Raw genomic sequence first — 288,358 nt, 5'->3', positions numbered from 1 at the left:
CCAGGAGGCGCCTGGCTCAGCCAAAATGCCAGCTTCCTACCACATGGCCTTGTTCTCAGAACCTCTATCCTTGATCAGCAAACTGCTTCTCCACCAACCTTCTTCACCATGCTGGTCCTGCACGATGTGGTCATCATGGTAAGTCAGCCAGTGTGTGGTCCTGATGCCAGGGCCATACAGTACAAGACGCAGAGCTCACTTTTGTTGGACTTATGCTTTCACCATCTACTGCCCTCTGGATTGTCAGAACTAACAAGAGCAATTGTGGGAATGGTGTTGCCTGGTATTTTACTGCTGGACCAACCTACAGCAAGGAAAGTGGTTGTTATGCAATGCAGCCTGGGATCTAAGTAGTCTTCACTGGTTTTGCCACATTCAAGGCTTTTGTAGATGCCCTTTATCAGGTGGAGGAAGTTCCCCTCTATTCCTAACTTGGTACAGGTTTTTTTTTTTTTTAATAATTTAAATTTATTTATTTATTTATTTATTTTTATTTTTTGACTGTGTTGGGTCTTCATTTCTGTGCGAGGGCTTTCTCTAGTTGCGGCAAGCGGGGGCCACTCTTCATCGCGGTGCGCGGGCCTCTCACTATCGCGGCCTCTCTTGTTGCAGAGCACAGGCTCCAGACGCGCAGGCTCAGTAGTTGTGGCTCACGGGCCTAGTTGCTCTGCGGCATGTGGGATCTTCCCAGACCAGGGCTCGAACCCGCGTCCCCTGCATTGGCAGGCAGACTCTCAACCACTGCACCACCAGGGAAGCCCCTTTTACAGGTTTTTAACCATGAATCAATGTTGAATTTTATTTTCAAATACTTTTTCTGCATCAGTTGATGTGATCACATACTTTTTCTTCTTTAGACTGTTAATAGGGTGAATTATGTTGATTGATTTTTGAACATTGAATGCCTTACATTCCCAGGACAAATCCTACTTGGTTGTGATGTATTATTATTCTTTGTTTATGTGTTGGATTTGACGTGCTAATATTTTGTTGGGGATTTTTGTGTTGGTCATTGGTGTTCCATCAGGATTTTGGTCTGGAATATACTTTTTTGGTACTGCCTTAATCTAGTTTTCGTATCAGTCCTGGCCTCATAAAATGAGTTGCGAAGTGCTTCTTCCTCTTCTATTTTATGAAAGAGATAATGTTGGACTGAATTCTTCTTTAAATATTTGGTAGACTTAGCTAGTGAAACCATCTGGTTTTTGGAAGGCTTTTGATTATGAATTCAATTACTTTTGATAGTTATAAGACTATTCAAGTTATCCATTTCATCTTGGGTTAGTTTTGGTAGTTTTTGGTTTTTTGAAAAACTGGTCCATTTCATCTAAGCTGACATATTTATGTGCATAACAACTGAAGCATCATTTCTGCAGCCTCAAGGAAATGAATACTGCCAAACAACCTGAGGAAGCTCTTCCCTAGTTGAGACTCTGATGAGGCCACAGATCCAGCTGCAGCCTGTTGAGACCCTGAAGTAGATAATCCAGCTAAGTCATGCCCAGACTTCTGATTTACGGAAACTGTGACATAATAGATCTGTGCTGTCTTAAGCAAGTTTGCAGTAATCTGTTATGCAACAGAGAAAGCTAATACAATCTTCACCTGTATGACTATATTTGAAGTGAGTTCTTACAGACAGAATACAGGTGTGTTTAGATCATTTACATTTAATATACTTATTGATAAGTTTATACTTAGGTCTACAATTTTATTGTTTTCTGTTTTTTAGTTCTCTGTTGTTCTTGTCTGTGTGTGTGTGTGTTTTAAAATTCATTTTGACAATATCTGCCCTTAATTAGTATTAGCTGGAGTTAGTTGCCTCTTCTCTGCCTTCTTTTGGGTTATTTGAACATTTTTTATTATTCCATTTAAATTTATTAATGTATTTTCTAACTGTATATTTTTGTATAATTTTTTCAGTGGTTGCTCAAGTGATTACAACTTAACCAACATTCAACTTGAAATGATAAAACACAAGTTGACTATGAAACAAAACACTAAGTATGAATTAGTATTACCAAATGGAAAATGATGTAGTGGAATGGAATGAAATAAAAAGAGCCTGTGGCCCATTGTTCCAACTCAATCCAGAATGCCAGAGTATCAAGATGCTCAAAAATAAATTTTCTTTTACACTACCAAGTTGAAAAATATTGAAACCTTTCCTAGATCATTTATCTCATGTATTTATGTTCTTTGGCCAGATTTTATATAATCAAAAAATTGGGTTTTTTAATGTTTCTTCTCCCTTCCTCTATAGACCCCCATACCCTGGCTAGAGGTGGGGTTTGTGGGGCCTCTGGCACTGTTTTAAAAAGTGATCACAGTTCAGAAGCTGGATCCCAGCAAAGTATCTTTCATCACGGGTCAGTCCTTACTGTGTCTAGCAGACCAGACACACCTACCACTGGAAGTCAATGCTATGAGAAAAGTTCAGGCTAAGACGGTAGTTCAGACTCTCAGTCTGGTGGGTATACTGGAGTAAGCCTGAACCAGCCCTGCAGCTCCACAAAGCCCCAAAGCAGATACTGGCCCATTCCCCATCATTTTGAGTTGCACCAGTACACCTCTCTATTCATCCTCTGTCCTTCACCTGAGTGAAGTAGGGTGGTAGCCATGAGTCCTGGCCACCTCTCCCCTCCCTACAATAATTGTGTTCAGCACCATGCCAAGGATCTCTCAGCCCCTGGGCCCTTAGCATTGTCCTCAATGGTGAAGATGTTAGGATTTCTTGAGACTCCAGCATAGAACAGGTCCACACCGTCACCAGAACAGCAGAAGGTAGTGAGAGGTAACTGAGCAGAGAAGTGCCATGTGTGCAGCCAGAGAGAGAACTGTCCAGAGGCCTCACCTTGGCCAGACACAGGCAGCACCTGGAGAGCACCATTTGGATTACTGCAAAGTCCTGTGATGGAGGCGACCTTAATTAAGTCCATTTAGATATACTTGAAAGGTGGGAGGGGGAAGGCACAACTACACTTTCTCACTAAATGCTTAGGGAGGTTCTGTTCCAGTTGCTCTTATCTTGTTTCTTCCTCATTCCTTCCCTTTGACTTTAATTCTCTTCCCCCTAGGTCTATGAACACCAAAGAGGACATGTATACAGTTGTGGTATATCATTTACAGAATCCAAGGGACACAAATAATTACTTAGTACTGAAAAGATTAAGCACAAATGGGGAAGCACGATCCTTTATAGATAGTTTTGTCTGTGTGTAAATGGGCAGGCATACACATGGTTGGCATCTTCTTACCTCTCTCCCTTCCTTCCTTCTTTCCTTCCTTCCTCCTTCCGTCTCTCTTCCCTCCCTCCCTCCCCCCTCCCTCCTTTCTTTTCTTTTCTCCTTCCCGCCTTCCTTCCTTTCCTCCTTCCTTCAATAAATATTAATCAAATATTCACTCCATACCTGGTTCTGTGTTAGGCACTGGGACACTTGTGGTCTAAGAATCATTCTGTAAGAGTTAAAAAACACTACTGCCCATTCTTTCTTTGCATACTTATGTGATTGTAGCTGGGTACATGGTTAGACTGATTTTCCAGTCTCTATTACAGTTATGTGTAGCCATGTGTCCACATTATCCCCCATGGATAATGAGAAGCAATGTGTGACACTTATGACCAAAGCTTTTAAGAAGTAGATGTGTGACAACTAGGGCACCTACCAGGCACCGGTGGGGGACAACAGACACCTAAGGGGATGGGAGGAACCCCCAGCGACCGGCTTGCAGGATCATGGTTCCCAGGCCGGAGGTCGGGCCTGAGCTCCTGTGGTGGGAGCTCTGAGTCCAAACCACTGGACTAACGGAGAACCTCAGACACCAGGGAATATTAATCGGAGTGAGGCCTCTCGGGGGTCCTCATCTCAGCACCAAGACCTGGCTCTATCCAACTGCCTGCAAACTCCAGTGCTGGACGCCTCAGGCCAAACAACGAGCAAGACAGGAATACAGCCCCATCCATCAAAAAAAAAAAAAAAAAAAAGATATGATGAAAAAATGTTACAGATGAAGGAGCAAGGTAAAAACCTACAAGACCAAATAAATGAAGATGAAATAGGCAACCTACCTGAAAAAGAATTCAGAGTAATGATAGTAAAGATGATGCAAAATCTCGGAAACAGAATGGAGAAAATACAAGAAATATTTAACAAGGATCTAGAAGAACTAAAGAGCAAACAAACAGTGATGAACAACACAATAACTGAAATTAAAAATACTCTAGAAAGAATCAATAGCAGAATAACTGAGGCAGAAGAACGAACAAGTGAGCTGGAAGATAAAATGGTGGAAATAACTGCCAGGGAGCAGAATGAAGAAAAAAGAATGAAAAGAATTGAGGACAGTCTCAGAGACCTCTGGGACAACATTAAATGCACCAACATTCAAGTTACAGGGGTCCCAGAAGAAGAAGAGAAAAACAAAGGGTCTGAGAAAATATTTGAAGAGATTATAGTCAAAAACTTCCCTAACATGGGAAAGGAAATAGTCAATCAAGTCCAGGAAGCGCAGAGAGTCCCTTATAGGATAAACCCAAAGAGAAACATGACAAGACACATATTAATCAAACTATAAAAATTAAATACAAAGAAAAACTATTAACAGCAGCAAGGGAAAAGCAACAAATAACATACAAGGGAATCCCCATAAGGTTAACAGCTGATCTTTCAGCAGAAACTCTGCAAGCCAGAAGGGAGTGGCAGGACATATTTAAAGTGATGAAAGGGAAAAACCTACAACCAAGATTACTCTACACAACAAGGATCTCATTCAGATTCAATGGAGAAATTAAAACCGTTACAGACAGGCAAAAGCTAACAGAATTCAGCACCACCAAACGAGCTTTACAACAAATGCTAAAGGAACTTCTCGAGGCAGGAAACACAAGAGAAGGAAAAGACTTACAAAAACAAACCCAAAACAATTAAGAAAATAGTAATAGGAACATACATATTGATAATTACCTTAAATGTAAATGGATTAAATGCTCCAACCAAAAGACATAGGCTGGCTGAATCGATACAAAAACAAAACCCATATATATGCTGTCTAAAAGAGACTCACTTCTGACCTAGGGACACATAAAGACTGAAAGGGAGGGGGGGGATGGAAAAAGATATTCCATGCAAATGGAAATCAAAAGAAAGCCGGAGTAGCAATTCTCATATCAGACAAAATAGACTTTAAAGACTATTACAAGAGACAAAAAAGGACACTACATAATGATGAAGGGATCAATCCAAGGAGAAGATATAACAATTGTAAATATTTATGCACCCAACATAGGAGCACCTCAATACATAAGGCAAATGCTAACAGCCATAAAAGGGGAAATAGACAGTAACACAATAATAGTAGGGGACTTTAACACCCCACTTTCACCATGGACAGATCATCCAAAATGAAAATAAATAAGGAAACACAAGCTTTAAATGACACATTAAACAAGATGGACTTAATTGATATTTATAGGACATTCTATCCAAAAACAAAAGAAAACACTTTCTTCTCAAGTGCTCATGGAACATTCTCCAGGATAGACCATATCTTGGGCCACAAATCAAGCCTTGGTAAATTTAAGAATATTGAAATCATATCAACTATCTTTTCTGACCACAACACTATGAGACTAGATGTCAATTACAGGAAAAAAACTGTAAAAAATACAAACACATGGAGGCTAAACAATATGTTACTAAACAACCAAGAGATCACTGAAGAAATCAAAGAGGAAATCAAAAAATACCTAAAATCAAATGACAATGAAAACACGACAACCCAAAACCTATGGGATGCAGCAAAAGCAGCTCCAAGATGGAAGTTTATAGCAGTACAATCCTACCTCAAGAAACAAGACACATCTCAAACAAACAACCTAACCTTACATCTAAAGCAATTAGAGAAAGAAGAACAAAAAACCCCAAAGTTAGCAGAAGGAAAGAAATCATAAAGATCAGAGCAGAAATCAATGAAAAAGAAATAAAGGAAACAATAGCAAAGATCAATAAAACTAAAAGCTGGTTCTTTGAGAAGATAAACAAAATTGATAAACCATTAGCCAGACTCATCAAGAAAAAAAGGGAGAAGACTCAAATCAATAGAATTAGAAATGGAAAAGGAGGAGTAACAACTGACACTGCAGAAATACAAAGGATCATGAGAGATTACTACAAGCAACTCTATGCCAATAAAATGGACAACCTGGAAGAAATGGACACATTCTTAGAAAAGCACAACCTTCTGAGACTGAACCAGGAAGAAATAGAAAATATGAACAGACCAATCACAAGCACTGAAATTGAAACTGTGATTAAAACTCTTCCAACAAACAAAAGTCCAGGACCAGATGGTTTCACAGGCGAATTCTATCAAACATTTAGAGAAGAGCTAACACCTATCCTTCTCAAACTCTTCCAAAATATAGCAGAGGGAGGAACAATCTTAAACTCATTCTATGAGGCCACCATCACCCTGATACCAAAACCAGACAAAGATGTCACAAAGAAAGAAAACTACAGGCCAATATCACTGATGAACATAGATGCAAAAATCCTCAACAAAATACTCGCAAACAGAATCCAACAGCACATTAAAAGGATCATACACCATGATCAAGTGGGGTTTATCCCAGGAATGCAAGGATTCTTCAATATACGCAAATCAATCAATGTGATACACCATATTAAAAAATTGAAGGAGAAAAACCATATGATCATCTCAATAGATGCAGAGAAAGCTTTCGACAAAATTCAACACCCATTTATGATAAAAGCCCTGCAGAAAGTAGGCATAGAGGGAACTTTCCTCAACATAATAAAGGCCATATATGACAAACCCACAGCCAACATTGTCCTCAATGGTGAAAAACTGAAACCATTTCCACTAAGATCAGGAACAAGACAAGGTTGCCCACTCTCACCACTATTATTCAACATAGTTTTGGAAGTGTTAGCCACAGCAATCAGAGAAGACAAAGAAATAAAAGGAATCCAAATCGGAAAAGAAGAAGTAAAGCTGTCACTATTTGCAGATGACATGATACTATACATAGAGAATCCTAAAGATGCTACCAGAAAACTCCTAGAGCTAATCAATGAATTTGGTAAAGTAGCAGGATACAAAATTAATGCACAGAAATCGCTTGCATTTCTATACACTAATGACGAAAAATCTGAAAGTGAAATTAAGAAAACACTCCCGTTTACCATTGCAACAAAAAGAATAAGATATCTAGGAATAAACCTACCTAAGGAGACAAAAGACCTGTATGCAGAAAATTATAAGACACTGATGAAAGAAATTAAAGACGATACAAATAGATGGAGAGATATACCATGTTCCTGGATTGGAAGAATCAACATTGTGAAAATGACTCTACTACCCAAAGCAATCTACAGATTCAATGCAATCCCTATCAAACTACCACTGGCATTTTTCACAGAACTAGAACAAAAAATTTCACAATTTGTATGGAAACACAAAAGACCCCGAATAGCCAAAGCAATCTTGAGAACGAAAAATGGAGCTGGGGGAATCAGGCTCCCTGACTTCAGACTATACTACAAAGCTTCAGTAATCAAGACAGTTTGGTACTGGCACAAAAACAGAAATATAGATCAATGGAACAGGATAGAAAGCCCAGAGATAAACACACACACATATGGTCACCTTATCTTTGATAAAGGAGGCAAGCATATACAGTGGAGAAAAGACAGCCTCTTCAATAAGTGGTGCTGGGAAAATTGGACAGCTACATGTAAAAGTATGAAATTAGAACACTCCCTGACACCATGCACAAAAATAAACTCCAAATGGATTAAAGACCTAAGTGTAAGGCCAGACACTATCAAACTCTTAGAGGAAAACATAGGCAGAACACTCTATGACATACATCACAGCAAGATTCTTTTTGACCCAGCTCCCAGAGAAATGGAAATAAGAACACAAATAAACAAATGGGACCTAATGAAACTTAAAAGCTTTTGCACAGCAAAGGAAACCATAAACAAGACCAAAAGACAACCATCAGAATGGGAGAAAATATTTGCAAATGAAGCAACTGACAAAGGATTAATCTCCAAGATTTACAAGCAGCTCATGCAGCTCAATAACAAAAAAACGAACAACCCAATCCAAAAATGGGCAGAAGACCTAAATAGACATTTCTCCAAAGAAGATATACAGATGGCCTACAGACACATGAAAGAATGCTCAACATCATTAATCATTAGAGAAATGCAAATCAAAACTACAATGAGATATCATCTCACACTGGTCAGAATGGCCATCATCAAAAAATCTAGAAACAATAAATGCTGGAGAGGGTGTGGAGGAAAGGGAACACTCTTGCACTGTTGGTGGGAATGTAAATTGATACAGCCACTATGGAGAACAGTATGGAGGTTCCTTAAAAAACTACAAATAGAACTACCATACGACCCAGCAATCCCACTACTGGGTATATACCCTGAGAAAACCATAGGTCAAAAAGTGTCATGTACCACAATGTTCATTGCAGCTCTATTTACAATAGCCAGGACATGGAAGCAACCTAAATGTCCATCGACAGATGAATGGATAAAGAAGATGTGGCACATATATACAATGGAATATTACTCAGCCATAAAAAGAAATGAAATGGAGGTATTTGTAATGAGGTGGATGGAGTTAGAGTCTGTCATACAGAGTGAAGTAAGTCAGAAAGAGAAAAACAAATACAGTATGCTAACACATATATACGGAATCTAAGGAAAAAAAAAAAAAAAAAGGCCATGAAGAACCTAGTGGCAAGACGGGAATAAAGACACAGACCTATTAGAGAATGGACTTGAGGATATGGGGAGGGGGTGGGGTGAGATGGGACAGGGTAAGAGAGTGTCATGGACATATATACACTACCAATTGTAAAATAGATAGCTAGTGGGAAGCAGCCGCATAGCACAGGGAGATCAGCTCGGTGCTTTGTGACCACCTAGAGGGGTGGGATGGGGAGGGTGGGAGGGAGGGAGATGCAAGAGGGAAGAGAAATGGGAACCTATTGTATATGTATAACTGATTCACTTTGTTATAAAGCAGAAGCTAACACACTATTGTAAGGCAATTATACTTCAATAAAGATGTCTAAAGAAAAAAAAAAAAAAAAAACTCTTCCAACAAACAAAAGTCCAGGACCAGATGGTTTCACAGGCGAATTCTATCAAACATTTAGAGAAGAGCTAACACCTATCCTTCTCAAACTCTTCCAAAATATAGCAGAGGGAGGAACAATCTTAAACTCATTCTATGAGGCCACCATCACCCTGATACCAAAACCAGACAAAGATGTCACAAAAAAAGAAAACTACAGGCCAATATCACTGATGAACATAGATGCAAAAATCCTCAACAAAATACTAGCAAACAGAATCCAACAGCACATTAAAAGGATCATACACCATGATCAAGTGGGGTTTATCCCAGGAATGCAAAGATTCTTCAATATAAGCAAATCAATCAATGTGATACACCATATTAACAAATTGAAGGATAAAAACCATACGATAATCGCAATAGATGCAGAAAAAGCTTTCAACAAAATTCCACACCCATTTATGATAAAAACTCTCCAGAAAGTAGGCATAGAGGGAAACTACCTCAACATAATAAAGGTCATATATGACAAACTCACAGCCAACATCATTCTCAATGGTGAAAAACTGAAGCCATTTCCACTAAGATCAGGAACAAGACAACGTTGCCCACTCTCACCACTATTATTCAACATTGTTTTGGAAGTTTTAGCCACAGCAATTAGAGAAGAAAAATAAATAAAAGGAACCCAAATCGGAAAAGAAGAAGTAAAACTGTCACCGTTTGCAGATGACATGATACTATGCATAGAAAATCCTAAAGATGCTACCAGAAAACTACTAGAGCTGATCAATGAATTTGGTAGAGTAGCAGGATACAAAATTAATGTACAGAAATCTCTTGCATTCCTATACACTAATGATGACAAATCTGAAAGAGAAATTAAGGAAACACTCCCATTTACCACAGCAACAAAAAGAATAAAATACCTAGGAATAAACCTACCGAAGGAGACAAAAAAACCTGAATGCAGAAAACTATAAGGCACTGATGAAAGAAATTAAAGATGATACAAACAGATGGAGAGATATACCATGTTCTTGGATTGGAAGGATCAACATTGTGAAAGTGGCTATACTACCCAAAGCAATCTACAGATTCAGTGCAATCCCTATCAAACTACCAATGGCATTTTTCACAGAACTAGAACAAAAAATTTCACAATTTGTATGGAAACACAAAAGACCCCGAATAGCCAAAGCAATCTTGAGAAAGAAAAATGGAGCTGGAGGAATCAGGTTCCCGGACTTCAGACTATATTACAAAGCTACAGTAATCAAGACAGTATGGTGCTGGCACAAAAACAGAAATATAGATCAATGGAACAGGATAGAAAGCCCAGAGATAAACCCATGCACATATGGTCACTTTATTTTTGATAAAGGAGGCAAGAGTATACAATGAAGAAAAGACAGCCCCTTCAATAAGTTGTGCTGGGAAAACTGGACAGCCACATGTAAAAGAATGAAATTAGAACACTTCCTAACACCATACACAAAAATAAACTCAAAATGGATTAAAGACCTAAATGTAAGGCCAGACACTATAAAACTCTTAGAGGAAAACATAGGCAGAACACTCTATGACACAAGTCACAGCAAGATTTTTTTTGACCCACCTCCTAGAGAAATGGAAATAAAAACAAAAATAAACAAATGGGACCTAATGAGACTTCAAAGCTTTTGCACAGCAAAGGAAACCATAAACAAGATGAAAAGACAACCCTTAGAATGGGAGAAAATATTTGCAAATGAAACAACAGTCAAAGGATTAATCTCCAAAATATACAAGCAGCTCATGCAGCTCAATATCAAAAAAACAAACAATCCAGTTAAAAAATGACATTTCTCCAAGGAAGACATACAGATGGCCAAGAGGCATGTGAAAAGATGCTCAACATCACTAATTATTAGGGAAATGCAAATCAAAACTACAATGAGGTATCACCTCACACCAGTCAGAATGGCCATTATCAAAAAATCTAAAAACAGTAAATGCTGGAGAGGGTGTGGTGAAAAGGGAACCCTCCTGCACTGTTGGTGGGAATGTAAATTGATACAGCCATTATGGAATACAGTGTGGAGGTTCCTTAAAAACTAAAAATAGAACTACCATTTGACCCAGCAATCCCAGTACTGGGCATATACCCAGAGAAAACCATAATTCAAAAAGAGACATGTACCACACTGTTCATTGCAGCACTATTTACCATAGCCAGGACATGGAAGCAACCTAAGTGTCCATCAACAGATGAATGGATAAAGAAGATGTGGCACATATATACAATGGAATATTACTCAGCCATAAAAAGAAATGAAACTGAGTTATTTGTAGTGAGGTGGATGGACCTAGAGTCTGTCATACAGAGTGAAGTAAGTCAGAAACAGAAAAACAAATACCATATGCTAATGCATATACATGGAATCTAAAAAAAAAAAAAAAAGAAAGAAAGAAAGAAATGGTACTGATGAACCTAGCTGCAGGGCAGGAATAAAGAGGTAGACATAGAGAATGGACTTGAGGACATGGGGTGGGAGGGGGAAGCTGGGGCGAAGTGACAGTAGCATCGACATATATACACTATCGAATGTAAAATAGTTGGCTGGTGGGAAGCAGCAGCATAGCACAGGGAGATCTGTTCGGTGTTTTGCGATGACCTAGAGGGGTGGGATAGGGAGGATGGGAGGGAGGCTCAAAAGGGAGGGGATATGCGGACATGTGTATGCATATGGCTGATACACTTTGTTTTGCAACAGAAACTAACACAGTATTGTGAAGCAATTATACTCCAATAAAGATCTATTAAAATAAATAAATACATAAAGTGAATCTCTTATAAATAGAAAAAAAAAAAAGAAGTAGATGTATCTGTTGGTGGGAATGTAAATTGGTGCAGCCACTATGTAGAACAGTAAGGAGGTTCCTTAAAAAACTAAAAGTAGAATTGCCATATGATCCGGCAATCCCACTCCTGGGCATATATCCGGAGAAAACTGTAATTCAAAAAGATACATGCACCCCAATGTTCATAGCAGACATGGAAAACAACGTAAATGTCCATCAACAGATGAATGGATAAAGAAGATGTGGTATATATATGTATGTGTATGTGTGTATATACACACATACACAATGGAATACTACTCAGCTGTAAAAAAGAATGAAATAATGCTGTTTTCAGCAACATGGATGGACCTAGAGATTATCATACTAGGTGAAGTAAGTCAGAAAGAGAGCGACAAATACCATATGATATCATTTATATGTGGAATCTAAAAAATGATACAAATGAACTTACAAAACAGAAATAGACTCACAAACATAGAAAACAAACTTCTGGTTACCAAAGGGGAAAGTCTGGGGGGAGGAATAAATTAGGAGTTTGGGAGTAACAGGTACACACTGCTGCATATAAAATAGATAACAAAAGAGACTTACTGTATAGCACAGGGAACTAGGGAACTATATTCAATATCTTGTAATAACTATAATGGAAAAGAATCTGAAAAAAATATATATATATATATGTAACTGAATCACTTTGCTGTACACCTGAAACTAATACAACACTGTAAATCAACTATACTTCAATAAAATAATTAATTTATTTATTTATAAAAGAAGTAGATGTGTTTCCTCCATGCTCTTTCCTCTTCTACACATTGGGTACAGGCCAAAATGAGAGGGTGGCAAGGCCCCAAGAGGGAAGGGAAGTAGATTGATGCTCCTGAATCCCCATGTAAAAGAGAGCCACTCGTTGACCAGTGGTACATATGTACTTTCTATTATGTTTGTGCCATTACATGGCTTTTGGGGTCTTTTTCTTAGCAGTTAGGCTACCCTAACACAGAAATTGGTATCTCAAAGTAGGGAGCTGCTGTTTGAAAAATGTGCTTATGAGAATTGGATTGGTTGTTTGGTACCAGATAGTAAAGAAACAGATATAGCAGGTTGGAAAGCTAGAAATTACTCTTATCCCATAGGCAAAATATTTGATAAAACTGTCCTCTGTGTTAACTTATAAGGTTAATCCAATACCTATAAGGTCTGTAGCTCTAGGGCAGGAGTTTGCAAACTAAGACTCACGGGCCAAATTCAGCCTGCTGTCTGGTTGTGTAAATAATGTTTTATTGGAACACAGTCATGCCCATTCCTTCACATATTGTCTATAGTTGCTTTTGCACTATAACGGAAATGTTGAGTAGTTGCAAATCCTAAAATATGTACTACTTGGCCCTTTAGGAAGAATTTGTCAACCCCTGATATCCTGGCATTGATAGTGACAGTGATGGGATTTGGGTGATGATGGAGCTAAAGGATGGAAAGTGCCTGGGTCCCTGAATCACTATGTGAGGAGAGTCACCCCCACCCCACACCCTGCAACCAGGACATATACTGTTAAATGAATGAGCAATGAACTTCTGTATTTGAATCATTATGTGCTTTGGAAATATATTTGTTTCAGCAGTTTAGATTACCCTATCTGAGGCAGATTGATGGCAAAAATGGCTCCAAATCCTCACTCCTCCCTGGATCTCTTTTCTATATAACTTTGCAGTGCCTGCCCATCATGGGTGGGGTTTTCTATCCCACCCCTTAACTCTGGGTTCAGCCGTGGAATTTACTATGGTCATTGGATGTTAGCAAATACAGCACAAGCAAATGCTTGAAAAAGCACTTGCACATTTTCACTTTCTCTCGCTTGTTCCTCTGACTCTGCCATGAGAAGAAGCTCAGACTAGCCTGATAGAGGGTGAGACACACAGAACAGAGCTGGGTTGGCACAGTTGTCTCAGCCAAGGTCAGCAGAGCCACCCACCCAACTTATTAACTCATAAGCAAAAATAAGTGTTTATTGCTATAGGCCACCGAGATTTTTGTGGTTATTTGTTACACATCATTGTGGTAATGAAACTGAGCAGGGCCCTGTGGGGTCCTCCTGGGTACAAAAGCCCCTCCGTGTCCCCCATTTCTTGTTTGTAGAAAAAAAGCTTTAGTCTCCTAAGTTTGGGTCTTTTGAGCACTAGCTGTCTGTTCTCCTTGCTTGGTGCCCTGCAAATAAATGCTGTACTTTCCTTCACCACAGCCCAATGTAAGTAGACTGGTGTGTCGGTTGAGCAGATCCTAGCTCAGTTCGGTAACAGTAATAAATAACTGGATATCTACTTATACATACAGATGTGTGGAGTTCAGTCTTGTTTATAAGCTGAGGTCCTTATCTTATGTAAAACCTCTCCAAAATCTTATGAGACAGTTACCATGTTCTACTTTCCATATGAGAAAAAACATTCAAGAAGGTGAAGTGACTTGTCCAAGTTGCCCCAATGCCAGAGCTGGGGCTTTAGCTCTGATCTTTCCACTCCAGGGCCAGTGGTTTTTGTCACAAAGTCAAAGCAGCCTACCTAACATCCTCAAGTATCATGAATCTAGCGTACTTAGGAGTCAGGCAGGCCACACAGACAGCACAAGAGACCATTCTCATTGGCAGAGAGCTGTCAGCGAGGGATGGGGATTGAGGGAATTGAAAACCACATGGTCCATCTAACAAGGTTGCCACGGTCCAACTCAGGCCAATTGTTGCCACACAGAAGCGGGGCCCAGGTCGCCACATGGCTTGGTTTTTCAAGAGAAGCCAGAAATCTAAAATATTATGTAAATCCTTCTATGTATAAATGTTAGCTCTATTTTTTAAAGTACAGTGCAGGCCAAATAAGATATGTGTGTAGTGCTTGGCCCAAGAGCTGCCAGCATGTGGCTGTGGCCTTATGTTTACACAACACTTCACAGGTTAACAAGTAGTTTTACATCCATTACGTCATTTCTCCCTTACAAAGCCTTTATAACGACAAGAAAAATAGATATTATATGAACACTTTTAGAGATGTGGAAACTGAGGCTTGCAGAAAGTAAATAATTTGCCCAAGTTCACATAAACAATTAGTAAGAATCAAGACTAGCATCCACAGGCCTTCAGGTTTCTATACCATTTTATTCCTCTTTCACATAAGACGCACAGGATGATTGAAAGCTCTCCTGTGTCTGAGGCACAAGGCACAGGCACGCAGAGGCTCTGTTATTTCAGGAAGGCATGGTCTTGTCAAGTCTCCAACGCTCTGTGCTGTGGGCAGATCTTTGTTTAAATTAGGGAACTGATTATAGTCACTCCCCCAAAGCGTTTACTTTCTCTGATTATTTACCTCTTTTTCTCTGTAAGTGAACCATATCTACTTATTTAATTTATAAAACTCTGCCTGTGCATCAAATAGCCTTAGACTATAAAAACAAAGAAAAGTCATAATTAAGGTATTACAGAGTTTTAAATGCTAGCAGAAATAATGATAAAAGACATAGGCATCAAATCTATAAATTCAGCATAAAATTACATTAAGAAATAATTTCCTCCCAGTATCCAATCAAGGTAGCTCAGCAGACTGCAAAGGTAATATCCTATGCAGCAAAGCAGCTAATAAATAAATGGCCCTCCTCAAAACAACCATGTAATTTCTGCACAGGAAGCAGTACCGTTTTTACTGATTTACTCTTTAACTGGTTTGTTTGGGTTTTTAAAAAAATAAATTTATTTATTTATTTATTTTTGGCTGCGTTGGGTCTTCGTTGCTGTGCGCAGGCTTTCTCCAGTTGCGGCGAGTGGGGGCTCATTCTTTGTTGCAGTGCACGGGCTTCTCATTGTGATGGCTCCTCTTTGTTGCCAAGCATGGGCTCCAGGCACACGGGCTTCAGTAGTTGTGGCACGTGGGCTCAGTAGTTGTGGCTTGCAGGCTCTAGAGCACGGGCCCAGTAGTTGTGGCACACTGGCTTAGTTGCTCTGCGGCATGGGGGATCTTCCTGGACCAGGGCTGGAACCCATGTCCCCTGCATTGGCAGGTGGATTCTTAACCACTGTGCCACCAGGGAAGTCCCTCCTCTTTAGCCAGTTTAACAACGTTTATATTTGAGAGGCAGGGAGAAGTGTAGGAGGCAGGGAAGATGAGATGTCTTTTCACAGTTCACAGCTGGCCAGGAGTGGCCACAAAGGCTTTAAAAGGTCTGAGCATTCCTGGAGTCATCTGGGTCTCTATTCTGAGGGCTCTGGTTTTTCAAATGGGCCTGAAAGTTTGAATTGAAAGATAGCGTAGGTACACAGAGACAGCAGCAGGGATGCAAAAGGACTGCCATCCATGCCGGCTAGGTACCCATCTTCAGGAGAAAGACCATTCACAGACCGTTCTACTTCCACAAGTGCGAATGAGACCTTTGACACAACAGCTTATAAACTTGCAGCAGTCCACAGATTGCCCAGAAAAGCAAACACAGTTTAGTCGAGCAGAAAATGTGTTTGAGAAATCCCCTTGTTAAAATTTCACTCTTTTTTCTTATTTTTTTGACATTGAAAAATATATTTGTTTTGGCCTCACTCTGACAAAAAAAAAAAAAAAAAAAAAAACGAACCCAAGGTCTTTTTATAGGAGCAAAATAAATAAAGATTCCTCTCTCATTCTGCCAAGCAAATAAAGTGACTACTCGATAAGCAGAAATTATACCTCAAGTCCTTAAATGATCATCCCCAATACAAGCTCTGTTAGCTACCACTGATTGCTTCTTTTTTCTAAGCAACTCACTCAGCAGAAAATATTTCCAAAACATCAGAGTGATAGAATTGAGTCCTGAGGAGACACGACAACTAGATAAGCGAGCTCAGGAGAAAGACTAGGGGTGTGGGGTCTCCATCACGAGAGCCCCAGAGCGCTCTGCTTTAGAGTTGAAGCTTTTGAAAAGATTCTTTTAGCAGAGCTTTAACCTCTCCCATCAAAGCTATAGCCGGGGTGAATCTCCCCTTTGAAGTAGGCAGCGTTTCCCAACTCGCTAAACGTTTGTAGTCTTCAGCCCAGATGCTCGTAGGCGGTTGCTTCCAGGGAGTTTTGGGAACTGCCTACAAGGGCACTTTGCTGAGCCAGGCAGCGCCTCGAGTCCCGGCTGGCTGAACACCCAGATTATGTGCAATGGGGAGACTGTAAGGTCAGCTTCCTCCCTCCACCAGCAGATTTGGCACCAGATAAATCCATTAATATTTCCCCTTGAAAGAATCAGGACTTGTCAAATGCAGAGAGGATGGAGCTTCCCTCGCATCCCACAATTGCTGTTATAGATATCTTTAGCGAGTGACCAAATACCAGTATTTAGGATTCCCACAATGGACTCTCTTGGTGAAAATATATATGCCAGATTGATTTTTTCATACAGACAACCCCTTCTGGGCTCTTGTCTATAATATTCTCTCTAATGAAAGATTACCGGGGTTTAAAATGAGAGTTTTATTAGAGCCTGCCTAAGTTATATCCAATCAGAGCATTTTAGTTCAAATCCATTGTCCTTTTTACTTAATGTCAAATAGACTGAATCTTAGATAAGCAGCATCTGAACACCAAACAGTTGCCGCCTCCAAAATCACCTTCTTTCCGCTATAGATTCATCTCTAATTATTCACTCCACAAACACCTGTCAAAGGTCACTCGGGGAAAACTGCTGTGCCAGGCCTGGGGACGTGACAGTGTGCAAAACACTGTTCCCACTCCCAACACATATTACAGTCAAGTTGGGGAGATCCTGTGCAAACTGCTTTTTCAGGTTCCAAAGAAAGTTGCCTTCTCCCTTCATCTTACGTGAGACTGAGTATCCTACTTCTCTTTCTTATTAAAAACTTCTGATTATGAAAGGTAAATGTACTCACTAAAAAGTTGAAAATATTAACAGGTAGGAAAGAGACAAGTAAAATCATACATAATCCTCTCACTCAGAGATAACTGTTAAAACATCAGGGAGGCAACGTTCATGTATATAAATAATGCCATTTGCAGCAACATGGATGGACCTAGAGATTATCATACTAAGTGAAGTAAGTCAGACAGAGAAAGACAAATATATGATATCACTTATATGTGGAATCTAAAAATATGACCCGAAGAACTTATCTACAAAACAGAAAGAGACTCACCACATAGAGAACAGACTTGTGGTTGCCAAGGCAGGAGGGTGGAGAGGGATGGATTGGGAGTTTGGGATTAGCAGATGCAAACTATTATATATAGCATGGATAGACAACAAGGTCCTACTGTATAGCATAGGGAACTATATTCAATATCCTGTGATAAAGCATAATGGAAAATAATATGAAAAAGAATGTAAATATATAACTGAGTCACTTTGCTGTACAGCAGAAATTAAATACAACATTGTAAATCAACTATACGTCAATAAAATTTAAAAAATAAAAAACATCAGGGAGGCATATATTTCCAGGCCTTTTTTAGTGTGTGTGTGTGTGTGTGTGTGTTTCTGCAATTATATACACTCTTTTGTTAGGTTTATTAATAAAAGAAAAGGTACAAGAGAGAACAAAGAAGAGAGGGAAAGAAACAGAGACAGATTTTTAAATTTTTATTTTATATTGGAGTATAGTTGATTTACAATGTGGTGTTAGTTTCAGGCATACAGCAAAGTGATTCAGTTATACATATACATATATCTATTCTTTTTCAGATTCTTTTCCCATGTGTGTTATTACAGAGTATCGAGTAGAGTTTCCTGTGCCATACAGTACATCCTTGTTGATTATCTATTTTATGTAGAGTAGTATGTATATGTTAATTCCAACCTCCTAATTTATCCCCTCCCCTTTTTCCCCTTTGGTAACCATAAGTTTGTTTTCCAAGTCGAAACAGAGACAGATTGACGTAAAGAGAGACAAACAGAGAAAGGGGGAGAGACAGAAAGAAAGAGATAGCAAGCTGGCAGTTTCCCTTAAATCAATGTAGGTCTCCTTCCTCGCCAGGAAGATTAACCAGTCTCAGGGTCCTGGGCCAGCTAATTAATGAGCCAAAAGCTTTTATCTTGCTTCTCTTTCCAAGTACACTGTATCTATAAACTAACCCAATCCTGCACGTAAGCTCAAGTATAACCCTCCTGCCACTGAAAATTTGCCCTGGGCATATTAATAGTAAAAAGGGATAAATTAGGAGTATAGGATTAACAGATACAAGCTACTATACGTAAAATAGATAAGCAACAAGGACTTACTGTATAGCACAGGAAAGTATATTCAATATCTTGTAATAACCTATAAGGGAAAATAACTGAAAAAATACAAATACATGTAACTGAATCACTTTGCTGTACAACTGAAACAACACAATATTGTACATCAACTATATTTCAGTTAAGAAAAGTAAAAAGCATCACTGTTTCCTGACTACTGGTTTAAAAAAATTTTTTTAATATTCAAAGAATATGGGTTTAGCAGTATATTGAATATTGGGAAAATTAATAATTTAATTATTAATAATTTCTATCATGTATTTTTTAAAATAAATTTATTATTTATTTATTTTTGGCTGTGTTGGGTCTTCATTTCTATGAGAGGGCTTTCTCTAGTTGCGGTGAGCGGGGGCCACTCTTCATCACAGTGCGCGGGCCTCTCACTATCGCGGCCTCTCTTGTTGTGGAGCGCAGGCTCAGTAGTTGTGGCTCACGGGCCTAGTTGCTTCGCGGCACCTGGGATCCTCCCAGACCAGGGCTTGAACCCGTGTCCCCTGCATCGGCAGGCAGATTCTCAACCACTGCGCCACCAGGGAAGCCCTATCATGTATTTTTGATACCACTTTTTTTTTTGCTTTCTTTATGCTTATATCTTGGTATCTGATTAAACTGTCACACTATCTCCTGTTTTGACATTTAAAGGGTTTATTTGGCAAAAAGGCAAAGAAAATGCCTATTCACAATCCAGCCGAAGATTCTGGCCAAACCCAAGGTCATTACTGAAGAAAAGCAAACTAAACGTGTTCAAAAGCACTAGAGCAAATGGTTTTTGGTTAAAGATACACCCAAGCCATATGTCAAAACCAAGACATAGAAGTACACGGTCTTGTCCAGGCAAAACTGCCCTATGATAACTGAATTTGTTTCTCTTTACGTGGGGGATTGATGTCACATGGAGATGAATGACTATGTTTTCATTCTGGTTAGAAAAGGGGAGCAAAGTCTTTGACGATCCCCATCAAGGGGTCCCCTGCCCTCCGGGATGTCCTCTCAGAAAACATTCTTCGTGTTTCCAGCAGAGGGCTTGACAACACCAAGTAATTACTCCCAAAACACAAGAAACCACCCCCGGGGGTCTCGGGAGCATGTGGGACCAGTGGAGCCGAGACGACAAAAGCACTTGGGAACAGCCATGCCGGCAAACTGCCCTGACCGTTCCAGGCGACGCTGCAGTTGAGCTCCTAGCTCTCACAAAGCCCATCGCCTCCGCAGAAAATGTGCTCACCCAGCCCATTTTTGCCTCATCATGAGGAAGGGAGAGCGGTCCAACTACCAGTTTTTCGGTTAAGCATTACCCAAGGTGAACGCACTGAGCCTTTGACGCACCTGTGGTCGCACACCACACTCTGTGATCACATAAAAATCCTAATATAACTCTCAAAAGGCAAACAGTGTCTGTCAGTGGGCTGTGTACACCTTAAAACATTACACTGGGAAGGCGGACAATTTTCTTTAACTGCTTCCTGATGACCAGCTCTTGGATCCCCCTTATCTCTGCCGTCTGAAGACAGCCTGCCAGGGAAGGCACTCCCGACCTGGCTTCTGGGCCAATGAGCGGCATAAATCAGTCTGAGAGCAGTGATTGTAAGGAGGGGAGGAAAGCGACATCCCTCTCTGGTCCCTCTCCACCACCCTCAGCCCCGTAACCTTATCTTCATCTCCAGATAACACTGGCCTTCCATCAGCTCCTGGAGGCCGGCCCTGGGAGGCTGGGAAGAAGGGAGGGTGCTCAGCCTCTGGTGGGTAGAAAGGGGGATAAGACCCCTTCCTTCCACCACCTACCTGTGCTCAGAACCCTGAAGCTTTCCCAGAACATCAGTGGCTGATGGCAGGCTAAAATTTTTGAACTATAGCCATAAAACCTGATCGATTATTTCTGCTAAGTCCTAAGAAAGAGCAAGAAGGTCTGAGCAGTTCAGCAGCCTCCTGCCCCCAAAGTTCCCGCTCAGCAGGGACTAGTCCGCATCTGCATCATGGCCTCCTTTTGGATGGGCTACTCTGGGCCCTTCTCAGCCTGGGAAGGTCTCCCACAGCCAAGGGCAAAGGGAGGCCAGACAGCTTGACTCCCCAGAGGGAGCGCAGGGGAGGCACGTGGAGAGAACACAGCAAACAGTTGTACCAAAAGACCTCATCAAAAGGCAAATTTTTATATCGACTCCGCACCGTTGCACTAAAATTCACAGCTATTGCTGAATATTTGTCTGACCAGAACACGTTAAAGAAAAATATATGCTGGGAGGGCATGGTGCACAGCCAGTGGCTTTTAATCATATTTTAAACCAAGTTTACTTAAACCTCACAAATTTTAACTCTTGTACTGCAGCTGACAAGCATGATCACGTGATTTGCAGATGTAGCTATCTTATTTTTTAAAAGGGAAATTCTTCTTTGGGATGAAAACAAATCACACATGCCAGAAAGATCAAGCCCAGCTTCTTCACATCGGCCAGGCCTACAGACCAGCTCTCCGGGGTGAAGGATGTGGCTTTGGGAATTCTTTTTCTTACCCTTTTGTTTTGTTTCCTTTGGTGCTTTCGCTGCTCACCTCCGATGCTGCTGCAACAAACAAGCGAAAAAGCAGAACCGTGACAGCCACCCAGCACCTGCGGCCCTCAGCGTGGGCCAGCCCCAGGTGGCTGCCTGCGACACTGGGGTCCAGGCAGTATTTTCCACTCCCTCAGCTCCTGGCCAGAGGAGGAAGGGCCTTACCTGCCATCGTTCGACCTGACCAAAGGCAAGACTAACCCCGAGGATGTCCTGCTCCCAAGCTAAATGACGAGAAGAGATGAGTAATGAATAATTCACTGGAACTCGAAGCGGATGGTAAGTGTGAGGCCAGGGTGAATAAAAGAAAGAAACGCTAAACGAAAGGCCATGTTTCATTCATCAGGAGGCTCAGAGAGGGGATGTTATGTTCAACTGCTGGGAACCAGAGCCTCTGTTTCCACACACTAGTTTTGCACTGAAAGAAACCACACTTGGGTTCCAAAAAATTCCCAAGGGATGCTTGCTAGGGAAATGCCCTCTGGAGCCTGATCACCCTGGTTCCTGCACCTGGCTTGACAAGCGAGTTGATTCTGAGGAGTCCATCCACAAGTTCCTGCCTGTCATATTAGTTCCATTCCTAGGAAACTTCATTTTCAAAACAGTTTGCTATCACAGGCACGATGACTCAACTAACGCCATTTGCTGATTCTTCTGCCCATGTGTCCTTCGTTCAACACATATTTATGAAGCCTTTCCCTGTGCCGAGCTCTGTGCTAAGACCTGGAGCGTCACAGAACAGGCTTACAGTCTGTGGCTCTAAACACCTGTGTGTGCTGGTGAGCTCCAGGGAGTTATCTCCAGCCCAGACTTCGCCCCGGAACTCGGAATTCACAGAGCCAAGACCACACTCAGCATCTCTCCTGGATATCATGCCGCCTAACAGGCATCTAACTGGAATTTGTCCAGATCCAGACGCTAAACCCACTCCTCCCACAGCCTTGTCTACCTCCACTGAGGCACCGCCATTCTTTCCGTTACTCGAATTTTTCTTGGAGTCATCCATGCCTTCGGCATCAGTCTGTTTGGGAAACCACAGCACCTCGTGTTTTTTTGTTTTTGTTTTTGTTTTTGTTTGGCCATGCCACGTGCCATGGCGGGATCTTAGTTCCCCAACCAGGGATGGAACCCTCGCCCCCTGCAGTGGAAGCTCGGAGTCTTAACCACTGGACCGGCAGGGAAGTCCCATCAGTTATTTTAACAGAGTTTAATATAAATCATTTAGCAGGTACTAGAGAACTGAAAAGGCACAAGGGTGGCATGAAGTAGCACGGAGGTCAGGGCAGGAAGCAACCACCCGCCCTCGGCTGGGGGCACAGAGAGAAGGGTCAGGCTCACCTGAACCCACAGCCTGTGAGAAGGGGCCCACAGAGCCGGGCCTCCGAGGAGAGAGCCACAGGCAGCATGCGCGGGTACCTCTGGGGGGGCCCCGTGAGGCTGGCTCTGGGAGCGCGAGGAAAAGTGGGAAATCGGAACCAGCTATCGTTGCGGTGTCACAGACAGGTGAAATCAACACACAGGGTGGACTCTTCCCTCCTCAGCCTTGTGTCACCCTCTGGCACCCCCTTTCCAGCAGAGCTTAACGTGGAGCACGCTGGCCAAGCTGAAAGGTGGTCTGCTGAGAAACTCGAACTTAAGAACCAGCACAGTCCACCTCTTTGGCCACTTAGCCTCCATCATCTTTTTTTTTGGTTATCTTGTTTGTTTGTTTTGTTTTTAACATCTTAATTGGAGTATAATTGCTTTACAACGGTGTGTTAGTTTCTGCTGTATAACAAAGTGAATCAGCTATACGTATACATATATCCCCATATCCCCTCCCTCTTGCGTCTCCCTCCCACCCTCCCTATCCCACCCCTCTAGGTGGTCACAAAGCACTGAGCTGATCTCCCTGTGCTATGCGGCTGCTTCCCACTAGCTATCTATTTTACATTTGGTAGTGTATATATGTCCATGCCACTCTCTCACTTCCTCCCAGCTTACCCTTCCCCCTCCCCGTGTCCTCAAGTCCATTCTCTACGTCTGCATCTTGATTCCTATCCTGCCCCTAGGTTCTTCAGAACCATTTTTTTTTTTTTTTAGATTCCATATATATATGTGTTAGCATACGGTATTTGTTTTTCTCTTTCTGACTTACTTCACTCTGTATGACAGACGCTAGGTCCATCCACCTCACTACAAATAACTCAATTTCATGAAACAACAGAAATTTATTCTCTCACAGTTCGGGAGGCCAGAACTCTGAAATCAAGTGTCAGTGGGGTTCAGACCACTGCAGACCCTTGAGGGAGAATCTGGATGCCCCATGCCTCTCTCCTAGCTTCTGGAGGTTGCTGGCAATCCTTGGCATCCCTTCGTCTTGTAGACGCATCACCCCAATCTCTGCTTCATCTTCTCATTGCCTTCCTCTCTATGTCTCTGGATTCTTCTGTGTCTATTCCTCTTCTTATAAGGACACCAGTATTGGATTTAGGGCCCATCCTAAATCCAGTATGTCATCTCGAGATCCTTAATTTTACTACATCTACAAAGATTCTATTTCCAAATAAGTTCTCACTCACTGGTACTGGGGGTTAAGACTTCAACCCATTACAGTGACCATATTAAGACAAATCAGATCTTGTCACCCTCTGCTCAAAATCCTCCAATGTTCCATCCTACCCTGAGTAAAATCTGCACTCCTACACAACCTGGACACTCCACTGCTCTGACCTCCCCTCCTACTTCTCTCACCTTCCTCCCCCCACAGAATCTCCTCTGTCCCTCAGCCCTCCACTCACAAGCCAGCCTCAGGTCTCTACACGTGCTGCTCCTCCATGTGGACCATTCTCCCCCCAGATATTCCCATGGTTCTCTCTCTCTTACATTCTTCAGACCTTTATTCAAAAGTCACCTTCTCAGTAAGTCTTCCACTAACCACGCTGCGTAAAACTGAACCCCCTTCCTCATTTCCTACTTCATTTTTTTTTTGCCATAGCACTTAGCAATACAACATACTATAAATTTTAAGGTTTATCACTTTATGTCTCCTGCCATTAAAATGTAAGCTCCCTAACGACACCCCCTATCAATCTCATTCACTGCTATACCTGAAGCACTTAGAATAGTGCCTGGTACCTACAGGCCCTCAGTAATTATACTTGAAAATGCAGCATATATAATTGGAATTGCACAAAAGAGAGTATATTGAAATTCCTATGTTCACAGGGCATGGTCCTAGAGTAGCACCAAAAATAGCAAGCATATCAGTAGGTGAAAACATATGTTTTTGCATCCCAGCAAATCACATTTTGGCGTGTCTGATTCACCTTGTCCTGATGATTTCTAATGGTACCAAAACAGAATGCATAGTTGTCACCAATGGAGTAAAATAGCTTGAAACTTTTCTAAAATGCAAGTAATAAAAACCAGTTTTGATTAACAAAGACAGAGGAAAGGCTGAATACGTTCTATTCTCTCTATAGAAAATAATGTTACAAGATTTTGTCATATAGAAAGGCAATCAAAGAGTATTCAGCAAAAAAAAATTTTTTTAGAAAAAAAGCATTTTAGATATGTGTCAGAGATTAATAAAAATTCATTTTTCTGGATTATTTTACTTTTGCAGTCTCTGTTAGCTTTTTTGAATGACTTTTCATTAACTACTGTATTGAGATATAATTGACAGGAAATAAACACATATTTAGAGTGTACAGTTTGACAAGTTTTGGCATTGTTATATGCCCATGAAATTATCACCCACAAGTTAGTGAATCACATCATACATAAGATAGTGAATATAGCCACCACCCTCAAAACTTTCCTTGGGACCCTTTACAAACCATCCTTTCCTTCTCTTTGGTAGGTTGTGGTTTATTTTCATTCAATTTAAAATACTTCCTAATTTTCCTTTTGATTTCTTCTTTGACCCATTTAGAGGTATGCTTTTCAGTTTCCAAAGATATGGAAGTTTTCCAGAGATCTTTCTTTTGTTGGTTTCTTATTTAATTCCATTGTGACCAGAGAACATGCACTGAGCAACTTGAATCCTTTAAAATTTACTGAGACTGCTTTTCCTGCTGTAGAATATGGTCTCTTTTGGCTAATGGACTGTGAAAAGAATGTGAATTCTGCTGATGTTAGGTGGCGTGCTCTCTAAATATCTAAGTTGAGTTGGTTGATGGTGTTGATCAGGTCTTCTAGATTCTTACTGATTTTCTTATTTTCTCTACTTATTCTATTGATTATTGAGGGAGGGGTACTGAAATCTCTAGCTATAATTGAAGATTTGTTTATTTCTCTTTGCAGTTATATTAGTTTTCATGTATTTTAAAGCTTTGTTATTAGGTACATAATACTTAGGATTTTTATGTCCCCTTGATGAACTGGCTCCTTCATCACTAGGAAATGATATTCTGTATTTCTGGTAATACTCTTTACTCTGAAATCTACTTTTTCTGATATTAATACAACCACTACAGCTTTATTTTGATTGAGATTAACATGGTAAGCTTTTCCCATCCTTTTACATTTAACTTATTTTGTGTCTTTATATTTAAAGTGTGCTTATTGCAGGCAATGTATAATTAGTTCTTGCTTCTTTATTCAATTTGATAATCTCTGCCTTCTAATTGGAGTGTTTAGACTATTTATATTTCATATGATGACTGATAAAGTTAGTTTTAAATCTATCTTATTGTTATTTGTTTTCTATTTGTCCCATCTGTTCTTAATTCTTTCCCCCTATTTTACTGGTTCCTTTTAGATTGTGTACTTTTTAAAATTCATTTTATCTCCTGTGCTGGCTTATTAATTATAACTCTTTGTTATCTTATTTTAGTGGCTGCTTTGGGGGATTATATTATACATCTTTAATATATCATGGTGTACTTTCAAGTCATATTATATCACTTTATGTAGCATATAAGAGCCTTACAATGGTGTATTTCTAGTTCTTCCCTCTAGGCCTTTATAACGTATGTTTTCATGCATCCTACTTATACATATGCTATAAAACTTACAATTAATTGTCATTATTTTTGTTTAAACAGCCAATTATCTTTTTTTGGTTAGAGCTTCATTGAGATATAAATCACATACTATACAATTCACCCTTTGAAAGTGAACATTTTGATGGTTTTTAGTATATTCACAAAATTGTTCCATTATCACCACTAATTCCAGGACATTTTTATCACCCCCAAAGGAAACCCCATACCCTTTAGCCAATAACTCCCCAATCTCCCATCCCTCCAAGCTCAAGGTAATCACTAATCTACTTTCCATCTCTATAGATTTGCCTATTCTAGACATTTCATATAAGTAGAATAGATAATATGTGGTCTTTTGTGACTGGCTTCTTTCACTCAGCATAATGTTTTCAAGGTTCATTCAAGTTGTAATATGTATCAATATTTTATTCATTTTTATTCCTGAATAATATTCCCTTATATAAATATACCACCTTTTTTATCCAGTCATCAGTTGATGGACATTGGATTGTTTCCACTTTGGGGCTATTACGAATAATGTTGATGTAAACACTCTTGTGCATGTCTTTGTGTGGACGTGTTTTTATTTCACTTGGTTATATACCTGGGAGTAAAATTGCTGGGTCATATAGTAAGTCTATGTTTAACCATTGGTGGAACTGCCAGACTGCTTTCCAGAAGAGCTGCACTATTTTACATACCTATCAGCAGTGGTCCAGTTTCCAGTGTATGAAGGTTCCAATTTCTCTACATCCTCATCAATACATGTTATTATTCATCTTTTTTTACAATAGCTACCCTAGTAATATTTAATTGTGGTTTTGATTTGCATTTGCCTGATGACGAATAATCAGTTATCTTTCAAATAGATTTAAATGTAAGATAAACTCATATATTTACCCACGTAATTATCACTTCCAATACTTTTCAATCCTTTTTGTAGATCCATATTTCCATCTAGTATCATTTTTCTTCTGCCTAACAGACTTCCTTTAATATTTCTTGTACTGGAAGCCTGTTAGTGATAAATTCATTCAGCATTTGTATGTCTGTAAAAGGCTTTATTTTGCCTTCATTCTTGAAAGATATCATTGCTCGGTATAAAATCTTGTGTAAACAGCTTTTTTTTCTTTCAGTTCTTTAATCATGTCACTCTACTGTCTGGTGTTTTGCTTGTGGTTTTTTTTTGTTGTTCTTGCTTGCTGGAGTTTTTTTTGGTTTTGTTTTTTGGGTTTTTTTTGTTTTGTTTTGTTTTTTCTGATGAGAAGCCTGCTGTCATTATTTTCCTTGTTCCTCTGACTATAACTTGTCATTTTTCCTCTAAGTTGCTTTGAATATTTTCTCAGCAATTTGATTATGGTGTGCTTTGATGTAGTTTTCTCCAGTGTTCTTGTGCTTGGGATTCATTACGTTTCATGTAGTTTTAATGAGATTTGGAAAACTGGGGACCAATATTTTTCAAATAATTTTTCTTTGCCCACTTGCTTTTCAGGATCTCTAATTGCTCATGTGTAGGCCCCTTGAAGATGTCCCTCAATATACGGATATTCTGTTCATTTTCTTAAATTATTTTTCCCTGTTTGCTTCACTTTAAAATGGCTAAATATTGCTATGTCTTCAAGTTCACTACTCTTCTATGATGTCTAATCTGCCATCAATTCTCTCTAATGGATTGATATTTTTCACTGTAGGTATTGTAGTTTTCAGCTCTAGAGATTTAATTTGTATTTTTTATAATTTTCATGTTTCTATTTACCTTAAACATATGTCATACAGTTATAATAGCTGTTCTTATGTCCTTGCCTACCAATTCTAACATCTGTGTGAGTTCTAGTTTGATTGTGATTGATCTTTCTCCTTATTATGGTCATACTTTCCTGCTTATTCGCATACCTGGTAACTTTTTTATTGGATGCCAGTCATGAATTTTTCTTGTTGGCTGTTGGGTATTTTTGTGTTGCTGTAGATATTTTTGGTTTTTTCCTGGGATGCAGTTAATTTACTAGGAAATAGCTTGATTCTTTTTCACCTTGTTTTTAAAAAAATTTTTAGGTGAGAGCAGACCAGTCTTTAGTCTAGAGCTAATCACTTCCTACTACTGAGGCAATTTACTTCTGAGTATTCTACCTTATGTTTCAAGAATCATGAAGGTTTCCAGTCTGGCTGGTGGGAAGAGGTACTATTCTTGACCTTGCACAAACACAAGGTACTGTTCCTTCTAATCCTTTCGTATGATTCTTTCTCCAGCCTTGTGTAGTTTCCTCACACACATGCATTGATGAGTGCTCTGTCAAATACTTAAGGGGAACTCTCTGCAGATCTCTGGAATTCTCTCTCTTTCTATAGCTCTTTCTTCTCCAGGACTCTGTTTATGAATTCTAGCTATCTTTTCCCCAGACTCTCAGCTCAACCTCCCAATTCAGGTAGTCTACCAGGTTCTACCTGGATTTCCCTTCTTTGCACTATAGCCTAGAAGCTATAAATGAAGTAAGGTAGGGAGATTGTAAGGTTTATTTCATTTGTTTCCCATTTCTTAGGGATCATTGTCCTTTGCTTCTTGATATCCAGTGTCTTGAAAAGTCATTGTTTTATATATTTTGTCCACTTTTTCTGATGGTGTTGTTGGTTGTATCAGTAAATGTGGTCCCTGTTACTCTATCTTAGCCAAAAATGGAAGCCTCTGTCAGTTCTTTAAGATTCTCAACTTGTCATGATTTCTTTTCTCATTCTAAATAAATATTCACTTTTCTACTTAATTTTTATTTGTCATTTTGTATTCTTTTTCTTAAAGAGGGTCCCATACTCAGGTTCTTGAGGTAAACACCTGGGTTGGAATTCTGCCTGCAACACTGACTAGCACTGTGACCTTGAGAAGCCTCTGTACTTTAGTTTCCTCATCTATAAAACCAGGACAATAATTGAACCTACTTCAGGATGTTGAGTATCAAATAAATTTTTACATATAAACCACTTATATGCAAAGAACCTAGAAGATAGAAACCACTCAATAAATGTTAGTTATTACTCTTGTTGTTATTTGAGTATCATCAATATATAGGTGGTACTATAATTTATGGAACCACCCATAGAGAGTGTGAAGGCTTAGGATGGAAGACCCCTATATAAGAGGTGAGAGCAGAGAAAGAGTAGGTCACAAAAGAAATAGAGTAGTGGCCAGAGAATAGGATAATTAATGGAACATCTTGTGACATCGACTCTGGAGTCTCAGATGTTTTGTTGGCTTATTTTGTTCTTCATACTTTGTGATTCTTGGTCATGTCCTATATTGGTAAGTGTGACACGTGGTAGGTTTCCACAGTGGAGACTAGGCTTCAGGTGTGCTTCCTTCTCTCTATATAGTCACGGGCATCAGCTTGGTTGGAAATACAACCAGTCACATGGATAAACAAATAATTGAAATACCTCCGGAAAAAGTTTGTCAATGGTTGTAGCTGGAGACAGAAAGGCCAGACACGGTCAGAAGGTTACTTCACAATGATTTCCTCATTCCTTACAAAGAATTATAAAAGCATGAAGTCTTGCCCCAGCCCTAGGGTTCGACTGGAAGAAGAACCTTTGTCCCCCTAGGTTTGGCTTCGAGTGAGCCAGTTCCCCATGGGGGACATGGGGCTGTCAGACAGCACACCCTCATCCTGCAGAAACAGCTCCCAAGGGGGGCTTCTTTCACAGCACCTCTCTCTGCTGCGCACCATCCAGCCTCAGAATTTCTCGGTACCCAGAGAAACCCCTGCCCAACATGTCAGTATAATCCTGGGAAGCATTTTCAGTGGGTACATGAGCTTCCAACCATTTCATTTCTTAAACAGCAGAAATCTCAACTCTTCCCAGGAGTCTGCGCATTGGCTCAGAAAAGGGCCCCCTCTGCTGCTTCCATCCCCCCAGACCCCCTGGCACAAGACAGCTAAGGCACCTGGTCATCCCTTAGCACCCTCCTCAGTCTATGGGGGGGTCCCCTGGAGAGGCAGGGACTCATGTCCCTGGAGCTACATCTCAAGTCCCCACTCTCTGCTCCCCAGACAGGCTGGCACATGAGCTTCTTTCCAGCCTTTTCCCTCTGGGCAGCTTCTGGCTTACTTGACCTATTTTCCAAAAGCTCAAGACAGAAGGCACAGAAAAGCACTGCCTCACTAGGGGCTGTGCTGTGTCCCAGTTACAGAGCCGAACTGCAAAGCAAATTACCACCTTTTAGCAGCCCCACACCTCACAGACTTAATGGTTGATTCTAATTAATGATCAGCTTGTGTTTCTTTCTTTTCTTTCCCTAGAGTAAGAGAAAAACAAAGTTCTTTACTTTCAGTAGATTCTAGATTCTGTATTTATAAATATCATTAGAGGCTCTACGTTTTCTTAATGACAGGAAAAGTCAAGATTTCCTCCATTCACCCAACCAGGACAGAGCTATTTCTCCTTTCATTATTAGGAAGTTTTCTCCCCTCTCCATCTCCAGCTCAGTGCCCTGGGTCTCTAGGTACATGGTAGTTACTCAAGAAATATTCATTGGTTGAAAGAATGGATGGATGGATGGATGGATGGATGGATAGAAAAATGTCTCTGCATTGTTATCTACCAGGGTGCCTTCCCAGCTTGAGAGAGAGCCCTCACGGTGCTTCCTGGCAGCTCTTTTTCAGGGGCCCACTAATCAAAGGGGCCTCTCTTAAGCCTATTTGGAGATCATACAATAGAATTTAATAATGAAGACACCGTTATTTACTTCTTTGTTTTGCAGAGAGCTGGATGAAAACCCGGCTTCCCTGGGCGCTGGGTAGAATTTCTCCATGAATGGTTGGCCAGTTTTGTGTTTCCAGCACAGCTCAGCTCTGTCAGGCACCTTGGCTTCCACTTGGTGCTGGAACGGCTGTGCACAGCCGGGGGCCAGATAGGAGTTTAAATGACTCCTCTGGGGCTCTGCTTTGTTATGAGGTTGCTGGATTTTGCGGTCTCTTTAGAAGTCTTGGCGGCTGCTAGCTCACTCTAGAAGCTATCCTTCCTCGGACATTCCAGGATGCCGCCCCCCCTCTGAGAACTCCGCTAAGACGAGGGCCTGGGCTACTGACCCCTCAGAGTGTGGGAGGCCAGGTGCTCAGCTTTGCAAAGCCAGGTCAAACTTCACTAGCGCGGCTCGGTGACTGACTCTCCTGCTCTCCCAGCCCCTCCGGTCCGTTCTTCCCTTTCCCGGAGCCAAGCCAGGCTTCGGGAGGCAGTCTCCCCCCTCTTCACAGATCCTCTAATTAACACTTCTTCTTCCCTCTTTTCCTCTGCTCCAGTTCCATCCGCAGCTTCCCAATCACAGCATTAAAAACCACAGGTGTGATCCCGCTCCTGATACGGCGTACCCGAGAGGGCTTTGAGCCAAGAGAAGACGGGCTCTGGTCACGAGAAGCAGAAGGAGCCTCCCTGGGATGAAAAGAGGCCATGTCTGTGGCTCGCAGTGTTTGGCTGGGAAAAGTGCCCTCACGATAGTTGCTGCTGGGATATTAATGAAAGTGACTCCCCACACACTGCTTATTAGTGGCAAGGGAAAAAAGACCAAAAGAGCAGCCAGAATGAAGAAATTGTACAACACCTTGACCAGGTCCAAATGAACAAATTTGGACCAGGTCCAAATGAACATCATCTATGCGGGGCGGATCACATTGTGTGGCTCCAGACACCCTGGACAGGACTCACATCACCTGAGATTGTATAACCTCAGTCTAACCAGGACGAAACGCCAGACAAGCACACGATGAAGAGCGTGCTATTGAAACCACATGGTGTGTGGTGCTCACTTCGGCAGTAAATGTAGTAAAATTGGAACAATATGAAGAAGATCAACATTGCCCCTGCACAAAGATGGCACACAGATACGTGAAGATTAAAAAAAATGGTGCATGTGAGGGGAAGGGGGGATCAATGTCATAAAAGCCAGATTAAAGGAGGCTAAAAGACATGACAACAAAATCCAAGACCTGTCCCCACACTGGATCCTGTGCTGGAAGGCGGAATGCTAGAAAGGACACTGATAAGTCATCTAACAAAATCTATATATGGAGGGGAGATTAGATAAACGTACTTTGTCAAGTATTAAATCATGTTATGGAGTATTGCCATTCTTAGGAAATACACACTGAAACATTTAGGGGTAAAGGGCCATGAAGCAGGTAACTTACTCTCAAACTGTTCAGAAAAACATTATATTATACTTATTATAATAGATATAGAGATGTATATTATATATATGTTATATATAATTTTTTCTTAACCATTATATGTATGTGTGTGTGTGTTTTCTTATATATATATATGGAGAGTGGAGAAACATGCAAATAATAAAGCAAGTAGAGAAAAATGATGACAATATAGGGGCTCTTGTACTATTTTTATTTTTGCAAGTTTTTTATAAGTATGAAATTATTCCAAATAAAAGGCTCAAAAATATAGCTGCTGTTCTTCTGATTCTCACATATTCTTAGAGTCTGAACCTTCTGAACCAGAACAAAAAGGACATGAGGCAACATCTCTGTGAAGCCACTCAGGCTTATAGACGCTCATGAGCTGGGAAGTATTTTGAATTTACCTATAATTCTGAAGCAAGTGTTCTACGATGGCAACCACTTTGGAGGACAGTGGGCCGCCATGAGGGAAAGGCATCAAAACGGACTCAGGAAGGCACAACCTCATGCCAAGTCCAGTTCAGAAAATAAACAATGCCCTGCTGTCATGATCAACAAAAACAGAGACTGATTTTAAATTCCATTTTGGGGGCAAAAAAGTAGAGATGAGCATAGCACAGAGATTGAGTGTGGCTTGGGCGTCCAGTGGACCACCAGCTGACTCCTGAGGCAAGTTACTGTGCCCCGCTTTGCCATCCCAGCCTCAGTTTCCTTCTCTGGAGAGGCGTAGTCCTCAAAGGGTTGTTATGTGGTATAAACAAGGCAGTGCAGGTGAAATGCTAGGCATGTATGAAGTTCAGGCGCAGTCAGAACGCAGCAACCACTAGGTCACATTATTATAAAGACAGGGTCCCATCCCCCAACTCTGTGCAGCTGCTAGATGCAGTCTAAGAGTTACAAAGGCTCCACTGGATCAGAGCTCAGGGCCATCTGGGAGCTGTGGTCCTGGAAACATGGATTCTGCAGGGCAGGAAGGGGTCCTCAGTGGGAGAAAGCCTAATGTAGAGAGCCCCCTAAGCCACGTGGTGTTTGCTCCGAGGGCCTTCCCGGGGTTAAAGCCGCAGTCTGCTCAGGCCTCTGTCCACTGTCTGATGAGGACACGATACAGGCGTGCTTTATTCAATCAAAGGGCTGTGAATATTGGACAATTTTACCATCAAAGCCTAATCTCTGCTCGAAGAAGTTACCAATTCCTCCACTTAGGTCAAACTTCTTTGGCCTCCAAAAAATACTTTAAAAAGTGAAAAATGCCTTTAGAGAATGAACTCCCCTCTAAGAAATCTGGAAGGCATGAAGAAACCGGGGGCACGGAGTGGGTGGGGTGGTGCCAGGGTGGAGAGGGCAATACCTCTCTTCTTGCAGCCTGGTCATCACCCAGTCTGGCTCTGTCACCCACCTTTCCGGAGGTGCCTGACGGCCTCTCTGTTACAATTTCAGAGACACTTACTGAGCCACATGTAGATTCTGATTTGGGCCCTAAATGCTTGTTGCCTGGCCATTGTTTGCCTGTTGGGAGCTGGTTCCCTACGTTGCTAAAATTCTCTTCCCATTGCCTTCTGCCTAAATTCTACTCTCAGCACATGGGACTTAGGATGGCCCATTGTCAACACAGTGCACCAAGGACAGGAGGATTTTTCAGCCAGTTCTTTAACTTGGTAAAGAAAAGCCCACTCACACAGTATCTCCGACATTTTCATGCCCCAGCCATCTACTTGACGCCACACTGGGTGCCAGGTCCCGGGCTCGACACTAAGGTGTGGACGCGAATGAGCCATCATCCCTGCCCATCGGGAGCTTGGCATCCAGCCAGTCAGGTGAACACAGACGGCTAAGGCAGGGTAGCACCGCAGCTCCAACACCACTGTTCATCAACGCAACTTCTGTGCCAGAATTCCTGAGCAGCTTACTGAAGACACGGCATCCAGGCCCCAAACCCCAGACCTACCAAATCAGTCTCTGGGGGTAAGGCCTTGAAATCAGCATTTTTAACAATGGAGTCTTAGACACTCCAATTCTGAAGGGCCAACAAAAGGCACAGGCCCCTTGGGGATCTTTCTCTACCGGGTTCCTAGGAGCCCACAGGACTGGAGGAGGATCAATAAAATAGCACAACCCATGAGAACTCTTTAAGAAACGGGAAGCCTGGAACTTTGGGAACACAAGAGAGGGTGAAGGGGATTCACCGCACCCCAACACTGTGCAGCTGGGACACCTCTGGGTGCAGCGTGGAAGGGAGTGACAGAGGCCAGTACACACTGGAATGGAGGCGCGGGAGCAGAAGTCAAGTGGGCAACGGCGCCACCTCCTGGTGTCAAGAGAGGGGGAAGCAGCCAAGGTCAGTGCCCTCCGTCCTGCACGACAGTGCTGCAAGCTGGGGCTCTCCTGAACCCGTCAGAAAGAAACTGCAGGACGTAGAGAACGGACTTGAGGACACAGGGAGTGGGAAGGGTAAGCTGAGATGAAGTGAGAGAGTGGCATGGACATATATACTCTACCAAATGTAAAATAGATAGCTAGTGGGAAGCAGCCGCATAGCACAGGGAGATCAGCTCCGTGCTTTGTGACCACCTAGAGGGGTGGGATAGGGAGGGTAGGAGGGAGACGCAAGAAGGAGGGGATATGGGGATGTATGTATATGTATAGCTGATTCACTTTGTTATACAGCAGAAACTAACACACCATTGTAAAGCAATTATACCCCAATAAAGATGCTAAATAAATAAAAGAAAGAAAGAAAGAGAAAGAAAGAAAGAAAGAAAGAAAAGAAAGAAAGAAAGAAAAAGAGACTGCAGGGGGTGGGGTGATCTGTCTGCACCTAAGCTGCCAATGTCTCTGTGAGTTGTCTACGCTGAGAGGAACCTTTCTGGGCATTTCTGAAGTGTCAGGCACCAGAGCTGCTGTGGGCTTCATGACCGAGTTCCACTAGCGCCTCCTCCCCCAAGGACTCTGTTACAGGGCCACACGCTGTGTGCTTCTAGATCTGTATCCCAAAAGCGCCATGGTGAGACAAGTCCAAATGCGCAGGTGAGCACATATTACACCCAAGCCGAGCCGTCTACACTGGCTTCAACATCGGCCTCATTGTACACACTTGGTTAACGGATTCTGTCCCTGGGAGATCACATGGCTACAACTAGATCATCCTGGCTCTTGATAGCCAGCCAGCCTCCAACACCGCCAATTCAATGCTGCTTTTTTCCTAACCTTTACATTGGCTTCTGGAAACCGCGCTCACTTTAGTCCATTGAATCCCAGCTCTGCCACGAACTCATTGCGTGACTTTGGGAAAGTTATTTACCTTCTTTGAGCTTCAGCTGTTTCTTCTATTAAACTTGGATAATAACATGGATATCACAGTGTTGCTTAATAAATTTCAGCTCCTTTCCACTTCTCTATAGTTGAGTGTCATCAGTAATAGACCCATGATTTGCCATTTGAAAAGACACGTTTATAATCAGCCATTTTGTTCATATTTTCATATATTGATCTCAGTTTCAACATTTAGTTAATAGAAGAAACTGACACAGTATTGTGAAGAAATTATACTCCAATAAAGATCTATTTTAAAAAAAAAAGAAAGAAAAGACTTTAGATACAGCAGGAAATCTTCCAAAGATATTTTTCAATGGGTGGTAGGGTTTAAAGTGTCTCTAGGCCTTCCGGAATGGATGGTAGACAATTAGCCTGCCTCTTGCCTGAGAAATCAGACTAATTACTAGTGAGGCTTGACTAATGGGGTCCTTCGGGAACTCCCTTTCTAAATGAGAAATCTTTAACTTTTCACAAAAACTCAATCTCATTTGTGCTGCTGATTCCTAATATTTCTAAATAAATGCTTGGCCTCTGGGCTTTTGTAGTCAAATAACCCAAATCAAACCAGGCTGCTGTGCCAGGCAAAAAATTTATTTTGTGTGAATCTGCTGGAAGAAATGTTTAGAATCAGTTTGGAATCACCATAGGCAAAGACTAGCTGTAGCCCATTCTGAGGCAAGTTTTGTGGACCTGGGCTAAGAAGTGAGTTTACCCCCATTTGGGCTGAAATGGCTTGTTGAGATGCTCAAACAGTAAACACTGGCACGTTTCAGAGTCCCCAGTGTGCAAGAAGCTGGCTAGTCCCCTGACCCCAAGTCAACTGCCACACATAGACAGGTTCAGGGTTCTGTGTCTAAGGCAGAGGAGACAAAGTCCAGGAAGCCAGTTACCTGCCCTGCATCAACCTAGAAAGGAGGCAAAAGAGCCTCAGAAGGTAGAGGAGCTTGAGGCGTGGGGCACCTTAATAATGACAGGGCCATCCACCAGTGGGAGTTCATTTGAAGATAGCCAAACTTGAAGCAGAGATACATGTAAACGCTGAAAGGAAGAGAGGGAGAAGCAAGTCAGAGTTCAGCAGAAGTCTGGAGAGGATTCCAAAAGTGACCCAGATCTGAGATGTGACCTACATAGCTGGCTGGAGGGACCTGCTCCAGGAGAATCTCCAGTGACGTTGGTGGGGATATTGGAATGGTCTACCTACGAGTCCTCCCTTCATAGTTCTCCCTCATCAAGGACTCTCACAACAACTCTTGAAATACAGGGTCAGAGTGGAACTTGGGATTCCTTTTATAATATTAAAATACATTAAATTACTTAGATGACCCCACGCTCTTCCTCTGTTATATTTTTACCAGCTCCTTTGGTTCTTTCCAGAAACTTTAAGAAGGGATGGTTGTCCACCCATAGCTGCTTGTGATACTCTGCATCCCCAATCTATCCTGACTATGGAATGGAAAACATCCTTCTTTTTGGCTTAATAAAGGTACCATCCCATTTTTTTTTTCAAAGAAAAAAATTGGTAGCAGATTTCAAGAAGATAAAACAAAGAGGGACAGAAATAGTTTTAGGACATGGGTTTTCATTGTAATGCAAGTGTTTGGCAAAAGCGTCCAGTAAACCCCAGTTTCTTTCTCTCTCCTCCACTCCTTCACTTGGCCTAGAACAACCTGACCAAAATCATCTTTAAATCCTTCAGCATCTCCATTCTCCAGTTTCATTCTTAGCGCATGTACCTCCCCTCCAGGAAATAAGCTTAGGCAGAGGCCTCAGTCACCAACGTAAGACTATACAGGTCATTAAAGGTCTGTCTCTAAGGAGAGCAAGAAAGACTCTCATTTCTCAGTGACCATGGCTCTCAACCCATAGTATACATATGGACCACTTGGGGAACTTGTTAAAATGCATAGTCCGGGACACTTCTTTCAGATTCAGTCTGGGTGGGTCTCAGGAATCTGCATTTTTTTAATTCTAGTAGTTAAGTCATTCTGAGTAATTCTGATTCAGGTATAAAGAACACACGTCTGGGGCTTCCCTGGTGGCGCAGTGGTTGGGAATCTGCCTGCTAATGCAGGGGACACGGGTTCGAGCCCTGGTCTGGGAAGATCCCACATGCCGCGGAGCAACTAGGCCCGTGAGCCACAACTGCTGAGCCTGCGCGTCTGGAGCCTGTGCTCCGCAGCAAGAGAGGCCGCGATAGTGAGAGGCCCGCGCACCGCGATGAAGAGTGGCCCCCGTTTGCCGCAACTAGAGAAAGCCCTCGCATAGAAACGAAGACCCAACACAGCCAAAAATAAATAAATTAATTAATTAATTAAAAAAAAAAAAAAAGAACACACGTCTGAAAGCCTGTTTTAGGGCTACATCAACATAATGACAGTGAACTTAGAGAACTGGTACCAACTCCTAAGAGAAGTAAAGGATCATTTCCCTCCACTTCTCTAGACCAAAAAGAAGTGATTCCCAGGATCTGGACCCTTAAAAGTCTACCTGGTTCAATCCTCCCTCTCCAAGATGGCACTCTGTGACCTCCGTTACCCACAACAGCTGCTGCCTCCTCTTAAAGATCACAAAAGAGCGAGGTTCCACAGCCTCCCAGGCAAAGTCATTCCAGCGTTTAATTGCCCTTCAGTTCAGTTCTCTACATTTAATCAATCGTCTCATTGCAAGACTTATCAACTCATGCTCTATTCTCTGTGGAGATGGAAAAACAACAAGCTAGTGTACAATTTCTAACCCTTCATTGTATCACAGAGTGTTGAAGCCAAAAGGGATTGCAGATATTATCTGACACTACCCTTTTATGCTACCTATGAGAATGATTGTCCAAAGACATGTATATATTCAGTGGGTTTTAGTTTCCATTGCCTACAAAACATCAAAAGGACGCTGTCCAGGAAGTAAAGGTAGCTTTACTAGCCCCCAATACTCTGTATTTTCTATTCTATTGTGTTGCCCTAATTTGAGGATGAGAGCATCCTCTTAGCCTTCTCTGTCTCAGAATACACATATAAACTCCTTCATTATTCCTCCCAAAAATGTATATTCCATTCTTGTAATCATTTTAGCTGTTTGTCTTCAGATTTTCCTTTCCTCCAAATAGGGTTGCCTGATATAGCAAATAAAAACTGAGGATACCTAGTTAAATTTGAACTTCAGATAAACAACTAATAATTTTTAGTAAATATTCTCCATGCAATATTTGAGACATGCCTACACTTTAAAAAAAAAGTGTTTATCTAAAATTCAGTTTTTACAGGGAATCCTGTATTTGATCTGGCGACTCTCATTCAAACATTCTAGAAGTATATCAATTAAAACTAGACACAGATCTCTTCCTATCTTTAGCAATTCGTCATAATCACTAAGGACACTCCCACCTCGTGGTCTTTACATTTGAAGCTCCCTCTGCTAGAGTGTTCTGCCCCCAAATACCTGTGTGGTTTGACCCCCCACTTCAGATCACTGTTCAAATTTCTACTTATCAAAGAGGTATACTCCCTGGCCATCTTATAGAAACCTCAGCATCACTTTTCATCCTTCTTATTCTGATTGACTTTTATCACCTGCCATGTTTATCTATTTATATAGTTTTTATCTTCTCCCTTAAAGTAGAGTATGAACTCCGTGACAGCAGGCACTTGGCTTTATTCATTGCTATATCCCTAACATGTAGAACAGTGCCTCACACACAATAGGTCTATATATTAGTTATTTAATGCTGCATTAAAAATTACCCCGAAGTTTAGTGGCTTAAACAGTAATCATTTATAATCTCTTACTGTTTCTGAGGTCAGGAATTCAGGAGTTGCTTGGCTAAGTGGTTCTGGCCAAGAGCCTCATGAAGTTGTGATCAGATGTTGGCTAGAGCTACAGACATCTGAAGACTTGATTGGGGCTGGAGGATCCACTGCCAAGGTGGCTCACTCATGTGACTGGAAGATGACGCGGGCTCTTGGCAGGAGGGTTCAATCCCTTTCCATGCCAGCCTCTTCACAGGGCTACTATGGTGCCTGTGTGAGGTTGTCTTCAGTCATACACTGTCGCTTCCTTCATATTCTACTGATCACATAGGCCACCTCTGATTCAATGTAGGAATAAACCTGTATTACTTTTCTACTGCTGCATAACATATTACCACAAAAGGAGCAGCTTAAAAGCACACAAATCTGTTATTTATAAGTCAGAAGCCTATGCAGGACTCTTTAGGCTTTTTGCTTAGGATCTCACAAAGCTGAAAACAGAAACATACACTCACAAAGAGAAAACAAATTCTAAAATTATAGACCTAAATCTAAACATAATAATTAAATGTAAGTGGTCTAAATATGCAGTTAAAAGATAGATATTGTCAGAATGAATTTTTTTAAATGTCCCAACTATATGCTGTACCCAAGAAACTAACTTCAAATATGATGATATAGGTAAATTTAAAGTAAAAGGATGAAACAAGATATACCATGCACACATTTTCAAAAAAGAAAAAAAAAACCAAAAACTGAGTGGTTATGTTAATTTTAGACAAAGTGGACTTCAGAACAAAGAAAATGACCAGGTACAAAGAAGGACGTTCTATAGTGATACAATGATCACTTCACCAAGAAGACATAACAATTCTAAGTGTGTATGCACCAAACAATAGAGCTTTAAACATAAAGCAAAAACGCAAGAACAGAAAAGAGAAATATCCACAATTATACTTGGAGACTTGACACTCCTCAGTTATTGATTGAAGTAGTACACAGAAAATCAGCAAGATTATAGAATTGCTGGTTTGAACAATTACCATTGGCGATTGAACAGCACCATCAGCCACTGGCATCTAATTGATGTTCATAGAATTCTCCACCCAACAACAGCAGAATATGTATTTTTTTTCAAGTACACATAGACCATTCACCAAGATAGACCACATACTGGGTCATAAAAGAAACCTTAACAAATTTAAAAGAATTGAAATCATACAATATATGTTCTTTGACAATAATGTCATTAAACTATAAGTCAATAACAGAAAGAAAAACCAGCAAAATCTCCAAACAGTAAATGCTTACATTAGAAAAAAAATCTCAAGTCAATAATCTAAGCTTCCACCTTAATAAACCAGAAAAAGAGGAGAAAAATAAACCCAAAGGAAACAGAGGAAGGAAATACTAAAACATAGAAATCAATAAAATTGAAAGCAGGAAAACAATAGGGAAAAATCACAAAATCAAAAGCTAGTTCTTTGAAAATAACAATAAAATTGATGGACATCTTCAAAGACTGAAAAGAAAAAAAAAATAAAAAACACAAATTCCCAATATCAGGAATGAAAGAATATCATTATAGATTCGATATGCATTAGTAGGATAATGAGTAAATACTATGAACATCTCAATTTTTTAAAATTAGAAAAAATGAACCAATTTCTTAAAAAAATCAAACTACCAAAACTCACCCTAAATGAAATAAATAACCTACATAATCTTAAAACTATTAAATCCATGGTTAAAACATTCTGAAAAAGAAATTCCCATGCCCAGACTGTTTCACTGGTAAATTCCACCTAATATTTAAAGAAGAAATAGTACACATTTTACACAATGTTCTTCCAGAAAGCAGAAAAGGACGAAATACTTCCCAACTTTTTTTATGACACTAGCACTACACTGATACAACAGTACAAGCAAAGTATAGACTAATATACCTCATAAACATAGATGTAAAAATCTTCAGTGAAATATTAGCTAACCAAATTCAGCAATATAAAAAAATAATAGCATACCACCACCAACTGGAAATGCAAGGCTGGTTTCAATAATCAAAAATCAATCAATGTAATCCACTCTATCAACAGTCTAAAGGCAGCACCAATTGATGCAGAAAAGGAATGTGACAAAATTTTACATCTATTCATGATTAAAACTTTCAGCAGGGCTTCCCTGGTGGCGCAGTGGTTGAGAATCTGCCTGCTAATGCAGGGGACACGGGTTCGAGCCCTGGTCTGGGAGGATCCCACATGCCGCGGAGCAACTGGGCCCGTGAGCCACAACTACTGAGCCTGCGCGTCTGGAGCCTGTGCTCCGCAACAAGAGAGGCCGCGACAGTAAGAGGCCCGCGCACCGCGATGAAGAGTGGCCCCCACTCGCCGCAACTGGAGAAAGCCCTCGCACAGAAACGAAGACCCAACACAGCCAAAAATAAATAATAAATTAATTAATTAATTTAAAAAAAAAAAAAAAAAACTTTCAGCAGACTAGAAAGAGAAAGGAACTTCTGTTAAAGCAGTGATGCCCAAACTTTTTGGCACCAGGGACCAGTTTCATGGAAGACAATTTTTCCACGGATGGGGTGGGGGAGGGGCAGTGGTTCAGGTGGTAATGTGAGCGATGGGGAGTGATGGGGAGCGGCAGATGAAGCTTTGCTTGCTCGCCCGCTGCTCACCTCCTGCTGTGTGGCCTGGTTCCTAACAGGCCACCAACCGGTAGTGGTCTGTGGCCCAGGGACTGGGGACCCCTGTATTAAAGGACATCTACAGGACTTCCCTGGTAGCTCAGTTGTTGAGAATCCACCTGCCAATGCAGGGGACACGGGTTCGAGCCCTGGTCCGGGAAGATCCCACATGCCTCAGAGCAACTAAGCCCATGCGCCACAACTACTGAGCCCGTGTGCCACAACTACTGAAGCCCGCACGCCTAGAGCCAGTGCTCCACAACAAGAGAAGGCACCGCAATGAGAAGCCCACGCACTGCAATGAAGAGTAGCCCCCGCTCACCGCAACTAGAGAAAGCCCATGCACGGCAATGAAGACCTAACGCAGCCAAAAATAAAATAAAAATTAAAAAATAGAAATAAAGGAGATCTACAAAAAACCTCTGCCTAACATCATACCTAGTGGTGAAAGGCTGAATACTCTCCCCTTAGATCAGGAACAAGGGAAAGATGACTGCTCTTACCATTCCTATTCAGTATCACACTTGACATCCTAGCTACTGCAATGAGGTTATAAAAAGTAATAAAAGGCTTACAAGTTAGAAAGGAAAAAACTGTCCCCATTCACAGACAGTATGATTGTCCTCAAGGAAGAATCTGAGAAAGTTACAAAAAGCTCCTAGAACTAATAAGTGAGTTTGATAAGGTCACAAGATACAAGACCAACACACAAAATAATTCAACTTCTATATATTAGCAATGAAGAATTAGAAACGCAATTTTTTAAAAAAATACTACTTACAAAATGAAATCTTTATCAAGTACAAATATAATAGTCAGCCTTAGATTGTTTTTCAAACTCCTACTACACGAAAGCCTTTAAAAGTTCTAAAGTTCAAAAATAGACAAAACTAAGCCATGGTGTTAGAAGACAATAGGTCTTTGGGGAGGAGAAAGGATGTAGCATTTGGGGCAGGTCACAGGGGGATTTCTGGTTTCTCTGGTAGTACTCCATTTCTTGACTTGGGTGATGATATGTTTACTTTGTGACAATTCACTAAAGTAAACAACTATGAATTGTGTACTTTTCTGAATATGCATTCAACATCAACTTTTTAATAGTAATGATAAACATAAAAAGAAAATATAGAGGACTATCATTTGTTGAAACATTTGTAAAACTGCATTTTGAAATTGCAATTTGCATTTGGCATTAACCAGAATGATCTGAGAAGTATGTTGATTTAATTTAACCTTACCTAATTTACAAAGATCATTAGATCTCCATAAAATCCTTTTGTTTCATAAAATTTTCCTCACCCTCACCCATATTTCCCTCACCATTATTACCTATCAAAGACAGCAACTGTTTTTACAATGGTAACGTTAATCATCCTCACAAAACTTGAGGATGCTTTCATTTGGGGGGGGTGGGGTCTTAGGGTCAGAGAGTTGGGATAATCATCTTCCACCTACACAATGTCCACCTTTTGTCTTGTTTCCAGCATCCCCAATTCTATTTCCCACTCTGTCCTCCCCCTGCCCCCAAACATAAGAACCTAGAGAATGTTTCCTTGAGATTATCTTTGGATGTTACTATATTCTTTAAAATTACAAAGGGTACAAAGTTACAGTTATACAGGATGAAGAACTTCCGGAGATCTAATGTACAGCATGATGATTATAGATAATAAAACTGTATTGTATACTTGAACTTTGCTAAGAGAGTAGATCTTAAATGTTCTCACCCCACACACACAAAAACCGATAACTATGTGAGGTGATGAATATGTTAATTAGCTTGATTGTGGTAAACGTTTCACAATGTATACCTGCATCAAAACATCATGTTGTACACCATAAATATATATATACATAATTTTTGTTATATGTCAATTATACCTCAGTAAAGCTAGAAAATTATGTTTTTATGTGTATAAATTTTTAATTTACATAAATGGTTTGTGCTATAAATATTATTTTTTTTCTTTTTTCACCCAACACCACGGTTTTGAACAATCATCTCTCCAGCTATGTACGCTTATAGTTCATTATTTCTGACTGCTACAGAGCTTACTCAATGTGTATCTACTACTTCTGTGATGAATAACAAAAAAGCACTGTAAACCTCCTACCCATGTCCTATGCAAAAAGATTCTCTGTAATAAATATCCGGGGTTGGGATAGCTGGGTCATAAATTATGTATATTGATCTTTGTTAGGTACTGCCAGAATACCACACTCTAGTAGAATATCTCATTATGCTTTCAGTTTGTATTTCCCTGTTAGTGAGGTTGAGTATTTCCTTCATAGGTGTATTAGTCATTTAGGTTACTGGTTTTGTGAATTGCCTATTCATATTTTTTGCCCATTTTTCTACTAGGCTTCTAAGTACTTTTTACTGATTTAAGTAAGTCTTCCCAAAAGCACAAAGTAAACAGTTGATAATTTTGACATCAAAATTAAGCATTTCTCTTCCATGAATAACACTATGGGCAAAACTCAAAGTAAACAGACAGTTAACCAAATGGAGGAAGATACTGCAGCATCTAAAACATCAAGGGAGTCTCCATTCTAACTTATTCAATCCTCCCAATGAGCCCAGAAGTCAGTGCCCTTAAAACTCCCATTCAGGGACTTCCCTGGTGGCGCAGTGGTTGAGAATCTGCCTGCCAATGCAGGGGACACGGGTTCGATCCCTGGTCTGGGAGGATCCCACGTGCTGTGGAGTGGCTGGGCCCGTGCGCCACAACTGCTGAGGCCCGCACGCCTGGAGCCCGTGCTCCCCAATAAGGGGGGGCCGCTGCAGTGAGAGGCCTGTGCACTGCATCTAAGAGTGGCCTTCGCTCTCTGCAACTAGAGAGAGCCCGCGTGCAGCAGGGAAGACCCAACGCAGCCAAAAAAAAAAAAAAAAAAAAAAAAACTCCCATTCATAGGTGAGAAAACTGAGACCAGAGACACTATATAACTTACCCATGATCAGAGAGCTAATTAGAAGATTCTTCGATTCAAAGGTCTATGCTCTGGGACGCCTGGTTTCCGTTTCCACAAGCAAGGAGCTTGAAGAAGCCACTTGGTCTTAAGAAGTAAAAAGCTGACAGGCTGAAATGTCAGCTCGCTTGGATCCATAAGAGAGGGGAGAACACCAGGCAAACTGCAGCCTCCAAGCCTGGAGAGACAGGCAAATACCGGGAGTTGCAGCTGCTGGAGCAGACTCACAAGCAGAAACAGCTGCGGGAGCCAGTGCTGGGGTAGGAAAACCTGAACTACAGTCGACGGCTTGCTGGAGGCTCAGTGCGGACCACAGCTCTGAGAGTTAAAACTCCGTAAGGACCTGGTCATGGGGGGCCCACAGTACCGTGAGATTTACTTCCAGGAGCTTGACAAGGTTCCCACACCAAATATCAGAGAAAAATCCCTCATCCGTCTGTCGGGGGGGAGGGGAAAAGCGCCACGCCCTGCAATGCGCCAGAGCGCTCTGTGCTCTTTAACAAGGCCTGAACTCGGCGGGGAAAGTACTTATCAGAGCCTGACCTGCTGGGGTATTTTCAGAGTCTAAGTGACCAGGGGAAGGGAAATACCCAACTCCAGCCGGCTCTAAGCCATCCTGTACCACCTCAGGGGGGAGGAAAAAAAACTGAGAAACAACCAAATACATCACGTCTGGTTATCAAGAAAAAATTACAAGATGTACCAAAAGGTAAAAAAACACAACTTAAAGAGACAGAGCAAACATTTGAACCAGACATGGCAGGGATTTTGGAATTATCAGACCAGGAATTTAAAACAACCGTGATTAATATGCTAAGGCCTCTACTGGATAAAGTAGACAGCATGTAAGAACAGATGGAGAGTGTAGGTGGAGAGATGGAAATCCTAAGAAAGCACCAAAAAAATGCTAGAGATAAAAAAACATTGGAACAGCAATGAAGTAGGCCTTTGATAGGCATATGAGTAGACTGGACACAGTTGAGGAAAGAATCTCTGAGCTAGAGGATATAGTGAGAGAATCCTCAAAAACCAAAAAGCAAAGAGAACAAAGACTGAGAAGAAAAAAAAAAGAACAAACTATCCAAGGACTGTGGGACAACTACAAAAGGTGAAACATACACATAGTGGGAGTACAAGAGGGAGAAGGAGAGAAAGGAAGAAAAGAAATATCTGAAACAATAATGACTGAGAATTTCCCCAATTTAGTATCAGACACCAAACCACAAATCCAATAATCTTAAGAACACCAAGCAGGATAAATGCCAAGAATAAATAAAACAAACAAAATAGACTACACCTAGGCATATCATCTTCAGAAACTACAGAAAATTAAAGATAAAGGGAAAATCCTGAAAGAAGCCAGAAGGAAGAAACCTTTACCTATACAGAGGAGCAAAGATAAGAATTACCTCTGACTCCTCCTCAGAAACCATTCAAGCAAGAAGAGAACAGAGTGGAAGACCTAAAGTGTTGAAAGAAAAAACCCATCAGCCTAGAATTCTGTACCCTGTCAAATCATCCTTCAAAAATGAAAAAATAAGGGCTTTCTCAAATAAAAATTGAAGAAATTTGTTGTCCAGTAGACCTGCCTTGCAAGAAATATTAAAAGAAGTTCTTTAGAGAGAAGGAAAATAATATAGGTCAGAAACTTAGATCTGCATAAAGGATGAACATCAAAGAAAGAATAAATGAAGTAAAATTAAAATTTTTATTTTTCTTATTCTTGATCTAACAGATAACAGTGTTCAAAATAATAACAGCAACAATGTGTATTAGATTTTATACACACACATGCTTTTGTATACTTATATATAAGTGAAATGAATGACAGCAATGGTACAAGGGACCGGAGGAAGGAATTAGGATTATTTTGTTATTATAAGGTACTCATACCACCCATAAAGTGGTATAGTGTTATTTGAAAATGGACTTGGGTTAATTGTAAATGTATATTGCAAACTCTAGGGCAACCATTTTAAAAAGTATTTTAAAAAAGAAGTATAACTGATACACTAAAAAAGAAAGAAAATGGAATCATATAAAATGCTCAGTTAAAAGCACAAAAGGCAGGAAGAGTGGCAGACAAAAATAGGAACAAAGAACAAGGTCAACAAATAGAAAACAGTAACAAATATGGTAGATATTAATTCAATTATATCAGTAATCACTTTGAATGTCAATGGTCTAAATGCACCAATTGAAAGAGATTGTCAGAGTGGGTCAAAAAACACAACCCACCTGTATGTTGTCTACAAGACACTCACCTTAAATATAAAGACCCATGTAGATTAAACATAAATGGATGAGGAATATGCCATGCTAACGCTAATGAAAAGAAAGCAAGAGTAGCTATACTAATTTCAGACAGAGCAGATTTCAAAGTAAGGAAAGTGATCAGGGATAAAGAAGGGCATTATATGGTGGTAAAGGGGTTAATTCTTTAAGAAGATGTAACAATTCTTAATGTGTATGTGCCTAACAACAGATCATCAAACAGGCAAAAACTAATAGAACTGCAAGGAGAAACGGATGAATCCACTATCATAGTTGGAAACTTCAACACCCCTCTCTCAGAAATGGACAGATCCAGCAGACAGATAATCAGTAAGGACGCAGGTGAACTCAACAACACCATTAATCAACTGGCTATAGCTGACATCTACAGACTACTTCATCCAACAACAGCAGAAGACACAATTTCCTCAAGCTCTTATGGAACATTTACCAAGATAGACCACATTCTGGGCCATAAAACACACTTAAACAAATTTAAAAGAACAGAAATCCTATGAAGTTTCTCTCAGACCACAAGGAATTAAACTGGAAAGCAGTAACAGAAAGATAACTGGAAAATCCCAAAATATGTGCAGATTAAATAATACATTTCTAAATAACACGTGGGTCAAAGAAATCTCAAGAGAAATTTTAAAATATTTTGAACTAAAGAAAATGAAAACACAACTTATCAAAATTTGTGGGATGCAGCAAAAGCAGTGCTCAGAGAGAAATTTATAGCATTGACTGCATTTATTAGAAAAGAAGAAAGATCTAAAATTAGTATTCTAAGTTTCCACCCTAGGAAACTAGAAAAAGAAGAGCAAATTAAGCCCAAAGTAAGCAGAAGAAAAGTCCATGCTTCCAACAGTTACCTTCTATTCCCTCCTAGTAGATTGAGAACATGAGCCCTCTACTTGCCTATCTTGTATCTCTTGTTCCCTTTCTCCTCCTTCAAGGTCCATACTCCTCAAGAATATCAGTGTCTCCAATCCTAGGAAGTTTTTATAGATTTTTTTTTTATACTATACTACATTTACAGTTGTTCGTTTTTACTATACTACTAGCCTTTTGTGGTCCATACTATAAATGCATTGCTAATTACTGTTTATAGGTAAATTAATGTTTCACCAACCACAGCATAACCCCCTTGAGTATATGTACATTTTAATTCTTTGTATTCCCGGGAACAACCAACATAGGGTCTTGAATTTAAAGCCCTCAATAAGTACCTGTTGCTTTAAAATAAATAAATACATAAAACGCCTCTATATTCCTCTATCCTACTTCCTGTCATCAATTTCCACAGAGAATAAAAGAAATGTTTGATATTTCTTTTAGGCACACTGTCTGGTTTTCATTTGGTCCTTGTCATAAGTATTGGTGAGCTTCTTTTTTTTTTTAAAGTGGCTAATTTAGTAAACAGTTACAGCTGAAATATTTGAAAGCTTTAATTCTGCCTTTGGCCTGACCATTCACTGGTTGAATCATCTTAGGGCAGTTACTTCTGTTACTGTTTTTAGTTTTCTTACCAGTAAAGGGTGGAAGATTGTCTGCGTCAGGGTCTTTAGGACAGAATAACACAAGAACATAGAGCCTACATAAACATGGTGGATGGGTGAGTTAAAAAAAAAAAAAAAAAAAAAGCACATTGGTCATTGTTAAACCCCTTAACTGATGAAACTCTGTCCTATAAATCTATATATGTGGACATATATAGGTATATCTTTTTATCATATATCTTTCTTTTTCAAAATAGTAAAATAAGTATAATGGTGAGGGACAGAGTATTATTGGAATTGGAAGCTAGCCAGTTAGATCTGGAGGCAAACGGAACTGAATCCAAGAAGTTAAAAAAAAACAAAAACAAAAACATCAAGGTTGATGCTTAAACACAATTAAGGGGTATTGAGAATGGCCTCAAATTTGTTGTCAGTCAATAGGTCTAGAACAAAGATATCAAAGAGAGGTGGACTGAACAGAATCACCTGCCTTGAAAAATACAGATTTACAGGAAGTTGCAAAGATAGTACAGAGATGACCCTATATCCTGCACCCAGTTTCCCCCAATGCTTACATCTTACATAACAATAGCATGATATCAATACTAGGAAACTAACATTGGTAAAATAGGTGTGGGTGTCACTTTATCACATGTGTGGATTTGTATAACCGCTACTACAATCAAATACAGAACTATTCCATCACCATGAAGATCTCCCTCTTGCTACTCTTTATAGTCCGAGTTTGCTTTTAAGGAAGATAACAGTAAATAGAGAGTGAATTAAAAGCCGTGTCTGGGAGCACATCCAGGGAAGTGGGTGTGGAGAAAGTATGTGGAAGAAGACCTAACTGTCCCTAAGCCAGAATCTCCAGTGCGTCAGGGAATCTTGGTTGAGGACCTCCCACCTTTGCTGGTCGCTCCCGTGAGAGGCAAAACTCTTAAGTGGGAAGAGATGTGAATTTCCTGCTACATTGTCCCCAGATCTCCTGCACAATCTTCCTCATCTCCTGCCCTGCATCTCCCCCACCCTGGCCTAGTCACTCACTCTCTGGCCTCCTATTCACTAAGACACAAGTTGCACTCAATCCTCAAGTCCCTTAGTTAGGGACATCGACTTACCTAGTCTAACAAATACCACCACCTACCGTACAGTAACCAGAACCCACAATTACCTGCAGATGAAAGTATTCCTAAGACTCTGCCCTCTTTCACTGGGTCTTATCCTCATGGCCTCACAGAAGTCACCCCAGGTTTGCATCTCAAGCTCCAGACAATTTCCTGTGAGAAAACTCCAAGTGTAGGTCATTGGAACCCCAGAACTATCCCAAACTCAACCCTACACTCTAACAAAGTTTCCCCCACCGTGCTCTCTGTTGTTGTGACTAGAATCATTACCCACTCAGTAATATACTAACTTTAAAAAATAAGTAATTTAAAGTAATTTTTAAAAATAAGAGTTTAGAAGGCTCAGTAACTCAATTCCCATGTCCCTCACCTCCAGTATCCAGTAGATTGGGCTTTTGAGCACCTTTCTGCAGTTCCTTAGTTTTCTCTCCATTTCCCTCAGATCCTGATTATTTCTCACACGGACCACTAAAATAATGATTCAACCCCTCCTTCACAGTGCCACAGCACTCTTTCCTTCACATCTCAGAACAGAGCACATCACGCCCCTACAACACCTGGGATAGCTCATCGCTTTTAATGTGAAACTCTTTCTGGCATTTAAAGGCCTCCATCCCCCAGATACAGTGTGTGCTCTACAGCTAACCTGCCTTTGCTTCTGCTGCACTTTATCAGCCCGGAAGGCCCCAATCTCTTTTACCTGTTTAATAAAATCCTACGCATCCTTCAACGCCACTTTCAAAGCCATCTTCTTTGTTGGGCCTTCTTTGATCTCCCAGATGGAACGAATCCTTCTTGGCATTCCCATGGCACTTCATTCTAACAATTATTTAAGTCTGCCTAGAAATATGGTTCGTGCACATTTTTAACATTGTGGTCACCTTAATCATTTTTGATATTGCAATATACTGAAGACAATAAGTTTGAGTTAAACTAGGGTTTGCATTCCAACTCCTTTACTGACTGTGTGATGTTGCACCAATTAGCCTCTCAGCCTAATTTCTTCATCAGTAAAATGGGGAAATCATTTCTGTCCAATAGGGTTGCTATAAGAATTAAACAGTATAATGTGGACAAAATGCCAAGCACAATGTCTTCTTACTCACAGTCATTAGCTCACTTCTCTGCTCTACATACCTGACATCTAAGGCAAGGCTTTACGAACAGCAGGCTGTTAAAATGTTTCTTGAATAAAACTGGTAATACTGATGGGAGAAAAGTGTATCAAAAGAGTCCAAGGGATTACAGCTAGAGCCACAAACTGGCCAAAAACTGAGATGAGATCAGGAAGGAAATATTTTCAAAGAGAGAAAAAAAAAGGGGAAGGATGAGCTTTAGGAAGTAAACTGATAAACAAGGATTCCTGTCGGGGGAGGGCAGTGTGTGTGTGTGTGTGTGTGTGTAACTTCCTAGTGAACACCAATAGTAATAACACAATCAACCTCACCTTAAAGGCATTTGTTCAAATTGTGCTATTTTCAAATGTTCTCCCATCTTTCTATCTTGTCAAAAATGCTGACCAGTGGGGACACTCCCACTCTTTATTCATCCATTTCAGATTATTTGCAACAGAGCAAGTGCTTTCACAAATGCTTTTCTCAATCACTAGTATAATTAGTTCACAGGCTTAGCTTTCCTCCTCCAGCAACTCAGGGTCCTGATCTAGCGCTCGCTCTACTGCGCCGTCTAGTGGAGTTGGTATAAAGAATTACGGGATAGCTGAGATACGGGAAGTGTACTCCAATGTTAGGATAAAATAACTTTGCGTTGTGAAAATTTCCGCAACATACCAGAATAAATATCAGTGAGCTTACAAAACAGGGTTGGGAAATGCCTAAAAACATGTGTGATAAGAGACAGACCTGCTAGCTACCATGAAGTCTTGTTTATTTCCCTCTATAAAATAAAATCAGTATCCCAAGCACCAAATAGGAGAAAATACATAGAAGAACCAAGAGTTTAACTTCCCTCACACATCTGAAAGAACCTTACTGCTTATATCATCTTATAGAGAAATAAAATTATGTGTGATGAATTTTTTTAACAGCAGAGTTACTGTATGGTAATAATATCATAGATGAGAACCATACCATAGATGAGAATGGTAAAATAAACCATTTTAATTTTACAGGTAATTAATAGTGGAAAATTAGGGAGAAAGTCATTTCTTTGAAGCAGCTATTCCTTTAAATAAACAAGAACATTTAGGAGAAATTGCTTGCCTATAACATCCATTTTAGGCAAGCAATCAATATGTGTAGACCTGGGTCTCCAAGATTATGGAATCATCTCTACATAGTCACTCACCAGGGATATCCCCTTTGGAAAAACTAAAACCAAAGTGAAGGGCATTGATCTGAAGAAATGTAAAGGTCATTGAAAAAAATGACCCGAATGTCACATAAGAAAAGAGAAGCTTGGAGACAGTTATATAATTTTGATTCCTTTAGCATATCCATATGATACTCAGAAGCCTCAGATGACTGCTGCCCTGGCTGACACCTTGATTGCAGCCTCGTAAGAGACTCTGAGCCAGAGCCACCCAGCTAAGCTACTCCTGGATTTCTGATCCACGGAACTGTGACCTAATGAACACTGTTGTACTGCTTTAATCTTCGGGTAATTTGTTACACAGCAAGAGATAACTAAGACAGTTGGAATCACTTAATCTGCCATTACTAGAATCTAGAAGTGTCTATATTCATTTAATCATGTATTAGCTATTGTCTCCCCTGCACAGATGAGAAACCGAAGCGTGGCAGGCATTTAATTAGCTATCTAAAAGCCATTCACAGTCTGTTTTTCCCCTTATATTTCTCCAGCACTGGGGCTCAAAAGCCAAAACACTTACCTTCCCAGATTTCTTTGCATTTAGTAGTGGCCATCTGACAGTACTGACTAATGGTATTTAAAAGTGTGCTGGGAAAGGACTTCCCTTGCTAAACAAAGAACAAAACCTTAGGAAGCAGCTTTTGTCCTATTTTCCTGCCTGGAAAACAAGGTTAGCAGTCTTCTTGCTTTCATCCTCATAGTAGCCATGAGGTTGAACGATACACTCTAACAATGTAGAAAAGAAAAATGGGAAACCTAGATCCATAATGATCTCCTTGTGCAGATGCCCCTTTCTGGTCTGCCTACCTTCAAATTTCCTTTTACTTGAAACTAATAAACCCCTTCCTTCTTCAAGCCATTGCTTAGCCAGGTTTTTGTTGTTTGAAAAAGGGCATATTCCTAACTATACTGAGATAAAGAGAGGTAATTCAAACCCGGGTCTGTTGACTTTATGCCCTAGACTCAGATGGTAACATACCATCTGAATAAGAACAAAAACCAATTGGAAGTAGATTTTGATGCATACATGACCAGGTGTCCTGCAGACACGGATAAGTCCTGGACACTCTAGGGAGAGTTAGAAAATTGTGTTCTACGCCTCTACTTTATTCTCAATTTTCTACTTTCTCACCTCCAGAAGCTATACCTTGGCTTCTACCGCTACCATATCATCAAAACTATGCTCATCAAGGATATCACTTAGTCCAAAATACAATGAATTCTTTTGTAGCTTATATGTCACTTAACCTCTCCACAGCACTTAATGTTTACTGGTTTCTCTCTTAAAATATCCTTCCTTCTAGGGTTTCACTTTTTTTTTTTCTTCCTACCAGCCTCTCTTCTCCTTTTCAATCTGGTCCTGATCATCATGTAGAAGATAATCCATTCTTTACCTGTATACTAAAAACCCCACCGTATTGATTTTTTATAAGCCTTTTTACCTCTCTTTAAAAAATATATATACATAAGTGTATGACGTACATTTTAGTTAACTCTTTTTTATGGTTTCTACTATGTATGACCAATGCAGCCATTGCCTTAAAATGTACCATGTAAATATAAACAGATATCAAAAAAAAGCCCTGTTGATCTCAGGGCCCTATAAAGTCATAGAACCTTTCTAATTGCTTCCATTTAGATGTTATGGCTTCTAACCCTACTGGGCTCTCAGTATGGCTTCTGTGGTACCTCTCTTTATTTCTAGCCTATTCTCTCCTACCGTATGTCTAAACATTTAACTCAAGCTCCCAGATATACTAGACCTGTTCCACTATCAACTCTTATCTGCTTCTCTGCACTAATAAGAGGTAATCAGATATGAACCCTCTTTGCTCTAGACTTTTTTCCCTTCTCTTGTCCCTTTTTCTTTCCCTCAGGCTTTCATTTGTGCTCTTGACTCTACTTCTCTAGCCTGCTCTTGGGCTCGGCTGCATCAATTTTGGTATTGCTGCATTTTACATTGATTTAACTCGCACAAAGGCAGCTCTACATAAGGTCCCATTATGCCTTTTCATTGTGTTGCATCAATTGAAGTTAGCTTCACTCCACTGCTAGTTGATTACTGTACACTAGGATGGTAGGTAATAGCTCTTCCATAGTTAATGTGCCTCATTATCAAGGGAGCTTGAAGTGCCATGAATAGAGAGGTGATCACGTTGCCGTTCAGCTCATCCCTGATGAACTAAGCAATGCTTGATATCGTCCAGCCAGATCATACAGTTAAAGGAAAGAACCATGTGCTGTGAATGGGACTGAGACAGTCACAAGTCTTCTGCTCTCCCACTAACCATCAAGTGTCAGGCATAACCACCAGTGAATGCACCTTGTCTTTGTGTTTTGATTCTAGTGGTTAAAACCATGTTGTTTTGTTTTGTTTGTTGTTGTTGTTCAACGTGACTCAAATGCAAGCCAACAACAGGAACCTGAGAGTTAGCAGTTACAACCCTGGAGATGTTACAGAAACCCTTGGGCCACACCTCCTCTAATACTGCTGTTACCTCCAAGCCTTCGGTGCTTTCAGTCAGCATCTTTTCTAAGTCACGGAAGTCAATATCAAATTACATAAAACAAAAAAAAAGGTTTGTGAACACAAATGGATTCCTAGTTGATAACTGGCTGGTGAGCTACAGGATGGAGGGGTAGGGGCAAGGACTGTCAATTCAAACAAGATACAGATCAATCAAAATAAACATTATCATAAAGCCTTCAGATTTCTGAAGTTTAGCTGGGGATTCTCAGAAAGCAGGAAGGACCACAGCAGTGTTCTTCAGATCTGCACATCCATTTCCTTCTCTAAAAACCCATTTCCTCTCCCTTCACCCATTTCCTGATTCTAAAAACACACAGAAAGAACACTTAGCAAAGGTTTTGCATTAGTTATGAGACAAAGACAGAAGAAACAGGAACTAGCTCTGTAAATAAGTGGTTAAAGGAAAAGCAAACCCTTTATATTAACTCCACTTTACAGCAACTATGATGTTATGTTTTGATCTTTTCATCTATGCTCACTTACATATATTATTGTCAATATCTTTGAAAAACAAGAAAAACATGTAAGAATTAAACATTCTAAGGACCTTTCACAAACCAAATGACAGTAGGTTTTTATTAACATATCTTACAATGTTGATTATTCCTAGTTTTGTAATTTCTGCTTGCTTATAAAGATTGATTTAGCTTCTACAGTAATGTACTGTATTTAAATGATCATTCATACAAGATATCACACCAGTACATTTTTTTGAATAATATACACACATCACTCTAACTTGGACCTGTTATTTTTAAAAGTGGGTTTATAAATGGGACTTATAAAAGTTATGGGGAAAAAAATTAAAGTTCTAGTTTAGCAGCATGCATGTATGTAATTCAAGTACAATTTTCAACCAAGTGCTTTTTAAAATTTTACTGGTGACTAATTCACCAATATCAAAATAAACACTATCAAATACCCAAATTTTAATGTTAAGGCTAATATTTTCACTTCACATCCGTATGCACAACCATAAAACATTCCATTTTAAATATGTAGTAACCAAAGTCTGAGTACATTATACCATGTATATATAGCATCAGAGTTTCAAACTGTAGAATTATTCAAGTTCATGAATCCTGTAACAGTATTTACTAGAGATGTAAATTAGCATTTTGTTCTTCAACCACACTTGAAGAACAAAAGTATCTGGTCTGGTATCCATAATGACCGATGCAAAAAATAAGACAGGCTGAACTTATGATACAGTATTTAAAAAAGTAGCAATGTGTTGGAAAGAACAGCTGTTTAAACAGAATCATTCTAGTCTTTCAGAAAGTTAACTTAATATTTTGGAAATGTATATAAAAATAGCAAGCTACTTCCATATTGTATTTTTATTGTAGAGCTGTAGGTAATTTTTTGACTTTTTGAACACATTTGAATATTTACTGTTCTGTTTTAATGCAAGGCCATCGTTTAATGTCCACTTTTATATCCTGTAATATCATGTCATTCAATAATTTTTAGAACACAGATCTGACTTTATTTTTATAGTTTATCATTAGATGTTTTTTAGTTTATTTTTACATGTAAAAATGTAATTTTATATAACAAGCCATGGAAGTCCAAAGTACCAGGAATTGCTTGATAGCACTATATGTTAAATAATCATCAAATTATTGAATCATTTGGAAGAAAAATTTTGGTAGCAATATATCACATGCTTTTCTGTCATCTTCCCTCTGTAAGTACAGAGTGGGTTTTAGCTCAATCATTTCCATTCTTACTAACTTAAAAACCCTACAAACATAAACTGCTTTTCACAGCAGCTTCTAACAAGAATGCAGATGTACAGCTCATTCATGAGGATCATCACCACTGAGCCTTTTTTCTTCCCTTTTAGGAAACCGAGCAGAAATAGCAGGGATAACACTGCACAGATACAATATAGATGAACCTCTTGAGCTGATAAGGAAAGTTCCAGAACTATGCTTCATTTGTGGGGAATTCAGAGCATTTTTCCAGTCCAATCATTTAAACAAAAACTTGGTTGGTAATAAAAGGTGGGCATGCAGAGAATCAAAATCTGCCATGTATATGTTCTTAAAACTTCTGATTTTATAATAAAATCGGTTTGTTACTACCTCAAGTAATTCATCCAAATGAAATGGCAAATTTTGATTTTTAGGGACTCCCCCAACCACACGTCCCCCAAAATGTACTGTATTATATTAACAGCAGCTATCTACTTATTTTACAACTATTTCAATTATTTACCTGGGGAGAGTATTTATGAAATTCCTGAGAATGAATTAAGTTTTCAGCAAAGCCTTAAACTTTTAACAGATTCCTCACAATAAGAAAAAATTGTAAAGTTCTACTATTAGACCAAATTTTACTATACAGTATTTCACATAAATCATGTTTTACATTTTTTTCTAATTACATACAGCAAAAATCTCAAATCAACACAAGAATGGCAGAGGGAAAGGATGCATTACGTTTAGCAGATGCAAATTAAAACACACAGATATAAAGAAGCAGTAAAACTTTAAATAAATCACACCCACTCTAAATATCAATGAATAGCAGATATGCATTGTTGGGAGAATCATTTTTAAATGATTTTGTCAACAAGTTGTGCTTCTTATTAATTGTGGACTTAAACAAAAAAAGGACCACTAAAGAATGATTTAACTTGTTACTTGTTATGCTCTCCATATACTTAAAAAAAAATTATTATACCATTAATGTGATTACCAAGCACCTAATTTTGGAAAGGCTTTATAATGTATGTTTTCTTTCTTTCCCTCAGCAAAAGCGTTAATCCCCCAAATTAAGTTAAAGCTTATTGTTGATAAATTCTTAATGAAAATGATATAATGCAATGCTAAGGTGGTGAGTCACAGCCCATTGTAATGTGGACCCCATCTTTTATTGATGTGATCAAAAGTATGAGAAATCCATTGTTGTTCAAGAACTTTGTATCTTTCTTTACAAATGTAGAGAGGCTTGCCTCGCCTAGAATAAAAAGGAAAAAAAAAGTATTAAAAGTAATATAATACAATGAAGATTTTACACACACTTTTAAAAATAGATTCTTTATGGCAAAAATCTCACATAGTAATTTGGTTTATTTCATATTTCTTTAACATGATGATGGGGAAAATATCCCCCAAAATAGAAATAGCTCTAAATTAATGACTGCCAGAAATAAAAAATAATTATTATTATAATTACAAAGTCAGGAATGGTACATTATTCTTACTGGCAAAACTTCAATAAAACATGTGGATATATCCATGCACATCTAACCTAAGATCTCGGTCTTCCTCTCCATGAGCATCCAAATACACAGAACCCCAGAGACAGAAGCGGTGCCCTCGAATGATGATAATCACTGATGCATTGATCAAAAGGAAAATCCCTGTTCCAGCACCACAGTTCTGAGAATGCTAAAAAAATTAAAAATATATGAATGAACTTCATAATCAAATGGACTTTATAAGAAAATCAAGAATGCCTTATCTTCTAAATAATACAGAAATGTTTAAATGTTTTAAAATCAGATTTCACCTAAGTTAAACTTATTAACTCATTCTTAATACTTTATTAACAATACATTAGGAGGAATTTGGATAAGGATTACCTAAGAAATCAATTAAGAGCTAACCTAAACCTAATTCAGAGGCTAGTGTCTACAACAGCATATATGACTACTGTTTCACAGCACAACATCTAAACATATATACCATTAAAGGGCAGCGGGATTCGGGAGAGGAACTGAAGCTGCACTTACGATAAGTTTTACTCACTTAAATAAAACCCCAGGTGTTTTTTCATTGTTGTCATTGTTTTTGTTTTTACCCTTCTACTGGATTTAAAACAACAACAACAAAAACAAGATCCTTATATGTATCGTGTATTTAATTCAAAGAGCAGTTAAATTTGAAGAGCTGGCTTGACCATATATAACACATTTCCATGTGGGATGAGATTTGAGTTTTCATAAATTTTATACTATTTACTCTTGCTTACCAATACACATTCACAGTAACTTTGTTGCTTGCAGCAAAGTCCTTTCAGGCATACAAAAGTACCACAAACAAGGCAAACGGCAGGATCTTTAGGAACCTTGGTGCAGACACTACAGGTTTTTCTGTGGTAGTACTGGAAAATGGTGTTATAATTTTCAGGCAACTGTAGTAGGTGTGGCAATTTCCATCTTGACTCTTGGAGAAGCAAGGCCTAAAACATTATTCAAAAATATTCATTAGTCCTATGTATTTAAGTGACTAACACAAAATATTTATTTTTTAAAAGGTCTTTTTTTTTTTAAAGAAAAGAAAATCTGTCTCCAAGAATGTGGCTTATTTTCTTTATTAACACTCTTCCCATTTCCATTTTACAAATGACTAAAACAGTACTTCAACAATTACTATTCTCTATTTTAATGTAATTTTCAATTAAAACATGATGTAAGTTTTTAGACTAAGCACCTAAAACATTTAAATTTGTTAACTTTAAAAGAAAAATATTAAATATAACTAAGCATGCATGGAAAATATACATAGATGTACTTGTTTTTAAATATTCTTAATACATAATTTTAAACAGTTATACACATTTTTCAAAACCAAGTTTTTGACCTTTCTTAGATAAACAAACAATTCATTGGCTTTTTCTTTAGGGAAGATCATGGTTATAATTCATATTTCTATTTCAATACTTTATAATCTTTCCTTCCTAGAAGATGAAAAATCTTACACCTCAAGCTGTTAAGATCTTCTGTATCCATAAATGCTGGAGCTACAACTCTTTTCATAAATTTGCTCAGTAAGTGTGAAAAAAAAAAAAAAACCAAATTAGTTAAATTTCCCTACAGGGTATTTTGTTCATTTTTTGCAGTTATATAAAAATACTGGAAATAGCATAAATTTTTTTTTCTAGATGCTACTTCATTAACACTTAAATCAGATAAAATGTAGTATGAATCTATTATCTTAAGAAACTGTATGGAGGCTGGCAATTCACATGGTGATCATCTCACATTACTTATAGCCATAATATATCTCAATCAGTCCAATAACTAAGTATCCAGCTTGGTGTTTATCAATATGTTCATGGATAAAGCAGCCATGGAAGCAAGGATAAGGACAATATATGGGCTTACAATATGCTGTTTGCCAGTACTCAGTGCCCAACCCCGGACTCCAAAGACTGCATATTCTGTAACGGGTTCATTATATATGGAACCCTTCCATCAGTGGAAGGAACAGCAATTTGTCCTCATTGAACTTGATACTTATCCAGATTAGGTTGTAAATTACCCAGTAGCACACACCACATGGTCTCTAATCAAAGAATTTTTTTCATAAAGATGTAACACAATAGGTGGATGTCTATGGAATTAACTGATCTTAACATACAGTCAATCATCTGAAAAAAATCACTGGTCTTTTAAATGATGAACTACTTTGCTGATGAATTTTTAGATGGTACCAACTAGAAGGAAACACCTATTGAATGAGGTATATGCTCCTACAGAATGAGGTATACGAGCTAAAAAAGCAACCAGTACATAGGGTGACTGTTCTCTTACAGATGGAGTGCACAGGTTTGGGAACCAGGGGGTGGCATCTCTCATAAGTAGACCTAAAAATTCGGTCTTTAATTTCTGTTTCCCTGCTATTCTGGATTCTTCTGTGGTTTCAGTACTACTGTAAGGAAGCTGTGTGCTATCTGCCAACAAGGGACATAATAATAGTTCCACTGAATTAAAAACTAAATGTCATCTGACCACTCTAGGTTCCCTAATACCACTCGGAAAAGAAAGGGAATGGCTTACAGTATTGTCTGGAGGGAGTGATCTCATCAAATGAAATAGAAATACCCCCGGTAGCAGTATGTTCGAAACTAGAGATACACCCCACCCCCACCCCTAGTGCATTCAGGCCTGAAAGGTAAAAATTTCACACAAAACTATTACAGTCTTACATAAGCATGACAGGACAAATCACTGAGCTCAGACCTCTCAGAATAAAGTTTGGATCACATTTTTGTTCAAATAAATCCAACCAGTTGAGGTGCTGGTCAAAGAAGGTGAAAGAAGAAAGTCATATACTTGACTGTATATTAGCTACAATTTTATGACTAATTTAAAATTTTCTTGCTTGTTGTGGCATATATTTTTGTAATATTTTTCATTCTCTTTTCCTTTCTCCTACTACTGAATTCAGGGTGAGTAGGTGCTAATTAAAAATTTCCAGGCCATTGGGGTGTAAGAACAATAAATCACAGAAGGAATGGACATCTCCCAGAGCCTCTGGATTCAGGGAAGCTTGATGATATAACTACAGGATGTGACTTCAGGTTAGGTATTTGGGAAATGGTGGCTGCATCTGTGGTTGTAAAGGGAACAGTTACATCATTTTAAACAGGGGAAGAAATGAAACTCTGTGAATGAGGAGAAGGATGTCTATGTGCTGGGGAGGTAAGATGTCAAGGTAGCAGGCCACCAGTGTTTGTTTTTTCCAATTTGTCTAGCAACCTCATCTGCCTTCCTACGTTGGCAGCATTATAACTTATTTTGGAAAATAACCACTTTTCCTGCTCCATACAGATCTGATGGTGTTGCCCCATCACAAGATCCTGCCCCATCACAGGGGTACACATATGATGCAAATTAGGCCAGTCAGATTCTCTCTCCCAGGAATCTGAATTTGGAGCATATATATAGGGAAGGAAAGTGGTTGAGATGGAGTCATCTAGCAGTAGCGCTTCAGAGAAAACAGACCAGAGGTTTGCAACCAAACTGCCTGCAATCAAAGAATCTTAGCTGTTACAAGAAAGGAGAAGCAGTAATTCAGACTATCTTTCAAGGAAAGCTGTTGCACTATTCAGCTCCAATCACTGTTTATATTTATCTAAGTCTCTCTATTCAAATTTAAAGTTGCTGGTTAAAAAGAAATCTGGTTGACAAATGGACAGAGTTGAGGTTAGAGATAGAACAGAGTAAAGGGACGACTGTAGGGATGCAGGTCAGATAGGGGTGCGTTCAAATAACATAAAAATTCTGCATAAGTATAAATAAATAAATATGTACTGTTCTCACTCTAAAACAAATAGTTATCACTCAATTTTACAAAAAGATGAAATATATTTAAATGGTAAATTCTTATTTTCTATCAATATTCACAACAGTAATCATTCATCTAAAAAGGGAGGCTTATTCTTATACTATCAAGTGATTTCATTTTTATCTATTGCTCAACCCATGGCACATATGAAGACAAAATAATTTTAAGTATGCTCATCACTTTTTCTCCTGTCCTGGTGCTACAATAATAACCAACTCTTACTCCAAGACATTCCTCATAGGTTTTCAGACACCAAAATATAACTTCAGATTATAGCTATAATTGTGAGTAAAGCAATTACTAGATAGGAAAATATTTTTATACATAATACACAAGGTTCAATTAACTTCTTCAATTTTCCTTTCCTTTTAAAAAAAGTATAAAATGAGATAATATCTCTTTAAGGATTTCAATAGAAAATGAAAATGAACAAAAGCAGAGACATTTATTATTTATGCTTCCCTTGCCTCTGTTATTCACTTCAATGTTTTAAGAATTAAGTCTAGTGACAAACTCCATCTGAAATACTAATTTTTCTATTGTTCCTTTGACATTAAAATTCTCGTTTTTCCTGAAATCAGTTCCCCTTTCATCAGTTCTATTTCTCCCAATGACATTAATCCACCATTTAATTGTTTCACAAATATTTATTAGGTGACTAGTCTATATCAGGCAATTTCCAGAACTAGGGATTCAAGAATAAACAAGAAACAATTTTTGCCTTGTGGAGCCCCCATTCAGACACATTAAACAAAGAAAAGTGATAAACATGGCAACTATTAGAAACAGTGGCAAAAGTACTGTCATACATAATAGAGGGAGATGGACTCTCAGATAAAGCTTTATAGAAGAGGTAACATTTATCTTAGCAAAACCTTCATGGGTAATTAATAGGAAAACAGTAGGAAGATTGCTTTAAATAAAAGTAACAGCAATAAGCAATAGCACAGATGTTTAAAAAATGCATAGCATACTTAAGAAATAGTCTTCCGTGGTTTAAGCAAGGTGGTGGCTGGGAAGTGGTATGAAATGAAGTTAGAAAGGCAAGCAAGATGGTGAATGCCATGAAAAGCCATGAAAAGCTTCCTGTCTCTCTCCATAGCCAATGGGACATCCATAGTCAGTGGTTTTTAAGCAGGAGCAGGTTCCCATCAGAACTATGTATACTAGTTACTACTCTTCTGATGACTTGAGTTCAAGATTTTAAAGTCATGTCACCAAGGCCTATATATTTTTCTCAAATGTGTCTCTTGCATTGGTTACATTCTGTCTAATTTCTGCTAGCTATCAAAACAATAATCCAGATTTTCATCACCACTAAATAATCTCTGGTTTCCCTTTCTCCATAATGTCAATTTTACTTACTAAAAAAGCCACTAAAATTACCTCCCTAAAACACGACTTTCATCATATTATCCCATTTCTCAAAAACTGTAATTCTAGAGAGAAGAGAGTCTGAGCACCAAACCATGGCACTAAGAGCCACCCACCACTGTCGGCACTCCACCTTTCCAATTCCCTCATCTCCAACACAACACCTTTACCCATCGAACTGGCAGCATAGAGTCAGCAAATTTTAAAGTTAAAGACATGATCTTTTAGATGTGCAAGTCCAAATCTTTAATTTTTATGTGACAGTCCTCTTTCCAATAAGCTTACAAGTTCCTTGTCTATCTTAAAATTCCTTTGTACCTTCCAAGTCTAGTGCTATGACTATTTAAGGTATTCAATAAAAACCTGATGACCTAAAACAAACTAAAAGTAACACACTATACCTTAGTTTTGTTAACTGAAACATTTCTGCTTTTACACTCATAGATAAATATAAGTAAACCATTCTTTCAAAATAATTAGTTTAATAAATACTGCCAAGACTAGATTACCTGAAATTTTAAATTCTTCATTATTCTCTTACCTATTAGCATGTCACCACTATAGCAAGTGAGTATTACTCTTTTTACATACCTTTCCTTGTTCGGCATGTCTTTCAGTAAATGAATTTATCTCAAAACACCACTGAGATATAATATCAAATGCTGGAACTGGCCAATCCAGACAGGAGGCACTGATGAATGGATGTTCTGTTTGGTAAAATGTTGGCAGAAGTCCCAGGCAGCTGGAAAGAACTGAAAATTCTTCTTCTTCCTTTTAGATATGAAATAGAAAATTCTCAAGACATTTCATCATGAACATTTCCCATTATAGATATTTTAAGTGTCATTCTCATCAATTACTTCTGGATAGTAAGAAAACTTTAACTGAGTCAACTAAATAAAGTGAGGGGAGTAAGAGGAGCAAAGAAGAGAGAAAAAGGTTCCGAGCTGTTATATCCAATATTTCCATTATATTTCTCTTTGAAATTTAACTTTTAAGTGCCATAGCATCTGCTTCATTTATACATTTACTTTTAAAATAGTGTTTTCAAAAAAAAAAAAAAAAAAAAAAAAAAAAAATAGTGTTTTCACATATCTGATGAATATAGCCTATAGAACCTAGCTACTCTAATAAAGCAAATGTTAATTTGGGGCAAAGGGAAAGTGACTTTTGGTTAAAAAGACATAGACTGTCAGTGTGGATAAAGAAGAACAATAGCAAAAACATGGAATTCACAACAGACAGTGCTAAATCGTTTGCCTAGACCCTGAATGAGTGTGAAACAAAGTCAGTTTTAAAAAGAGGATAGAGGGCTTCCCTGGTGGTGCAGTGGTTGAGAACCTGCCTGCCAATGCAGGGGACATGGGTTCGTGCCCTGGTCTGGGAAGATCCCACGTGCTGCAGAGCAGCTGGGCCCGTGAGCCACAATTACTGAGCCTGCGCGTCTGGAGCCGGTGCTCCGCAACAAGAGAGGCCGCGATAGTGAGAGGTCCGCGCACCGCGATGAAGAGTGGCCCCCGCTCGCCACAGCTGGAGAAAGCCCTCGCACAGAAACGAAGACCCAACACAGCCAAAAATAAATAAATAAAAAACAAATACTTAAAAAAAAAAAAAAAGGATTTTCTTTAAAAAATAAAAAAAATAAAAAGAGGGTAGAGTTTTTAAAAACTTGAGAGCTCTAAGTGCCAGGTAATCTGAAGCTCTACTTAGTAATAACAGAACCAGTGGAATCAATGATCCAAGGACTCATATCTTAAAAGTTGATTTTTAAAGGAGTTTGTTAGTCTTGTAAACACCAAAATATACCCCCCACCCCTCTTTATTTAACTGAAAATCCATTTAGGAGGCAAGTTAGTCTACTTTCCCCTGTCCACTGGATCAATTAATTCCTAACATCCTTCAAATTCCAGCTCCTCAGGGAAGCCTTTCCTGACCCCACTTAATGGACACCTTAGACTACCTAGTTCCATTGAGATAAAATTAGTACGTCCATACTGTGTAAACACTTCAGTTCTTGCATTTATACTTTCTACGTTAAAAATAAATTAGCGTGTCCTCTACGACTGTGGGAGTAGTCCCTGGGAGTAGGGGCTCTGTCCTCCCGGTGCTTGGCACATAGCAGACATTCAACAAACATGTTTGCAAAACAACTAATTATGTGGATTAAGTACAAAATTCTGAAATACGCTATAAAGAAGAAATAAAGGGGAACTCCCTGACGGTCCAGAGGTTAGGTCTCTGGCGCTTTCACTGCCGGGACCCAGGTTCAATCCCTGGTCGGGGTACTAAGATCCCACAAGCCGTGCAGCACAGACAAAAAAAAAAAAAAAGAAATAAAGATGAAAAAGCAAAATGATATGCAGGCTGAAAAAGATGCTAATTTTTTAAATCACTAGAAATGAGGCCACAAATCCCCCATTTGTATAGATACATTAATAAAGCATGTTAAAAACTAACTTTACTGAGGTATAATTTACATACCATAAAATTCACCCACTTTACGTGAAGTCTGATGAATTTTAGAAAATGTATACTCATGCAACCACTGCTACAATAAAATTTTAGAACAATTCCATCCCCTGAAAAAGTTCCTTGGTGCTCTTTTGCAATCAATTCCAGCCCCTACTCCTGGCCCCAAACAACCACTTATCTGCTTTCTGCCATTATAATATGCCACTTATCTGCTTTCTGCCAACTATAATCTGCCATTATAGTTTAGGGATTTTAAAAAATTCCATGTAAATGGAATCATACAGTATGTAGTCTTTTGTACCTGGCCTCTTTCACTTAGCGCAGTATTTTTAGATTCATTCGTGTTATTGCGTGTATCAGCAGTCCATTCCTTTTTATTGCTGAGTAGTATTCCACTGGATGAATACACCGCATTTTGTTCATGCATTTGCTTGTTGATGGAATTCTGGATTGTTGCCAGTTTTTAACTACTACAAATTAGTCTGTTATGAACATTCATATAAAAGTCTTTATGTGGACATAAGTTTTCATTTATTTTGGTAGACACCTATTTATTTTGGGGTTGTACTGTAAATATGCTTAACTTTTTAAAGAAGCTGTCAAACTTCTTCCAAATTTGACTATACCATTTTGCATTCCCACCAGCAAATGACTGAAGAGTGTCAGGTACTCCAGATCCTCACCAACACTTGTAACATTAATTTGTACTCTAATCAATAATGATGTTGAACACCTTTTCATGTATTGTTGGTCATTCATATACATTCTGATGAGAAGTGTGCCCTATTCAAATTTTTTGCTCACTTTGTGTTTTTTGCTTTTTTATTATTGAGTTATGAGTTCCTGATATATTCTGGATACAATAATTTCTCAATATATTTTTTGAGATATAATTTGCATACCATAAAATTCATCCTTTTATAAAATGTACAATTTAGTGAGTTTTAGTATATTCACAAAATTGTGCAACCATCACCCACTATCTAATTCCAGAATATTTCCATCACCCTATTTTCTTAATTTCATTTTCAGACTACTCATTGCTAATGCACAGAAACACAACTGACTTTTTTTGTACATTTATCATGTATCTTACAACCTTGCTAAACTCGTTTATGAGCTCTAATAGCTTTTTAGAGATTCCTTACAATTTTCCACAAACAAGATCATCTAATTTGCAAACAGAGGTTGTTTTCCCTCTTCCTTTCCAATCTGGATGCCTTTTATTTCTTTTTCTTGCCTAACTGCTCTTTCTAGAACCTCCAATATAGTGCTTAAAAGACAGGAAGAGGGCAGACATCCTTGTCTTATTTCTTATCTTTGTGGGCAAGCTTTCTATCTTTCACTTTTAAATATGATATTAGCTATGGGGTTCTCACAGGTGCCCTTTATCAGACTTTCCCTTCTATTCCTTTCTTCAGTTTTTTTTTTTTTTTTTAAATGAAAGGGTGTTAGATTTTGTCAAATGGCTACTGAGATGAGCATATGCTTTTTAAAAATGTATTCTATTAATATGGTAAATTAAGTTTATTGATTTTTTATTGTTGTTGAGCCAATGTGCATTCCTAGGATAAACCCATTTGGTCACGGTGTATTATCCTTTTTACTGGTAATATTTTATTAAGGCTTTTGCTTCTATGTTCATGTGAGATATGGGTTTGTAGTTTTCTTTTCTCATGATGCCTGGATTGGGTATTGGTAAAACTGGCCTCATAAAATGAGTATGGAGTGTCCCTTCTTCCTCTGTTTACTAAGTTTATATAATATTGATACAATTTCTTCCTTAAATTTTTCATAGAATTCATCATGATGTTATCTTTGTTGTTATAAAGTTGTTGATCTCATTTTTTGGCAGGATAATAATTGTAGAAGTTTAATAACTAAATCAATTTCCTTACTCAATATAGATCTATTCAAAATTTTCTATTTCTTCTTGAGTCAGTTTTAGTAATTTGCATCTTTCAAAGAATTTGTTCATTTTATCTGTTATCAAATTTGTTTGCAAATGTTATTCATAATATTCTCTTATGGTTCTGTAGGAACGTTTCCTCCTTCATTCCTGATATTGGTAATTTGTATCTTCTTTTTTTTTTTCCATATCAATCTAGTGAGGAGTCTGGTTCCTGGTTAAAAACCTACGTGTATTTTTTCAGGCCTAACTACACATAATTACAAAGGTTTTACTTTGCAGGCCTCATGGTGAAAACTGTCCTCCCTCCACCAGACTTGGCACACAGTCAGTGCACTGCAGTCTCTGAAGGGATTTGCAATCATGGTCTCAGGCCCCCTGGCCAGTCATGCTCTTTCACACATTTACATTCCCAGGCCTGGCGCCTTTATTCCTAGGCCTCTCTATCTGAGGCCTTGGGCAGGGGTCACTTTGACACTTCTGCCAAGGCCACCTTATGAAGGGAAAAAGCTGAAACCTTCAAAAAACTTTTCCCCACTCTGACTCAGTAACCAGGACTCTTCCACTCCTATCCCTACCCCTTCACCCCCCTCTCCACCTCAGCGTTCATGATACTGCAAGAACCTTCTGTTTGAGGCTCCCTTAACAGATTCCCACATCCGTGCTGATCCACCTGATCCTTAACCGGTACACCATTTCATTCTATGAAGGTGATGGAACGGGGAATCAGCATTTTCTCTGATTTTAGCGTCTTGATTATACTATCACAGTAAGTGATTAAAGGTTTAACTCTTTCACTTGCGGCTTCCTGCTTTAATCAGCCACTCCAGTACCTAGCAGCTCAGTTCTCTCTCTCCCAGCTCAGCTGAGCTCCTGACATTTAGGTGTATCCATTTTATTGATCTTTGCAAAGAACCAGATTTTGAACTAATTGATTTTCTCTACTGTTTCTCCTTTACTATTCATTGACTTCTGCTCTGATTTTTGTAATTTCCTTTCTTTTACTTGTTTTGGGTTTAATTTACTCTTATTCTAGTTTCATAAAGTAACAATTTAGATAAATGATTTTAGACCTTTCCTCTGTTTAAATATAAGCATTTGAAGCTATATCTCTCCAAGAACTATTTTAGGGGCATTTCACAATTTTGCTATGCTGTTTTCATTTTCACTCAGTTTACGTGTTTTCTGATTTCTGCTTTGATACATAAGTTATTTAGAAGTGTGCTGCTTAATTCTCACACATTTTGGGATTTATATATTTCTTTCTTTTACTGACTTCTAATTTAATTCTGTGTGAAGAAAATATGTTTTGTGATTTCAATTCTTTTAAATTTATTGCTACTTGCTTTATGGCTTGGCATATGGTACACTCTGGTGAATGGGCCATGTGCACTTGTAAAAAATATGCATTCCGATATTGTTTGGTGGAGTATTCTATAGATGTCAATCAAGCTGACTGATAGTATGGTTCAGGTCTCATTTATCCCTGTTGATTTTCTATCTACTTGTTATTGATTACTAAGAAAAAACACTGAAGTTTCCAGCTATAATTGCGGATTGTCTATTTCTTCTTTCAATTCTGTCAATTTCTGCTTTATGTAATTTGGCGTTTTATTGTTTTGTGCATATATATTTACAGCTGTTATATCTTCCTGCTCTATTGAGAGAGGGCATTTATGTTCTAATGTAAGGCACAAAAACAACTTGAGACAATGGGAACTACTAATGGTAGGAAAATAGCAATACTTTTTCATCTTCTTTATGACAGGAAATCCAACAATGGATAAAAATGAACAAAGATCTACATAAATGTATTTTTCCCCCTGGGATTCACAGACTACTTCAGGATTACTTGGCCTCTCATGAAGCAGATGTTGAATCCAAAAGTGGGTCACTAAAATGAAAGAAACCTGAGGAAAAATGTATAAAAGAAGAAAAAAATGAAAGAAAAGTTGCTCATTCCTCCCTATCATTTGACTTGGACAAAATAGATGAGAGTGTCAGATTATTCTACACAAAGAAAAACTCATGAGATACTTTTTTAAAGATCAGATACTAGGGGGCTTCGCTGGTGGCACAGTGGTTGAGAATCTGCCTGCCAATGCAGGGGTCACGGGTTCGAGCCCTGGTCTGGGACGATCCCACATGCCACGGAGCAACTAGGCCCGTGAGCCACAATTACTGAGCCTGCGCGTCTGGAGCCTGTGCTCCGCAACAAGAGAGGCCACGATAATGAGAGGCCCACGCACCGTGATGAAGAGTGGCCCCCACTTGCCACAACTAGAGAAAGCCCTCGCATAGAAATGAAGACCCAACACAGCCATAAATAAATAAATAAATAAATTTTTTTAAAAAAAGAAAAGAAAACCCTAATGACTTTAAAAAAAAAAAAAGATCAGATACTAAATGATTTTCCCAGTAATTTTCATTTCCTAATTATTTTCAAAAGAAGCATTATGTAACAAGTAGGTCATAGTAAAGAAAACCAAATGGCTCTGCATAAGGAAAATGCTCAACCTTAGGAAAAATGTAAATTGAAACAACCTTAAAAAAAAAAAATCTACATTGAGATATTTTACCTAGACCAAAGATCTAGAGGCAAAGATTAAATAATATGATAACACACTAAGTAGACACAAGTACAGGGAAACTTTCACACATCACTGGTGTTAACATAATTGGTACAACTTCAATGAAAGGTACTCTGGCAATAACCATCAAAACTACAAAAGTATGCAAATGCTGAAACAGCAAATCACTTCTAAGGATTTTTTTTTGTGTGTGTGCATAAACTTTTTTTTTTTTTGGAGTATAATTGCTTTACAAAGCTGTGGTAGTTTCTGCTGTACAATGACGTGAATCAGCTATATGTATACATACATCCCCTCCCTCTTGGACTTCCCTTCCATTGCCCCCCCATCCCACCCATCTAGGTCATCACAGAGCACCGAGCTGAGCTCCCTGTGCTATACAGCAGCTTCCCAATGTGGTACATATATACAATGGAATATTACTCAGCTACTTCTAAGAATTTATCCTACAAATACAATCAAAAACATGCAAAATAACTTGTGCATACTATTATTCATTGCGGTATCATTTGTAAATAGCAACGGACTAGAAATAACCCAAATGTTTATTAATAGGGGACTAATTAAATACATCCTGGTACATCATACATGAAATATTCTGAAACTGTAAGACAAAATGAGGAAGGTCTTCATGTATTGAATATGAAATGATCTCCAAGATACACTCTTAAGGGAAAAAAAATGCAAGCTGAAGAACAATGTATAAAAAGAGGACTAAAAGAAAAAAAAAATACACCCTCCCCACACACACGTATTTCTTGTATATGCATAAAATGTCTCTGGAATAATACAGAGGAAGCTGATAGCAACTGGGCAGCAATCAAGTGGCTAGTGAAAGGGGTAAAACAGATTTTTTTCCATAGAATATCTTCTTGTACCTTTTGAATTTTAAAAAATGTGAATACATTACCTGTTCAAAAACTAAGTACTTTTTTTTCTATAAATTATTGCAGTGGTATATTTACACTATTTAAAAACTAGAAGTATAAAAAGATACTGTTTTAAAAAAAGTCTCTCCACCATTCTTTTTTCCCTTCTATCCAAATCTCAAACTCACTAACCCAACTCCTCGGTAAGAACTGACCATAATTCTTAACGTATTTTTCCAGAGTATCATACATACACACACACAAGCAAATATGAGTACCATTATTTTTCCTCTATTTTTATTTAATATAGCACACCTTGCCTTGGGATACTTAATATATTTTTGAGAATTTTCCATATTAGCACATAGAAAACTTTCTATTCTTTTTTCTTCTGCAGAGTATGCCATTGTATGAATAAACCACAATTTATTTAACCAGTTTTTCATTGATGGACACTTGAGATGTTTTCAATTTTGTCTGCTATTCTTGTATGTCTATTCGACTATCAGCAAATCAATCACTATTATTATACTTTAAGAAATGTCTATAGAGTATTCATATTGAGATCAAACAGAGTATAGGGCTTCCCTGGTGGCGCAGTGGTTGAGAATCTGCCTGCCAATGCAGGGGACACGGGTTCGAGCCCTGGTCTGGGAAGATCCCACGTGCCGCGGAGCAGCTGGGCCCATGAGCCACAATTACTGAGCCTGCGCGTCTGGAGCCTGTGCTCCGCAACAAGAGAGGCCGCGACAGTGAGAGGCCCGCGCACCGTGATGAAGAGTGGCCCCCGCTTGCCACAACTAGAGAAAGCCCTCACACAGAAACGAAGACCCAACACAGCCATAAAAAATAAAAAAAAAAAAAGAGTATAATATGCAATAAGATAGTGGCTTTTACAGACTTAAAACTAGAAGAAAATAACATGTACTCCTCAAAAACTGATTTGTGTACTAAGCAGTGGCATAGCTCAGATGTTAATAGTACAGATTTGGCATCCAGACTAAATGTGTTTGAATTCTGGCAGCTTTACTTACTAGCTGTGAATCTTGAGCAAGTTATTCATCTCTCTGTGCCTGTTTTCTTGTCTGTAAAGTGAAGATTATAACAGCTACCTCATAGTTTTGTGAAGCTTAAATGAATTTAAATGCAAAGCACTTAAAACAATGCTTAGCATGTAGTCAGTGTACAATAAATGCTAGCTATCACTATTATTCGAAGAGAAACTACTTTTGACAGATAGAAGAAAGACAAAAGAATTAAAGGAGATATATTAGAGCAGTGGTTTTTCAACTTTGGAGGGTGGGTGGATAATCCACCTATAATAATCTGATAACTATTTTCTTCCAAGAAAAATACACATACACAAACAGTTTACAAACAATGCTATGGAATTCAAAAACTACTTCCAGTCCCTCTGTTAATAATTCCAGAATTAGAGTATAAATAAGAGAAGATGCAATTAAGTTGGAGCAAAGATAAAGAGAACCACATGCGTTACTATAATCAGCCCTAATATGGTACTAGAAATAGTGTTAGACTAAGATATTTAACTAAATGAGGAAAGTCTAATAGATTTGTGTGGAGAGCAGGCTTCTGTGTCAGAACATGTACCAGGTACCATTCTTGATGATGTCCCATGGATAACAAAATGTTTGTTTAAAAAGTGTATTATTAAACTCAAGAGCGTCCTGGCTATTAGAAATAATCACTGAATTCATTAGCAAGGTGGCTAAATATAGAAGATTAACGTTCAAAAATTCCAACTGGATTTCTCCATTTTAGCAACATATTGGAAAATGTAATTTTAAATGATTCCATTTACAATAAAACAAACAGACATACACAGGAAACTTTAAAAGCATTCTTTTTGGGGTAGGGCACAAAAAAGGATACTGCCTATTACTTTCACTGCTCAAAATAGTACTGCACATGCATTAAGACAACAATAGAGAAATAAAGATTTGAAAGGAAGGGATGATACTGTCATTATTTTCAGATGATATGATACACAGAATACCTAAAAGAATCAACAGGCAAACTACTAGAATTAATAGAGAGTTCAGCAAGTGCCCAGTCACAAGAACATGCAAAAATCAATAGTATTATTTTATACCAGCAAGGAGTAATCAGAGAATGTTACAGAAAACGAGATATCATTTAAATAGAAACTAAAACCATAAAGCCTCTAGATTAGCTTTATAAAAAATACCAGACTTTAAGATGACAATTTTAAAATTCTATGAAAATATTAAAAGAAGACTTGAATAAATGGACATAAAAACTATGTTCAATGCCTTAAAACGATAATTCAAAGAGATCCTCATCTAACAGCTTGTAGGAGTTTGGAAAGATATTTAAGAATTGATAAAACATTTATATATAAGAATAAAGGTGCATATATAGCTAACCAGAAAAAAATTTTAGAAAAAAGAATTTGGCAAAAAGATATTAGAAGGAAAAAAAAAAGTGAAACTCACCCTGCCAGATATAATGTCTATAATAAAACCATTGTTAAGAGTGTGGAGCTTCCCTGGTGGAGCAGTGGGGGCTTCCCTGGTGGCGCAGTAGTTAAGAATCCACCTGTCAATGCAGGGGACACGGGTTCGAGCCCTGGTCCAGGAAGATCCCACATGCCACGGAGCAACTAAGCCCATGCGCCAAGACTACTGAGCCTGCGCTCTAGAGCCCACGAGCCACAACTACTGAGCCCACGTGCCACAACTACTGAAGCCCGCACGCCTAGAGCCAGTGCTCCGCAACAAGAGAAGGCACCGCAATGAGAAGCCCGCGCACCGCAACGAAGAGTAGCCGCCGCTCGCCGCAACTAGAGAAGGCCAGTGTGCAGCAACGAAGACCCAATGCAGCCAAAAATAAATAAATGTTTACTTTAAAAAAAAAAAGAGTGTGCTACTAGTATAGGAACAAATAGGTCAGTAGTATACAACAAAGAATCCAGAAATATAGAAACATGTTAGCATAAGAAATTAGTATGAAAAAGTTAGGTTATTTTATAAATAGATTATTTTGTAAATAGTCTTAGGAAAACTGCCTCATCAAATGGAGAAAAAATTAAATCTTTACTTCATACCTTACTACAAAATAAACTTCAGATTAAATGAAAAACATAAATGTAAAGACAAAACTATAAAAATAAGAGAAGAAAATATAAAATAACTTTATAATCTCAGACTGGAGAAGGATTTTAAAAATAAGATTCCAAAAGCATAAGTCATAAATAAAAAAGTGATAGGTCTGACGACATTAAAATTAAATATTTCTGTTCCACAAAGGGCAATACAAAGTCTGTTAAAAGATATCTGCAAAACTGACAAAGCAATAGCAAGACAGTGACAGAAAACCCAATTTTTTTAAATGCTCAAAGAATAGGAATAGGAAATATACAGAGGAAAATTTAAATGTCTAAAAAGTACATGGACTGATGATCAACTGCATTTATATTAGAGAAATGCAAAGTAAATTAACCATAAGCATATACTTTACCCCCATCTGACTGGCAAATATTAGAACACTGGATAATAAGTGCTAGCAAGTATAGGGCAGGAAATAAGAACCCTCATGCAATGCAAATGGGAATGTGAACCTTGAGCAGCCATGTTAGAGGCAAGGAGGCAGAATGTATCCCATACATACATAGGCAATCCCATAGCTCGCTAGGTATAGAATCCAGAGAAAGTTTAAAAGTATACAAAACATTAGGTTCATTGCAGCAGTTTATTTTTTTTCATGGTAGCAAAGATTTGAAGGCAGCCTAGATGTTCACCAATGAGGAGTAAGTAAAATGTGGAATACACATATATTGGAATACCACTATGAAGAAAAAAGAAAGAATTATCTCGAGCTACATGATTAGGTCTAAATGATATAATATTTAAGCACGAAAAAAGTAAGAAAGATACAAGATTTACAGCACAATACCAGTTATACAAATTAAACAAACACAACCACTATGGAGAACAGTATGGAGGTTCCTTAAAAAACTACAAATAGAACTACCATACGATCCAGCAATCCCACTACTGGGCATATACCCTGAGAAAACCATAGTTCAAAAAGAGTCATGTACCAAAATGTTCATTGCAGCTCTATTTACAATAGCCAGGACATGGAAGCAACCTAAATGTCCATCGACAGATGAATGGATAAAGAAGATGTGGCACATATATACAATGGAATATTACTCAGCCATAAAAAGAAATGAAATGGAGGTATTTGTAATGAGGTGGATGGAGTTAGAGTCTGTCATACAGAGTGAAATAAGTCAGAAAGAGAAAAACAAATACAGTATGCTAACACATATATACGGAATCTAAGGGGAAAAAAAGCCATGAAGAACCTAGTGGCAAGACAGGAATAAAGACACAGACCTACTAGAGAATGGACTTGAGGATATGGGGAGGGGGTGGGGTGAGATGTGACAGGGTGAGAGAGTGTCATGGACATATATACACTACCAAATGTAAAATAGATAGCTAGTGGGAAGCAGCCGCATAGCACAGGGAGATCAGCTCGGTGCTTTGTGACCACCTAGAGGGGTGGGATGGGGAGGGTGGGAGGGAGGGAGATGCAAGAGGGAAGAGATATGGGAACATATTGTATATGTATAACTGATTAACTTTGTTATAAAGCAGAAGCTAACACACCATTGTAAGGCAATTATACTTCAATAAAGATGTTAAAAAAAAAACACAAAATAACACTATATGCAGTTTATATTGACATACACATTACTTCTGAGAAGTAAGGGATTAGATATCGTGTGGGGAACAAAGGGAGAATAACATTAGAGGCACTATACTTAGTACGCCAAAGCTAAGGAGTGTGATCAACTGAATTGCGTACATATGCACCTCCATCTTTCCTCTCAAAATTGAAGAGATAATTTCAGTTTAAGAAGTGAACAAGGGGAACAATATAAATACTATCAGATGAACGTGGTAAATTCTACCTCTAACTGACTTACTAGCTTAGATGTGTCTTCATCCTTCAGTTTCCTCACTGTAAAGTGAAAACCTAGTTTATAAGCTAGTTAAGAAACAGCCAGCCATTATAAACTGCTTTGTAAATATCTCTGAACAAATAAATGTTTAGTCCTTTCTCCCCCAAATGAAACAAAGGGCTATGAATGAACGATTCCTGAGTTAACTTCAAGAAATAAAGAAAACATTATGGGAAAACTGCTGAGTGAGTAGATTTGCAATTAGAATCAAAGGGAGCAAAGGAATAAATTTTAATAAAACATTTTTTGGACAAAAGTATGAGATATGAATGGGTGAAACAAAATACTCCAAATGAAAGAAAGTGACATAAAGAAAAAAATGTCAAATTCACAAAAGTTAAAAGTAGGCATAATATTATACCCATCTATATCATACTACCATGATTAGTAGAAACAAAAAAGCCAAAGTGAATAAAGTAGAAGAGCAAGCAAATATCTAACTGTATATTTATATTTCTATATTATATATTCATGTATTTCTATAATTACATACATTTTTATGTATTACATATATACTTAAAAGCAAAAAAAGATTACACAGATGACAGAACTCTAAACAGAAAGAGCAAATTTCTATCTAAAGTTGTAATCTTACTTTTCTCACTTCAGGTGAGTATATCCACTTAACTCAAATAATCCAACCAACCCCTCAAATTGAATATATGCAAAATACTTTCATCTTGGCCCACACAAAACTGCTCCATATTCCTCCTCCATCAACTGTACCCTAACAGTTCAAATCTCCCAGGCTCAAAACCCAAGTACAGTATGCTTCTTTCTTCTCCCTTGACTCCTACATGTTCAAGTAGCTGTCAAATCCTTACTATTTCATCTCCAAGATCTTTAATTGCTCCCTATCCTCTTCTATTTCTAATATTTCCTTTCCCAACTGGCTTTTCTGTTCCTAGTCCCTCCAATCCTCACAGCTCACAAAATGTCTTATATTAGAATGAGGTTTCGGGGCTTCCCTGGTGGCGCAGTGGTTGAGAATCTGCCTGCCAATGCACGGGACACGGGTTCGAGCCCTGGTCTGGGAATATCCCACATGCCACGGAGCAACTGGGCCCGTGAGCCACAATTACTGAGCCTGTGCGTCTGGAGCCTGTGCTCCACAACAAGAGAGGCCGCGATGGTGAAAGGCCCGCGCACCGCGATGAAGAGTGGTCCCCACTTGCCGCAACTAGAGAAAGCCCTCGCACAGAAACGAAGACTCAACACAGTCATAAATAAATAAAAAAGAACGTGAATTTCTTTAAAAAAAAAAAAGAATGAGGTTTCATGCTGAAATAAAATTTGAATCATGTCACATTTTTGTCCAAAAATCTTTCAGTGGTCCAAATTCCTTTCATGTGAAATTCAAGATCCACCACAATTTCCCCTTAACCTGTCTTTCTGACACTATGTCACACCATTCCTTTTCATGCCTCCTAACAGATAAATTTCTTCCTTGGTCTAAGTATATTCCCAGTGCTCTACTATAGGCATCACTGTACACCCAAGCCCCAGACTAATTTTCAGTGCTCAATACTAGAGCTTCTGCGTCCAGGTACTTCTCAGTTTATGGGAGAAAAATACCCTCCAATAAAAAACAAATGACAAAATAAACCAAGAATACAAGAACACAAAGGTAACAAGAACACAAAGAACCACAGCCTTTGGCTTTTAAATGTGAAGAAAGCAAAGCTGATGAAGGAAGTAGTAGATTTTGTTTGGTTAACCTTCTCTATGCTTGAGGATGTTCACATGCCAGAAGGAAACATGCTTTTAAGTTCAAATTTAAAAATAAATAACTATGAAAGAAAATATCTAATGGATGAATATTTTTAATTTGTTCAATATCTTAGAATTCTAAATAGAATGTTTTGGGGACAAATGTGCAGAGTTTATCTTGAATCACTTGATAAAAACCAAGGAATCCAAACTATTTAATGCAATGGTCAATTATTTAAGAGAGAAGGAACAATCAACAGCTTAATTCTGATACACCGCATGCAGGCTTCAAAGACCATAAATATGATAAGTGACTTAATTCTCACATCAAATTCCCTGGAAATGAATGGCAGATAATGTCAGGGACATAATCCTATAAACACAGTTTGGTTTACTTACCTTCTGGTTTCCTACTCTGTCACTTTCTTGCCTACTCACACTGACCCACAGTTTTACAAAATGATTAAACCAGTGATAATTCATTCATCCAAGTTTTAATTGGCTACAAATTGAATATTTTGCAATTCTAAAATTACATAAATTCCATCAGATATTCAAACAACCAGCTTGCTGGCCAACATAACATGACACCCTTTAAAAAGGATATTAAAAGCCAATGACGATTAGTGATAAATATATTAATATGAATACTATCTTCTGTTCAAGTACTGGGCATTTATTACCACAGATCTAATCCAAAACTCCTCTAATGTCAAATATTAGTAATATTACTATAAAAATGGGTAGATGCTAACAAATACAAAAGTAACAATAATAGTAAATAATCTAAATATTTATTCCTTTGAGTTAGACTAACATATACTTGTATGACAGTTCTGGATATATAATAGATATAAGTTATTATATGTCAGTATATTTTTTAAAATTAAATAATTGTTTGAAAAAAAAAAAAGGCTCCCTACTCTCTACCACAAATTATACCTGGCAGCTAGGTAAATCCTCCCCAAAAAGGTGGTGCTGAAGAAGGCTGGTGACTCTGAGGAAAGGTAAGCAGAAGTCCTGTAAGTATTTTTCCGTGGATTCAGGAGACCAAGCAACAGGGCTAATCTAAAGTTAAAAAAGAAAATCAGAACAATTCGTTCTACAATAGACATAACAAACAGTAATATTCATAATGGCAAGAAAATCTAAATTTTTAAATAACCACTACATCTGGTCATAGAGAACATACCGTTGCACACTCCTGCGTTCCTTCTTCATGGTATAACTTTCCTTTAGATAGTTCCCTTATCACAAAGCTCAATAACACTTCATAAGACTTCTCTGCATCACATGTATTCTGGAAAAAATTAAAAATTAATTCCATTAGTCACTGAAAATTACAAAACCATTTACATTGGAAAGAATACCTTTTAATGAGTAGAGTATAATCATGATTACATTACTTTCCAAGCATGTAAACTTCACTTGCTCAAAATCTGTGTACAACAGTACACCTCTGGATTCACAATGAATTTGGATAGGTGATTAAAGCTATTCCAATACTTCTTTAAAACACAGCATATAAGTTACATAATATATGTGTAAATGAACATATCTATATCCTATCTTTTGTCCCAGTAATTCTCACTCCTGGAAATTCTTCCTAAGGAAATAATCTAAAGAGAAAAGAAGAACTTTATGCCCATGACATTCACTGAAGCATTATAATAGTGAAAAATTAGAAATGACCAACAGAAGTGAAGCAGTTATTGGACTTCTCTGGTTAAGAGTCCACCTGCCAATGCAGGGGACATGGGTTCAAGCCCTGGTCTGGGAAGATCCCACATGCCATGGAGCAACTAAGCCCGTGCACCACAACTACTGAGCCTGCACTCTAGAGCCCACAAGCCACAACTACTGAAGCCCACGAGCCTAGAGGCCGTGCTCCGCAACAAGAGAAGCCACTGTGATGAGAAGCCCGCTCACTGCAACAAAGAGTAGCCCCCGCTCACCGCAACTAGAGAGAGCCCACGCACAGCAACGAAGACCCAACGCAGCCAAAAATAAATAAATAAATAAATAAATAGATTTATTTTTTTAAAAAAGGTGAAGCAGTTACCTAAATTATGCAATATCAGAATATTTTATAGGCAGTAAATATGACAAATTTGAGCTACAGAAAAAAATGTTTATAGAGTGGTGTGCAAAAAATAGAAGTATATATACACTCGTTACAGTGATAAAATCATACATGCATGAAATATAACATGGACCCCCAATTTTTTTCTTTTACAGTTTTACTCAAATTCCTTGAATAGAATTTGTTAAAACAACTTAATGTAAAAATAAATAGGACCATATGTTTATTACAGAATTACAGATAACATTAAATAACAATCTACAAATTAATTAAGCTTAATGACTATACTTTTTATAAGAAAGAAAAAAATGGCTATTTATAAATTTAAATTTATTTCAGTAAGGTTTTTGCACATAAAGAAATGCACTTTTTATATTCACTGAGATATTAAAAGTTGTTGCAAATTACAGTAAAGTATAAACAATCTTAACGTAATAAGTTTGTTGTGATGTTTATTCATTAACTATATTTTTAATTTTTAAATTTTTTAATACTTTATTTATTTATTTATTTATTTATTTAGTTTAGTTAGTTATGGCTGCATTGGGTCCTCGTTGCTGCGCGCAGGCTTTCTCTAGTTGCGGCGAGTGGGGGCTACCCTTCATTGCGGTGCGCGGGCTTCTCATCACGGTGGCTTCTCTTGTTGCGGAGCATGGGCTCTAGGTGCGCGGGCTTCAGTAGTTGTGGCTCACGGGCTCAGTAGTTGTGGCTTGCGGGCTCTAGAGCACAGGCTCAGTAGTTGTGGCGCACGGGCTTAGTTGCTCCGCAGCATGTGGGATCTTCCCAGACCAGGGCTCAAACCCATGTCCCCTGCACTGGCAGGAGGATTCTTAACCACTGCATCACCAGGGAAGTCCCTAACTATATTTTTTAAATAGTAAAATATAAGCACTGAGTAAACAGTATGGGATATAAGTTTATCCTGAATTTTTAAGGCACTAATAGTCACGACCACAGAATTTGTTGTTTGATGATACTTTCTTTCTCACATGTTATTGTGCTCTCTTCAACTAGACTGTAAATTCCAAAATGTCAGGAACTATGCTTTATATTTTCTAAGTCTCCCTTTGCATAACAAAACTCTGAGCAATAATACCTGGTGGTTAATTGATGGAATTTATTTTGGTAATGGAGTTTTTGACCTTGGAACTTGCCTGGATGTCTCTCTTTTAATAATCAATTCTTTGCATTATCTTTAAGTTACTCCTCTGCTTTCTGCCATATCATGCAGCCATGTAGTGTTATCATGTCCTGATAAACTATAAAAAGTCCCTGACTCAGCAACTGCTATCCTTATATCATGTGACCCACCCCACCCCTGCCTAATTAATCAACAGGATGATCACTTGCCAAATATGATGACTTGCAGGTTACATATAATTTACAAGAATCAATATCCCACTGAATATCAAAACAGCAACATGTTATGTTTTTAGAATTGATTTAATCAGAGTAGTTCTTGAATAGGCAATTCAAAAGAAAATATTACCACAATTTTGCTGCCTATTAATCAATGTGACATATTTAAAGTTGTGAAAATATACAAGACAGCCTAAAAGCCTAATTCAACATACTCTTTTGAGTAAAAGATTTATAGAGCATAACAACAGAAAAGTATTTCAAGTATAATACTTTCCAAATTATGGGGAAAATATCCTCCAATAAGAAACAAATGATACTCAGATCACCCAAGCAAGTTATTGAGCAATAATTATTTTTTAAATTATTGTTATCAGATACATTTTAAGTATTTTTTTTTTACTTAAAGGAGGTACTATATTAGATCAGAAAGTCAAATATAATGTAGTAGTCACTGTTTTGTATTGCGAACTCTTCCCACTAGAAGAGTATTAGATAAGAAAATAATTTTATTTCATACATAAGAAGTCTTAGGAAACCATATTTTATATAAGCAATATTTAAATAAAGCAAAGAGTAGGCTCCTTGGTAAAGCTAAGAAGATAAGCTTTAAGAAGTAAAGCTTTTCTTTTTTTTTTTAAATAAATAAAGCTTAAGAAGAGGATTTCTGAGACCATGGATGAACCATCCATGATCATGATCAGAAGAATCCTGTGGGAGAAGTGGCAGAAGTATGTGAGTTAAATAAAGAAAAGAATTAAGAGTTGAGAGATGCAACAGACGCTGTGTTGGGTAGATGCTTTGTCTAAATTATAGTGCTTCTAGGGACTTCTCTGGTGGCACAGTGGTTAAGAATCCACCTGCCAATGCAGGGGACACGGGTTCGAGCCCTGGTCCGGGAAGATCCCACATGCCGCGGAGCAGCTAAGCCCATGTGCCACAACTACTGAGCCTGCGCTCTAGAGCCCACAAGCCGTAACTACTGAGCCCATGTGCCACAACTACTGAAGCCCACGCGCCACAACTACTGAAGCCCGCGCACCTAGAGCCCGTGCTCCGCAGCAAGAGAAGCCACCGCAATGAGAAGCCCGCGCACTGCAATGAAGAGTAGTCCCCACTCACCGCAACTAGAGAAAGCCCGCATGCAGCAACGAAGACCCAACACAGCCAAAAATAAATAAATAAATAAATAAATTTATTTTAAGAAAGAAAAAATTATAGTGCTTCTTAAACTTTTTGGGGTGACAGGCCCTTTGAGTATATGCTGGATGCTATGGTCCTACTCCCCAAAACAAAACAAAGGGAAAGGACCCCAGATTAAGAAATCCTGGTATAAAAACTCTTAACAGAAATTCCACTAACCGAAAGATCACAGTTTATACTAACTATAATGATGATTTTTCCAAACAACTAAACCTCATTATCAAATTAACTCTAAAATCCCTTTGAAAAATACACAGTACCTATGTATTTTATTTTACCAGATTAGATCTGTTTTCATTGGAGTTATCATACCTGAGGATAAGGAATTATAAGGATGAAATGAATGAGGCTCAATGAAGAAAGAAAAAAAGGAAGGGAGTGAGAGGAGGGAAGAACTAAAGGAAGAAGGAAATTTTTTAAAGGAGGAATGAATGATACAGAATAATTACAGAAATCACAGTGATGTTTCACTGTACATAAATATTATTTTTGCTATTATTTATAATCCTATATACCTAAATGTTTAGATTTATGGTAGAAAAAGCTAATAATGTGGCAAACCAACCTACAGGATATCATAATTTTTTGTTCTCATTCACTGAAGCAATTTATATGGCTATAAATTTCTAATTTATGTTCTGATAAGAATCTGCCTTATATTAAATGTTTTATTAAGTATTTTAAAAAATAGCTAACAATGATCAAATTGAGAAAGAAAATTGACAGAAGTTACCTAAATTACTTCATGTTCCTTCCATCATAGATTTACAATTGTCTAATTTTCTGTCAGTAGGTCTCATTTTAGTGAACAGTCAGATGAATAGATTTAGACCCAAACTATATCAGAAAATGTTTTAAATGTGTACTTTTTTCATGGTTAGACAACTTACTAAAGAAACATTTAAACAATGACACAGCATAGAAACCTGTTATACCTGATTTGAATACAAACAATCCCAATATCAGATTAGAGTGCACTCAGAGAGACTGAAAGAACATTTAGAAAAAAGAAAGATAATTGCAGAAGGCAAAATTATCCAAAAAACAACTAGAAACAAGGAGGAAAAAATCACTGAAGGAAAAGACAGAAACTCATTTTGTTATTTCCAATAACAGAATTTTAGAAACAGAGGGGCCCTTATAAATCATATGTTCTTAATTTCTCATTTACCTATGACAAGGCTGAGGTTCAGAGAGTTTTTATGTCTTGAACAAAAAAGTAATATCTTTATTTAGTGGCAGGAGCTTGGCCTAGTACTCAGGTTCAATGGCCAACAACCAGTATCCCTAAATTAAGATATAACAAACTTCATAATGATACTACATTAAATTTCTGTACACATAACCATGATTTGGGACTAAACTAGTGATAAAAGTGAAGGTTATATTGAATACATTTCATGTATCAATATCTACAATTGGTTTTCTCTCCTTTAATACAAGTAGATGTGACTTTAACAGAAACTTTTCAATGAGGTTTAAAACTTCTTTAAGAGTCTATAAACCAAAGAAAAGGTTCAATTTACACTATACTTATTATTTTTTCCTACCAACTTCCCCAAATAAACAGGGAAGTAATCTTCTTATTTCACCTATCTCTACGCCAAACTACTCACTCAGTTCTTTGGTTCCATAGTATCCCAACTGTTTTCAAGCCACTGAAAATACTTACATTTAACTAAACTTGCACAATTTTTCTAAATTGTTCATATAATTTTAACTGAAAGAGAATGCCTTTAAATTTACTAAGAATTTATATATCTATATATTTTTAAACATGGGAAAAAAGTAGTTTTTAAAGAGGTATAACTAAGAAAAGGCCAGGATTTTTACATCTAGAAGTGGTGAGTCAAAAGCGATCTTTGGATTGTGATTGGGGATGAGGCAAGGAGAAGAAAAGATGACAGATAAGTAAAACAGGCAAGTCTACATACATTTTATTACTTGCTAACTGTGTTGATACAATTTTTATAACTTCTCTAAGTTTAAGGCTTGCAGCAAAAACAAAACTGTCCAGATACAAAGGGGAAAAGGCCAACGTTTAGAGACACAGAAGACCTCATTGTGCAAGGAAAACATTTTCAACGTTTATAACCTGAAGGTGCTCCATTTCCAATTAAAATACTGTTAATAACTCATTTTGTGGACTTCCCTGGAGGTGCAGTGGCTACGAATCCGCCTGCCAATGCAGGGGACACAGGTTCGAGCCCTGGTCCAGGAATATCCCACATGCCTCGGAGCAACTAAGCCCGTGCGCCATAACTACTGAGTCTGCGCTCTAGAGCCTGAGATCCACAACTACTGAGCCCGAGTGCCACAACTACTGAAGCCTGTGCACCTAGAGCCTGTGTTCCACAACAAGAGAAGCCATTGCAGTGAGAAGCCCACACACCACAACAAAGAGTAGCCCCCGCTCGCTGTAACGAAGACCCAACGCAGCCAAAAATAAATAAATCTATTTTAAAAATTATTAAAAATAACTCGTTTTGCCTTTCAAACATCTAATCTCATTCATTCATATCACCAACTTAAATAAATTCACCTAACTACTAAATAACAAATTCAGACAAGACACTAACCTTTTTGAGAGCTCCCGTGTGTTTCCAGGCTGACCTATCTTCCTCACTGCATTTAACTGAAAGTGCCACAAGACCTTGCGTGTACAATAGGGTAAAAAGCACCTTCACAATGCAGGTGAAATGGTCTACAAGAGAAAGAGAAGATCATTATTTCTTTGGAATCTAGACATTTTGTACTCAAGATAATTTCACAAATACATGACTTTCCTTGCATGTGTAACTGGTCTTTGTTCAATATTTAAGTAATAAAATAACAATGTGATATTTGCTACCCAACAGATCTGAAATTATGAAATCAAATCTCCTTTATTCATCTACACAATATGCCAATAAGAGGCTTTTAGCAGAATGAGAAGTGTGCTCTGTTTCAACCTCAGAATAACTGTGTACCCTTGGCAAATCCCCTTACTGGGCATCATGTGCTTAATAACAATGTCTGGGAGTCTGAGTGTTTAAAACCAACACTTTATCTGCTTCTAATTTGATATATATCTTATAAAAATTAATACAATACAATATAGAACTTCTAAAGTAAAAAAAAAAAATCCCAATATTTTAAGTACTGTAATTGAATTTTAAAACTCAATGAAAATTGTAACAGTGCAAAAACAGTAGTAACAATATGTAAAATGCCTTGCACATATTAGGTACTTAATAAATGGTAGCTTAGTCATCATAATTAATGTTTATATACAGCTAATAACTTAGAAAATTTCTTCAAATGTCTCCTTTCAATTCTCATTAACAGTCTCAGTTGGACAATTGAGCTTCAAAAGATGTGCCTGTGACAACAAAGCTAATAAGCACCCACATCTGAACTTGAATCCATACAGATCATTCAGTTATCCCTTCTATTATATTATGCTACTCCCCTAGTAAATAGTTACCACCACTTAATCAGTTGCTAAATTCAAAAACTTGTAGACATCCTTGATACTTTCCTGTCTCTTTCTCCCCACATTAAAACAATCACCAAATCCTGTCAATTCTTTTTAAATATTGTTCAAGTCAGTTCCAACACCCCAGACCATGCTTCCATCGTTTCTTGCCTAGACCTATAAATTCCAGCCTAAATAGTTGTGTTGGGGGTTCCCAAGACCACTTCCGGATTTGGTGATTCACTAGGAAGACTCACAAACTCAGCATATAGTCCTATGATTTATTACAGCAAAAAAAAAATATATATATATAAAGTAAAATAGCAAAAGGAAAAGGCATATTGGGTTAAGTCCAGAGGAAACTTTCAAGAGTCCTCTCCCTGCAGAGTCACACAGGATGTGCTTAATTCCCCCAGCAATGTGTTGTGACAGTACATGTGAAATATATACCAGGGAAGCTCGTTAAGAAACTCTGCCCAAGATTTTTACTGGGAGCAGGTCACATAGGTACCCACTGCCTAGCACATACCAAAGTTCTAGATTCCCAGGAAGAAAGCAGGTATGTTCAGCATAAACCACATTGTTTGTACAGTTTAGGCACAGAGAGCCATTCTTATCAGTGGGATGGTGGAAACTCTCCCCAAATCGAAGTTCCCAGATACCAGTCAAGGGCCAACCTTGGAAGCAGGCCTTTCAAAGGATAGCACTCAGGCCTTCTTTATTAACTCTTTTCTGCACAGTGGTTTATCAGCATTACCTGCCCCCTGCAATCTTTTCTGTCTGTTTATTACAGCAAGACTGATCTTTTGAAAAGAAGTATTTGGCATCCTTCTACTGGGTCTCTGTTCAAGTGGAATTACTCCCTCCTTGTAACCTGGCTAACTCTTAAATTAGTCAGATGACACCTTAAACATCATGCCCTAAGGAAAATCTTGCCTAATTTTAAATGTGTGTGTGTTTCTGTGTGTGTGTGTGTATGTGTGTGGTGTGCCTGTGCACACATCCATACACATGCACATGCTTTCTCTTACCAATGTTTATGGGTTGGGGTGGGAACTTGATATAAGCTGAGCCAGTCAGAGTACCTATCTGGGATTTCTCTAACTGGAGGCAAAGGGAAGGTGTAAAGATGTGAGTCTGGAAATATCAGAGGTCATGCTCCTAGTCTATGGCAGAGGCTGTCTAAGGCAAGGCTGAATGAAGCAGATCCACAGAGAGAGGGATAGACCCAAGATGGCAAGAACCCTGCCAGCATCTGAAGCCATGGTTCTGGTCATCCCTAAGACTACCAATTCCTACAGTTTGGTTATGTGAGTCCATCAGTGCTCTTTCTTTGTGCTTATAAGCTAGTTCTAAATGGATTTCTAAATATCTTAACACCTAACGCATGCCAGGTTATAGACAATAAGGACTTGGAGTCTGGATAGTGAGAGAGACAGATGACTATATGTATGTACAGGGTGTGATGGGAGCAAACAGGAGGAGGAACTAATACAGACTAAGGGCAGGGAATAGAAAAAATTCAAGCCTCCTGCCCCAACGAGGAGAGTTAGTCTTGAATGATGAAGAGAAATAAACCATAATAAGGAAGGCAAAGATGGAATGAGGCAAGGAAAGGGGGATTCCAGACAGAGGAAGCTGTTTTTACAAGGGTCACAAGAAGAGCCCAAGACTTACAAGAAATGTAAATTGTCCAATGTATCTAGACTATAAGTAGCGATCTACGAGAGATGAAGCTAGAAAAGTAATCTTTATGCCGAAGACCAAAGGTTGCAAACTGAAGGCTACCTGTCTGAATGCAGCCTGGAGAGATGTTTGGTTTGTCTTTACCCTGTTTTGTCTTTAGTTACTGACATTTAAAAATCAGATACTTCTTGTAAAAGTCCAGATTTCCACTTACTCTTGAAAAACAGGAAGATCTGACAATACTGGGTCCACATTCTTACATGATGACAGTTATCTGGAGCTGAATAGTTAAGTGTCCTCTTCGGCCAAGCATGCATTCTCTAACTTGTCACAGTCCCCAACTCCCATTTATATCAAACCAAAGACATTATTGTTAAGAATGAATTTAGGCTATGAAGGCAAATTGTCTAGATTTAAATTGACTCTTCTGATCTTAGGCAAGTTAAACACTCTGCTTCTATTTTTTCATCTGTTAAATGAGGATAATATCACCTGCTTTAAAGGGATTAAGTTAGATGCTTAAAATAGTGATTGGCAATGGCAATCAGTAAATATCTGTTGTTATTAATATTACTATTTAAGTTACTTATTTGATATCTGTAAGCATTTGATTTATAGAATCTAGACTGGGCGATGAGAAGTAATTTTAAGCAGGATAGGGATAATATTAGATTTGAATTTTAAAATATTCACTGCTGCTTCTTAGGAGAAAGGGACTAAAACAAGACTAGAGGCAAGAACACCTATTAGCAGATAGCAAAAGTACTCTAGCATATGTCAAATTAGATGGCCTGATGGAAAGAATGGGTCGAATTAGAGAAGTATTTAGATGACAGAAATTACAGCATTTGGTAGAGCTTTGGAGGTAGAAAATAATGGTAGACTCTCATTCTACAAAGAGTAACTAGTAGTAGTATTGACTAAAATGGAAGACAGAGGAAGAGAGCAAGTTTGGATGGGAAGAAAATGAATTAATGTTATATATGTTGAGTTTGAGGCATGTGTAGAAATCTGCAGCTCACCAGGGAGCTGTAGACTGGAGCTAGAATATTTGGGAATCATCAAAGAACAGGTACAGATGATGCTATAGGAAAGAAGGTAAAACTGAGAAGGGGTCAGGAACCAAGGAACAACTCAAAGAATGGGAAGAGGAAGAGGTGAATGAAAAGGAGCCTTGAAAATGAGCAGAAAAATAGATACGAGGAAAACCAAGAAAGGATGGTATCATCAAAATTAAAAAAAGAGTATTTCATGACGATTAAATGTTTTAATAGAATGATAAAAATTAGAGAATTTTGTCTACTAAGCACAAAACAAAATGATTTTAACCAGTAAGTCATTTACATGGCCTAGAAATACCACTCACATTTAGTTTCTTCTCATTATAAACTACATAAATTAATTCTTAATTAAAAAGAAATGATGCATTTAAAAAAATGACAATGACTTTTTAAGCATAATTTTAGCTTTTTGTTGTAGCAAACTACTAATTTTTTTTTGTTACTTTGCCTTGATTATCATCATTTTAAAAATATTTAAACTGGAAGTTTAAAGTCACAGATTAAGCTTAAGTTCTCACATTCACTCATTCATTTAAGAAATATTTATTTACTGAATACTTGCCATGTGTGAAATCAATGCATTTTAGGGACTTAGGGAAAAAACAAGGAATCACTCATTTGAGGTGTATACTAAGTCAACAGGTTGCTGTCTTCCAAGGTTACAACAGAGAGCAAAGCCCTTCACATGTAATTATCAAAATTTAAAAAGGAGAAAAAGGAATTGGATATCTACTCTCAATCTGTTTTTTAAAAAAATCAAAAATCCACTATCAACCTACCTGAGGGTAAACAAAGGAAGATCAATATTTATTTTAAATGCCTTAAAAGCAAACAGACTTTAAACAATGGTACAGATTTTAAGTTTTATAGTGCTACTGCGTGACAGGAAAAAGGAAGCGGGTAGGGAGACAAGGCACTTTCAAGGGCTCAATAATTAAAAGCTTGCCCCTACTGATCACATAAGATAAAGAGTCTGGTAAGGTAGAAATGTTGGCCTGAGGCTCTTTAAAATGTGAATTTTTCCTTAGAATCACAAATGAAAATTATTTCTTTACTTCGTATTCTAAACTGCTGTGAGGACTGAACTAGGTAGATGCCACATCTATCTCATCACAGTATTTCAGAAGATGAAGTCATCATTTTGTTGTTAGCATGCAATTCATCATTGTTAAAAATTTGCAACATTATAGTTCATGAAGCAACTTTTTAAATAGATATCACATGTAAATCTTTATCCATATTTCTGATTTTTTTTTCATCAAAATAAAGATCCTAAAACAGGAATATAGTTCAAAGGATACTGATGTCAAGCTGAGACAACAGCTTGACTCTGGAATGATATAAACAAAATCTAAGTAAACCAGATTTTCTTCAGTGGGTAAGGCATGAAAACACAAGAAATTTTCAAAAATCAGACAATTAAATATTTAGTGAGTACGCACTCTATGCAACAGTATTTGTGCTGTGTTTTGCAAGAGTAATCCAGGGAATCTATAATCTCCTGCAGAGATACAGTTATTCAACATCCATTTATTTACTGGCTTGCCTACAAGTACCAGGCTTAGTGCAGGTGATAAACAAGAAGACAAAGAGGATTGAGATGTCTGCAAAAGTTTCTCTTCCATAAACTGTTTTAGAGTTAAGGTGACATAAAATGCTCCAAGTTTCTTTTAGGACAAGATAGAGTACATATAAAATAATAAAACCCAAATGTGAAAAATCATACAAGTAAATAGGACATAATCTGAAGGCAGTATCAGACTCTTTATTCTTTTCCTAAAATTACCATGAAAAATTAACAAAACAAAACAAAAAAGGTAGCCTACTGAATGGAAGAAGATATTTGCAAACAATGTATCCAATAAGAGGTTAATATCCAAAATATACAAAGAACTCACAGAACTCATACAACTGCGGAACAATAATTAATGTGTTTCTAATATAATATTAATTCTGTTAATATCATACTAGTATGATATTAACACTAATTAAAAATAATGGGTCATCACATTTTGAATAGCTGTATGATACTACTATATCAAAACATGTATGTATGCATGTAGATAAGGTAGAGGCATTAAGGCTGACAGTTTGCTCTATTTTTCACATTTTGTATCATTTTAATTTTTTAAAAACACAGAGTGATTTCCCCATGTCTTTACCTTATTATTGACTAAAAATCTAAAAATAGACCCATAAGGGAAAAAAACTAATTCACTGTCATCTTCTTTAGATATATATGATTACAATGCTATTTACCTCAGAACATTTCCATCAGACTGAATGCTATATTTATGCCTATAATTTTTAGAATATTCATTATATATACAATATAATCTAATAATCTAAATTATAAAGACACACCTTTGCGTAAGGGTTGTGGCATCATTAAGATCTGGATAAGCAAAAGGGATGTAACGTCATGATAAAGAATTGGAACCTCAGACTGTTGCTCCTCATTTCCCAGCCTAAAAGAAAAATGCATAATCACTTTAGACAGTATTGTATCTTCCTTCTAATTCATTTTATATTTCACATATATGTCTATGCAACAGAAATCAACTTTCATAAGCAACTGAGAAATCTCAGAAGAAAAAGTTAGAGCCATATTTTTGGCCTAAAAATAAAACCTTTTAGGCTAACATATTTCCTTGACTCTGCCTAATATGAAAAAATTACATAGAAAATTAGGTCTTAGGATATATTAACTTGATTATGATTAACTTTCTGATCTCTTAGATTACAGAAATCAAACAAAGCATTAAACGGAGCTTAAGAGAATTAGTTTCACTACAAATGGGGTGGCACTTAGGACACTTGCTATGACAAACTTCATACTAAAGAAGAAATATTCATGTTATAAGAAAAACAATTCACAAACAAGTTACATTGAAAAGGCATGGTCAATATCTCGTTAAAAGTTGTTTCAACTTTATGACTAATATAAAATTCAAATAAAATCTTTAACAGTTTCAAAGTTTCAAAAAAAAAAAAAAATAACCAAAGCAGAACTTAAAATACACTATAAAAGATAAAATAGTAAATCTAAGGAATGTATAGTACTATAAAACACATAGAATATATTATAAAGCAGCTCTTTTCACTCTAAAAGAATTTTTAAAACTCCTTTAGAAGTTTCAATTTTTGGTCATAGGTTTTATTTTTAATGTCAGAAAAAAGTTAATCTTAAGCTTCCAGAATTGGTTAAATTCTGAAGCTACACTTCAGACTAGACTTGGGATAAACAAGAATCGCTCAAATCTTTTATTAGGCTCCATCACTCAACAAATATATAGTGATTACTTAACTGTATGCCAGACACTGGACACATATGTGAGTAAACCAATCTCTGCTGCTGTGAAGCTTAAATAACTGCCAGAGGACGACAGCTCTTTGAATGTCTCTATTCTCTACAAATATCTCTTTAATATACTTGTTTTTCTCTCCAAAGGTAACCTTCCATTAATGCCATGAATCCTAGTATTTCTTGTCTCTTAAGTCTCTCTGGCGTCTCTTCTTTACATGACCAAAGTTCTTATAAAGAAATAAATCGAGGGGACACCATTTCCTCACCTATTACTCAAATTCCCACAGAAATGGTTTTCCGTTGATTACACAAGTGGTAGCATAAAGTACAGGTTTTGTACGTTTGTAAATTAAATTGGGAGTAAATAAATAAATTAGGTATATCGTTTAAAGAATTTTTAATGATGTGGGAATTTGGTTGGTGATATTTTTAAAAAGCAGATTCTAAAATTGATACAATATGATTCAAACAGCTTTTTTTCCCATTTTTATTTATATATGTATGTATTTATTTATTACTGGAGTGTAACTGCTTTACAATGCTGTGTTAGTTTCTGCTGTACACTGAAGTGAATCAGCTCTGTGTACACCCACATCCCCTCCCTCCTGGACCTCCCTCCCACCTCTCCCCCACATCCCACCCATCTAGGTTGTCACAGAGCACAGAGCCGAGCTTCCTGTGCTTTATAGCATGTTCCACTAGCTATTTTACACATGGTATTTCTGTGTGTGTATGTATATATATACACACACACACAGAGAAAAAAAGAGACTGCAAAGAAATGTCTCTCATTTTTATGAGACATTATGTTTCATTTTTATGGTTCATGAGTTCATTAAATGTAATAAACTATATATAGCAGGTAGGTTATGAGATTTTAGATTGTTTCATTTTCTTTCTCAACATTTTTGTGCATTCTAAACATTGTACAATAACTACAATTTTATAATCAGGAAAAATTTACTAAAACAATAACCTGGAGCTTGTTGGCTACTAAGATAATAACAATCATCTGAGGACACAGGAATGGATCTCTCCTGGCACACAGTAAGCATATATTCTGAATGAATGAATGAATGAATACACCCCACTGTAGAGAAGACAACCACAGTTTTGGTTTTTTTTTTAAAATAAATAAATTTATTTATTTATTTATTTATTTATTTATTTTTGGCTGTGTGTTGGATCTTCATTGCTGCACGCGGGCTTTCTCTAGTTGCGGTGAGCAGGGGCTACTTTGAAGTGCGCAGGCTTCTCATTGCGTTGGCTTTTCTTGTTGCAGAGCACGGGCTCTAGGCACGTGGGCTTCAGTAGTTGTGGCTCACGGGCTTAGTTGCTCCGCGGCATGTAGGATTGTCGTGGACCAGGGCTCAAACCCGCGTCCCCTGCATTCTTAACCACTGTGCCACCAGGGAAGTCCCAACCACAGTTTTTTAATGTGGGGTTTAATATCATCATTGTGATAAGTATCTGTTACATGCTTAGTATTTTAAAATACGTAATTATCTCTATCTCAAAGTTTTTAGGTAATCTTTAAAATCCAGATTATAAAAACTGTACAGTACTATTAATTCCATGGATAATAAGGGGAAATGGGTGGGTTAGACTTAATAGGCCTAATTTTCCCATTTTTTTTAAACCAAAGTGATTATCAACACAATGAAATTTATAGAAAATAAGGAAATAATTTTCATGAGGATTACAGAAAAAAGTGTATATGAGAAACCTATATCATTAGACATAGAATTTTATGTTGTAAAAGGATTAAAAGTGAGAATATAGAAAAAGATACTTCCATTTTTAAAACTCTTATACAGAAATGAAACGCAGATGACATAATCAACTGTAATATTACAAGTTAGTGAACTAATGAACCATAAAAATGAAAGCAAATAAGAAGGGGAAAAAAAATCAACCAGATTTTCCAGAAATTCCTCAGATCTCTCCAAATCTTTCTGATTCCAGAGCCTAAGTTTTTAGCTATTACTCTATGCTTACTTAGGTTCTGGAATCAGAAAGATCTGGATTCAGATCAGCTCTATTCCTTCACAGCTGTGTGCCCCTAAAGAACATGTTAATTAACTTTTCTAAGCCTCATGTTCCTCGTATGTAAAAACTGAGACAACAATGGTGCCTAGTTTATACAGTTATGGTGATGATTAAATGAGATTATATATGCAAAGCACAAAAATGTGTAGCATGATGTAAATACTGGATAAGTGTTCGCAGCATTTACTACTATCCTACTCGTCTTAGGGCTATAAAAGGACACAACCCAGCAATCAGTAATATGGAAAGCAGAGTACCTCTGTCTGGTCTTTAAAACTTTTAATTCACCAATACTACACTTAAGAAACCTCTTGTTTGCTGAGTATCTTTAGACTCAGAGAGTTAGGCATTCTAATACTTCATCTGCACACCATCCCTGTCCTTGAGTATGCAAGTCTAGCTAGGAAAGAAAATTACTAGCTACTATCAAGAAAAGTGATTTATTTTCCTTAGCCAGAACATACAAAATACTCAGAGCTTACTAATTTTGTCTACAAACACAAACACACACACATACAATTTTTTTTTTCTGAGAAGTAGCGGGATTTATTCATAGCCTCAAAGTACACCCCCACCAGATAATTAGTAATTACAAAGGATGAAATAATGACTTTACGGTGGAAAAACTTGGCAGATACCACATTAGCCAAATGATCAGAGTTATTAACATCAATAACAAGACAAATCAATAGCATGTGCCTCCTGATGTGACACACGAAAAAGAACACAATATTACTTCTGCGGTATTTCTGCCAAAAGTTTATCACCTGAATCTAACCACAAGGAAATACTGGACAAAAATAAACTGAGCGGTTCTACAAAATAATTGGCCTGAGCTCTTAAAAAAAAAGTCAATGTCATGGAATACAAAGAAAAAGTCAGGAACGATTTCACACTGAAGGAAATTAAAGAGACATGAAACTAAACACAAACACAATCTTGAATTTTCTTTGCACTGCATTTGCATTTCCCAGGATATTACTGAAATAACTGGCAAAATCCGAATAGGTTCTGCATGAGGTAGAAGTCAATATTAATTACTTCTCATATAAATATCCAACTAACCCAGCTCCATTCACGGTAAAGACTGTGCTTCCCCAACTGCTCCACAGTTCCATCTATGCTATAAATCCAATATCCACATATGTATGGATCTGGTATGTTTTGTTTTATTTTAACAAGCAAATACAAATTTATTTCTCATCTCCCCTTGATTACACAAGTGGTAGCATAAAGTACAGATTTAGTGCTCCTGAATTTGTTTTTCTTTTAATATTGTATCTGAATGGAGATCTTTCTATATCAGTAAGCAAAGCACTTTCGCAACTTTTCTTCCGTTTCTCTCTCTCCTCTCTCTTTGCGTACATGTCTTAATTTACTTATGTAGGGAAGGCAAAGCAGTAGGATATTTGATCTCTATATGGCAAAAAATAAGATTGAATCTATTCCTTATGCCATATATTATGAAAAATTCCAAATAGAGATCTAACTGTAAAAACTGAAGCCAAAGAAATAGAAGAATCATATATCTGATAAAAGGTTAATATCCAAACTACATAAAGAACTCATACAACTCAATAGCAAAAAACAATCCAATTAAAAAATGGGCAGAGAATCTGAGTAGATATTTTGGTAAAGACATACAGATGATGACCAAGTGCATGAAAAGGTGCTCAACATCACTAATCACCAGGGAAATGCAAATCAAAACAACAATGAGATACCACCTCACACCTGTCAGAATGGCTATCATCAAAATGAAAATAAACAACAAATGCTGGTGAGGATGGGGAGAAAAGGAAAGAAACTCTGGTGCACTGTTGGTGGGACTGTAAATTGGTGAAGGCACTATGAAAAACAATACAGAGGTTCCTCAAAAAATTAAAAAAACAGAACTACTGTATGATCTATCAATTCTACTTCTGGGTGTTTATCTGAAGGAAAGGAAAACACTAACTCAGAAAGATATACGCACCCCCATGTTCACTGCAGCATTATTTACAATAGCCAAGACATGGAAACAACTTAAATGTCCATTAATGAGTGAATGGATAAAGAAATTGTGGCATATATATACCATGGAATATTATTCAGCCATAAAAAAGGAAATCCTGCCATTGGTGACAACATGGATGGACCCTGAGGGCATTATGTTAAGTGAAGTAAGTCAGACAGAGAAAAACAAATACCATAAGATCTCACTTACATGTGTAATCTTAGAAAAAAACAAAGAAACTCCTCACAGATACAAAGAACAGACTGGTGATTGCAGACAGGGGTGGGGGATGGAGGATGGGGATGGGTGAAGACGGTCAAAAGGTACAAACTTCCAGTTATGTAATGTACATATAGGGATGTGATGAGCAGCATGGTGACTATAGTTAATAACATTGTATTGTATATCTGAAAGTTGCTAAGAGAGTAAATCTTAAAAGTTCTCATCACAAGAAAAAAATGAATGAATCAATCCTTTTATAACCAGGTAGTGGGAAAAGACTGGAGTCAAAATGGATCAAGTTCCAGAATTAATTTTTTAAAAAAAAGATTAATAAATATGACTACATTAAAAATAAAATTTTGCATGGCAAAAAAAAATCATACACACAAAAAAAAGACATTAGACAATCTGGTGAAATATATTTGCAACTTATCACACAAAGGACTAATATCCATAATCCATAAACATATTTTTTAAATAAAGAAGAAAAAGACCAACAACTAGATTTAGGGAGTTCACAAAAAGAAATGCAAATGGACAGAAATGAAAGACATATATCTCTGAATTTACTTCATTATATAGTTTTTACTTTGGAAAAAATATGTTTTACATAATTAAAATTTAAAAATCAAGGGAAAAATGGCAATCTTTTCAGAGTTAATAACATTCCATAGTTTGTTTTATTATTATTAAACAAAAATAGAATTATAACAATGATTTTGAAAATTTTGCTTTTTTAATATATCTTTTTTTTGCCTTTTAAAAAAATTTTTATTTTATATTGGAGTATAGTTGATTTACAATGTTGTGTTAGTTTCAGGTGTACAGCAAAGTGATTCAGTTATACATATACATATAGCTACTCTTTTTCAGAATCTTTTCCCATATAGGTTATTACAGAATACTGAGTAGAGTTCCCTGTGCTATACAGTAGGTCCTTGTTGATTATCTATTTTATATATAGTAATGTGTATATGTTAATCCCAAACTTCTAATTTATTCCCCCCCCTTTTTAAATGTATCTTATCGATCTTTCCAGCATATACAAACCTACGTTCTATTCTACAGCTGGGCACTATTGCTTTAAATATTGAGGGGGAAAAAAGAAAACAAATTAGCCTGACTATAAATCAAGCTGATAGCATAACCACACAAGAAAAAGTTACTTCAAATGACTTAGAAATTAGTATTTTGTCTGTACATCCCTAGTGGTATATATTCTAAGGACAAAAAGAAATTATAATTAGTACTAATATTGGTATTAAAAAAAATAATTGTAGTTATACTGTAGGTTATGCAAATAGTAATACTGTTATTAGTATCACTAGGAACCAAGATTTCCAGAATAAGAGAAAAAAGATGTAAATAACAAAAAAGTTAAGAAACAAAATATAACCTTACAATCTTATGTGTGAATTGCAAACACCAGTAAGAACTCAAGATCTTTCTCCTTAAAAGAATATTTCCTAATCCTGTCCACTGGAATGGCCTATAAGCAATAATAGCACAGTAGCTATGGATACCCCTTAGCACCCAGATTGTGATGTCTAAATACCATTTCCCATTAAAAGGAACTACATGGAGAAATGGCTGATTCCAGGTACAGAGTGGAAAATGTACAAAATAAACCCAGGTCAACTTACTGTGTCAGAAAGCAAAGGCATTATCAAAGACTACTTTGATCATGTTGAAGTACAATAGCCAACCTAAAGGGATTTGCACTAACCTAAAAGGAAGCAATTTGCATTGAAAAGAATGTCTGAAATGGGGCTTCCCTGGTGGCGCAGTGGTTAAGAATCTGCCTGCCAATGCAAGGGGACACGGGTTTGAGCCCTGGTCTGGGAAGATCCCACACACGGCGGAGCAACTAAGCCCGTGCGCCACAACTACTGAGCCTGCACTCTAGAGCCCACGAGCCACAACTACTGAGCCCACACGCCACAGTTACTGAAGCCCGTGTGCCCTAGAGCCCACGCTCCGCAACAAGAGGAGCCACCACGATGAGAAGCCCGCGCACCGCAACGAAGAGTAGCCCCTGCTCACCACAACTAGAGAAAGCCCGCTCACAGCAACGAAGACCCAACACAGCCAAAAATAAAGAAAGGAAAAGAAAAAGAAAAAAAATTTTAAAGAAAAGAATGTCTGAAATGGAGTGAAACACATCAAGTATGTAAAAATCCATGAGATCATAATAACCACAACTTATCAGTCACCACTGGAAGTTGCTAGGGTATGAACTCATTTCTTTGCAGATTTATAAATAGGGAAGAATTAAGCATTCATCTTGCCAAACTATGTTTCAGGGTAACCAAACAGCTGATACTGGGAAAGTTTTTCTTTATAAAAACAACCTAGCTAATAAATCATAAGGAAAATTTTTTGTGGTTTTTTAAAATCACTATTTCTCAGTACCTAATGAAATACTGGATTTAGGCAAGAATAATCACAGGTTACAAAAATCATTAGGTGAAAGGCTATGGGGAACTTTACAATGACAGGATCAGTCTACGGTTACCTGAACCCACTGATCAATTCTGACATAAAAAGAAAGACTACCAGCCATTATGTGCCTCTATCTGAATATTTTGTCTGCATAAAAACCAATGAAATTCTTTAAAAGACTTTCTCACTTAGTAGGAATTTTTAGGCGATTTTTACAGAAAGTATAATGGTAAACTGTTTTCAGTTTTTATTATATATTTCTGTGTTTCATAAGGAAAATTCACATATTTATAAAGAACTTCAATCCTATTTTTATACTTAACTATTTTTCAAAAATACTTTTAATCGATTTTAATCTTTCAATAATACTTACTGTGAATTCATCTCTTCTAGTAACTGTGTGAGCTTTCTCCAAGGATTATACTCAGAATCAATGCTGTAAAGCCGCATGTGCAAGGCTAATACATGGAACAGTTGATCTAAAAAAATTGAAGAAAAGGTAATTAGAAGGTTCACAAAATTTGTCCAGAACAATATTCAGGCAAAATTTCTAGCTAATTTATAAGGAAATGTTTCCTATCCTTATAATTATAATTCACCAAGTTTAAGTACCAACTACTTCATGCTCTCTTTTAAGGTAAACTCTGAAATATATATCCAAATAAATTGTACTAGAATTTGGACTGTCCTTATGCTCAATCTTAATACAGGAATGGTTTGTTTTCTTCATCTCCTGTCAGAGACCTACTTTTCCTTGGCTTTATGCTTCAGGCTTGGTAACTTGTACTTCTCACTATTGTGATCTCCTAACCAAAATTCACTATTATCTTCAATACCCTACTCTGAGTAATATGGACAATAACTTCCATATAAACCACTGTTAGGTAAATACCTTTCTTTACCTAATATTTTCTCCTAAATATTCATTAGATTTAATTGTGACTTCATCATCTTTTGATTCAACATTAAGAAAAAATAATGGAAATAAGATTATTTAAGAGGATTATTCTGGCTATTTTCATTTCTTCTACCTAAACCATGATAATAGTCTACCAGTCTTAGCTTTCAACAAAATTCTGCTATGGCATTTAGAAAGAAAATTTTGTTTAAAATTTTTTAATTATTTGAGAAAAAAATCCTAAATTCTGCTTTCATATCACATGTCCATTTTCTGGTATAAATGACAAGGACTGGACTAAATTATTCTGCTGCTATTACTCAAAATATTTGAATTAAAATGAATCAAAATTCACTTTCTAGAAAGTTAGATAATACTTTTTTGACATGTGATTAAAATTAATTCTTAAAACCAGAAAGAAAAAAGCCAAATGACACAAACATATTGTTGTCACCCTCTAAATTAAAATATTCAAAACTAAACAACATTTTGTTTCTCTGAGCAACTGACTTGGAAATTAACTATACTTGAGAATAACTTGAGATCCATCACTATGAGGAGGAGGAGGAGGAAGAGGAGGAGGAGCAATATTAGTGGTGATAGTAGCTTGGGGAAGTTATTTGTAAGACATGAGAGCTATAAGATGAACAAAATAAATGTTCCACTCTGTGGGGCAGGGTAGAGGAAATGGGAGGGGGGCAGGGGAGCTGAACCTAACACTCTGTACATACAACTGTTTCAATCTGGTGTCTCTATAACAAACAGAAGAATCTAAATACCATATCCTGCTTCACCTTCTGTCTATAAGTCAATGTATAGTCTAAATCCTCTTAAAATTTCTTCATCCTATTAATGGTTAACACTAGCTGAGTATTTATTAGTGCCAAGCACTACTTAATAATCACTTTATATGGATTATCTCAATTTATTTTCACAAAAATTCTACCAGGTAGGTAACACAGTTATGCCCAGTTTTGAGACAAGTTTCCCAAATTTTCAGTTTTTCTAGTAATCTGGTTCCATTGATAACACTAAGAACAAGAGACATTTTTAGCAGAGAAATAACATGATGAAAAATATATTGGTCATTTTAATTTTATTTCAATTCAATTACACATAAGAGACTTTTTTATGAAGTATATAATTTATAACTTTTAAAAAAGTGTCTAAAACCTAAAAATGTTTTAAAAAAAAATAAATTCCTCTAGCAGAAAATATTAAGATTAACTCAAGTTGCAAGTTGAGGAGTTTTGCATTCTTCTTATACAGGTTTTAAGTGAATCAAAGGGCTCTCTTTAATATCTCCTTTCAAGATGAAAGTCAATTAACTTGGAGTTTTGATTTAATCAAAAGCATAGACATTGCAATTTTACTAACCTGTTTTGCACTGAAACCATGGCCAGCATAAAAGTAATGTTGTAATCTGCCTACTTTCCTAGCCTTTACCATAATTAAAGAAATACAAATGTTAGAAGAAAACTTTTTTATCTTCTTACATTGCCTCATTCTACACATGAGGAAATAGGCCCAGAGAAAGGAAGTACCTTGCCAGGTCACCCTAATATTTATTGGAAAAGTTAAGAACAGAATTCAAGATTTCCTACTTGTTAGTTATTTCTACCATTCCAGTTCTCCTTGGGGTTTTTATGATTAAAAGAAAAGTATAAAATTCCTTTTGTAACACACACACTCCTTTCCATTCCTATGAAAAACTGAGACTGTAACCCTGCAGCATCTTCTAAAGCTATAATACAATAAATAACAAGAGTCTTTGGTATTAGTTTTAACTAGAACTGAAGGATGATAACATATCTAATGAGGCACATCTACCTTTCAAAAACAGTCCTGGAAACTGCAGATAACTTCAACAGGAAACAGAATAAGCCAAATAACAATCAATGCTTTTCACTATGTTTATATAATTCACTGTGTTTTTAAAATTTAGTCTGAGACCTATCAGTAAGAATGAACTCTAATATTTATTTAGCAACAAAAATATCTTTGAGGGAATTCCCTGGCGGTCCAGTAGTTAGGACACTGTGCTCTCACTGCCAAGGGCCCGGGTTTGATGCCTGGTTGGGGAACCAAGATCCTGCATGACGTGTGGGACGGCCAAAAAAATAAAAAATGATAATAATAAAATAAATACCATTCTTTAATAAAGGAATCAGGGTTTTAAAAAAAATCTTCTATAGTAAACACATATTGACAGTAGCAGACATAGGATGAAGAGAACCTCTGATCATATCAAAAAGTTAAAGACTAAAAAATAATAGAAAAATGTATTAAACACCAACTATGTTCATGACATTTTAAAAGTTGAAAAGCAATTATACCAAGAAAGCACATTATTAAAATTTTGAATAATAACAGCAAAAGAAATAGATAACTTTTTTTGGAATGACAGATTTTAAAGTTCTAAAGTTTATACCTACATTTATAAAAGGGTTTAGAAATGAGAAACATCATTAACTTATAGGTGTGCTGTGATTTCAATAAACAGGCACCACTGCCTAGTAGGACCCAGGAAGTCCTGGCTTTGAATCCAAGCTCTGTACTAGCCATGTGTCCTTGGGCAAATTACCTTAGTTTTATTATCTGCAAAACGGGGATAATACCAACTTTATGGGCTGTTTTAAGTGATAGTAGTTATGGTAATAGCATACATCTGTAGTATGTAGACAGTGTTTATATACATGTACATACATATATGGTTTCTAAGGATAAATTCCAAAAAAATAAATTTAATACTTATAAATGAGATAATACAGCTAAATTAGAGATTATGACTACATTAGACACATTAGGTCTCCACATAAAACTACCACTCTATACAAAATATTAACATATATTTTTAACCTCTTCTCTCTCCTCCCCTGAACTTTTGGTACCACTCTTCCTTGGTTCTCCCCCAACTTCTTCTCAATTACTTGTAAGTGTTCTTCTTCCTCTACTGAACTCTAAAAGGTGGCATTCTCCATAAGAAAGGAAAAGGGATCCCTTTTAAGCCCTCTTTCCCTCTCATTCTGCACACGCTACTTCACATAAGCTCAACTTCCACTTCTACCTGTAAGTTTACAATTCACAAATTTTTCTAGCACTTCAGATGTTTGACAGGCACCCCAAAGATCAATATATCCAAAACTAAATTGATTATATAGCCCAGCCTAGCGCCAATATTCATTTCCTCTTATAATTCCATCTGAGTGAATGACATCACTGCCCATACAAACATCCAAGGAAAAACTTGGGAGTCATCTCCCACATTCTTGCCCTCCGTAGCCAGTTGATTACCAATCCTATTGGTTCTGCCTCCTATGACCCCTCTTCTACTCTACTCCACCCCTACATCATTTCTCAATTAGATTACTCAACAATGTCCTCATTCAGTTTTATGTCTTTTGTTTCACCCCCTTCCAATTGCTGTAAACAGGAAATCTATTCATATTATCTCATAAATGGTTGGTGAACCACTGAAAGAATAGGCATAGAAAGCGCTTCATGAGATAACCCCTATCTTCTTTTTCTGGTTTATTACTTAACCTTCTTTCCTCCCTTTACTTTAGCAACTATTCCCTAATGTGTCATATTGTCTCACTCTGTCTTTGCAAGATGTTCTCTCAGCCTACAATAGCATCTTCTTGTTCTCCAGGCAAACCTGATTCATCTTTCAAGAGCCAGTTCAAGTGCTCCTCTGTAAATTTTTCTCTAATACTACACCTGAGACAGATGTGATCATCCCTTGCTTTACGCATTCTCTACACTTGAGTTACCTTTATTTTAGCACTTCTAATACAGCCCTGTAATTATTTTTCACATTTTCCTCTCCTATGAGACGGTGAAATCTCCCTGAAAAAGACAATTGTTTCTTTTCCTCTTTGTACCTCCCAGGCTAGCACAGTGCTTGACATTTAATAGGATTTTTTTTTAAGCATGCTGAATATTGTATGAATATGTCAACAATCCTATTTTTTAAAATCATACAATATAAGCCTAAAATTCATGATGGATTTATACTCTTCCTTTTCTGCTGTAATGACACACTGGCTTAGTAACCAAGAAAGAGGCCAATTAACTAGCCCTAATTTCACTGCCCCAAAGAGAGTGACCTCTCAACTCTTAACTACTAAAGTAGTGCTTGACTTACTTGCTCCCACTATCTTCTTCCCCATGTCGGTTGCCGTGACAACTCACCTGGGACAATGAACTCTATTTTCTGCAACACCTAATCAAATTCTTTACAACCGGGACAAGTCTAAGGTATTATAATGTACTTAATCACAAGAGAAACATATCATTACTAAAACAGAAAACACCATTGAAAGACTGATTTGTCGTTGAAAAAAACCAAAGATTTAAATATAAGAACTCTCAGCTGGAACAAAAAGGTAAGATTTAGCAATCTCTTTTATCTGTATCAGTATTAAAGTAAGACTATTATACCAAAAAAATCTATAAAATAAAAACATAACTCCAACTTTATTGTAAAATTAAGAGTTTTACACGTATGGCTATGAATACCATACACACACACGAAACACCGTTATGCCAATTTTTATGACTTGGGGAGTATCCACTTAAGGAAATTGAACGCAAAGTTGTTACATACGTTTTTGTTATATGTTATATGTTTTTCATAACATATTTTTCAAAATGCTTTCGAAACAGATGTTTACTGAGCTCAGTACCAGCTTGGAAATTCTGTGTCTCTGGCAGTCATTTCTAAACATGTAAGAGTTCTAAACAGGCAGATTATTTCTTAGTATAACACTCATACTGGTCATTAAGACGGAAATACATATTAAAGGAAAGACTTATCCTAAAAACTTTTAGAAATTGGTTCTGTTTAAAATTGTACCACTGTTAAAATTTACCTAAGGTAAACTTAACTGGGTCTGCATTTCCAGATCATTCAAAATTTTAGTTCTATCAGTGCAGTTATCACTGCAAGTATTAAATACTTGTCAATGAAAAAACTTTCAACTAGCCAAATGACTCTCTAAATTACCATGAAAAAAAAAATTTCAATTTCTCTATAACTGAATAATCAAAGTAAGGAAATGGTTCTGACCCATTTATCCTAGGGGGAATATAATTGGTGTGGGTATATACACCTCTCACAGCAGAGTCAGCTTCCTCGGTTCCTCTACACAGTCCTGAGAAATGACCTGTGGAAAGATGGAGGGAACTCCCAAGTGAGAACCTGAAAACTTTTTTCAGCTCCTGCTGAAAAAAGGAGCTGCCCTGCCCTAAGCCAACCAAGATCTCAGGACCCCTACGCCCTGACAGTGGAAATTATTATCTGTGGAACTTAGTTCCTGGAATAATCACACCATTAACACAGGAAGGACTACAGGATGGGCCACAAAGCACAGGCCCACAGGATGGGCCACAAAGCACAGGACCTGCAGAAAAACTTCAAAGAATAGCTGAAGCCACTCTTCTTAGCTCAAAATCTTAAACCACACCTCTAACCCAGGCCACCCCAAATTAACAATGTATTTTGTTCCCAGTAAATAAACTATATCAGTCTTTAATCCCATTCTGTCCTTCTAACCCCATCTTTTAACAGGTCAAACTTAAGGTTTGTTAAGTGCTTTCTTTAAAGAAAAAAAAAGACTAGGCTGAAAATTAACTTTTATCTTGCTTCTGGCCCCCTTACCCACCCCCACCCCCAATTTGATGATGGTAGTATTGAAGTAGTAGAAACAGTAATGTTGAGATTTACAGTCTATGAAGACTTGAACATACATTGTAAAACTGAGTTCTTACAACAATCCTCTGGTTGGATACTATGAAGAACAGAAGCCATGAGATTAAATAAGCTTGCCATTAAACTATTTGCCCACTCATGAAGAGTGGAGTCTGAAGGCAATTTCTACATTTTTGTATTAATTTATGTACTTTGACCACTATAATAATTTGGTGGCCAAATTTTCTTCTTGTTACGGGGTAACAAAAAGAACAGAACAAAAGTTGTGATCCAACCTATTTGTAGAATTCATAGTTTTTTAAATCTGAAAGGACCTTACTAAGCCATGGATATCAGAATTTTACCACTGTTAAAGAATAAGATTAGACTACTTAATAGCAATTTTGTGATATTAAACAATATCTTTATGAAGCCTTACTGCAGGGTGAAATTAACATCAAAATAATTTTCTCTAACTCTGAATTCTCCAAAAATTCATTCTTTGAGCAACTAAAACTACTTTGAGCTGCATGCTGCATGCACACATCTAAGCTGGATTGCTTTCTATGAATAACAAACACAGGGGGCAGTTTTCCACTGTGTGAATCATTTCTTGAAAAGATCATATATTATGTCAAAATTAAGTTAAAGCACCTCAAATGAAAATGTCAAAGCAAGGGTTTGCCTCAACCTTTCTTGACTAAAGTTTAATTTTTATCTCTATAAAATCATGAAATCCATTTGTGATATGAACTTTGGCTCCTTAGTTAAACCACAGGAATAAGCAGAAAGCTCAGACTCAAAGATATAGAAAGATGTTGATCTAACTAAAGATAATTTTTAAAAAATTATCCTCCAATATTAATAATTTATCAATGACACCTCTTCCTCCCAACCCCACCCCAGCCACTGGTTTCAACAATTTCTGTTTGAGAAATACACTAAGAATATCATGGCAAAAAGTGTTGAAAGCCTGTGAACTTCACTGGAATCTATGGCGTTCCATGTCTACTTTCAAATCACTTGAATGAAGAAATTAACTGAGTAACTTTAATAAAATATTCTTAATAAAAAGTTATGCCTTCAATTTTTGCATCTGCTTTGTCCTACATCTGTTGCTAACCAAGTTGGTGGTACTTATCAGTATATATACCAATTTGTAACAAAAACTCCAAATTCAGTCATCTTTCAAAACCATGTTCAAATGCCATGTCCGCCAAAAGCTTCACTGATTTTACAAGCTATATATGATCCCAAACCTCCAAATTTTCTAGAAATTTATCCATACCCCACTTTAGAGCGTAACACTTTCTTACAATAAATTATCTAGAATCAGTCTTATCTGCTGAATACAAGGTCCTTAATGCCTGACCTTCCAGTGAATAAAGAGGAGGTCCACAGCTCGGACCTAGAAATCAGGAGCAGAGCTGCATGTGGGAGCTGATGAGATGGCTCACACCAGGAGCAAGGGGGAACCAGCCAACAAACTGGTGAAAAATAAAGGAGAACCAACTGGTATCCAAGGAAGAAGGAATGAGGACTTGAGAAAATGTCTGAAGGAGTGGCCCAAAACAAAAATAGAATTCACAGTGAATGGCTGGCAAAAGAAAATAGGCAAGATAACAGGAAGGATAGCATGGGAGATCCTGGAAATATTCCAAGGCAACAGTGTGCAGTAGGATATCCTTGACTAAGCCCAGGGGTGAAAGTTTTTAAAGGTTCTGCATCTTTTGGGACACCTAAGGGCAAGAGATATGTCTTACATAACTGAATTTAATGTCAGAGAACTGGGTTCAATTGCAAGCTTTGACATTTCCAACTATATGACTTGGCAATGCAATCACTCTGAACTCCAGCTTTCTTTTCTATGAAAAAGAGATAACACCTATTTAACATGGTCATTCTAAAGACTAAATACTTTATGTGAAAGCACTTTTTAAACTTTAAAACTGCAAACGTAAGGTATAATTAAAATACCATAGTATGCTGCTATGTGAATTAATTTTGCTCATTTTTTACTGTGGAAAATTTCCCAGACATATATTTAGGAATGAACTTTTACTCTGATTGGACTGGTCATTTTATCTCAATACTTCAAAAATTTGTTTGAATATGGAAGTGCTGAACGGCATTATTCCACGACAATTTGATTTCTCAGTAGAAATTTGGCCAGTAATATTTTCTGCTTTTATTGTTGTAAATAGGTCAATCTTGTGCTGTGCCCCGCCCCCACTGTGTGTGTGTGTGTGTGTGTGTGTGTGTGTGTGTGTGTGTGTGTGTCCATCCATAATTATCTATCGGGCATTACGCAAGCCATTCAAGACAAAATTTATTAAATTTTTTCTCGACTAAACTAAACTTCAATTTCATCAGGAATTTGTGATGGAACATTACTCCAAAAGTGTAACTTCCATTATCATTTGCTTAATTAGTGGAGCATTTTCTCATTCTCTTTCACCAAAATATTATGAAAATGAGAAAAGACATTTTAAAAACGATATATTTAAGAGGCCGTAGAAAGTAATGAATGGGAAAAGGAAAATACTAACTTATGAATAGGCTCTAGAGAAAAAGTGAAATTTTTGTTTACTAATACCATTACAGTTCTACTGGAAAATGAAAAAAATGAGATATTTGATCTAAGATCCTATGAAACACCTTCAATATGCTCTTGCATTAAACTTAAATTAGGTTTGAGTTAGGCTTGAGTAAATAACAAATACATTAAGTTTATACACTTGCAAAATAGTGGGATTTTATAGAACATATAACATTCTGCATACATGATTTATAGAGCTCTTTTATAAATAATTAGGATAAATAATGCATAAGTAACTGAACAATACATCATACGAAAACTAAAATCAAAAAAATCATGTACAACCTAAATATATAAAATTTTTTATTTGTCAATCATACCTCAATAAAGCTGGGGGGAAAAAGAACTAACATAACTGATAAGGAAAAAAAGAAAACTAAAAACAGTATTAACTTATATTTAGGATAAGCTTCATCACAACCTCTTCTATACTGGCACCTTGAAATCTCTTATTCACTAAAGGGGAAAATAACAAGAAACAAAAGTCTGGAAGTAACTATCAATTTAATAATTTAAATTAAAATTGAGGGTGATAATTGAAGTGGCTGCTGCTAGACTTTTACTACTATTTTTAGCATTCTGGTTAAGTTCATCATTTACAAGCCTCTGTATAAATTTAAGTACCTCAGAGGGGGGGAAAAGGTAGCTTTCTAGCATAAAACTAAAATTCCTTTACTAAACACTTTCTCACATAACAGTTTCTGGAATATTATCAGCCAATGCCAAACAACAAATTAACAAGAAAGAATAATTTATGTAAGTGAAATTATAGTTTCTGCCAATTCAAACAGACTAGAAGCTAAAACTCCTATTTATCAACAACTTCTATAAAACATACTACATCACTGGGCACAAGTAGGGTTTAAGTATATACATCAAGGGGTCAGTAAATACCGAATACTCAGTAAAAAATAAATTCCAAAACCTTAAATTTCCAGGAACAAAGTGATACCACAAAATAAAATATCAAAATCTAGTACAACTAGTAAGAATTTTAAAAGTAACTTGGTTAAATTTCACATAAGTTCATATCTTTATGTTAGAAATTTCAAGGTGTTTTTGATCAGTCCTTTGCTCTGAAATCATTCCAAAATTACATATATATCTTCTTAAAATAATATACATGTATTTTTGAAAAACTAATATATATTGATAATTTTAAATAATTACTAATATTTTTAGCATTTAAGAAAATATATTCATTTTTCAAAAAAATACATTATGTTTTAAACAATTTTTATTTCCCATATCAATCATATTAGGAAGTATTTTAACTCCATTGATTTGGGACCAATAATTAACTGTACATGACATTAAATAATATTACCCCTAGTATTCACATTAATTCTCTAAATAATGACTACACAGTGATAGCATCAAAACCATGCTCATGAAAAATCTACTTTAAGTTCCAAATGATACTTCTCAGAAATATACCCTTACAAAAAGTACTGAAGAATCATGCTCAGTTTACAATATAAAGCATATTCGTAAATAAAAGTAAACATCTACAATTTTAATACATTTTAATACATTTGTGCACATCAAAATACAGTACAAATGCCTTCACTGATTAACAGCAGCTATTTATATAGAAATCTGTAGGTGACACAAATTGTCTTTATAAAAATTTTCTTAAGTCCAGACAACATAAAAATTCTTTAAAAGAATTTAAGTTTGAGGAAAATTTTTTATCGTTGAGAATAATACACTGTTTTAATTTTGAACCAACGTAATTCTGATTAATTACTATGACATTTATTTACTGACCAATCATAGTATAGAAAGAGCTAAATGTTCATGATTCTTCTAAGATTAACCATTTAAAGCATATAATCACTATTAAAATTGATTATACAAAACATAAAAAGAATTTGAAAATACATCAAAAGACCACTTTGCCTTTATATGCTTTCAAAATGAAATAATCAGAAATTTTTTAAAATTTAGCACTGCTTAAGACTTACTTAAACAAGACCTTTTACCAGCTGTGCTTGCACCACCTGAACATAAATTCCCTCCTCGATGAATTAATTCAAGTTCCAAATTGGTTCTGTAAGCAAAGCATTAAAAAATATCACAGTCATTAGATTGAAGTAATACTTTTTGTTCTATTGATATGTCTGAATAAACCTAAAGTTCTTCAACTTTATTATTTGAAAAATTATAGTTTATGCAATATCAGTAATAATCATATTTTATCTGATATTTAGAAATTTAAAAGGGGAACAGTTTATCTACCCTTACTTATATGTTCATATTTATACCTGCAAAACTGCACACGTCACAGTGTAATTGTTGCAAAATCCCAGATGTTGGCAAATACTAAAAACTAGGCCTTAAGGAAAAAAACTGCAACACATTTCAAAAACCCGCATATGAATCTGATGGAAGAATCTGTACTCTGGCAGCCACTGATTAGGTGGTTACTGGCATATAACACACAAGGGCATACCAATTTTTCTATCAGAGAAATGGTTATCACTCACTGGAGCTCAGATGGCATCTAGAAACCATTATTAAGAAACAAAATCACTAACATCAAAGTGGCTATAAACAACACATATAATTAAACAGCAGTCTCCTTTATAGACTTCTAAAATTACAGTTTTATTAAAATACGTTGTATAACTATTAACACTGCTAAACAACAATATTGTTCATATAGATTTGAAATTATATTTAGCAATTATTAGCTTACAGAATAGCAATAATTAGTAAACTGACATTTCAAAAATCAAACTGATGCAGAATCTAAAGATTTACTCAAAAGCAGTAACAGTAAAATAGCCAATCAATTTTGACAAAATAATAAACGAAAATTCTGAGTGACAGTGTGTATTTTTATTTCAACAGTATTAATAAACTTAAACACACCTTTATTTGCCACAACTAAAACTGAATAAACTAGTTTATATCCAAGGTATGTATATATGACACTAAGAGTGAGATATCCCCCATTTAAAAAAAAAAAAAAAAAAAAAGGCAACGTTTCAAGCTTACTCTTTGCAAGTGAATTCAGGAAAGAATAGAACCCTATTTTATTTAAAACAAAACATTTTGAGCTGGTTTTGGTTGTATCTTGAAGACAGAATGTTTTGAAATGTTATTTTCATATATTTACTTATAAATGCAAACTGTTAAAAATATTAATATTTCTAAACCTGTATATTTGCCACCCATTTCTAAAGGAATGCTTTAATCCTCTCTACTCAGGAGGGAGAAAAAGCAATTTAACATTGATAATGTTCCTGTTCAGAGCTCCATCTGGTTGCCGCTGATAAGGGCATCTGTGTGACAAGGGAATTTTCCACCCTTCAGGTGATTTGCATTGCTCACTGAACTTCTAAAAACCTACCAGCAAGGAAGCAGGGACAAGGATTTCATATTAGTGGACAGAAAGCGAGCGGAGACCAGCATGTGTTCCTTCATCAAGGGAATATAAATGAGATCAATACATTTTGTTTTCACAAATCTTCTGTTGCCTAATCTGTAGAAAAAAATTAATGGCTATATTCTCTTATAAAAACTAAGATTTCCTAGATAGTACTTTTAAAAGAGCTAACCAGAAATGCGATTCTTACAAATGATCGTCAGAACCAGAATGTCAACTTTTATTTCAGCATAATATGCAAAAATATTCATTAAAATATAAATACAATAACAAGTCTATTTATTTAATCATCAAATAAGATACTTTAAAGGATGATAAACATGTTACCAGAAATTTGATTTTAAAGAATATTTGAAAGAAAACTACCAAATGTAATTAATTACTTCAGATTATGGTTGGAAGATCTCCTGTACAACATTCCTTCTGAGTTAAGAAAACAAAACTACCTATCCAAAGGGTTCATATAATATCTAGGATTTAAAAAATCAATATGTCAGAAGCCCTAGCCATCACCTTCTCCTTATTTAATTTATAACAAAATTGGCCCTTTAAGTCTTGCTAGAGAAAAGAACACACAAATGTGTCACATGCCCCATGTCTGCTTTTCCCTCACTGTTGAAAATCGTAACGCAATATTCTGTTTCTGCCCTCCTGAATGGATGATATAACAATTAAGATGTATTGGGAGCAGACGTTTTCCAAGCCTTTTTGTTCTTGGAGAAAAGTAGACTCAACTTTCTATATTTTCTAACACAAACACATTCAAATTAGTTTGGACAGGGAATAAAAAAGAAGAGAAAATCTCTACATTTGAAAGAAAGATTGCTTAAAGCCTATCATGGTGGCCACCTAGATACACCCATATAAAAACTCCTCCAACTATGCTCCAGTTTCTTTTTGCTTGACTAAGTATGCCTTCTACCCCTCGTTTGGCACTAACTTATATTTTTAGAGCTATAATTTTAAAAACAAACGTGTGTACAAACACACACACACAGAGACTCAAACACATACTGGTATAGTGTGGGTTCAAGGCCTGAGCCTACCCCTACTAGATGACCAATTAATTCAATTTCTCAGAGAAGAAAAGATCTTCATCCATACCATGGCCTGGCCTATATTATCGAATACTCAGCTCAAGCTCTAACTCCTCCAAGAGTTAGGGAGAACTAACTCCCTTTTCTTGGAACAGGAAAGAAGTGCTTCTACACACTTTATATTTCAATTTGCTCATCTTCGCTTTTGAAGTTCTACAGCACTTTCTCAATATATCCATTTAAAATATATATATATTTTTAATATTTATATTTTTAAATATTTTATAAGTTTAAAAAAATTATATTGTTTTATACAGATTGATGTATATTAGTTTTGTTTCTCCAACTAAACTGTAAATTCCTGGAGACCAGGGACCATTTCAGATGCAGCTTCTATATCCCTGATGGTACATAGCAAAGTGCTCAAAAAATTCCCAGGACCTGAACACCTCTTTGTTTTGATATGTAGCCAGTGATAAGATTCTCTAATCCCTGCAGTTTATTATCTTTATCTTGTTGACCCTTCCTTTAGTTTTAAAAAGGATTCATAATTTGGTGTTTTAGCAAGCATTCTTCTTATTTCAAACATAATTAGTTTATAAAGTTTAAACTTATAATGCAACTAATGTATAAAGCAAGCTGCATTCATTCTACTGAACAGTTTACCCACTTATGACTTAAAGATGTCTCTCCATCTACATCTCAGTTACTCACATTTCACCTTCTTTCCATTTCCATGTTTCTCACACATACAGGCTAAGTGCTACTTACTAATAACTCTAGGCTATACATAACTTGGGTCCAAAATCTTTGGAAAAATCAATTACTCAAATTAGTGTGATTCATTGTTTCAATAATGAAATAATGAATTGGCATTGAAGTGAAGAAAGCTTTCTTCTCCAAAATTAATTTTCCATAATCCATTTGAATGACTGATATTTGCAATAGAATGTTTTTTGGAAATACATTAAAACTTGAATATAGTAATTTTGATTAATTTTAATGCAACAAAAAGAGATCATTCCAACAATTTCTTCTTTGCTGCCCTCAGAAAATCCTCCAAGGCTTCACCTTGCAAATAAAATTAAAAACAAAGAGATACATATTGTCCTACCAAAAAATAAAAAATAGCTCAAAAACAATTATTAAAGGATACAGCTTTACGCGCTAGTTACCCACTAGAAATATTTTGTTTCTAAACATCAAAAAATTTAAGCTCCCCAAAGAGCAAACAAAATTACTTATTCAGCTGGGAGAAATTCAGTCCTGGGAAACTAGGGTTGTAGCCCATTCAAATTACTAATGTCAAATACAAATACATTTGCACGTTCTAAGGAACTATACATTTAAGAATCACAACATTTAATTCAAAAGTTAAATAACTGAAATTAATTTTACTTCTAAATATTTTACTTACTTAACCATTTTAAATACTGCTAAATATTTCAATGACTACCTTTCAGGCATAAAAATGATCATAATCTGTAATCATAAGTATTTAATGAAACAAGGTTATATGCCAGGCAGAAGATAACTGTAAAGACCTGGTTTCCTACCTTGAAAAAGTTACATCTTATTCAAATAGAATACACATGCTTTTTTCCTTTAACTCATGTTTTTGTTAATTTTTGAGTCAATTTGGTTTTTGTGTTTCTTTTCAATGATTAAGTAAAACTTAGAGAAGGCATGCAATCTCACTGTGAGAACATTGCAATGCCCTGAGTAATTTTAACCAAGGATAACGTTTTTAAAGGTTATATATACTTTCACTTTTGGAATCATTATATTGTTGCTTTAGAGTTTACCACTAAGGATCAGAGAAGGATGGGAGGATGGGAGAGCATATTTTCTCCACTTCTCTATATACACCCTTAGTAAATAACATTTGACATCTGTCCCTGCTTCTATATAAAAGAGAAAAACAAAAATATGTTGATTCAAAAAGTCTCCCATTATCACAGCAAGCTTTCTATAAATATTTCTATTAAAAAATTATATATATAGTCTATAAATTATTTATATATTTAAACAAAGAAATAGGAATCCAAAACTTCTACCAAACTAAATTTAAATCAAATTATTTGATTTATCATACTACAGCAAAATTCCATGTACAGATCATTCCCATTCAACCAGGATTTTCTTACAAGGTCAACACTAATAAAATCAAAGGCATAAATGCACAAGTGACATAAATATGTGTGTGTATATACATGCATTGAGTTGGTCTACATCCATGTCACTTTTCTACAACATTATTACCATAATATTGTACAGAACTTTATAAAACCTTGAAACCTGGCAAAATTAAATTATATTCAATTTAGTTTTCACATAAAGTATATTTTATTGCAAGTATGTAATTGGTAACTCTTCAGAGACAAAATGTTAAATTAACTGTTATATCTTCCCCCAAAGCATTCTAGATAAATAACAATAGACTAGGAATACACAGACTAGTTACTTCCCAATCCATTAGATCCTTTTACATCAATCCATGTCCAGCATTTGCATTCTTAGACCAAAAACTAATGTTTCCTTATCCTGAGGTCTAACTTGCTTGCTGCAATTTTCTTAAGTCTGGTTCCATTTTTCCTGGGTTCAAAAGAGTACATAGTTCATTCACTCTTTTGTTACCCTCTGTTCCAGGAATGGGGCAGAGAGAATGGTCATGATGAACTTCACGTATATATGACTTATAAAAGCTGAACTAAGGAGAGGAAAAAGGAGAACAGTAATTGAAAGAACACTATACCTCAGCTCAAGAAATCTGAGTTCTAGTCCTACTCTACCACTAATTTGTTGCATGACTTCAAGTCACGTTATTTCTCTAAATCTTACCTATTACAATACTACTTGAACAAAATATGAAGTATGCTTCTAGAGATATCCAAGGGTCTACAATATCAGATCTGGCAGAATGTGTTTACAATTGTGCCTGCTTCTCTCCTATATTTTTTTTTTACGGTTCTCCATTTTCATTCAATTAAGTTTTCTAAAATTCCTATTCGGAATTATTTCTTAGGTATTGAACACCTACTCAGTAGATTAGACTATTTCTACCTAATCTGAAAGATGAGAAGCATTTACCTCTGTTTTCTTGAGATGCTGGTAGCTACTCACAGAAGTTTAGAACATGCCTGATCTCTTGTTTCCTCTCCTTTATCTGATTTTCTAAACCACCTATAGTCTTCTAGGACATTACTAGATCTTGCATGAGCTTAAAACAAACAAAGTTAGTTCTTCTTACTGTTCTTATTTTTTTATAAATTAGAAGTATTTAACATATTACAATGTTTTAGTTCTTAGTATTATTACTTTTTTGACAGGGCTTAAACAGTGATTTCTTAACAACACCCTTCATATATAATACTCACATGCTTTGAGGTAGACATCTGTCCCAAATGTTAATAATATACTTTTCCTCATATATCCTATAATGCTTAATAATACTTAAACTAATATTCCATTAAAATAAAAACTCCTCAGAAAAATGAAGGAAAACTCTACTTTTACAGACCCTCTAGCAGGTTCTAAAACTAGCCATAATTTCAACCAACATTAAAAATATGCAACCTTTTTTCAAATAAATATGAATGAGAAATAAAATAAAATAAACTATTAACATTAAGTAAATATAGAAGTATATACTATGTATACCTACCTAGCAACAGAATACATAAAGAGAAAATCATTATCTGGTGAGCCTGGAGTCTTGCTATAGTCTCTATATTTCTTCTGAGTGGTATTTTTGATATCTTTCATTACAGATTCCATTTCTTTACTTAAGTTGGTTTCTGACTGTAAAAAACACAAACATACATATAAAGTTTATGTATATTCATTTTCTCTAATAATAGTCTAACACTACATTGTTTATTGTATGAGCACACTAGGAAATTAAGGTTTAAAAGTCAAAACAGATGTACATTAGCTATGCACCATAAATATATTAAGTGCACAAAGATAAAACAGATCAAGAGGTATTTTCTCTTATTTTAGGGACCTTTTATTCTAATTTTATATTGTGATCCAACCATGAATTAACCACACAAACTATACTCTAAACAAATGAGTGTATGTCATTAAAATATCTTAGAACAGTTTCCATGCTTTAAAAAAATATTTCATTTAAGCTCATTTTTTCAAGATTAATATTGATGTCCCTTACTTTAAGCATATTTTAATCACATAAAAATCTGGATTTAGAAAAGAAAAAAAATACCACATAGACTCAAAAATTAGTCTTCAATTGAGGAAAGGAGATGAATCTTTCTGATTAGCTTTAAACTATGAATTTCTGTTAAAAAAGTCAGATATTCATAGTTTTCATAAATTTACTGCATATACTGGGCATAGCTGTCACTCCTCTCAGGGACCATAACATAAATCTATAATGAAGGTGAAATATTTAAGAATTTAAATCAAATAAATCCTACTGGATGAGATAAAAGATGGGTTCACTTAAACCAAATCTCACAGTAAAATAGACCGACTTATGGTTCGATCATATATACAATATTTTCTCTCTCTAATACACACACACATACACACAAATGTATGTGTAAGTCTATAATTACACACACAGAAAGTTTGCATGTGTGTGTGTAAATACATCATCTAAATTTTAATATACCTAATGGGCATATTTTTAAATGATTAGATTGTGCTTTACATTGCAAGATACATCTATATAATGCTGGACTTTGTTTTTAAATATTTCAACATAACCATATCTAAGCTTATAGGACATTTCATGATCTGGAAGATGTATATTAAAACTATAACAATGTAGACTAAGGAAAAGCATAGCCTTTAGTAATAATTTGTTCTATTACTCTCATTTTTGTTTTTAATAACCACCAACAGAAGAGTAAAACCTCTAAAAGCAATTTCTACTAAATATATAAGGTCCAGAGTAATTTAGAAATAGAACAAAAATTAAAGCTGAAAAGCAGAGCTGAGTTAACCAGGATATTTCTGCCTTACACTGATGCTTACTGGGAAAGCTCCCGGACGTCCCTGCAGCTCCTCCACTTCCTTTATGAGATCTTGTATGCTTTTGTTACTAGGACGTTGCCAAAGGTTGTTTTCGACATTGCTTCCAGGATAACAAGGAAGAACACTGTTAGCAAACTGCCTACAGAGAGGACATGTGAATTCTCCTTTGTCCACTGAGAAGCCCTGAAGAACCTGGTCATTCTAAAAGATGAAACAAACATACAGCTATATGATGCACACGTTTACAGAAAACAAAATTAACACCACTACATTTTATAGTAAATAAATGAACCATACAAAAAAGGACCTCTAATACATGTCATAAAAGCATAAAATCATTTAACTGAAGATTATCAAATCACTTCTTACATCATGGCAATCATGCAACACTTGCCATCACCAATGAACTGCTTAAGTATCCTATTCTTCTCTCAGTATGAAACATTTAAATAATGATGCAATCAATCTGAAATGTGGATTTAAGATAGAGAATAACTCAAAAAGCAGGCCACATTAAAGTGAATCACCTTCCTCTTACCCCATGCCCCTGTTTTCTTCACCTATAAGTGACTACTGGAAAGATTCTCCCAGTGCTCATGTTATTTGATGTAGGATAGACAGCTTTTGAGAGTATTTAAGCCTAAAAAAATGTAGTGTGTCTTCCAAGGTGTCTAATGGCCGAACACAACTGACTGGACTTGATGCAGTGGGTTTGTTTAGGTTTAATGGATAGGGGAAAGAGTCAGTTAGAATACTCAGAACATAAGGGTGATAAGGAGGGGAATTAATTTAACATCCTCTCCTTCAGATGTTCCTGATAGGAGAAGGAAGAAAAATGAGAATTTTTGAAACAGAGACACATAAAGCACATATGCTTAGGAGGAAACTCTTGCTCATGAGAGGTTGCAATTCATGCTAACTAACCAGGATTTAAGGCAGGAATCTAGGCTGCTATATTTGTTCCTTTCTTTTGCCTGACACCACCCACGTGTATTTTGCTCTTTCAGGCTACTTCTATTGTGTAGTCCTAACCACTATCTTACTCTTTTTTTCCAGCAGTCTCTCTTATTCTGCCACTAACCTAATGCTTTATCTCAAAATATGTTTTTAATGTACTAATATATGTATGAATGCTACAATATGACCATCATTACTAATAAGACAAAAATAATGAGAAAAAAGGATACAAAGAAGAAAAAATGAATTTATTTGCCCATGGTTACAAAGGTAGTTAATGACAATGTCAGAATGAACTTAGGTTTCCCAACTCTTCAATTTAGTGTTCATTTCACTGTATCTTGGATTTCAAGTACTTTGGCCAAAAGAACTGAATTCTATTTTTTTTTTTTTACTCTGTGACACTTATTTTTTCAATTCCTTAAAAATCTAACACCATGTCTTCTTAAATCCAATTCTATAAACAAATGCTAAGCTCCTATCATGTGTCAAATACTGCACCATGTGACAGCAAAAAGAGTTAAGAGACATCTTCATTTAAGGTACTGACAATTTAAAAGCAAATAGAAACAAATTATAACAATAGTGTGATAAATGCAACAGAGAAGGCTTCCCAAAGAAGACTTGTGAAATAAGTTTTAAAGATATATAAGAGGAGTTTACTAAAAGGTTGGGGCAAGGGTCCTGGTCATTGAAGGACATTCTATGATAAGCTTCCCTGTAGCCATAATTTTAAAGAATGCTAGGTCCTCATCCTAGCCTTGACTGAAACTAGGTTCTTTCCTGAAGCATCACCAGAAGCCCTCTCAACTGGGCACTGCTCATTTTTCCACATCTCTCAAACCTCAGTATCTTTCTCATCTCCAGTGCTGGCTCAAGATCATTACTCTTGCATTCCCAGTGTGGCTCATGCCATTTAGTGAGATCACCCCTTTTCCTTCCTTTTTACTGTCATCCATTGCCCTTAATATCTGAAGACTTTGGTACCTAGATCAGTTTTCCTCATCACTCCAAGTCCTGCCATCCTCATACACAATTTCAATGTATGTAGACAACCAATCTTATATCTTAGTCCCTTAGCTCCTTGACCTCATCAACTCCAATGGCTTTGACCTCCACTCTACCCTAGCACCTGTTACCATGACCACACCCTTATCTTGTAATGGCCCAAAATTGTCCATATCTGAAAATATTAAATTCAAACATCTTATATTCTGTCAACTCCTATCTCTTTTAGTCCCTGCCTTTTTTCCTCAGTTTATACAGTCTTTCCTATCCTACCATACACCATGATATATCATTTTAAAAACTCTCAACACTTCTCGTTCTCCCTCCATATGTCCTTCTATGATACACACCTAAACAAAATCTTCATACAAAATTAATCCAGTGTATGACTTCCAATTCTCCATTCAAACTGAGTGCTGTTAGAGAAAACTGAAGTAGCTTCTTGCTACAAACTGCTTCCCACCTCAACTTAGCCCTGAATACTTCCTGGCAATCTTTCTCCAACATCCTATGAAGCATTCTTTCACCCAATTCCAAAGTGGTTTTTCTAAACCGTCTCCTCACTTGTCAAGTCCCTTTACCTACCCCAGCTTTGCCCCCTCTACTCTAGGAACATAAAGCTACACCTCCTACTTCAGAAAGAAGAGGGTCATGGCAGTGAAACAGGAGGAAAGGGGGCAGGGCACAACCTTTAAAAGAACGACACAGCTGTTGAGGATACGACAAACTGGTTAGAACCAACTAGGTCCAAGATGGTGTAAGATTCGAATTCCAGTAGACCTTGAGCCTCATTATATGCTCACTGTAATACATTAGCATATGCTAAATGACACACCCACCAGTGCCATGACAATTCCAAGGCTAACCATAAAAGGCCAAAAAGTGGGTGATGGCCCAATTCCTGGAAATCCCCACCCCTGCCCCAAAATAGTTGGAATAATCCTCCCACTTGCTAGCCTATGAAATTCCCAGTCCATAAAAACTAACCACCCCTATACCCCAGGGTGCTCTCACCCTCTGAGAAGGACTGCATTCTGCCTATGGAATGTGTACTTCCCTGAATAAATCCCTTTCACTTTATTATGGCTCGCTCTTGAATTCTTTCCTGAACAAAGCCAAGGACCCTCACTTGGCGGTCTGCCCCAGGGACATGCCCGAGACCTGGGACATTGACCATCCTCTCGTGCCTGCCCCATTCGCCTGCAACAGCAGCTCCTTCAGCTTCCTGCCTTCTCCCACCCCAAATATCTGATTAATAAATCCCATCAGTCCTTCCACCCACTTTCTTCCTTCTACTCCCTTTGCTAATATCTCCTAACTAGTCTCCCAACCATATCACTGCCAGTATGATCTACCTAATGTGAGATACTTATTCCCAATCAAAATCTTTCAGTGATCACCATCACCTCTTACCTTAATTCTTTCCTCCCTCTTATGCTCCACATGCAATCTCTCACCAAGTCTAGAAAATCCTTCTCTAGATATATTTCAAGCAACCTAAGTGTCCATCGACAGATGAATGAAGAAGATGTGGCACATATACACAATGGAATATTACTCAGCCATAAAGAGAAACAAAATTGAGTTATTTGTAGTGAGGTGGATGGACCTAGAGTCTGTCATACAGAATGAAGTAAGTCAGAAAGAGAAAAACAAATACCGTATGCGAACACATATATATGGAATCTAAAAAAAAAAAAAAAAGGTTATGAAGAACCTAGGGGCAGGATGGGAATAAAGACGCAGACCTACTAGGGAATGGACTTGAGGACGTGGGGAGGGGGAAGGGTAAGCTGGGACAAAGTGAGAGAGTGACATGGACATACACTACCAAATGTAAAATCGATAACTAGTGGGAAGCAGCCGCATAGCACAAGGAGATCAGCTCGGTGCTTTGTGACCACCTAGAGGGGTGGGATAGGGAGGGTGGGAGGGAGGGAAATGCAAGAGGGAAGAGATATGGGGATATATGTGTATGTATAGCTGACTCACTTTGTTATAAAGCAGAAACTAACACACAATTGTAAAGCAATTATACTCCAATAAAGATGTTAAAAAAAAAAAAATTTCAACTCTCTAACCTCTTCTCCATCTTCACTGCCATGACGAAGCCCAAGCCACCATCATCTCTTACCTCCTAAATAATATACGCTATCACCATATTCTTTCTTATTCTCCTGCAATCTCACACCCTAAAATCTACACAACCACCACAATAACCTTTCTGAATGTCATCTCTCTGCTTAAGAGTCTTAAATGGTTTTAATGGCTCTCTGTAAGGAATCTGTCTAAAGTACAAATTCCTTACATGGACCACAAGACCCTTTACAATATAACCCCTAATTACTTCTCCAGTCTTCTCTCTTATCACTCAAGCACCTTACTTCATCAAATTCTGGAACTTGCAGATGTCCCAATAAGACCCTGTGCATACCTCATAACTCTTAGCACCTATACCACAACAATTTGTTTATTTCTGTCTCACACAATGCATAGTAAATTCCTCGAGGGAAGAAACTGTCTTATTCACTGATGTATCCCCAGTGTCTATCACAGTGCCTGGAACACTGTAGGCACTGAATAAATATTTGTTGAAAGACTGATTGAATACAGAAGTATGAAAAATGCATAATGTGCTTAAGTAACTATTAATTAGTTTATTAATGCTGAATTGATGGAAGACAAAGCTAAAGTAACATGCAAGCCCAGATCATGGAGTGCCTTGAATGCCATTCAAAGAAGAGTGAACTTTATCCCAACAGGAAGAAATCAGTAAAGAATTTTTAAGCCAACAACTTGTCACCAGATTTACATTTTAGAAAGATCGACGTAATGAATAAATTAGACTTGGAATAAGGAAACTGATAAGAAAGCAATTGCAATAGTCAAGATGAAAGATGAAGGCATACGCAAAAAAGAAGTGGGAATAATGTAGGCAGAATGTAGTCAAGTGAGATTTAGGAAATGGAATCAATAGAATTTGTTATGTGACTTAATGTGAGAGGTAAGGAGTAGGAAGGGAAAAAGAGAACTCTTCTGCTTCTGAGTTAGGAATCTGGGAACAGGGTAGGCCATGCTTTTAAGAAGTTGAGCTGAGAGAAAAAGAAAGACTGCAGCTACATGGGAATGCAAGGTCAAGGGAAGGAATTTTGAATGCCAGAGGCTTGAGCATCTTTATGAACTGAAATGAAGAGACAGAATGGGCAGAAAAACTGCAGACACAGAAGAAAAAGATGTTACTTATTGATAGACCAAGGCCCCTGAGGTGATGGGGAGAAAGGAAAACTAGAGCATAAACAGAAAATTATTCTTGAACAGAAAAAGGAATACTACCCTCAAAAGTAAAAAAGAGGGGACTTCCCTGGTGGCGCAGTTGTTAAGAATCCGCCTGCCAATGCAGGGGACACAGGTTGGAGCCCTGGTCCGGGAAGATCCCACAGGCCGTGGAGCAACTAAGCCCGTGCACCACAACTACTGAGCCTGCGTTCTAGAGCCCACGTGCCACAACTACTGAAGCCTGTGCACCCTAGAGCCCGTGCTCCGCAACAAGAGAAGTCACCGCAACGAGAAGCCCGCGCACTGCAATGAAGAGTAGCCCCTGCTCGCTGCAACTAGAGAAAGCCTGCACACAGCAATGAAGACCCAACGCAGCCAAAAAATAAATTAATTAATTAATTTTTTTAAAAAGTGAAAAAGAAAGGATTGGCTGGGATGCAGTCACTTATCGGGGAACAGAAACGCAAGGTAGGAAGCTAAGGTAGTATGTGACAGACAGCCACTGTTGTCTTGGTGCCATAGGAAGAGACAGATCTGATGAGAGGAAAGGCATCTTGGGATTTAGGCAAAGAGTCTGGGATAGAGGAGGCAAAGGTCTGGAATAGCTGCTAAGGAGACTAGGAGAGGAAACTGATCAAAGACAGGTAAATGAATTGATAAGCAATATCTACAGTCCACGACCCCAATCTAAGCCACTATTCTAAGAAACCATGGATTTGTGGAGGTACCAGTTCACCTAGTTTTATGATTTTCCTAACAGTGCTAGCTGACTGGGTATAAAATCAAAGGAGGTGGATTAAATGACTGGTATTAAGAGCGAATGGGCATAGTACAAGAAAGTGAGGCAAGGAAAGAGCTAGTGTACTAGGAAAATGCAAGGGGCTAAAGGACTAGAGATCTTGAGGTCAGAAGTAAAACACACTAATAAGAGTAAAAATAAGAGACTTTGTAGAATAATCACATAATGATATGGTAGGATGTTAAAGCTTACTATTTTTGAGCTGGAATAGCAAAGTCTAAAATTATAGCTGTGGAAGTAAGTTGCTAATGTGAAGTAAAAAAATGAAATCCTTAAAATTGAAGAGGTCAAGGAAATGTGAGGCTGAACAGTCCAAATGGCAACCATAATCACCCAAGATGAATTAGGATGTATATACTGTAAAAATATTTAATACCTGGAAAGACACATACACCTTTAAAATGTTTCAACTGACTTACCCGTAATGATTCCATATAAGATTTATGACAGTCTATATGTAATGTGTGGCCACAGGTTTGTACATAAACACCTCCTTCCCAGCCAATTGATACTGCCAAGAGACAAGAACTCTTAAAAAAAAAAGAAAAGGACAAAATACAATTAATTTTAAAGAAGTAGAAACATATCTAAACAAATCCACATAAACCTCTCAAAGATTTCATATTGTTATACTAATGTGAGCTTTGTATTTCTGTGATGTAAAGAAACACCTGACTTGACAGCCCTGAGGCAATATCTTTAAACTTGGAACAGAGTTTTAGCTTCCAAATAACTATACTCATAATGAAAGAGAATAATTATTAACTAGCCTTTCTCTACCCCATAAGATATAATAAACTATACTGCTACTGATTATTTTACCTGTTCGACATGGTACTTGATTTCTCTGTGATATCTAACCTTAACAACTGCCTTCTTAAAGCACCTACTTCCCTCTAGCTTCCATAATGCTACTCTCTTTTGGTTTTTTTCCAATCTCTTTAACCATTTGGTTTAGGCCTCCTTTTAAGACTTTTCTTTCTTCGTCTGCCCCTTCAAATGTTTAAATTCCTCAAGGTTCTATTCTTAGTGCTATTCTCTTAATAAAACTATTCTCCCTGAGTGACTTAATCAGTAAATTCAACTACCCTCCAAGCCTGGGTCTCTTGCCTGAGTGCCAGATAAAAATGTTCAGCTGCCAACCAGAAATCTCCAATTTGCGGTCCCTCAGATAACGTAAAACCAATGTGTCAAAAACTTTCATTTTCTCTATGAATCTTTCACTTCCTATTGGTTTAAAAACTCCACATCTGTTTAGTCACCAAATCAGAAAGCTACAAGTTATTCTACATCACCCCCTTTCCTTCACACCACAGAATCGGTTCCCAAACCATATGAAATCCATCTCCTAAATAATTCATGATTTTGGCCTGTCCTCGCAAGCCTGTGTCATTTGCTGTGGGGACAGGGTTCTTAAATAAAGTTTCTTGTCTCCATGATGCATCCTGCACACATCTTTCTAAAGTACAAATGTGGTCATGAGAATAACCCCAAAAAGTGACTAAACATTTACAAGGGTTTAATATAATAAACAATAAAAAAGGGACCCAGATTATATAAGCAAACTACATACCCTTTTGAAATTTCTTTTAAAAGTTAATTGCTTTCATCTTCTCTTTCTCTTTCAAATTCTTCTCTGCTAATTCCTTCCCTTCAACCTATAAACAGGCTTATTAGATTTTTCCTCCTAAAGTAATTTTCTTTGAATTTCATTTGGCCTCTGTCAAACAGCATTTCAGCCTGAACTTAAGTTCACCCTCTAGAGTCTGTAGCAAATAGATGGCCAAGCCAGCGCAATATTACGCACGAGGTCTAACATGACAGCATATGATGAAAGATTTGAGAGCCATCAAAACTGAGTAAACAATTAAATTTTATTTTTATGTTGGAAAAAAATTTATACATTATAATGTAAGGTGACCAAATCATCTTTAAACAATAGTAAACAGAGTTCTAATATTAAATCAAGACTCTTCATGAGTATCTGAAAGTTAAAAATATTACACGGTGTAAAATGCCTTCCCAGACAATTCAAAGACGTGCAACAGCACAAATCAAACACTCACAGCAGGTGAGCTAGCTTCTACTGTTACACATCAGAAAAACAACAAGACACCGGCTCATCTCTGTTTTATGTTTTGGAGCCATTTGAAGTAGAAGCAGATTTGGGTATTAGATCATTTTAGAACAGTTGGTAGGCAGCTAATAAACAAGCTGCTCTCTTTGGCAATGTATTATAAACATGTAATTAATCTTTCTTTTTAATAAAAGCAGTTAGCTTTTAAAACTGAAAATAGTAGGTCATTTGTCTATGTAACTGTTAGATGTCTTATTTTAATCTGCTAGAGCCAAAAAAAGCAGGAAATCACTTACTAATATAAGACCTATATTTTAGGAAGACCTATATTCAACAATGTGCTCACCACTGTGCTGTATTTCACACTGAATCTTCACAACCTCAATATTTATTGAAACTTCATACGGTAAGTGGTCTTATCCCTTTTTATAAAAAGGGAGTGAAAAGCTGACCAAGATCACTCAGTTAAAAGTGGTAGAGCCCAAGTTCAACCCTAAGTCTATCTGACTCCAAAGCTCAGGTTCCCTCCCTACTGTGTCATATCTCTCAATAACACTTCCAATTTCACTAGTAAACATACCATGTTACATGACTGAAATTCCACACATCAACTCTATAAAATGCATGCATTTGGTATGAAGAGAGCAGAACTCATGCAGTTTAATTCTATAATCAGTTATCAGTGTCCACTGATAGCTCTTCTGCTCTGTATGGTCTGTCTGGCTACAAAACTGAAATACAGTAAGCATCCACAAGACACAAGCATGTGCTAGTCCCTGAGGGGACGATAACCAATAGAAGAAATGGCCCTAGACCTCCAGAGGTATACAGTCCAGGGAGCACACCATTTATAAATAAAATAACCATTATGAAAGTACACAAAAATATTAATGTAGAAATAAAATCTCACAATCACTCACAAAAGCAAAACAGAGATTCAGTCCAGTTCAGAGCTTTTTTACAAAAAAGATTTTTTTTCTAGAAATGAATAGTTATTCTGACTGCAAGAAAGAGATACCCTACTTTTTCTCTCCTTTATTAGATCTCCCCTTCAAAATTATTATGCTCTTAGGTCTGGGTTATATTTTGACTGAATAAGTTGAAGAAAAAATACAAAACTCTGGAGAGAAATAACCATCAGTTTTGCAGACAAAAATACCATTTAATAAAAAAGGTTACTTACATCCTTAAAATAACGCTGTAATAATGAGAGCCTCACGTCATGAACTGCTGCACATGTATCCCAAGGGTAAATCTGCTCCTCTTCAGTGATAGGCAACTTTTTTGGCTCAATGTTGTCACGGCACTGCCCCAAAACTACATTAACAACAGAGATAAGAGCTCATTAAAAAACCTACATGTAGACTTTATAAAACCAAGAAAAGCAGAGTTATTTACCATAAGCTTCACTCAGTTTTTCACCATTACAATATTTTTAAAGACCTAAAAAAAAAGTGATATTCTAGTTTCCTTCTACAGAATAAATAAAGCTTTACATATGGCAATACTTATTTTCTAAAATAATACCAAAATATGAGTATGAACTCTGGATGGTTTCCAAAATCTATCCAAAGAAAAAGCCTAGAAGTTATGACTCACCAGTACAAATAAGCTTCATTTCTAAATATACTATTTTTCACCAAAAGGAAACAGGTATCACTGGAGGAAAAGCTAAGTCCAGGGTTCGGGAGAAGTGCAAGGTGAGCCTGGAATTGTGTGTAATAAAGAGTAAGGAGGTATTCAAACACTGAGGGGGCAGGTCATGAGGACCTAAAGGAGTTCTGACTAGCCAAATTTGAGAAAATTTGAGAATCAAAAAGAATGATGACAGTAACAGATAACACATTTCATTGATTCGGGCAGGGAACATCAAGTAAAAGGGTATGATGTTAGACTCTCAATGTATCATCCTATAGAATACTGACCAAGTGATTAAACTTGGTTAGCATCACCAATAATGGAACAAACTGTCACTATGAGCCTCCTAATGTGATGCAACAGGAAGGAACATCATCATAATAGTGCCCTTGCCAAAAATGTTTAACTTGAATCTAATCATAGGGAAACAATCATAAATCCAGAAAATGACACAGTCTACAGAACTGACCTGAACTCTTCAAAATTTTTAAAAGGGCCTGGAGAAACTGTTCTGGATTAGAGACTAACAGGAAATGACAACTAAATACAACACATGATCTTTGCTTGGCTCTTGGATCAAGAAAAAAATATAACTGCTATAAAAAATATTATTGGGACAATTGGGAGAACTTGAACATAGACTATTTGATTTTACTAATATTAAATTTCTTGGGTATGATAATGGTACTGATGTTATATAAAAGAATATCTTTGTTCTTAGGTGATACATCCTAAAGTATTTAGGGATAAAATGTCATGATGTCTGCCATGTGTGTGTCTGTGTGTGTGTATGTATAGATAAGTATGGGAAAGAAAACATAAATATGACAACATATTAACAATCAGTGAGTATAGGTGAAGGGTATTCAACTTTCCTGTAGATATAAAACTCTTCAAAATGAAAAGTTGGGAAAGAGGTATTTTTATAATTATAAAACATCATAACGCAAAAAAAGGAAGAGGGGATATAAGCATACAGTGCCACACATTACTCTAAGATTCAATAAGCATGGGAAGAGCAATTCTTAGAGAAGGGAATATCAGGCACAGCACCGTGGGCCCCAAGTTTTGGGGAGATTTATGGCAGCAGCAACAGAAAGAATAGACAGAAGCAGGTAGATGCTAGCAACTAAAATATAATTAGCCACGATGTATAATCCTCTTAATACACTGCTGAATTTGGTTTGCTAGGATTTTGTTAAGGACTTTTACATCTATATTCATAAGGGATACCAGTCTATCATTTTCTTTTCTTGTGATGTCCTTATCTAGCTTTGGTATCAAGGTAATGCTGGCCTCAGAGAATGAGTTACGCAGTGTTCCCCACCTCTCTTTTTTTTTTTAATATAGAGTAGTTAGTTGGGTTTTTTTTTAATTTATTTATTTTATTCATTTATTTTTGGCTGCGTTGGGTCTTTGTTGCTGCGCATGGGCTTTCTCTAGTTGCAGCGAGCGGGGGCTACTCTTCGTTGCGGTGCGTGGGCTTCTCATTGTGGCGCCTTCTCTTGTTGCAGAGCATGGGCTCTAGGTGCGCGAGCTTCAGTAGTTGTGGCACGCAGGCTCAGTAGTTGTGGCTCTTGGGCTCTAGAGCGCAGGCTCAGTAGTTGTGGCGCACGGGCTTAGTTGCTCTGCGGCATGCGGGATCTTCCCGGACCAGGGATTGAACCCATGTCCCCTGCGTTGGCAGGCAGTTTCTTAACCACTGCGCCACCAGGGAAGTCCGTCCTCTGCCTCTTTTTTAATTTTTTTTTTTTTTTGGACAAATCTAAGGAGGAATGGCATTAATTCTTCAAATGTTTGGAAGACTCACCACTGAAGCTACCTGGTCCCGGGCTCTTATTTGTTGAGAAGTTTCTGATTACTGATTCAATCTCTTTACTGGTTTAATGTCTGTTCAAATTTCCTATTCTTCTTGAGTCAGTTTTGGTGGTTTGTGTATTTCTAGGAACTTATCCATTTCATCTAGGACATCAAATTTGTTGACATAAAATTACTCATATGTCTTTCTTATGTCTGTAAAGTCTATAGTAATGTCTCCACTTTCATTTCTGATTTTAGTTATTTGTGTGTTCTCTCTTTTTTTCTTGGTCAGTCTAGCTAAAAAAATTATCAATTTTGATGAAATTTTCAAGATTTTGGTTTTGCTGATTCTTTCTATTGCTTTTCTGTTCGCTATTTCATTTATCTAGGTGTGGTATTGGCACAAAAACACACATATGCATCAATGGAACAGAATAGAGAGCCCAGAAATAAGCCCACACACCTAATCAATTAATCTTCAACAAAGGAGGCAAAAATATACAATGGGAAAAGGACAGTCTCTTCAGCAAGTGGTGTTGGGAAAGTTGGGGACAGCCGCATGTAAATCAATGAAGTGAGGTTAGAACACACCCTCTCACCATATGCAAAAATAAACTCAAAATGGCTTAAAGACTTAAACATAAGACATGACACCATGAAACTCCTAGAAGATATCATAGGCAAAACATTCTCTGACATAAATTGTACCAATGTTTTCTTAGGTCAGTCTTCCAAGGCAACAGAAATAAAACAAAAATAAACAAATGGGACCTAATCAAACTTACAAGCTTTTGCACAGCAAAGGAAACCATAAACAAAATCAAAAGACAACCTACAGAATGGGAGAAAATATTTGCAAACGATGCAACCAACAAGGGCTTAATTTCCAAAATATACAAACATCTTGTACAACTCAACAACAAAAACACAAACAACTCAATCAAGAAATGGGCAGAAGACCTAAGGAGACATTTCTCCAAAGAAGACATACAGATGGCCAATAGGCACATGAAAAGATGCTCAACATCGTTAATTATTAGAGAAATGCAAATCAAAACTACAATAAAGTACCATCTCAAACCAGTTGGAATGGCCATCATTAAAAAGTCTACAAATAACAAATGCTGGAGAGGGGCTGGAGAAAAGGGAACCCTCCTACACTGTTGGTGGGAATGTAAATTGGTGCAACCTCTAAGGAAAACAGTATGGAGGTCCTCAAAAAACTAAAAATAGAATTACCGTAAAATCCAGCAATTCCGCTCCTAGGCATATATCCAGACAAAACTATAATTCAAAAAGATACATGCAACCCTATGTTCACAGCGGCACTATACACAACAGCCAAGACATGGATATAAACTAAATGTCCATAGACCGATGAATGGATAAAGAAGATGTGCTACATATGTACAATGGAATACTACTCAGCCATAAAAAAGAACAAAATGTCATTTGCAGCAACATGGATGCAACTAGAGATTATCAAACTAAGTGAAGTCAGTCAGAAAGAGAAAGGCAAATACCATATGACATCACTTATCTGTGGAATCTAAAATATGACACAAACAAATCTATCTATGAAAGAGAAACAGAATCACAGACATAGAGATCAGACTGGTGGCCGCCAAGGGGGAGGGGGTTGGGAGAGGGATGGAGTGGGAGGTTGGGGTGAGCAGATGTAAGCTTTTATATACAGAATGGATAAATGACAAGGTCCTGCTGTAGAGCACAGGGAACTATGTTCAATATCCTATGATAAACTATAATGGAGAAGAATATTCTTTTAAAAAAGAATGTATATATATGTGTAAATGAATCATTTTGCTGTACAGCAGAAATTAACACAACACTGTAAATCAACTATACTGCAATTAAAAAATATTGATTAAAAAAATGTTCAATGAACCAATTTCTTCAAATGGTAAAATACATTTGGGGGCAGGGAGACAGGCACAGGAAAGATGAAAAGGGAACCTATTAATTAAAAGACTACAAGGGGCCCCTACAACAATAAATTAATTAATTAAACAAAATAAATAAGAAGCAATTAGGGAATTTTGAACACTGACTATATATTTGATGACATTGAGGAACTAAGTTACTTAGGAGTGACTATGGTTATGTTTTTTAAAAAAAAAATCCTTTCTATTTAACAGAAACAGTGAAATATTTACAGATGAAATAAAGTGATATCTAGAATCTGCTGCAAAATAATTCTAGGGGGAGGGAATAAATAAGTTAAAATTAGCCACAAGTTGATCACTGTTAGAGACTGATGGGGACATGGAGGTTCATTTTACTAGTCTCTTTACATCAGTACATGGTTAAAAGTTTCCATATTCAAATGTAAAAAGATAAAAGAAAAAGAGAAGAGACAAATCAAAATAAATAAAGAATTCAAAAGTAAGGAAAAAGTAAAGAGGGGTAAAAGGTGAGAGGATGTCAGTGGGTGGGTGAGACTCAGAAGGAAAGGAAAGAAACAGCCAGAGATTTCCCCGGCTATAATTCCCAGTTAAAATCACCCTTGAGGTTTAATGCTTTTAATGGTAGTTTCTTCTTCTTTTTCTCCTATCTTGAAATGATAAAAGAGCTGTGGTATAGTGGAATTATCTAATACCAATAAATTTAGATAGTGTACAAAATTGTTAAAAGGGGATTAAATGAAGTAACAAGTCAAAGCAACTTTAAAAATATAAAATAATGAACAAGTAACAGTCTAAAACAATAACAAAAGCTTCATTAGGGCAGGGATATTGTTTTGTTTTGTTTATTGTAACAGTGGTGCTCAGTAAATGTATGTGAAATGAATGAATGAATAAAACATTAAGTTGGTGATTATACAGTATTTGGTGAAGAAGTTATAGAAAGTCAAGTGGCAATAATCTAATAAACTGATTTCCTTACAATAGTAGAAAAGATAAGTAGCTGCAAAATTAGTCAGTACTCCCACACATTTCCTTTTTAGTAGGCATTTCTGGTCTTGACAGCTCTACTCCAATGTCCTATTCAGTGAGGGTTTCCCAGATCAATTTCATGTTTAAACAAGGAGAGTAGTAAGAGGAGAAACTAATCTACCAGGCACCATATTAGATCCTTTTGCCTATATTACATTACTTAACCAACACAACAATCCTCTGAAGTCAGTATTATCTCTATATTTAAAAGAAAGCAACAAACTTGGCCAGATTATGTCAAGCAATACCTGTATTTGAATTCAGAGGAATGTCTTATATCTTAACTCTTTCCACTTTACTAATTCAGAGAGTAAACACCCTAGAAAAAAATGCTCTGGAGAAATATGTAAGTCTTTTATTTCTCTTTGCTCCACACATACTCCTGTGGAAAAAGGATTACATCCATTAGGACTGGAGTGTCATAGTTATCACTACCTCAAAATACTACAATATGGCAGAGGATAGAGAGCATTCAGACAAATCCTTCAAAAATTTTTTTTAATTGTTCTAACTATAGATTGGCAAACATATCAATCTGCAGGCTGTTTCAAGAACGAATGCTTCTAAGCTCAAGAAATAAGGGCAAAGCTACCTGAATATGCCTTATATAATTAAAATATTTAAATTGACAATATTTATGAGCTTAAAATGCTTCTAGATTTTAGATCAATTAAATTGCCAAGAAAGCTGAACTCAGTTTTTGGCCACCTAGCATTGGTTATATTCCATCACACTTTAAAGAAAAAGATTGTGTAGCATATTCTCTTAAAGGCTTCTTCCAACACTCATGTCCAGGAAAGTGAGATAAAACGAGATTAAGAATCTCTGCTAAACAGATCTAAATAGATCCTTGCTATAGATCTATAATTATTATCTAAACAAAAATATAGCTTTTAGTTAACAGAGATATTTATTAATCTATTGTAAATACTTCATCTCTAAAATGGTCCCACTAAAAAATTACTTTGATTTTACCTGAGGATGCTTGTAACAGTACAACCAATCCTGTAGGTCTGTCTTCAGAGGAGGGGCCACTCTGTCCACAAATAACACAATCATATACTGCCTCAGAAACTTGTGGTTCTGCTGTGGTGATCTCCATAGGAATATCACTCTCTGGAGAATCTGAGGGGAAAAAGTTGCAGCTCTTAATTCCTGAAAAGAAAAATCTCTCTTCGATGAAATTATGGAAAACAAAAAAAAAAAATCAAGCTAAAATAATTTTGAACTTCAAATAAACAAATGTATATAGTAATAAAACTATGGGACAGTTATCTTGCTAAAATACTCAGAAAAAGACAAAAAATGCAAAGAATTGATATAATGAAAGACTTTAAATAATATATGGTTAAATACACTTGATGTTGTATCATTCACACATAAAATTAAATCTTAAAGCACAGACGCAAAGATATTTGTATCCAAAAAATTTTTTTTCATACTATAATTTAAGGAAATAAGGGGGAGATCATTTGTCTTAATTTTCTTTGAGGCACCTCAGAGGGGAAATTTATAATAACATGGCAGCTCTTGGAAAGAAATGGCAATATTTATTAGGAGATAAAAGAGGAACAAACTATTTCTCCTTTCTTTTAATTGTAGTGATTATATCTTAGTGATAATAATTATCAATATATATTTATTTATGTAGGGAAAACATTTATATATGACCATATATATTAATAAAGGAGAACTATTATAGAAAATAACAGTAATCTTTTGGTGATATGTCATTAACAGCAAGAAATAAAATATTGAGTCAGTAATCATTTCCAGATAAAAATTCTTAAATTCATGAAGATCAGTGACATCCATAGTGGCAAAGAAAGGAGTAGGAGTAGAGGGGACTAGGAAGATCAGGGAAGCAGAAATGATTTATGACATGTTTAAAAGATGGAAGCATATCTAAATAAATATGTTAAAAAATGACAGACATCGAAAAAGAAAGATGTCAAGTTAGCATATGTTTTAATAAGAATTCATGCAGATAAACATATATCTGATATTTATTAAGACTGAGAGGAAAAGGGGCAGAAACCTAAAACAGAACTTTGGATAATGCTCAAAATTAATGGAAATTAAAAAAGAAGCCAATGAAAAAATCAGAGAAAAAACAATCAACAATATTTGAACAGAATCAAAACCAGAAAGCTCAACGTCTATGAAAACAAGATTAATGGGTCAAAATGAAAAGAAGATTTCAAACGAAGTACCAGGGGCCATTAAGATTTGACATGTGATTACTTTGTTTTTTAGGGGAAAATTTTTAGTACAGAAAAGAGGGGATGTGTCTGACTGATCTCAAGTTTCAAAGAGGGGATGTATCTGATTGCTCTCAAGTTCAAATACAGAAATACCTGATTAAAGTGACATGAAATAATTCAGTCTCACGTTAAGTGCCAAAGAACTAGAATTTCATTAACTCTATCTCACACACAAAGATATTTTTCCTTCTTTTATATCTTGGTACAATTAACTTGAAAACTTCAAGGAAATCCTAATACCAAAATTGTTATCAAAGAGACTGCTAAGTTACCTTTTCTAGAGTTTTTAAAAGTAAGGCTTTACAATCTTCTACACGCACAGTATTTTTATTTTAATTCTAACTTTAATAATTACAGACACTAATGTCCCTTTTTTCCTTCAAGAAGCTAAAAAGATTATAGTTTACTTCTTTTTTTTTTTTTTTTTTTTTTTTTTTTTTTTTTAAATAAGGTTTAATTTATTTATTTATGGCTGTGTTGGGTCTTCGTTTCTGTGCGAGGGCTTTTTCTAGTTGTGGCAAGTGGGGGCCACTCTTCATCACGGTGCGCGGGCCTCTCACTATCGCAGCCTCTCTTGTTGCGAAGCACAGGCTCCAGACGCGCAGGCTCAGTAATTGTGGCTCACGAGCCCAGTTGCTCCGCGGCATGTGGGATCTTCCCAGACCAGGGCTCGAACCCGTGTCCCCTGCATTGGCAGGCAGACTCTTAACCACTGCGCCACCAGGGAAGCCCTATAGTTTACTTCTTAAAGGAGGAAAATTACTGCTTTATAGAACTCATCAATCCTACAATGAATTAAAATACATTATTGGTAATTTATGATTGATTCTATCATTCCAGTACCCAATTTCAAAATTTTAGCTAAGATTTTAAAATGACCTATGACCAAATGTAATTACTGTTTCTCACCTATAGATAAAGACATGAAAAAATATCAATTAAGAGCACCCTATTCTGAAGAAGTCAGGCTCAAAAGAATGCATATTAGATATAAATGGCTACATAAAGAACAAAAACAGGCAAAACTAATGTATAGGATTAGGAGTAAGGACACTGGCTACTCTTGGAAGAGACAGTGACAGAGAACATGAAGAGGGATTGTGGGATGCTGATAATGTTCTGTTTCTCAATCTGGAGGCTGGTTACACAGTGATACTCAGTTTTTAAAAACTCAAAGAGCTCTATACTCGTGACACATGCACACTTATATGTGTAATAGCTCTATACTCATGATAAATGAGCATTTCTATGTATATGCTATATTTCAATAAAAAGGTTTTTTTTAAGCCCAATTAAATGAACAGCATAACTGGGTATATTCTGTAATAAGTATTAAAATAAAGATACTTAATTCTGCCAACTACATGTACACATCAACATCTGCACATATTTTCCACACCAAATAAAATCTAAAAGGATGTATCCTACAAATTGACACAATGGAGAGATTACAATGATTTTCTCTAGGTAAACTAAATGGAGGCAGATACAAAACTGACAGAGTAATAGTCAAAGATGATAAATGTAAGTGCTACCAGAGGCCATTCTAATAATGAAAACATTCTTGCTACTAATAACCCTTTCAATTCTTAAATTCTACTTTGACTTCCAATACAATTAAAATTTTAAATGCGTTTCGGTGTAAAATTGACACTTTCTCTTTTAAAACTAAAGTGCCTGTTTTAAATTACTGTAATTAATATTATTACAATAAGGCAAAAAAAATTAATAAAGCGATAGTTACCTCATCTGTTTGGTTTAACATGAACAGACAAGAATCTATCTGAGTTAAGTAGGTGATTCTTCTGAATGTTATTTCAACTCACCAAGTTCTACTTACAATCATTCTGTTAGAATGACTGCAAAATGGTCCCAATTCTCCACTCCTCCCTGTATCTAAGATCTTTGCAAGGTAATTCTGCAACTTCTCCCAAGAGGTAGAATTTATTCCCCAATCTTTGTACATGGACTGCCTTGATTTGCTTTAGACAAAGAGAATGTGGCAGAATAACATGCCTTTCCAAGACTAGGCCTAAAGTGGTCTTGTATATTCTCTCTCAATAGCTCTCCCTCAAAATCTCTCCCCCAATATCTCTCTTTCCCTCTCTCTCTCGACCAAACCACTTACGTGAGAGTAAGTCTGGGGTAGCCTGCTGGAGAAGGAGAGAGCCCACCTGGAACACAGCCAAGTTGTCCCACCAGCTCAGGCCAATCCCAACTAACCAACTATCAGATCATTCTTGGCACATGTTTTGTTTTTGTGTTTATGGAGTTTTGTGGATGCATGGAGAAAAGAATGGGAAAATGATGTAGGGATGATATATTTAGTGCCCTCAGAATCATGGGAAATATATTTTTGTTTGAAAACATTATCCCTCCCTGAGGAATAGTCAACTGCCATACACACGTATCACAGGGCAAAGTGGGGTCTGCAGCCCAGTGGTAGGCACGGAGAATTTTCTTTATTGCATAAATTGATGCTTGGTTTTAAGAACACACAATACACTTTAATTTTTAACTACAACTGAGTATTTGCTAGTAACCTACCAGGTGAGTTACTTTTATAAACTAAGCACAATACTAGAGTTTACTGTTTTCTACTACGAAGCCTGTGACAACTGCCACTATTGTAAAACTCCTGCTGTGCAATATCATTAATTCTGGTAAAGATGTAAAGGGCTGTCCTGAACTGATTGTCATTTTCATTACTAACATTCTTGCTTTCCTCTTCTTCTTTTTACTTGGTACAGAGAGGAACTTCTCATTCCCTTTTAAAAATAATACCATTTTAAAATAATTTTAGATTTGCAGAAAAGTTTTGAAGCTACTACAGAGTTCTCATATGCCTCACACCCAGTTTCCCCTTAAATCTTATATTAGCATGATATGACTGTCACAGTGAACTAATATTGATATATTATTGAGCAATTTTTATTGATATAGATTAAAGTCCATATATAGATTAAATATAGATTAAAGTCCATATTTTCTTCAGATTTTGTTAGTTTCTACCTAGCGTCATTCTTCTTTTCCAGGATCCCATCCAGGATACCGTATTACATTTAGTGTCATGTCTTTTCCAGGATCCCATCCAGGATACCGTATTACATTTAGTTGTCATGTTTCCTTAGGCTACTCTTAGCTGTGACAGTTTCTCAGACTTCCCTTGTTTTTGATGACCTTGACCGTTTTGAGGAATACTGGTCAGGTATTTTGTATAACATTCCTCAATTGTAATTTGTCTGATGTTTTTCTCAAGATTAGTCTGAGGTTATGGTTTTGAGGGAGGAGGACCACTGAGGTAAAGTACCATTCTCATCAACATCCTATCAAGGGTACATAATATCAGCATGATTTATTACTGTTGATATTGACCTTGATCATCTGATTTAGGCAGTATTTGCCAACTTTCTCTCCTGTAAAGTTACTTTTTCCTCTTTTCCACACTGTACTTTTGAGAAGGAAGTCGCTAAGCACAGCCCACACTTAAATAGTACAGAGTTAGGGACTTCCCTGGTGGTCCAGTGGGTAAGACTCTGTGCTCCCAATGCACGGGGCCTGGGTTCGATCCCTGGTCAGGGAACTAGATCCCGCATGCATGCGGCAACTAAGAGTCCAATGCCACAAAGAAGAAGTCCGCATGCCGCAATTAAGAGCTGGCATACTGCAGTGAAGGTCTCGCGTGCCACAACTAAGACCCAGAGCAGCCTAAATAAATAAATAAAATTTTTTTTAAAAAAAAGAGTAGGGAGTTATGTTCCACCTCCTTGAGGGTGAAAATCTACATAAATTACTTGGAATTCTTCAGCATGGGAAATTTGTCTATTCTCCCTCATTCGTTTATTTAATCCTTTACTTACGTATGAACTCATAGGTATTCGTTTTATACATAGGGTTATAATCCAATACTACTTTATTTTCTTGTTCAAATTGGTCCAACTTGGCCTTTGGAAGTACTTTCAGTCAGCTTCTGAGTCCCTCTGACATACTGCCCCACCTCCCACCCACCAATGTGTGTGTGTGTGTGTGTGTGTGTGTGTGTGTGCGTGTGTGTGTGTGTTTTTAGTACTTCCTAACTTCCTAGAGCTACGAGATGCTCCAGGCTCATCTTGCATATTCCCTGCCCCGGTTCTAGAAGTAACCATTTCTCCAAGATCTGCTTCCTTTTTATTTTAATTTTTCATATATTTTTGGAGAACTGTATTAGAAACCAAGATCTGGGGCACTGGGTGTGCTTGTTTCTACTGGAGTATCTTTACTTCTAGGCCCTCTCCACTGACACAGCAAGGAAAACTATGTCTGCATACTAACTTGTGTATATGCACGAACCCATAAATATTTATACATATGTAATTTCACCTGTATCTATATTAACCTAAATGTGAGTTCATACTGATGTCTCCAACTCTAATCCATTAAAACATGGACGTTCCAGCTTCTTCCCTTGCTTAGCTGTAACCTCCCACTCCAACAGTGAGAAATCAAGTTCCAATCATCTGCCATCTATTTACAGGCATACCTCAGAGATATTGTGGGTTCGAGTCCAGACCATGACAATATAGCAAGTATGGCAATAAAGTGAGTCACATGAATTTTTTGGTTTCCCGGTGCGTATAAAAGTTATGTTTACACTATATTGTAGTCTATGAAGTGTGCAATACATTTTATGTCCAGAAAAAACAACGTACACACCTTCATTAAAATATACTTTATTGCTAAAAACTGCTAACCACCATATGAGCCTTCGGCAAGTCTAATCTTTTTGCTGGCGGGGGGCCTTGTCTCAAGGCTGACGGCTGCTGACTGAGCAGGGTGGTGGCTGCTACAGGCTGGGGTGGCTGCGGCAGTTTCTTAAAATAAGACACCAATGAAGTCCGTCACACTGATTGACTCGTCCTTTCATGAATGATTTCTCTGTAGCACGCAATACTGTTTGATAGTATTTTACCCAGAGTAGAACTTCTTTCATAATTGGAGTCAATCCTCTCAAACCCTGCCACTGCTTTCTCAACTAAGTGTATGTAACATTCTAAATCCTTTGTTGCCATTTCAACAATCTTCACAGCATCTTCACCAGGAGTAGATTCCACATCAAGAAAGCACCTTCTTTGCTCATTCGTAAGAAGCAACTCCTCATCTGTTAAAGTTTTATCGTGAGATTGCAGCAATTCAGTCACATCCTCAGACTCCACTTCTAATTCTAGTTCTCTTGCTATTTCCACCACATTGTAGTTACTTCCTCCACTGTAGTCTTGAACCCCTCAAAGTCATCCATGAGGGCTGGAATGAACCTATTCCAAACTCCTATGTATGTTGATATTTGACCTCTTCCCATGAATCATGAATGTTCTAAATGGCATCTGAATCCTTTACAGAAGTTTTCAATTTACTTTGCCCAGCTCCATCAGAGGAATCACTATCTATGGCACCTATGGCCTTGTGAAATGTATTTCTTGGGACTTCCCTGGTTGCACAACAGTTAAGACTCTGTGCTCCCAATGCAGGGGGCCCGGGTTCGATCCCTGATCAGGGAACTAGATCCCACATGCGTGCCACAATTAAGAAGCTGGCGAGCTGCAACTAAAGAAGCTGGCGAGCCGCAACTAAGGAGCCTGCCTGCTGCAACTAACACCCGGCACAACCACATAAATAAATAAAATATATATTTTTTTAAAAAGAAGAAAAGAAACGTATTTCTTAAATAATAAGACTTGAAAGTCGAAATTACTCCTTGATCCATGGGCTGCAGAATAAATAGTGCAGGCGTGAAAAACAACATGATCTCATTCATCTTCATCAGAGCTCTTGGGTGACCAGGTGCATTGTCAGTGAGCAGTAATATTTTGAAAGGAATCTTTTTTTTCTGAGCAGTAGGTATCAACAATGGACTTAAAATAGTCAGTAAGCCATGTTGTCAACAGATGTGCTGTCATTCAGACTTTGTTGTTCCATCTATAGATTAGACTTAGAATGACTCTTAAGGGCCCTAGGATTTTTGGAATGGTAAATGAGCATCGGCTTCAACTTAAAGTCACCAGCTGCATTAGCCTCTAACAAAAGAGTCAGCTTGTCCTTTGAAGCTATGAAGCTAGGCACTGACTTCTCTCTAGCTATGAAAATACTGGATGGCATCTTCTTCCAATATGAGGCTATTTCACCTACATTGAAACTCTGTTGTTTAGTGTAGCCACCTTCATTAATCATTTTAGCTAGATCCTCTGATTAATTTGTTGCAGCTTCTACATCAGCACTTGCTGCTTCGCCCTGCACTTTTGTGTTACAGAGATGGCTTCTTTTCTTAAACCTCATGAACCAACCTCTGCTAGCTTCAAACTTTTCTTCTGCAGCTTCCTCACCTCTCTCAGCTTTCACAGAATTAAAAAGACTTAAGGCCTTGCTCTGGCTCAGGCTTTGGCTTAAGGGAATGTTGTGGCTGGTTTGATCTTATATCCAGACCACTGAAACTTTCTCCATATCAGCAATGAGGCTGTTTTGCTTTCTTATCATTCGTGTGTTCACTGCAGTAGCACTTTTAATTTCCTTCAAGAACTTTTCCTTTGCATTCACAACCTGGCTAACTGTTTGGCACAAGAGGCTTATCTCGGCTTTCGACATGCCTTCCTCACTAAGCTTAATCATTTCTAGCTTTTGATTATAAATGAGAGACGTGCAGTTCATCCTTTCACTTGAACACTTAGAGTCCACTGTAGGATTATTAATCGGCCTAATTTCAATATTGTTGTGCCTCAGGGAACAGGAAGGCTCAAGGAAAGGAAGACAGACAGGGGAATAGCTAGTCAGTGGAGCAGTTAGAACACACAAAACATTTACTGATTCAGATCACCATCTTATATGGGTGAATTCGTGGCACCCCAAAACAATTACAATAGTAACATCAAAGATCACTGATCACAGATTACCATAACAAATATTATAATAGTGAAAAAGTCTGAAATATTGTGAGAATTACCAAAATGTGACACAGAGACACGGAGTGAGCAAATGCTGTTGGAAAAATGGCACCAATAGACTTGCTCAAAGCAGGGTTGCCACAAACCTTCAATCTGTAAAAAACACAGTATCTACAAAGTGCAATAAAGCAAAGCACAATAAAATGAGGTACGCCTGTACGTAAGTGCTCAATTTCAGTATACATGTACAGTGGTTTCAGAACAGTTAACCCATTCACCATGGCAGAAACTTTATCAACTACAGTACAATGCTTATGTGCAGTTCCTTTTGCCTTCAGTCTTAAGCAATTCCACTCATTTCCAAGTTAAGTACCTTTTCTCCCATCCCCTTCAGTGAAGTTGTTTCATACGTTTGTAATATACAGTTAGATTCTCGTGATACATTCTGTATTCCATCCTGAGACCTCCAACCTCCTAAATGACTTTTTAATTTGCATACTTAAGATTCACTGTGTTACAAAGTTCTGTGGGTTTTGACAAAAGCATAGTGTTATGTACCTAACTTTACAGTATCATACAGAATAATTTCACTGCTCTAAAAAATCCCCTATGCTTCACCTATTTAGCCCATTACCACTCCCAAACTCTGGCAACCACTGTTTGTTTACTGGCTCTATAGTCTTGCCTTTTCCAAAATGTCATGTAACTGGAAACATACAGTATGTTTGTTAGACAGGCTTCTTTCAGTAAGCATACGCATTTACGATTCACCTACATCTTTGCACAGCTTGATACAGCAGTCCCTTTTATTGCTGAACAGTATTCTATAGTATGGATGTACCAGAGTTTGTTTATCCCTTCACCTATTGAAGGACATCTTCACTATTTCCAGTTTTGAGCAATTATGAATAAAGCTGCTATAAACATTCATACGCAGATTTCCATGTAGACATAAGTTTTTATACCAGTTGGGTAAATACCTCAGAACATGATGGCTGGATCATATGGTAAAACTAAGTTTAGCTTTATAGGAAAATGTTTAATTCCTAAACGAAAAAATTTCGGGAGAAAGAACTTTTTGTATCTTTAATTGACAATACATGGAAAAAAACCTGAGTTAATGTCAGATTTACATCACTGTAACTGGTTCTTTAAAATTATTAGTTAATAGGTATTAAAACTATATAAACACTTATCTCCATCTAGTGGCTACCAAAGAGTAGATATATAAAGTGAAATACCAATTTCAGAAACTTATGTTGACTGTTTACCACAGCACTGTTAGTTATAGCAAAATAAAAAACAAACTGAAAACAAAGTGAATATCCAATAATAGAGAGGTGGCTGAGTAAAGTACTTCATTATGGGCTATTATGAGCTTTCCCTCCATCCCCTCAAATAAAGGAATGGAAGGAAAAGAAACAAATTAGAGCAGTGGTTCTCAACTCTGGCTGCACATAAGAATCAGCTGGGAACTTTCAAAAGGTTCCTATGACTGAGCCCCACTCCCAGAGACTCTTCTTTAACTAGTCTATAGTGGATCCCAGGCACAGATATTATTTTACGGGGGATACAATGATTCTAATGTGCAAAGTTGAGTACTACTGAATCAGAACTACTAGAGAACACCTGGAGGTATTACTGAGGTAGAGAGCAGCAAAAAGTGATCCCATTTGGTAAAGCAAACAATGATCAAAATCAAGGAAGAAAGAAAGGGGGAGAGGGAAGAAGGAGGGGAAACCTGATATGAACATATAATTGTAGTATGTTTGTATATAATTATATAAATACAGAGAAAAGCACAAGAATACACAAACCAAGCTGTAATCATGGGTCATGGAAGAAGAAAAAAATAATATGGATTAAAAATATTTATATTAATCCTGTGTATATAACATTGCATACATATGCAAGCACATGTGTGCATAATGATATCTGGGATTAAAAGAGATCTACAGATACTAATTTGCAGGGATATTCATGATACATTGTTAAGTTTTTTAAAAAGGAAGCTGTACCCCAATGCTCACAGCAGCATTTATAATAGCCAAGATACAGAAGCAATCTAAGTGTCCACTGACCGATGAAATGGATAAAGAAGATGTGATATACACACACACACACACACACACACACACACAGAATAATATTCGGCCATAAAAAAATGAAATCTTGACATATGCAACAATATGGATGGATCTAGAAGGTACTGTGTTAAGTGAAGTCAGAGAAAGACAAATAACTGTATGATCTCATAAGTGGAATGTAAAAAAACAAAACAAAATGAAAACAGAATCATAGATACAGAGAACAAATGGGTGGTTTCCAGAGGGAAGGGGAGTGGGGAGTGGGAGGTAAAGTAGCTGAAGGGGATTAAGAGGCACAAACCTTCAGTTATAAAATAAATAAGGCAGTGGGATGTTATATATAGCATAAGGAATCTGGTCAATAATACTGTAGTAACTTTGTATGGGGGCAGATGGTTACTAGACTTAAAATGATCATTTCATAATTTATGCAAATATCAAATTACTATGTAGTACACCTGAAACTAACATAATATTGTACACTAACTATATTTCAATTTTTTTAAAAAAGGAAGCATGGGACTTCCCTGGCAGTCCAGTGGTTAAGGCTCCGTGCTTCCAATGCAGGGGGCACGGGGTCGATCTTTGGTCGGAGAACTAAGATCCCACATGCCGCACTGCGCAGGCCAAAAGAAAAAAAAAAAAAAAAAGGAAGCAAACTGTACACCATTATATACAGTAAAATTTTATTTCAGGAAAAACAAATAGAAACAAAATGTATTCATGTGAAACAAGAAAGCCTGTTTATAATGGTTTATCCCGGAGGGGTGAGATTTAAATGGGAAGGTAGGAAGAGATGATAAGCTTTGCTTTCATACAGTTTTGTATGATATGTTAAGCATATTTTTTTTTAATGTCTTGGATTGGTATCAGTGGGTCTTATTTATGGAACAAATAACCAAAACATAACTTACATATATGGGCTGTATTTTTTTTTTTTTGAAATATACCACAGCACAGATGACTGCCTTGAAATGACAGATGCAGCACCATCCCTCAAAAGTGAACAAATTTACAATCAGAGCGACCAACATAAAAAGTATTCTGTCCACGAGATCTGCTTTCTAATTTAAGTGAAAAGAAATTCAATTAGTTTCTATTTAGTTGAGAGAATAAGAATTTCACAAGTTAACATAGCAAAATTTACAATAATTTATAAAATAATAACATAGATGCAACAGCCATAGATACATAGGACTAATGCACTATATGCATTCCAACGTCACAAGTAGATCGGTCCTACCTAAAACAGAGCAAGTCTACAGCTGTGCCTGATTCCAAGGAAATGTAAGAATATAAAAGAGGCTAATTTATGATAGAATCAAACCCTAAAGCAGCAAAAAGATGTGTCGGGGAATAAGAAGCAGTTAAAGATATAAACAGCATCCTTTTTCATAATAAGAGAAATGCTAATTAAAATTAGACCAGATACCACTTCTTTTCACCTACCAGATTAGCAAAAATACAAAAGTTTGACAACATATTCTAATGACAAGTATGTAGGGAAATTGATACTCTGACACACTGTTGATGGGAATGCAAAATGGTACAACCCCGTAAGGGTAACTTGGCAATATCTAGCAAAATTACACATGTGTTTACCCTTTGACCCAGCAATCCCACATCTAGAAATCTATCTTACAGATATATTATCAAAATACAAAAAGATACATGCACAAAGATATTCACTGCAGTACAACTTGTATAACAAAAGACTGGAAATTACCCAAAGGTCTAATAATAGAAGACCATTTGAATAAACTATGGGGGGGTGGTGGTATTGCGGGGAATCTACTATACAGGTAGAAAAAAGAATAAAGAACATCTCTATACACTGCATGATGGGTTCTCCAGGATACAATGTTAAGTGAAAAAAGCAAGGTAGAAGAATTATACATAGTATGTTATCATTTACCTAAGAAGGGGACACTGGGGATGTAATTATTTTTATGTCTCAATATATATATATATCCCCAACCTCCTTTCTTATGTAAATTATTAAAAAATAAAAGGATAAACCTCAAATTAAACTGTATTATTAAATAGCAAAATAAACAGCTCCCTCCACAACTAACAACAATAAGAGGTCAACCAAATCCTGATCTATGCCAGCTCCTGCTTGGACTACCCCACTTTCCAAATGAAATCTTAAAGGATGGGTACTGCGGACAGTTACTATTTCTATCTACCTAGTATCTACTGTTCCATCTGCTAACAGCAGGACTCAATTTTGCTTAGAGAATCATACCATCACCACCCACTTTTGATTCATATGACTGGAGTGGGGCTGACCTTATAACTAGGCTAGACTCATAGTGTCACACCAAGGATTTTTGTTTCAGCTACTGGAAAAGAACTATTCTTTTCATTCTGGTTTAAAAATAAATAAATAAAACTTTCCAAACACATTGAATATCCCTTCTATCTTGTACCTTGTGCCTCAATCAATCAATCAATCATCAGTCTATTAATTCTTATTTTGCAACTATTCTCATAACTGTCCCTTTCTATCTCCGGGCTACCAACTTGGGGGAGTAGGGGAGGGGAGGGACTTAACTGCTCAATTTGCTTCAAATATGAAGAAATAGTAAAGAGCAGGCAAAGCTTGTTGATTAACAGCCCAGACTCCACCATTTACTACTGTATAACCTCAGACAAATTTCTTAACCTAAATTTAGGCATCTTTACTGGAATACTACCATCTATCTCATGGGTCTATCAGGACAAATAAGTCAATATACAGAATGTGTTTAGCATAGTTCTGGTTACACAGTTAACATACAAAAATATATATCATCATCATCATCATCCCCCAAAATTCATACTTAGACCCAGACCCAAAATACAGACAAGGTTTTGTATATACAATGCTTATAATAATTTAAAACATTTTAAAACTAAAGTCCAATTATGATGGGATGATTAAGTAAATTATAGAATAAAAGTAATAACAGTAATAGCCAATGCTTATAAACACTTATTATGTGCGAAGCACTCTGTCTTAAGTGTTTTAAATGTACTAATACATTCAATCTTCACAACAACCCTATGAGGTAGGCAGTATAATAATCCCTTTTTAACTATGTGGAAACCAATGTAGAGAGAAGTTCAGTAAATTACTCCAGGCAATGGAGTGGCTGCAATATGAACTTGGCAGTAAGGCTCCAGAGTCCATGATGATAACCACTACCTGCTACCTCTCCAACGAAGTAAAGCCTTTAAAAATCATAGTTACCAGGAGTTTTAATAATAATATAGGGATATGTTTACGCTAAAATGTTGAGCAAGAAGACATGAAACCAAATTGTACTATGCAGTATCATCTGTAATGTACATGTCTTCTGGATGGTGGGATTAGGGATAAAATTCATCCTTCTTTATGTTTTTCTGTACCATATAACTTCCACGATTAAATGTAGTATGTTTAAGATAAGAAAATAATTTCCAAAATAAATTTACTCTATATTAAGCATCTAAACTCTCACTTGAAACAATTATGTTGGATTTCAGTCATATCTATCTGATAAGCCTTAATGAATCAAGGTCTAACATCCTGACTTCTATACCTAGATGGCTAGTAAAAACAAGTAATGGGGTATAGTAATCAGGAGACAAAGACAGAAGGAATTGCAGAGGGAGTCTTGTCATATAGAAAATTTGATAACTACAAAAAGGCATTATCAACATATAAGAGTACTAATCACAGAGTAGAAATCTGTTGCATTCAGAGAGAAAAGCATTTGTCCTTAAATTTTTACCTAATGATGTACAATATTTGATTAGAGGACTTGTAAAGTACTGTATGTTATAAATTCGAAATACTCTACATGTTACTAGACTAGAAATCTTGGGAGAACATCCCTCATACACAAAGATAAAGGCAAAATAAGAAAGAAGCAACTACAGAATGCTTACATTTACAACACAGATGGGAAATAAGGCAAGAAGACAAAAGGTATCTGACAAATAAAGCAGAGGACTGGACTGAGATTAAATTGTGTCTGTATTACTGCTAAATAGTACCTCAGGTGTGGGCCCTGCTTCATGTGTTAATAACATTATAATACACAATATCAGATGTAAATAAGCAGAGTAATCAGAGGCAGTGAGACATACAACTCTGTAATTTTTATCTTGGGCATTGTATGAAAATGGGATCTCAAACAGGTTCTAGGGGTCAAACAGATCTCTTTGGGAAGGGAGTGAGATATAAATAAAAGGAATATGCAAATCTGAATGGTCCAGAATCCCACTGGCATGGCCATAAGCAACATAAATAAACCAAATGCTCATGAATCTATATTACCTCACCTGTCACCACTGCAGCATGCAAGAACCGGGACTAGGAGAGAGCGGAGCCCATTATCCTGATGGCTTCTGTGAATTGCCTCTGTTTGCTAGCAATCATGTCTGCCTGATCCCTCAATTGTTGTTCCTGTGCCCTGGCTACTGCCAAAAAAGATCAAACCTTCCAAAAAGTAGTAAGATTTAGGACAGCGAGTCAATAACTTTGCAGACTAATGACATTCAAATATATGATTGTGAACATAACTGGTTCCTAAGCATTGCTTATCAATTTTTATACTTAGCCTGGGTGAGCAACATCTCCCACTCTCATTAGCAACTATTCCAAACCTCAGGTGGCATTCTTTTCACTCAGCAGAACTCATGTTTTACTTAGCCCTGAAAACTGAAGCAACTGAGTGATCACCTGAACTTCCCACTTCCCCTGCCCCTAATGGAACTTACCTCTATCTCCATCCACTCTTTCCCTCTTCCCTCCAGTCTCCTCAGGGAACGCGGTGGCCATTCTCCTATTCAGGACAGTACTACCTAACATCCTCTGGATACTTTGCTTAATCAATTCCTTAGAAAACTGTTGTTGTTCTGTCTCACTTGGGAGTGGGAGGCAACAGATAAAAACAATTTCTAAAAGCAGTATTAACTAAGCTTTTTTTCTTAGTTCCTAAGGTTGCCAACAAACAAACAAACAAACCAAACTGTACATCAAACTGGTTACACTACCTCCCCCCAAAAGACTGCTCTCAAGTGACTTCAGAACACAGAGCTTTTGACTACATACCCTTAGTAGAATTACCGAAGGACAAAATGATCTGTAAACAATTTTAAATTTTTTAAACTTAATTCAGTGATTTCATTGTTTAACATAATATCCAGGTTGGTATTTGAAGCTATTTACTTTGAAAGAAAAAGTAATTTTCTTACATATGATGTATTGTGCTTGAGTAGGAGAATATTCTCAATCCTAGGACACGTATGTTGAAGTATTTAGGAGTAAAGTGTCATGATGTCTATAACTTACTTCATTTAGTAGAGACAGACAGAAAGAGAGGAAAAGAACAAATAAAGAAAAATGTTAACTAGGGGAGGGTTATAGTGGTACATGGGAATTTATAATACTATTCCTTTAGCTTTTCTGTATGTTTGAAATTTTTCATAAGAATAAACAGCATGTGTGAAATTAACTCATTTTGGTTTAAAAAAAAAAAAAGCATTTATATACATATATACTCAGAAAAAGATTTGTAAGGATACAGCCTAGGTTAGGAAATCTGATAGTAAAAATATAATATTATTTTCTTATTTTTGATTATATGTGTTTTCTAAGTTTCTATAGTAAAAATTTAATGTTTTTGTAATAACAGAAATTTTAACTTTATATATTATAATAACAAATATTAGTAAGTATCTAATCAAGACTGCAGACTCAGCACAGGCTTTTGTCTCCATTCCTTCTAAAAAACCACTGAAATAAAAGTAGAGAAATACATAAAGAAATATTTCCACAAGAATATAGAAAAAGGATGGAGTTGTGGAAGAGAGTTTCACCAACCAACAAATAAGAAATGTCAATAAAATTTCCAAAAGATTGGAGAAGATGGAGACATGCTGACAATGAAAGAAAGTCATAAAAGCTGCAACCACTTATGTATTATGAGAAAGTTACAGAAAGGAAGAATTGATCTGTCCATTAGAAGAATGTCAACTCTGGGCTCAGAATCAGTCAGTGAGGCAGAGGATAGGAGTCATAAGTATTAAGCGACTCTGAAAACAGAGTAATTAATCAAAAGTCCATATACAGAACTTCACTACTCAGCACCCCAATTCCCTCTCCAACTTTGACTGACAGAGCACTCAGATAATTTGACATTTACCTCACAGAGGAAAAAAAGACTATTTTTCTCCAGAGGAACTGAACAAGTCACTTGGAGAGCACTGGGGTTTCTAATTGAGTGTTAACATCTGGGGGCCCAAACAGAGTAGTCTGCAGTCCTCCCACCAAAATCTAAGTCTGACAGTCGACACGCCTCATCCATACTCAGGCTAAAGAGAATTACTAGAATCAAACCTACTTAGACCTCAGCAGGGTAAACCCAAATTAACTACCCAGACCACCTTTCCAGGAGAGTCAAGGATTATCAGGCAAATAAGGAAAACTCAGGGTAAACCCAAATTAACTACCCAGACCACCTTTCCAGGAGAGTCAAGGATTATCAGGCAAATAAGGAAAACTAACAACATGAAAGACTAACTTAAATTTCTAAGCAATTTAGAAGGATAAAGGATAATTGAGAAAGAGAGAGAGAGACATTCAGAAAGATTTGAGAAAAAATTCTATAGACAAAGTAAGACCAAGATATTGAAGAGAAGAAACCTCTAGGCATGTAAAGCAAAAAGAATACATGATATAAAAAAGACATAACTGATTAACCTAGTGGTAGGGCAGGAATAAAGATGCAGACGTTGAGAACGGACTTGAGAACACAGGGGGAAGGGGAGGCTGGGAGGTAGTGAGAGAGTAGCATTGACATATCTACACTACCAAATGTAAAATAGATAGCTAGTAGGAAGCTACTGCATAGCACAGGGAGATCAGCTCAGGGCTTTGTGTCCACCTAGAGGGGTGGGATAGGAGGGTGGGAGGGAGGCGCAAGAGGGAGGAGATATGGGGATATATGTATGCATATAGCTGATTCACTTTGCTGTACAGCAGAAACTAACACAACATTGCAAAGCAGTTATACTCCAATAAAGATGTATTAAAAAAAAAAGACATAAAAGATTAAAAGATCAATCCAGGAGATCCAATATCCAAGTAGTGAGAGTCCCACCAAAAGAGAATAAAGAAAATATAAGGAGAAAAGTATTATAATAGTTTCCTATTGCTGTTTCACAAATTACCACAAAATTCAGTGGCTTAAAACAACATTTATGGGCTTCCCTGGTGGCGCAGTGGTTGAGAGTCTGCCTGCCAATGCAGGGGACACGGGTTCGAGCCCTGGTCTGGGAAGATCCCACATGCCACGGAGCAGCTGGGCCCGTGAGCCGCAATTGCTGAGCCTGCGCGTCTGGAGCCTGTGCTCCGCAACAAGAGAGGCCGCGATAGTGAGAGGCCCGCGCACCGCGATGAAGAGTGGCCCCCGCTTGCCACAACTAGAGAAAGCCCTCGCACAGAAATGAAGACCTAACACAGCCATAAATAAAAAAATAAATAAATTTTTTAAAAAAAATTAAAAAAAAAAAACTTTAAAAAAAAAAACAACATTTATTATCTCACACAGTTTCTGAGGGTCAGGAGTCTGGGAGCAGCTTAGCTGATGGTTCTGGCTCAGCATCTCTCATGAGATTGCTATCAAAGTAACAGCTGGGCAGTATTCATCTGAAAACTTGAATGGGGCTGGCACTTTCACATCCAAGTTCAGTCACATGACTGTTGGCCAGAGGCCTCAGTCCCTAACCACACAGGCCTTTCCATAGGGCTGCTCACAACATGGCAGTTGGCTTTCCCCAGAATGAGTAATCCAAGAGCAAGAAAAGCCGTCAAGAGAGAAGCCATAGTATCTTTCATAACCTAATCTCAGAAATGACATACCATCACTTCTGCCATATCCCAGTGATCATGTATACCAATTCTGGCACAGTGTCAGAGAAGACTACACAGGGCATAAATACTAGGAGGTATGGATCGAGGGTCATCTTGGAAGATGGCTATATTAGTTATCAAGAAAATCATAGGAAAAATTTTTCTCAGAGCTTCTGATACATGAATCTTCAGACCGAAAAGGTCCATTAAGTACTAAGGAGAATGAAAAAAGATTCACCTAGATACATATCATAAAACTTCAGATCTCTAAAGATCAAACAATTATAAAAGTGTCACAGGAAAGGGAAAAAAATGCTCACCCACAAATGAATAAGAATCAAACTACCACCATACTTCTTATCAAATTAATGGCAAAAGACAAGGGAGTATTGCTTTAACAGTTGTAACAAAATGTGTATCAACGGGGAATTTTATGTTCATCCAAATTAACAATCAAGCATGAGAGCAAACCAGAGTTCCATCTGGAAATATAAAGAATCAGAAAGTTTAGCTTCCAGCACAAGCATTATTGGGAATACACTTGAGGCTGCACTCCAATAAACAAGACTCCCAAAAAGACATAAGATGCAGGAAGCCCCAGATCAACATGATAAGAGGAAAATCCTAAGGTAATGGCTGCAGAGCATGCCTACAGAGCAAATGGACCAGACTGGAATAGAATTCCATGCAAAGGACAGTATGACTGAGTGGGCAGAATAATAGGGATTATCATAAAGGCATATTAGTTCGAAAAAAAGGCCGTTGGAAACTTCAGGAGAAACAAAAGACAATATAACAAAGTAATGGCCCAAACAGAAATGAATAAAGGATGGTATGGTTTTAGCAATTGCAAGACTGTGAGAAAAGAGGCTATATACTAAACACAATCTCCTTAAAGTGCGCTAGGAGTCAGGCCACTGGACTCAAAAAAAGTAAATGAATACTAGGTTATCTTTTAGCCCTGTATTCAACAACATTCAAAAAGTTAACTGTTTTTCAACGTTTAGAATAAACCTTTGGATGGAAGACTTGACTGCAACTGCAAAACAAAATGTTGGCAACCTTAATTTAAAAGAAAAGAAGTAACTAATAAAATGTAGAAGGTAGAGATAAGGAAAAGAAAAATGAAAAATAGGGGTGCTTATTAGTTCATTTTATATGAAGAGATATGAAGAAACTGGCTATAGATAGAACACTTAATAGAACACTTAATTGTAACACTTACTACAATTATCTTTAATCTGTGAAAACCAAAAATTATATATAATTATTAATTTTTGGAAAGAAGGAAAAGAAAACACAATGGAAAAAGTGAAAGCAGTGTCAATGAACTAAATCTTCATATTTCTTATAAGAAAGTCAACTGATAGCAAGTTAATCCAATAAGCAGAATTTAGTATACTTTACATGAAAGTTATGTCCTGAACATAAACTCTACTGTTGATGGTTTAGAACACATTATGCTAAATCTGGACTGACCCTCCTCTTCACACCTCTTCTGAACATTAGTTATTATATATTGAACATTAGTTAATATATATATATAACTTTAGTTACATGTGCTTATGTGCATGAGACTGTATTTGCATGTCTGAATGCACATATGTATATATATTTTAACTAAAGGCACAACTTCAGTGTATTTTCTTTCAGCATTTTTGTCTAAAAGTTAAAAAAAAGAGAGAAATCAATGAAATGCAAGTAATAGTCAGGGAAGGGAGTATCCTGGTTAACTGAAGACTGAGATTAATTGAGATTTAATCTATTTCTCCTATGTTTGTAAAAGATTACTCATAGCAATCTACCATCACACAGGAAAATGGCATCCTCTCTCATTGTACAAATGCTAATGCTAATCCTAATGGAAGTGAGAAGTGCACCTGATTTTAAGAAATAGTGAAGGGGTGGGCGGCAGGAAGAGACACTGAAAGTATCTGAAAAGTATTTTAAGGATCTTAGAATAATTTCACAGGAAAAAATCAGAATAACTAAATTCATATTGATGAACCTCATAAATCTAAAGGACAGTTTAACAGAAGAAAGCAGCAGGAGAATACTGTATTACTACCATCAGGAAGAACTTTCTAACAACTGTAGCTACTCAACAACAGAATGGACTGTCTATAATTAAGGTCTGATCTTCCACCACTCTATTGTTTAAATAAAGACCAGAAATCATCTGTCTGTAATGTTAAAAACTGGTGGATGACTGGACTAGATAATCCCTAAGGTAATAACTGTAAGTATGAGAGTTCTAAACTAATAAATTTTGACTTACCAACATCCATTGCAGTTTCCATGAAGCTTTTCTGTCGTGAAGCAAATTCTGCAAGCAATTTCTGCTGCCTCTCTCTGGCCTTTTGTCGTCTAGATTAAACAGAAATAAAGTGATAAGTACCAGACGTGCTTAAGACATACCTACTATCTTTCAGGAGTATATAATGTATGAAAGGCCCCCGGCACACAGTTAAGAACAACCAATTTTCTGTACTATGTATTAAATTTCAGGTAAAATTTTACTGTCCTTAAAAGGATTCTGCTGCTTTAAAATAGTTTGAAAATCACTGGGCTTAAATAGGTAAAAATAAAAGCCACGATTTACTTTAAAATGTGAAATAATAATTAAAGTAGATACAAAATTTGGATGTCCAACAACACAATTTCCTAAATATATGTCAGTTCATAGCAAGAGCAAGAAGAGTTTTAGCTAGGAATCCACAATTTAACCCCAAGTACAAATAATAGCAAACTCATTGCTAGAAGAAACTATTATGTTAAGCTATGAACAGAATCTAAAAGTTAAGAATAGTCAGATTTAGGGGACTTCTCTGGTGGTCCAGTGGTTAAGAATCCCCCTTCCAGTGCAGGGGACACGGGTTCGATCCCTGGTTGCGGAACTAAGATCTCACATGCTGCCAGGCAACTGAGCCCGCGCGTTCTGGAACCCACACGCCACAACTAGAGAGAAGCCCGCACACCGCAACAAAAGATCCCATGTGCCGAAACTAAGACCCGATGCAGCAAAAATTAATTTATTAATTAATTAATTTTTTAAAAAAAGAATAGTCAGATTTACTGTTACCTTAAGAACAGGTCTCTTCCTAAAAGAGAAATAGCAAAAAGCCAGGAAGTTTTCCAGTTTCTACTAGGAAATATTCCAAGTTTGGTTTATTTTGTTTGAAGTAAAAGAATATGAAAGAGTCTCAAATATAAGATAAAGATAAAACTATATTCCAAATCTAAGCATAAATATTCCTTTGGATTAATTCACTTTATTCTATTTATTAATTATCCCTTATCTACTTCCAAAGAGTATTTTAATTTGAGGCTAGTTGAAAAAGAAAAAAAATGACTATAACATAAGGATAAGAAAATAAAAGTAAACTAATAAAGACAGGAGATAGGCTTCCCTACATTTAAAGATGCTAGAAATACTAATAAGCATAAAATTCTACCCCCAGCAAGGTAAGGTTAATATAGTAATTCAAAACAAGAGAGGAGGGAGAGGAAGAAGAAAAAGGTTATAAGTTATATATTAACTCATTGGGAGAGACAAACTTTTTACTTGAACTAAACTCAAAAAGGGATTTATCATATCCCATGATACAAAGGACATTAAAAACATAATGGATGGAGTATACTATAGCAGTTTCTTTTAGTGACCATTTATTATATCTATACACTACAAAAGAATTTTATTAAACTGAGATTCTATGAAGTAATTTCTATGGGAAACATGAAAGAATTCTGCTATTAGTCTGAAATGATTAAAGGATATAGAATATAGAATTTAGAAGAATGGAATGCTGATGGTAATTTTTAGATTATTCACACATCCGCTCCGACCCATTTAGTGGAGATAATCACAAACGTCTATAAAATCAAGTACTGTGGTCCAGCTTACCATGAAAAGTTACATAATTTTGCCAATAAAGTTCAAGAGATTTTTAACACTCCTTTTCTAACATTTACTTTAAATGTAATTTAGGCCCCACTTAAGAAAACTCACTTTATTACCTAATTTATAAATACAACTCTTATTTTTTATATTTTAAGCCAATATATTATTATCCAGGTTGATCACTCACCTTACTCATCAAACTGGACTCCCAATGACATTAGCCATTTCAAAAAATTAAAAACCACTCCTGCGCTTTCTTTCCTGAACATGGAAGGTGGCACAGTGGCCTAGGACAGGGTGTCAAGACCCAACAGCCTGGCACAGGAGGGCATTCGTGTGGGGGAAAGTTACAAGAAATTGGTTATACACAAGGGAATTAATCAAAAATTAATACATATTAAGGATTATAGGGGCCAGGTTTCTCACTATGGGAGGAGAGAATTACAATTATGAAAAGAAGGAAAAGAAGAATAAATCCTATGGTGTTGGATTAGAATTGGGATTATCAGGTTGAACTCACAGTCATAGTTTTTAATAACTCTCTCTCCCCTCCCTTTATCCCCCCCCATACACACACATTTTGCCCACTAACAGGGTCTGTGAATGAGCTCATTAGAATGAGCACGTGGACTGTGGTTTCTAAATAAGATTCTTTACTAAAAGGAACCAGGACTCTTTGGAGAAATGGCTAATACCAAACACAAGATGAACCTGGGCTATCTTCTTGGCCCAGAAAATAATTGAAAATGCTCAAAGAATGGTGGGGAGAAATCCAAAGAACACAGAAACCAGCTTGAAGGGACTCCCACTGGTCAAATCTAGAACAATTTGAGCATCAAAATGATTAATGAGGAAGAAATTATAACCCATAAAATAAAATAGGAATCCATAACTCCAAACTGATATAAGTAAATAAATGAATAAACTGAAAGTTGATGGAGATCAGGATATTGCAGCATCTCAAAGTATCTCCCCACAAATTACATATTAATTACAAAGGGGGGAAAAAAGAGAGGAAAGTTACTAAGAGTAACTTGACAGTGAAGAAGTCTAACAGACACCCTCATAATCAAGTGATCAAAGTTAATCACCAGTAATGAAACAAATTAAAATCATGTGACACCTGATGGGATACAGTCAAAAGAAAACAGCAACACTTCCTTTTTTTTTTTTTTTTTTTTTTGGCCAGGCCGCGCAACTTGCAGGATCTTAGTTCCCCAACCAGGGATTGAACCCAGGCCATGGCAGTGAAAGCCCGGAATACTAACCACTAGGCCACCAGGCAACTTCCCAGCAACACTTCCTTGATATTCCTCTCAAAGGTGCATCACCTGAATCCAAACATAATGGGAAAGGAGACAAGCCCAAATTGAGGGACGTTCTACAGTGTCTATTGCTCTATAATCTTCAAAAGTGCCAAGGTCAAGAAAATAAAGGAAAAACTGAGGAAACTATTCCATGCTGAAGGAGACCAAAGAAACATGACAACAAAATGCAATGAGCGATTCTGGACTGGATCTTTTTGCTCTGAGACACGTTACTGGGACAACTGTCAAAACTTGGGATCTAAGGATTTTATCGTACTAAATAAAATGTTGATTCCCTTATTTTGAAAGGTGTATTCTGATTAGGTAAGAAAATGACCTTATTCCTAAAAAACACGCACTAAAGTATTCCAGGGTAAAGCAACTTACTCTGAAATGATCCAGGAAGTTCACTGTATTATCCTTGAAACATTTCTGTAAGTTTGAGATTTCTTCAAAATAAAAAGGTTTTAAAAATTAAACCCATCCTCAAAGGACAAAAATTCGTCATCAAGGAAGAAATGGAAACAAACAAAAATGTGCCGTAGATGCTCAAAGACATATGAGACCTCCAAAAATGTTTAAATAATAATAGCACTGATAGAATATGTTTGGTCTCCTATACTACTCCTTCATAAACTTTTAATAAACTTATAAGTTTCAGTATGTTTCTTTAATTAAAACAATGAGCTACGCACTCTACAGCTCACCTTTAAATACATACATGTACATTTACATTTAGAATACATATGGCTGTCACCATGTGTATTCTAAATGTAAATGATAACTCAACCAACTCAAGCATGCTAAACGCACAAGCACTGACTATCTTTGATTCCATTTATCTTACAAACTAATCAGCTGATAAACATCAAGGTGATTAGCCTCAGATGGCCAAAAGTGGGGATGGGGGGTGGTAATATAAAATCTTCAACTGTACCATACATTAGTTTAAAGCATTAAAAATAAAAACTACCTTTCTTCTTTGTCCAGTGTTTTCTTCTCTGCAGCAGTGATCTTTTTGGGTGGTACAGGAGGGGTCACTTTTCTACATATCTCTTCAATGATGCGTTTGTTCATTCTGCTTTGCAATGCAGCTTTTAGTAAAATTCTTTCTACTGCAGTTATACCATCTCCATGACTATATTTAGGTATTTCCGGTTGGATTAAAATTTCTATGTCATCAAGCCATGGAGGATAGTAGGAGTTTTGTTTTCCTGAGAGTTTGTGGTGAAGTTTAATTAACAAAGACAATATGCTTTCTTTAATTTCCAAAATGGCTGTAGTTAACTGTGGAGCTGAACCAGGTGCAGACCATTTATTTGAAGTTTTAGGACGAACCACCTGATTTGCTTCACTGCTACTGCGATTGATGATCTCCTGAAACTTCTTTCTACGCTCTGCTACTAAGCTGAAAACTTGAGCTGTACCAGAATTCTACCATTCAAAAGAGAAAGAAAGAAAAATCAAGAGAAGTTATTCAGTGTCAAGTTTAAAACCATATTAGTACTACATTTTCAAAAGGGAATGTTCAAAGTTTCCTCCAAAGATTTATTTAATAGATTTGCTCTTTAAGTAAATCTGTCTCTTCACTTCTCTCAAGTATACTTAGTCCCACTCAACCTGGAAACATCAAGGAGAAAGGCGATTATCCACAGTAACACCTCTTTTACAACCTCCTGGGCCTACCTACTAGGGAAAATAGACAAAGCTTGAGTAGTTTCTACAGCCATATTAAAGAGGAATCATAAACAAAGTCCTTCATCAGATTAAAGGAATAAAAGCTATTCTATCCAACATTCGTCAAGAATACTATACTCTTTACCAACTTCTAGAAGACCACGATATCTTCCACTTAAGAAAATTATAAATTAATTTTTTTCCAAGTTAATGAATCTGAACTGCTAATTAATTTCATTTTTAAGGAACTTCAAAAGTTTGAAAATTAATTCTAACACAAATGCTTTAAGTTACTGAAATGAAATATAAAGATGAAAAATCAAACTAATCTCTTTCATATTTAAATATCACTATAATTTGTTATTTGAACAGATTTTTTAAAACCATTTTTCTCAATAATTTATCTTCAAACTAGCCTTTTTTGCTAAAGCAGTCAAACTGCATTAGGGCTCTTAGAAATCATCTTTTAATTAAGATACAAGTTAGTTTAATGGATTTCATTAATTTTTTTAAGCAAGCATAGAAAGGATGCTTCAATCAGTTGAGCTTTTTATGAGCTAAATTATAACATACATTATTTTTTTTTAACATCCAAGCTGTTTTTCAACGTACTCTCTACCAGCATTAGAGGCAAAGGCTGCCGCTTATAGATTCCAATATTTTAATCAAAATTCGTTATGGTGTTCACAGCAAAAACATATTGTCAAAGACAAAGAAAGTTCCTACAAATGGACTCTTCAACAAGAAATGTCTGATTCAATGTTCTTCACTTGCAAAAATCTATATTGTAGGAATTAGAGGTATTTAAGTTTAGTTACTTGCCCTGTCATATCAAGAGTTTTCATTTCTGCTTTCTATAAATTAATTAAGCTACATGCAATGAGAGAGCTGATTTTCAAAATGAGTCCAAATACACAATATATGGAGTTTAAGATTTTTGTGGGCTTATTTTATCAAAGTTAATTAACTGCCATAGGAGCAAAAAAAAAAAAGTTGTGAATGGGCATGCCACCAGCAACTAAAGATTAAATTTATTTTGATTTAGGAAACATTCATTTTTAAGATGTTAGTAACAATGCTAAATGTAAACAGACTGAAATGTGCCGCTTATAATTGGCCCAAAATACTAACACTACTAAGAAAAACCCACTATTAAATATGCAGTATTATTTTTTAAGTTCAATAATATGAATTTTCTTTAAAATTAAGCCTAAATTACTGCATTTAAAACACACACACACACACGTTAAACATTTTTTTAATCTAACCATATTAATTAAACACACACATATACACACAAATACTTCAGCATTTGTCCCCATTTCCAGTTAAAGCCATATTGCTAGTTAATGCAAATATTATATACATCTACCTCTCTTTGAAGAACTTTAGGCCGACGTGAACTCTGGCAGATTAAAGGAAAAAGACGGGTGAGGCAAAAGTTGCTTAGATATATCAGAGGAAATAAAAGACAATTTAAAGTTATCTACAACCACATTTATTTTTCTTTTGGATATGATAGGATGATCTAAATGACACAACCCAGCATAACAAAGTCTTTCCTTTTTTTTATTCTCTCTTTTACACTTACTTGTAAAGAACCCAAGCTATCAGAGCTGGTACTTGCAGGTGAGTCTCTCTTCACTTCCGGAGCAGTCTCTGGAACTCTCACTCTAACATAATTTATAAAGTGTCGCATGTTCAATACTAAGTTACTACCAGGAAACCAACTGTCATGACAACGTTCTGGTCCACCTACTGATGCCTAAAACATAAACATAATGAATATCAAACCTTGCCAATCTGGTCTAAGGTACAATGGAAATGTAACAAGCCCAAATAATAGTCTATTGCCTGTCATATTCCTGAATCCCTTATAGTCTCATTCACAAATCACAAAGTGCTAATAAAACCAAATACAAACACAAAATTTTAGAACAAATTTCTCAGTACTAATATAGGTAAGTCCAATGGAAGTCAGCTAAGCTTCTCCAGAAAAAAAAACATTTTTCAATTTGGAAATACTTAGTACAGAATATTATTCATCAACCATTAGGAATAACTCATAATACAGTCAAATAATGCTAATTTGGACTAACTGTAGAAGAAAGTCTGAAAAATCAACCAAAAGTCTGACTTAAGTCTTAGAGGAATCGTAATGACCTTTTAATATCTATGAAAGAATATATGTTGACTCAACTTAGAATATAAAGTACAGTCTAGTCTTTTTACTTGTCTGTTTTTTTCTTGTTTGTATTTTTGCTGTTATTATGTTGTGTTGTATTCTGTCTTTTTGGAGGGAGGGGATGAGGAAAATATCAATTAATTATAAAATCAATTAGTAGTGACAATTACTTTTATGGAAGTGATACTTATAAAATCCTGAAACAGATTAACAAACAACTTGCATTCTTAAGTAAACATTCTCCCTTATAACAATACTTACTCCATTAACTTAAAACCTTTACAGAAACAATTTGCTATTCAAAATTAATCCCTAATCAAATTATTAGAATTTCTAGACTGAATTCCTAACATAACAATTATTTACCAGTAATCAATGCTATTAGCATAACACCAAAAGTGCACTAACCACGTTTCTTAGATCTACATATTATGAATTACGAATTTCAAATTCAATAATTCTACAAATGGAGTTTAATGTATTAGTGAAACCTCTAAAAGAACATATGTATGTGAAGATTAAAAAGGGCCTTTTCCAGTAGTTCTTAGGAAGATTTTCATCTGAGTATGATGAATCCATAAATACCTTTCAAGATGACATACAACCTTTTATTAAGGCATGTCATAACTTTAACATTTAAAAATACAAGAAACTACTTACCTCTTCATCTGATTCCTCTTCAGCTGAATTTTCAAGTCCTAATTCAATCAGATATAAAACCATGCAGAGTACATGTTCTGACAGATTTTGATGATCCATCAAAATCTTTAAAAAGGGAAAAAATGCCCTGTAATTACTTTTTTCCACAAAACATATTTCACTTAAATATCAAAAAATATTTTAATGTTATAGATGAAAGTAACATAAAATATATATACACATATATATATATGTGTATGTATGCATATGTATATATATACATATATATACAAAATTCATAATCAGATACGTAAGTAAAGCTATACCTTGGTGAAAAGACAAAACTAAAACCAGTAAAACAGGTTCCCTCTCAAGATCACACAGTATTTTAGGCAATATCCAGAAATATTAGTTCACTGATTTCCTAAAGGTTAAGACATTAAATAATCCACTAAAACCATTATTATAAAAATACTAGTATCTAATAAAGTAATTTAACAAGACTATTTTACATCCTAAGTTGCTGACACTCTTCTGCTGATGACAAAGATATCAGATAAATAAGTTTGTTAAATAGGATAATTCATGCAAATGTGTTTGGCATAGTACTTGGCATATAATTGGGAGCAAAATAATTGTTTATGGAACATTAATATTTTTAAAATCTGTCTCTAAAATTAAAGTTCTGAACCTGAGTGTTTTGTGCTGTTGTGTAAATGTGTATGCAATGTGTGGTTTATATGAGTGAGAAAGGAAAAAGGAATGCAAGTGGTTAGGAGAGAGGCTTCTCTAAGGAAATACTGATACATCTGACCTTATACATGGAATACACAGTGCAAGCCTTACACATTTTATGCAGGACTTTGGGGCTAACCTACACCAATCACTCATTCAATATGATGCAACAAACTATTAACCAGAAGACACATAAAATACCATAAGAAAAAAACAGCCTGGTAGCTATCATGTTGTCTTCATTATTTAAAAAAAAAAAAGCCATCTGGTCAAACTATGGAAGGGGTAAGAGGAAGAGCTTCTGCAGGGAGTGGCATTGTCAGCTGCAGATGAGACTAAAGAGAACAAAAAAGAGGCCAGTCTAGGCTGAGCCTAGCAGAAACTGCCCAAACGGCAGAGGGAGCTTGGAAAGGACTTAGTCACTTAGGAGCTAATCTATTGTGACTAAAAAATAAAGACTTTCAGTTCACTGACTTTTTAATGCTTATTCTGACTACTGAGAAGGCTTTTCCATTCATATTTTGTGTGGCACAGTGGTGAGGAGAATAGACTTTCAAAACCTTTTAAAAACCTGATTTTTTATACAAATTCTGTATATACTTAGCTATTTGACCTTGAGCAACATCTGGCCTTAAGTTTTCTCATCTTTAAAACTAGAATAGTAGTCCAGAATTATTGCAAGGATTACATGATTACTATCTGTAATTTCCTTCATACAGTATCTAGCAATTGGTGTTCAATAAATAGTAGGTAGATGGTACGGATAGTGGGAGGAGCAAGAACAGCAGTAAGAGGGGACTGAAGGCTGGGAGGCAACAAAGGTCATTTTTTCTAATCCAGTACTTTACAGGGAGGAAACCAAGGCTCAGCCACACACTCAGCTAGCACAAGCAATACTAGAACACAGTTTCAAACTCCCAAGGATTGCCTATCATTACTACTCTGCCTCCTCTTAATAAATAAAGCATTACTAGCTAAAATCAAATAAATTTTGGCTTGAAATCCTATGGCATTACATCTTACAGCTTCAAATGAGTAACTTAAAGGCTAAGAAAAGAAAAAACTTTATTAGGTACTACAAAAAAAAAATAAATGGTTTCTGGGGATTTTTATCAACATGTTCTATATTAAAGTTTTTTAATATTAAACATGGCAGGAGATGAAATGGTTTACTGACACTGATTTTTAGAAAGTTGACCTGCCAATGCAATGTCAATTAAAGGTTCTTCTATTATCATAAAAGTCATGAAAGCTATTACAAAGTTGAGATTTTAAAAAATTTGTTCATAATAATCTTGCAACAATTAAATACTGCCTTTCTATTTTTCATGAAATATTCTTTTTACAGTAAGCAAATAAAAAGGTTGAAAAAACTTAACTTGAAAGAGGACACAAATCATTTGCAGTAGGCTTCTTTAATTTTTAAATCAAGAATTACTGACATTTATTATCCGTAAGATGTTACGGAAAAACACAAACTTTTTGCCCAACCCAATACATGTACTTAGCTTCACTATCTGAACTAGTTAATCTCTAAAACTTAAAAATCATATCTGAAAAATGAGAATAACAACAGAACTTTCACTCATAAGGAAGTTTCCTAGAATTAAACAAAGTAATGTATATAAGTGTATATAAAGTACTTGAAACAAAATCTGGCACTAAGTAGACATTCAAAAAATATCTATTTGTAAAAAATCAAAACCACAAATATCTTCTTAGTAAGAAAAAATATTCTACTTTTCTTAATGAAAAAAAGAACATTTTAAATCATTTTACTGAATAATTCTCTTAGAAATTAATGAAAATAAACCATTCAAGATGTTTTTTTGAGGCGCATGTCTAAAATTTTAACAGGAGTAATTTTTACAAGTAAAACGAAAAACTGGTCATGGGGTAGAGTTAAAAAGAATAGGGGGTACAGAAATCTAAAAGCTATATTTGTTTACACAGCAAACAAGAAAAAAACTAAAGTGTCTACTTAACTAAATTTAATGTATATTTTCTTAAGTAATTTAAGTAATGTATATGTAGTAATTGTAAATTTGCCTAACAAATAGGCTTACTTTTTTATTTAATTTAATTTTTAATTTTTCAAATTCTAATTAGAAAGAAGAAACAATAGTTTTTTTTGTATCTAACTGTATAATGTTTATTGTGTCTAGTTACTTTATAAATGTCTATAGTTATTTTATCTATATAACATGAGTATAGTTTGTCTTTCATCTCTTATCCAGGTTAGAACATAAATATGCCTGTTATATATATATATACACATACTCCATGACATTATGTATACAATTTTTGAGTACACAACTAATGTTAGCCTAATAAGTAAGTCAGTTCTGTGTGAGAAGACCCAAGGATAAAACAAATTCTAGGTAATAAAAAAGTAAAAGCATCACCTTTTGAGTTTCTAAGGTATTTAACAAAAGAAAATCCTTAATGTTGTCATATAGGAGCCCATTCAAATCCCTCTATGTCACATTCCTGATCAGAGGAAGAAAGCCAAGAGAACAAGCCTAAACACAGGGTCACTGGCTCCTATGGCTGCCATGTTAGTTTTGTCATTTTAGTGGATTCTGGTGGTTGTTTGGTCCCTACTGTTCATTTCATTCTTCCTGTACTCACATAATATTTCACTTCTTGTGGCACAGAAACCATAAAAAAATATTCCTATCTGAAAATGATAAGATGAATAGTTTCCCCCAAAAAATGGTATAGCTCTATTATTTTCAACTTAGATTTGAAATTACATAAAGAATACAATTCATATATATGTGATTATGAAATATCCTCACACATCTTAAACATATAAATACACTTTGCTTTATAAATAGTATTTTTATGTAAATATTATCCTTTAGCACTTTTATGTAAAATTATGGTAATAAATTCTAATCTGAGTCTTTCTATTCAAATTACTACTGTACCTTGTAAAGCAGAGTGAATAGCACAATGTGTAAAGTTTTACAGTGCAAAAGTCTCATGAGACCTTTATAGCTGGGATGGAGTGGCGTCCTTTTCTTATAGGGAGGCCAGGGATTTCCAGGGAATTTTCCACTCTGTTTTAAACTGTAAAAATAAAACAAAACTAAAATTAGATGATAGACTCAAGATTAAAATGTAATTTAAATGGTGATTCCATAGCTTCATCACACACTATATATATGTTACCTCAGCACTTTTTGGAATAGCCTTAGGTACAGATCATAACTTCCTCTACCTTTTTCTGGATGTATCATATTAGTGATTCATTACCATTGAACTCACAGCCAACAGCACTATAACAGCCTGAACAAAGCTTATCTGACTACAAATTTTCTCTGTAAGGCACATCAAAGCCTTCTTGCCCTCCGGAACACTAAACAGCACTTTGGCACTACACTTGGGGACCATTTTAAACAGCGAAATCACCAAAGGACAAAAATGCAAAAACATAGCACTAAATTGACCATGAAAAGGACACATGTTTACAGTATGAGCTGGAACAAGAGGGTAGAGTTTTGCTTTGTTCCACTTTAACCTAGGTGCCCTCTGCATATCCACCGAGATCTGTGACTAACCAAGAAATTGCTCCGAGTACTGATTTCGGGCATAAACATAAATTTTACCAAGTAGCCAAATTTGCAAAATAGAATTTGCAAATAATGAGGATCAATTGTATATGACAGAATTAGCATTACAAATCAGTGAGAAAAGGATGGATTGTTCAATAAATAGTCCTGGAGCTGGTTTTCTGTAGGGGAAAAAAAATACATAAATCACTACTTCACTCTCTATATAAAATTCAACTGCAGGTGGATTAAAAATCCAAATATAAAAGTAAAACTTTAGAACTGATAAACTTTAGACAATCTAACAGAAAAATCATCGAAGAATAATCCATACACCAATCTCATACCAAGAATCATGAAGGGAAATTAATAAGTTTTTTTTTAAAGGCTCAACCTCACCCAGTAATCCAGAGAATGCAAGTGAGTTATACATTCAGCACTTGAAGTTAAAATGACAGAATGAACATAAATATTTAATTTTACTTTCACTCAAAACTCCAATAAAAATATAGTAATGGTATTTCTTAAAGGATGAAAAGCACCAGGATGAAGAAAATCCGAAAAAAAAAAAAATGCAAAATTTTGTCAGTCGGAAAGCAAACGGATACATGTTGACTCTAGTAAACCTAAGAAAGCCAAATCACAGGAAGGCAATGGGGACAGCTGAGAATCAACCCCAATTACACTGCAGAATCCTCAAAAGGCTCAGAAACTGGAAACACCTGGTTCTTCAATAACTGGAGTTGGGGAGATAGGAGGCTAAAATGAGGATTGGATGAAAATTGCTTCTCCCCCACCCCAACAGAATTCTGGCTAGAGAATTCATCTCTGGAGAAGGTAAAACACAAGCACAGTTAAGGGTAGGAGGATGGGCAATTAAAATCATCGTATACCTAGAAAGTCCAGGTGTCCTTTGAGAGCCACTGAGATTTCACCCTCTTTATGCAAATTTCTTCTTAGAAATCTTTGTCTCTGAAGTTTTCTTAAGCTATGGTATTGACCTAAAACAATAAGAGGAGGTATGGCCAGGACCAAACTGCTTGAGTCCCATTATTCTTGCATTTGGAACACTCTCTACGGCAGACTGTATTGTTGTTCCCAACTGTTGGATCACTTCCTTAAAAGAGGAGGACATCCCTGCTCATTGCCATATGACATGAGGTGCCTCACTGCTGGTATATTACATATTTCCACCCCATTACCAGGCTTGATGTGAGCCAGTAGAAAGTCAGAAAAATGACAGAGAAAAAAAAGAAAGTCATCATATGCATTTTGACTCAGAGCACTTAGGCTCTGACTCCATTCAGTTCACAAAATAATGGCAGCCAGACCATTACCTTCTGGGCAATATTTGAAAATACTTCTCTGAGGAATCTGACAAAACCAAAAAGGAAGTTCTAAAGAGACTAACATAAGGGCTTCTCAACAAACCTGCCTACCCAAATCACACTACATTAAAGCTCAGAATCTACAAAGATCCACCAAGGCACTGAGAGCTCCTCATCACAAGCAGCCAGAATTATCAGACATCCAAAGAATGCAGCTAACATAAAAGCTAGAGACTGAACAGTAGAAAACTCAACTTGGAGGAAACAAATATCATGTAGGGAGGGGGGAAAAAATCTTAAAAATAATAAATTACAAGGGGAGGCAACATGGTTTCCTGTTACATGGGTCTGGAAGGGGAAAGTCAGTACAGCCCACATACCCCGTGTTAGCAGAATTTCCTGACATCTATATGAGGTGAGAACACCTAGAAACAGGAAAGAATGAACTCATAGTTTGGTCTCCATATAGGAGATGATTTTTCCTGAATATCTTCTGAGACAAGGACAGGAAAAGTTGGCCTTTTCAGCATTTCAAGATCCTTCTGCCTGTGGGTATGTTAGGAGCAAAGGCATATTCTCAAGATGCTGATGTGATTCCTCAATGTAATATCGATGAGAAAATGACCCAGACAAGAGGAAGAAGAGGAGGAAATGGCAGCTTCTCAGGGACTGTTGACATTCCAGGATGTAGTCATAGAATTTTCTCAGGATGAGTGGGAATTTCTGGACAGCACTCAATGGGAATTGTACAGGGATGTGATGTTAGAGAACTATAAAAACCTGGTCTCCTTGGGTCTTGTCTCTGAGCCAGACCTGGTCACCTTTATGGAGCAAAAGAAGGGTCCCTGGGATGTGAAGGGAATGGAGACAATAGCCATACACCCAGGAACTGGGGCCCCCCACCCAGGTGGAGGATGGTGACTTCAGGCTGAGCATAAGATTCCTGGGGCACCACCCTGTTACCTCACCACCAACCAACCAGAAGAAAGTCACACAGCCTACAGCCCTCACCCCAAATTTTGCCTATAAAAACTTCTCCCTGAAAACCATGGGGGAATTTGGGGTTTTTTACAGCACAAGCCACCTGTTCTCCTTGCTTAGCCCTGCAATAAACCTTTCTCTGTTCAAAAAAAAAAAAAAATTACCATCTACATACCAGAGAAATGAACTGCATCTATGATTCAAGAAGAGGATGCCATTAAGTTTGCTTTAAAAAAAAAAAACTGGTTTCTATATAATACTATAGTGGCTACATATAAGCATAATTTTCAAAGCAATCCCAATAGCCTATGATTAAATGTTTCAATTATTCTATTTCATTTGGCATAGAAAAGCAATTTTTAGTTTTTATTTTATTTGTTTGTTTGCTTTAAGTACTAGGCCCCTAAATACGCAGCACCTAGATTAATAAAGTGTTCTGAAATAAAGGTTATATATTTGTTCAAGGCAGCAGGTAATACATCATTCTGACTGCTCTTTTCAAAATCATTAATGAAATAATGCAAATGAAAAGCTACATGACAGCAAAAAAAAATTTTAAGTGACTCAAACCAACACTTAATTATTGACTAGCTTGAGACAAAAATGACATATATAAACTCATACATCATACTTTAAAACATGGGCCAGCAGCCATTAACCTTCAAGATGGGAGACGGGAAGCAACAGAAATATCAGAAATTACAGTTCAAAAAAATTTGCTTTCCAGCTGAATTTAAAGTAACCACTATATAAAAATCACATTTGTCTTTCGGAAATGGTCTAGACAATAGTTCCAACACTGCCATTAACAAACGTATTCCACTGAACTTCTCTGGACCACAATGTCCTCATATGTAAAATATAACACTGGGCTTCCCTGGTGGCGCAGTGGTTGAGAATCTGCCTGCCAATGCAGGGGACACGGGTTCGAGCCCTGGTCTGGGAAGATCCCACATGCCACGGAGCGGCTAAGCCCGCGTGCCACAGCTACTGAGCCTGCGCGTCTGGAGCCTGTGCTCCGCAACGGGAGAGGCCACGACAGTGAGAGGCCCGCGCACCGCGATGAGGAGTGGCCCCCGCTTGCCACAACTAGAGAAAGCCCTCGCACAGAAACGAAGACCCAACACAGCCACAAATAAATAAATTAATTAAAATATATATATATATATATATATATATATATATATATATATATATAACACTGAATTGAATGGATGGTTTTCCAACTGTTGGTTTGTTTTTGCTCTTGTTGTTATTTGTTTTTGTTTCTCTCATTTTAAAAGCTGAATTGCCCATTAAGGGGTATTTGGAAGGGAGTGAGGAAAACGGGATGAGCCACCTCCACTCTCTTAGGCCTTCTGTTGCTGTTGCCCAACCCCCTCTTCCAGTGATGGCTCCCAAGACATTTCTACAGAAGCTGGAGAGAAGATCTTGAAGGGCTTTTCCAGCAATAAGATCCTAAAATTCTAAAGGTCTAAACATCACACAAAGAAAATGGCTTATTTTCACTTAAACTCTCAGCACAAAAAAATTTTAAGAAACTTACTTTTCACTCATTTAGCAATTACTGATTATCTACAAAGTGCCCTGCATCAAGGTAGATTCTAAAGACACGATAGCGGGACTTCCCTGGTGGCGAAGTGGTTAAGAATCTGCCTGCCAAAGCAGGGGACATTGGTTTGAGCCCTAGTCCGGGAAGATCCCACATGCTATGGAGAAACTAAGCCCATGTGCCACAACTACTGAGCCTATGCTCTAGAGCCCATGAGCCACAACTACTGAGGCCGTGTGACACAACTACTGAAGCCCACGCACCTAGAGTGCGTGCTCCGCAAAAAGAGAAGCCACCGCAATGAGAAGACTGTGCACTGCAACGAAGAGTAGCCCCCGCTCACCACAACAAGAAAAAACCCACACGCAGCAACAAAGACCCAGCACAGCCTAAATAAATAAATAAATAAATAGAGAGGGGCCTTCAAGATGGCAGAGGAGTAAGACATGGAGATCACCTTCCTCCCCACAAACACATCAGAAATACATCTACATGTGGAACAACTCCTACAGAACACCTACTGAATGCTGGCAGAAGACCTCAGACTTCCCCAAAGGCAAGAAACTCCCCACATACCTGGGTAGGGAAAAAGAGAAAAGAAAAAACAGAGACAAAAGAATAGGGATGGGACCTGCATCTAGGGGAGGGAGCTGTGAAGGAGGAAAGGTTTCCACACACTAGGAAGCCCCTTCAGTGGTGGAGACGGGCATTGGTGGGGGGGAAGCTTCAGAGCCACGGAGGAGAGTGCAGTAACAGAGGTACAGAGGGCAAAGCTGAGAGATTCCCGCACAGAGGATCGGTGCCAACCAGCACTCACCAACCTGAGAGGCTGGTCTGCTCACCAGCCGGGATGGGTTGGGGGCTGGGAGTTGAGGCTCCTGCTTCGGATGTCAGATCCCAGGGAGAGGACTGGGGTTGGCTGCGCGAACACAGCCTGAAGCGGGCTAGTGCACCACAGCTAGCCGGGAGGGAGTCCGGGAAAAAGTCTGCAGCTGCCGAAGAGGCAAGAGACCATTGTTTCAGGGTGCACGAGGAGAGGGGATTCAGAGCACCGCCTAAATGAGCTCCAGAGACGGGCGCAAGCCGTGGCTATCAGCGCGGACCCCAGAGATGGGCATGAAACGCTAAGGCTGCTGCTGCTGCCACCAAGAAGCCTATGTGCGAGCACAGGTCACTCTCCACACCGCCCCTCCCGGGAGCCTGTGCAGCCCGCCACTGCCAGGCTCCCGTGATCCAGGGACAGCTTCCACGGGAGAACGCACGGCGCGCCTCAGGCTGCTGCAACGTCATGCCGGCCTCTGCCGCTGCAGGCTCACCCCGCATTCCGTACCCCTCCCTCCCCCTGGCCTGAGTGAGCCAGAGCCCCCTAATCAGCTGCTACTTCAACCCCATCCTGTCGGGGCGGGGAATACACACCCTCAGGCAACCTACACGCAGAGACAAGGCCAAATCCAAAGCTGAACCCCAGGAGCAGTGCAAACAAAGAAGAGAAAGGGAAATTTCTCCCAGCAGCCTCGGGAGCAGCAGATTAAATCTCCACAATCAACTTCATGTACCCTGCATCTGTGGAATACCTGAATAGACAACGAATCATCCCAAAATTGAGGCAGTAGAATTTGGGAGCAACTGTAGACTTGGGGTTTGCTTTCTGCAGCTAATTTGTTTCTGATTTTATGTTTATCTTAATTTAGTATTTAGGGCTTATTATCACTGGTAGATTTGTTTATTGATTTGGTTGCTCTCTTTTTTTAATATATATAGATATATATATATTGTTTCCTTTTTCTCTTTTTGTGAGTGTCTATGTGTATGCTTCTTTGTGTGATTTTGTATGTACAGCTTTGCTTTTACCATTTGTCCTAGGGTTCTGTCTGTCCGTTTTTTTTTTTGTTTCTGTTTTTATTTTTATTTTTTAGTATAGTTTTTAGCGCTTGTTATCATTGGTGGATTTGTTTTTTGGTTTGGTTGTTCTCTTCTTTCTTTCTTTTTCTTTTAAATTACTCTTGTCTTTTTTTTATTTTAATAACTTTATTCTTTTTAAATTTTCTTTCCTCCCTTTTCTTCTGAGCCATGTGGCTGACAGGGTCTTGGTGCTCTGGCCGGGTGTCAGGCCTGAGCCTCTGAGGTGAGATAGCCCAGTTCAGGACACTGGACCACCAGAGACCTCCCGTCTCCACGTAAATTCAAATGGAGAAAGCTCTCCCAGAGATCTCCATCTCAATGCTAAGACCCAGCTCCACTTAACGACCAGCAAGCTATAGTGCTGGACACCCTATGCCAAACAACTAGCAAGACAGAAACACAACCCCACCCATCAGCAGAGAGGTTGCCTAAAATCATAATAAGGCCACAGACACCCCAAAACACACCACCAGATGCGGTCCTGCCCACCAGAAAGACAAGATCCAGCCTCATCCACCAGAACACAGGCACCAGTCCCCTCCACCAGGAAGCCTACACAACCCACTGAACCAACCTTAGCCACTGCGGACAGCCACTAAAAACAATGGGAACTACGAACCTGCGGCCTGCAAAAAGGAGACCCCAAACACAGAAAGTTAAGCAAAATAAGAAGACAGAGAAACACACAGCAGATGAAGGAGCAAGGGAAAAACCTACCAGACCAAATGAATGAAGAGGATATAGGCAGTCTACCTGAAAAAGAATTCAGAGTAATGATAGTAAAGATGATCCAAAATCTTGGAAATAGAATGGAGAAAATACAAGAAACTTTTAACAAGGACCTAGAAGAACTAAAGAGCAAACAAACAATGATGAACAACACAATAAATGAAATTAAAAATTCTCTAGAAGGAATCAATAGCAGAATAACTGAGGCAGAGGAATGGATAAGTGACCTGGAAGATAAAATAGTGGAAACAACTACTGCAGAGCAGAATAAAGAAAAAAGAATGAAAAGTATTGAGGACAGTCTCAGAGACCTCTGGGACAACAATAAATGCACCAACATTCGAATTATAGGGGTCCCAGAAGTAGAAGAGAAAAAGAAAGGGACTGAGAAATTATTTGAAGAGTTTACAGTTGAAAACTTCCCTAATATGGGAAAGGAAATAGTCAATCAAGTACAGGAAGCACAGAGGGTCCCATACAGGATAAATCCAAGGAGAAACACACCAAGACACATATTAATCAAACTATCAAAAACTAAATACAAAGAAAAAATACTAAAAGCAGCAAGGGAGAAACAACAAATAACACACAAGGGAATCCCCATAAGGTTAACAGCTGATCTTTCCGCAGAAATTCTGCAAGCCAGAAGGGAGTGGAAGGACATATTTAAAGTGGTGAAAGGGAAAAACCTACAACCAAGATTACTGTACCCAGCAAGAATCTCATTCAGGTTCAATGGAGAAATTAAAACCTTTGCAGACAAGCAAAAGCTAAGAGAATTCAGCACCACCAATCCAGTTTTACAACAAATGCTAAAGGAACTTCTCTAGGCAGGAAACACAAGAGAAGGGAAAGACCTACAATAACAAAACCAAAACAATTAAGAAAATGGTAACAGGAACATACATATCGATAATTTCCTTAAATGTAAATGGATTAAATGCTCCAACCAAAAGACACAGACTGGCTGAAGGGATACAAAAACAAGACCCGTATACATGCTGTCTACAAGAGACCCACTTCAGACCTAGGGACACATACAGACTGAAAGTGAGGTCATGGAAGAAGATATTCCATGCAAATGGAAATCAAAAGAAAGCTGGAGTAGCAATTCTCATATCAGACAAAATAGACTTTAAAATAAAGACTATTACAAGAGACAAAGAAGGACTCTACATAACGATCAAGGGATCAATCCAAGAAGAAGACATAACAATTGTAAATACTTATGCACCCAACATAGGAGCACCTCAATACATAAAGCAAATGCTAACAGCCATAAAAGGGGAAATCGACAGTAACACAAAAATAGGGGACTTTAACACCCCACTTTTACCAATGGACAGATCATCCAAAATGAAAATAAATAAGGAAACATAAGCTTTAAATGATATTTTAAACAAGATGGACTTAATTGATATTTATAGGACACTCCATCCAAAAACAACACAATACACTTTCTTCTCAAGTGCTCATGGAACATTCTCCAGGATAGACCATATCTTGGGTCATAAATCAAGCCTTGGTAAATTTAAGAAAATTGAAATCGTATCAAGTATCTTATCCGAACACAACACTAAGAGACTAGATATCAATTACAGGAAAGAACATGTAAAAAATATAAACACATGGACACTAAACAATACACTACTATATAACCAAGAGATCACTGAAGAAATCAAAGAGGAAATCAAAAAATACCTAGAAACAAATGACACTGAAAACATGATGACCCAAAACCGATGGGATGGAGCAAAAGCAGTTCTAAGAGGGAAGTTTATAGCAATACAGTCCTACCTCAAGAAACAAGAAACATTTCAAATAAACAACCTAACCTTACATCTAAAGCAATTAGAGAAAGAAGAACAAAAAAACCCCAAAGTTAGCAGAAGGAAAGAAATCATAAAGATCAGATCAGAAATCAATGAAAAAGAAATAAAGGAAACAATAGCAAACACCAATAAAACTAAAAGCTGGTTCTCTGAGACGATAAACAAAATTGATAAACCATTAGCCAGACTCATCAAGAAAAAAAGGGAGAAGACTCAATTCAATAGAATTAGAAATGAAAAAGGAGAAGTAACAACTGACACTGCAGAAATACAAAGGGTCATGAGACATTACTACAAGCAACTATATGCCAATAAAATGGACAACCTGGAAGAAATGGACAAATTCTTAGAAAAGCACAACCTTCCGAGACTGAACCATGAAGAAACAGAAAATATGAACAGTCCAGTCACAAGCACTGAAATTGAAACTGTGATTACAAATCTTCCAACAAACAAAAGCCCAGGACCAGATGGCTTCACAGGAGAATTCTATCACACATTTAGAGAAGAACTAACACCTATCCTTCTCAAACTCTTCCAAAATACAGCAGAGGGAGGAACACTCCCAAACTCATTCTACAAGGCCACCATCACCCTGATACCAAAACCAGACAAAGATGTCCCAAAAAAAGAAAACTACAGGCCAATATCACTGATGAACATAGATGCAAAAATCCTCAACAAAATACTAGCAAACAGAATCCAACAGCACGTTAAAAGGATCATACACCATGATCAAGTGGGGTTTATCCCAGGAATGCAAGGATTCTTCAGTATACGTAAATCAATCAATGTAATACACCATATTAACAAACTGAAGGAGAAAAACCATATGATCATCTCAATAGATGCAGAAAAAGCTTTTGACAAAATTCAACACCCATTTATGATAAAGACCCTACAGATAGCAGGCAGAGAGGTAACTTACCTCAATGTAATAAAGGCCATATATGACAAACCCACAGCAAACATCATCCTCAATGATGAAAAACTGAAACCATTTCCACTAAGACCAGGAACAACACACGGTTGCCCACTCTCACCACTATTATTCAACATAGTTTTGGAAGTTTTAGCCACAGCAATCAGAGAAGAAAAAGAAATAAAAGGAATCCAAATCGGAAAAGAAGAAGTAAAGCTGTCACTGTTTGCAGATGACATGATACTATACATAGAGAATCCTAAAGAGGCTACCAGAAAACTACTAGAGCTAATCAATGAATCTGGTAAAGTAGCAGGATACAAAATTAATGCACAGAAATCTCTTGCATTCCTATACACTAATGATGACAAATCTGAAAGAGAAATTAAGGAAACACTCCCATTTACCACAGCAACAAAAAGAATAAAATACCTAGGAATAAACCTACCTAAGGAGAAAAAAGAACTGTATGCAGAAAACTATAACACACTGAGGAAAGAAATTAAAGATGATACAAATAGATGGAGAGATATACCATGTTCTTGGATTGGAAGAATCAACATTGTGAAAATGACTCTACTACCCAAAGCAATCTACAGATTCAGTGCAATCCCTATCAAACTGCCAAAGGCATTTTTCACAGAACTAGAACAAAACATTTTACAATTTGTATGGAAACACAAAAGACCCCGAATAGCCAAAGCAATCTTGAGAAAGAAAAACGGAGCTGGGGGAATCAGGCTGCCAGACTTCGGACTATAGTACAAAGCTGCAGTAATCAAGACAGTATGGTACTGGCACAAAAAAAGAAATATAGATCAATGGAACAGGATAGAAAGACCAGAGATAAACCCACGCACATATGGTCACCTTATTTTTGATAAAGGAGGCAAGAATGTATGATGGAGAAAAGACAGCCTCTTCAATAAGTGGTGCTGGGAAAACTGGACAGCTACATGTAAAAGAATGAAATTAGAACACTCCCTAACACCATACACAAAAATAAACTCAAAATGGATTAAAGACCTAAATGTAAGGCCAGAGACTATAAAACTCTTACAGGAAAACATAGACAGAACACTCTATGACATAAATCACAGCAAGCTCCTTCTTGACCCTCCTCCTAGAGCAATGGAAATAAAAACAAAAATAAACAAATGGGACCTAATGAAACTTAAAAGCTTTTGTACAGCAAAAGGAAACCATAAACAAGATGAAAAGACAACCCTCAGAATGGGAGAAAATATTTGCAAACCAAGCAACTGACAAAGGATTAATCTCTAAAATTTACAAGCAGCTCATGCAGCTCAATACCGAAAAAACAAACAACCCAATCCAAAAATGGGCAGAAGACCTAAATAGACATTTCTCCAAAGAAGATATACAGATTGTCAACAAACACATGAAAGGATGCTCAACATCACTAATCATTAAAGAAATGCAAATCAAAACTACAATGAGATATCATCTCACACCAGTCAGAGTGGTCATCATGAAAATACCTACAAACAATAAATGCTAGAGAGGGTGTGGAGAAAAGGGAACCCTCTTACACTGTTGGTGGGAATGTAAATTGATACAGCCACTATGGAAAACAGTATGGAGGGTCCTTAAAAAACTAAAACTAGAACTACCATACGATCCAGCAATCCCACTACTGGGCATATACCCTGAGAAAACCATAATTCAAAGAGTCATGTACCACAATGTTCACTGCAGCTCTATTTACAATAGCCAGGACATGGAAGCAACCTAAGTGTCCATTGACAGATGAATGGGTAAAGAAGATGTGGCACATATATACAATGGAATATTACTCAGCCATAAAAAGAAACGAAATTGAGTTATTTGTACTGAAGTGGATGGACCTAGACACTATCATACAGAGTGAAGTAAGTCAGAAAGAGAAAAACAAATACCGTTTGCTAACACATATATATGGAATCTAAAAAACAAAACAAAGAAACAAAATGGTTCTGAAGAACCTAGGGGGAGGACAGGAATAAAGACACAGACGTAGAGAATGGACTTGAGGACACAGGGAGGGGGAAGGGTAAGCTGGGACAAAGTGAGAGAGTGGCATGGACATATATACACTACCAAATGTAAAATAGATAGCTAGTGGGAAGCAGCTGCATAGCACAGGGAGATCAGCTCGGTGCTTTGTGTCCACCTAGAGGGGTGGGATAGGGAGGGTGGGAGGCAGACGCAAGAGGGAGGGGATATGGGGATATATGTATATGTATAGCTGATTCACTTTGTTATAAAGCAGAAACACACCATTGTAAAGCAATTATACTCCAATAAAGATGTTAAAAAAATAAATAAATAAATAAAGATTTTTAAAAATGCTAAAAATAAAGACACAATAGCTTTAATTTACCTAATTATTTTTCTCTATAATTTTTCAAAATGCCTTTCTATTACCTTCTTGAAATAAAAAAGAATCACACTAAGTAAATCAGTTTTGCCACTTTTGTTCCTTAAAACTAAAAGAAAATGAAAATGACCAACAGCCAATAAGCCCTACACTTTAGGGTTATTTCCCAGTTGTGTTATAATAAGAACTGAAACGGTCAATTATACAGTCATATAAGTGATATCACATGAAGGAAAGACATGTTATATTTCATATACAAAATAAATTTCAAAAAAATTTAAGTTTTACATGGAAACAAACACATTCTTCACGGATATATTTATCTTAAATATACAAAATATTGTTGGATTAATATCATATTGCACATAAAATTTCAGAAATTAATTTATAAGAAAATGATTTTAATCTGAAGTTAACGTGTATTTGTTATCTGGTACTATTCTTTTATTTAAATACACATTTCTTTAAACAAAGATTTTTAAACTGCCAAGAAACATTACAGCAATTCAGACATATTTCTAAGAAACTATAGAGACATTGTACAGGAACTCAAAAGCCAAATGAGGAGAATGAGATTATGAGAAAAAATAGACAGCAAAATAGGAAAGAGGAAAATTTAATAAAAATAGCTCTACAAATATGGTTTTCATTTTTCAGCATGAACTACTCAAATTTATTTACTCAACAAATATATTCTAAATGCCTATTATGTGCCAGCACTGAGATAGATTCTGAAGATATAAAAGAGACACAGAGACAAAAATATCTTCCCTCAAGTAACTAAGAGTCTAGTAAAACCCTACAAAGCAAACAAATAGTTACAAAGCTACACAAAAAGCATAAAAAGAGGTTGCTAAGAAAGCAGAGAAAGGAGAATCTCAGACTATTTCCCCACGGGTTTTAGAGAAAGGTAGAGAGAGATGCTGAACTAAGTTTTGTTTTTCGTTTTTGTCTTTCTTGGGGTGGGGTGAGGGGAGGGGAGAATACGCTAAACTTCTACACTATAAACTTTCTTCAGAGGTATCTATGATGGTTCTTAAATTCAGCATATATCTATTACTGCAAAGTCTTGGCAAAAAGAAGTTTCAATTACACCCAATATCTGCATTTACACTTTGATGGTTATATGAACAAATATTTTCTCAAGATCAAAGACATTTATATCATTTTAAACTTGTTTTCAAAATGTTTAACTAAGCACAAATAAACTGAGCACAAATAAAAGGTGATATCCTATAATGTTCAACAATAGATCAACTAATGTTTTAAAATAGGAGGAAATAATACATTAAAAAATAGTCTACGACAATAATATATAAAACTGAATTCTCCATTAAAAAGATATCCTTCAAAATTTTTCAGCAATTATCAACATTTTAACTACTTTGTTAAATATTTACAAATGAAATTCATTTTACTTTGGCTGTTTTCCCAGTTGTCAAGAACACAGCAATATCACCACACTTTTTGTACCTACCCATCATCTCTGACATCAATTTTATTCTCTTAACTTGTGCCTCCTCTACTGCTTTAAAAGGAGAACAACACAAAACCAAGCTTTGAATTCTGCTGGTCAAAGAGCAACTAAATAAGTTTGTTATTTTTTTACGTTTATTTGTGATGTTTTATAAAATTTATTTTTATCAGATTAATGTCAGGTTTTTGGATCAAGATCTTGAGAACATAAATCTCAGCCAGGTTATTTTTTTAATCTTAAAATATTTTCTCCTCTAAAGATTGAGTATATTTTAATGAGAGCATATCACATTTGTGTTATAACTGAAATTTTTCTCTATAAACACAAGATATCCATTATTTTACTGACTAATATAACGTACTTACAATGCTGTGTATCTGTCCATTGCAGACTGCACGTCTCTACGGTAAACTGTTCGAAGAATGACCATGACGGGGTCAAACTCGTGATCCCAGACTTCAGCTATTATTCAAAAGAGAGTAGAAACAAAACACTGACTTCTTAGGAATAAAGTCAATCTCTAATGACTAATTACATTTAAGTATATCTTATATTTAAAAGATGGGAAAGTTTAATTTGATTATATATGTGCCTTAATAAGCTTGATGCAATGACCACTTTTCTAAATCAAAAATCATTATTTCATCATTATAATGTTCTCTTAAGTTCAGCAAGAACTAGTGAGCAAAAAGTTTTATAATGTGATAATGCCTCACCATAAAAGTTTAGCTCACTTTTTTTTGTAAAGTGCCAACAAGAAAGTAAGAAACACAATGCATTAACATTTTTGAAAGTATTCGAAGATAAAAATGTGAAAGCTAGATTAAAAAATTAATGAGCCGTTGATTTTCAAGAGCTTAGTTTATAAACACTTTTTGGTTTATAAAAGATTTTGTTCTTTTGCTATAATTGATAATTGATCTCCTTACCTTCTCCACAATTAGGAACCATTATCCCATGTGTGGTATATGTACAATTGGTGGTACACAAGATGATTTTAAGTATTAAGTGCACAAAGCTTATGTTAATAGCTATATAATTACATTAACGTGTACTAGAAAATTGCACGTTGCAAATAAAACCTGTGATCTCATTAATACTCATGCTTAGGATGAGGAGAAGTTTTAAAATGTGAATCCATTTAAGAAAATGCAGCATACTAAGTATATAATAGTAGAGATGGTATCTGGATGTGATAAAAAATCTAAAACATGGCCTGAGAATAATTTTAGAAACCACTGCCTTAAGAGTGTCTCTTCCCTAGATAAAATTTTCTCCCCTCTCATTCTCTCCAGCAGAATTCTTAACATTTCTTAACATTTGAACCTTAAGCATCTCTCTACACATCTACTATAATTTCAACTTTCTGGCATTACAAAAAAAATGTTAACAACTGTCCCTATTTCATGTAACAGGCCATCTTAAATTATCCTAAGTATGATTTAAGATCCTTAAGATAGGCCTTCAAAAAGACATAGAACCTTTGTTATTAATTCTATTATCTGTTTTTGTCAGAATTATAAAACCATTGAAATGGAAGAAAACTTCAGTGATTAACTAACTGGTCCAGGAGGCTTCAGTGTTCCAAGAAGTTGGATTTCAACAGAGGTTTACCAGGGGCCACTTTAGGAGCAAGGAGATGGTAAAACAGATGAGAAGCTATGTCCACTAACCACACTCACTTTAACAAGAGTAGGTTTGCTTTTATTGCTTTTGTATAACAGAGGCTTAGTTCACTTAAGGCTTAGTTCCCCAAAACTAAAGGCTTATCTTAAACACTTTTTAAAAAAGCTTAAAAATCACTCATCTATTCCAACTCACTCATTTTACAAATAAGAAGGCAAATCCAAAGATAAAACACTGACTTTCTCAATATCACACAACTGGCTAATACAACTCAGTACTGAATCTGAATATGACACCCAATTTCTTGATTCTAATCTTCAAATGTCCAGTGCTCTGTCTCAGTGTCTCAAACTTTATTGTGCGTGACAATCATCCTTTAGAGCTTGGTAAAAAAGCAGATTTCCAGAATTAATCCCCAGAGATCTGGATGAGAGCAGATTGGGGTTGAGGCATAGGAACCTGTATTTTAATAAGGACCGCGACTGAGTGACACAAGTTATGCTCACATCACACTTTATTAATAAGCGCTGCATTATACAAGAACATCACTCTACTTCTAAGCTCATCTAAATTTTCGATACAAAGTGTTCTCTACAAGAAAGAAATACTGTGCTTTTCCTTTAATGGAATACATTCCAACCAGAGACTCTGGATTGTTCTTGCTACCTTTGTGAACTCTCTGAAAAATCACACATGATAAGGTTTATTTTGGTGTGTTTTACCAAACACGGTACATGCTATTTACAACTACAAAGTGGGCATCAGTTTTTCACTTAGACAATGAGTGCTGAGGGGGGCAAGAAATATGTAACTGCTACTTCCTTCAAAATTTTAACTTAGATTAATGAAAATGTGAAAGAGAAGAAAAGACCATGAATCAGGATTTCACCTATTTCTGGCTTTTGTCAAGCATGTCATCTACAAATCCAGGGGGAAAACTTTAGAAAACCAACCACTTACGGAAAAGGTTTCTATGTATTTACACAGGTTCAAAATGTATGAGAATGTTATCAGTATTCCACATAGATTTTTAACTGTTTCTAGTTAAAATTTGGGTAGTGAGAACTATTTCAAAATCAAATTTAAAGGGCAAATACATTCAGAATGTCTGTAAGTATATATTTTGCTTCATAATTTCTGGTTCATTTACAGTTCATTCACTTACAAAAATAAACTGGAGTTCATATATAAAGTTCCTTTTATAATTCAGAGTCATCTAAGAAGTCTTACTGTAATATAAACCATAGGTTTGTAAATAAATGGAACCAGTATCACTGTACACCATAAAAGACAAACATACATCTATAAGAAAGTTGAGGGGAAAAACCAAAGCTGAACAAATAAAAGGCAAACATTTTGTTTCAGTATACACAACGAACCTTCAGAAAACTGATATTTGAAAAAACACATTTATGTATATAAACATACCTTTAGGAGTATACATGCCTTGTTGCATAGAACCTCCAGGTTCAAAAACAGGAGCCTTAAAATCAGCTACAGCTGATAAAACTGATTCAAAGCTATAACTTCCTGGAATAATGCCACTTTTGGGATTTGGATTTTCTGGAATATGATGTATGTGTCAAGAAAAAAATTAATAACTAAAAGCCAGATATTTAATCTTACCAAGGTATTCTAGTTTCTAACTTCCCTTGCTAAAATACGCAGAGCAATTGGCTGTAATACATAAAGTCGGCCACAAGAGGGCTATATAATACAACAGTTCAATAATAACTTTTTATTAACTGAATTTTTAAGATAGCTTAATCTAGAAGCCTACTAATAAATTACATGCTGAAGTAGTTCTGAAGTATATTTCCCCCAAAACAAATTAATACAGTTTCAGGAATTAAAAAAAAAAACTTTTAAAATTAATCTCCATTTTCATCCTTTTGCAAATAAACTTGTACTTTCCCTTAGAAAATCAAACACAGTATACTAAAAATCAGCCCAGATTTTTATGAGCAAAGATTATTTTTCCAAAAACACAAAATGTCATCCTCAAAATAAGAAGGAAAAAGATACTAAGCAAATTTTTTAAAAAGAAGAAAACCACAAAGATTCTTTCCTCTTGGTTTCACATTAAAGCTATATAATTCTTCTAAATTCAAAGTTACAGAGAATGCTTTTGCTCTTTTACAGCACTAATACACAGTATATAATGGCTGAATGACATCATCAAACAGTATCAAATTGTTGGCTGCTTAAGAAAATCTTCAAGGTTATCAAATAGGCATTTCTAATAGGAGCTATTTCACAAAATTTAGCCAATTATTTCAAACATAATCATAATGTACAAATTAAATTTAGTCCAAAATTCACAAAATAAATTTTATCACAACATGATGATCTTTGTCTAAAATTTTATAAACAATAAATTAAAAAATAATAAAGTGTCCATTGTATGCTCAGTCCTATACAGAGAACCATAAGTTTTTAAAGTTTGTAGACAACAGTCTTTGCCCTTAAAAACCTCTTGGTTTACAACTGAATTCTAAGAAAAAAATCCTCAGAATGCTTAAAGCTCTGGTAATAATAATTATACCTCTAAATTTTAACCATGAATTCCAGCCTGGCTATAAAGTAGACCTAGCTGCCTTTCACCAAGTGTCCAGCTCCCTTTCACTATTGTTGTCCTTAAAGGTCAGATCCTGAGGTGCCCAGAGCCACCAGTCCTGATGCCTAACCAAGCTCTAACAAGAGTACCCTGAGAGACGACAGAGACAAAAAAAATCTACCAGTGGTCTTGAACACAGAATTGAACAAACAATTGGTTTTTCTCCATATCATTTTTCAACTTCAAAAAAAAACGTTTTAATCAAAAAGTGATATATCTCTAATCTATAAATATTACTTACAACTTAGATCCTGCAACTAACAGAAAATTAAACTTTTAAAAGGATATGAGGTCCAGCAATGAACTATGTGTTCTGTCATTCATACACAGCTGGGCTACCATCTCTGCTCTGAGAATCTCATCATCAGACATTCCTAAAATTAAAAATAGAATTAATAAATCTGAATATCTATATATTATAAAGAAACAACTTACCACACAATTTATTAAGCGTAAATACCAAAAATGAGATGCTTCCAAAATTAAAGAGCAAAGAATACAATGTCCCAATATAACTGCAGTTTAACTACCCTGATATTTGCAGTTCCCTTAAGGGGTTTTTTAAAGGATATTCTAAAAGGAGTGTCAACGGTAATACATCCTTTCCTTTTTTTCCATAAGCCAGTTACTACCACAAGGAGAGGGGAGGAAAGGGAGGTTAATAGTTAATACCCAAGTATTTATATTAGTGCTTTTTACCTAAATGTAAACGAAGACTCAAAAGAATCACAAGAAATGTAAGAGCGCCTTCTAACATGGATCTCTCATGCTCTGCATCAAGTACTGTGTTTTGATGTTGTGAAGCCATTGTCAACAAATCCACTACCTTAAATCTATTAAAAAAATATTTGAGACAGATTTTTTAAAGTTAAAACAAAATTAGTTTAAATTCCAAATACTTCCTAATACCTGTCTTAATAAAATTATGCTTACCTTTCAAAGACAGATGAAATAAAATAATCTGGATCAAGTCTAGATGCACAAACCTTTAAAAGACAAAAAATAAAACCCACAATCTTTATTTCTCAATATTCAGTTTTACTTCTTTTTTTCTTTTTCCAGCCACGCCACGTGGCTTGCAGGATCTTAGTCCCCCAACCAGGGATTGAACCCGGGCCACAGAAGGGAAAGCACCAAGTCTTAACCACTGGACCGCCAGGGATTTCCCTAGTTTTACTTCTTGTGTTAATCATGTTTTTTATTTTCTGTATCTTCTGATGTTCTGGCATCTAGGGGGGGCCCTACAGACCAGGAGAGAAACTACCCTTCTAAAGGCTAGCTAATTCCAAAAGACAATAAACAGCTTACCTGGGAGCAAGTCTCTCATATGCAAGTCACTCATGTCCTTTATTTAACTCACATACCAAGCCAATATTCCCCCTGGTCCCCTGCCCAGGGCAGGTACCAGATAGCCTTTATGCCCCAGAACCCACCAAGATTATTCAAACTAGCCAATCCTAAACTACTTCCCCTGCCCTGCTTTGCCGTTCCTATGGAAATCCCAATAAAGCTTCTGGTCTAGGATTTCCCCTCACTCCTCCTTCTGCCTCCTGACCAAAATCTAACGCCTCCCCTCTGGTCCTGCGTAGTGTGGCATGCCTCCCTCCTTTGGAAATTATAAGTAATAAAATTCTTCTTTCAATAGCATTGACCTCTCCATGTCATCATTTAGTCACCTCTATAAATTAAAATCCCACAGGTACAAATGAGATACTTCTAAAGTACAACATCTGCATCATCAAGTTGGCTTACCTGTAATAGGTAAATGTCAGGATCAATCATGGAATTACAGAAATGAGACTGGACATAGGTCATGGCTTGTCCTTTGATTTGCAGACCATTTCTTACCCACATATTGCTATGGATTTCGGCAAGACTTGCCTAGTAAAACAAAAATTAAGTAAATTGGACAAAGAAGTCATCTAAAGTCAACCTTTATAAAATCATGTTACAATAAACAATCATTTCAAAATATTTCATAACTTAATCACAGCATAAGCCTGACATTCTGTCCAAGGTTTAAGATATTCAATTCAAATATATAATTTTGAATTTTATGATGCTCATTATATTTTATACAGTCCCTTCTTCTGGAGTTTATACATGAGTCAGTTTTCCATGATGACTCCTGGATACATTTATAACAATATTCACTGAAATCTTTAATGAGGAATCACTGACAATTACATTTAACTTTTTCCACTTCAAAAAAAAAAAAAAATACATAATGCTTAAAGAAACACAGGAATAAGCATCAAACAAGCTAACTGTTCACTGTTCAACATCAATGAATATAATCTGTCTTTAATTCACCCTAACTCAACCTTCAATCTAGTCATTTTCTAAAATTCGGCAAGAGCAGATCAGAATAAATTTTCTTACTATATTAATATTTAATTCTTCATGTATTTATGTCCTGTATCAACTAAAACTAAGCACAGTCAAAACTTTATCTCTTATTTGTTCCTAACTCCCAGAGGTAAAGTTCAATAATGATTAACAAATCTAAAATTTCCAGGAAAAATAAACTGAAGTGCAAATCCCTCTAATGTATATAAAAGGTGGTCCTCAAAATCACAGTGTTAGAAATGAAAGAAACCACAGTGCATATGTAGGCTAATTCTTCTCTCTTTTCTCTCCTCTCACCCTATAGATGGGGAAACTAAGAATCAAGTAGGTGAATCACTCCAAACAACGTAGATAATAAAATAGTGGTGGCACCAAGGCTAGAATTTGTTGGGTCTCCTGACTCCCAAAACAGTATTGTAGTATGTTAAACGCCCCCATAAGTAAATATAGTGAAAAGAATTCCTGGGGAAATTATAACTAAATGTAAATCTCATTTAAAAATAAAAAACAAAAAAAACCCAAATATAATCTGGCAAAAATACAAAAACTAAATTTTTTTTAAAATTTCAAACATTTTGGCTATAATAACAATGATAAAGGCATACAAATAAAATAAAGGAAGACTCACTTAACCAAGGAATTCAAAACCTTGTAAAAGCCTGAAAACATACCTGAATTTGGAGTGGATGAATCATTAGTTTCATTAACATTTCCTGATCTGGTAAAACAGAATCCAAATCTAGTTCTTGACATTTCACAGCCTAAAAATTATGATAAAAAATGTTACTAATTCAATACGTATTTCCCAATATTCAAAAAACAAACAAACAGAGTTGTTTAATGACACTCTTACCTTACTCAAAAACATAGCATAATAACGATGTAGGGGCAGATGAAAAGTGACTTGGTTAGGTGCTGGCTGGAAATAAACAAACAAAATCCACAAGTCAAAGAATCCTTTACCGAATTCAAAGAAAGTTTTAAAATGCTAAAACCACACTTTCACCTTGATTTATTCCCCTATACTTTCTAATCAAAAAGTACAATTTTAGGACTTCCCTGGTGGCGCAGTGGTTGAGAGTCTGCCTGCCAATGCGGGGGACACGGGTTCGAGCCCTGGTCTGGGAGGATCCCACATGCCGCGGAGCAACTAAGCCCGTGAGCTACAATTACTGAGCCTGCGCGTCTGGAGCCTGTGCTCCACAACAAGAGAGGCCGCGATAGTGAGAGGCCCGCGCACCGCGATGAAGAGTGGCCCCCGCTTGCCACAACTAGAGAGAGCCCTCGCACAGAAACGAAGACCCAACACAGCCATAAATAAATAAATAAATAAATTAAAAAAAAAAAAAAAAAGTACAATTTTAGAAGTTATAGCTTAAAAACCCACTGTAGATAAAATTATTCCATTTTAAATGTAAGTTCCTTAAAGGCAGAAACTGTATACTCCTCAACATTGAATCCTCTGAAGCATCTAGCACAGAACAAGGGATGGAATAGATTTCCCTTTACAGTAGGCCATTTGGGAATCTTCAAATGCATGCATACCAAACATGACGATAGTAACAAGAACAATAATTACAGCTAACATTCACTGAGCACTTACTATGTGCCGGTCACTGTGCTAATAAGCACTTTATTCAGATTTAGTTTAATCCTAGGAGAACCCAATGGGGTAGAAACTGAATATTCCATTTTATAAATAGGGAAATTCAAGTTTAAAAAACTTAAGTAACTTCCTAAAGTTAACAAGTAGTGAACTGAAAAGCTAGCCTGAACTCCGCTGTTACATTCAGAACGGTAAGAGGCTCTGACTACAGCCCTAAACTGAGGTGCAGTTAAAAGGCTTACCTAGTTGGGTGAGATGCTCCCCATATCAGTGGTGAACACACAGTTTCTATAGGAAAGCTTAGTACAGTATACATCAAAGACCTTTGGTATCCTTGTGAATATTATAAAAACTGTATTTTAAATCTGTGACTCCCATGGGTCACGCTATCACTACAGGGAAAAAGTACAACACAGTTGTCCTTCTCAAACAGACAAGAAAAATTAAAAGGTATTATTTGTTTTTAATGCTTCTATAAGTTTTTAGTAAAGTTTTCTCCTGTTAAAAAGTTTTACCCAAAACACGCAAATACCAGCATAGAGTTATAAAGATGTGCAATATGTCCCCATCCCTGAAACAGTCTTTTCCAAAACCGATATGAGGAAAAGATCTTCCTCAACATGTGAATAAATGTCTAAAGAAAGTTGTTCTAATAAATAAACGTTTGGCTTCCATAAAAAGGAAGGAATTTCTGACACACACTGCAATATGGATGAACCTTCAAGACATTATGCTAAGTGAAATAAGCCAGTCACAAAAAATAGATATACTGTATGATTCCACTTATATGAGGTACTTACAGTACCTTATAGAGACACGAAGTATAATGATGGTTGTCAGAGGCTGGGAGGAAGGGAAAATGGGGAGTTTATTGGGTATAGAGTTTCAGTTTTGCAAAACAAAAAGTTCTGGAGGTTGGGTGCACAACAATGTGAATACACGACTGAACTGTATACTTTAAAAAAGGTTAGTAAGATGATAAATTTTATTTTATATGCATTTTACCACAATCAAAAATAAAATTAAAATAAGTTTGCCCTCCATTACTATAATCATTTTAGTAACATAAACTATACTAACTAGCTGAATCAGAATCTCCTGCCATTTCCTTCGAAGGCAGGCATCAAGAACAGTGGTTAAGAGCAGACTCTTAAAAGCTGGATTTGCAGGAGTTCAAATCCTGATTCTGCCACCTACAGCTGTAAAACTGTGAGCAAGTTACTTAACTTCTCTGTGTCTAAGTTGCCTGACCTGTAAAGTGGAGATAATAAGCAGTTGGATGGCTGTGAGGATCAAGTAAGAGAACATAGTACCCAACACACATTTCTATTAATTACTAAGCCATAGACTCTATCTTGTCTTTTAAGGCTTGAGCATATGCTAAACACACATTCTACTACAGTGTTATATTCCATAATCCCATCTTGTCCAATGTCACAAATTAGTCACTTGAAAAACTCTTCTTCCACTCCTTCCATATATACTGAGGTGGTCCTCAGATTCCATTCTTAGCTTTCTACTCTTCTTATTCTAGGTGACTTTATCCAGTTCATAGCTTCAATTGCCAACCCAAGATGACTCCCAAATCTCAGCAGAAATCTCACTCCTGAACTCCAAACCCTACATTCAAGTGTTTACTGAATATCAACACTTAATATCCCGTGGGGACCACAAATACACTGTGTCCAAACCAAACTCAGCATCTTTGCCCTAAAACTCAATCCTCCTCAATGTTTCTTCTCCAAATTCCCAGGAATACAAATCTGAAATGTAGACTCCTTCCTTCTCTCAAACCTCCTACCTTTCATAAGGCACCAAAGTGTGTCTGATTTTCTAAATACCTCTTAACTTTACTTCCTCCTCTCTTTCCATACTGCCCCTAACTAACCTTAGCTCAGGCCCTCAACATTTAGTGCCTAGATTTCAGTGCTAGGCTTTGCTTCTATTCTTACCCTCTGTAAGAAACTTTCTGTGGTATCTGCCTAGCTCACAACCTTCCCCATCTTCTCAGAATGTCCCTTCCTACACCACCTTCCAAATACACACACACAGGGACTGGAGCCTGACAGTCAAGTTACAGTAGCCACATCTGACTGGATCAGGGCAGTAGATACCTAACCCATTGTGGGCAATGAGGCCCTCTCTTCACTTGAAAATTGAACTAGATTTAAAGACATCTGCAGAGAGTCTTAGAGTATGGCTGAAACTGCAATATTAGGCAACTGTAGGAAGGTAATATTTAACCACATAGGCAAAAAAGCACAGAAAACCAATCGACAGAAAGGGAAGAAAAAATGAGGCAGAAAGGCCAAAGCAAAAGCAAGAGACAGGAGTTCCTGTTCAGCTTTCCACTCAGTTCCTGAAGTCCAGGTGCCATAAGATCCCTGAAAGACCTCTCTGTACTCATAATAAATTATTCCTCCTTTAAATTAGGCTGCCTCAAAAATGTTTTCTTCCTCGTATTCAAAAGAACCTTAATTAGTACATCTATTTAAACCTTGATATATTGCCAGGAGGTGGTCTTACCAAAACATTAATTTAACCTTGTACTTCTCCATTCATCATCTTTTAATGGCTCCCTATAGTTTTAACTTCCTTTAACCTTCTGACTCTTGAGAGACAGGGCTTACCTCTCCAGCCTCATCTCCTGTCATATAAACTCATGCACCATAGGTAGCGCCTTTGTATATGCCTTTCCCTCTGCCTCAAATACTATACATCCTTGCTCCCACTGGATTAACATACCTTTAAGACTTTGCTGAAGTGACATTTCTGCTAGGAAGCTTTTCCTAAGTCCCTCACGGTAAATCAGATGCTCCACTCTATTCTCCTCCATAGCACCTTGGTCACAACTTTACAGAAGCCCTCTGATCAAATTAGCCATTTATTTGTCTTCCATTTCCTTAAATTGGGCACCATTTCATCACTGTATCCCCAGTGTTTAGAACATAGTAAACATTCGATAAATATTTGCTGGATGAACACATGTTCTACTTCCATCTTATAAGAGACGACTCTAATCAAACCACTCATAAATGTTGCTATATACTCATAAATGTTGCTCTGCTACATACTCATAAATGATATTCAGTATTTGAGGATTCTTAAATGGCCCGTACTTTGGGAAAATTTATTCCATCCTGTCTAAGTGACTGTTTGATTTCGCTTAATCCAGTTCAAAAAAATATTATTTGCTTATTCTGTGCTGGATTACTGCAATAACTTCTGACCTCCACTCTCAAGGCTGAAAGAAGAACGAATATTTATCACACATAAAATATGTGCCTCTTAGTCAATCCTCATTGGCTAATATTATTATCTTGAATAAACAGATGAGGAGATGGACTCGGCAATGCTTTAAAAAAAAAACAAAAACTGTCCAAGACCAAGATCACATAGTGTCCACTCAGGTATGCCTGACTCTAAAGCTCCTTCCACTGCCAAAGCCAGTACAGTTGAAATACGACCAGACGAGAAGTTGAGAGACGTGGGATCTGGACCCAGAAATACCAGGAGTTTGCCATACAACTAGAGGCAAGTCATTTAATATCTCTGCATCTCCATTTTACATCTGAAAAAAAGGGAGTGATAATAATATCTTCCCTACTTCACAGGGTTGTTTTGAGAAACAAATATATCAAAGCACTTTAAGAAAGAAGAAACTTTTAAACATCGTAAAAGATATATTGGTTGATTCCTTAAATTCTACACTTATTTTCTTTTCTATTAAAAATCTATATAAATTTTTGCAACATTCGGGACTTCCCTGGTGGTCCAGTGATTAAGACTCCATGCTCCCAATGCAGGGGGCCCAGGTTTGATCCCTGGTCAGGGAACTAGATCTCACATGCCACAACTAAAGATCCCACATGTCGCAACGAAGATCCCACATGCTGCAACTAAGACCCAGCGCAGCCAAATAAATAAATACATATTTTTAAAAAATTTTTTTACAACATTCAGTATCTTCCTAAAATATTTCTGTGTAAAAAACAAATATACTGGGGCTTCCCTGGTGGCACAGTGGTTAAGAATCTGCCTGCCAATGCAGAGGACACGGGTTCAAGCCCTGGCCCGGGAAGATCCCACATGCCGTGGAGCAACTAAGCCCGTGCGCCACAACTACTGAGCCTGCGTTCTAGAGCCCACGAGCCACAACTACTGAGCCCACACACCACAACTACTGAAGCCCGCGCACCTAGAGCCCGTGCTCCGCAATGAGAGAAGCCACCGCAATGAGAAGCCCGTGCAACACAACGAAGAGTAGCCCCAGCTCGCCACAACCAGAGAAAGCCTGCGCGCAGCAACGAAGACCCAATGCAGCCAAAAATAAATAAATTAATTAATTAATTAAAAAACATATGTGTGTGTATATACATACACACATATATATGTGTGTATATACATACACACATACACACACAAACTATTTCCTTGAATTCAGCTGCTCTGTATACCATACTTGATTCTAACTATCCGTAAATCCACCCCAAGTTCAACCGTGGATTAATTTCATGTCAAATACTACCTAACCCTCTGTGTGTAATAATAATTTCCCCCTAGTTCAATCTTCCTGTTGTCTTAGTGATGCCACCATTTCAACAATAATTCCTAAAGTTTCAAATACTAATGAGAATTGGATTGAGAGAAGCTCCAGCTGAAGCCCCAGCTGACGGACCAATCCTCGGACGGGGTGAAGAAATAGTGAAGCAGGTTAAAAGCAGGATGGAGCTCTGTGGAGAATGGAGAATGTTTTCTTTAAAGACTGACTCACTACCATTTATATAAACAAAGCTTAAGCTTAAGTACCAACATTTAGACAAGATAAGAATCGGTGATTCGGGTGAAGGCAGAATCAGAATCCAAATGGACAAAATGGCCAGGTTGAAGGCTAAAGGCAGGCACAAATACTGGAGGAGGAGTCATCAGGGATGGAAGATAAATTAGTTTGAGGCAGGAAGGATGAGAGTTAAAGACAGTAGGAGGCTCTTCCCTTCATAAATAATTCAGTCCTAAAGCCACTGGTGGGGGAGGTGTTAAGAGGCGAAATAAACCAAAATAGGCATCTATAGGTGAGGAGCCTGAAAAGGGATATCAGAGCCCAGGGTGAGGAGGACAACTGTGTGTGCTGGGGCGGGGTGGGGGGAAATGTCAGTGGTTTTCCAGGGTGAAGAGTATCTACACAGAAGTGGGGTGTGGCCTGGCATGCGGAGTCAAGGCATCCACACAGCAGGGCAGCCCCGTATACTATGTCAGAGCCAATCGGGGTGAGGAGAGTGGGGACTGACCAGGGATGAGAAGCCAGAACCTGACAGAGGTAAAGAGGTCAATGACACAGGGCGCCAGCCTGGAATAAGGAATCAAAATTCAAGCAAGGTGAGGAGATTATCCACAGGTGGAAAGGACCCAGTATGGGGCATCAAAGCCAAAGCAGGATGAGGAGGGCAGCCAGAATGAAAAAATGCCTGGTGTGGGAATTCAAAGCACACACAGGGCGAGAAGGATTCTTCACGGAAGGGTAGTCCAAGGTGGGGAGTTGGGAGTCCAAGTGGGATGAGGAGGGTGTCCATATGTAGGGCAGGGTGGGGGACAGAATGCAGGGAGAGGAGGGCATCCATGTAGGGAAAAGGGAGGTAACTAATACGAGAAATTGGTTCTATATAAGAGGATTGGTCAAAGAAATAAATATATTAAGGATAATGGAAGCCAGGTTTCTCACTGTTAGAGAAAACTAGAATTAAGTCCTGTGCTATACGGGAATTTAAAGTATCAGTTTGAACTCACAGCTTCCAATATATATAATAGAGAAATAAATATAGATGCAGATATGTACATGTATATACATAAATGCATACATATATTCTGAACCTCTGTTCACTGAGAAGGCCTGGGAGCAGTTAATACCTCGATAGCAGTGAGCACACCAAGCATCCAGATCTTGCTTTCTCAATACTGTTTTCTCTACTAAAAGGAACAAAAGATCCTTAAAAAAATGACTGATTCCAGGGGTGGAATAGGGAACATATAAGGTGAGCCTGAAACATCTTGTTGAGCCACTAAGAATAGAAATGATCAAAGAATAACGGGACAAGTCAAAAGGACACAGAAACCTGCTTGAAGGGGCTCTCACTGGCCACATCTGAAACAACTTGAGCATCAAGTAATAGTAGTATTGGATTATAACCCAGTGCATAAAAGAAACTATGAATCTCCACAGAAAAAAATTAGTGAATGAACTAAAAATTAGATGAGAAAACAGATGTATTTAAATAGCTTTAAAGCACGTCCTCACAAAATACTTTATTAATTACGATGAGAAAAAGGGTAACTTTATGGTGAAGAAGCCTGGCTGGTACCACCTAATCAAATGAACAAAGAGAACATCATCAGTAATAGGACAAACAAAGATCATAAACCACTAAAGAGGGTGCAATGAAAAGACTGCAACATCACTTCTGTAATATTCCTGCAAAAGATGCATAATCTGAACCTACTCATAAGAAAACCCAAATTGAGGGATGTTCTACAAAAATAACTGAGCTGTATTCTTCACAACGTTATTGTCCTGAAAGGCAAAGAATGAGAAATCATTCCAGGAGACTAGAGACATGATAACTAAATGCAACATGTGACTCTAAATAGGATCCTTTTGCTATAAAGGGCAATCAATGGACAATTTGTAAAACATGAATGAGTTCTAAGATTTACATAATAATAATATAATAAAGTTAATTTCCTAATTTTTATGGTTGTCTCTGTTTATATAAGAGAGAGAATGCCCTGGCTTATAGGAAATGGATACTAAAGTATTTGGGAGTTATGGGCATCAAGTTAACATGTTAACTCTCAAATAGTTCAAGAAAAAGTTCTGTACTCCACTTCCAACTTTTCAATAAGTTTATGATTGTGTAAAAGAAAAATTTTTTAAGGAAAAGAAATAAATAAAAGCCCCTCCTCTCCATGCCCCGGCCTAAGACACGGGGAGTTGCATCTGCCCAGAGTTCAGAAATCAGATAAGGAGTGCTCTTCCTTCCACATCTGGCAAATTTTGACCCCACTTCGTAAGAGGAATAAAAGGGGCTTCTGATAGGAAACTTGGCTGACTAATTAACAGCAAGCCCTTATTTAATTCTTCTCAGTTCATTATCAACAACAATCATCCTTACTCAGCCATAAAAAGAAACGAAACTGAGTTACTGTGGATGGACCTAGAGTCTGTCATACAGAGTGAAGTAAGTCAGAAAGAGGAAAACAAATACCGTATGCTAACACATATAAATGGAATCAAAAAAAAAAAAAAAAGGTTCTGAAGAACCTAGGTACAGGACAGGAATAAAGACACAGACATAGACAATGGACTAGAGGACACAGGGAGGGGGAAGGGGAAGCTGGGATGAAGTGAGAGAGTGGCATGGACATATATACACTACCAAATGTAAAATAGATAGCTAGTGGGAAGCAGCCGCATAGCACAGGGAGATCAGCTCGGTGCTTTGTGACCACCTAGAGGGGTGGGATAGGGAGGATGGGAGGGAGACGCAAGAGGAAGGAGACATGGGGATATATGTAAATGTATAGCTGATTTACTTTGTTATAAAGCAGAAACTAACACACCATTGTAAAGCAATTATACTCCAATAAAGATGTTAAAAAAAAAAAATCATCTTTATTCATGCCCAGAGGAGAACACTGACCAATTAATAAAGTTGTGATACCCTTTCCATCAATCTCCCCTATTCTGTTCACATTTGCACTGTCACTTTTATCTCTTTGAATGAACTCCTGAGAAATATACATTTAATAACATTAAAAAAATTATGCCCTTCTCTAGGAAATAAGCAAATACAGTTAATGCACTGTAGACTCTCCTAAGTGTCAAACAACTGGTCTCTTACGTCTCCTTTTTTAAAGCCTAGTGATTTTATGTTTATTCCAACACCTTTCCCTTATCCCATGAAAAGATATTCATTATTTTCAATGTTAAATGAGATCTAACACTTTTCTTAAATGCTTTTACATATATCAAAAATATACATACCTCATCTACGAAGTTAATAGCATCAAACCAGTCTTGAAGAGCTTCAAGGCAGTATCTCACAACATTTCGGGTATATTCTTGAGTTTCCTAAAATAATAAGTTATATAAATTTACAGTATATAAATACGTATATGTTCAACTTCAAAGTATATGCAATATACAAAAAGTTATGTGCATTGTATATATAATGGTAGAATATACATATTTTCAAAATAACCACATTTGTCATTTCAAGGACTCATCCTTTCACAAACTAATAGTAACAACTAGTGACAGTTATGAAAATGAACTAACCTGAAATGAGTCAAAGGTGAAATAAATTTATGTGATGTAAATTGGGTTCCATTTCAAAAGATCCTAAAAATATAAGTTCCCTACTGTTATTAATGGGTAGAGTTTCTTTTGGGATGATAAAAAAGTTCGAGAAATGGATAGTGGTGATGGCTGCACAACATTGAGAATGTATTTAATGTCATTGAATTGCATACCTAACAATGGTTAAAGTGTTAAAAAATTTATATATATTTTGCCACAGTAAAAAAAAAAAAAGAGGGCAGAACATATGAGTACTGTAAGCAGCCTGTGAATATCTTGGCTTGCAAAAGAATCTAAAAGAAGGAAGAATAGGAATGTGCCACTTAAAATAAAGGTATTGTGAAAGGAAACTGTAATGTTTTATGGAGAAATTGATCCAGTGAAATAGGCAAGTATTAAGTTAAATGGAAAAATAAATCGTGATAGCCTCTCTTTAAAAAAATAGGCAAAGATTTGAACAGACATTTCTCCAAAGAAGACCTACAAATGGCTAATAAGCACAAGAAAAGATGCCAACACTATCAGTCACTAGGGAAGTGCAAATCAAAGTCACAATGAGATACCACTTCACACCTACCAGGACGGCTATAATTTTTTAAATGTAACGTAAGTGTTGGCAAGGATGCAGAGAAACTGAAACTCTCATACATTGCTGGTGGAAATATAAAATGCTGCAGCCATTTTAAAGTTAAACACAGCATTACCATATGACCAAGCAATTCTACTCTTATATACCCAAGAGAATTGAAAACATACATTCACACAAAAATCCATATACAAATGTTCACAGCAGTGTTATCCACAGTAGCCAAAAAATGAAATCAACCGATGAATGGACAAATAAGTGTGATATACCTATGCTATAGAATACTATTCAGTCATAAGAAGTAATGAAGTACAGATAAATGCCACAACATAGTCAAACCATGAAAAACATTATACCAAATGAAGAAGTCAGACACAAGTCACATATTATATGATTTCACTTATATGAATGTCCAGATTAGGTAAATTTACAAAGACAAAAGGGAGATTAGTGGTTTCCAGTAGATGAGAGGAGGCTGGAATTGGGAGGTACGAGTTTTCTTTTTTGCCGGGGGCGGGGGCTTAGAAATGTTCTGGAATTAGTGGTGATAGCTGCACAACTTTGTGAATATACTATAAACTACTGAACTGTATAGTTTAAAATGATTAAAATGGTGAATTTTATGTTATGTGAATTTTATCTCAATAAAAAGTTTTTTTAAAAAGACATTTTGGGACATCAATGCAGAATAAAAGGTATCGTCACAGTCTCATCAGCTACATGTATAAATTACTCTGGACTTTAAAAAAAAAAACTACAAGCCTCACATCCATATCTAAAAATAGCATCTCTGGGGACTTCCCTGGCGGTCCAGCGGTTAAGACTCTGTGCTTTCACTGCCAAGGGTGTGGGTTTGATCCCTAGTGGGGGAACTAAGATCCTGCAAGCCAAGGGATGTGGCCCAAAATTAATTAGTTAATTAATATAGCATCTCTTATAAAGTAGATATTATCATCCCTTTCTTTCAGAGATTTACTTCTCCTTCACCCAGTTCAGCCTCCATATCCTGTTAATTCTTCCTCAATATTGTCATGTAGGTTCACTTCCATTTTCTCCTATTTCTGATACCATTCAGACAAAATATCACTTAACTAGTTCCCCTGCCAACAGTCTCACCCTGTTTTAATCTATCCTATATGAGATTTATCCTTCTCAAAATATTATTTTATACATTCTGTTCCCTATCTCTTACTGAAAAAAATGTAATGGCACTTTAAGTTACCATAAATAATGTGTCATAACCAAACTAAAGTTGCAGATAATTCATGTATAAAGAAACATTTAAAACCAAATGTTTTCCTATTTAATCAAAGGTTTGAGTAAAGGGACACCACTATATCCTCTTTACACAAGTGTAAACTGATAAACTCTTCCAGAGAACAATTTGAAAAGTAGGTATATCAAGAGTCTTCAAAAAGGTGACCAACTAATTCCATTCCTAAATACAGCATACTTAATAATCATGTTCAGATCATCTCTCCCACCTCCCCATCACTATCACACCCACCCCCAAAAATTCAGTATGCGTGACTTACTAGTGTTATGACCTTGAGGAAATTACTTGAATTTTATGAGTTTCAGTTTCTCCATACGTAAAACCGGGCATAATACTACCTACCTCCTAGTACTGTTATGAAGAAGCAAATGAAATAATGTACATAAAATGCTCTATGTCACAGTCTAGCATTACATCTGACAAGTACTACTTAAGCGCTCCAAAGATTCATGGCCAGACTTAACTTCTGTCAAGCCTGCAGTAATGTAAAGTTGCCACTAGATGGAGATTTTACAGCTTATTTGTTCTGTTCAGAAAGCAAAACTTAGTAAAATTCTAGAAATGTGCCATCCCTTTATCCAAGCTATCTGTTATTAATCTAGTATAACTTGTTTAACTATCCCTTAGCATTTTCAAGAACCAAATAGCATACAGGGCAATCAGACAAAGAAAGTAAGCTATCAGGTGAAGTTCCTTTTTTCTATTGCTAATCCTTTAGTTTTATATTTTATAATTAGAGAACATAAACATAAAGCAATAGCTTTGTTTTACTTAAAATAATAGTCTTTCTTCTAGTTTACATTTCTAAAACCTGACAACACTGCTGCTAAAAAGCTCTAGACAATCTTGCCTAAGAGACAATTATAGCAAAGTGATAAAGAGCACTGGTTCTGAAATCAGATGGATTTGTTTTCAAACTCAAGCTTCCACTTGCAGCTGTGTAAATGTGGGCAAATTATTTAACCTCTGAAAGAAAGGGATGATACTATCTACTTTATAAGAGATGCTATGAAGATTAGATACAAACATAATGTAAGCAATATAATGTAAAGAACAATGTCTGGCATAGTGTAGGCTCTCATCAAGAGAACGTCTTATCTAGGAACTAGATGCTCCTTTAGCTAAGAAACTACTCTCAGATACTACCAGAACACTATGAGCTCGTTTTCTCTCTGTTGTCTTCACTTCTTAGATTAAGAAAACCATAACACATTGCAATCCTGGCCTTCAAAACTGAAAAATAAACTACTGCCTGAAAACAATGATTTCTCATTATCACATAGATAAACATAGCCCCAGCCTTATAATCCAAAATCATCCTAAACACAGTTGTCAGAATAATCCTCCTAAAATACTGCCCTTTTCATATCAACATCGTATCAATCCTCCCTCCTAAATCACCATCTTTTCTGTTGGCTTATATGATGTTGCATTCTCCTGGTTTTTCTCCTCTCCCTCTCTGATGTCTAAATGTTAGTTTTTTCTTCAAGGTCCATTTCTCTTCTCCCCCTGTTTGACGGGATCCCATCCCCTGGCAATAAATGCCATTTTTATTCCCAAGGGTCTAAAATTTATAACCCTAGTCCAGATTTCTCTTTTGAGCACAAAACTCATATATCCAACTGACTATTCACTATTTTCACTTGGATGTTTCAGAGTCATCTCAAACTTAACATATCTAAAACTAACTGTGATCTCTCTAAAACCTTTTCTATCGATCTTTTTCACCTCTGTAAAATTACCTCCATACATAGTTACCCAAAAGTCTATTTCACTCATCAATAACATACAATCCATCACCAAGGCTTTTGGTTCTACCTTCAAAATACATCTTCAATATCCAAAATGCACCTTTAATGCACCTTGAATTTCAAACCTGAATTTCCTAGATTATTATCACAGCATCTTAACTGGTCTATTTGCTACTAGTCATGATGCTCCCCACGCTCCCCTCAATCCAGTCTTTCCAGCAAACAGAAGGATCTTTTAAATGTAAATCTGATCACATCAAACCCCTACTTTAAAATATTCACTGGCTTGTCCTTAAAATTAAATCTAAGGCTCATTAACATGTTCTATAAGAACCTGCATTAATAATACAATCCCTGCCTATCTCTCCAACTCCATCTTGTTCTGTGGCTCCAGCCACAAACTCCTTAAAATGACCAATCACTTTCCTACTGGAGGTAGGTTATTCCATACTATCTCCCCTATTCCCACCACTAACCCCACTTTTATACTTCATATAGCTGGCTTCTTCATTCTTCAGAAAGGCCTTCCCTGATCCTCAAACGTAACCAGCCTCCACACTCATTACTCTCATAGCAATCTGATATTTTCCTGTAGAACACTTACAAAAGCTTACAAAATAAACCTGTGTGCTTGCTTACTTAATGTCTATCTCTCCTATTAGACTGCTCCATGAGAGCAAAAACCACATCTATTTGGTTTGACACCAAAAACCCGAGCATCTAGATAGCATCTGGCATAGAACAGCATTCAATAGATACTTTTTTGAATGAATGAACAAACGAATCTCATATTAGATGACAGTTTTTTTTGATAAATGCTACAATGGAGATTAAACGAGGTACTATAAAAACAGAGACTGGAATCATAAATATGAAAGAATTTAAAGGAGCAGATTACATATCAGCTGAGTCTTATGAGTACAATTTTTGAAGAGCTCACACTAATTGTTCTTCATTCCAGTTAGAATCACTGCCAAAGTCCTACTGCACATCAAACCAAAATCTCTGACAGTGAGACTCAGGCACATGTATTTTGCAAGCTTCCCAGATGATTCTCATATAAGAGAAGCACTGGACTAAGCAGAAAGAATGAGCTCATTTGTCAAAAAAGGGACTAACTTGAACAAAACCACTGGAATCAAGAAAGGAATTGCATGTTGAGGAATGCTAATCCAATGAAGGCACGGAGGTAGAGGGGGTATAGGAAGGTGAATTACGATAAACAAGTTGAGGGCAAACTGTGGAAGGTCTTAAATGACTTTATAGGAAATATGGACATTATCCTGTAGACATAAGAACTTGAATGATTTTTAAGCAAAGGAGAGATAAGCACAGAGCTTAGCAGTAACTTCGGTATTAGGAAAAATTACAGTAGGAAGAATCTAGAGGCAGGAAAACCAGTTAAGAAACAACCCAGATTTTAAAAATATAAAGAAATAAATTAAGACAGAGGAAAGAAGTGGTAGAGAGACATTTCTGGTATGAGAGAAAATTCATGGTATCTGACTATAGCTTGAACACACCTGGTACAGCAAGGGAAGGTTTCTATATTGGATAACTGCATCATTTAAAACACCATACATAAAATGACATAAAGAACACAGCACAGACAAATGTTTTTAAAAAGTTAGTTTAGGAACCTGAGAAAATTCATGTAACCTATAAGGAGATCTACATGAATAACCACAGCTGTTGTAAATTTCAACCTGGCTAGACTGTAACAAAGTTGTGAGTCATCTGCATTTAGAGAAAGCTGGAGTCATGAGAGAAAATAGAAATCCTCGGACACCAAGGGGGGAAAGTGAAGGTGGGTGGTGGTGGTGGGATGAACTGGGAGATTGGGATTGACATATATACACTGATATATATAAAATAGGTAACTAATAAGAACCTGCTGTATGAAAAAATAACTAAAATTCAAAAAGAAAATAGAAATCCACTTAAAGGAACACATACATTTAAAGAATATATGTAAGAGAGTCTCATAATAACCCTGTGAGGAAGAGCAGGCTTTGCTGTCCCATTTCTATTTTGTTTCCTTTAGTTTTTTAAAAGAAAAGGAGAAAGACTGAGAAGTTCAAATAGTTTTAAATGAGTTGACCAAGTCACCTAAGTCAAAAGAGGCAGAGCCAAGACCACTATAAAATCTTGTGCAGCATGCTTATTGGTACAGGCTAGCAGGTTGGACTTCATGGGATCCATACAGCAAAATCTTAGTCAAGTCCTTAGTTTAGTAGGGTCAGGAGATAACAAACTATCCAAGGATTCTGGAGACCCATCAAACGAATACTTTAAAATGCAAAGGTAAAATATATATTTGTACAGAAAGACATAAATGCATGCAATTATAAGCGAGCACTTCTTAACCAATTATAAGAATTTATGTTGTTGCTATGTACCCTTAGGTTCTTTTTACAAACAACTGTAAGTTGTATGAAATGTATACTGATTTTGTGCTTGGAATCTTAAAAGTGTAAACTTTATTGAGGACTATCCTCATCCCTTGAGAGACAAGAAACATTAGGCAACTAACTGATAATGGGTAAAATGAAACAATAAAGATGAATGTAGAGACTTACAAAGCTCCAAAGACTATTCACAATAAGGGAAGGCTGGAATGATATGATAATTCATTTATATAAATGAATTCTAACCTGCCTAAGAATAACAATTAACTGTCTCAGGTCAACAAGGTGAATTCAGAATTAAACACTGCATATTATTACACACAAGTAAACAAATCAATGTTTTCACAAATAATTTTCTTAAATAATTATTTTAAAGGTAAACACAGAAATTAACAAAACATACCCTAATTTTACAATGTGATAAGAGTCCCCACATTGGCTGTGCACAGGCCTCAAGTTCAGCAGCAAAGGCAGCATAGTAGGTCTGAGATTCAAATTCCACATGCTCATTTAGTTCTCGCTTATTTAAGTTCATACCTTGCAAAAATTAAAACAGATATAAACCTTGCCAAATGGAAATAAACACCCATATTAAAAATCAAGTAAAATATTTCCTAGTACCAAACACATTTTAATGCATACAAATGGCATAATGACACAATATATATAGAAATTAATAAATTATTAAAAATAAAACAATCTGGTCCTTTTGGAATTCTTTATAAACTACGTCTTCTTAGAAACATTTTGTGAACTGTCTCTTTCTTATATAATATAATTGAATATATTAAATAAAGTCAAAACTATTTTAATTGATGCCGGTTGAAATTTTTATGAAAGTATTATGAGTCTTTCTTAGAAAACAGATTAGAAATTTCTAGATTAATGCTTTCAAATGCTTTTAAAAACTACACTCCTATTTCCTATGTAATAGTTTGACCTTCTTCCTAACTCTGATATGTTTTCATGAACACTTTATCAAAATACTTACAAATATCAATTAATTAAAATGAGACATTTCACATGTAACTGAATGATGTGCTATTATCTTTTAATTAGTGTTTGACAGTTTAACATTAGGCATTTTGTAAACTAAAAAAAAAAAAAAATTAAGAAAAAATCTGAAATTGATACCTTGAAAGAAAGATACAAAGTTCATCCATGTCACTAACAAACCATGGTCCTCCAAAAATCTCTTAGCCACACTTTGATGCGAAAGGATATTAATAAAATCACTGACAAGAGGCCAATAAGTGTTATTCTTCAGTAATGCTTCTCCACAATTCACTACCACATGTAAACTATTTTCTTCATCTAAAATAGACACACACACACAAAAAAAATTAGTTTAAAAAAATAGTTTTACCAATGATACAGATTATACATTTTAGAATCAGAGTCACCTAAATTGAAACCCCAGCCTGCCATTTAATAACTATATGGCTTTAGGTATATTACATAGCTCTGAATCAATTTCCTCATCTGTAAAACAGAAAAAGACACATATCTTAAGGGAATTAAATGAAATGTTAACATAACACTTAGCACATCATTATAATAATTATTACCACATGTCTAACATTACATGATATTTAGTTACATGTTTATAAAACCTTATTATTTTCTTGATTTTAATGATATAATGCAATATTTTCAGTTCTAATCAATAAAATGTTTTTATCCCTAGATTAATCTCATTCTATCTTTTCAATCAAATCTGTATGACTTAAATGATATATATTTAATTGCCTTCTTCTATTCAAAGGACATGTAAAAACAATTTTTAACACAGTATTTCAAAAATGAAACAACAAAAAACACACATAAATCTCTTAAGCTTTAAAAAGAAATCCTCAAAGTTTAAATACATTGCTGGAAGGAGGAGATGGGGAGGATTAGGTTTGTACAAAAACTTTACTATTAGAAGTTATAGCATGTATGCATTAGCTCTCTTGACCTATTCCAGCTTAACTGATTCACTGGACAAACAAGCCCCCCATTCCCACTGTAAAACACACTAATACCCATAATACACAGAATGCTCAAAGCTTGTAGCCTATTCCCTAGTACACAAGCCCCAAGGTATAAGCTTATCCAGAGTCTGTTTTTGCTTCTGTTCATACTAATTGTTCTTTTTACTATAATTATAAAATTTAAGTTACAAATAATCTGATAAAATATGAATGCATAAATAGAGGTATAACAAAAACTGGATCATAAGCTTTTGAAAGACAATAAAAGTGCCTACGAAAATCTTGGAGGAGAAAAATCACAAAAGCCTAGAAGGATTTTGCACTCAGATTGCTTCATGAAAATCTTTATGTTCTTACTCTACTTTAAAGAAACTGAAAATGAAAATCACAGATGCTGCTTTACAGATGTGGTATATACAAGAAGGACGACGGAGAACTCCAGTAAAGAAAACCATACCTTACAACTGCTTTGCCCAAAATTAAAAGGTTGGAAAACAAACATACATTCCTGTGGTTTAAGTTAAAATCCACCGTTTAAGATACGTATGTATCACTTTTTAACAATGCCTCACTTTAACCAACTTTTCAAATAACCACCTCATTGTCAAACTCATCAGTGAAGAGGGCTTCTACTGCACTTATTTCCATAAATTAAATTTAGGTTTCAGTCCATGAAATTACTTTACCCAACTCAAATTTAACAAGACATAAGAACAGGACCCACAACAGGATGAGAGAGGGTATAACTGAATGAGGAAGTGGGAGTAAGGGAGCTTTTATAAATTACCCACACCTGAGATTCAGAAACGCCCTCTCTGACAACTACTGCCACTGTGAGTTGGTGAGCAGCTGATGCTGATGGGACAGTGCCTAGGGATGCTGGGATTTTTTAATTTTTTAAAACATTGAGAATCACTGTTCTATTTAATTGAAATCAGAGGATGAATAAGCAGAATATAATTAATCAAAATCACTATTTTCCTGACACTGCTTTAACTACTACTGTTCTTGCGAAAAATACCTTGGAATTTTTTATGAAATAAAATGATGAGAACTTCTATTTTTATCCAACTGATACTTTTCCAAATATAGATACAGAGAGAGCAATGATTCAGTGTTAAATGCTATTCACTCATCAACAAATATTTATTGAGCTCCTACTGAGGGTCAGGTATTCTGAAAATAAAGCGGTAAATAAATCAAGATTTATACATTCTCTCTCTCTCCACTGAGGTTAATATCTAAGAAAACAGAGTGTGGTAAGGTCTGTAATAGGAAAAGTACAAGAAGTCATAAGAACAAATAAAGCTGGTCTATAATTCAGGAAAAGAGTTTCCTGAGGAAGTGATGTTTAACTGAGATTTACAGAATGAAGCAGAAATTGGGATTAGCCAAATAAACTAGAGATGGAGAGGAAATGGTGTTCTAAGTAGAGGAAGCAGTATAAAAAAGGATGGAATTACTGGGACAAAGAACGCAGAGAATAGGTGGCACAAATGAGTCTAGATGGCCTCATAAATCAGCTTCAGGAGTTTGCAGTTCATGTGAAGAGAATGGCAAGCCACAGAGGGGGTTTTAAGAGAGAGGACATGACTAGATGTTTAGTGTGGAGACTGACTATACAGGAGGGTGCTGATGACTAGTAGTAGAAGGCCTAGAGATGGCGATGGCTTGAACTATGGTGTTGGCATGAAGATGCAGAGATGAAAAGAATTGGCTATTCTAAGATATTCAGAAGGATTTAAATGACAGACCTGGTGATGTTCACTATTTCTACAAAGAGTAAGAAGTCAAAAATGACTCCTAGGTTTTTAGGTTGGGCAACTCTGTAGATGGTTAGAGTGGTACCAACACACCGACTTGAGTGCTAATACACACATACATATATACACATACACACACAGGCACAAATGCAATAGAAAAGAAGCAGGCTTGATAGAGACAGAATGGGTTTTGGTGTTGACACTGTGTGTCTGAGTTGCTTGTAGACATCCAAAGTATATAGTTTAATAAACAATTTGATATGCAGGACAGAAGATCAATCTGGCATTATTAGCAACTACAGACATTGCTATAGTTATGCAACACATGGTTTTGTTTTGTTTTTTTTTAACTTTATTCCTTTTTTTTTTTTTAAGTTAACCATTTTTTTTTAATTTATTTATTTTTGCTGTGTTGGGTCTTCGCTGCTGCACGGGCTTTCTCTAGTTGCAGTGAGCGGGGGCTACTCTTCGTTACAGTGCACACGCTTCTCATTGCAGTGGCTTCTCTTGTTGCAGAGCATGGGCTCTAGGTGTGCAGGCTTCAGTAGTTGTGGCACAAGGGCTCAGTAGTTGTGGCTCATGGGCTCTAGAGCGCAGGCTCAGTAGTTGCGGCACACGGGCTTAGTTGCTCCGCGGCACGTGGGATCTTCCCTGACCAGGGCTCGAACCCATGTCCCCTACATTGGCAGGTGGACTCTTAACCACTGCACCACCAGGGAAGTCCCACAACACATGGTTTTAAGTTGCATTTTAAACAGACAGTTTCATAAGACAAACTGTAAACTTTCAGGGATATGGAAAGTTATGAGTTATATTTGGAATCACAAAGTAGTATGGTGCAGAAATGAATACAACAAAGTAAAAGTATAAGGAAGGGAGCACGTACTACTAGAGGCTTTTTCCTTTTAATCTTCAGCTATTGCTGTGGCCATGTGAATTCTCATTGTATCAGCTCCTACATTTACTAACAGTGTGGACAGAATTTTCAAATACTGTCTAATGACAATGTATACAAAGGCTAGATAGGGGCTATTACAAAATAAGAAGTATAAAGAACTTGTGCAATATCTGTAGCTAGTTCAATATATTTAAAGCTCATTCCAATACTCTTCATGTAAAAACAGGGAAAACATATGGTGCTTTTAGAAAACCAGTAAATATGTAACATGAAATGTTATGTTACTTTTGAAAGAGGAAAAAAAACAGCATAGGAGCTAAAGATTGTTTTAGACTTGGCTTAGAAATAATGTAATTTATTGTTAGAAAAAATACATTTATATTTAAAGATCTTAGCAATGTTACTTATAGCTATTTAGCTTTTGGAAAATTCAATTTGTGTAAGAATTTCCAGGACAGACTAACTGCATTAGAAGGAGGTATGTGTAGAAAGCAACTAAAACCATGTAATACGATTTCAGAAAATATGGGAAAAGTGAGAAACACAGAGACAGCAAGACCAAGTGCCAAGAAACACCAACACTGATAGAACAAGTAGAAAATAGTTTCATGCCACACAAGGAACAGAGAATCAACAGTGTAAAATGATAATGAAAATCAAGCAAGATAAGGTCCAAAGTGTTGCCACTGGCTTCCTTATCATGTAGTCATAGAAAGGGTGACCATATAATTTATCATATAAACAGGGACACTTCTGAGAGTAAAAAGGACTGTATGAAAAATGATGTCAAAATAACAGGCATAACTTGGAGCTGTTCTGGGGAAAGTAGGACATGTGGCTACTGGAGTCATGGACAATTTTGGAGACAGCAATAGAATGACGGAAGCAGACACTAGATTGAGGTGGGTTAATGAGTGACTGGAAGATAAGGAAATGAACATAAAAACTCTCTCAGGAAAGATGCCTATAGAAAAAAGTGGGAGGCAGACTCATATACATCTTCCTCCCAAACATTCTCCTCTGAAATGCAAACCATATAAAATAAGCATAGCTAAACCACTTAGTCAAGAAAATAGACTCAAGATTCTTTTCAAAAGAGTAGATACTTCTAATTTTTTAAAGTTTTCCAGTTTATAAATTAAAAATACTACACTTGTGAAAAGTCCTTTTCTAATTATATAATTCTACACGTAAGAATATTACTGATATAGCTGAATGATGATAGACACTATTTCAAAAAAGAAAAGAGAAAGTAATATACATAGCTAAATCTCTAAGAAAGAAAAGGTCATCCTACACAAAGACAGAAAAAGTACAATACAAAGCAGCTTTTAATTTTTCTTTTAAAAAGGTAAAGAGGTATACTGTACAATGTAAATAACGTATTATTCTCCCACTATACCTACAATGGGAAGGCAGTTACGCAGTGGGTCAGAGTATGAGTTAGACACCTAGCTTTACCACTTACAGCTATAAAACCATAGATCACTGACTTTTCAACTTCCTAAACCACAAATGCCTCATCTATAAAATGGAAAGAACAATATCTACTCCCCAGAATTACTGATAAATTAGATAATACATATAAAGTACTGAAAAAAAAAGCATGGTATACAGTAAGTGCTCGAAAGATGGTAGCCATCATCATTATTAGCAAGCTATTATTATATATAAGGCATCATGCCCTGTACTGAGCCCTATATAAATTTTCAGGCTATGGTATTACATCTGAGAATAGGCAGACTATCAGTATAAAGAGAAAATAGGAGCTGATATGCAAAAGGAGACAACAGTAGAAGGCAAGTCTCAAGTATAAGATCTCCCATCCAAAGAGAATGGAAAGGTCCTAAGATTTAATTTGAGGCATTATTTGTTGTTATTTTTTAAGTTTAGCTCCAAGTGCCAACAAGTTAAGACACAGTCCTATTAATGTTGGCCTGGCTGTATTGTGGCTAAGAACAAAGATTCTGACATCAGGAGATATAAAGTCCTTCTTGGCTCTGTCATCTACTAACTATATAATCTACAGCAAATGACAATTTCTCTAAACTTCAATTTACTCATCTTTAAAGTGGAAATAATAATAACGCCAATCTAGAGAGTTGTTCAGAAGCTTAATTGAGACAACATATAAATAGTATTAACACAGTGCCTAGTACATAGCAAATACTCAAATAATATAAATTATTACAAGGAGGTGAAGTCAAGATGAAAGACCACAAAGAAATAAGAATGGGAGGAATTCCTAGAAATGTTATGGCAATTTGAGGAGGCATAAAGGAGGAAAATTAAATATCACACTAAAGGAACATATAAAAAAGGCAAGATTTATTCCAACTTTTAAATTATAGAAGTATATGCATATAAAATGTCTAAAGCTGACAGTAACAAATTCATGATTAAAAAAACAGAAACATATCTAATTAATAAGAAAATGGTTAAATAATGGTAAAGTCATATATTACTACCTGCAATCATGAAAGAACATGTTCTTGATGTGTACACTTGATAGCATATTTTACAGTACATATTCGCATCTGTAAATATACTCACATCACACAAAAAGACAGAAAGAAATATCCCAAAATATTTGTTAATATTAAGTTATTTGTGAATAACAAAATATAGGTGATTTTAAAGTTTTTCTTTAAATTTTGCTGAAATTTTCATAAATTTTTCTTTAACAAACATGTATTATTTTATAATATTTTTAAAAGCTATTTTTAAGCATAAAGGGAGTTTTTAAGATTAGTTATACAAAGTATACTTATAAAACTAGTGAAAATAATTCTGTGTTTACCTTGTAGCTCACTTTTAATAAGGCAACTTTCCATCATGTATAACAGCACAGTGACCATAATATCCAGCAGCTGACATTCTTCTGTTACCTGTCTGGCTAGCTCCTCATTGCTGAACAACTGAACACTAATATGCACAATTCTGTTAGACATTGTGTCTGATTCATGACTTTTCTTCAGTGTTTTCATAATAAAAGCATAATGCTGAACAAAAGTTTTTGTAAAAGCAACCTGTAAAATGTTTTAAATAGGAAGAAAAAAAACACAGTTTAAGTTTTACAACACATTTTCCAACATAGTATACTAGCATTTTTAAGCTATGATTAGCTTGTGATGATATCCAAGATAACTGGAAAAATAATTTCAGTAATGATGGTAGGCTTACATTTGTCCTTTTTTGGAAAATTAGCAAAATACTTTGATGGTTAAAAAAATGTTCAATATGCATTTTAAATTATTAAAGTTTTAAAGCAATTACAAAGATAGTCTAAAAATACAAATCTTCACTTTGCTCACAAATATATCAATTCACTAATGTCAAAGTATGTGTCTTTGTCCTGTGCTACCAACTTTAACAACAAAATCTAAAGCCTCACTTGAAAACCATCAGAGTTGTTTATATAACTAAACAATAAGTGAGTCAACGTGACTACTCCGAAAGAAATAATATCTTTTCCTATTTGATCTGAAAGCCAGCCACCATTCTGACTAAATATTCTCTTCTGTATACCATATACACTTCCTCTATTGTTTTCTTAAGCAGGTATAAAGACACAAAACAACAGCATTATTAAAGTGTCACTCCTAAAGAGGCTTTACTACCTAAACCATAAGAACTATAGCATGATTTATTGTCTTTTCAGACACTAGGTTGCGCAACTTTGCCATAACCATACAGTAGTAACAGGTGAGTCCACACCCTCTGAAACTAGAGACTTCACCTATGTACATGTGTACATGAGTCAATACCATTGTGTCTTTAACAGTCATGGCCAGCAGCTACAAACTCCATGCTTTTCCCATGCCTAACCATACAATCTAAATTCAGTTGCCCCCATTAAACATTCTCATAGCACCTTGTACCTTTCTCCTTTAGAGAACTTACTACAATCTGTAACTACATATTTATTTGTGCAACTGTGTTTTTGTTTGTCCCCCAGCAATCCCTTTGGACCAAGTTTCATGCACAAAGGCAACCCTTAGAAATCCTGCTCTGTAATGGTGCTTTGACTCAGATCTACAATACTGTGCTTTTTGTGCAGGCCCTCTTTTGGCAACAGAGTTGAGAAATATATCAAAAAGATTTAGTATTGAAAAGGCAAAGAAAGAGGAGCAAAGTTCATAAAGGAAGGAAAAAATGTAGATGCCTTATACTCTTGATCTGGAAGCATGTTGAGTAAGAAAGTCACCATCTTCTGAGGAAATTCATACTTTATAGTCCAAAACAATAGTTCTTCTAAGAAACTTTTATGTTTCAAAACATCCATTATGGATTGATCTACATAAGAAAAATAAAATTTATCACCCTAATGATTTAAGTTGCTCATCTCAGTAAACCTTACTATGATTAATAACCCATCAACCTCAAACATCTGAACGTACCTAAAAATTAAGGCTATCCTTTCAATAATTCAAATGATAATGCTAACAATATCAAGCTAAATTTCTATAATGTCCACAGTATATAAATAGTAAAATACTTAATCCTTATAATTTAATATAAAGCAGTTACTAGAAAAATAAGTAATTACTTGCCCTTAAACATAAGCCATTTATCTAAAACTTCTACTAAGATTTAAAACAATTATCTTACAAGAACAATATTCATGGCACTTAATTTAAAATAGTAATAGTAATTTTAACCTAAAAACATACTTTTAAGGACATAAACTCCAAAGTTATCTAAATTTTTTATTTTTGAAAAAAATCTTTATGGATGAATAATTGATTTCTCTAAAATTATCCTTCATAAATGAAATATTAACTTCACTAGAGAAGACAATCACTAGTGCATTGCTTACTCTAGTATACAGAAGCAGTTACTTTCTTCTGGTAGGAACATACCAGGAAACACATAGAACATTAGATATGCTTACTTGCACTGGACTCAAGATGCCCTCTTCATGCATAGAGGAAACAGGAAATGCATGCCCCTTTTGAATAAAGGTATTCAAAGGGGGGAATAAAATTATTTACTGGAAAGTCTATTTTCTAAAGCCAAGTGCCACTCCTTGAGGGTTAGGCTGTCTCTTGCTTATCTCTGCCTCCTTCCCGTGCTTAATCAACAAAAAGGTCTCAACTGGTATATGATGAATTGAAATTTTTTTAATTTTTATTTTACATTGGAGTATAGTTGATTAACAATGTTGTGTTAGTTTCAAGGTGTACAGCAAAGTGTGAACTGAATATTTTTAATACTTTGGCTATCTCTTTCTCTCACTTTCTCTAATTTTTTTTCCCTCAAAATGAACTAGAAAATTCTATTAATCTTTATTGGAGCAAATTATCTTGGGATACTGCTCTGGATCATCAGCTCTATATAAGGGCATCAAGAATATAAGGGCATCAAGTGTCAACTATGAATGGACTGTTTCAGTGACAGTGCTTAAGCAGAGACTAGAGTTAGATGAAAGATTTGAAAAACCAGTATCACATGAACCAAAATACTCAGGTACAGCCCTAACTATATCACAGTTGACGTAGTCTTGCAGGGTAACCCTGTAGTTTTTTCAATTAACCTTACCCCAATCCTACCCCAGTGTCACAGTTCTTCTATTATTGAGTAATGTGTTCATACCACATCTCCTCAGGTAACGGGTCTAAAAGAGTAACAACTCAGTATTTAATCACTCTCTTGATTCTTTTGTAAAACACTGAGTTTAATAAGACTTGAATCAGATATTAAAGTTAGATGTAACTTTAACCCCATGTTCGATTAATAATTAATAACCCATTGTTTTCAGAATAATAATTTCATTAATCTAGAGACACTACGATTTAGATTACAGAGAGACCAAAGTATCTGCTAATCCCCTACCTAATTCCCTTTCAGTGGTGCCTTTAGTATAAGCCGTATGTAGTAGGAGTAAAAGTATAAATACAATTACACTACACATCCCTTTATTGGAAACAATAATTCTTTATTTTCCAAATCTCAGAATTTTCTACTTGTAAAACAGAAATCTCTTCCTCCTGAAGTAGATCATTCCCAGGATACGGCAATGATTTAAAAAGAGACATAAACCAGTCCTGCAAGAAATGAGGTAAAATATATTCAAAGGCACAAGCTGACAGATTCAAAGCCAAAAAAGTAATAAAATTAGGGACCAAATGAATCAGGTGACAGGAATATAAGGATTACAATTAAAAATTAGAATATAATCCACAGCACACATTGCTGAAGCCAATTTAATTCTCAAAATTCACTTGGTACTAACATGACTGAAAATTTCACAGACTACCAAAAAAATAAAACCCTCACAGAGAAGTGCTTCTGAAAATAATCACAAAGTTGAACAAAACTAGCAGTATTTATCCTAAAATTCAGTTATAACTCTCTGCAAGCTTGTATTAGCCAAAGAAAAGCCTGAAGCTACCATAATTATTATATGTCAAGCATTAAAAAAGAAAGATACATTAACTTTGTTTTAAATAAATAAAACAATCTGAACGTACCAGAAAAGCTATGGCTTCTACTAAAATGCTGCAGTTATGCTGAAAATGGCTGCAGTTATGTACAATCCAATTTTTCTAACTTCAGACATAAAAAAAAGGGAGAAAAACCCACAATGTCTTCACTGTTATTCTTAAAATAAATGATATCAGTTTCCCAAGATATTTAAAGCATGTGTTATGTGTTTTACATGTTATGTTATGGAAATGTGGTTAGAAATGCTTCCATTAGTTACGTATGATTATTTACCTTTAAAATCTTGATTAAATTGTCATGACCTTTACAACGCCTAAACAACTCAAGCCAAATTGTAAAAAGAGATTTTTGAAGAATCAGTATGTGGTACAAATGCATGACAGCATTTAATTTAGACAGTAGAGTCCAGCCTCTGCAACTCACGAGCTCAATAATCTTGGCCATGTTAGCTGAAGCCCTCTAGGCCTAGGCCCTTCACCCTTAAAATTGCAGTTTTGAGAATAGGCAGTGATGTGTTTGTTAGCACAGTGCCTCTCCTCTTGCCTATCATTACATGTTTTATTTTCAGCTCACTTTCAAACTGCTGAATCAAATTCTTACAAAAACTAAACCACTCCCTGAACTTCAGACATTTTCAAAAGCAACAATCACTTTTTGAAAACAGAGGTTCTACTAATTCAAAAAGCCTCACTTTCTACTTTTTCAAAAGCCACTTCTTCCACATACATACTTAAACCAAACATGATAACTGATCAAGTCTTAAATCTCTATACCACTTCTTACCACTAGAGGAAGGAAGAGAAAACAATCAACCTCAAATGCAAAAAAATTCATATAATAGAAAATCAACTTCAACATAAAGTCTGCATAAAAAGTAACTTCAGCCAGAGTTTGACCAGGCTGAAGGAAAACAATGACCTCTTACGCCGTAACAGGTATTTTCTGAACATCCCTGAAGCTTAAACTCAAGTATATGCCTAACAATCTCCTCCAACTCAGATGTGTCTCACGGACTCAGGTAAACACATGGACAACTCTGGTAAGTCAAGGGGCCATTTAGCCATATGGATTTCTAATTTCTTTCAGGCATTACAGGTTCTCTGCTGGGCCACGAAGAAATGGAAAATGCGCATGTTGGCCAGCAAATCAAATTTCATGCCCTTTGCTAACAGTCTGTAAGTTAAATGCAACAACATGAGTAACTAAGTACAGACTTACAAAATGAGCCTCAACGGAAACTGCCTGCTTGCTCCACCTTCCAAGCAGTCCTAAACTTTCCACAAGACACACTTAGCACCAGAAGTAAGAATCTTTTCATCAAAATAATATTTTAACCTCTGGAGACTTTCTAACAGACCATACTAACCCAGAAAATAGACTATGTTAAGATTTGGAAATCCATGGCAAAAATCCAGAGCACAGGCTGCCAACTAATAACAAGTACTCTAGAAAAGCTTTTAGGGAGGGTCAAGAAAATATAGTGACAAAGCATTTAAACTCTGGATTTGAATTAAGGACCTACATCTCATTAGCTGTTAAACCTAACATGCCTCCATTTCCTCATTCATAAAATAGTAATAATAATAAAACCCGCTTCATATGGTTACTTGGAGAATTAAATGACACAATGCATGTGATGTGATTAGCACTATGTCTAGCATATATAAAAAGTTCAAGGGCTTCCCTGGTGGCGCAGTGGTTGAGAATCTGCCTACTAATGCAGGGGACACGGGTTCGAGCCCTGGTCTGGGAAGATCCCACATGCCACAGAGCAACTAGGTCCGTGAGCCACAACTACTGAGCATGCGCGTCTGGAGCCTGTGCTCCGCAACAAGAGAGGCCACGATAGTGAGAGGCCCACACACTGCGACGAAGAGTGGCCCCCGCTTACCGCAACTAGAGAAAGCCCTCACACAGAAACGAAGACCCAACACAGCCAAAAATAATTAATTAATTAATTAATTAAATTAAAAGTGTCATTTAAAAAAAAGTTCAATATATATTACTTATTACTAATCTAGTCCCTCACTACAGGCAATATCTACTTCTTCCTTTGCAACAATATGTATTGAGTCCTTTCTGAGCCCTTAATATGTGGTAAGTGCCATTCATTCTCATTCTCACTCTCTTTCACTCTTGTTACTTTTTCTCACACAAACACCCAAAATCTCCCTCTTGCTCATCCTTTAAATCAAATTAAAGCTTTACACCAAATATGCTGGATCCAAATCAAAGATTCAATGAAGAGACTATTTTTCTGGCTCAAATATGATGTTGCTCATTTTATAAAGAAAACAAATGAACAAAATCCCAACAGTAAGGGTTTTACTTGCTTTCGAGGTCCCCCACAATCATGCTCTAACAATACTGTCTCCATATTAGACAAATCTAATAACATTACTCTCCCTTCAAGTGCTCTTAATGATTAAGCATTTTTTTTATACAAGGAAAAAACAAAATATAAATACCTTTGGTGTTGCTGCTTAGTTTGACCCTCTTTCTCTTGCCCAGACCTTGACTCCCATCCTGATCCTCCTGGAGAAAAACAAAATTAGCATTATCTATAGTCCTATTCATGAATTTATACATTTTATGTAAATATAAATATGCTTATAAATTATGTTAAATATAAAATATAGGCATGCTTACATATTATTAACCAACGATTTTATGTATTTGCTGTCATAAAATATATTTTAATGCTGCTAACTTTAAATTGAAAATTAAATTTAAAATTAGCATTATAATTAAAATATATAAAATATATAAATATAAAATATATGAAAATCCTTAGGATTAAAATATAAGAGTTCTTGAACTTAATCTGTGCTTCTAATGAAAGACTCTTAAATACCCCAAAATGCCAAAATAAAAATTTTCCTAACCTTATAAATATAATATCAAAGAAGCTAAAGGTGAGGAGGGAGCAGATTAGCATCGGAAGGAAGGGGAGAAGGAGAAGACGGTTAAAACAATGAATAGAGGAAAGGCTTTGAAGAGTCTAACACAAACAAAATGAGTTCAAGAGATCAAGTTCTGAAAAATAAGTATAGCATATTAGAAGCTGGAGTTGACAGTCAAAAAAATAATAATAAAAACAAATTAAAATGTGCTTAGGAAAAAAAGCCAAGAAGAAAATACATGCATTTCTGCTCACATGTGATATATCCATTCCTGAAAAAAACCTCACATTAAAAACAACAAGGCAGACTTCCCTGGTGGTGCAGTGGTTAAAAATTTGCCTGCCAGTGCAGGGGACATGGGTTTGAGCCGTGTCCAGGAAGATCCCACATGCTGTGGAGCAACTAAGCCCACGAGCCACAACTACTGAGCCCGTGTGCCACACTACTGAAGCCCGCGCGCCTAGAGCCCATGCTCTGCAACAAGAGAAGCCACCGCAATGAGAAGCCCGCGTACCGCAATGAAGAGTAGCCCCCGCTCGCCTCGACTAGAGAAAGCCCACGTGCAGCAACGAAGACCCAACAACAGCCAAAAATAAATAAATAAAATTTTTAAAAAATTTTAACTAAAAAAAAAAAAGTCTTATAGGAAATAAAAGGGTGAGGGGCAGACCACTCACAACCTATTTTGTAACCTAGAAAGTTTGTAACCAAAGAAGTAACAGAAGCAATAATCAGTACCTGGGGAGGTCATTTGGATGCCCAGGCAAACATCTTGGAGTGATTTGAGGCTGTCTCAGGGGATGTTAACCTACCACAACAAAAAAGTGGGAAGCTGGCTGGCTGAGACAACACAGAGGGGAGAGGAGCAGAGGAAGCAGCCTGCTACTAGAGAAACCAGCAGTGAGGCTAGCGATGTGCCTCTTAGGGAGGGGGCCATGGGTGCAGATGCTCGTTTCTGATTTCCTTTGAATGTTGCTAAAAAGGTTCCTGCTGCCTTCACAGTTCAGGGTTTTTTCCCCTCCAGCTAAAGGATATGATTCTACCCCACTATCCCAGCTCTCCTGAGCTAGGAAAGATTGCATAGGAATCCAAAACTTCCATGTTATACTGACAGCTTTTTCCTATATTTCCAAACATATATGAGCCAACTGGTATTATAAAGACATGTGGTAGCATTTTGGCACACAGTCTGTTGTGCTAACCAATTATGTTGGTGGCAGGTTAGAAGCATGGTACAAATTCCCAGACACTTGCTCAATTAAATCAAATCTCCAAAGCAGAAAAGCCTCGGCTTTAAGCTGCTGCTCTGCCCATTGGTGTAGTCTCCTTGGCCTGCGCACCACAGACTTAACTCCAGGTTTCTGCCAAGTCCAGCATCAGTCCTCAGGACCAGTCTGGGGTTACCCAAAGACACTACTTAGCTCAGTCATTCAGCATTTACTAAGCACTTCAATATGCTCTCCCTGTTAATTCCTACCAAAGCCAGGCCTCTATGGTCTACCTGGCAGCAATACTGACAGTCAAACTACACTCTCCTCTTCCTCTGCCACCCTCACCTTGCCCTTAGAGAAACTCAACCAGTATGAAATTTGGAGCCATAAAAGACAGACATAAGAATGTAAAACTATGCCACAAGACCCAGAAGGTTCTAAAATTTGAGATTTTAGCTAACAGCCATTTATGAAACTGCTCTCCCAGCCCTGAGAGAAAAGAAAAAAAAAAGAAAAAGAAAAACTTCTAATGTTATATTCCAGGTTAGGATTACTTCATAATTTCAAATACAAACTTCCTATGAAAACAGTATCCTTGATCAAGCAATAGTCATGGCAATACAAGTTTTATAAATTTCCCAACCTTACACTTTAAAGGACAAGTAAAATTAGCCAAGCAAAGGAAAGGAAAGTCATTCCAAGAAGACACCATGAATAAAAGCACAATGATAAAAGTCTAGAAACAAAGATCAGCTTGACATCATCATAGATATCAAACTCAGCTAGGAAGGGAGTTTATCTCCATCTAAACTGGTGGAAAATGTGTACTCTTGTACATCGCTTGAGAGAGTATATAATAAAACTATTATCCTGAATGGCAATTTGTCAATACACATGTCAAAAGTCATTAAAGTATATCTATCACTGGAACAGAAATTCCAGTTCTAGGAATTTATCCTGAAAAAATCATCAGACAAGTGAATAGGGACTATATGCATAGATACTCATCACAATGTTATTTATAATAGAAAAAAAAATCTTTGGTTTCCAACAGCAGAGCAGGGGATTAGGTAAATAAATTATAGCACACATATATCCTATGAAGAAAAACAATACTAGAGGGCTTCCCTGGTGGCGCAGTGGTTGAGAATCTGCCTGCCAATGCAGGGGACGCGGGTTCGAGCCCTGGTCTGGGAAGATCCCACATGCCGCGGAGCAACTCGGCCCGTGAGCCACAATTACTGAGCCTGCGCGTCTGGAGCCTGTGCTCGGCAACGAGAGGCCGCGATAGTGAGAGCCCCGCGCACCGCGATGAAGAGTGGCCCCCGCACCGCGATGAAGAGTGGCCCCCGCTTGCCACAACTAGAGAAAGCCCTCGCACAGAAACGAAGACCCAACACAGCCATACATACATACATACATACATGCATACATAAAAAGAATGTAGGCAGACAAGAATAGCATTAAAAAAATAAAAATTAAAAATTAAAAAAAAAAAACACAATACTAGAGCACTATATTCACTGTGACCAGATAAATGTTCAAAAACTATTACTATAAATGAGAAAAAAAAAAAAACATGCTATGAAGAATAGCATATGGAGTATGAAACCATTTAAGTACTGATAATACACACAAATAAAATCTCTTAAAATATACCCCTTGCTACAGATGTTCAAAACTACCATTAGTAAGAACAGCAGGTTACTGAACAGCATATATAGCATGGAGCCATTAAAATATACTATATATAGAATCTGTTAGAATATATTTATTTACAGTAAGTCACCTCTAAGTGATAAAGTAATAGGTAATTTCATCATCTTTTTGCTAATATTAATTTTCTATTTATTCAACGATGACAATGAATTATAGCTTTAAGCTAATAAATATGTTTTTAATACTAATTCTGATTGCCAATCCTAACTACAACAATCTGCTCAAGATAATGGATTACTGTGTTACCTATTACAAGTCCCATTTTTTTTATTTTAAGAACAAAACTTTTAACAAACAGGAGTAACTTCCAGTGGTGGGATATTCAGGCATTAAGGAAGATGAAAACAATTCCGTTATCATGACAAGACCCCACCCACCCCAAATTCATGATAGGGAGTTACAGTTCTTTCCCATTTATCCATGAGAAAACAGTACAGAACCCTGGGAGAAAATGATGGTCCAGCGGACAAAAGAGGAAATAAATAACCTCAACCCAGACAGCATTTGTACAGCCCTCAGAAACACTTTCCAAACCTTAACTAGTTCCTGGGCACAGAAGTAGACAATATTGCTATGTGTGTTTCAGGCATAAAATACATATACAAGTCCAAAATGAGAGAAGAAGACCACCCCCCCCCCAAAAAAAAAATCAGATTCAAACTCCTACCCTGCAAAATTTACAGATGGTTTTTCAACCCAAATTAACCTTTCTTTCTTTCTTTGATGAATTTACTGGACAGATGAAAAAAAATGTGAGCTCCATAAAACGAAGTCAAGTAAATTCACAGCTGGTTAAAACAATACTCAGAGAATGTTAATACAGAATACACAAAGCTAAAAGGAACATTTAACATATAAGGTTATAAAAATAAAATCCAAAGGAGATCTTGAGAGACTAGAATGAAATGAAAACAACATTTATGTAAGCCACTGTAATATGAGACTGTTTGCTTTAAATCAATTCTACAAATACAAAGCAGAGAGGGAGCTCTCAAACTTGTCTGAGAGGTGAAGGGGTGGGTGGGGTGGGGGACCTGGGCATTTCATTTGACCACTGGGGCTCCCGCGACAGTCTAGCATAGCTGCTAAAAGGCTAACAAAAAACCTTGGGCCTTAAGGAAACCACAACATGCTTCATGACAAGATGTCCTTATGACTCTATACCAAATCAGATCATAGATTTTAAAAGGGAATAAACAGATGAAAGAGCTATGAACAGCAGGGGTGTCTTAAAGGGGTGTCTTATGGGAGTAAAAATTAAAATATTTCTACAGGGGAAAACAAGAAGAAATGTGTGAAAATTGTAATATTTAACACAGTATTGAGAAGAGATTCCTAATAATTAGAGCTATCAAACAAAGGAACAAGTTGCTTCATAAACTGGGTAAGCTCCCAACCACTGGAAGTGTTTATGGAGAGGGTTACCAATTGTCAGGAATGTTGTAAAATCAATTCCTAAACTGGAAAAGAAATATATTAGATATTTCTAAGGCCTTCTCACCAAAAGTTTCTGTGATTCCCCACCCCACCCTTTACCTTTAATGTAATTTATGATAACTAACTAATTAAAATCAAATCTTATAAAAAAAAAAAAAAATCAAATCTTATACCTCAAAATAAAACAGTATTTTTCTTTTACCTATTCATTTATGAAAAGCTACTCTGGCTTTCAATTTCAATAATCCTGCTTTTGCTGCAAGTTTTGACCAAATTAGTTTTAACTTTTCATTGCATTCTACCTTGAATAAAGGCAAGAATATCGACAGCACATCTACATAGTAACTTATTTTATTTTGTTAAGTGCTTATTTCTCAGTTATGTAAGAGTATGCAAAACAGAAGACTAGAGGTAAACAAGCAAAATTAATAAACAATGGTTATCTCTGGATAGCACAGCTGAAGGTAAATGTTTTCTTTTTTTATTCTGTTTTTTTCAATTTTTCCACAACAAACATTTATATTTTTATAGTTACACAGGGGGTAAAGTGTTTTAAATGATTTCACACAGAGATTAATGATCTGGTCATTGCACACAGAAAAATGGACATTGCTATGGTAATGGCCACAGTGAATATAATCTTTCCTTGAAAAGCTATCTTGATCTAAGAGGTCCTATTTTCTCTAAGAAACTCTCTATTACACCCACGTACATATAATTCTAGAGATAATTTTCTTCTGAACTGAATTATGTGATGGTTATAAATAAATCTAAACAAAAAAATGAATAAACACAAATTTACATTTTAAAATACTTAATGAAGTTAAAATGTGCTCCTATTTTCTTTTCTTTTTGGTTCCATACAACACAAAGAACATTTTCTACTCTTATTACATATTAGCTACACAAAAAAAGAGTAAGAAATAGTAGTATGAAGAATGTCATGTGTATAAATAGCCCTGCTGAGTACATAATGTTCTCTTACTCTAGGGACAGCAGGGACAAATACCTGACACAACTTGTGTGAATAAAATTAAGTAGACAGTAATACTATACCCATTCAAGTAAAACTTTACAAATAGGGAAAATCTTGCTGCTGTTAGAGTTTCAAACCTGTTTCTTCATTTTTAAAACAAAGTGGTAGGACTAGATTACCCCTAGGATCTCTTCCAATTCTAACTTACAACATTTTTTAAATTGTTACAATTCCCTCTCTATAGTAGTTTTTGAGATGTCACTGCCCTCTTCTCATCCTGTCTTCCTTTTTATATAATTTGTTAAATTATAAGAATGAAATCACAAAAAGGGTTTGTTCAATAATCCCATGGGCCTGTAAGGTAAGGGTGTAGAAATTCCAATCCTTAAGACATATTCAGCTCTTCATTAAATTTCAAATATAAATACTAAAAGCAAACAATCATTTGTGCCTGTAGTTGCAAAATAAAATGCAATATGGCTTTAAAAGCTTTAACGAAATTTTTAAATGGCATAAAATAGGTTTTTGTTCAAGAACATCTGTATCTGGGTACTCTTCTTCTATCATACTCTTTCCATCTACCTTATTCTTTCATCTACTTTCTCCTTTATCTATTCCATCCTTTATTAAATTTAATTTGCTTCCATTTTCACCATTTATATATGTAAAAAGTGCTTTGAAAAGAAGTACAATACAAATTTAAAATATTAATGTCATTAGTTTTTTTTAAATATCATTAGTTTTTAAGTGAGTAGGTGGAAATTCTTGTATTTTCCCTCTAAATATATCACACTAAAACTCAATTAACTTAATTCTTATTTATGATATCTAGGCACAAAAGGAAGCTTTTTCCATGTAGGTCACTGGTCCTATTAAAATAATGTTTCTCATTTAAAAAATAAAAGCAGAATAGGAGACCCCAAGAAGAGATTAGCAGAAGAGTTACACTAATTTTATGATTTCAGTATAAATTAAATGCAAATTTATAATTCCAGTATAAATTCAATAATTTCAGTATTAATTAAATTCAAAACTATATTTTGTTCCTTAAACTGCAATGAATGCTTGTAAAATTTTATTATATCCCCTTTTGTTTTACAAAGGTAAAGATCAACTTTTTTAAAACTCTTACAACTTCAAATATAAGCTTTCACTCTCTTGAGGTACAATAATAACTACTATACTTAAGGAAAACTTTGTGATCTTAGTTAAAACCCTACAGTAGCCATTTCTAGCTACAGTGGTATTTCATTACCATGTTATAGTTTTTCCCAACAGACAAGTACCACTGAAATAGATGGAAAAATACATACTCAATTATTGGTATGTTATTTAGCTATAATCACGAGTCATTTCTAGAATATCAAGAGAATCCAGGGAAAAGAATGGCAAATGTCACATACTGGTTGTGGAAGTTTTGAAATATATTTACAAATTCTTTGACACTCCTCCCTTCGAGAGACAGGATTTACCTCCTTTGCCATTGAATCTGAGCCCATCTTAGCAACTCACAAGGAACAGGATGCAGTGGAAGTGATACTACGTAACTTCCAAGGTTAGCTCAGAAAAGGCTCCACAGCTTCTGCTCTTGAGCTACTCATCCTGGGAGAAGCCGTAACTATGTGAGAAGTCCCAACAACTTGAGACCACCATACTGGAAAAGCCACATGCAGGCTGAGCTCCCTGTGCACAGTCAGCATCAACTGCCAGCTCTGTCCATCAGCCGTCTTAAATCTCCATCTCAGCTGAGCCTTCAGATGACTGCAGTTGCAGCCAACAACTAACAGGAATCGCATGAGATAACCAAGTGAGAACTGCCTGGCTGCCATTCCCAAATTCCTGAGTCAAAGAATTGTGAGCAAAACAAAAAATGGTAATTTTAAGCCACAAAGTTTAGGACAAATTTGCTGTATAGAAATAATAATAAGAACAGTGGCTTATCGACTTCACATAAAAAACTCAAGACCAGCAGGGAGGAGACCTAGCGACCATTTGCAACTCCACTACTAACTAGACGAAATTCACTTGCCTGAGTGAATCAGTTAATTCTTTGGAATTCAGCTTCCTCATCTATAAGAGAGTTAGGCAAGATGAACTTTAAGGTCTCTTTTAGCTCTAGCATTCATTAAATTTTTAAACCTGCAAATTGCCTCCTCCTGATTCTCATTTTTGTTTTGTTATATTATACAACTTTTCCATTTCTAACTCAAGATTTGACTTTGTAGTATATAAGTCAATAAAACATAAATGAATTTTTTGTATAAAAAAATTATGATCACAATCTTAAAATAGAAAATTTCCTATCACTAAAACCCTTCTATGATTGGCCCTGGGTAATGGTCTTAACTTTGTACTTTTCCATACTTCTCATTTTAAATATGTGTGTGTGACTTTTATAATCAGAAAAATAAATCTAATAAAATTTAAGATATGCTTACCCTGTAATCTAGCAATTCCATATCTTAGAGAACTATTTGCACATCTGCACAAAAAGAAATATAAGCATTGTATCTTTAATTAAAAATTGGAAATCATAAAAATGATTGGATAAACTGTTGTTTATTCATATTTCAGAATACTGGCAAAACAACTACAATGTATTTGTGTGATATTTGGGTAAATTTTTAATTTAAATTTTTAAAGATAAACTTCATTACTCTTAAACCATGCTTTAATAAACTATTTCCTCTGGAAAGATGAGCAGAAATGTCTATCATATGACCTATGATAGCTCAAAACTTCAGTATTTGAATCCCTTCTACATATAAAGCACTAGGACAGAAAACATTTATCAGGAGCCTAATATGTATCTGGTTCATAATAGGTAATCCATATGTTATCCCATTTAATCCTAACATTAGAATTATCACCATTTTTTCATGAGGAAATTGATGTTCAGAAGTTTAAAACCTGGCAGAAGGCACAGCAATATTATGAGGCAATATTCAAACTCAGATCTGCCTAACTCTGAAACTCAAATTTCTCTTAAAGAAAAACCAAAATAGATATCCCTTCAATCCACTTCCAGCTAAACAACTCTACTTCAAATTCTTAAGCTTTCAGATGTCCAAATGACCCCATTTTCATCCCAATTGGAAAATATGATAAATAAACTATAAAAAGTAATTTTAAATAGACTAAAAGTTTAATTATAAAATATGATTTAAAGATCAAAAAGTCTTACTGTTTTTAAATATATAAGTTAAATATAATTCACATACTCTAAAAGTAAGTGTTCTCAGCTACTATTATAAAAATAGTGTTTTATGAGAAAACATACTGAAATGAAGTATCTTTTTTAAATGAAGTATTTTGAAGTTGTCACCATCAAAAAGCATTTACTACAATATTTACACTGAGACATAATCATAATTAAGAAACAAATGATTATATAAATTATATTACACACAGAAGTTGCTGAAACAAAGAATCTAAGAGAAGTGAACAGAAGGAACAGAAGAGAGGACCTAAAAAGAACAGAGTAAAAGCAATGGTAATGAGCAAAGAAAGGCCTATTTCAAATCCTCTGATATCCCTCGAGAAATTATTTCTAGAAGAAATTCAAAAGCCATCCCCCCAGCCCCTCCCCCCACTACACACAGGGATCTCCTTCTAGCACCCTACCGTAAAATATGGTGTTGCTGCAATGCAGTTATGTACAATTAAAGTAGCCACTGGAGATTTAAAAGCTAATCTGGAGAGTTTAGGCCAACAAATGACTGTAACGTTTTTCCTACATAGAGGAAAAAGTATCTATACTGAAGATCAGCTTTCTGCATTCTCCAAAATCAAATTCAATTCATAAAAATAAAGTAGAATTATTAGCAGACCATTGGATGCATAAAATAGGTATACTAAAATAGTATGAAGGTTTTAACCTACCATATAAACACAAACATAAAACTAGATTTTTATTGTTCTAGATCACATGAGGATGTTTAGATTATTTTAATAAAGTGTTTTGTAATATCACTAGACCATTTCATCATGTAATAAATAGTCTTCTAAAGTTTCTACTGATGGGACTTCCCTGGTGGTCCAGAAGTTAAGACTCAATGCTTCCACTGCAAGGGGCACAGGTTTGATCCCTGGTCAGGGAACTAAGATCCAGCATGCCACGCAGTGCGGCCAAAAATAAATAAATAAATAAAATAAAGTTACTACTGACAACAGATTCAAGGTTTCCTTCCTGTCTCGCTGGCTTTAGCCAAGGAAGGGTCCCCCTGCACCCATTCATATTCAACTCCTAGTATTCCGAAATCTCGCCTTTGAGAGATCATTCCACCTCCCCACAAAATGCCCTTAAAGAAAGCAGAATAACCAATTTAAAATCATATGTCTATCTATTATCTAATCACTTCCTTCTTCGACATGTGAAGAATTAGCATTCTTACCCCCATTACTCGCTTCCCTTAGCTTCAAAACAAAATTATTACTGTTTTAGTCAATAGTGTATATATTTTTGAAAGTCTATTTTAAATATCAGCAAGTTTTCCCCATTTGTCATTACAGCAGCAGTGTTCTTAGAAGTAACTCTTTAAAGCTAAAAAAAAAAAAAAGCAAAAATTATAGCTAACCATTTACACAAATTTTTTTAAATAATTTTATTTTAATTTATTTATTTAACAAACATACATATAGTGTTACAATATGCCAGGCACTACTGCTCTAAGTGCTTACATATATTAACTCATTCAATCATCATCATAACCCCAGGCATTAAGTACTATTATTACCTCCATTTTACAGGTGAGGAAGTTGAGGCATGGAGAAGTTGGTACCTGTCCAAAGTCACACTACTAATTGGTACAGAAGCCAGATTCAAACCCAGACACTCTATTTCCAGAGTCAAACTCGGAAGCAGTATACTAAACTACGTAGGGACTTCCCTGGTGGCCCAGTGGTTAAGAATCCTCCTTCCAATGCAGGGGATGCGGGTTCGATCCCTGGTCCGGGAGCTAAGATCTCACATGCTGCGGGGCAATTAAGCCTGCATGCCACAACTACTGAGCCCACGCACCACAACTACAGAGCCCGCGCTCTCTAGAGCCCACACACCAAAACTAGAGAGAAGCCGGGCCACAATGAAAGATCCCACGAGCCGCAACAAAGATCCCACGTGCCGCAACTAAGACCCAATGCAACCAAATAAATAAATAAATATTTCAGAAAAATAAATAAATAAACTGCCTATCCAATTTGTTGAAAACTCTTTAAAATTGTTAGTCCAGGGACTTCCCTGGCGGTCCAGTGGTTAAGACTTCGCCTTCTGATGCAGGGGGTGTGGGTTCGAGCCCTGGTTGGGGAACTAAGATCCTACACGCCTTGCGGCCAAAAACCAAAACATAAAACAGAAGCAATATTGTAACAAATTCAATAAAGACTTTAAAAGTAAATAAATAAATTTTTAAAATAATAAATGAAATAAAATTGTTAGTCCAAAATGAGACTCCACAAAATGTTGCATTTTGTGGGAGCCTTCTTAGAGGGGAAATATACTATTACAAAGTTTAAATTATAAGGCATTAGATCAATTATAAGACCTCCATAAAAGAAATCATGTTTTCAAAAGAAGGATATTTGGCTTAATTCATATGATATTATCAAATCAAAATGGGTTTTCAAAGGAAAAACATGTAAATGTTTAAATGTTTAAAAACGATTTAGTTTTTAAAATTTCAATCGTTAAATATATAAATCAATAAAAATATGAAATTTAGGTTTTACAGAAACCAAGATTATAAACAGATGTAAGTCAAAAACCAATATTTGCTTATAAATTGTATACTAACAAAATACAGGAATGTTATAAGGAATTTATTAGAAATATTTATTATTAATAAACACTATAAAAGTTGAAATTACAAATTTCAAATTGACATTCTATTTCCCAGTACATTGCTTTTTTTTAATAACCTTTGACATATAAGATATAACTTTATTATGAGATTAGAAAAGAAGCTACATTTCACATTCTTCTAGTAAATTATTCTAGACTTAGCTAAATTTTTTAAAAACAATTTCATTGTGCATATGACAACTTGGATAAATTTGGGGATATTTTCATAGGAGAAATATCTCTATGTCTTTCTATCTCCCATTTCTAAACTGTGAAAAGAGAAATGAATTTACAAACAAGAAGTAAAAATCTAGTTGTAGTTCTCGTCCTGTCACTAAGTAACTGTGTGACCTTGACTAAGTTATTCCACTCTGGGGTTCAGTGTCCATGTCTATAAAATGAGGAATTCCAACTAGATAATATCCACAAATCTGTATGGTAGTTCTAAAACTTTTAAAATTCTACTTTTAAAAAGTTTCAAAGGTTAAATCTCACCTCATCTGAAGAATCTAGTTGTCCCAATGTTCCTGTTGCACCTGCAAAACCTTTGGAAAGGAGAAAAAAGGTTGCCCTTCATAATTGTTATATATTGCTTTACTTTAAAATTATTTTGAGACATAACAATAACAAAAAATAAGTTTTGTTAAGACAACTCATTCTAACAGTTATTTTGGCAGAATTCAACATTTATCTTTAATAAATTTGAGCCTAATAGGCTTATACTTCAATAGGAAATCTCCAGTGAAAACCCAGATTTAATAATCACACACATGGTGTTTCAGAAGGATTGCTTTCTTTTACTTTTAAACCATGGTTCACTAAAATATTGAACTACTAAACTTTAGGGCTACTCTTAAATAGCAACTGCTATATTTTTCATGAGTTAGAACCAGAACCTCTGATAAACTAACCGAATTCCGCTTAAGAAAAATGAAATATCGTCTTTGACCGACTCTATCCTTTCTTGCTTCCAAATCTTTACTACTTTTACTACTTTGTTACAAAGAATGACACAGCACTTAAATTTCTTCAATGAGTAATGTTTGAAGGGTTTTTTGTTTTAGTACAGAAAAGTTATCATTGTTCAAATTAAATATTTAAACAAACCTTGAACTGCCAGAGTGCTAGTGCCAGCAGATGGTTCTTGTATACCATATACAAGTTTATCCTCAGGATATGTAAGTCCAGAGCTCTTCAAAGCTATAAGGTATTTTTCATGACTTTTCCTTGCATAAGCATTTTCTCCAAGACCTAATATTTAAAATAAATTTAAAATCAGAAAAAATATTCCATTCAAAACATAAGTACAGCCATCTCAATAACTAATGTATACACATATAAAATAGATGAATATTCTAATGGAAGGGAAACCCTAGAATGAATAATATAAGATAGCTTCAGACAACATTTTTGTGCTCATGTTTGGCATTAACAATCTCAGAATGCACAGCATGTTTATAACAAATAATGAAATCCACTAAGTAACTGGGCATCTAGAATATGCCAGAGATTACATACAAAATACAGGGGGTGCAAAGATTAATAAGACATGATTCCTGCCTTCAAGGAACTTAAAATTACTGTAAAGAAAGGCAGATAATATGGTAAATGACAATTATGTAGCAGACTTCACCATCTGGTTTAACAACCTGTGCTCTCATAATACCGTATAGCCAGACTTACCCAAAGCAGTTTTTGGAAAGGCTTCCTAGAGAAGATAATGCCTGAGTGGAATTTTCAAACAGTAACTGAGATTACTAATTTCTGTTTTACCAAGCATAAAATGTTTTTATAATCACAGTTAAGGATAAAAGTATAATTTCTACGGAAGTATCAGTTAAAACAAATTTATTCCAAAATTTTGAGAAGTTTAGGTTCTAGAATTAAACAATCCTAGGTCTTTCACTTTAGCATTTGGGCATATTAATGCCAATTTTGTCTTCTGTTTTTTAATATATTATGGAAAATAGAATAACAATAAAATAAAAATACTGACATTTGAAAGTTCTTTAAAAGGAAAAATTATTCTCTGTCTGAAAGCCAAGTTACCATGTCATTTGCCACCTCTTAAGCAGATTATATATCTTTAATTAAGGTTTCAATCTCTCTGATTATAAAAATATATAGTAATTGAGTTTCTTTAGTATTTGTTGAGCTTTTCTCAATTTCCTCTCTTTGCTAGCCTCAGTAATTGCAATAGATTAGTTTTGTTTTTTAAATCTCTGCCCAATGTCTGTCTGGGATAGTTTAAAAAAAAAAACAAAAAACAAAAAAACCTTCAGCACAGATTAAACAGATAGGAATACATCTATCCTTCAATTCAAGTCCAAAACTAAAAACAACCACAGTTAGTCTATAAAGAATAAAGGACTTCTAGGGGTCCTATGTAAGAAATGACTAAATGTCTCCTGAATAATAAAGGCCATGTATTTATCTCAATAATAATATATGAAATTTTTGTAATACTTTTAATTAACAAAATACACTTCATCAACCCCTTACAACAAGCCTGAGAAAAATGAACATATTATCACCATTTTTATAAGTGAGGAAACTGAGGCTTACAAAGATATAATAACCAGTGAGTAAGCAAGCAGTGATTAGAAATGAACCTAGACTACAAATTTTAAACTTCTGAATCAAACCTAATGTAATTTCCATCACTACAAGTTAGCTAAAGATTTCTGTTGTTTTGTTTTTCAATTTCAAGAAATAAGAATTTAAAAGAATTGTAGAACGAAAAGAAGACAATTACCATAAATCATTCTCAAGGAATACATTCTTACAATGATTAAGAACAACTTGCTGTTCTTTTTCCCAACAGTTGATAGTTTCTGAATAAAGAACCATATTCTAGGTTGAAGAAATAACAGACTTTCAGGTATAATTCTGATATCTCTCTAGCATCATCACCAAAACTCAAACACAAGTGACCATCATTTTATCCTAGGCTGCTGCACTTGAGCTTCTGTTCTTGCCTCTTCCCATCTATTCTTCGCAAAATAACAAGCCATCTTTTTAAAGCACATATCTGATCATGTCACTCTTCAGATTAAAATATATCCATGACTTCCCACTACATTCAGGATAAGATATAAAACCTTAAATAGCTAACAAGGGCCTACCTAATCTAGATCTAGCCTAATGTGGTAGCCTTATTTGGGCCACTATCCCCCTACATTCATTTCATTTCAACCACGATAGCCTTTTTTAGTACCTTTTAAAAAAGTAAGCTCACTCTCACCCATAAATATTTCCACATGCTGGTCCCTCTGCATGGAATCTAGGAGGTGCCTAAGTGTTATATTCTTTATAAATATTTATCATGTTTGGGGTTCAATAAGCATCCTGAATCTATAAACCAATGTTTTTCATCCAATTTGGGGAATTTTAGTCATGATTTTTTCAAATGTTTTTTTCTGCCCCATTCCCACTCTCCTGTCCTCCTGGGAGTCCAATTACATGTACATTAGGTCATCTGATTCTATCTAACAGGTCCCTGAGGCTCTGTTGTGTCTTCTCTCTGTTCTCTAGATTGAATAATGTATTAATCTGTCTTCAAATTCACTAAGTCTTTCTTCTATTCTCTCCAAACTGCTGCTAAGTCCATCCAGTGAACTTGTCAATTGCATTCTACAGTAATTGTCAGTTCTAGAATTTTTTTTGTTTACATTTCTTCACTAAGATTCCTGATCTCTTCACTCATTAACATCATATTTTCCTTTACTTATTTGAACATATTTTCCTTTAATTTCTTCAACATATTTATAATAGTTGCTTTAAAGTCTTTAACTGCTAAATCTAACATCTAGGCCATTTCAAGGTCAATTTCTATTACTGTCCTTTTTCTTGGACATTCTAATGACATGTTATCAAAGATTCTGGATTCTGTTACCTTCCTTTGAAGAGTATTAATTTTAATTCTACAAGACATTCAATAAACAGCCTGATCACCTAGAACTCATAAAGACTTGGTTTTATACTTTGTAAGGGGCAGATTTATAGAAAGCCTGAGATTCTTTAAAAAGCCCTGTAAATTAACAGCAGTAATCTCCAAACTCTGTCAGGGTTCTAGGCTTCATTAAGGCTGACCTAGAGCAGAACTTACTCTCAGGTGTGGTCTTCTGGTGTGTCAACTTGATGCCTAGGGTACTGGTAAGGTCTCTCTAGTCTGGTTGAGCTGATACTCCAATGTCTCCCAACACTGCCTAACCTTTATCTTTAAAAGCTGCTTTTAACCCCATAGCAGTAACCCCACAGCACTCTCTAATAAGCCTTAGGTAGTCTCATCCTGTACATGTGTATCTCAGTTCTCAGCCAAGCACTTTTAGGGGTCCCTCATACATGTACCCCACAAACTCTTGCTATTCTGCCCCAAAGATTCCAGTTTCCAACTGTTTCAGCTGCCCTAAACTGTGACCTCTGCCTCCTTAACTCGGCTGGACCACCACGCTCTGCTTCAATACCAGCCCTCTATACTACACTCAGGAAGTTATCCCCAGACAGAGATTCAGAGAATTGTGAGGCTCATCTCATGCTTCTCCTTTCTCTCAAAGATTTACAGTCTTGTATTGCCTGCTGTCTAATGTCTGAAAACAACTGCCTCACATTTTTTCCAGTTTTATGTTATTTATGACATAAGGGCTAGTCCAGTAGTCAGAAGGAGAAAATGTTATCTACCCGGAATCTAACTCCACCCCGTTACCACCCAACTCGCCACATCCTCTAGCTAAATGACTTTCTCTCAATGTTTTACTTCAAATGTCACTTCCTCAGTGAAGCTTTCCCACCTCCTCCATCAATGAAATCAGGTCTCCCTTTTATAAACACTTGTCCTATCCCTTCACAGTTATTTACTACAGTTTATACTTACACAATTTTTTGGTTTGGAGACTTTGTTAATGTCATCTCACTCATTAGACCATAAGCTTTATAAGGGCAGAGACAGGAGTACCTGGCTTACTACGTACCTTCCCTACTCCAAGCTCTAATACCTAGCCCAAAGCCAAGCACACAGTGGGTGCTTAATGAGTACTCACTAAAGAAATAAATACATCAGATAAGACTATCTCTAAATAATAAATGGTTAACAGTACACATAAAAACTTCACCACTCTAAAGAAAGAAGATACACTTCAATTTTCAAAACATGCTGTTCATGAGCCAGCATAAAGAACACTATTTAAACTATTTATAAGATTTTTAAATAATTGATATATTTACCATACTATAAATTTGAACTAAAGGTTTAAAAACTAAATTATTTTATATAACAGTACAAATATACTTAATAATTCCAAGTTTTATAACTTAAAATCTACGTCACTATAAAATCCTAGGCCACACAACACAAACGTTTAGAATAACAAAAATGAAGACACAAAAGTGGTTGCTGTTATTGTCTGGAGAAGGGGAAGTGGAATATAATTATGAATATGTCACACCAAATTTAGGAAACCTGGGTTCTAGTCCCAACTCTAAAATCAGTTAGTTGTGAGGTCTTGAACTGGTCATTTAATTTTTCTGGGGTTCAATTTCTTCATCCATAAACTAAGAAGTATTCTTAATAACTTCCAGCTTTAGCATTCTATTTTTAAAAATCTACATTTTACTTTTAAGTTCTAAAATACACAACTTTTTAATTATTTTAGTAATATAAGTAAATTTTAACTTTCTTCTCTTCTAAATTTTACTCACCAGAAGTCAGATCTTTGTAGCTTTGTTGGTTTGTCAAAACCTGAGTAAGAACAGACCGCATTGCTCCTCCCATTTTAGTTAGATCTTCTAAAAAGGAAATTTGAGGTTCCAAAAGCTGAAGGACTTTGTTAAGGTCTTTTTCTGATGGTACATCAGCTGCTAAAAAAAATATAATCAACGTTCTTTAAAATATTTGCTAAGAACAATATTTTATTCTTTAAAATTATGATGACTTAGATGACAGTATTTTATAATCAAAAAGTTAATATAAGAATTCTCTTTAGAAAGCAGGCACCCACCAAGCACCCAGCCTAGGATAGACTTGTTTAGGAAGTCAGTCCTCTGAGAAAAGATTGATGGGGAAAAGAGATGACTTCATAAGGTATTAAGCACTTAATTTGTGTAAGAAGCATTCAATTTAGGGTCCTAAACTTCCAGATATATATATGTAATCATAAGATCATCTCAAAATTAGATAAACAGTGTTTAAGAAAAAAGTTAAGATCACTCTCTAAAATAAAACAGGAGAAATGAAATATATTGAGATAGCATAAGAATATTAGGACAAAATTATGTCAGCTCTAAATTTAAACCTCTGTAGCAACTAACCCATCCGCTATCATATTCCAAAAATACAGATTCATATTAGCTAGAGGTCAAAGCAACTAAAATGAAAAATATGGATGTTTTTACTAAAACAATTTTAAAATACAAGGCAAGATATGCTGGTAGAGGGGGAGAGAAGAAACCTGGACAGCAACTAAAAAAGAATATTTAAGAGGAAAAGAAAAAAAGATGTTTTAGAGAAACTGAGGTCTAAAAGGAAGAAGTGAATAGAGAGATTTAGAGTTTAGCCATAACTGGTTAAAAGAAGAATACATATAACGGAGCTAACAGGGGGCCTGTGTGCCCAGAAAAGGGGTCATCAAGTTCATTCAATATTTATTCAGTATCTACTACACGACAGGCACTGAGAAGCAGAACTAAATAAGACATAGTTCCTACCCCCAAGGAACTCACAACCTAGTTCAAAGATAACCTGTGAATGAAATTCTAGATAACTGAGTCATGGGACCCAAGCCAAAAAACCTTACTTTCTCAGTGGAAAACCAATACCGTATATTATTCTTCTTTATATTCTCCCCAATGACTTATGTAGTAACATAGTAGATATTTAATTAGCATTTGTTCTTGATTTCCAAGGGCTCTAACACTGGTCTAAGGATGGTAGGGTGAAATGGGAAATGGAATTCAAGGCAACTGTCAAACCACAAGATTATCTGAGCTTCCATATCTCAGATTAGATGATTTCAAGTCCTTTCTTTAATTTTAAACAGTGATCTCTGCAGAAAGTAATGCAGAGATTTTGCATAGACAGAAGAAATTAATGCTGAGCACAAGTGGTAATATAGAGAGGAAAACTTCATGAACCTAAGTTCATGAAACTCATCTTAAGACAAAAAAAGTACTTCCATTCATTCCTTTATGTTTTCAGATAATGGTAACATAATTATCAAAGCTATGTACGTATGTCATCTACCACTTATAACTGCTAAATGTCACCAAGGAAAAAATAAATATAATACACTCATATGAATTACTCTTTGATTAAACTAATGGTAAGCTTTATGGTTCTCACAATAAATGATTTCTACCTACTACTTTTCTAAAATAGAACACTTGTAGTACAAAATGTAAACATCCAAAAAATCTGTTAACTAGCATATGAGAAATAAAATGGAAGGCAATTTCAATAATCCAGCTGGTCTCCACTTCCTTCATTCCAAAGAGAGAGCAGTTTGGGACTAAATCAAAATAGTATTTCTTTCTATATTTTAAGACATACTCTGAGAGGAACAGAAGTACTTGACAAAAGATTGTATATTTTGCTTAAAATGCAAAAGTGAAGAACTATAAGTATTTGCTCACAATGCAAATAGCATGATAGTTCTAGAAATGATGAAGATACTATATTTCTTCACACTTTTAGGATGGAAAATAGAAGATAAACATGTGTGCCATAGTTTCAAATTGGATTTAAGATTTATAGAATTAAATAATTTAAAAGCTCTAAAAGTAATGCAAATGCAGTCCCTTAAATGATAAAAATGCAAATATCACTAAAAAGGTAAAAGACATCATAAAAAGTTAATAAATTCGTTTCATACCACTAATTGATATCTGTAATTCACAATGTCAGACTGAGAACTTTAATAAATGTTATCTAAATACAAATATTTAACTAACACATATTAATCAAGATTGTGACTAAATCTTAAAAGGTAAGAAGAATATCTGTAATTTGCATGGTTTTTTTCTCTTTTCAATACTATTAGGATGCTTATACCCATGCATTCTACCGGTAATATGGGAGTGAGCAATTTGACCCTCTCATAAGTTATTATATATGGAGGGGAATAAAAATGTATAGACCTCGGGCTTCCCTGGTGGCGCAGTGGTTAAGAATCTGCCTGCCGATGCAGGGGACACAGGTTCGAGCCCTGGTCTGGGAAGATCCCACATGCCCTGGAGCAACTGGGCCCGTGAGCCACAACTACTGAGCCTGCGGTCTGGAGCCTGTGCTCCGCAACGGGAGAGGCCGCGACAGTGAGAGGCCTGCGCACTGCGATGAAGAGTGGCCCCCGCTCGCCGCAACTGGAGGAAGCCCTCGCACAGAAATGAAGACCCAACACAGCCAAAAATAAATAAATAAATTAATTAATTTAAAAAAAAAAAAAAATGTATAGACCTCTACAAAAAAGAGGCGGGGGAGGGGAGAGAAAGATATTGGTGAAATTTTTATCTTCTAAAAATCTAAGTTAAAGTCAAACATTCCCAGGACTTCTTAATTATGCTCTATTATAACATAATCACAAATAAAGTCACTTTAATCCCATAAAATAATTATTTCCTCATCTGCAAAAGGCCAAATAAGTTTGATCAGAAACATTTAAGATCCCAGCGGCAGAGATTGCCAAACTGTGCCTACTAGAAGTATCAATGAGGTTATATAATTGATATTTAGTGTGTTTTTATTTAGTCTCTGTATTTCATAGTCATTACATAAAAAATGTTATATGTAAGCAAAAAAATGGTATCTGAAAAAATTCACCTCATTATTAGTGCTAAACTTTGCTGAGAACTTAAAAAGAGTACTAACGAAAAGTGGATTAAACATACCTGGTTCATTATAGCCTTCTCTTAAGTACTGAATAAGACAAAAAATAAATCTTGGAAGAACAAATTCAGACATCATCAGTAAGTCTTTGGGGACACAGGGAATATTTGAACTTGATTTAATTTGATGCCTTTTGCAAAACCTGTAATATGAAAAAGAAAAGAATTAATGGCGATGTCGAATCTGCTAAGAATCTATTACTTCTATTTACAATATCCATAAACAGAATGTGGGCCAATATCAAAGCCAATGTATTACTCTTTTATGATTTTCAAGGCACCAAGTTAAAAGAATATAGTTTTAATTGGTCTTTAAATAAAAATTGGCACTTAGGAAGATTTCTTCCTAATAAAAGACCATTCTAGTTAGATTCCAATTAGATTACAAAACCAAAATCTCATTAAAGACTTTATATTTTTTAACTGCAATTTATTACTTGCAAATATTACTTTATTACTTTTACCCTTTATAAACCATTAAGTACAAATTGATCATTCCCAAGAATTCGCATTTTCTATTCCTTAACTATTTCGAACTTATTGCATTAATGAATAGATAAGTGATATCAATACTTAAAGTTTATTTGAAAAGTTTATACACTTAAGTATGCACATTCCTTCTAATCTTATTTATACTTATTTTAAAGTATGGTTGGTATATCTGAGCAAAAATGAAATAAACTATTCTATGTTCACAATCCAAATAGTCACAAATAAGGTATTTTGTGACCAAACACAAAATAACCACACTGAACACACAACATACCTAGAAAGAAACTTATTATGATGGGTGGAGAAACTATTTTAGCTGAAAAACGTAAGAGATATGGATAGAGAAAAACTACATTCCCAAATGGAAAAAACTTTTATTTTTCTAAAAAAAGTCACTTCCACCAAACTTAATGACATTAGATTTAAATCCCAATGGGACTAAACACAAACTAATTCTAAAGTTCAAATGGAAGAATATATATGTTAAAAAAAAAAAACAGTAAAACTTATAAAAAAAAATTAATGATAGTGACCTAGACTTTAAAACATAGCATAAAGCTAACATAATTTAAGATCTGTAGTAATCTCTCTATAATGACCTATATGGGAAGATAATCTAAAAAAGAGTAGATATATGTGTATGTATAACTGATTCACTTTGCTGTACAGCAGAAACTAACACAACATTGTAAATCAACTATACTCCAATAAAGATTTTTAAAACTTAAAGTAAAATCTGTGGTAATGTGATAACATCAATGGACCACAATGGAGTCTAGAAATAGACTATGTAATGACTATGTTAATCAATGTGGGGGGCGGGGGGGTGTGTAGAAGACTTTCAATAAATTGCTATAGGACAATGGATTCCATGCAGGAGATGAATTTGATCCTTATCTTACACCATATACAAACTATTATATATTCCATACAGATCAAAAATCAAATGTGAAAAAAGTTACTAGGAAGAAAATAAACTATTCCCCTATATTATCTCAAAGAACAGAAGTCTAATAAGTAAGATCTGAAACCAAAAGTCATAAAAGAAAGATAAAAATTGGCTACATAAATCAAAAGTTTCTATGCAGAAAACAATTACAAACTGGAAAAAATATTTACAATAGATAAAACAGATGAAAGATTAATATCTATGATTTTTGACTCTTGAAAAATGGATTAAAATAGAAAATAATTCAATAGAAAAATCAGCCAAAGTCATAAACAATTCACCAAAAAAGTGAATGGCCAAGAAACATATGAAAAGATGATCAAGTTCTCTAATAATCAAAGAAATGAAGTTTATTAAAATAAAAAATGAATAATTAGGGGCTTCCCTGGTGGCGCAGTGGTTGGGAGTCTGCCTGCCAGTGCAGGGGACACGGGTTTGAGCCCTGGTCTGGGAAGATCCCACATGCCGCGGAGCAACTAGGCCCGTGAGCCACAACTACTGAGCCTGCGCGCCTGGAGCCTGCGCGTCTGAAGCTTGTGCTCCGCAACGAGAGAGGCCGCGACACTGAGAGGCCCGCGCACCGCGATGAAGAGTGGCCCCCGCATGCCGCATCTGGAGGAAGCCCTCGCACAGAAACGAAGACCCAATGCAGCCAAAAATAAAATAATTAATTAATTAAAAGAAAAAAAAACTTTAAAAAAAAAAAAAAATGAATAATTAGAGAATCACCATTTTGTGATACCTACTAAAATAACTGACCCATGCAATGGAGCCATTAAAGGAAGGCTTGAGGGGAAATTTTCCACTTAGAGATCAGACTATTACATCCTTATCAATCTCAGTATCACTAGAAATGAGAAAAAATCAGATGCTATGATGCTTGTGAAGTGCAGAGCACCATTTACAAAGAGTTTTTACCAAACAAGTTGACCTTGAATGACACCAAGTCTCTAGAGCTAACTTCCATTTATAAGAAACATAAGAGATAAAGAAACAAGTTAAATGACACCACAAAAAAAAAAAAATAGACAAATCATGAATGTAGACCATTATACAGGACAACTGACTCCATTTCTGCAAACTGTCAGTGGCAGGGAGAAAAAGAAGGTAGAAGGATCACTTATTAAAGAGGCCTGAGAAACCCAATAACCACGTGTTTACTGATTCTAACAAACCAACTTGAAACAGGCATTTTTTAGACAATAGAGGAAGTCCAATTAAGAACTGGGTACTAGTTCGTTAGATGATTTTATTAGGTAAGATAATGGCACTGTGATTATGTAAGAAAATGTTCGTGGATATTTAATAATATTAAGGAATTATCTTGTGTAGGTATGACAGCAACATTGTGGTTATCATTGAATAGGAAAGTCTTGTCTTTTACATGTATCTATATAAATATTTATGAATAAAATGCTACAATGTATGGGACTTGCTTCAGAATAATCTAGTTGGGTGAAGAAAAGTAAGTGGGAGTATACCAAGCCCAGCTTGAGTCGTTAATTGTAGAAACTGGGAGACTGATAAAGGGTTTTCTTATATTACACTCATTAAGCAGAATGTGGGGCAATATCAAAGCCAGAAAAGTACCACTCCCTTTAGATTTTTAAGGCACCAAATCAAAAGAACGTAGTTTTTGATTAAACATCACCAAACAGGGCTTCCCTGGTGGCGCAGTGGTTAAGAATCCGCCTGCCAATGCAGGGGACATGGGTTCGAGGCCTGGTCCAGGAAGATCCTACATGCCACGGAGCAACTAAGCCCGTGCACCACAACTACTGAGCCTGCACTCTAGAGCCCGCAAGCCACAACTTCTGAGCCCATGTGCCACAACTACTGAAGCCCGCACGCCTAGAGCCCATGCTCTGCAACAACAGAAACCACTACAATGAGAAGCCCACGCCCCGCAACAAAGAGTAGCCCCTGCTCACCGCAACTAGAGAAAACCCACGTGCAACAATGAAGACCCAACGCAGCCAAGAAAATAAATAAATAAATAGCACCAAAGGAGTTTTTTCCTAATAAAATGTCATATCAGTTGGGTTATACTCATTGCTTTTATATCTGTCTGAAATTTTCTGTACTAAAAAATTAAAAATTTTTTAAAAGAAAGGAAATATTCATATTTTTTAAAGATGAATAGTGAAGCGTGTCACACAATGTTTGGGATTTGTTTGAAAATACTTTAGCAAAAGAGAAAAAAGGGCAAATGAGGCAAATGTGGCAAAAATCTTGATAAACATTGAGTCCAATGATGGGTATATGGAGGTTGAATGTTCTGCTGTCTCTACCTTTGTGTATGGTTGAAATTTTTGGTAACACAAACATGCTTTTTCATCTTGCAGATTAGGGAAAATTCACTTTACTAATTCATTGTTGGAAAGCATGTTCAGAAATTTGTTATCATACACATGGAAGTGTAAATAGATCCAGTTTTGGGTGTCATTTTGACAATATCTACTAAAACTTAATGTGTTCATAACCCTAGCTTAGCATTTCTATTTCTAGTAATTTATTATACAGAAATAATCCTAAATTTGCAAGATATATCTACAGATATATTCACTGTACCACAGTTTGCAATGCAAAAAAGTTAGAAACAACTCACGTGTTCAGTAACAGAATAAAGATTAACCAAATTAGAGTAGATCAATAAAATACTTTGCATTTATTAAAAAGAATGAGGGAGCTCAACAAGTACTGAAATAGAATTATATCCAAAATAAGTGAGAAAAAAATTACATAGCATATATATATATACACATATATATACACACACATATATAATAATCTCTTTTATACATAAAATTGTGGAGAAAGAATAGAAAAAAATATTAATATATGTAAGGAGAAAAATATTTAGAGAAATGTACACCAAATTTTGTGGAAATTAACTGAAAGTGGGTTATAGCATACTTTTACTTTCTACATTAATTCTACTTACAATGTTTGAATTTTGCATGGCAAATATATGTAAAAGTGTGTAATCAAAAGAAAAAAAATTTACTCCAAAAACACTAATAAGTTATGCCATTCATTTGGCTTTAGTTCCACAATTTGAACATTAACTCTTAACCTTTTTTGACTCATGGACACCTTTGAGAATCTAATGAAAGTTATAACTCTTTCTTAAGAAAAATATACACAGGTGGTCCAGTGGGTAAGACTCTGCACTTCCAATGCAGGGGGCCCAGGTTCGATACCTGGTCAGGGAACTAGATCCTGCATGCATGCCGCAACTAAGAAGCCCGCATGCCCCAAGTAAGAAGTCCACATGCCTCAACTAAGAGTCTGCATGCCACAACTAAGAGTTGGCATGCTGCAACTAAGAGTCTGCATGCCGCAACTAAGAGTTGGCATGCTGCAACTAAGAGTCTGCATGCTGCAACTAAGAAGGCTGCATGCTGCAATGAAGATCCCGAGTGCCACAACCAAGACCTGGTGTAGAATGAATGAATGAATGAATAAATAAATAAATAAATAATTTTTTTAAAAAAGAAAAATATACGCAACACAAAAAAAATAAAACCAAGTGTTCACATACTACTGAAGTCTATCTACTCTTAAGACAGAGCTTCCAAACATCAGGTCAAAAGATTACAGTGTGGAGACATGGATTTCATCAGTCATCAGACTGACAGACCAGGAGGGTCCGGGCAGCCTCCTCAGTTGTCTGTGTGTCCCATCCAAATATCATTTTCATATTTATCATATAATGAAAAAAATTAGAAAGTATCACACCTTAAAGTCCAAATCTTTATTTAAAGGGAAATAGAAACTTAAGAACTTCTTTCAGATGGGGTACACAAAATCTAAGTAAAATCAAAGAAATTTTTAAAATCCTACTCTATTTTAAAAACCTTTAAAGATTAAAAAAAAAAGAATCGGCCCTGTGAAACCTGTGGTGATCTAAGATAATTTAACGGAAGTGCTTACAAGCATGAATGTGAAGGAAAGAAAACAGATGAAAGGAAAGCCAGAAGAGAAGAAAGGGAAAACATACTGGGGCACAAAGACTAAAGGATACAACGAAAAAGCAGGAAGAGAGAAAAGATTAGATAAAGGAGGGCACAGAAAGCTCTCTTAGACACTTTCTGTGTAGGAAAGAAATTAATTCAAAAAGAGCTACTGGACAGAGAGTGAAGAACATTTGAACAGTGTGCAGTGGCTTCAAGGAGTGACAATTCAACATGGAACTAAGCTGAAGGAGCAGCAAGAATGGTCTAAGCAACCTAGGGACTGAATTTACAAGAGTAACTATAAGATACTATAAGATCGACAAACAAAACTGGTTTGTGTATTTTACGCTGCGAAAATAGTGTGGGGAACTAAAGCATCTTACATATTACATAGCAAGTGCTCAATAAAGGCTTGGTGAAAAAAGATTTAATCTAATAGTAGAACTCCAAAAATGATTTCAAGGGCGTCCAATTAAAGGAAAAACAGAAACCCATTTAATAATCCCAGATTTTCAAATATGTTTTTAAGAATCACTATATGCCTGGCACTTAGGCCTTAGGAATACAGAGGCCTTGCTCTCATGGAGGTAACTTTCTACTGGAGGAGCGGGGAGGGAAACAGGGCAGGGCAGAGGAGAGAGAAATAAAAATATTAATATGAAAAATATGCTCTACAAAAATAATATCACAGCATGATTTATAGAATGCAGCCACTAGGCGCCTTTAAATTCGGTTTGCCAGGGAAGGCCTTTCTGAAGTGGTGATATTTGGGCTACAGACCAAATGAAATGAAGGAGCTACTCTAGGCATGCAGAGCTCTGTGGGTAGAACATATTGTCAAGAGGTATGACAAATGCAACTGCATATAATCAGGTACTAAAGATCTCTCCCCCGGCGAACAGAAAAAGGGCTTTTTAGACAACTGGTATGGTTCCAAAGGAAAAACGGCGGGAAGTAATGTGTTTGCATTTGCAGTTCACAGGTCACAGATATTTTCTTCAAGGAATCCAATGGTTCTGAATGAGTAAGAAGGCTAAATATTTCTTAAAGAAACAGGATGTTATGGAAATAAATAGAATGGTCAAATAGAAGTATAGAAACAGTTGATAAAATAATCTCTCCAAATTTAATTTTACCTCAACTTTTAAAAAATTTTTCTTTGACGTATAACTGACAGAAGATTGCTCAAAAGCTAAGTGTGCAGCTCAATGAAGTGTCACAAACTGAACACACCCATGTAGACACCAATCAGACCAAGCCACATAATATTACCAGCATTCCAGAAACCCTCCTTGTGATTCCACTGATACCAAATTTAAATGACTAAAAGCAGAGTTCTTGTATGCTGAGAAAAAGAGAGGGGGCAGAATAGGACAGGAGGGAAAGGGATAGGATGAGAAGAACAGAGAAGGGAGGAAAGAAAAATGACCAGAGCATTCTGGTCATCCATTTCCAAATTACTGAGACTTGGTTGGGGGCAGAAAGGCAAGGAGAAGCCAACTCAAATAACTCAACCACACATTTCAAAAATTAGAGAAGCATCTGAAATAAGCTCCCCTAAAAATTAGACTGTGGCATGTACATTACATTCCCAACTTAGCACAAATTACATACAAATACATGATTTTGCATATAATTTAAGGTAATTCATAGAGATCTCTGGAGAGTCATGCATCCCAAATTAAAAGCCCCTGAAATAGGGGCTTCCCTGGGGGCGCAGTTGTTAAGAATCCACCTGCCAATGCAGGGGACGCAGGTTCGATCCCTGGCCCGGGAAGATCCTACGTGCTGCGGAGCAACTAAGCCCATGCACCCCAACTACTGAGCCTGCACTCTAGAACCCATGCTCTGCAACAAGAGAAGCCACAACGAGAAGCCCGCACACCGCAACGAAGAGTAGCCCCTGCTTGCCTCAACTAGAGAAAGCCCATGCGCAGCAACGAAGACCCAACACAGCCAAAAACAAAAACAAATAAATAAATAAATAAATTTACATTAAAAAAAAAAAGCACCTGAAGTATTCTCTTCATTTTACAGATACGAAAGTATCAGAAACACTAAATGACACACCTAACCAATAAAATTGTTAAAAGACTCCTGAAGATCACAGAAGGCATATCGTAAAGATATATTATATCTAACTAATCTATGTATTTAACATGACCTCAGAAAAAGTATCAGTAAGGAACAAACAAGATGATTCTGAAGTTCCAACGGAAAATTAAGAATAGCTAAGAAAATTCTGTAAAATAAGTGTAATGAAAGTAGAGTAGTTTTATCAGGTATTAACTTATTTTGAAGTTTAAAATCATCAAAACAGTGTTGTTGGAACTTCCCTGGTGGTCCGGTGGGTAAGACTCCATGCTCCCAATGCAGGGGGCCCCGGGTTCGATCCCTGGTCAGGGAACTAGATCCCACATGCATGCTGCAGCTAAGAGTCCACATGCTGCAACTAAGAAGCCCACGTGCCACAACTAAGACCTGGCACAGAATGAACGAATGAATGAATGAATAAATAAATAAATTTTTTTGTTTTAAAAAGAAAGAAGTGTTTAAAAAAAATGTCTTGTTATCCAGCTTTTAGGGAGCTTACATTCTAGAGAGCAGACATTAATGATAAATGCAATTAAATAAACTATAAAGTAAACCAAGTGGAAGCTGGGACAGAAATTCACCTATATGTGTTCTTACACCATTCCTCTAGATATACATTTCTACATCTTTAATATGTATGGCTTGATTAAGGTACAGATTCATCTCATGTCTAAAATTGTTAGATTACATGAATAGTTAAGAAACAAGAGGAAACATTTTAAATTCCATCTATGTAAGTTTAATATTATTTATTGGAGCCTAAAGTACTAGACAAGCAAAAGTAAAATATTTATGAAAACTAAAAGTTCTAAATTCAATTAGAGAAGGCATATAAGATCAGAAAATTTGAAAGCAAAATTAAAGATGTCAATGTACTTAACTTTTAAGATAATAAATAAATTATAAATTGAATGCTTGAAGGCAGAAATAAAACAATGTGGTAATGGTACATGAAAAGACGTTACCAATGGACAGATTAATTGCTGTGAGTCCAGAAACAGAATCAAATATATGTGGAATTTATGACAAAGGCAGATTTCAAATCTATGAGGAAACATGACTCATTCAGAGAAATGGTACTGAGATGAATAACCAGCCAGTTTGTGGGTGGCAGGGGAGAATCTCCTCACACCTTACACCATGATAATAAATAAATAAGACCCATATCAAACTTCTACAGATGAAAAATACATTAGAAACAAAAGAAATATACCTGATGGGGTAACAGTAGATTAGACACAAGAAAGAAAAGATCAGTAATTTACTGACAAAGCAATAAGAAACTATACAAAATAAAGCATGGAGACTGAGAAAAAGAACAGAGTCTTTGTGAGGTGTGGGATAATAACAAGCAATATTGCATTATATTGGAATCCCAAAAAGGGGAGAAGGTGAGACAGAACAAACATGTGAAGAATGGCCAAAATTTTTCCAAATTTGTTGAAAACCATAAAATCACACATGTAAGAACTCATCAAACCCCAAGCATAAGACACTTTTTTTAAGCCATACCAAGTCACATCATAATCAAATTGCTGAAAACCAGTGACAACAAGAAAATCTTCAAAGCAAGCAGAAAACGATCCATTATGTACAGAGCAACCAAGATACAAAAGATAGCAGACTTTTCATCAGAAATCACACAATCCAGAACACAACGGAGAGACATATTTAAAGTGCTAAAAGAAAACAAACCTGCAAATCCAGAATTCTTAACACAAAATAACTTTCAAAACTGAGGAGAAATAAAAACTTTTCAGAAAAAATTTAGGAAAATTCATTGTCATCACACCTGCACAAAAAATGAAAGTAAGTTTAATAAGCAGCCCTATGATAAGCCCACATTTTGAGAAACTGACCCTCCTATTAACAGCCACGTGGGTGACCCATCTTAGAAGTGGATCCTCCCATCCCAAGAAGCCTTCAGAAGACTGTAACCCCAGCCAAGATCTTGACTACAACCTCTTGAGAGACACTATGCCATAACCACACACCTAAGCCACTTCAGAATCCTTGGCATACAAAAAGTATAAAATAATAAATGTTTGTCATTTTAAGCTGCTCAGTTTGGGAGTGATTCGTTACACAGCAATAGATAACTACTAAAAGTATTATCAACCAATTAGACCTAACAGAACACTACACCCTACAACAGCTGGATGCTCATTCCACTGCTCATAAAATGCCTCATTTCATTTTAGATTTTTAAGAAGCAAGCGGATATTATTGACTCAGAATTATATAATTAACTTAAACATACAGATAGTATTTCCAAATAATCATTGTATACATTTATCAACATATACACTGACTACATTGCATAGGATTAACACAAGACATATATTTCCAATGCATATACCCACTCTCCATGCCCCTCCTGTTATTAAGAACTGAATTGAGGCCTCCTAACATTCATACATTGAAGTCCTAATTCCCAGTGTGACTGTATTTGGAAACAGGACCTTTGAGAAGGTAATTAAAGTTAAATGAAATCACAGGGTGGGGCCCTAGTCCAATAGGACTGGTGTCCTTATAATAAGAGAAAGAGACACCAGGGATACAGAGAGAAAGTGGTCATCTGCAGGCCAAGGAGAGAGGCCTCGGGAGAAACCAAACCCACCAGCACCTTGATCCAGCCTCCAGAAATAAATTTCTGTTGTGTAAGCCCCCAAGGCTGTGGTAATATGTTATGGCAGTGAGTAGACTACTACACTCCCTCAATAAGACATGACTGCCTAAACACACAATGGAGCCAGTCTTATCGCCGGAACTGAAATTAGACCAGACCAGAGATTTACGGCAATACTGACAAGCAGAAAATATCAAAAAAGGATATATGGATCTTATCAACTTTGTGGAATTGAAGCATTTTAAACTGACATTACATAAAGTATGCTCTCAGACCACACATTAAACTGGAAATCAGTAACGGACATACCTAAAAAAGTTCCCCAAATTTGGAAATTAAATAACACACCTGTGAATAACACATGGACCAAAAAAGAAAAAAAACTACATTGGGACAACTTTTTTGAACCTATCATATTTGCAAAGACCAAAAGTTTGATGATATACTGTCCTGACCAGGTAATAAAGTGACGGATATTCTGATTGTACTGTTGGAGAGAGTGTAAATTAACATACCAAATATGAGGACTACCAAAAGTATAAATGCACATCCATTTGACCCAATAATCCATGGGAGATTAGAGTCAGGACTGCCTAATTTCTAATCTGGAACTCTTTTCCACCATACCTATGAAGACATTTTCTCAAACCACAGTCAAAGAAAGAATTCTCATACGGTGTCCAGATAAAAGAGATAAGCTGGAAGATGTAGGCTAGCCAAAATAATGAAATATTGTAATTCCCTTAGCTTCCAATGGTTTGAAGAAACAATCAAAGAGAATATCAAAATCAGGGCTAATTCAAAAAATCTGACCCAACAGGAAGTACAGATCGGCATCTGGCCAGGGAGCACAGCCTTGGGACCCACCCAACCAGCGGTGATTAAGAACCCAGACTGCAACCCCACCCAATCACAGAGCCCAAACAGATACACCACCCAGCCAGGGAACCCAGTGTGTGACCCTGCCCAACCAGAGGTGATTATGGAACCCAGACAGTGGCCCCACTTGACCATGGATCCAAGCCAGCAGCCCCACCCACCCAGGGAGCCTAACCAGTAGATTCATCCAACTATGGAACTGAGCCAGCAGGCCCCTCCAACCTCAAAGCATAGGCAGTGGCCCCACCTCACTAGACATGTGGAAAGCAGATGCTGCCTGCTAGTGTACACTACCAGTTGGCCCATCCAGAATCCCAAACTGGGCTGACTGGAGGTCTCTCCCTGACAAAGTGAACCTAAGAAGACCACTTCCTCAAATGCACAGATGCCAACACAAGGATAGAAGGATCACAAAGCAATCAACTAAACCTGAAACCACCAAAAAAAATTAATAAAGCTCCAATAACTGACCCTGAAGAAATGGAGATCTATGAACTGAACAACAAGGAATTCAAAATAATACTCTTAAAGAAGTTTTGTGAACTACAAGAAAACACAAACAGATAACTGAAAAGAGGGTGAAAATACATGAATAAAACGAGTGCAAAAGATATGGAACCCACTTTAAAAATAAACAGAAATCCTAGAGCTGACGAATATGACTGAACTAAAAAATTTAACACAAAACTTCAACAGCAGACTTCAACCAAGCAGAAGAAAGAATCAGTGAACTCAAAGACAAGTAATTTGAAATTATCCAGTCAGATGAGCAAAAAGACAAAGAAATGAGAACGAATGAGGAAAGCCAAAAGGACTTATGGGAAAACATTCAAAGAATCAGTATATGGGGACTTCCCTGGTGGTCGAGTGGGTAGGACTCTGCACTCCCAGTGCAGGAGGCCCAGGTTCAATCCCTGGTTGGGGAACTAGATCCTGCATGCATGTAACAATTAAGATTTCACGTGCCACAACTAAGAAGTCCACATGCCACAACTAAGAACCCACATGCTACAACTAAAAATCCCACATGCCACAACGAATATCCTGTATACCACAACTAAGACCTGGCACAGCCATAAATTAAAAAATAAATAAATAATTTTTTTAAAGAATCAATATATGGATTATGGGAATCACAAAAAGAGAAGAGAGAGAAGGGGATCAAAAGTTTCCACAAAGATAAATGGCTGAAAACTTCCCCAATATGGGAAATAAATGGACATCAAGATTCCTGAGGCCCTGAAGTCCCTAAACAGGTTTAGTCCAAAAAGGGCTCATTGAGACACATTATAACTAAGTTATCAAAAGTCAAAGACAGAGAGAGAAATTTGAAAGCTGCAAGAGGAAAGTGAATCATCACACAAGGGAGCCCCCCATAAGTCTACAAGTGGATTTCTCAACAGAAATCTCACAAGCCAGGAAAAAGTGGGGTGAAATATTCCTCCAGATCCTTTTTTCTTTCTCAGGATTGCTTTGGCTATTTGGGGTCTTTTGTGTTTCCAAACGAATTGTAAAATTTTTTGTTCTAATTCTGTGAAAAATGCCATTGGTACTTTGATAGGGATTGTATTGAGTCTGTAGATTGCTTTGGATAGTATACTCATTTTCACAATATTGATTCTTCCAATCCAAGAACATGGTATATTTCTCTATCTGTTTGTCATCTTTGATTTCTTTCATCAGTGTTTTATAGTTTTCTGAGTACAAGTCTTTCACCTCTTTAGGTAGGTTTATTCTTAGGTATTTTATTCTTTTTGTTGCAATGGTAAATGGGATTGTTTCCTTAATTTCTCTTTCTGATCTTTTGTTGTTAGTGTATAGAAATGCAAGAGATTTCTGTGCATTAATTTTGTATCCTGCAACCTTCCAAATTCATTGATTAGCTCTAGTAGTTTTCTGGTAGCACCTTTAGGATTTTCTATGTACAATATCATGTCATCTGCAAACAATAACAGTTTTACTTCTTCTTTTCCAATTTGTATTCGTTTTATTTCTTTTTCTTCTCTGACTGTTGTGGCTAGGACTTCCAAAACTATGTTGAATAAGAGTGGCGAGAGTGGACATCCTTGTCTTGTTCCTGATCTTAGTGGAAATGCTTTCAGTTTTTCACCACTGAGTATGATGTTTGCTGTGGGTTGGTCATATATGGCCTTTATTATGTTGAGGTAGGTTCCCTCTATGCCTATTTTCTGGAGAGTTTTTATCATAAATGGGTGTTGAATTTTGTCAAAAGCTTTTCCTACATCAATTGAGATGATCATATAGTTTTTATTCCTTAATTTGTTAACATGGTGTATCACATTGATTGATTTGTGTATACTGAAGAATCCTTGCATCCCTGGGATAAATCCCACTTGATCAGGGTATATGACCTTTTTAATATGTTGTTGGATTCTGTTTGCTGGTATTTTGCTCAGGATTTTTACATCTATGTTCATCAATGATATTAGTCTATAATTTTCTTTTTTTGTGATATCTTTTTCTGGTTTTGGTATCAGGGTGATGGTGGTTTCATAGAATGAATTTGGGAATGTTCCTCCTTCTGCAATTTTTTGGAAGAATTTGAGAAGGTCTGGTGTTAGCTCTTCTCTAAATGTTTCATAGAATTCGCCTGTGAAGCCATCTGGTCCTGGACTTTTGTTTGTTGGAAGATTTTTAATTACAGTTCCAGGTTCACTACTTGTGATAGCACTATGTAACACCATACACAAAAATAAACTCCAAATGGATTAAAGACCTAAATGTAAGACCAGACACTATAAAACTCTTAGAGGAAAACACAGAAAAAACACTCTTTGACATAAACCACAGCAAGATCTTTTTTGACCCACCTCCTAGAGTAATGAAAATAAAAACAAAAATAAACAAATGGGACCTAATGAAACTTAAAAGCTTTTGCACAGCAAAGGAAACCATAAACAAGATGAAAAGACAACCCTCAGAATGGAAAAAAATATTTGCAAATGAAACAACGGACAAAGGATTAATCTCCAAAATATACAAACAGCTCATGCAGCTCAATATCAAAAAAACATACAACCCAATTTAAAAATGGGCGGGGCTTCCCTGGTGGCACAGTGGTTAAGAATCCGCCTGCCAATGCAGGGGACACGGGTTCAAGCCCTGGTCCCGGAAGATCCCACATGCCGCGGAGCAGCTGGGCCTGTGAGCCACAAGTACTGAGCCTGCGCGTCTGGAGCCTGTGCTCCGCAACAAGAGAGGCCGCGATAGTGAGAGGCCCACGCACTGCGATGAAGAGTGGCCCCACTTGCCACAACTGGAGAAAGCTCTCGCACAGAAACGAAGACCCAACACAGCCATAAATAAATAAATAAATAAAATTTAAAAGAGATAAGCAAAACATTCTCTCTATAAATTTGATCTTTAAAAAAAAAAGAAAAAAAGAAAAAAAGAATCTAATTTGTTAAAAAAAAAAAAAAAATGGGCGGAAGACCTAAATAGACATTTCACCAAAGAAGACATATATATGGCCAAAAGGCACATGAAAAGACGCTCAACATCACTAATCATTAGAGAAATGCAAATCAAAGCTACAATGAGGAATCACCTCACACCAGTCAGAATGCCCATTATCAAAAAATTTAGAAATAATAAATGCTAGAAAGGGTGTGGTGAAAAGGGAACCCTCCTGCACTCTTGGTGGGAATGTAAATTGATATAGCCACTATGGAGAACAGTATGGAGGTTCCTTAAAAAACTAAAAATAGAACTATCATATGACTCAGCATTCCCACTACTGCACATATACCCTGAGAAAACCATAATTCAAAAAGAGTCATGTACCAGAATGTTCACTGAAGCACTATTTACAATAGTCAGGACATGGAAGCAACCTAAATGTCCATTGACAGATGAATGGATAAAGAAGATGTGGCACATATATATACAAGGGAATATTACTCAGCCATAAAAAGAAACGAAACTGAGTTATCTGTAGTGAGGTGAAGGGACCTAGAGTCTGTCATACAGAGTGAAGTAAGTCAGAAAGAGAAAAAAAAATACCGTATGCTGATACCATATATATGGAATCTAGGGGAAAAAAAAAAAAAAGGTACTGATGAACCTAGAGGCAGGGCAGGAATAAAGACACAGACATAGAGAATGGACTTGAGGACATGAGGGGCAGGGGGAAGCTGGGGCCAAGTGAAAGTAGCATCAACATATATATATATATACACTACCAAATGTAAAATAGCTAGCTAGTGGGAAGCTGCTGCATAGCACAGGGAGATTAGCTTGGTGCTTTGTGACGACCTAGAGGGGTGGGACAGGGAGGGTGGGAGGGAGGCTCAAGAGGGAGGGGATATGGGGATATATGTATGCATATGGCTGATTCACTTTGTTGTACAACAGAAACTAACACAGTATTGTGAAACAATTATATTCCAATAAAGATATATTAACAAAAAAACTACAGTTTTAGGTAATTATCACCTTTAAAAAGGTAGTCGTAACTGTAAGATACCTTATGAAAGCCTCATGGTAAAAATCACAATGGAAAAACCTGTAGTAGATACACAAAAATTAAGAGAAACAAATCAAGGCATGCCACCACAAAAAGTCATCAAATCACACAGGAGGACGGCAAGAGAGGAAGAAAGTGAGGAAGAATGTGACAAAGGAATTACAAAGCAGCCAGAAAGCAATTAACAAATTGGCAATAGTAAGTCCTTACCTATCAAAAAATACTCTAAATGTAATTGAATTAAATTCTCCAATCAAAAGACACAGGCTGAAGGGGGGAGGGAGAAGAGGAGAAGGTGGGGGAGTAAGAAGAGGAAGACAGGGGGAAAGGGAAAGAAGAAGGGGAGGAGGAAGAGGAAGAGGAAAAATACGAAGAAGATGAAAAAGAAGAGAAAGATGAAGACAAAGAAGATCCAACAATATGCTGCCTACAAGAGGTTCACTTTAGCTTTATGGACACAAATAGGTTGAAAGTGAAGAGATGGAAAAAGATATTCCAAGCAAATAGTAACCTAAAGAGATCAGGAGTGGATGTACTTATATCAGACAAAACAATCTTTAAGTCAAAAATAATCAAAGAGACAAAGAAGATCATTCCATAATAACAAAGGATCAATTCATCAAGAAGATATAACAATTATAAAAAATTATGCACCCCCCATCAGAGCACCTAAATATATAAAACAAATACTAACCGAACTGAAAGGAGAAATAAACAGAAATACAATAATAGTAGGGGACTGCAATACTCTACTCTCAACAACAGATAGATCATCCAGACAGAAAATTAATAAGGAAACAGCAGATGTGAACAACAATATAGATCAAATAGATCCATCTGACATATACAGAATATCCCACCCACTAGCAGCATACATATTCTTCTCAAAAATGAAATGGAACATTCTCCAGAAAAGATCATATGTTAGGCCAAAAAACAAGTCTTAACAAATTCAAGAAGACTGCAATTATATGAAGTATCTTTTTCTGAACACAATGGTATGAAACTAAAAATCAATAACAGGAGAAAAACTAGGATACTCACATATATGTGAAAATTAAACAACACACTCCTGAACAACCAACGGGTCAAAGAAGATATCAAAAGGAAAATCAAGAAATATCTTCAAACAAATGCAAAAAAGAAACAAAACAAATCAAAACTTACAGGATGCAGAAAAAGATGCTCTAAAAGGAAAATGTATAGCTATAAATGCCTACATTAGGAAAAAAGAAAGATTTCAAATAAACAACCTAAGCTGACACCTCACAGAACCAGAAAAAGAACTAAGCCCAAAGTTAGCAAAAGGGAGAAAATAAAAAATAGAGCAGAAGTAAATAAAATAGAGAATGGAAAAATAGAAAAGATCAACAAAGCTAAGAATTAGTTTTTTGAAAAGATAAAAATGACAAATCTGTAGCTAGACTACAAGAAAAAGATAACTCAAATTAATAAAATTATAAGTGAAAGAAGAAAAATTACAACTTCTACCACAGAAATACAAAGGATCATAAGAGACTACTAAGAACAACTGTAGGTCAACAAATTGGACAACCTTTAAGAAATGGATAAATTCCTAGAAACATACAATCTATGAAGAATGAATCAATGAAGAAATAGAAAATCTGAACAGACCAATAACAAGATATTGAATCAATAATCAAATATCTCGCAACCTAGATAAGCAACAAGGATTTACTGTATAGCACAGGGAACTATATTCAATATCTTGTAATAACCTAAAATGGAAAATAATCTGAAACATATATATACATCTGAATAAGATAAATATATGTATATCTGAGTGAGCCAGAGCCCCTGAATCAGCTGCTCCTTTAACCCCGTCCTGTCTGAGCGAAAAACAGACACCCTCAGGCGACCTACACACAGAGGAGGGTCCAAATCCAAAGCTGAACCCTGGGAGCTGTGCGAACAAAGAAGAGAAAGGGAAATATCTCCCAGCAGCCTCAGGAGCAGCGGATTAAATCTCCAAAAACAACTTGATGTACCCTGCATCTGTGGAATACCTGAATAAACAACGAATCATCCCAAAATTGAGGTGGTGGACTTCGTGTGATTTTGTCTGTATAGCTTGGCTTTTACCATTTGTCCTGGGTTCTGTCTGTCTGTTTTTTTGGTTACTTTTTTTTTTAAGCATAGTTTTTTAGTGCTTGTTATCATTGGTGGATTTGTTTTTTGGTTTGGTTGCTCTCTTCTTTCTTTTTTTTTATTACTTTTTAAATTTTTCCTTATTTTTAATTATTTTTTATTTTTTATTTTAATAACTTTATTTTTTTTTCTTTCTCTTTCTTTTTTTCTCCCTTGTCTTCTGAGCCATGTGGCTGACAGGGTCTTGGTGCTCCGGCCAGGTGTCAGGGCTGTGCCTCTGAGGTGAGAGAGCCAACATCAGGACACTGGTCCATCAGACACCTCCTGCCTCCACGTAATATCAAATGGCAAAAGCTCTCCCAGAGATCTCCATCTCAATGCTAAGACCCAGCTCCACTCAACGACGAGCAAGCTACAGTGCTGGACACCCTATGTCAAACAACTAGCAAGACAGGAACACAACACCACCCATTAGCAGAGAGACTGACTAAAATCATAATAAGGTAACAGACACCCCAAAACACACCACCGGACGCAGTCCTGCCTACCAGAAAGACAAGATCCAGCCTCATCCGCTCATGTATCTCACTATCAATAAAACAAATAACCCAATCCAAAAATAGGCAGAAGACCTAAATAGACTTTTCTCCAAAGAAGATATACAGATTGCCAACAAACACATGAAAGGATGCTCAACATCACTAATCATTGGAGAAATGCAAGTCAAAACTACAATGAGGTATCCCCTCACACCAGTCAGAATGGTCATCATCAATAAATCTACAAACAATAAATGCTGGAGAGGGTGTGGAGAAAACGGAACCCTCTTGCACTGTTGGTGGGAATGTAAATTGATACAGCCACTATGGAGAACAGTATGGAGGTTCCTCAAAAAACTAAAAATAGAACTACCATATGACCCAGCAATCCCACTACTGGGCATATACCGTGAGAAAACCATAATTCAAAAAAAGTCATGTACCAAAATGTTCATTGCAGCTCTATTTACAATAGCTAGGACATGGAAGCAACCTAAGCATCCACTGACAACTGAATGGATAAAGAAGCTGTGGTACATATATACAATGGACTATTACTCAGCCATAAAAAGAAACGAAACTGAGTTATTTGTAGTGAGGTGGATGGACCTAGAGTCTGTCATACAGAGAAAAACAAATACCGTATGCTAACACATATACATGGAATCTAAAAAAAAAAAAAAAGGTTCTGAAGAACCTAGGGGCAGGACACGAATAAAGACGCAGACGTAGAGAATGGACTTGAGGACACAGGGAAGGGGAAGGGGAAGCTGGGATGAAGTGAGAGAATGGCATGGATATATATACACTACCATATGTAAAATAAATAGCTAGTGGGAAGCAACCGCATAGCACAGGGAGATCAGCTCGTGCTTTGTGACCACCTAGAGGGGTGGGATAGGGAGGGTGGGAGGGAGACACAAGAGGGAGGAGATATGGGGATATAATGTATATGTACAGCTAGCTGATTCACTTTGTTATACAGCAGAAACTAACACACCATTGTAAAGCAATTATACTCCAATAAAGATGTTAAAAAAAGAAAAAAGGGGAAAAAAAACGACAATGAGGTATCACCTCACATTTGGTAGAATGGCTTTTATCAAAAAGACAAGGAAGAACTAGTATTGAAAAAGATGTGGAGAAGGGAGGACTCTTGTTCACTGTTAGTGGGAATGTAAACTGGTACAGCATTATGGAAAACAGTATGAGGTTTCTCAAAAAATTAAAAATAGAACTAGCATATGATCCAGCAATCCTCACTTCTCGATCTATCTGAAGGAAATTAAATCACTATCTCAAAAAGATATCTGCATCCCCATGTCCACTGTACCACTGTCACAACAGCAAAGATATGGAAACAACTAAGTGTCAGCTAAAAGATGATGGATAAAGAAAATGTGATACACACACAATGGAAAAAATTATTCTGCCATAAAAGAGGGAAATCCTGCCATTTGTGACAATATGGATGAATTTAAGGGGCATTATGCTAAGTGAAATAAGTCAGAGAAAGACAAATATTGTATGATCTCACTTGTAAGTGGAATCTAAAAAAAGTTGAACTCAGAGAAACAGAGAGTAGAATGGTGGTTGTCAGGGGCTTGGGATGGGGGAAATGGATTGTTGGTCACGGTGTACAAACTTCCAGTTGTAAGATAAATAAGCTCTGGCGATCTACTGTACAGCATGGTGACTACAGTTAACAATACTGTATTATATACTTGAAATTTGCTAAGAAAGTAGATCTTAGTTCTTACCATGAAAAAAAGGTAACTATATGAAGTGATCAATGTGTTAACTAAACCTTACTGTGGTAATCATTTTGTAACATATACGTCATGTTACATGTATATAACAATCATGTTATATACCTTAAATGTATATAACTTTGTCAATTATACCTCAATAAAGCTAGAGAGGAAAATCTAGGCTGCATGGCCCTTCTAATTAAATGACAATAAGAAATTATCTTGCTTTAAGAATCTTTTATATATAGTATTTTAATACCAGCATTAAGGCTAACCCTTTCTAACCTCTTCCTAATCTCAATGCTTAATCCCTTAATACTCTCTAGAGCTTTTTTTAGTCTTAAAAAACGAAACAAAACAAAAAAAACTTTCATCACCTTGAAGTTTCATATTAACTTGAATTCATTTTCTATTAGAATTAAGGTAATATATTTATCAATAATCTATTTCTTAATGTAGATAGTGGTACATGAGTGTTCCTTCTACTAAAATTCTTTATACTGTATACAGACATTTTATACATACTTTCCTGTGTATGTAAATTTGATAACATAAAAAACACTGACTTCCTTATACAGATACTCAGAATCTGAGTTAAAACCCCTATTCAGTATTACTCCAAATAAACCTAAGACAAGGCATCACTTCCCTCTTTCTCAATGAGAAGGGTTAACCTTAATTGCCAGTGTTAAATTTCAGTGTTATAAAAACCTAAACTTCTTTTCTTTTAGAGTACCTAACTGCAAGATGGATAATTGAGCAGATGATAAGAAATATAATTACCAAAACTATGGTAAAACATTAAGTTAATATTCTCAGAGATAAAGAAGAACACCTACCTTAAAGGATTTTTTCTATTACTGTTTAAAAAATAAACTATATCTCAGGGGATCTTTTGACCAGAATTATTTAATAGGTTTCTCTTTTTCTTTCTTCCTTACTTCGTCCTCTGCACATATATATACACAAAAACAACACACATAAATTCATGCGGAGTTCAAAGAAACTAAGTTCCGTTAGAGACAAAAAAGAAAAAAGTGTACTTACATTTTAAGAACCAGCACATTTTGTAACCTACCTGACAAAAATACTCTGCTCGTAGCTTACAATAAACCCTGATCAATGATAAGTGAGTCATTTTCTAGACAAAATGGAACGTCGTCAAAAATTGTCTGCCTCTTGCCCAGCTCCAGTCCTCTATGATCTCTGTTCACCAAAACTGTTCCCCTCTCCTGGGTTCCTTATCTCAGCTTATGGCCGCAACATTTTCTCAGGCATCCGTAAGTAGTTCCTCCCTCTCACCTTTCAAACCAGAATTCAAGTGACTAAGTGATTTTTAGTTATGCCTACACTAGTGTATGATAAGAAAAAAGAAAATATTAAAGCCAAACACACATCTGTTGAAAATTTATATTCTTTCATGGTATTTTGGTTTGGATGAGATCTCAAGTTATTTATTTAAGTTAATAGTTATTCACAGGTTTGCTTATAATTTTAATTACTTGGTTTAAAATAGGCATTTTTAGATCCACAAAAATCCACAGCTCTATTATAGAAGCCAACAATTTTTTCTTAAAGGGCCAGATAGTAATATTTTAGGCTTTGAGAGTCATACAGTTTCTGTCAGTACTCAACTCTGCCTTTGTGAAGTGAAAGCAGCCATAAACAATATAACTAAATGAATGCGGTGTGTTCCAAAAAACTTTTTTACAAAAACAAGCAGCCAATTCCTGGGAAGTAGTTCGCCAACTCCATGTTCTAGAAGAAACCAAAGGATATATAGCCATGGAATAGAAAAATGCAAGTCTACCTATTCATTAATCAAATTAATCCATAATCCACTGATCTGTCAGTCAATGAGGCCAGTGCCCTTAGATTATGAAAGTATTTAAAATACAGTGATCTCAATCACTGCTTAAAAAGTCTAAGATACATCTCAACTACAAAATGAAGAGCTGATAGTAAATGATCTCTAGGGTACATTCTAGCATTAAAATTCTACATGTGCATTTAAAAATAGGCAGCCTGGGGACTTCCCTGGTGGTCCAGTGGGTGAAACTCTGCACTCCCAACGCAGGGGAACTGGGTTCGATCCCTGGTCGGGGAACTAGGTCCCACGTGCATGCCGCAAATAAGAGTCTGCATGCCACAACTAAAAAATTCCCACATGCCACAATGAAGATCCTGAGTGCCGCAACTAAGACCCGGTGCAGCCAAAATAAACAAACAAACAAATACATAAATAAATATTTCTTAAATAATAATAATATAAAAAAATAGGCAGTCTAGCCTCTTCAATAAGTGGTGCTGGGAAAACTGGACAACTACATGTAAAAGATTGAAATTACAACACTCCCTAACATCATACACAAAAATAAACTCAAAATGGATTAAAGACCTGAATGTAAGACCAGACACTATAAAACTCTTAGAGGAAAACATAGGCAGAACACTCCATGACATAAATCACAGCGAGATCCTTTTTGACCCACCTCCTAGAGAAATGGAAATAAAAACAAAATTAAACAAATGGGACCTAATGAAACTTAAAAGCTTTTGCACAGCAAAGGAAACCATAAACAAGACGAAAAGACAACCCTCAGAATGGGAGAAAATATTTGCAAACCAAGCAACTGACAAAGGATTAATCTCCAAAATATACAAGCAGCTCATGCAGCTAACTATCAAAAAAACAAACACCCAATCCAAAAATGGGCAGAAGACCTAAATAGACATTTCTCCCAAGAAGATATACAGATTGCCAACAAACACATGAAAGAATGCTCAACATCACTAATCACTGGAGAAATGCAACTCAAAACTACAGTGAGGTATCACCTCACACCAGTCAGAATGGCCACCATCAAAAATCTACAAACAATAAATGCTGGAGAAGGTGTGGAGAAAAGGGAACCCTCTTGCACTGTTGGTGGGAATGTAAATTGATACAGCCACTATGGAGAACAGCATGGAGGTTCCTTAAAATACTAAAAATAGAACTACCATACGACCCAGCAATCCCACTACTAGGCATATACCCTGAGAAAACCATAATTCAAAAAGACACATGCACCCCAATGTTCACTGCAGCACTATTTACAATAGCCAGGACATGGAAGCAACGTTAAGTGTCCATTGACAACTGAATGGATAAAGAAGATGTGGCACATACATACAATGGAATATTACTCAGCCATAAAAAGAAATGAAATTGAGTTATTTGTACTGAGGTGGATAGACCTAGAGACTGTCATACAGAGTGAAGTAAGTCAGAAAGAGAAAAACAAATACCGTATGCTAACACATATATATGGAATCTTAAAAAAAAAAAAAATGGTTCTGAAGAACGAAGGGGCAGGACAGGAATAAAGACACAGATGTAGAGAATGGGCTTGAGGACACGGGGAGGGGGAAGGGTAAGCTGGGATGAAGTGAGAGAGTGTCATGGACATATATACACTACCAAATGTAAAACAGATAGCTAGTGGGAAGCAGCCACATAGCACAGGGAGATCAGCTCGGTGCTTTGTGACCACCTAGAGGGGTGGGATAGGGAGGGTGGGAGGGAGATGCAAGAGGAAGGAGATATGGGGATATATGTACATGTAGAGCTGATTCACTTTGTTATAAAGCAGAAACTAACACACCATTGTAAAGTAATTATACTCCAATAGAGATGTTAAAAAATAAAATAAAATAAAAAACAAACAACCCAGTCCAAAAATGGGCAGAAGACCTAAATAGACATTTCTCCAAAGAAGATATACAGATTGCCAACAAACACATGAAAGGATGCTCAACATCACTAATCATAAGAGAAGTGCAAATCAAAACTACAGTGAAGTATCACCTCACACCAGTCAGAAGGGCCACCATCAAAAATCTACAAACAGTAAATGCTGGAGAGGGTGTGGAGAAAAGGGAACCCTCTTGCACTGTTGGTGGGAATGTAAATTGATACAGCCACTATGGAGAACAGTATGGAGGTTCCTTTAAAAACTAAAAATAGAACTACCATACGACCCAGCAATCCCACTACTGGGCATATACCCTGAGAAAACCATAATTCAAAAAGAGTCATGTACCACAGTGTTCACTGCAGCTCTATTTACAATAGCCAGGACATGGAAGCAACCTAAGTGTCCATCGACAGATGAGTGGATAAAGAAGATGTTGCACATATATACAATGGCATATTACTCAGCCATAAAAAGAAACGAAATTGAGTTATTTGTAGTGAGGTGGATGGACCCAGAGACTATCATACAGAGTGAAGTCAGAAAAACAAATACCGTATGCTAACACATATGTATGGAATTAAAAAAAAAAAAAATGGTTCTAAAGAACCTAAGGGCAGGACACGAATAAAGACGCAGACATAGAGAATGGACTTGAGGACAGGGGGAGGGGGAAGGGTAAGCTGGGACGAAGTGAGAGCGTGGCATGGACATATATACACTACCAAATGTAAAACAGATAGTTAGTGGGAAGCAGCCGCATAGCACAGCTAGATCAGCTCGGTGCTTTGTGTCCACCTAGAGGGGTGGGATAGGGAGGGTGGGCGGGAGACGCAAGAGGGAGGGGATATGGGGCTATATATATATACGCATAGCTGATTCACTTTGTTATACAGCAGAAACTAAAACAGCATTGTAAAGCAATTATACTCCAATAAAGATATTAAAAAATAATAATAAAAAATTTAAAAATTTAAAAAAATAGGCAGTCTAAGGCCTAAAGAGATTAACACATTGCCCTCTAACGATAAATAATTACCAGGAAGAAAATAACTATGGAAGGCAAATTATAGGGAATATGAGCACCTCTGAAAAGGTGTTTTTTTTATTTATTTGTTTGTTTGTTTTTGACTGCATTGGGTCTTCATTGCTGCACTCAGATTTCTCTAGTTGCAGTGAGCAGGGACTACTCTTCATTGTGGTGCATGGGCCTCTCATTGCAGTGGCTTCTCTTGTTGCGGAGCACAGGCTCTAGGCGCGTGGGCTTCAGTAGTTGTGGCATGCGGTCTCTAGAGCACAGGCTCAGTAGTTGTGGCACACAGGCTTAGTTGCTCTGCGGCATGTGGGATCTTCCCGGACCAGGGCTCGAACCCACGTTCCCTGCATTGGCAGGCGGATTCTTAACCGCTGCGCCACCAGGGAAGCCCCTGAAAAGATGTTTTAACGCAGATGGTTAATCAGTAAGCAAAAGAGTGGTTCACATTTCAAACCAAGATTTATTCAACAGACTCCAACTCAAAAGACCTGGATCCCAGCTATGCCAATTACTATTCATTGAGTAAGACTCACTCTTACCCCAATTAAATTACTCCTCCGTGAAATGAGGACAATAGTATCTACCTCAGAAATTATTATGAGTTGGAGAAGCTTAAAAAAAATGTAATAAAAATAGAGAACAACAAAGCTGGTGTATGTTGATAAAACCATATCAAGAATTAAAATAAATGTGAATAGTCTAAGCATGCCAATTAAAAGACAGAGATTATCATAGTGATTTGCAAAAAGCAAAATCCAAATATATCCTCTATACAAGAAATGCACTTTCTTTGAGATATTATTATTTTTTTTTTATACGTTCTTTTATTTATTTATTTATGACTGTGTTGAGTCTTCGCTTCTGTGCGAGGGCTTTCTCCAGTTGCGGCAAGTGGGGACCACTCCTCATCGCGGTGCGCGGGCCTCTCACCATCGCGGCCTCTCTTGTTGCGGAGCACAGGCTCCAGACGCGCAGGCTCAGTAATTGTGGCTCACGGGCCCAGTTGCTCCGTGGCATGTGGGATCCCCCCAGACCAGGGCTCGAACCCGTGTCCCCTGCATTGGCAGGCAGATTCTCAACCACTGCGCCACCAGGGAAGCCCCATTTGAGATATTATTGACATACAACATTATATTAGTTTCAGGTGTTCAATATAACGATTAGGTATTTGTGTATATTGTGAAATGATCACCAATAAGCTACTTAACGAAATGCACTTTAAATATAAATATATAAAGATATATTTAAGTTAAAAGTAAAGGGAAGGAAAGATATATACATGCAAATTCTATCTAACTTATGAACGTCAGACCAACCTTATAAATGACAAGCTCAAAGTGCCTAACTTAAATATTAAGAAACCTGACATTACATGTTTTCAGGAAAATCCACCAATGAACACAGATGAGCGTAAACGTCTAACAGGTTGTGGGACCTCTTCTCTAAAAGCAAAAGGTACTCTTCCAAAGTTAGAGCAAAATCCAATAGATTTTCTGAGAGCACATATATAGAAAAAAGTCCACTTAGGTGACTGGTAAATATAGCTATAAGAATACAGCATATAATACTGTACTACAAATATGTGCATAATTAGAGATAAGCAACCCATTTAAAAACATATTCTCTAAAAAAGATGGGTAATATCACTTTTTCCTCAATTTTTTGCAAGCAAAGTACTATTTAACTCAAAAGTAAAACAACATTATAATGATACTATTCTTTACTCCAAAAGTATACTTTATTAATAAGAGTTAATAAAATCTGTTATCAGAATAAAGGCTTTTTAAAATTTTGCATGTCAGTGTCTTTGTACCACAGCCCAAGATAGAGTAACAAATACTGAATTTATCCCTTCATCCAAAAACAACCAAAAAAACAGACAAAATACATGAATCAGTGGTTTTCCAGACACTGAACATCAGGCAGTGAAAGACAATGATCTCTAACAGATAGGAAGCAAATGAAATGAGCCCCTTCAAGTGTCACATCTTACTGCCTTGAGGGTTTCAAGGCCACAACTCGAGGAAGGAGGACCAGATGGAGCCAGGCAAGCTTCCTGAGTTAAGGGAGGAGGCAGAACTGAGAGTCTAGGAAAATTAATGCCACTAAAGTGAACAGGACGGAGTTCCAAACAGAAAAGAATTCCACAGAGAAATAATTCCAGAAATCTATACAGGGAATCCCTTAGTTTTCACCAGAGTACAGATCAGCACGTAAGTATAAGAAAACTACCCAAGGCCAAGGAAAAAAAAAAAAAAAAAAATTTTTTTAATTGAAAAAATTAGAACACAGCACATTTTCACATATAGAACCTAGAACAGTCATTTCCATCAGCCAGCCTGCAAAAACTCATAATTCATGAGATATTAGGTACTTTCCTTGGTAATGGGGAGGGTGTTTCCTTGGTAATGGGAAATAATTAGCCCTAGACTGAGCAATTCTCCTGACCCACCTAACAAACCATAAAGCAAAACTTGAAAGAATCAAACTGTTTCCAAAAAATTAACTACATGCCAAAACAAAGTTCAAAAATATTCGTAAATAGAAAAAATATCAAGCACCTAAAAAGGTAAAATTCACAGTGGCAGGCATCCAATGTCTGGAGTATAAAGAAGCAGGAAAAAACAATCTATGATGAGGAGAACAATCAATCAAAAGTGATCCAAAATTAACACAGATGTTAGATTAGCAGAAATAAACATTAAAAGTTATTATAATGGCATTCCATATGTTCAAAAGTTAAGTAGAGATATGGAAGATATTAAAAAGTTGAACTTCTAGGGATTAAACTACAATGTCTGAGATAAAAAATACAATGGATTGGATTAACAGATTAGACAGGACAGAAGAAAAGATTAGTGAACCTAAAGACATAGAAAGAGAAACTAGCAAAAACAAAAGACAAGAAAAAAACAGACCGCCAAAAATGAAAAGAAGAGTAGTGAGCTATGCTTCAAGCAGCTTAATACGCATATAACTAGAGTCCCCAAAAGTAGAGGAAAGTAGAAAAACATATAGAGAAATAATGTTCAGGGACTTCCCTGGCAGTCCAGTGGTTAAGACTCCATGCTTCCACTGCAGGGGGCACAGGTTCGACCCCTGGTTGGGGAACTAAGGTCCCGCATGCTGCACAGCGCAGCCAAATAAATAAAAGAAATAATGTTCACGGGCTTCCCTGGTGGCGCAGTGGTTAAGAGTCTGCCTGCCAATGCAGGGCACACGGGTTCGAGCCCTGGTCTGGGAAGATCCCACATGCCGCGGAGCAACTGGGCCCGTAAGCCACAACTACTGAGCCTGCGCTTCTGGAACCTGTGCTCCGCAACAAGGGAGGTTGCGATGGTGAGAGGCCCGCGCACTGCGATGAAGAGTGGCCCCCGCTTGCCGCAACTGGAGAAAGCCCTCGCATAGAAACGAAGACCCAACACAGCCAAAAATAAATATAAATAAATAAATAAATTTATAAAAAAAAAAAAAAAAAAAGAAATAATGTTCAAATTTTTTTCCAAATTTGATTAAAATAATAAACCCAAAGTCCAAGAAGCTCAACAAGCCCAAGCACAAGAAACATGAAAACAAAAAACAAAAAAAAAACCCCTACACTGAGACATCATAATCCAACTGTTCAAAAGCAGGGATAAAGAGAAAATGTGAAAAGCAGCCACAGAAAAAGACAGGTCAGAGGAGCCAAAAAAATAAAAAAAGGATGACAGCAGAGTTCTCCTTGGAAACAATGCAAGCAAGAAGGCACTAGTATATCATAAAGTACTAGAATCCTTAGAATCTTTCAAAAACAAAGGCAAAAAAAAAGCAAAATAAAGACATTTTCAGACATACCAAAAAAAAAAAAGAAAGAATCCATCACTAGCAAACCTGCACTATAAGATATATTAAAGGAAGTCATTCAGGCATAAGGTGGAAACATGGACCTACACAAAGGAACAAAACACTAGAAATTGTAACTAGATGAGTATGATTTTTTTATTATCATTTAAATCACTATTAGAAATTATTGACTGTTTAAATAAAAATAACAACAATGTATTCATGAGTTTATGATATATGTGAAAATAAAATGTATGACAACAGTAAGATAAAAGCTGGGAGAGGAAAAACAGGAACAAACTATTAGAAGATTCTTATACTATACATAAAGTAGTATAATATAACTGAAGGTAGACTGTGATAAGTTAAAGATATACTGTACATTATAAGCCATAAGGCAATCAATAAAATAACAATGACAAGCTAATCAACCAACAAAGGAGATAAATGGAAACATAAAAAATAATTTGAAAGGAGGAAAAAAGCAAACAAAGGGTAGATGGGATAAATAGGAAATAAACAGCAAGATGATAGACTTAAATCTAACCGTATCAGTAAGCATATCAAATGTGGTCGAAATACCACTGTCAGAGATTATCAAATTGGATAAAAAAAGATAGGCCCAACAAGATCAACTGCCTACAAGAAATGGACTTTAAATAAAAAGACACAAATAGTTTAAAAGAAAAACATTCTTTGTTTTTTTGGTTTTGGTTTCTGAGTTTTTTTGGCCATGCCACACAGCTTGCGGGATCTTGGTTTCCTGACCAGGATCGAACCCATGCCCCTGCAGTGGAAGCTCAGAGTCCTAACCACTGGAGCACCAGGGAATTCCCAAGAAAAAATATTTTTAAAAATAGATACCATCCGTGGAGAAATTGTCTTCCACAAAACTGTCCCTAGTGCCAAAAAGGTTGGGGACCGGTGATACAGAGGACATATCACTGAAATTAAGAACCACATGGGGAAAAAAAAAAGAAACAGAAAAATCAATAAAATCAAAAGCTGGTTGCTTAAAAAGAGCAACAAAAGTGACACAGGAATGAAAAAGATGATATCATTATATATTCTACAGACACTGATAGAACAATAAAATATTACAAGCAACCTTTTGCCCATAAATTCAACAACTTAAATGAAATGGTTAAATTCCTTGAAAGACTGAAACTGCCAAAGCTCACACAAAAACATAACCTGAATAAGTAGTACATCATTAAAGAAATTGAATTTGTACTTAAAAACCTTCCAACAATAAATACTCCAAACTTAGATTGCTTCACTGCCAATCTCTGCCCAACATTTAAGGGAGAAATATATTATATTCTACACAAAATCTTAAAAAAATTCAGAAGAGGTGGGAACCCTTCCAAACTCATTTTAGGAAAGTAGCTTTACCCTAATACCAAAATTAGACAAAGATACTACAAAAGAAAACTATAGTTCAATATCCCTCTTGAACACAGATACAAAAATCCTCTTATCAAAATACTAGCAACTTGAATCCAGCAATATATAAAAAGGGTAATACATCATGACCAAGTAGAGTTTATCCCAGGATGCAAGACTGGTTCAATACTCAAAAAATTACTTAATGTAATTCACCATATCTACAGATTAAAAAGAAAAATCACACAATTACCTCAGTAGATGCAGAAAAAACATTTGACAAAGTCCAGTAACCCATTGCTGATAATTGGGGGAAAAAAAACCAAAACCTCTCAGCAAACTAGGAATAGAAATTACTCAATTGGATAAAGAGCATCTACAAAAAACCTACAGCTAATATCATACTTAATGATAAAAGACTTATTTTCCCCTAGCATCAGGAACAAGACAAGGATATCCACATTCACCACTTCTGCTCAACACTGTACTGGAGGTTGTGCCCCATGCAATCAGGAAGGGAGGGAGGGAAGGGGAGAGAGAGAGAGAGAAAACAAAAGAAAGAAGAAAAGAGAAGAAAAGAAAGAAAGAAAGGGAAAGAAAGAAAAAGAGAGAAAAAAAGAAAGAAAGAAAGAGAGAGGAGGGAGGGAGGAAGAAATACAGAGAGAGAGAAAGAGAGGGAGGGAGGGAGAAAGGAAAGGCACTAAGATTTGAAAGGAAGAAGTAAAACAATCTTTATTCACAGTCAACATGCTCAACTACATAGAAAACCTAATGGAATCCATCAAAAGCTACTAGAACAAATAAGTTTAGTGAGGTTGCAAGATGTAAGATCAATACACAAACCTCAACCTGAATATGAATGTTCATAACAGCTAAATTTGTAATAGCCAAAAACTGGAAGCTACTCAAATGTTCATCACCAGATGAACAGATATACAAATTGTGTTATATCCTTACAGTGGAATATTACTTAGCAATAAAGGAATGAACTACTGACACACAACAACATGAATGAATCTAAAATAGTTACACTGAGTGAAGGACACCAGATCAAATATATGCGTGTGTATATATATCCACACCAGACTGACTTAATGTGTCCTGCCTTTGAGGATGATTTGTAAGAAGTTGAATTATCGATAATAGAATGTTTTGGGTGCTCTGATAAACATGAGAACAAAGTAAGAAAAATGGAAATGGGAAAAGGTGTTTTCCTCCTATCATTGAAGCAATAATGCATTAACTTTTGAATAATTCAGGGTTAAAAGGTAAAAACAAGATGCTGAAGTTCTCACTGAGAAAGGCTAGAATTCCCATGCACTGTTATTTTCCTGATGACTATCTAAAAATGCTGCCCTGATTTAGGTTTTCGGAAACATTTAAAAAAAAAAAAAAAGCCACCATATGAGAGTGTTATTTGGTGAACTATTATTTTACATTTATAAATGTGGTGTTAGCATCACAAAATATAAATATACGCACATACACACACACACACACACATATATTCCACTTAAAGCTCTAGAAATGCAAATTAATCTACAGCAACAGAATGTAGATCATATGCACATACACACACACACACACACACACACACACACACACACATATATTCCACTTACATAAAGCTCTAGAAATGCAAATTAATCTACAGCAACAGAATGTAGATCAGTGGTTGCTGGGGGAAGAGGCACAGAAAAAAGGCAGAAGGTAGGGACTACCTTGCAGGTGGTTGCTATGTTTACTATCTTGATTGTGGTGATAGTTTTACAGGTGTGTGTGTGTGTATATATATATATAGAGAGAGAGAGAGAGAGAAAGAGAGAGAGAGAGAAACTTAATGTACTTTAAATGTGTGCAACTTATTATAAATCAATTATGCCTCAATCAAGCTATTCCAAAAAATGCCTTCAAAATCATATGCAATTGCCTTGGTCAAGCATTCCAATCCAATGCTTTGATAAAAGGCTTTGCTTTTTAACAGTTCTGTCACCAGTATAATGGAATATTAATATAGCATGTCAATGTTTCATAGTCCTGGGCAATCAATCACATAAAATTGGAATAATACTATTCTATTTATGTTTCGAGTCTCATTTAGTTAAAAGAAAAATTGAAGTAGGCAGGTCAAATACTGCCCCCATTTTACAGGTGAGAAAAACTACAGCCTAGGAAAATTAAGTGATTTACCCAAGGACTAAACGATAACAAATGCTGGGAAGTGAGACCAAAACATGGCCTCATAGACAGTTATGTTCTCACAAATTCTAAACTGAAAATTAGCAAGACCAACTTCAAAGGTCCCCCTGGTCAAAAAATGAGTGTTCTCTACAGATGACTGATAAGCTACCTGGAGTTTTGTGATAATGAAAATATCACTGTGAATAAATCAGAACTGTAATATTCTTGCCAACCAGCATTCTAGGAAATTATTTCCACTATTACAGGTTACATTTCCTGAGATTCTTTAAAGAATATATTCCAGGACTCCCCTGGTGGTGCAGTGGTTAAGAATCCACCTGCCAATGCAGGGGACATGGGTTCGAGCCCTGGTCCAGGAAGACTCCTCATGCCACGGAGCAACTAAGCCTGTGCGCCACAACTACTGAGCCTGCACTCTAGAGCCCAGGAGCCACAACTACTTAGCCCACATGCTGCAACTACTGAAGCCCGTGCGCCTAGAGCCTGTGCTCCGCAACAAGAGAAGCCACCGTAATGAGAAGCCCGTGCACTGCAATGAACAGTAGCCCCCGCTTGCCGCAACTAGAGAAAGCCCATGTGCAGCAACGAAGATCCAATGCAGACAAAAATAAATAAATAAATAAATGTATTTTTTTTAAGTTTAAAAAAAAAAGAATATATTCCATTAATTGTCCCCATCTCTCCCAATAAAATCACCTACAAGCAGGATTATCTCTACCTGAGCAATGGGCAAGGCTTAAAATTCCCTTAAGAAATCAAAACCCCAAATCTAGGCTTCATGCAAGTTTGGGGTTCAAATTTACATTACTCATGTGGCACTGGAACTCCCCAAACTAAAAATTAATTTTTAAAACTGGCACTGGGCCAATGATGTCTGTGATGGCTTAGAAAACAGCTCCCAATCTCCTTCCAGGTAAAACTCAAATTTCTTGTAAAATTTTCCTTAAAGATTTTTTCTAGAAATGCAAATTAAAAACTTAATAGACAAACTGGACAGCAGATTAGACAGAACTGAAGAAGGAATTACCTAGAAGACAGATCTGAGGAAATCACCCCCAATTCAGGGAAAAAAAAAAAAGATAAATGGATAGAAAATGAGTCAGCTCTATTTAGAAAACAGAATGAGACGATCCAACAAATATGTTATAGTAGCACAGTATCCAAAACAGAAGATAAAGAATGGGAGAGAGTTGAAATTCAAAGAGACAATGGCTGAGAATTTTCAGAATTGATGAGAGACACAAATCCTCATCTAGAATCAGCTCAACAAATGAAGCCACACCTAGACACATCAAACTGAAAGTACAGATCACCAAAAAGTAAACCTTAAAAGTAATTAACAAAGTCAGATTACTTACAAAAGGACAATTAGATGGAATTTAACTTCTCAACAACAGAGACCAGAAGACAACAGAAAAGTACCTTCAAAGTGTAAGGGAAAACAAATGTCAACTAAAATTCTTAACCCAGTTAAAATATTATTTGAGAGTGAGGCTGAAAACTACTCTAGTACCTGATTACATCATGTTCTTTCAAGCCTGTGAAGCTTTATGTTTTCTGTTCCTTCTATCCATAATGTCCTCCTTTAACTCCCAATCTCCTTCCAAATCAAATTCAAGTTCTTTGTAAAGTTTTCTTCAGCTTTCACTAGTTTGCAGTATCAACAGAGACCACAGAGGCTAAGAACACAAGATTTGGATATGCACAGAAATGGGTGTGAATAACAGCTCTGTGACTTTGGTCATGTTGCCTCCCTGAGACTATATTTTACTTATGTAGATGATAATATCAACCCCTAAGGCTTGTTAAGAATGTTAAATTAGATATATGTAAATTCCTGACCTACAATAAAACTCATTAATAAGAAAATGTACAGATTAGCTATTAGAAGAGACTTCAGAATATTGCTTGATCAACATTAAAAAAATAGCATTTGAAAATTTTTATAATATAAAATATTGAGAAAAAGCAATAAACAAGGAATTAGAAAAAGTAATTTTTTAAATGATATCATTTATAGTAGAAACCAAAAGAAGGTATCGGGGAACAAATTTAACAAAAGATACACAATTTATGGAGGAAATTACTTTATTGATAGAAAAAACAATTTACACTACTCTCACGGTTAGAAAGATTTAATACTACAAAGATGACAACATGTGTTTTCTACTGAAAAGAATTCCACTGCATGATTAAACAACAGTTTAATTGTTTCTATATTTTCTCATTATTTCTATATTTTTCCTATTTCATATAGTATTATAATGAATATCCTTGTAGAGACTCCTTCTGCAATGTCCTCAAATTTAGCATGATTCCAAAAAATAACTAACAGAATTTTCCACAGAACTTGACAAGCTGACCCTGAAATTCAAATGAAAAAGCTAGGGACCAAGTATAGCCAAGATTCTTTTGAAGAATTATAAGGGAAATCTTGCCATATTGAGATATATTCTAATGTTATAATAATTAAAATAGTATGATATTGTTGCAAGAGACATATTAATACAACAGAGAGCTTAGGACATATACAGGAAACTGATACATGACAGATGTGGCACAAAAATCAATGAAGAAAAACATGGCTGTTTAATAAATGGTGCTAGATGTTTACAGTACCCAAGACATGGAAGCAACCTAAACATCCATTGATAGATGAATGGATAAAGAAGATGTGGTACATATATACAATGGAATATTACTCAGCCATTAAAAAGAATGAAATAATGAAATAATTCCATTAGCAGCAACATGGATGGACCTGGAGATTATCATACTAAGTGAAGTAAGTCAGACAGAGAAAGACAAGTATCATATGATATCACTTATATACAGAATCTAAAAAAAAAAAAAATGGTACAGATGAACTTATTAACAAAAAAGAAACAGACTCACAGACTTAGAGAATGAACTTATGGTTACCGGGGGGAAAGGCTGGGGGGGAGGGACAGACTGAGAGTTTGGGATTAAAATGTACACACTGCTATATTAAAATAGATACCCAAGAAGAACCTACTGTAAAAAAAAATTTTTTTTAATAAATAAACGGTGCAAGAATAACTGGATCCTCATATTGAAAAAGATAAAATTAGATCTCAATCTCACATTATATGTAAAAATAAATTCCAAATGGACTAAAGACCTAAATATGAAATACAAAATGTCAAATCTTTCAGAAGAAAACTTATAAGCATTTTTTTAAACCAAAGTAGAGAGGATTGCTTTAAAAAGACAAATAGGACTTCCCTGGTGGCAGAGTGGTTAAGAATCTGCCTGCCAATGCAGGGGACACAGGTTCAATCCCTGGTCCGGGAAGATCCCACATGCCACGGAGCAACGAAGCCCGTGTGCCACAACTACTGAGCCTCCGCTCTAGAGTCCGTGAGCCACAACTACTGAGCCCACACACCGCAACTACTGAGCCCGCGTGCTGCAACTACTGAAGCCCGCGCGCCTAGAGCCCGTGCTCTGCAACAAGAGAAGCCTGCACACCACTATGAAGAGTAGCCCCCGCTCGCCACAACCAGAGAAAGCCCACATGCAGCAACAAAGACCCAACGCAGCGAAAAAATATATAAATATTAAAAAAAACACAAATAATACAAACTACAGTAGTAAAACTAGATTTTTAATTTCAAGCTTTTTACAACACTATTATATATTACAAGGTGAAAAGACAAGCCACAGGCTAAAACAATGAAATTAGGAATCCAAAGATCAGTATCTAGCATACATTAAGACTCAGTAAAATAAAATTTAAAAACCCAGTAGAAAACAGACAAAGATGATGACTGATTAAAAAAAAAAAAAAATTTATGAGTGTATGCAAAGGTCAAGAATGGTTGAAAAATCTTTAATAAAAAGAATAAAGCAAAAGGACTATCTGAAATAAAAAAAAAAAAAAGAAAACAGGCAAAGAATATGAACCAGCAGTTCACAAAAGAAGAAACTAAATGGCCTAAAAACAAATGAAAAGATGTTCAACTTTACCTAGCAGTCAGGAAATGCAAAATTTTTAAATATGCTTATAACCAACAGACTGGCAAAATATTATAGATAGATAGATAGATAGATAGATAGATACATATATATATATATATCACCAATTTTGGTAAGTAGAAAAACAGGAACTCAAATTCCTGGTGGAAGTGTAATTGGGAGTAAACTGGCTAAACCAACAGAAGGCACCTCTTAACTATCTAGTAATGCCGAAGAATAGAATGCACACTCTATGATCCAGTGATTCCTCTCCTAAAAACATTCTGGTATATCTATACAAGGAGACACATGCAAAGATATTCAGTATAGCCCTTTTGGAAACAATGAAAAATGTAAAGCATCTAACTGTCCTTCAGCAAAGAAACAGGTAAGCAAACTATGGTTTAATCATACTAAAGAATGTTTAATAGTAGTTAGAAATGAATGAACTAGTCTATTTTAGCAACATGGTAAATAAAAAAGGCAAGCTGCAAAAGGATTCATATAATGTAAAATAATTTATGTAAAATTTTCACATAAATATTGTTTAAATGTAGTACATTTAAGTAAATGTAAAAAGTAAATATAAAAGTAAAGCATGCATGGATATGACACAGGAATTTCAGGATAATGGTAACCCCAAGGGAGGGAAAGAGAAAGGGAGGGAGAAGAGGATGACCTTTATTTTTCTGATTGAAAAAAGCTCTAAGGAAAATATGACGAAAGGTTGACCTCTATTAATCTCAGTGGTGAGTACAAAGGTATTTGTTATATTATTTTTATACTTTTATGTATATTGAAAATGTTTCATAGTTGAAAATAGTTTTAAAGAATTTAATATGAAATAAAAATGATTAGAAAAAAAATTACTATTTAACAACACTTCTAAATTGCTCTGTTGTAGTTAAACCTCGTAACTATGAAGATGACTAGAAATTACACTTCCAGCTCAAGGAGCATCTTCTCCACTAAGTAGAATCTGTCTACATTATTTCTAGTAAATTAGCAATGACAAAAAGTACAATGAACACAGAAAAGAGAACAAAGATTTTTTTAACTCTTCTTCCTCCAAGCTCTCAGAACAGGAGTGTTGTGCTCCTTTGTTTGAATTTGTGACTTGAGTTACACGGATACTGCTGTAGAGAAAATTTCAGATTCATAGGAAAGAAAATTTCACAAGTAATCCATGTAAACACATAGATAACATACTAAAACTCTGAATATGTGCAAAGAGAATATAAATAAAAGAGATAAATATGGCACAGGTCTTCATCATCAAATCTTTATTGAAAGTTTGTTACTTGTAGCGATATAAACTAGAAATGAAAAAAATTGTTAATTCAGAAAATCAAATCCTGCAGTATGGTTTCACACTGTACTTATGCTATAGCGGTGTTGCCTCTACACATGAGCTTCACAGTGAAGATAAAACTCACCACTGGACTTTGCAACATGAGACTTGAAGGACAGGAATACATACAGGGAGCTAAAAAAAATAACAGAGAGGATCCCACTGCAAAGGAGATGATAAGGTTGGCAACGTAGGTAGAGGCCTCGCTGTGGAAAACACTGATGCCAGGCTAAGGGTGTCAGACTTTAGCTTATAAAAAATGGGAAGCCATTTTTTTTTTTTTTGGCTGCGCCAGGTCTCAGTTGCAGCCCGCGGACTGTTAGTTGCAGCATGCAGGGTCTTGAGTTGCAGCATGGGGGCTTCTTAGTTGTGGCATGCTTGCGGGATCCAGTTCCCTGACCAGGGATCTAACCCGGGCCCCCTGCATTGGGAGCACAGAGTCTTACCCACTGGACCACCAGGAAGCTATTTTAAGCAAAGTAGTGACATATGTAAAGCAGAATTTTATATGAGTGAAGGTTAGACTGAACTGTGAAATTATTACAGGCAGGAAAACAGTAAATTATCATGGAATAGGTTATGATGTGATGAAGGCTTGACCTAAGGTAACAGCAGAGAATGAAAAGAACAAATCTAAGAGAAAACAAAAGAACAGGTCTTGGTACCAAGCATGCAAGGAGAGGGAAAGGGAAGAATCAATAATGACACAAGGAGACACTATTAGATAGCTACCCAAAATCCATTCCTCTGTTTTTCCCCAGACATGAGACAACAAAGACCAAATGTAAACAAACTAAGTGATGGAACAAAAGTTTATAAAAAGCCTGGGTCCTCAATAACACTAATAAGCTGCTGACTAGTCCTGAAATGCAAAACAGTAAATCTCTTCAAGGTTTAAGCCACTAGTACCTGGGATTTCTGACTGGGGGAAAAATAATACTAATTTAAAAAGAAACAAAGGGAATTCCCCAGCGGTCCAATGGTTAGGACTGTGCTTTCATGGCCAAAGGCCCAAGTTCAATCCCTTGTCAGGGAACTAAGATCCCACAAGCCTCACAGCACGGCCAAAAAAACTAAAATAAAATAATAAATAAATAAATAGAAAAAAAAAGGAAAATCTACATGGAAGTATTTTGGAGAGCGATATAATTGATTCAACTTAGACATGCTGACATTAAGGTAATGGGAGGGTATTCAAGTGGACAAAAGTTCCCAAACTGGTATGACTCAAAATAATAGCTTCCTAGATTTAACCAATGAAACTTAGATTATTCAAAGTTACAGATTTCTTTACTATAGGATTTCTTTAAGATGTTACACATTGCAGATAGTCAAGAAGATACAACGTGAGGTGTTTCCCAAATTTGCCTGGCCACAGTACACCCCTCTGTAGTAGAAAATCTCTGTAAAACATGTCTAGAGAAATAGATAAAATATAGCTGATCCTTGAAACTTTAAGAATAGAGTATTCTAGGGACTTCCCTGGTGGTCCAGTGGTAAAGAATCTGCCTTCCAATGTGGGGGACATGGGTTCGATCCCTGGTCCGGGAACTAGGCCCGCACACCACAACTACTGAGCTCGCACACTGCAACAGGAGAGCCCGCATGCCGCAAACTACAGAGCCCATGGGCCCTGGAGCCCGTGCGCCACAACTAGAGAGAGAAAATCCACATGCCACAACTAGAGAGAAGCCCGCACGTCAACAAAGAGCCCGGGCCACAACGAAGGATCCCACGTGCCGCAGCTGAGACCAGACTCAGCCAAATTAATTAATTAATTAAAAAGAATAGAGTATTCTACAAAGAACTCACTAATACATGAAAAGATAATACAATTAGAATATCACCATTTTGCAGCCCCTAATAAAATAATAGATCTAGACAATGATAATCGATAGCTGCAAATATCTTTAACATGACAGGGAACTTCATGACAAATGGATTGGGCTGACAAACCTGAACCCACCGATCAACCTAACATTTATTAAAGAACAGACAAGGAAACATTCTGTGGCTCCAGCTATGATTCAACAGGAAGTATAAAACACCATGATAAAGTTTTCTTGCCCCCTCCCCAAAAAAAGAGAACCTAAAATTTGATCAAGACTCTAGATCCAACTACTAGTTTACAAGAAATAATGGGCAGAAGAACAAGTTAAATATCACAGAGATGCATCAGTAAAACCCAGAATGTCGGTTTCTTTAACAAATAAATTGCAAAGAAGGAAAAAAGAAGGGGGAGGGGGAGACTATAAATTAAGATTCTTAAGAGAAATAAAAACCAAATACAACATTAGGACATTGTTTGCACCCTACTCCTAAATTAACCCTAAGAAATCATTTATGAGACAAGTGGGAAAATCTGAACACTCACTTGCTATTTGAAGACATTAAAAAATCACTGTGAATATTTTAGGTACTATAATTGTGGTAACAGTACTGTAATTCTTTTAATTGTATTGATATTGTATTGTATTGGTATTGTATTGTATACAATATCAATTGTATATTGATATTTTATCAATTGTATTGATAAAATACACATAACATAAAATTTATTATTTAACCATTTTTAAGTGGTATTAAGAACATTCACATTGTTGTGCAACCATCACCACCATCCAAACTCAAGAACAGTTTTATCTTCCCAAACTGAAACTCTACCCATTAAACAATAACTTTCCATTCCCCCTTCCCCCCAGCCCCTGACAACCACCATTCTACTTTCTGTCTCTGTGAATGAGACTATTGCAGGTACTTCATATAAACAGAATCATACAACATTTGTCTTATTGTGTCAGGCTTATTTCACTTAGCATAAGGTTTTTAAGGTTCATCCATTTTGTAGTATGTGTCTGAATTTCATTTCTTGTAAAGGCTGAATAATATTCCATCTTATGAATATGCCACATTTTGTTTATCCATTCATCTGTCAGTGGACATTTGGGTTCAGTTTTATTTTTCAGGGTTCATATCTCTTTACTGAGATACATACTTAAACATTTATAAACTGAATTATAAGACACCTGAGATTTGCTTCAAAATAGATTAAAAAGATATCACTTTTCACTTATCAGGTTAACAAAGATCAGAAAAACTGGTAACACCATATACATTGGCCAAGATGTGTGGAAACATGCTCTTTCAAACACTGTTGGTGGGAGTGTAAATTAATCTCTTTGGAGGGCTCTATCAAAGTTTAAAATGCACATTTCCATTAACCAAGATACAATATAACTTCTGATAATTTATCCTCACACATATACTCACACACATACACAAAGAAGTGTATACAAGAATACTGACTACAACAAAGCTTATATTAAGCCCAAGACTGGAAACAATTTACATGTCTATCAGTAGGGAACTGACTGAATAAACTACAGTAAAATACAAAAATATGAAAATGCAATAGAATACAATTTAACTTTAAAAAATAAAATAAAATGGTTCTATGTGTACTAATAAGAGACAGAATCCAATAAATACGTTCACAGGAAAAAAGCAAGAAGATTCAGAGGAGTATAACACTGTTCAAGCAGACATTCACTGCTTTGATTTCTGGCATTGCCACACCAAATAACCTAAAAACTTCCTACAACAAAACATCTAAAAATGCTGAGTAAATTATAACTAAAATCTTTTAAATGTATAACTAAGCTCAAAAGTAAGGGAAATCTCTCACTGAGGTGTGGGATGGAGGAAAGAGGAACCTTTACTTTTTACTTTTCCACCTATTTTTATGTTATAACCAATAAGTATTACTTTTGAAATTAAAAAAGAAATCATTCCTGAAGTACGCTGAAAAAAGATGCTATAAATTTAATAATCCATGCCACTCCCTGAATAACTAAAGCAATGTAATCTCAGGGCAAATTTTCAGGTATAACAGCTACTATTTTATCCAATTTAATTCAACCTTTACTACTAAGTACAAGAGCCTTTGAATAATAATAGCAAGATGAGGTTCCTATTTTTTAAGGAGTTTAGAATCTGTGAGGAAGAATAAGGAGGCAAAAGAAATCAATAATACACGATAGAACATGAAAATGGTCATCCTCTGCATCAAAATTTGAAAACTAAATGTTTAAAATTCCAATTTCTGGTTCATAACATCAGAGCCCCAAACCAGTCTGACATTAGTTTAGATTTTCCATTACTTTTTTTTTTCATTACGTTTTTTGAACTCATCCCATCCATTAATCATTTGTGACAATGACTGTACTTACATTAGTGGCAACATACAATTATTAATACATAGTTTCTATAGGCTTTGTGATCTCTTCCCACAAATGAATTCTCAGTTGTTTTCTTCCTTTGATTCCTATACCTGTTAATAGGTCACATTTATTATATCAGTACTACTAATCAAAAATAACTGAATTCCCTGGTGGCACAGTGGTTAAGAATCTGCCTGCCAGTGCAGGGGACACTGCAGGTTCGAGCCCTGGTCCGGGAAGATCCCACATGCCACGGAGCAACTAAGCCCGTGTGCCACAACTACTGAGCCTGCACTCTAGAGCCTGTGCGCCACAACTACTGAGCCTGTGCTCTAGAGCCCACGAGCCACAACTACTGAGCCTGTGCTCTAGAGCCCACGAGCCACAACTACTGAGCCCATGTGCCACAACTATTGAAGCCCGCGTGCCTAGAGCCCGTGCTCCGCAACGAGAAGCCACCGCAATGAGAAGCCCGCGTACTGCAACCAAGAGTAGCCCCCACTCGCTGCAACTAGAGAAAGCCCGTGCGCAGCAACAAAGACCCAACATAGCCAAAAATAAATCAATTAATTAAAAAAAAAAAAAAAAGGGAATGCTACTTGTAGAGGCAATAGAGAAAAGTGCTGAACTGTCAGGCTCTGGAGCCAGCATGCCTAGCCAGCTACCTGTGTAATCCTGAGCAAGTTTCCTAAAACTCTGTGCCCCACCTTCCTCTTCTGTACAAGGGGAATAATAACAGTAACAGTCTCAGAGTTATTGATTAAATGAGTTAATGTAAAACAGATTTTAATATTTGACCACTATTTTCCAAATAGATGAATAAAAATCCAAAATTTTAATAGCACTCTGTTGTTGAGGCTGGTGTGAAACAGAGAGTCACATGCTCTGTCTGCTTACTCCTAAGCCTTATGGGGGGCAATCTGGAAATCCCACTTTGAGAATTTATCCCACTGATATTCTTGCACAGGTAGGCAAAGAGAGGTATACCATTTTTTTATTTCATACTGAAACCAAAATGTCCATCAAAAGTGATGACTAAATAAAGAATGGCAAATTTATGACATGAAACACTATGCAGCAGATTTTTTTTTTTTAATAGAGTGAGTACACTGATTTACTGACGTGGAAAGATCTCAAATAAGTGAAAAATTCAAGACGTATACAACAGTGCATATGATAGGTTATCTTTTGCATAAAAAGAGACTGAAAAATCAAAATACATATTCATCCTTGTTTCTTTTTGCACGAAGAGAAACTAGTAACGGTGTGAAGAAACTGGGCAGATGGGAGACAGGATGGGAGGGAAACTTCAAACTGTGTATCTTTTTATTTTATTTTTTTGCTTTTTTAGCTACATAAATATTTTACCTATTCAATTGTCAATTTTTACAGTATTTTTAAGTGTCTGGCATACACTTTAAGCTGGCAAATGTTAGCTGCAATTATTACTATTGTTGTTATTAGCAATAGCAGTATTATAAGTATTATTATCATTAACAAATAGCTCCTTTCTGAAGCTTTTTTCTTACTCCCTCTGCACAGAGCCTCCTCTAACTCCCAGACTATTTAAGGAATTTATCATTTTCTACTCTAGTGTAAGCGGCTTAAGGGGTAGGTCAATGTCTTGTTCATTTTTAATATCCTAGGAGCCTTGCTTGTACCTAGTCGATACAAATATTCTGGAATAACAGTAACCTACAAGTACTCCAAAGAAAACAGTGACCATTTCTAACGGGATTATACTCTATCATTAATTATAAGACCTGAAAATTGAAAAACTTGAATAACTGGATTTGCTAACATTCCTTCGGCTACTGCCCAGCCAAAATCTCCTCTCTTTGACTAAGTTTTTTCTTTTCCCGGGACTTCCCCAGACACTGACATCATGTCCCAAGCCAAGACACAACATGTACCAACTCTTTAACTCACTGCAATCTCTGAAATGTCTTTTGTCCTAAATCCCAACACCCTGGTACATCATTCCTATCGAAAAAGATTTGAGTGTTTCCTTTTAGATAGAGGTTCACACATTAGTCAGTGTATAAAGTGCCCTTTTAACTGGAGAAGACCTAACACTTGATTCCTAATTCGCTCAGGGTTTTGTTTGTGCTGGTATGGAAGGTATTCTATAATTGACTGCTCGCTCAGTAAGCTCAATTCTAGATGTCATTCCAGAACACCAAATACTCCACTGACAGCTCAACAGTCACTTTTCATACAAGCCCCTCCCCTTCCCTCCTCCCTCAACCCCCATCAGCTCAAGAGCTCCTTCCCTCATACTGACACACTGACAGTTCAGAAGTCCCTTTCCACAAGCTGTCCTCCCCTGCAGCTGCAAGACCACCTCCCCGAGTCGCATCATCCAGCGACCCAATTCGGTCCCCAATATCATCCCTCTCCCAGCCAATCCAAATCACATCATCAGTCTCTTCCCAAGAAACAGGCAGCTTTAAAGCCTTTCCCAACAAGTACGCAATTGACAGCTCGACACCAGATTCCCCAAGTATCCTTTCCTCTTCTCTCCGCTCCTACCCCACGCACTGGCTCTTTTCTCTCAATCACTCGTTCGCCCTGGCTTCCCTGAAAATTCACAGCCTTGTTCCCTAAATATGCTCTCCGCTCTCCCCTCCTCATCTCCTTCACCGCTGACAGCTCAGTCACTTCCATCCCTATGTGGCTGCAACCTCCTGCCCCACTCCTTTCCCTTGACAGCTCTGGGTCGGCTCCAAGCTCCCCCTCCCCAAGGCCTCCCCAACCTCGGCCTGGGCCTCCCGCGGTGCCCCCCGCCCCGGAGGACAGCTCCACTCACCCACTCTCCCGCATCACGTTGCTGTCCCCGCAGTCGCAGGCACCGCCGGCCTGGCTGCGGAACATGTTGAAGTCGTGTCCGGTGTGGTCACCCTGGTGGAAGCACTCGGCGCACAGCGACATGCAGGGAGAGATGCCGCACGTCCGGCAGCGGTAGGCCACGAAGTTGGCTGTCCAGACCAGGCCGCAGAGCGCCGCGGGGTCGTAGGCCCGCACCGCCGCGCAGAACTCGTCGTAGCCTCCGCCGCCCGCCAGAAGGCACTTACACCACTCCAGGGCCTCCTCCTCGGCCGCCCCCGGACCGCCCCCGCCGCCGGCCGCCGCCGCCTCCTCGCCGTCCGCAGCCGCAGCCAGCGGCCGCTCGGCGCTCAGCACCCGCTCCAGCAGCGCCTGCAGCTCCTCGGCACCTGCGCGGTTGTCCGGCCGGCTGAGGGCCGCCTTCAGGTGCGCGGCGGTGGCCGCCTTGTCGAGGGCCAGCCCGGGCGCGGGCATCTCGGCTTGGGGTGGCTGCGGACCCCCGACGGCCGCCGCTGCCGCCGCCGCCGCCGCCATGATGAGAGCTCAGAATTTGGAGAGTCCAGGGCCGGCGGCTCCTCCTGGGAGGGTGGGGGAATTGGCTGCTGCGATTGCTCGGCCTTCCCAACTCTCGCGATACCCCGGGGCTGCGCGCACCTCTGCCTGTGTCCCCGCCCCTGCACACGCCCCCTCGCGCTGCGGTGCCTGCTTCCCGACCCTCTCGCCTGGGACGGACCTCCAGTTTCTTCCTCCGACCTCTTGGCTCTCAACTACAATTGAGAGCCACTAAAATAAGGGACCCGACTTTAAAATTATTTAATATGGAAAATCTTTAATATGGACCATTTTTCCTCTATTTACCTGGGCTACAGGAATACAGACAGCATCTTTCAGCTGTTTTTTAGGCATCTGCATTTCGTTCTGAGATGTAGATCCCCACTGTTATCAAACCCTTAATTACGATTGAATTACTATTATTATTGAAAAACCCTCCTAATTTTTCGCCCTGTATCAATTCTTACCCTCACACTATTACCAGTTTAATCTTCTAAAGTACATTTTTTAGAGGATTAAAATATATTCTTACTCTCACTCTCCTGTTCAAAATCTTTAGTGGAAACAAAAGTCAAAACCTCCTTGAATCTTCTCTTAATGCCCACCACCAACCTATCTTTCTATCATTATCTCCTTGTGCTACTCTAAGTTTGCCATTTGAAAGAGACCAATGGGACTCTTCAGTGTTTTCTGAAAGATGCTTTATGCCTGTAGTCTTTATTGTTCCTAGTTCCACCCCTACTCCACCCCATACAGTCGCCCCACACTCCTGTTCTAGCAATGTCTGCCCATTTCATTTCCCTTCTTCAAAAATGGCTCTGAGTTGCTCCGTGGGTCGGTGGCCTATAGCTCGGTTCTCGGCTCTCATGTTCGGAGGTGGGAAGGAAACGGGACAGGCCCGCACACCTGAGCTGCCCGGAGAGGATCCCCGCACCCAGCAGGAGAAGGAGGAGACTAAGCAGGGAAAAGGACGCATAGCTTCTGATGCGAGTCACGTGCTGGAAGCTGCCCTGGAGCAGATGGACGGGATCATTGCAGGCACTAACACAGGGGTGGATATTAGCTATGGTACCTGTGAGCCTGCACTGGCTTCCGCGGCTTCCTACATGAACCCCTTCCCGGTGCTCCATCTCGTCGAGGACTTGAGGCTGGCCCTGGAGATGCTGGAGCATTCTCAGGAAGAGAGCAGCCCTCCTGAGCCAGATCCCAGGCCCCACAGCTGCCTACATAAAGGGGTGGTTCGAGGAGAGCTGGCTGCTGCTTTCTGGCTCACTTTACACCTGGCATGGGCGCCGATCCCTCCCTCCAGTCCTGCTAAGTACTACTGACTCAGGCTGCAGTGTTTACAGAAAACGTTATGAAGCTTCAAGAAAATGATAGGTCCATAATTCCTCAGTCTGAAACCCTTAATTCCTCAGTAGGAAACCCTTGGGTCCACGTGCATTTTAGAACTCAGAGCTTATTAAACTTTAGAAAGGTGAGACAGTGCATGTGTACTGTACTGTATGTACCATCTCTAGCAGATACGGGGCAGGAAACACGTGAACATTTCTTCAGCAAAACTTGTGAATATCTGCATGAAGTGGGATAAACAAAGACTACAAATACATAATTTACAGTGACTATGTATTTTTACCTTGTATAGATGTGCCTGAATTTATGAAACCATTTCTCTAATATTGAATTGAAATTATTTTTAATCTTTCACTAATAATATGGCATTGCTGCACACACACACACACAAAAAATGGCTCTGAACTTATTTGATGATACAACTTTTTGCTTTCGCTATAAAAACCTCATCCCCGCCGCACTACTGATTGGTAAATTTCCTGAGGGCAAAAAATGAATCTTCTTCATCATTGCCCATAAGTGTTCAAATATTTGCCTGATTACTGTTGTTAAATGGAATATAATTATAATAGATAATTTTTGTTGCATATTTATTATGTGCCCCATTCTTTATATATGTTATTTATTTTAACTCTCTCAATAATCCTATGAAGTAAGGAAACTAAAACTTACAGAGGTCGTTTATGTGTCCCAGAAACACACAGCTGGCAATCAAATGAGATGTGACTGGAACCCAGGTCCATCTGAATCCAAAGTCCTGCTCTTCCTACCACATCAATGCTTCCCAAACCTGCCTGATCCTAAGACTCACCTTAAGTTCTTACAAAAACAAATTCCAGAGCCCCACCCCAGACCCAAGGTATCAAAATCTCCAGAGGTTACACTGCCCTATCTAACAGAATCTGAATCTTGAAAAAGATTATCATTAATGATCTTTCCAGAACTAAAAATCTACAGCTTTTTAAGTTTCTATAGCTCACCTCCAGAGAGCTGGGTGTATTATTAAAAGTAACTTAGTAACACATGGCAGAGGACAACCAAGAATGAAAAAAACTGTAGGAGAAGCGATCCAAGGAAGTAGAATGAGTATTTCCAATCCATAACCAGTGATATAAATGAACCTAACATAACAAAAACATACTATATCACATGTCTAGACTCTCTACATTAGTAAAGCATTTCACAATCATCATTTAACAGTGATAAATAATTCAAAAATTGCTCAATAATTCTCTTTATGAATCACCAAATTATAAACCAAATAAAATCCAGGAGCAATTCAAACTAAGGTAAAACTAGTGTGTATTCACTAATCAGTGTCTGTGGGTTCAGGCAGTTGGGGAAGTGTGCTGGTATCTCTCCAGGATTGCTTTCCTGTGGAGAATAACAAAGGCGCCTGCTCTGCTTGACCACGATGATGCATGCTGCACATGCAGCCTTTTCAGCATTCCTTAGTGGTCTCTACGCGCTCTGTGAAATTCCTACAAATTTCTACAAAATTCCACCACTTGTCACCAGTGCCTCTTTTTTTCTGTAACAAAAACAAACAAAAAAACTTCAAATGCCACCCCCTATTTCAGTTACATAGACATTGCAGTGCACATACAGAAATCTGGACATTTGCCAGATTACCCACCAACTTTGTTCATGAGGATATTAGATATGTTCAAAATCAGAGAACATTAAAAATAACTGGTAATAACAAGAATAGAAATAACCCAAGTGAAAAATGGGCCAAAAATGTGAATAGACACTTTACCAAAGAAGATATATAAGCGGCCAATAGACATAGAAAACATGCTCAGCATCATTAGTCATTAAGAAAATGCAAGTCAAGGGACTTCCCTGGTGGTGCAGTGGTTAAGAATCTGCCTGCCAATGCGGAGGACACGGGTTCCATCCCTGGTCCGGGATGATCCCACATGCTGCGGAGCAACTAAGCTTGAGTGCCACAACTACTGAGCCCACGTACCACAACTACTGAAGCCCTCATGCCTAGAGCCCATGCTCCGCAATGAGAAGCCACCGTAATGAGAAGCCCACGCACCACAACAAAGAGTAGCCTCTGCTCACCACAACTAGAGAAAGCCCATGCGCAGCAACGAAGACCCAACGCTGCCAAAAATAAATACATAAATTAATTTTTTTTTAATGAAGAAAATGCTAGTCAAAACTATGAGACACCACTATACACACTAAAATGGCAATAATCAGAAAGAGAGACAGTAACAAATGTTGGCAAGGATATGGAGAAACAGGACCCCTCATACAACATTGATGGGAATGTAAAATGGTACAGCCTCTTGGGAAAACAGTTTGCCAGTTATGTACTTAAAATGTTAAACATAAATTTACCATAGAACTCTACAATTCCATCCCTAGGAATCTACCCAAGAGAATTTAAAACACATACCCACACAAAGACTTGTAGATGAATATTCAGAGCAGTATTATTCATAGTCAAAAACAAAAACTGGAAGTGATCCAAGGGTCTATCAATTTGTAAATGGATAAACAAAATGTGGCATATTCATATAATGCTATACTATTTAACAATAAAAAGAAATGAAGTACTGATGCATGCTACAACATGGGTGAATTTCAAAAATGTTATGACAGTGGAAGAAGTCAGACACACAAAAAAGTGTATATTGTATTATTCCATTTATCCGAACTGTCCAGAAAAGGTACATTTATAGAGACACAAAATAAATTAGCAATTGTTTGAAGCTGGGGGTTAAGAACAGGGAGTGCCTGCAAATGAGCACAGAGATCTTTTTAGGTTTATAGGAATGTTCTAAAGATGGATTGTGGTGATGGTTGCACAACTATGTAAATTTACTAAAAATAATTTATTTCTACTCTAAAAACAGGTGAATTTTATGGTATGAAATTATACTGTAATAAAACAGTTAATAATAATAATTAATATACTTGCTATTTGAGATGAGTGAAATCATCAAATTTCTGTCCAGGTAGAAACTGTATTACTGCTTTAGCTTTCAAAATCAACATGACAGGCTCTCAAATCTTAGCCTCTCCTAGGATGTCTGGGGCTTGTATCATTTGAATCCAGAAAGTCTGACATTTTTCTCTTTCAACTCATTAGTGTAATATAAAAACTCTTCTTCTAAATTACCTCTCAAGTCACCGTGCTGTGCCATGGGGAATTCCTACAACGATCATATTTCCATGAGGGAAAGCCAGATTGAAATTCAGCTGCACCCATTTAAATACATTTAAAGGCTAAACCTCACAAAATTACATGGAATCACTCTGTTACTCTATGGAAGACATTGAATAAATAACAATACAACATACTGCTGTTAAAGAAAGCCACAAAATAACATCTAAAAAATTATGTGCATTTATGTACTGCATCTTAATTTATGTGAATAGGAATCTTGTGATACTTCTAAATTGGCTTTTCCAATTGAAATAAACCACACACAGATAAGGTAAAAGCTATAAATGATAAATAACATAATTGCTTCCAAAATTAGAGACCCTTAACAGAGAACTTATAAATGAATGTAAACTCTCCAAAGTTGGTGTTTTTTGTTTTTGTTTTTTGTTTTTGGCTGCATGGCACGTGGGATCTTAGTTCCCCACCAGGGATCAAACCCATGCCTCCTGCAGTGGAAGCACAGAGCCCTAACCACTCGGCTGCCAGGGAATTCCTTCCAAAGTTGTTTTTGTATTTATCTGGACTCTCTTGGTTTCAAGAGACAAAAACCTGACTTAGCTTAAGCCAAAAAGAGGATCGTGTTAGATCATATAAACAATTGGGGGAAGGGAGAGGTGAACCTGGATGCATCTCCACCTTTGCTTTCAAAACAATGGAGCATTGGCTCCATTGTTCCCAGCTCCAGGTCACATCTCCACAACCTCACAACAGAGAAAAAGGGTCTGTTCTCTACCGGATCCACTTAAAACCCTGGAGAAGAATTCTGACTGGCCCAGCTCAAGGCCCATGCCACCCTTATCACCAGAAGGAAGAGGAGGAAATACCTGCTGGGAACATAAACATACAAGATACCTACAACTGTATTAACCTCTGAATTTCTGCCTGGCCTCCAAATACACACCGAACCTATGCACACAGCAAGCTCACCAGTTCTAATGGCAACTGTTGAAATTCACACCATAAGAAACATTGTGCCTACTATGTACAAGGAATTCTGCCAGATGATCACATTTAAGATTCATGACAACCCTGAGAGGTAATTATTATTATCCCAATTTTACAAGTAGCAATGATACCCTTCAATTCATAGCCTTCAAAACATAAGAAAGAACCCTGGAAGAGAATTCATTCATTGTTCCTATGTGTGCCTGTCTCTCTTTCTCCTCTCTTCCTCCCACTCTTTCTCCCTTTCCCTCCTCTCTCTCTCCCTCCCTCTCCTTCCTTCCTTCCTTCAAAACTGAGTCCGTTAAGACCTTGAAACTATACTTACTGTGATTCTCTCATTTGTTTAATATTAAAACAAGGACATTTTTAGTAAGTGTCTCAACTCATGCTTTACAAATATTTTGGAGAAAAAAGTACGACAGTACCTAAAGGACTTGACCTATATTAGCTCCTCTACAGACTGGTCTGTGCAACTTTTCCAAGGTTATAAATGCTTAACAACACTCTGGGATCTTTTTTATTATCATTTAGTACTGTTACAAGTTGTCTTAACCTAATTTTCTCCCCCCTCCCTTTTTTTTAAACAGAGGAAAACTTCCTTCTGTGCATCTCTACTAAAGACTAGAAAAAAAAAAAAAAAAAAAGACTAGAAGATTTTCACCCACTGCCTTATTCATGCAACAAATTAATTCAACTCATATTTATTGAGCCCCTACCAAGTTGCTCTCTGCAAGAGCTGAGGATAGCACTGTGAACAAAACAGACATGGTCCATGGCATGGCCCGGCATGACACAACTCCAGGGAGCACCATTCACACAGAATACAATGCTCCTGACATGGAATTTACAGACTGATGGAAGCATATTATGAATTGTAACCTAATCTATAAATACATTATTACTGTTGCTACAATTATTATTACTTCTGATCTTGGAGTGAGAAAACATTTTTTTAATGGACACAAAAAGTACTAACCACAAAAGAAAAGGCTTACTAACAAAATGGGTCACAATACTGTAACTTTCTGTTCATTAAATGACACTATTAAGAGTTACAGAGTTTCTGTTTGGGATGATGAAAAAGTTTGGAAATAGTAGTGATGGTTGAATATTATGAACATAATTATTGCCACTGAATTTTACCCTAAGAATAGTAAAAATGGCAAATTTTGTTATATATATTTTACCATAATTTTTAAAAATTAATAATATACCAAAAACTATTGAATTGTACACTTTAAATTGGTGAATCGTATGGCATGTAAATTATGTCTCAAGAAAGCTGTTAATGAAAAGAGACCACTAAGAGTAAAAAGGCAAGCTAAAGAGTAGGAGAGAATATTTGCAACATGTCTGACCCAAAAAGGATGTTCCTCTAGAATATATATTGAATTCCTACCAATCAAAAAGGAAATGAATCGGGCTTCCCTGGTGGCGCAGTGGTTGAGAGTCTGCCTGCCAATGCAGGGCACACGGGTTCGAGCCCTGGTCTGGGAAGATCCCACATGCCGCAGAGCAACTGGGCCCGTGAGCCACAACTACTGAGCCTGCGCGTCTGGGGCCTGTGCTCCGCAACAAGAGAGGCCGCGATAGTGAGAGGCCCGCGCACCGCGATGAAGAGTGGCCCCCGCTTGCGGCAACTAGAGGAAGCCCTCGCACAGAAACGAAGACCCAACACAGCCAAAAATAAATAAATAAATAAAATTAAAAAAATTAAAAAAATTTAAAAAAAGGAAATGAATCATCCCAATAGAAAATTGGACAAGCAACTTCAATGGACATTTCATAAAAGAAGATATCCAGATGGCAAATAAACATGTGAAATTAGTAATCAGAAAATTGCTAATTAAAACCATACTGAGTGTATTATACATTCAACAGGATGGCTAAAATTTAAGACTAATAATACCAAATATTGGTGAAAATGTGGAGTACCTAAAACTATCAATTAGTGCCAGAAGGAGTGCAAAATGGTTCAGCCACTTTGGAAAAAAGTTCAGCAGTTTCTTATAAACACCTACTCTATGATCCTAAAATTACACTTAAGGGAAACAAAAACTTATATATCCAGAAAAAAAACATTATGCAAGAATATTCATAGCAATGTTATTTATATTAGCCAAAAACTACAAACAATCCAAATATCCATCAACAGATGAATGTATAAACAAATTGTGGTATATTCATACAGTGGATAGTGCTCAGCCATGAAAGGGAATGAACGACGTACATCAAGGGTGAAGCTCAAAAACCTTACACTAAGTGAAATAAAGCAAACACAAAAAAGTATGTTTGCATGATTCCATTTATATGAAGTTTTATAATAGGCAAAAGTAAGCTATGATGATCAAAATCAGATCAGTGGTTGCCTGTGGGATGGCAGTAATTGACTGGTAGGAACAGAAGGGAAATTACTGTGATGAATGGAACTGTATCTTAATTGGGGTGTTGTTTACATGGTACATTTGTTATTCACATTTCATCAAACTGTACATAAGATTTGCGCATTTTATGTAAACTATATCTTAATTTTAAAAACTGAAACTAAATATCCATAAACAGTAGAATAAATATAGTATATTCATATAATGAACCACTATACAAC

General features: G+C 36.5%; 2 protein-coding genes and 1 non-coding gene across 8 annotated transcripts; 2 read left to right on the top strand and 1 right to left on the bottom strand.

Moving 5' to 3' along the window:
* The first annotated feature begins 32,520 nt into the window (after positions 1 to 32,520).
* Positions 32,521 to 32,623, top strand: LOC118898659. The gene has a single exon (XR_005020799.1). It is a non-coding gene; the product is annotated as a U6 spliceosomal RNA (small nuclear RNA).
* Positions 32,624 to 55,930: 23,307 nt separating this feature from the next.
* On the bottom strand, positions 55,931 to 280,298 carry UBR3 (ubiquitin protein ligase E3 component n-recognin 3). Of its 6 annotated transcripts, none has more exons than XM_036857253.1 (40): positions 279,700 to 280,298; positions 235,275 to 235,414; positions 232,095 to 232,253; positions 227,505 to 227,648; positions 226,893 to 226,942; positions 214,781 to 214,847; positions 210,031 to 210,161; positions 208,666 to 208,894; positions 202,366 to 202,545; positions 201,635 to 201,768; positions 194,896 to 194,982; positions 186,105 to 186,170; positions 185,923 to 186,012; positions 184,655 to 184,783; positions 183,836 to 183,888; positions 183,602 to 183,735; positions 183,191 to 183,276; positions 181,714 to 181,855; positions 179,025 to 179,121; positions 164,933 to 165,074; positions 161,286 to 161,390; positions 160,032 to 160,205; positions 159,813 to 159,845; positions 157,737 to 158,197; positions 153,834 to 153,922; positions 133,384 to 133,533; positions 127,200 to 127,333; positions 124,359 to 124,469; positions 117,888 to 118,100; positions 116,563 to 116,699; positions 110,435 to 110,520; positions 99,652 to 99,757; positions 91,627 to 91,730; positions 85,638 to 85,762; positions 79,606 to 79,713; positions 79,356 to 79,481; positions 64,437 to 64,616; positions 59,371 to 59,580; positions 58,648 to 58,787; positions 55,931 to 58,353 (listed from the first exon to the last, which is right to left on the bottom strand). In XM_036857253.1, the coding sequence occupies exons 1-40, from the start codon at positions 280,248 to 280,250 to the stop codon at positions 58,236 to 58,238; spliced, it is 5,721 nt and encodes a 1,906-aa protein (XP_036713148.1). In that variant the 5' UTR covers positions 280,251 to 280,298; the 3' UTR covers positions 55,931 to 58,235. The 6 variants fall into 6 exon arrangements, with proteins under 6 accessions (XP_036713148.1, XP_036713149.1, XP_036713150.1 ...); XM_036857254.1 differs by having other exon boundaries at positions 232,095 to 232,250; XM_036857255.1 differs by having other exon boundaries at positions 117,900 to 118,100; positions 279,700 to 280,297.
* On the top strand, positions 167,536 to 167,817 carry LOC118897763 (putative protein ZNF720). Its single transcript, XM_036857077.1, has one exon. The coding sequence runs from the start codon at positions 167,536 to 167,538 to the stop codon at positions 167,803 to 167,805; it is 270 nt and encodes an 89-aa protein (XP_036712972.1). The 3' UTR covers positions 167,806 to 167,817.
* Positions 280,299 to 288,358: the final 8,060 nt, after the last annotated feature.

This window comes from Balaenoptera musculus, chromosome 7, assembly GCF_009873245.2.
Source record: "Balaenoptera musculus isolate JJ_BM4_2016_0621 chromosome 7, mBalMus1.pri.v3, whole genome shotgun sequence".
Taxonomy (NCBI): domain Eukaryota; kingdom Metazoa; phylum Chordata; class Mammalia; order Artiodactyla; family Balaenopteridae; genus Balaenoptera; species Balaenoptera musculus.
Note: the sequence above shows the minus strand (reverse complement) of the source record. Positions and strands in the feature narration are given on the sequence as shown.

Coding starts and splice junctions, on each gene's coding strand:
- LOC118897763 (XM_036857077.1), top strand. CDS start 167,536: ATGGCAGCTTCTCAGGGACTGTTGACATTCCAGGATGTAGTCATAGAA.
- UBR3 (XM_036857253.1), bottom strand. CDS start 280,250: ATGGCGGCGGCGGCGGCGGCAGCGGCGGCCGTCGGGGGTCCGCAGCCA. Junction 184,784..185,922: donor TTCATCCACTCCAAATTCAG/GTATGTTTTCAG, acceptor TTGTTTTACTAG/GCAAGTCTTGCCGAAATCCA. Junction 58,354..58,647: donor GAGGAAGACCGAGATCTTAG/GTTAGATGTGCA, acceptor TTTTTATTCTAG/GCGAGGCAAGCCTCTCTACA.